Source organism: Pinus tabuliformis, chromosome 3_1 (genome assembly GCF_031772625.1).
Source record: "Pinus tabuliformis cultivar Carrire ecotype Pingquan chromosome 3_1, CPIR1, whole genome shotgun sequence".
NCBI classification, from domain to species: Eukaryota; Viridiplantae; Streptophyta; class Pinopsida; order Pinales; family Pinaceae; genus Pinus; species Pinus tabuliformis.
The window spans coordinates 949,978,469-950,266,826 of NC_142301.1; the positions used below are offsets into that span (position 1 = coordinate 949,978,469).

A 288,358-nucleotide genomic window follows, 5' to 3' on the forward strand; every position below is an offset into this window, starting at 1 on the left:
CAGTCAAAGCACCCATATCAGAGCCTGACCCACTGTTTTTCTTGTCTGAAAAAAACATATACGTTCCTTGACCCACAGAAACTCGCATGTGTACGCGACTATACTTCATAAAACACGCGTATAATAACCTTTCTCTGAAAAATTGGATTTAACAGCAGGATGATGCAGCAACTACTCCCAAATTTTGTCTGAGATATTCAAATGTCTCTCTGGGCAGTGATTTAGTGAATATATCAACAACCTGTTCTTTGGAGGGAACATACTCCAATTTGACCTTTTGTTCAAGCACTTGTTCACGTAGAAAATGGTATTTGATGGGTATGTGCTTGGTCTTGGAGTGCATGACTGGATTCTTTGAAATAATGATGGCACTTGTATTATCACATAGAATGGAGATGGGTGGAGTACATGTGATCTGAATGTCTTGCAAGGTTTGCATCATCCAAATTAGTTGTGTGCATCAACCAAGATATTAAAGAAATTGAACTTTGTTTCTTGCTGAACCAAGATATTAACCTGGAACCCATATAGAATGCACCACCACTAGTGATTTTTTTGTCATCAACACTTCCTACCCAATCTGCATCTGTATATGCATGAAGAGAAAGATCTGTATCTCTAGGATACCATAAACCAAAGTTCTGAGTTCCTTGAAGATATTTGAAAATTCTTTTGATTGACTAAAGGAATGATTCCTTTGGATTTGCTTGGAATCTTCCAACTATTCCTACTACATGCATGATGTCAAGTCTGGTACCTATTAGATAAAGCAGACTGCCAATCATGGATCTGTAAGTTGGTTGATGTACTGCTGCTGATTCATCATTTGAGCTGAGACTACATCCTGTTACCATTGGGGTACGTACAGGTTTAGAATATTCCATGCTGTACCTTTTCAAGATCTGCTTGAGATATTTGGTTTGTGAAAGAAAAATACAATCTTTATTTTGTTGAACTTGTAGACCAAGAAAATAGGTAAGCTCACCAAGTAAGGACATTTCAAATTCTTGCTGCATTACTGAAGCAAAATTCTGACTCATGGATTCTTCATTGCTACCAAAAATGATATCATCAACATAAACAACAATAATTAACAATTTATTAGTTTCAATCTTTGTATATAGGTTTATATCTACTGAACCTTTTGTAAAACCTTGTTGGTGTAGATATTTGTCAAGGCAGTGATACCAAGCCTTTTGAGCCTGTTCAGACCATAGAGAGCCTTTTTGAGTCGGCATACAAGTTTTGCCTCATTTCCAAGAATGAATCCTTCTGGTTGTTCAATATAAACTTCTTCTTCTAAATCTCCATTAAGGAAAGCAGATTTTGCATCCATTTGGTATACTTTGAATTTCTGAAAGCTAGAAAGAGCAAGAAACATCCTTATGGCTTCAAGTCTAGCAACAGGTGCAAAATTTTCTTCAAAATATATACCTTCTTGTTGAGCATACCTTTTACAAACAAGTCTGGCCTTGTTTCTAATGACTTCTCCATTTTCATACAGCTTGTTTTTGAAATTTAGTTCCTATAATATTTTTATCATGAAGTCTAGGAACTAATTCCCAAGTATTATTCTTTTCAATTTGCTCAAGTTCTTCATTCATGGCCTTGACCCAACATTCATCTTTGCATGCTTCATTTACATTTTGAGGTTCAGTGGAGGATAGTAATGCTAGGTAGCTTTAGGTTTCTATAATAGTTCTTCTTGTCTGTACACCTGCCACATTTTCCCCTAAAATTTGAGTTTCTGGATGATTTTTCTAAACATACCTGGATGGAGTCTTTTCTTCTACCGTTATCTCTTCTTCTGGTGCTTCATTGGTTTCTTCTTCAATATCATTGTGATTTGATGTATGGAAATAATCCCCATCTTCTTCATTGTTATAATCTTTTGTTTTTATCTATTTTGGATTTTTGCATGCTTCATCAACTACAACATCAATACTTTCAACAATTTTTCCAAGTCTTTTATTATAACATTTATATCCTTTACTTCGGGAAGAGTAACCAAGAAGAATACCTTCATCTGCTCTGGGCTCAAACTTACAAAGTTTTTCATCAGTCCTTTTGATATAACATTTTATTCCAAAAACTTTAAAGTATTTTATAGTAGGAGTCTTACCATACCAAAGTTCATGTGGAGTTTGAGTGCTATTTACCCAAACATTTGCTTGGTTGAGAATAGCTATGGCGGCGAATGTAGCTTCACCCCGAAAGGTTGCAGGAGTTCCAGATTCATCTAGCATAGCTCAAGCCATTTGTTGAACAGTTCTATTCATTCTTTCTACCACTCCATTTTGCTGAGGAGTCCTTGTGGTGGAGAATTGCCTTTTTATTCCATGTTGTTCACAAAAGTCAAAGAATTCATCCGAGGTAAATTCCCCTCCTCGATCAGATCTGAGGCATTTGATTTTTCAATCTGATTCATTTTCAACCAAATCTTTGAAGGCTTGGAGCTTTTCAAATGCTCCATCTTTATTCTTTAGAAGACCTATCTAACACCTTCTATAAAAATCATCAATGAACAAAATAAAGTATTCTTCTCCACGAGATGACTTTTCCCTTGATGGTCCACATAAATCAGTATGGACAAGTTCAAGAGGCTTACTAACTGACCTTTCTTTTTCAATGAAGTGAGTTTTGGTTTGCTTACTGATTTGACATGGTTTTCATATTGTATTTTCAGGGATGTTGATATCTGGAAGATCATGAAGAACCTTGAATCTGCATGCTCTTCTTATCTGAGAAAAGCTTAGATGTCCCAATCTTCTATGCCACAGTTAGTTTTCATCATTTTTGCTTAGATAGCACTGTTGTTGTCCTCCCTTGAGAATGTATAAGTTGTTTGGAGTTCTTGTACCTTTGATCGTGGTATTTCCTATATCAAGCTCATGAAAAACACATCCATTTGATCGAAACACCACTTCATTTCCTTGATCACACATTTGACTGGCACTCAATAGGGTATGTTTCAAACCGTCTACATACATAACATTTCCAGCTTTAACCTTTTCTTTCAAGAAAACAGAGCCTTTACCTTTTATGATAGTAAGAGTGTCATTTCCAAATGAGACATTATTTTCCTTTTCTAAGGCATTATATCAGTGAAGTTTTTCTTTGTCACATGTCATGTGTTTTGAGCATCCACTGTCGATGTACCACCAATTTTCTTGTCCTTCTGCATAAAAGGATATACCACATCTTTCTGTTTGATATTCCTTCCTTCTCCATATCTTGGGATTTAATGGAGTTTGTTCCTTTTGAGATATTTGCCAAAATTTTCTCTTTCATTCAGATTCTTCATGACCAAAGTTGTTACAGATTGAGCATTCTATTTCATTTTCAAGAAGAGAAAAGTTATTATTAGAACTTTTCTTGATCCCTGTCACATTCCTTTGATTTTGTGTTTCTCTAGTCATGATGGTTTTGTAAACAACACATTGAGTAGCTTTGTGCCCAAAATTATGACATGAAAAACATTTCCCATTAAATAAGTTCTGCGACTATCGAATCTATTGACCTGGTGATTGTAGTTTCTATTGATATTCATCTTTGGAGAAAATTGAGTATGATTTACCTGAGGTTGGTTGTGGCTTCTATTCATCCTTGGAGTAAATTGAGTCTGATTTACCTGGTGATCTACTTTATGCCTTTGCTGACGATTGTCATATTGTTCACTGGTATTTGTTGCATCAAGATAGATTTTAGTGGAGGTTGATGACTTCTGTGATTGAGATGCTTCTTTAGTATATCCAAGACCCGTCTTTATCAGAGGAGAATGCTGCACTTTGATAATTTCATTTAAATTTTCTGATCCTTTAGAAAATCTAAGATTGAGAGATTTCGTTTTATCAAGATCCTTTCTTAGACCCACAATTTCACATTCTAGTTTTTCATTGTGTTTTTCTTTTTCAACAAGTTGGTATGTCAAGGTATCTATAATCATATTCTTTTCTTCTAAACAGATGTTGAGTTTAGATATTTCTTCATGAAGATCATCCTCTTCTAAAGCATCCCAAAAATTATCATCGTCATAAGCCATTAGAAGTCTATAGTCATTATTGTTTTCATCTTCATCACTATTTGATAAACCATCACTATCTTCATGAGTATAGTAACTCCTTTTATTGACAACTTTTTTTCTATTCCATTTTGCATATTCCTTCCCTTTTTCATATTTATCTTTACGAGGAAATTTGGTTGCATAATGATCGAATCTGCCACAGGCAAAGCATTTGAAGGATAGCTTACTTCTAAATCTTTTGGAACCCCGTTGAAGCTTCTTGACAAAGTTTACCTCATTTTCTTCTTCTGAAATATGTCCTAATTCATTATGTTCTTCTTTTCCTTTTGCTAAAGCTTTAAATGCGACTTCTCTCATATCTGATGGTCCTCCTTTTCTCATCTCAAAGGCAGTTAAGATTCCGTGAAGTTGTGTCATAGTGATAGTCTACAGATCCTGTTTTTTTTCTATGGTAGACACTTTTGATTCAAATTTAGCAGACAAGGATCTCAAAACTTTCTCAACTAAGGTAACTTCTTTTACTTCTTCACCTATATTTTTCATACAATTAACAACCTCATCTATACGTAAGAAGTAACTAGCTATACTTTCATCGTTGTGCATCTTAAGAGTTTCATACTGAATTATGAGAGTTTGAAGCTTAGCATGTTTTACCTGAGAGTCTCCTTTGTAGCTCAGAACAATTTTGTCCCATATTTCTTTGGCTGATTTGAGCTACATGACTTTGACAAATTCTGACTGTGACAAACTTCCCAATAAAGTTTTTGACTGCTTTGGCATTGGTTTAATATTGCTTTTTACCTGTTGTATCTGTAGGAATCGTTGTTGGAAATGTATATCTTCCTTCCACAATTTCCCAGACATCCATTCCAAGTGATTGTAGATAGGCTGTGGTTCTTATTTTCCAATAAACAAAATTGCTCCCATCAAAGATTGGCGGTCTGATGGATCCCACGCTTTCTTGATTACTCATGATGATGGATCTCCCTTCAAGCGATCAAGCTTCTTCTGAAGGACCTGCTCTGATACCAATTGTTGGAAATAATACTAAGAGGGGGGTGAATCAGTATTATCAGATCTATAATTTTATTTCCCAAACAGATTTATATATGCTACTTCAGTGAAGTGAACTAGCGTGTACACGCGACTGTACTTAAAGAAACTAGTGTATATGCAAAGAACTTTTGATTTAGACAATTTATCATGTATTGAGCTTAAACCAGTATATCAGAGATTTATTAGATAGTGCAGTAAAAGCAGAATAAAGCATCACACATAAGCAACACACATGAACACCAAGATATAAGGTGGAAACCCAATGTGGGTAAAAACCACCTGCTGTTGTCATCTCTGTCTTCTTTTTAATAATAAGAAAATTTGTTTACAATCTTGTACTGGTGCAGACTCATACCAGTACGCAGGCACCCACCTGCAGAAGGCTACAACCTTCTCTCATTCTCCAGCTACTACTGGAAGGGAGCTACAACCCCCTAGCTCTTGTACTAGCCAATATGTTTACTAGTATGTAGGTGCCAGCCTACAGAAAACTCCACTCTTCCACCAGGGACCATGTTTCATGAATTTTCAGACTAGATACTCCTGGAACACAACACCACAATTTGAAGGCCACGTTTCATCCAATTTTCATACTGGACCCATCAACAACATTGAAACTCAGAAAATCATAACTGTAATACAACCATCAAATACATCTGCATCAACCAATCACTGAAACCCAATCATCACTTTCTGAATCAACCACAACTAAATCAATCAATCACTTGACAACCCATCATCACTGAAGCAAATCACAATCAATCAATCTGATCATTCAGAACACTGTCACCAGAATACAATCACCAGAACACAAAGTAGAACCCATAACTCTGCAACAGCAAACATAAACAACTAAAACTTTAAACATCATACTTCATAAGGTATACGCTACTTCCATGTGTCGAACCAGCGTGTATACGCACTTTTACCAAAGGGAACTAGCGTATAGATCTGCAAATTCAAATTTATGATGTATACGCTACTTTGATATGCTAAACCAGCATGTATATGCTCTTTTACTAAAGCGAACCTGCATACAAATCTGTAAATGATAACTTAAACATCACAACTATTCCAGACTTCAGTCATACCCAGATCATCACATTTACAAAATAAAACATGCGTCAGTATTCAGATCTAGACTGTTCAAGATCAAACCACATAATGATAATACTCTTAAGCCTTTATGATCCCGATCCATCATCCTTCATCAACCTTATAGGTGCATCCTTAGATCAGATCAAGAAAACCATCAAAAGCTCATTAACCTGCATATATGATTCAACACTTCATAAGATATTCAAATCCTTGCACACCTTTGGCCTAATGACCTTCTCCTCCTAATTAGTTTTAGGCCTTTCTCAATACCATGGACCAAAACTACTTAGGATCAATTCCTTGGACCAAATACCTAGAACCAAGCAAATACCTTGGACCAAAACTTTTGGTTTTCCAAGATACACGCGCTTTTCCTTCTGTGAAAGTGCATGTGTACGTATACACTCCTTTTGTTCAGTAAACCTGCATGTATATGCAGCTTGGACAAGGTGAACCTACATATACCTCTCTTTCTTCATTCTTTGGAGTCTGATCTATAATTCTTTGCTATTAACCTGTTGCACTATGATCTTTCATCTGAGTGAGTTGCCATCAAGGACAACACCTGTATCATAATGCCAACAAAAAGAACCATTATGAACATGGAAAGGAGCATGTTAAAATGAAGAAACTTATCTAATGAGTATTGGGAAAAAGAAATTGCATGTGTTGTTTATGTGATAAACAAATCCCCTACAAATACTATGATGAAAAAAGTACCAAAAGAAGCATGGTTAGGTATGTATTGAAGCATATCTCATCTTAAAGTGTTTGGATGTGTAGCTTATGCACATGTGCCTAATGAGATAAGAGGAAAATTTGATGATACAAGTGAAAAATTCATATTTATCGGTTATAGTGAGTAATCAAAAGCTTACAAATTGTATAACCCTTTCACGAAGAAGACCATAATAAATATATATGTTGTGTTCAAAGAATGAGAGTCATGGAATTGGAGTATAGACAAGACAGTTGATGCACAAGTGCCATTGAAGGAAGAAGAGGATGTAGCAGAAAATAAGAAACAAGGATCACAAGAGTAGACACCAAAAAGAGTCACACCAGCAAGGACTCCAAGATTTTTTGAACAACATGGATCTTCAAGAATACTGACAAAGAAAAATTCTCCCAGAAATCAATCAAGTGATGAATCAAGGAACGGTAAGAGAAAATGAGAAGTCTGAAAGATATTTATGATGAATTGGATGTTAGTTCAAATTTTGCATTGTTGTCATTCCAACCTTCTTCATTTGAAGAAGGAATCAGAGATGAAAATTGGGTCCAAGCCATGGATGAAGAAATTGAAGCTATTGAAAAGAATGAGACATGAGATTTGGTTGATTTTCCAAAAGATAAAAATCTCATTGGTGTAAAATGGGGGTATAAGATAAAGTTGAATGAGAAAGGTGAAATTGACAGATTTAAAGCAAGACTTGTAGAAAAAGGGTTCCCACAGCGATTGGGAATAGATTTTGGTGAAAAGTTTTCTCTGTTAGCTAGATTGGATACTGTAAGAGTAGTTGTAGCCACAACATCTCATAATAAGTGGAAAGTATACAAGATGGATGTGAAATCAACCTTCTTGAATGTAATTCTAGAAGAATAAATTTATGTGGAGTCACCTCCAAGATATGAAGTTGAAGGACAAGAAGATAAAGTTTACAGGTTGAAGAAATCACTCTATGGACTCAAGCAAGTTCCTAGAGCTTGGTATAAAAGAATTGACAAATATTTGATCAAGAATGGATTTTGCAGAAGTAACATTGAGCCTACCTTGTACATAAAGGTAAATGAGCATGATTTTGTTTTATTGTTTGTTTATATGTTGATGACATGATTTATACTAGTTACCTTGAGTTAGATGAATTTAAAGCAGTCGTGAAGAAAGTATTTGAGATGACAGATCTTGGTCTCTTGAAATATTTTCTTGGCATAGAAGTTGAGTAGTCTGAAAAGGGAATTTTTATTTATCAAAATAAATATGCTAGAGATTTGTTGAAAACATTCAGGATGGAGAATTGCAAAAATGTCCCTACAATAGTTTCAACAGGTACAAAGTTAAGTAAGGATGATTAAGGATCATATGTAAATCCAAATCTATTCAAAATATTGGTTGGAAACCTCATGTATCTCACAGCTACAAGACCAAATATTATGCAAGGAGTGAGTTTAATTTCCAGATTTATGGAGACTCGAAAAGAAACACAATGGAGAGAAGGAAAACGAATTCTGAGATACATAGCAGGAACTACAGATTATGCCATAATGTTGAAAGCACATAGAAGAAGGATTTGATTAGATATACGAATAGTGATTTTGCAGGAAGTTTGGATGATAGGAAGAGCACTTATGGTTATGTGTTCCATCTTGGTTCATGGACATCTAAGAAGAAACCACATGGGGCTTCACTCAATAAACCTATGACATATCACGTGCGTTTGTGGCATACTAAATAATACCCCTAATTTGACTACATATTAGAAATTACCTCTAAAATTCACATTATGTAACTCCCTATCAATACAAACCTAATGCACCTTCCCAATTTAAAAAAACCTTACTTTCACTAGATATTCTAGGTATCCATTTTTTCATTAACAGGTTTTATACCCCTTTATATTTTACTCATTAAATTTGAGCTCAATTTTTTATGCCTTCCAATATAAAAGTCCTTTATCCCCTAATATATGCTCAATATATTATGTCATTTTTACCTCAAAATATATCCCCCAATATGAACCCACGTGGTATGGTATTGCTCCCCTAGTGAAGCTCTCATGGAGGCAACCTATTGTGACACTTTCATAAGCAAAATCATAATATGTAGTAGTGACATCAGCAACATGCCAAGCAGTATGGTTAAGAAGAGTATTGGACAGACTTCAGTAGAAACAACAAGGATCAACATCAATATATTGTGACAACACCTCTACAATTGCACTATCCAAGAATATAGTTTTTCATCAAAAGAGCAAGCATATTGATACAAGATATCATTTTATTAGAGAACTAATGAGCAATGAACAAGTCCACTTGAAGCCTTGTAAATCTAGTGATCTACTAGCTGATATATTCACTAAGCCATTAGAAAAAGTTGTATTTGAGTTTCACAGACGAAAATTGGGTGTTGTAAGACTAGCTGAGACATAGACCAACAGACATGTTTGAGATTTCATGAGTCATGTCTTAGTTTAGAGGTCATAATTAAGGGGGAGTGTTAAATATAGTTAATTACTCCCATGTGGAGATTTATCTAAATTTAGAGAGTCATTTAACTGAGTCAAGTTGAGTCAAGTCGAGTTAAGTCATATTTTGGGTAAAGTCAAATTTAATGTGTGGTTGCATAAGTTATTTTAGGTGAGTTGCTAGTTGAAAAAGTTTAAATACCCCTTCTTGGGTTCATTGTAATTGTCAAGTTTTGTGTGCTCAATTGAAGAGTCACAACTTGTGTTATTATGTGTGTTAAATTTTGTGCCTTACCTCCTCTTCCTTTCCAACAATTCATTCAGAGACATTAATATCAGCTGATAAATATGAGATCACAAACACATTTAGTCTTCAGTTCTACAACTGGATTTACAAGTTAAAATAAACATCCCAACATTATTGTGATTTGTCCATATTCCATGATAGGTACTTATATTTCAGCATATCACCACCTCTCTCACATGTGCAAAGTTCTAGTTGCTAGATGAAGTGTTAATAGAGTTGCAGTTGACAGAGTTGAAAACAGGATGTTGTAGGAAGTATTTGGGGAGGTTTTTGGCAATAATGAGGAACGTTTCTGTCAAATATTGACAATATTGTTCCATAAGGGAGAAGACAACAATACAATAGTTCCTTATAAGCACATCCCTCTCCTCTTTGCTCTATATAACTTGTATCTGCTTCAAACCTCAATTTGTAATATAAATATGGACTAAATTAAACTTGAGTATAACTTCAATATCTTATTATTTCAAGATGTTACTCGAATATAGCTATCATGGGGGTTTCACTAGGAAAGAAATGTCCATACCATGTGCATAATATATATTTAGGAAATATTGACATAATATAATGGGGGATCTATAAGGTTAAAGTGTTTTTATATTGACAGTATAAAAAATGAAGCTAATTTTAATGGAAAAATGGATACCTACAATATCTAGTGAAAGTTAGGTTTTTTTTTTTAATTAGGAAGGTTTGTTGGGTTTGTATTGGTAGGGGTTAAAGACTGTGATTTTTAGAGGTATTTTCCAATACGAACACACGTGATATGTCATATTATTTAGTATGCCAGGAACACACGTGATATGTCAGAGATTCATTGAGCTACCATCAATGATGATGAATTTGAACTCTTATTATAAATTTCATTTTTGTTTTTTACCCAAAAGTCCTCCTCCTATTCACTTAAAAAATTATTGATAAAATAAAATAAGTTTGGTATTCATGCCGAACATGGTTTTTTATAGTGAAATGGCATGCCGAGCATCACAATTGACTTATATTTTAACTAGAGCCACGTGGTAGCATGCCATTGCTCATTTGTATACATGAAATTTTTGTATATAGTTTTTAGTTTTTTTGGTTAAAATGATATGTGTGAAAATAAAATTATTTGAAATAAACTTTTTTATTAAAAACTTATATATTTAAAATTTCAATTATATTTTTATATTAAAATGAATTGATATATTAAAATAAGTTTTTAGCTATAGTTGAGTTAGAAATGTTTTTATTTGAAAATGATTTTAAATGATTAACTAATTAAACTTGATTAAATTCCTCATGAAATAACACAACCTCATGTATTTCCTGGAATTCCTCATTGACTTGATCCACTGCTTATCTTGACAAACAGTTACACCCTGAGGTGACTCCAAAAACTCATAATTTTTGCAGTCTATATTAATATAGGACTCAATATTTACACTGGACTCTGAGGGCTGATAATGTGAAAGGTGGTCTTGAACCTTTTTAAAGTTCCTTGTTCTACTTATGCAATTGAGCCCAAAAGATTGAAACTCCATAACAAATGGTTTATAGCCTTTTCAAAGTGAAGAGATTGAATTTCAGCTAGACCCCTGAAGAAATATTCATTTGAACTGCCTGTGTACCATAATATGAACCAATGTCAAATTAGCTTAAATTCCTTTTCAAATGGACCTCCTCCAAAAAAAAATCCACATCATATACTAACTAGTCAAGAAGTAGAATCTAGAAGACTTACAAGTATGTTGTACTATATATTGATTAAACCCCTTCAGCATGTTTGTTAAAAATCCATAATTATGAACAAATTTTCTAAGTAGATGTTGTTTATTTTGTGGTTTAAGAAGCACAACCTCAAGGAAATGCGGAACCCACACAAGGTCAACCCTCCTTTTCACTTTTTGGTTGAATCAATGGGTTTGAGTAGATTTCTGAAATTATTTGAACCTAAGGATAACCCTAATGTTCTCTATGCAGATGAAAAATGAGCTTTGAACTAAATTATTAAATAAAATAATTGCATCTGAGATATAAAGGTAGCTTAACTGACATGATACTTTCAAACCCTCTCAATTGAAAGATGCTTAGGACTTATAACCAAGGATTAATTCACCAAACATAATTTTGTTCATCTTCGATATGGAAATACTAAAATCCACAAGGATGCATTAGAGTTTGAAAATTTACATATGACTCACCCAATAGTTGCTTGATTATGCTCGTCTACTGTAGCATCTAGAGGAAGATCAATATAATAGACTGGAAATGTCAAAACATCAAGCACATTTATTAGATGGGCTTTCTCTTTATCTAAGTGTTCTTCATAAAAATAAGCACATTTTTACAAAAAGGAGCTTAGCTCTTTTACACAATGAAATTAAAGGGGCCAGACCTGAACTTGATTTGTTGTCTCGGAAAGGATTTTATCTTCACATAAAATTATCCAACCAAATTTATCATGTGCTGTGGCAGAAAATTGATGCCACCTCAGCTCTAAAAGCTCTCAGAATTGAAGAATTATTCGGTAAAAACAAGCTCTAAAATTCTCTAAGGTTTTTCACATAAACAAAGGGTCCCCCCCTCGACTGCCCTATCCAATAATCCAATCAGTAACACTGTCAAACTATATTTCTCCATTGAACTCCGGAATCTTTCCTACCAAAAAATCTTATTTAAACTCATTATCAACTTGCATTCGCTCTCTAACAATACAATAAACTTTCAGGTTTCTAATAACTCCAATCCTGAATTAAATATAGACCTTACAAATAATGAATCTACTGTAATTAGTAATAATAATGGAATTGTTAATATTAATACCCATTCATCCTCAGTGAAGACTATATCAAAAGCAATGTTTGAAGGTAAAAATAAAATTGATAAATTAAAAAACCGCCTTTTAACCTCAACACAATATACAAAATCCAAAACTATTCCGCACTTGGTTCACACTCCTCACTCACATACATTAACCACCCATTACCTTGACACTCAACCTCCCATCAATGTTCTTGGATACCGAGATTCTACAGACATCGTTTCTAGTTATCAAACAACACATGAAATTATCCATTTGAATAACTCTCATTCAGTCAACATCGATTTAATGTCTCTCTTCATTTTGTTGTCTTTGAATCCCCATAATACACTCCCTCCCATTAACGATTTAAACACTTCACTCTAAAATCAAACTTTCTCTCCCCATCTTACACATAAATCCTCTTTGGATTTTGAACTTGCGTGCTCCCCTAATGTTAAAACACCTCTTCCTTTAACTTATTCATCAAACCTAATTATCAATTTATTCGATCTCAATTTAAATGAACCAATTATTAATATTTTAAATAAAGGGTTAAATTTTTCCATGACTCCTAAGAAAATTCCCATAGAAGATATACTTTGTCACATAAAATATGGCATTAAAGACATGCCTGATAATACCAAAGAGAAAATTAGGCAAGATTTCTCCATCATTCTTCGAAAATCCAAACCCCCCCATAAGCAACATTATAAAAGATGAATACCTTGCTCTAAAATCCTTAAAATCTAACCCTAACATTGTAATATTAAAAGAAGACAAGGGAGGAGCCACAATCATCATGAATAGAAAATACTACAATGATAAAATGATAGATCATCTTAACAATAGTGGGTGCTACAAAAAGTTAAATAAAAATCCTTTAAAGAGCATTACAAAAGAAGTTTCTAGCTTAATCAAAGCAAGCAACATTCAAGATAATAAGACCCTCATTGAAAGTTGTCCTTATACCCCTAGAATTTATGGTGCTCCTAAGATACATAAATATGGGATTCCAATTAGACCTATTGTAAATACTATTGGAGGTCCCACATATCATCTCGCCAAATACCTTGCCAAGAAACTAAAACCCTTGGTTGGAAACACTGAATCATTTGTCAAAGATTCCACCCACTTTATCAATGAAATCAAGAATATTAAGCTCGATAAAAATGATATATTAGTTATCTTTGATGTCACTTCTCTATACACTAATATTCCTATTAATGGAGCCATCGAGGTTGTCCGAAAAATCATTGATCCTGACACTTAAAAACTTGTTAAAATTTGCCTCAAATCCACATTCTTTAGTTTCGTCATTGAAGTATATGAACAAACATGCAGAGTAGCCATGGGATCTCTTTTTTCGCCAATTTCAACCAATTTATTCATGGAAGATTTTGAAACCAAAGCCCTTGAAAGTGCACCCTTAAAGTCCAAATTATGGAAAATATTTGTGGATGACACTTTCATTATATAGCCACATGGATGTGAAGCTTTACAGACTTTTAAACAACATCTAAATAGCCTTTCCTCATTAATTAAATTTACCATGGAAGTGTAAGTTAATGGCAACTTTCCTTTCCTTGAAATCCTCATCACACGAAATTATGATGGTTCCATATCTCACCAAGTCTACAACAAGTAGACCCATACAAAATAATATCTTCATGCCACATCTCACGTTAACCCCAACCAAAAATTAGGGATTTTAAACACTCTTAGAACAAGAGATATTAGAATATCCAATACAAAACACTTAGATAAAGATAAAGCCCATCTAATAAATGTGTTTTTAAAAAATGGATACAAAAAACATCAAGCCATCAAAGCTCTGAATAAAGCTAACAAAGAAAATTGTCATAAAAATAAAAATTTGGATAACTTCATTGGAAAAGTGAACCTTCCATATATTCTTGGGACCACAGACAAAATTGTCCATATCCTAAAAAAACATAAAATCATGACCACCTTCAAACCTATAAATACTAATCTGCAATTGCCTCAATTCTGTTAAAGATCCCATTGACCCTAAATACCAAAAAGGAGTTTATTTGATTCCTTGTTCTTGTGGAATTCCATATGTTGGGGAGACTAGCCGATCCATCAACACTTGTATCCTAGAACATTCCACTGACATAAAACATAATCGATCAAAAAACTCTGCACTAACAGAGCATTCCAATAATACCAAGCATCATATATGCATTGAGAAAACCTGCATCCTCGCTAAAATTGACCACTACTTCCACAGAAAATTTAGAGAGGCCATTGAAATCAATAAAAATCCTAAAAACTTTAACACGGATGAAGGATGGATCATAAGCAAAATTATATCCCCACATTAACATCAAAATCCATAAATTTTGAAACCCCTTAACTTATGTTTCATTCATCATTAACTCTCCCATTAGTTTATTTGTTTGTTAATATTATTCCTTGCATTATTTGACTCTAATCACTTATTTAAATATTTTTATGATAATAATTAATTTCAATATATTAAGAATACATTAATTATTCTTGAATATTAAGAAGACCTTAATTATTTTATAATATAACAACAAATATATTACTAATTTTAAAAATATAAACATATATATCAATTAATCTTTGTAATTTTTTTAATTATTTTATTCATATCAATTTAATAATCACATTATCACTCAATTTATAATATATGCATAAAATCTTTTCTTAATAATCTTATTGTTGGCCATTTTTCAGAAAACCCTAATAACATTTTGTTATTTACCAAATACTAAGGTTGATTAGTTTTCCATATAATTTTGTATCTTGATGATGAGCCACAGTTATGGATTCGAAACGTTGATCTCCAAATAAACATGAATAGGATGGATCTGAAAAATCTATTGCAACAAGCTAACAATCCAAAAAAATTTAAATCTGAAACTTTGTATGTCATTTTATTTCGAGCTTTGGCCACTTCGATGGCTTCTACTTTTTGGTATTGCTTGCAGTGGATTTAACTCACCATTTCATTGCCAGTGCCAATCTATTCAAACCAAAACTTTGGTAGATATAACTGGACACTACCCCCCCACCATGAAAACCATTGCCTTGAGTAAGCATCTTGGCTTCAAGGGAACAAGTCATATCGCTAGGAAACCACAACCCACATCCCTGGGAGAACCTCGCAGGTAGCTTGGAAGGTATGCTAAACCCCAAAGAATTACTCATCCACTAAATATTTTTTTCACTAACTATACAAAAATGCAAGTAGTCACATTCCCAGCAGGAAGTATCTCAACTGCAACTAAATGGAACCTATAATGCTGCACCAATGATTTCAAAAATTGTTACCTACATAAGTAAAATGGTATCAATAACATTAGATAGCCAATAATCACAACTTACAAACAATTATTAGATTAGAAACACAATTCACAGATTCCCCATTTGTTGCCCATTTTAGACCCATAATAAATAATGTCAATACATTTTTCCTTTCGAAAATTCTCTATCCCTGATACATGAATTTTGCTTCTCTCAGAGGCCTAAAGCAATATGGAAAATAATTATGCTTCGAGAATGAAATAAATAGTGAGAGCGTGCTATTTGAACTTGGCTAATATCTGTTGTGGTACTGAGGATTTTCAAGAATAATTATGCATTTACCCATTATTCTAGAATTCAACATGGATGTCAAAGTTGTTGAATTTTATGCTTGCTGAAAATGCAAAAGCGCTAACTCAAGTACCCAAGTTATCAGTGAATAGAATGCTCTAATGATCTGTTGCCAAAATCAACTTCTTTATTACCAAATCAAATTCTGAATATACCACAAAGACATTAGAAGAGCTTGTTAAGAAAACTTAAGAAATCAACAGAGTTAAACAAAGGGGCAAGGAATCTGGATGGATGGAGAATTAATGAAGTTGCATACAGTTTTTCAAAACTAAACACTCTAAGAACTAAGAAGATTTTTTTTTTCAAATGCTACTTAGTTGTTAGGTTCTTTAGACCTTTAAGAAATGGATGAGCAGTTAGAAAAGGTGCTCTCTGAACTTTTAAACATCAAAAAAGAAGAAAGAAATTCACAGATACTGTAGAAAGGGCATGAAACAAAGCTTCCCCAAGGTAGACAAAGTCTAAAACCCAAAGGGATGTCTGATAGCCATATATCATAGGCATTGAAAGTGTATATGGCACAATTTTAAACTATGCAACCCATTTCAAATGTTGTGAACTGCACTTGGAAAAATCAAACACAGACTACCAGTTTGTACCTGTGGGAAGAAAGGGAACTGTAGGTTTCTTTGAAATAAGATTTAATCTATGTTGTATGAGTTTTCGGAGTGTGGGAACCATGGGAACTTGGGTACGGGTGTCGAGAATGACTAGAGGTTTCCCCAAAATTTACCGGAAATGACTAATCAGGAGCGGTAATATTATACAATAAAAAAATTAAAAAATTAAAAATTAAAAATATTTTTTTAATTATATAATTTATATAACAATCAAAATTAATTTTGAATCAAAATATTCAAATATTAAAATCAATTTAAATATATAAATATAAAATATAAAATCTCTCTTATATATAAATATATTCTTTGGGTGTCTCTCTCCCTGAGTCTCTCCCTTTTATATATATAAAATATTAAAATGTTAAGTTCATTATGACACATGACAAGCCTTTGAAACAATCTGACTTAAAAATACAAAGGAACAATTTTACATATGTTTTTCTAGTTATTATTAAGAGAAAATGTAAAGAAACTCTAATGTTTAAGCATTGACTACTACATACAATATGCACACACAATCTTCTACCATATATATACATAAAAAACAAAAGAAATACTCATCAGCATGACATCCCAGATATCACCCTGACATCAAGGTGCCACACACTTCCTTAACCCATCAAGGCATTGCACTAGTTTCTCAATTAAGCATATCGGTGTTAAGGATGTCTTTGGCCTTTCTTCCTGCGAATGTTTCAACTTACGCTCATGTTTTGTGGGTAGTTTAGCATATTTCTCAGGATTTGTATTCCCCAACCCCAGGGAACACGAAAACTCCCAAAAAAAAATGGAGTTGTCTATAATGCGACTTTTTGGAGATTCCGGTGACGGAATCCAGCAGAAGAAATTGAGGTTAAATCTTGATTTGTTGCAGTTAAAATGGTTTTTTAACTGCATATTTGGATTCAGCACCCTGGAAAACCCTGGGACACTTTGATTGTGCAAAAACTAGCTATCAAACTTACGATTCCAATAAATTGCTGTCGGATTTTGACCGAAAAAAACCCACCGGAAAGGCTTCCAAAAAGTCGCATTATAGACAACTGCAAAAAAAACAATCTTCAAAGCTCCCAAAACATTCCCAAGCTCCCATTGTAGCTCCTATTGAAAAGGGAACGTTCCCATACAGTTCCAAAGCTCTCGGGAGTGCAGGAACCATTGGCACAGGTTTCCCAACTCTTGGGAGTGGGTTGTCTTTCATGTGGGCGGTGAAGAAACCGAACGAGCCACAAGGTATGGACTAAGGTTCTTTCATTTCCTTCCTTCCACTTGATTTGCAGGACTTCATCCACAAGCATAGTAATTCAGGGGATGGTTGGAAATATTAATCCCAACCACGGCGTTGAACATCTTGACAGTCATACTTGTCAGAGGTATTTTTGCAAGTTGAGTCTTTGTTTGAAGATGGAAGGACTAAAGCCAGAACAGAAGTATGGTGCAAAGAATTTAAAGCATTTAATGTATTTTGGTAAATAGATATGGGCAATCATTCATTCCGCGATTATTGCCCACATTCCACAAACACCCCTAAACAACAACATCGTATTAATTAATTGCTTTGTCATATATAAATGTAAAATTGTATGTTGAGATAAATAGGCATGTAAAAAGTCATTTTTCAAGTTAGAGAGAAAGAGAGGGAGAGTCTCTAATGAAAAAATAATGGAGTAAATTTTGATGGGTGCATGAAAACAGCATAAAGTGTAAATCACTGTAAACTTTGTTTTACTTGGTGAATGAGCAGTCTCATATGAATGTATTTTCATGAATTAGAAATTAAGATGTGAATGAGCAGTCTCATATGAATGTATTTTCATGAATTAGAAATTAATCCTAAGTTTTTATTATTGCTCCAAGCTTATCTGTTTTACTAGTTTTTTGTTGGCGTGAGTGAATACTGTGTTTTTAACCTTGAGTTTTTTTTTCGTTGTGAGTGAATACTGTGTTTTTAATCCTGAGTTTTTCGTTGCCGTGAGTGAATACTGTGTTTTAACCCTGTATAGCTGGGCGAAATAATATTCGCTGAAGTCACCCCTCTGCCTCTCCGCGTAAATTTTTTCTAACAGAGATAAGTCTGCGTGTAGTGGGTTGGTTGTTTTGGGTTGGGTTCCTCAATCACGAATCTTAAGGCATCCTGCTATAGGTGGACACGTGAGCCATTGCGATTGGAACTCGACGATGGAGAGCATCGGGTAAGGAGTTCCCATGTTAGAATGGCCCTTCTAATATGATCAACCCTGCTAGGCGAAACTCCTTGTGGAAGAATTGGGTGTGGCGGGGGAGATTCAGCGAGAGGAAAATGAGAATGGGTTGGTTATGTTGAAGACAGAAGAGGTGGAGAGAGCAACCAAGTTGATAATCCGAGAGAAAGGGAAAGACATGAGGAGGATAGGATTGGAGTTCAAAGAAGTTGGTCAGAGAGCAAGCTCGGGTTCTCGCTCGGGCTCGTGTTCTCGCTCGGGCTCGTGTTCGTCCTATATTCCTAATGATTTTGCGAGGTCGGGTCAGAAAGATTCAGAGTAAAGCCATGTGAGGAAGATTATTATCCCTGCCACCGCATGGTATAAAGCATTATCGAATGCGTTGACTATGAATTAGTTGGGTGTTTGAAAAAAAAATTAAAATGCATTCCACAATGTATAGCTTATAAAAATATTTATTTTATTTTTTAAGTTGATTTCATTGGCTAAGAGGCGTTTAGGTCTTATTTTGTGATCATTGCAAATATGGAAATTCCAGATACGATGTAAATACTTTCATTACTTTATTCAATATTATATTATTTAAATATGGGGAAGCTAATCTTCAAATCTCACATGGCCTAGATATAGGTTTTGCAAAACGAAAAAAATAATTAAAGAAATAAAAAATAATGTTTTTGTAAAATCTTTGTACATAAAATAATGTTTTTTAAAAATTTGTGTACATAAAAAAATTGATTTGGCATTGTCAACAAGGGGTATAGGGATGTAGCTTTATAAGAAATTTTTGTTTTCCTCATGCACATCTCTAATCAATTAAATGGACATTTCTGTAATTAACTAATCTAGAGGTAGAAGCTGTAGGTTCCAACCACTGAGGAAGCAAAGATGCTACGAGTGAATTAATGGAGGAAGGCTGAACTCACCAGGTCAGAGTTCTGAAAAGAAGAAACATATTCCTGTATAAGTATAAACAACCATGTTACATATAAGCTATGAAACATTCTAGTACCAATTGTTATGCCAACGTAGAGACGTAAAGTTGTAGAATATTTACAAAGTTATGTTATTATAATATTTTAGGACTAATTGTTATCCCAACGTACAAAGGTATACCTATAGAATATTTACAAAGTTATATTATAAAATATTTATTATAAATAGATTGTGCTTACAAGTAGGTTTTCTATGGTATAAGAAGACAAATGTATATATTTGTTGACAATAAAATAAATTTATTCGAAAAAGATCTAGATAATCATTTGCAATAACATGCTTTAAAAAACCAAAAAGTATAAGTTAAAAAAACCAAAAATATGAAGTTTATTGAACATGAAATCACACAAATGTTAATTGATGATTTCTATTTAGTGTCGTTTTTAAACATCCATGTTTTGTGTATATATCATGTATCAGTATAGGTGGTATTGGAATAATAGTTTTTATATTGAGATAATTATAGTTATACTTACCATGTAAATATTCTCTTTTAAAATCTATGTCCATAAATAATTAATTTTCCGTCCTAAAAAATTATATAATATCCAAAAAAAAATTCTCTCTTCGTCTTGTACATCAGTAATCAACTAAATGCACATCTATGTAATTAATTAAATGCACTTTTCAATTTACGAGCCACTCCGGTCTTAATAGTTTTGATAGCGTTTGAAGGTTGGTAATGATTTCAATTGTAAGATAGAGAACAATGTAAGGAGCTGGCAGTAGGAATTGCTCGCAGGAGTTTTCAAGATACAGTGAGTTTGGAGAACCAACTGCAAATAAGTATCAATGTGAACAATGTATGTTTCTCTCATGGCTGATGTTTTAGAAAGCTCTTTGTAATGTTGGAAGAGTTGCAGTAGTCCAATTTGCTGAGTTTAGCATATCCATGCCTAAATTGAGTTTAGCATATCCATCCTAAATTATTTAGGGACTGTAGATTAAATTGCAGTGTCCGAGGTCTTGCATATCCATCCTAAATTATTTAGGGACTGTAGATTAAATTGCAGTGTCCGAGGTCTTGCAGTAATGGAAATATCTGATTTTATAGAGGTCATTAGTAATTAACATTTTTATCAATATTAATTTAATTTATTTTTTGGAGTTTGATAGTTTTTATTCCCAGATTACCGTCAGTAAATGTGATTATTTAGGATTAGATAAACAAACAAATTGGAGCATTGGCCTGACGTTTGTATTTTCCCTCTCATTAATATCTTTTCTTTCTTTCTACAGCATTTTTTCCATAATCTTCTTAATTTTATTTTTAGATCTTTTACCTTCCTGAAACATAGCCGCAGTGTTGGCAAAGGAAAACAACTGCAGAATTTTGGTATTTTTGTCATAACTAGGCCCTTGTACCTTTAAGTGTTGGGCGGACTCTTCCTCCCAATGGTCGGCCCTATGTAATACAGGGCATCAAAATAACACCTTACCCAAACAGGCATGGCATTTTCTTTGACATGTACTGTGAGGCTAAAAACCGAATCACAACCCATGTCTTCAATCAGGATGATTGAATATGATGTAGTGTATAAGGTTAGACTTACTGTGATCTGCTAAATTTCAGTAATAGTTTAAAAATAAACAAAGGTATTTTCTTAAAATTTCACTGTGTCAATCAAATTGAAATGGTTATGTGTATTAATGCAATGCATGCGGTTTGTATAATATTTAGTTTGTTATTGAAAAGTAATCGTACGTTGAAATCTAAGGATGCCACCTTTAGGGATAAGGATGGTTATTATAAATAAGTAGGGGCCTTAATGCCATATTTTAGGGGTTGCCTGTCGTCTTGGGGACGCGTGCAATGTTTCCTTTGCCCAGTTTCATAAGGATAAAACCTAAGCATTGGTCCCATCATGTTGGGGAGGCCCTTTGGCAAAATATCTGACTGGCCTGCATTATGCTCAACTTGAGCGGTAGCCGCTGACCTAGCTCCCGTAATAGACAAATTAGAGAGACCCTGGGTGAAAATATATAAAGGAACAACATTAGGCATACCCCGACCTCTTCGCCCTGCTGCCATCAGCTACATTTAGGAAGTTGCAAACATAAGCACCTAGAGCTAAGAATCATAGGCTTGAGTTCTCAACAGGTCGTTACCTCTTACCTCGTTGAGCTAAGAGGTAAAGGTACCACAATAGGTACATGAAAATATCCTTGTAAGGAACTTACTGTATATGTAAAAAGTGCCATTCGTATTGGATTTGTTTGGTATTTAAGCTAACTGTGCAAACAACCGCTCAGAACAAAGAAATCTGAGAAACTTAACTTTGACAAATTATGTGCATAAAAGACAAACTATAACTGTGATTCATAAATTAAGTTAGCTAGTGTACCAACGGAAATTATTACAAGTTAATTCCTCAAGAAACTTGACATAAGATTTAAGATGTAGCAACCCTAACTCTCAAACCCTAGTCGACTGCAGCTGGGTAAATTTCACAGCTAGTTTCCTTTTTCTCAACAGTCGAATAAGGCCATGAGGGGGCCAGAACCTGAAAAGGGACGAAAATTTTAAAAACCTGGTGCGATGCGAGAAGGCCAGAAGAAGCAAAGAGTTAAGCAAACCTGTGGAAATACCTTTCACAACCAGAAATTTAATCCGCAAACATAAAACCATCAACATAGCTGTTATTAACCCGATGCGGGTGAATTAAATGATAATTGATGGTTTTAATGAAGGGTGGAAGCGCTTGGTACTGCCAGCTGCAGATCAGCGCGGTTATCCATGAGCATATCTGGCTCAAGCAGGTTCACCTCAGGCGAGGGAGATTTGGCCTGAATTCAGTATTAAGTGCGCACTTTGTCCAAGGCAAGACTCTGGCTGGTATAATCATGGCGATCCTGGCTCTCCTTCCCATTGTTTGCTTTCAGCCTTCTAGCCTCTGGCCTTTCCTGGATGCGTATCTCTGCGGCAGGACCGTCTCTGCTAATAGAAGTTCGCTCTCGGGTGCTCTTGTCGTGAGAATTGTGCTTCCCTCTTTTCACTCTCAGGCCTGTTCTTTGATCTTGAAGTGGATTCTCGTTGTGCTGTATTGTCTTCACGCCATTGTTTCCTGTATTGTTGTGCTTCCCTTCCATCGCCTCATCATGGTACGCCATCGCATGAGCAGTCGCCATGGGGGAAGCCGTGGTGGCCGTGGGCATTCGCAGTCTGTTTGTTCGGTGGATCTTCCCCCGCCTCCTGCTACTCTGCCCTCTTCTCCGGCGAATTCGCCTCCTCTCAGCCCTTCTCGCAGGCCGATTCCGCACAATGCTTTTCAGACTACTCACTTCAAGTTTCAGAGCAATCTTAACAGGCCTGTTATCACGGCCAATATCACTATTCTCTTCTCTGAAGAAGAGGCTCCGCCTCAAACTACTGTGCGCTTTACGTCTGAGCCTTCTCCGGATGGTCACAGAGTGGGCAGCCAGGGCAGTGAGCAGAATTTGGCTGATGAAAGCCAGGAGAAAGGGAGTGGTGAGCAGCGTGACATGGGCGGTGCTCCTAGCGACAATCAGCCACCAGGTGGCTGCTCTCATGGCGCCTATGTCTCGATGGTCAGTGAAGGCACTTCCAGTGACACACATCCCTCGTCGGTTCTTCCAGGCGGCAGTGATGCAGGTAACATGGCGAGAAATGATGAAATGTGGTATGGCAACGCGTGCCCGGTGGTGGAGGAGCCTCTGAATGAGAACGTGGCAATATGAGGCCACCTGGTCCTTTCAGACCTTCCTGGTTTTTTCTGATGGTTCGTATGGTTAAGTTCATGTGGTTTTGGGTTTGCAGCTCTGGTTCTGCCTCGATAGCTTGGCAGTTTCGTTCTTCTTCCTGGTGGGGCGGCAGTCTGTAGCTCTTTTTGGTTCTGGCCAGCGTCTCTGTCTCTTATTTCTGGTCTCGACAACTTCATAGGTGGTTATTCCATCTTTTCCTCATGATCTTGTTGTTAAATTCTGGTTTCTATGCTTGGTTCCTCGCTTACTGTAACTGGGTCTCCCTTACCTGGGACAGTTTTGTTGCGTTGAACGCTCTCAGATGCTTTTTCCTGAGGCTTCAACCTCCTTGTAACATTATTTTGATTTTCAATTAATAGAATTAGTCTTTACAAAGAAAAAAAACATAACTGTTATTACATGGCTAAATTGGAAGAACGAAATAATAATAGAAGAAAAGAAATAGAAGAAAAGACTTAGAGATTAACAAAGCTTAGACCCTGTGTGGCGACATCCCGTCTTCTGAAACCCTGTGAATCGACAGAAGCTATGAGTTTTGACTCATGGAAAAGGTCTCGAAGTTCAATCAAAAATAAATACACTCAAATCTCAGTGATTACCTGGTCCAAAAGGATCGACCTGGTCCAAAAGGATCATTAGTCGATGAAAGAAAACAATAAACGACATTCACAGCTATGGTTTGGTTTCAGAGCTTGAGTGTCGGAGAGAAAGAGTGCAAATGAACAACAACTACGATAGGCGAGCGGGTGTCGTTAGCCCTTAACTGTCTGGGTTCCATCTAGACCGTTCGATCTGAAACCCTAGAGATCGACGACATCCATTCAACCTCTTGTCACCTCGAATTGTACCAATTGATCTATCAAAAGTTGGATAAGTGGCGTGATCGAGAAAGTTCAGAGAAACCATGTTTAATAAAAAAATAATAAAGATGCATGGGAATAATCAGTTTAAGCTATTTTAAATCTCTTAAAAATCTTTTGAATAACATTAATATAAGTTACATTGTTTAAAATTTTAATAAAAAATTTAATTAAATAATATCAATATAACTTACACTGCTTAAATAATCTCATAATTCAATATTGTATTATAATTTAAATTTATTTATAGTTTAAAATTATAATTGAATTTATAATCTAAAATGTATAATTTATCTAAAATCTAACTTTTGTATTATAATTTAAATTTATATATAATTTGAAATATGTAATTTAATTTATAATCTATTTAAAATTTAAGATTAATAACATCAATATAAGATTAATAATATCTAAAATCTAAGATTAACGACATCAATATATGTTACATGGTTTAAAATTTAAGATTAATAACATCAATATAAGATTAATAATATCTAAAATCTAAGATTAACGACATCAATATATGTTACATGGTTTAAGATTTTAATATAACTTCTAATTAAATAATATTAATATAAGTTACACTACTTAAAATTTCAATAGAAATTTAAACATTAATTTTTTGAAAAATTTATTTAGTTTTTCAATCTCAACCATCTATACTTTATTATGATTTATAATCTAAAATTTATAGATAATTAAACATGACATTATAATTTAAATTTATTTATTTATTTTGAATAGAAAATCTGGTTATTTTTGTGTTGATTGTAAATTCAATATGTAAGAAAATAATTATAACTATACATTGACTGAGTTCGAGCTTCTAGAATAGAAACTATTTATAGAAAAATTTGCAATAGAATGAATATTTATAAAATGAAATAATTTTAAAATTTTATAAATTGGTCAGCTTGGTAGCAAGAGCTCTGACTCGATATATTCGCACAAAAAAAACTACATATGAATGCACAACTGATAAAGACATCTAGTCATATGAGAAATGGTAAGGGATTCAATGTAACTCTCAGGGTTTCAACCAAAAAAGACTGTGTAATTATGAGTGTACATACATCTAAATAAAAAAATAAAAATATAACTCTTAGATTTGGTTAGATTTACATCCTCAAATTCCTCACTAGAATAAGATCTTAGAGTAGAGAAGACGCAGTTGAAGGCCGAGTTCCAATTCTTGCACATGATACAAGACTTGATTAAGTTAATAAAGGCTTAAGGTCATTGTGTCCATGGCAAAATTTTCACTTCACCTTATTTTGGAAGGTTCCATTTTTCTCATAATACTTGCACAACTTGATTTTATAATTCTTTACCCATTCAGACAATTTCTGAATTAGACTCAAACCTTTATGAGATGGCACAAGAGGGTCTGCGTCCCGTCATAGGATGACCTAAGACATTACGGTGCACTCCCTCTAGTTGTAGCACCCGTCATAGGATGACCTAAGACATTACGGTGCACTCCCTCTAGTTGTAGCACCTTCGAAAGGTTGAGCCTTTCATCCCTTCACGAAATTGCCAACTCGCCGTGACATATGAGAATGACCAGGTGCACTCCCTCTAGTTGTAGCACTCCCAAAAGGTTGAGCTGTCCCTTCAGGAAATTGTCAACTTGCCATGACATATGGAAATGACTAACTGGCAACTGGCTTGACTCGTCTTGATGATATTTTCATTTCCCTTTGCCATATGGTTTATTGAGTCGAGATGCTCATTCTACAACCTAGTATGAAGGGGATGTCCATCACCTTTTAAAATAAAATTAAAATTAAAAATTATGTTCTAAATAGAAAAATAATGTCCATTATAATAATAAAAAAATAAAAGTAAAAAAAACATATGAGTAAGAAGTTTAAATCTTATACTTGTAAAAAATATTTCAACAAGAGATTTAAATAAACCATACATAACATTAGAACATTCATAATCTATATTCCAAAAATAAATAAAGAAAATAAATAGTTTTCCATTACAACGATGTATCCTTTACAATTTTAAATTTAATATTAAAATAATATCAGTAAAGTTTCATATTTTAATTGAATTTAATATTAAAAACATATTTTGTACAATAGTTGTATGATAAATGACACATACTCAAATTTCATATGCATATACATAAATTTTATAAATAAAAATTGTACTTTCTTAAAATCAATTTAATTTTTTACATAAATATTTCAATTAATTTTTTAAAAATAATTGAGTGATATTTTTCATATTTATATTACCACTAATATATTATTAAAAACTATCATTAATTATTTTAATGAAAATATAGAAAAACAATTAATTTCCCCTTTGCATGCACCTCAAAAATTATAGAAAATAATGCATGTATCCCAAAAATTTATGAAAACAAGCATTTCAATTAAAGATAAATGCAAGTAAGTAAAAATCCTTATTTGTCTTTGAACTCATTGGCTTGAGTCCACTAGTGTTTGTATGTCCCAATTAATCTCAAAAAATGAGATGAAATAGTGTTTTTCTTACATCTTTGACACTTTAATGATAATGACCATCATTAACACGGAAATTTATGGTGTCGGCTTGACTGAAGTCTGCTAGATGATCAGGTGTAGAAACAAATGAAGCGCTGCAAGTGGCTCGGTATATTCGCATAAAAAAAACAACATATGAATGTGCAAGTGATAAATACATCTAGTTGGATGAGAAACTGTAAGGGATTCAATATAATGCTCAGGGTTTCAACCAAGAAACCTTGTAATTATGAGTGTGCATACATATAAATATAAAAAGGAAAGAAAAACTCTCAACTTTGGGTAGATTTATATCATCATATTTCTCATTGGAATAAGATCCTAGAGAAGACATAGTTTGGAGGTCGAGTTCCAACTCAAAGGCCTAAGGTCATTGTGTCCATGGGATAATTTGCAGTTCAACCCATTTGGGAAGGTTCCATTTTTATCATAATGCATGGTACCACAACTCGATTTTATAATTCTTTACTCCCTCAGACGATTTATGAATTAGACTCAAATCTTTATGAGATGGTAGAAGAGGGGTCGCTTCCCGTCATAGAATGACCTACAACACTACGGTTCACTCCCTCTAGTCATAGCACCTCCAAAAGGTTGAGCCATTGTCATCCCTTCAAGAAATTGCCAACTGGTCATGACATATGGGAATGACCAACTGGTGACTTGGCTGTGGTGCCACCTTGATGAGCTTTTCGTTTTTCACAACTCAATATGAAGGGGACGTGTAAGTTTGTTCGTTCATCCATGGCTTTTTAAAATAAAAATTACCTTCTAAATAGAAAAATAATGTTCATTATAACGAAAAAAAATAGAAGTAAAAAATATATATGAGTAAGATATTTAAATCTTATACTTTTCAAAAATATTTCAACAAGAGATTTAAATAGACTATTTGAACATTTATATTTTAAAACTAACCATATGTAACATTAGAACATTCATAATCTATAGTCCAAAAATAAATAAATAAAATAAATAGTTTTCCATTACAAGAATGTATCCTTTAAAATTTTAAATTTAATATTAAAATAATATCATTAAAGTTTCATATTTTGCACAATAATTGTATGATAAATGACACGCGCTCAAATTTCATATACATATGCATAAATTTTATAAATAAAAATTGTATTTTCTTAAAATCAATTTAATTTTGTACATGAATATTTCAATTAAATTTTTTAAAATAATTGAGCGATATTTTTCACATATATATTACCACTAATACATTGTTAAAAACTATCCTTAATTATTTTAATGAAAATATAGAAAAAAATATAGAAAACAGTTAATTTCCCCTTTACATACAACTCAAAAATTATAGAAAATAATGCTATACATCCCGAAAATTTATGAAAAGAAACATTTCTATTAAAGATGAATGCAACGTAACTAAAAAGCCCTATTTTTACTTGAACTCATTGGCTTGAGTGTGGTAGCGTAAATTTAAAAGAAACATGAACTTTATATATATCCATAAATCAGAAAGGCTGAAAATAGGGAAATAAAAACTCGAGCATAATTCACATAAAAAAAAAGTAATTGTATGCACAAGATGAAGCTTCTATAGTTGTACAATAAAAAATACTAACACTATGGGCGTTGTTACTGAATAGGTTTATCCATCCTTGTGAAGTGTACGGTGATTTTTGCATTCCTCATAGATTTTTGCCACTCTCACGCCTAAATATGAAAAAAAAAATACCACACGTTTTTAGAGGTATCACGTCAAATTATCAATTGTCGATATAAACGTTACTCGTCATTTTTCCATTGTGGATCCAACCCAAACAATAAGGTTCTAGGTGCATGTTTGTAAAAACTTTTGAAAAATACCAATTCCCATGTAAATATTTTTGGGAGGTAACTATTGCACATGAATGAAAAACAACAAAAAAAAATTCTCTTGAAAAATTTATGCAGCACAGGGGAAAGAAATTTATAAATGAAAATTTGTTCATGAATCAAAATTCTTGCACGATTACTGGCAAGCATTCAAATACTCCAGAAATATCAATCAAACTATAATAACCATAATCACCACAATTATCATTCAAGAGATGAAACAGTGGACTATATCGCAAATATTTTCAAGATACCACCCGCCAAAAGATTGTAAGGTCAAGCTATAACTTCAGATATAGCAATGAAATTTGACTATATAGCTCATGAGTAACGAAGGAGGGTTCACTCATTGGGAGCCCACAAATATTGCTCAACATTGAAACGTTGATCATGACACCAGAAAAATCAAAACCTCTGTAATAGTAACAATCCTGGAAAGGGGAGATTTGGCTCTATATAGAAACTTAAGGAGATTTTGTTTACAAAATCGTAAATTTCACATTTTTCACAAAATCTTAAAACAAAAACATAATAGTATGTTAAACTCTCCGTTGTAGAAATGCTTAGTGTATATATATATTGTGCAAAGTAAATACACTTCAAAATTGATAACAATCCTGGAAAGGAGAGATTCGGCTCTATATAGAAACTTAACAAGATTTTGTTTACAAAATCCTAAATTTCACATTTTTCACAAAATCTTAAAACAAAAACAAAATAGTATGTTAAACTCTCAGTTGTAGAAATGCTTAGTGTATATATATTGTGCAAGGTAAATACACTTCAAAATCGATAATATGTGTTGTGCTGAGAGATCGGCGTCCACTATCATTAAAATTCTTAAACACAAACTATTATTTTTTTCACAACACTCCCGAGCCACAGTTTTTATTGCACAGGTGGATGTATTCCTGCAAAACAGGCGGATGTCTTCGTGGCCAAGTGGCCGATGATTTGAAACAGCTGATCTCACGTTCCTCATCTAGTTGTACTTCAAGTTCTGGTTTTTCCTCCTCAGCTGAAACAATTCAAGTTATGGTTTTTCCTCCCTAGCTGAAATAGTTAATTTTGTTGGGTCCTCTTTGTAGTTTACCAGATAGCGTTAACCATTGTATTACCTTTTCCCCGTCTACTTCGAGGGCTCAACTTGCAGAAACAATCTCATATTTGATACTTTCACATGATTTATCGTCGAATATTACAGAGGACGAGAAGGAGTTTTGGGCTCAACTTGAAAATTTGGGGCTACAAGTCGTGTGTTGATTTGGGTATTAAGTATAGGCAAGCCTCACTGGGCATCATGGAGGGGAAGTGCAAGTATTTGATGGTGGTTGTATCAGGTGGCCCCAGTCAGCGGCGCAACCAAATCATTGGCGCGCCTCAATCAACAGAGCAATCAAATCGTTGACGATGTTGTTATTGCCAGAATTCTATTGTTTCAGGCATGATATAGATACCAGCGGGTTCAAGAAGTCTAAATCAGGAGAAATTGAAGTGCGGGCTCTTGAAGATATTAATAGTGAAGCTTTTCTCACCCACTAACAAAAGCGCAGAGGCAAGAGGTCTACATCAGGAGAAATTGAAGTGCAGGCTCTTGACGATATTAACAGTGCATCTTTTCTCGCCCACTAACAAAAGCGCAGAGGCTATAGGCAGTTATTCCCCTGCTTTTCCCAAAATGAAAGTTGATGAGGGTTGTGGACTTTCCAACAAAAAATAGCATGAGTCATTCCTCTGCTTTTCCCATGATGAAAGTTGATGAGGGTTGTGGACTTCCTAACGAAAATAACATGAGGACACCAGATTCAGGCAATTGAATCTCATTCGATTCAGTGAAGAGTATATCTTAATAAAACACAATATTACTAATTGATTTAAACTTGCTTCATATATAAACTCGCTCAGAATTCCTGAAAACTGTTCGAAGACAATAAACAAAGGCATTGAGGTGTGAACCCGTAGGGTTCCAAATAAGTGCATATATCTGGCGAGCACGCCTTACAGGAAAAAAAACATATGATAAATTTAAGAGTTTGGTAAGCGAGGAGACAACGCTCAAACCAGCCTGTTGCTAATGGGTGCTCAAACCCGTTTTGATTGATCTTAAAAAGGAATCCCTGAAATTATGATATATTGTTAGAGCTCGTTAATGCATCCATCAGAATACATACCACAGGACAAATGCATTTCTAATGAAATAAAATTATGACATATTGTTAGAGCTTGTTAATGCATCCATCAGAATACATACCACATGACAAATGCATTTCTAATGAAATAAACTTAATTTGAATTTCAAATATTCCAATACAATACAGAGTTAATGACATTAACCATACAAGAAAAGAATTCAATTATTCCTAACATGGTTCAATTTTGAAAATTTTTAATGTACCCGTGACCAAAGTCCTTCACATAAGGTCGAGTATAACTTGGATATTGAGAGAACGAATTGTTATCTCCCCACCAAGATTCATTTGATATATTAACTCTTTTGATAGTGATGCAACTTCAGCTTTGACACTGCTGCTTGAAAAAAAAAATAATGATTAGCTTTATACCAGTTTATGCACTTTCCATAACTTGTTCGTATTTTACTTCCAGCTCTAGCTTGCCTTCTCCAAGATGGAAAAAAGTTCAGTGTTGCTCAGGAGGATTGCTGGATTGCAAATGCTTGGAAACCCTAAAACCATATTCCTCACCTCTTAATCAAATCACTACAATAATGCTGATCAAGACCGCAATCAGAAGCCTACAAAGTAGGCAACCTGCAATCTGTACTGTTTTTTTCATAACAAAGACATGGGTATAATACATTGAAACCTTGAAACTCCTTCAACCCCTTCTGTTTCCAGCACAACCATCCACACCATATCGATCTAGTAATTGTACAAGTCTGTCTCTAGAAAGAGGTTGCAAAGGGTGCAAATGATATAGATGTTGGAAAGGCAGAGGAGACAAAGCATGAATTCACACAAAACACGAGCTGCTTCTCTTCTATTGATCACACAAAACATGATGATTACAATGAACCTGGTGAAGGGTATTTAACATTTTCCAACTAGCTAATTGCCTAAAATATGACATGCAACCACATGCAATCACACACTCAAAGTTGTCTATCACTTAACTCGACTTGACTCAACACTCAATCACTCAGTTAACTGACTCTCTATGTTTATCCAACTCCTCATGCAGGAGTAATTATCTTATTTTAACACTCCCCCTTAATTACGACTGCTAAACTAAAACATGACTCATGACAACTCAAACATGCCTGCTAGTCTATGTCTCAGCTAGGCTTACAACACCCAAGTTTCTTCTATGAAACTCAAACACATCTTGTGCTAATGACTTAGTAAATATATCAGCCAATTGATCACTAAATTTACAAGGCTTCAAGTGAACTTCTCCATTGCTCACAAGTTCTCTAATAAAGTGATATCTAGTATCAATATGCTTGCTCTTCTGATGAAACACACTATTCTTGGATAGTGCAATTGCTGAGGTGTTGTCACAATATATTGTTGTTGATCCTTGTTGTTTTTGCTTGAGTCCATCAAATACTCTTCTTAACCACGCTGCTTGACACACTGCTGATGTTGCTGCTACATATTCTACTTTTTCTAACGAAAGTGTCACAATGGGCTGCTTCTTAGATGCCCATGAAATCATACCTGAACCAAGGTGGAACACAAAACCATAAGTTCTCTTCCTATCATCCAAACTACTTGCAAAATCGCTATTAGTGTATCCAATCAAATCCTTCTTTTCTGTGCTTGCATACATAATGCCACAATCTCTAGTTCTTGCTATGTATCTCAGAATTATTTTTCCTACACTCTAATGTGTGTCTTTTGGAGTCTCTATAAATCTGGAGATCAAACTCACTCCTTGCATGATATCCGATTTTGTCGCTGTGAGATACATGAGGCTACCAACCAATCTTTTGAATAATGTTGGATTGACATCTGATCCTTCATCATCCTTGCTTAACTTTGTACCTGTTGCAACTGGTGTAGGGACATGTTTGCAATTTTCTATCCTGAATCTTTTCAATAAATCTGTGGAATATTTATTTTGATAGATAAAAATTCCTTTTTCATATTGCTCAACTTCTATGCCAAGAAAATATTTCATGAGACCAAGATCTGTCATCTCAAATTATTTCATCATGGCTGCTTTAAATTTATCTATGTCAAAATCACCTATAAAAATCATGTCATTAACATATAAGCAAACAATAAAAATCCGTCCATGCTCATTTACCTTTGTGTATAAGGTAGACTCAATGTTGCTTCTACAAAATCTATTCTTAATCATGTAGCTGTCGATTCTATTATACCAAGCTCTAGGCACTTGCTTTAGTTCATAGAGTGCTTTCTTCAACCTGTAAACTTTCTCTTTATTCCTCTCAACTTCATATCTTGGAGGTTGCTACACATAAATTTCTTCTTCTAGAATTCCATTCAAGAAGGCTGATTTCACATCCATCCGATATACTTTCCACTTGTTCTGAGCTGTTGTGGCTAGAAATTCTCTTACAGTATCCAATCTAGCTACCGGAGCAAATGTTTCTCCAAAGTCTATTCCTGGTTGCTGCAAGAATCCTTTTGCTACAAGTCTTGCTTTAAATTTGTCAATTTCACCTTTTTCATTCAACTTTGTCTTGTACACCCAGTTCACACCAATGAGATTTTTGTCGTTTGGTAAATCAACCAAATCCCATGTGTCATTCTTTTCAATAGCTTCAATTTCTTCATCCATGGCTTGCACCCAATTTTCATTTTTGATTGCTTCTTCAAAGAAAAAGGTTGGAATAACAACAATGCAAAATTTGAACTAACATCCAAATCATCATAAATATCTTTCAACCTTCTCATCTTTCTCTTACCATTGGTTGATTCATCACCTGATTAATTGCTAGGAGAATCTTGATTTATTGATCTGCTTGAAGATCCATGCTGCTCTGAAAATCTTAGAGTCCTTGTTGGTGTGTCTCTGTTTCGTGTCTTCTGCTGTGATTCTTGTTGCTCTTCTTCTACATCATCTTCTTCCATCAGTGGCACTTGTGCATCAACTGTTTTGTCTACAATTCCATTCCATGACTCATGTTCTTTGAACACAACATCTCTGCTAATCATGGTCTTCTTTGTGACAGGGTTATACAATTTGTAAGCTTTTGATTACTCACTATAAGCAGTGAATATGCATTTTTCACTTTTATCATCCAATTTGCCTCTTCGGTCCTTAGGAAAATGTGCGTAAGCTACACATCCAAATACTCTGAGATGAGATATGCTGCAATACATACCTGACCATGCTTGTTCTGGTCCTCTGTTCATCACACTCTTTGTAGGAGATCTGTTGATCGCATAAATAACACATGCAACTGCTTCTGCCCAATACTCATTAGACAAGTTTCTGCCTTTCAACAGGCTTCTTACCATGTTCATAATTGTCCTGTTCCTTCTCTCTGCTACACCATTCTACTGCGGTGTGTACCTGGTTGTAAACCATCTTCAGATTCCATGTTGTATGCAGTAATCATGAAATGCCTTTGAGTCATATTCTCCACCATGGTTTGACCTCAATACCTTGATCTGTCGATCACTTTGGTTCTCTACTAAGGCTTTGAATTCCTTAAACTTTGCAAAAGTTTCAGACTTCTGCTTCAAGAAGTAAACCCAAGTCTTTCTACTGTAGTCATCAATGAAAGTGAGGAAGAAATAACTTCCACCAATCGATTGTGTCCTCATAGGTCCAAACAAGTCTGTATGCACTAGCTCAAGAGGTTGCTTTGCTCTGTACGCAACTCCCTTTGGAAAACTTTCACGGTGTTGTTTTCCCAAGATGAAACACTCACAAGTACTAGCAGATTCTTTGATTGGAGGTAATCCTCTGACCATCTGTTTCTGTTGTAACAATCTTAAACCAGAAAAGTGCAAGTGTCCAAATTGAAAGTGCCATAACCAGCGATCATCAGAACATGCAATTGTAAAAGAACTCACCTGACCACTATAATTCATAATTAGAGGAAAGAGTTTGTTCCTCGTCATTTGCGCCTTTGCTATAAACCGCTTTCTTGGGGGCCTGCCATATATAACACATTCTTGACCTTGAAAGATAACTCCATATCCTTTCTGTGTCAATTGAACACCACTTAACAAATTATGTTTGAGACTAGGAACATAATATACCTCTGAGATTGTCTTCGACTCCCCCTACTTTACCTTTGTTTTCACAAATTGATCGAAATTTGCAACCAAATCCTTGTTGCCTATCATGTAGTTACTGCAACAACTATTTAACAGCCACACACTAGCAAAAGGTTCATGCATGGTATGGCAAGCTAGAAACATGGAGTTAATACTCTCTGTAGTGGCATTAACTCTATGGTTCCCTTGATCGGCGATCTTCTTCCTGCAATCATGAACATAGTGACTTCTTTTGATTTGTCAACTCTTTCATTATTGTTGAAGCTTTTGTAGTTGCTTCCACTTTTATGTTCATGTTCTTCTCAGCCATCTCTCTGACCACCATATCTTCCACTTCGTCCTCTGCCTCTCGATCTACTTCTGCTTTGACCTCTACCTCTTGAAATAGAAACCTGACTTTCGAAAGCAGACTCTAAAGTGGAATCTTTATTTTTGACTATCCTTGCCTCATGCGATAGAAGCGATCCCATTAGCTCATCTGTCAATGATGCCAAATCCTTGGCGTCTTCTATGGCTACTAGCACAACATCAAATTCGGTAGACAAAAATCGGAGGACCTTCTCAACCACTGTTTGATCTTTGATTTCTTCACCATAAATATTTAACTGATTTACAATAGTTATGAACCGATTCATGAAAGAATCAATGTTCTATGTCTCTTTCATCTGTAGACTTTCAAAATCTCTCCTAGTATTATGCAACTTAACAATATTGACTTTGGTCATACCTGTATAGTTTGCCGCCCAAGTATCCCATGCCACTTTTACTGAAGATGTGATCATAATCTTCTAGAACACTGCTCGGTCCACTCCCTGTAGGATAAGTCGCAATGCTTGTGCATTCTTCTTCTTGTCTTTCTTCCATTGTTTCCTCTCTTTATTATTGAAAGCTCGTTCTGGTGCTTCATCCTTACGTTTTGAAAATCCAAATTAGACATAATCCAAAACTTCATGTGCCTACAACATGGTCACCATCTTAATAACTCACACATCATAATATATCCCTGTAAACGGTGGGAACTCGACTCGAAATTTGAGAAAATCATATTTCTCCAAAAATTTCTCTTTAAAAAACCCAAAAATTTCTCCTTTTATAAATTTTGCATAACTTTTCAATAAAACCTTAATTTATTTATTTTTATACAAAAAGAATTCTTTTTATATAAAAAGAAAAAACACCATTTTAAAACTTTACTTAAAAAGCTCACATTCACACTTTTTAAAGTCTCATAAAAAAACCTTCACGTTAATCCTTTCGAAAAACTTAACCTTATATTACCACGTGACTTGGCTGCGTGAATCGCTCCACTTTTTTTTCGAAATTTTTCTTCCGCGTTCACTTTTAGTTGGGTTGATTTTTTCTTAGAACTTACTAAATCCACTCCAAAGAACTGGCGGGTATAGCTGCGGCCAAAACTGCGGCTGTCTTTAATTAGCTAACGACTCACCGACTTCCACGCGAACGAGTTTACCTACTTGGACTTTCGGCCCTCGCTCTCTTAAAAAAATCACACACACGTTACGGCTCTGCAAGCTGCGGCTGCGGGCTCTCTTACTCCTTCGACGTTAATTAACTGCCGTGTTAGTCCTCTAACGCTTTCAATCACAGATGGAATCCACATGCATGCAAAACGGCATGAGGTAATCACTGTTAAGCAGATGAATTTCTCTCCTCTCACACATATTACTGCAAATCTGTTTTCCGTATTTCTTTGTAACCTCGCTCTCTGATACTAGTTTGTTGGAAAGGCTGGGAGACAAAGCATGAATTCACACAAAACACGAGCTGCTCTTTTATTGATCACACAAAACATGATGATCACAATGAACCAAGTGAAGGGTATTTAACCTTCTCCAACTAGCTAATTGCCTAAAATATTGACATACAACCACATGCAATCACACACTCAAAGTAGTCTATCACTTAACTCGACTTCACTCGACACTCAAACATTCAACCACTCAATTGCTATGACTCTCTATGTTTAGGCAATTCAGAGTAATTATCTTATTTTAACAATAGATACTGAGCATAAATCAGAATTGGGATACATTGGTAACAAATATCCAACATCATTTCATAAATAAAAAAATGGAATGCACATCCAACATGAAAACACATATCTTTGCTTGAAAATCATCAACACCCTCTTCAAAGAAGAGGTCTTTATGAGATTGCAAGGTATTTGTTGTAAGTGCAACAATGGGTGTTTTGACTCCCATTGATCTCAGTGGCCTTGTTACCTGAAATAGAATGAGTCAGTTAGGTGATAAAAATGAACCCAAAGTTTTAGAAACTGAGATGGTCGAGATGATTAATTTAATAGCCCAAGCAAAATAAAACAAAACTTCAAAATTATAAGTGGTAAAGTTTTAACATTTGCATAACTCTTTGTCCATCATCCATAACATACATCTCTTTGTCCATTATGAGCTTCTTCATACTAAATATTAACGCCACCTTTCCATTCTCAGCGTCTTCAAGTAAAGTTTAAGGCTACCTAACCAATACATTCAACGTTTTCTAACTCTGTCTTTAACGAGCCTTGTCCCCAATATTTCTCATGAGGGCTGCCAACCATTACCTTGTGCAGCGCGGCCAGAATCTTATCACCCACAGAACCTCACGGATTCCAAGCACATCTGGGTTAGAAGACTGCATAGGTTAGATCTGTTCCTGTCTTCCTCGGTGCAAGAGCGGAACACATGCAAACAAGAAAGAGGTACACGTAATACCTGCAACGACCTCACATAGGAAGGAACCGATTCCTCGGTGCAAGAGTGGAACGCATAGAAACAAGGAAGAGGCACGCGTAATACCTGCAACGACCCCACATAGGAAGGAACCGATTCCTCGGTGCAAGAGTGGAACGCATAGAAACAAGGAAGAGGCACGCGTAATACCTGCAACGATCCCACATGAGAAGGAACCGATTAGAAAATGTGGGTATCTTTGTAAAATTGGAAGAAAAAAACCTACAATAACTTAGATCAAAGTACTTGTGGTGGAACCAAGTCGCCACCTGCAAGATGAATTAGGTTCAAATTTTGTGAACAAAGGGCGAAGATCGGTAAATAAGGGTGCGGCTGGAGGAAGCGGGGTACCTATAGGCGTTGTAGATGGTGAAGCGACAAAAGCCACCAAGGAACCCTGGAGCCTAAGTAATCAAATTGAAAGGGTTTCAGTGGCCAGCTCACAGTTGGGAAAAATGATGAACACACCAGTGAAACTCAACAAGCAACGAATATTATATTATAATTTAATCAAATAACATCAATATAAGTTACATTGTTTAAAATTTTAATATAAATTATAACATTAAACATTGTATTATAATTTAATTAAATAAGATTAATATGAGTTACATTGTTTGAAATTTTAATTAAATAATATTAATATAACTATTAACATAAATATTGACATAAATTTTTTGATATAAATATTAACATTAATTTTTCAAATAACATCAATATAAGTTACCTTGTTTAAAATTTTAATATAAATTGTAACACTAAACCTTGTATTATAATTTAATTAAATAAGATTAATATGAATACATTGTTTGAAATTTTAATTAAATAATATTAATATAACTATTAACATAAATATTGATATAAATTTTTTGATCTAAATATTAACATTAATTTTTGCTAAGGTATTTGGTTTTTCAATCTCATCGTTCAACATTGTATCGCGATTTACATTTATTTAAAATCTAAAATTTAAACATTATATTTAAATTCATATATAATTTAAAATTTAAAATTTATCTAAAATTTAACATTAATATGAGATTAATAACATCTAAAATTTAAGATTAACGACCTCAACATATGTTACATGGTTTAAGATTTCAATACAAGTTTTAATTAAATAGCGTTAACATAAGTTTAGTAACATCTAAAATTTAAGATTAACGACCTCAACATATGTTACATGGTTTAAGATTTCAATACAAGTTCTAATTAAATAATTAAATAACGTTAATATAAGTTTAGTAACATCTAAAATATAAGATTAACGACCTCAATATATGTTACATGGTTTAAGATTTGAACGCAAGTTCTAATTAAGTAACGTTAATATAAGTTTAGTAACATCTAAAATTTAAGATTAACGACCTCAATATATGTTACATGGTTTAAGATTTGAACGCAAGTTCTAATTAAGTAACGTTAATATAAGTTTAGTAACATTAAAATTTAAGATTAACGACCTCAATATATGTTACATGGTTTAAGATTTGAACGCAAGTTCTAATTAAGTAACGTTAATATAAGTTTAGTAACATCTAAAATTTCAGATTAACGATCTCAATATATGTTACATGGTTTAAGATTTGAACACAAGTTCTAATTAAATAACGTTAATATAAGTTTAGTAACATCTAAAATTTCAGATTAACGACCTCAATATATGTTACATGGTTTAAGATTTGAATACAAGTTCTAATTAAATAACGTTAATATAAGTTTAGTAACATCTAAAATTTCAGATTAACGACATCAATATATGTTACATGGTTTAAGATTTTAATACAAGTTTTAATTAAATAACGTTAATATAAGTTTAGTAACATCTAAAATTTGAGATTAACGACATCAATATATGTTACATGGTTTAAGATTTTAATACTAGTTTTAATTAAATAACATTAATATAAGTTTAATAACATCTAAAATTTAAGATTAACAACATCAATATATGTTATGGTTTAAGATTTTAATACAAGTTTTAATTAAATAATATTAATATAAGTTTAATAACATCTAAAATTTAAGATTAATGACATCAATATAGGTTATGGTTTAAGATTTTAATATAAGTTTTAATTAAATAACAAAGATGATGATGATGATGATGGTTAACGTCCACTGAGACCAAAATTTGGTCTATCGGACCGAAAGAAACAAATTATTTATTTTGATTTAAGATTTTATTCCTATGCTCAAAAAGCTTAGAGAGAAGCCTCCCGAACTCACTATAATTTTGACATCGTAAAATGCTAGAAAGGTCAGTATTGCGACAAAGACTATGAAACTGAAATCTAATGTGGTTGTACGCGGGGCACTCTAAGAGGAAGTGGTTTTCATCCTCGATGTTCCTATTCTCACAGAGATGGCAGATCCTTTCCATCCATGGTGTTTTAGGCACTGCCCAACAACCTATTTCACTATAGAGCTCATGAGAGTTCGTTCTAATCTTCGCTATATTAATTTTCTTATTTGAGCTAGTTAAAATAGAGAGATACTTTTGATCTTCTAGGGTGGGGTTGATGACCTTCTTATAATAACTTAATTTTCTTTTAGCCGCTAAATCTTTCTCACACCATATTTTTTCTTTAAACTTAGAAGTAAAAATATTTTTAATGTTATTAATGTTTTTCAATGCATCATTCTCGTTGATCTCCCAATAGTTTAACCAGGCCCTCGTGTCTTTATACCACCCCCATTTGAGCCTTAGGTGGTTTTGGCTAGAATTTAAAGCTAGCTTAAGAAGTCTATGATCTCCTATGTTATTGAGTTTGTGCTTGTACAACAGAAGCCTAATCATAGCTAGGCTCTCGATAGGGGAAATACCTACTTCTATAAGGAGAATAGGATAGGGTGTATTACTTTTAATTTTCAGGTTATACGTTATAAAACGCTTCTGGATTTGCTCAATCTTTCTCCAGGATTCTCTAGAGATGCTGCAACCCCAAACCTCACATCCATATAAGATAACAGGAGTGACTAAAGTTTCAAAGAGGAACTTCTTTTTATCCCACATTACGAGGTTTGCCGTTTTACAATTATTTTCAAGACCAAAATAAGCTTTCCACCCCCCATTAATCCTTTTCTCAATGCTATAGTTCTAGTTGAGCTTGTGATGAATATCAATTCCTAGGTACTTGTAAGAATACACTTCCTCCAAGTTATTATTGTCATACATAAAATTAGCATAAGTGTCCTTCTTAGATTTGATAATCATAACTTTTGTTTTGTCAGTGTTAACAGTCATACCCATGGTAGAGCAGAAATCCTTAAGAAGCCTGAGTTGCTTATCAAGATCAGATGGGCACCTTGAGAGAAGAACAATATCGTCAGCATAAAAGAGAATGATGACGACTATCCCAGCTAAGATCGTGCCAACACATCCTGCTTCCTCTAAATAACCTTCGAGCTTGTCAGTGTAAATTCCAAATAGGGTAGGGGAGAGGGAGCAACCTTGTTTAACTCTGATATTACACTTAATATCTTTTGACCACCCCTCATTACTCTTTAGCTTGGCAATTACATTCTCGTATAACCTTATAGCGGCAACTCTTAACTCGAAAGGAACCTTTAGCTCTTCTAATCTATCTCAAAGGTTGTTTTTAGGAACCATATCGAAAGCCTTTCTAAAGTCCACAAAGCAACAAAAGAGATTGGATTTATTATTACGACATTCCTCCATAATGATCTTAAGCGTAACGAGGTGGTCTGTTGTTAAGTGATGCCTTCTGAAACCCACTTGGCCTTTAGCCCATTTACCTTCACTTTCAAGCCATATGCTCAACTTCTTTTCCAAAATACTACCATATAACTTGGCTAAGAGAGGGCTGATCATAATTGTCTGATAATTAGAGGGGTTATTTGTATACCCACTTTTAAAAATAGGGATAATGAGGCTCTCAGTCCATGGTTCAGGGAACCCTTGCTTGAATTCTTGATTAAAAAGCTTGTGGATGTAGGGGATGAAGATAGGACCTCCAATTTTTAAGATTTCTACCTGGTAACCTTCAATGTCCTTAGCTTTCCCATTAGCCAGGCGATTAACCCCAAAATCAATGTCTTCTAAAGAGAAAACTTCTTTCGTTGTGAGCAGGGTTTCAAAGTTATCCATGACATTTGGAGATTCATAAAGCTTTTTAAGATGGGAATTCCAATCATGTAAAGCAATTTTATTATTATCTTTAGTTTTCCTAGTCAGAATCTACCTCCAAAATTTCTTAGGAGCTACCTTAGAGAGGTGTAAGAGACTTTCTTTTCTTTGACGAATGTACTACCTCTTTTTCCTTTTAGTTAGGGCTTTGTATATTTTTATCTTGCCCATTCTAAGAGATTCATCAACAGCTTCCTTAATTGCTCTCCTCGCACTTTTACAATCTTTGTCATACCATGGGTTGGTTTTGCTAATTCTTTTATTGTTTGAAACTTCAATTGAGAACTTGTTAATAGAATATGAGAGGGTTGTAGTAAAATTATGATAGAGGTCTTCTATGTTGTCTATACTAGATAAAGGAAGAAAATTAGTTTTTAATTCATTTAGAAAGAGATCGTTTTTATTTCTATCAAATATTAAGTTCTTTTGGCTATAAGGATTATTTTCTATGGGATCTCTATGCATGACAAAATTGAGAGTTATAAGTAAAGGCCTATGATCAGAGTCAGGCTCGTGTTCATTTCAGATGTCAAAATTTATTATTTTGTTGTATAACGGGAGATCAGAAATAGCATAGTCTACCACGCTACTACGAAGCCCGTAGATGCAGGTCATCTGGCTAGAATTGGGCCACTTCTTTAGACCGTTGCAAATTATGAGATCCTGAGCACTACAGAGCTTGACTAGCTCCGACCCAAACAAATTCTCCCTGAGGTCTTCAGAGCTCCTTTTGTACCTACTAGCCAGAGTAGGGTCTTCGTCTAACCAAAGAGGATTAGGGTTGGAATGATTGCTTAGAATAATAGCTTGGTTACCTGAAGTTCTAGTATTAAAGTCACCTATTAAAAGGATATTACCTTCATTCCTTAGGCTAGAAATATCATTCTCTAAACCATTGTAAGGACTATTTTTATCTAGATTCTTCTTCTTATAGAAGTTAGAATTGATGGGGGGAAAATAACATATTGCTATGTAGGTATTTTTATTATTAATGTCACTGATCTCTATCCAACTATATTGGTTGTAAGGGTCGTTTTTATAAATCCTAGCATGGGGGGAGATGTTCTTCTTAATGTAACAAGCTATTCCCCCAATGCCTCTACGGGAGGATCACTTTTTCCAAGTAGACCATAGCGTAAAGCCATCTATGTTAGGGACCTTAGATTCTTCGTGCTCCCAAGTTTCAACAAGCAAAATAATATCAACATCATTTGAGATCCAACTTAGCTTGGGGTCTTTGTTCCATGGAAAACCCCAACAGTTCCAAGAAAGAATCCGGAGCATGTTGAATTGTTATTTATTACTATATTTTTGGTTTCTATCTCAAATAGGCTTTTCTATTTCTAATTATTGTCCATTTTCCTTCCTTTCTAGCTTCTTTTACCTTTTGAACCTCCTTTCTCATTTCTGTTTGATCTTTTGGAATGAGATCTTCATTTATAAATATTCTCGTTCCTTTTAGACTTGAGGTTTTACTAAGTATGTCGTACTTATGATCAGTAGAGCTCACCTTTATTCAGATCAATCCTTTATTCAGATCAATCTTCCTTTATTCTCAGTTAATTTCCCCAACCTTGTTGCTTCTGTGAGACACATTGCTTTTACACAGTTTAAAATTTTAACATTAATTTTTTGAAAAATAAATTTAGTTTTTCAATTTCAACATTAAACAATTATAATTATAGTTTATTTAAAATCTAAAATTAATCTAAAATATAAAATTTATTTATAATTAAATATAATATTATAATTTAAATTTATTTAGTCCACTTCAGTAGCTCAATTGGTAATGGCCATGGAAATTAAGTCTCATCTTCAAATCTTATGTTATCATTGTATTGATTGTAGATTCAATATGCAATTCACATATTTAAAAAAACTTAAGTTAAAATAAAATAAACTCTCATTAAAATTGAATTTTTAAAATTTTCAAGTTAAGGTGGATTTGTTAACTATTATTATTATTTTAATTGATGACTTAGATTGATTTTCAAGGGAATATGCTCAACATATGCTTAGTCTTAATGCTCAAGGGTTGTAGTGTGTTACGTAATTTGTTAGGTTGTATTGACTTTTAATAATTTAAAAAATTAGATTCATGCCAAGTGGTTCCTCGCCCAACAATTTCCTCCATTCTAATAATCTCCTCCATGATAAGTTCCTCATTATTATTTATAACATTCATTTATATATAAACAAATTTTAGTTAGCAAAATTGTTCCTCATTATTATTTATAACATTCATTTATATATAATTAAATTTTATTTAACAAAATGGTCCATTTTACAATAAGATGTGTAATCATTTTTTTCCTCAAATTAAAGTTGACCCATAACCTTTTTATATATGGTTAATAAAATAAATCTATGCATTAATCTATTTATACATGATTAATTAGATAAATGTGTGCATTAGTAAAGCATTTTCATATTACAATATTTTTTTTATTATATTTATAAAACTTTCTTTATATCAACCACATTAGTATTTTTAGTATTTTTAATATGGTTGTACTCGCAATACTTTTTTAATTTAAAATAAAATAAAATGTCATATATTTACGTGTTGCAATTAATTTAAAATAAAATTAAAAATGATCATCTTTCTGTGTTTCACAAAATGGTTGTTATTAATTATTAAGAAAAATTGATGATTTTCCTGAAATAGAAACTAACAACTCTTCTACACACATAAATGATTCCTCTGCAAAATTGGGCAATCAACTATTAGTCACCCTTAGTCACCCTTCAACCTTCGATTCCATAAGGCTTCTGCCCAAGCGATTCAAAGGTATTCATGTGGATGAAATCCCATCCTACAGACTGAAAATATTACAAAGATTGAGAATTGAGTGTTTGCAGTGTGGCGACCGACAAATTGATACAATGGTGGAAGGAAATATTGACGTTGTGGCGTTCCCATTTCCTGCATAGGGCCACATTATACCCTACATGCAATTCTGCCAACTTCTAGAAATCTTAATGTCGCCTTCGTCACCACTCTTCTGAATGCCAAGCACCTTCGCACTGAGCAACAGGATGGTTTGGGCCCTAGGGTGGTAGAGATCCCCATGCCTGCTATTCCAGGGCTGCCCCAGGGTGTCAAAAACGCTTGGTGCCTCCTCGGTCGCCTTGGAGAGTTCTTTCGGGCCAGGGAGGAGACACAACCGTCTTTGAGAGAAGTACTCATCGGCCTTCATCCCACCTCTATCAGTCTCGGATTCTAGCCCGTCTTTCTCCGGGAAATTGCCCTCGTATTAGACATATATACCATATACTTCCTCGTTATGGGAGCTTACTGTCAGTGTCTCACGTATTCCCTGCTCAGTAGCTTGCCCGTGTCACATAATAGTGGCGATCATCCTACCTTGATTAATCTGTCCAGCCTCTCGAAAGTGATCTCAATGTTATCGCTCTCTTGGCACAACAAATGCAGGAAGTTGCTGCGAGGTTGGAAACAAGCGGGCAATCTTTCCTGTGGGCAGTGAAGAAACTGAACAACCTCAAGAAACCGATGCCACATCTTTTATTTCCTCCCTTCCATTAGATTTGCAGGCCTTCATCGAAAGGTACAATAGTGCACTAGGAGATAAGTCTTAGTGTAGGGGTTTGATCATTTTGGGTTGGGTTTCTCAGTGGAAAATATTAGTGCATCCTACTATGTGTCCATTATGAGTGGACACATGAGCCATTGCAGTTGGAACTCAATGGTGGTGTTGGAAAGTTAGAGGAGATTAAACACAAATTTCACACAAAACACACTAGCTACCGCTTTTTTGTTGATCACACAAAAAATTTGATTCTTACAATGAACCCTGTGAAGGGTATTTACACCTTTTCGACTAGCGACTCGCCTAAAATAATTTAACATGCACACATACTTAACTCAGTTAACTCACACTTTAAATATGGACTGCACTTAACTTTTCATATCACTCGACTTGACTCAACGCTTAGTTAATTGTCGCTCTAATTTTAACTAACTCCACATGTGGGAGTAATTACACTTTCTAACGCTCACCCTTAATTACGATGGTATGACTCAACATGACTCAACTATGCCTGCTAGGTTTACAATAGAAATTGACTCAATTATCACTTGAACATGCCTACTGGTCTATGTCTCAGCTAGGCTTACAATTACTCAAAACTTTCTCAATTTTGCATTTTCTTTTTCTCTTCTTCTAAATTTTATATCCTCGAAATTGCTTCATTCGTTGTTGTGGGTTCTTGTTGTAGGCTCCATATTTCTTTACTTGTTGCTGCTACAAATTTTCTGTTGAGATTGCAACAAGATGATGGAGCTTAGTGAAAAGAGTTGCCTTCACTAAGTGGGCCCGCAGGCAAATTATGGCGCAAGTTCTATTTTTGGAGCACAACAGGGATGATCACAGCAGGAGTGACCACAGCAGGGATGATCACAATATGAGTGATCACAGTAGGAGTTATCACAGCAGGAGTGATCAAAGTCTATTTTTAGACTGGCTGCCCAAAATAGAAAAGTCAAATATTATTGTCTCATAATAATATTTGGACTATAAACTTGATCTTATTCTCTTGGAGCACTTTAGTTTGAGCTACAGATGTGGCACATGTAGTGTCAGAAGGAAGTACACTTTCTTGGTGTGTCAGTTGAGTTGTTGCATGCATGACTTCAGTTAGAACTCAATCAGTTGAGTTTGGTGGAGTTGTGTTCAGTTTGACTTGGTTAAACTAGTTGTAATTAGTCTAACTGCAAATAGACTAATGATGAGTTGTTAAACTAATTATTAACTCATAATGCAACTATAGAATACATCAGTTAACTTAGTTGCATGTCAGTGCATGTTCAGTTCAGCAGGGACAGGTGTTAGAGGATCAGATTGCTATCAGTTGTGACTATAGTTGTGCATGAGGATTTGCACAATCAAAGGGATTGAGTATGCCAATGAATTGGCCAATACCAAGTATTATAGCCTCTGCTCACGTCTTTCTCAATGTGAGTGATTCTTTGGAGGTTAAATACGACTTTGGTAAACCATTCTCATCAATTCTTGAGCAGGTATTGAGCTGTGGAGGCAGGCAAGTAGTGGAATAGATTTGGAGATCAGATCTGAGCTGTATTGTGTGTAACAGGTGGAGCTGGTACTGGATTGCTTGTGATAAGCATTGTACTTTGTAATGTTACATGATTCAATCAATATAATATACAGATAGTTGGGGTTTTTAGCGAGATGCTTTCCCCGGGTTACATACTGTGTTAATGTGTGAATGCTCTTGATGTTTTATTGTTATTGATGTTGCTATATTGATGATCAACGTAGAGGAGCTTATGTATTGTGTATGTATTCCGCAATAGTACATGATCAGGATAATCTCCATTGAATATGTGTTAAATTATTCAAAATTTCTACATGGTATCAGAGCTGTTGATCATCAGATCTACTATTCAGGAAGTGTTTACATTCTATTTCTCCAAGCAGAGCCTGTAATCGGGCCAGGTAGCCTCAGGATTCATCCTTCCTTTGGAAGGTGAAATATCTGGTAAAAGCCCATACAGTCAATCTCTGTACGAGAAATATTGTGTTCTCACGAATCTTAGATCCGAGGCGGTTGAGTTGGGAGCTGGTGGAAATCAAATTTGCAGCAGTGTTGTTGAAATGTCTTTCAACGAATTGCAATTATTATTCCAAAGCAAGAGCGATCAGAGGAAGCTGGCACTCAAAGATAAACTCAGAAACATCAAATGCGAGAAGGGTGACAGTATGCCCAAGTATCTCACGAAGTTCACCTAGTGTTGAGATGAGATGGGAAGTGTGGGGGTTACTGTCGATGATGAGGACTTGGTGAGCTTGGCTCTCCTTGGTCTTTCGAATAGTTGGCATTCCTATAAGGACTCTGTCAATGGTCGGGAGAAATTGCCGAGATGGGAAAGACTGTGGTCAGATCTTGTGCAGGAGGAGATCAGGCGGAGTACCAGGGACAGATCTTCATCAAAGGGAGCTGATGAAGAAAATTGCGCTTTGGCTGCCAAAGCAAAGAAGGGGAAGAGCAAGAAAGCTTCTCAGTCTGGTGCAAAAGGCAAGAAGCAGGATATGTCCAAGGTGAAGTGTTTTCACTGTCACCAGCACAGACACTATGCCACTAATTGTCCGCAGAAGAAGAAGAACAAGCAGGGTGCTGGATCGGCAGCAGGAGAGGCTCTAGCCTTGCAGTTTGAGCTTGATTTTTCATTGATCGCATGCTTGGTTTCAAGTGTGATGGGATCAGTGTGGTTCTTGGACAGTGGTGTGTCTTTTCACATGACGGGAGATAGAGATTTGTTTTCTGATCTGGAAGACAAAGATCTTGGAGTGCACATCGAGATGGGCGATGATGGTAGATACAGTGCGACTGGTATCAGTACCATTTCCTTTGAGAGGGAGTCTGGTAAACCCTTCGTATTGAAGGAAGTCATACATGTTCCAGGATTGAAGAAGAATCTTATCTCAGTGGCGATGTTAGAAGACAAGGGGTATGATGTTGTTTTCAGTGAGGGAAAAGCTTTCATGCGCAACAAGACAACTGGTGAGACCCGGAAGATAGGGGTTCGAGTGAGGAACCTTTATCAGTTGCATGTAGATGGATGCGCAACAATGGCAGGCAAGGCAGAAGGATTGGTGAGCCGGGATGATGGCGAGTTGTGGCACAGGAGATTGGGTCACCTTCACCATGGAGCCTTGAAGATACCACAACAGATCACTGCAGGGCTTCCTAAAGGCACTCTTGCGCAATCAGATCAGTGCAAGGGGTGTACTTTGGGGAAGTTTGTGAAAGCCACCTTTCACGAGAAGGATAGTCGCGCCACGACGATCCTTGAAAGAATTCACAAAGACGTGTGTGGACCTTTCTCAGTTGCTTCGACAGCAAAACACAGGTATTATGTGATTTTTGTTGATGATTTCTCTCATAAGTGTTGGATCTTCTTCATGCAGAAGAAGAGCGAGACATATTCAAAGTTCTGTGAATTCAAGGCACTAGTCGAGAAGGAGTTGGGGAAGAAGGTGAAGGCTCTTAGGAGCGATAATGGTGGTGAATACATCTCGGACGAGTTCAAGGATTTCTGCAAGGCATAAGGGATTCATAGAGAGCTCATAGCTCCCCATAACCCACAGCAGAACGGGGTAGCTGAGCGGAAGAACAGAACGATTGTGGGTGCTACACGGGTGATGTTGCATGATCAGGGCCTACCCCTTCACTTGTAGGCGGAAGCATGCAATACAATAGTTTATGTGCAGAACCGTTGTCCTCACAGGATACTTGGCATGAGTACACCCGAGGAGGCTTATTCTGGTAAGAAGCCTGATCTTTCTCATTTGAGGATTTTTGGTGCTAATGTTTACATGCATGTGACGAAGGATGCCAGGAAGAAGTTGGAGCCGACTGCTGAGGTTTGGATATTTGTAGGGTACACTGATACGCCCCACAACTATCATGTGTATTTGCCAGACAGTGGTAAAACTGTTGTGTGACGGGATATAAAATTTCAGGGGGAGAAAGCCATGAAGTGTTCGCTTGAGAGGGAGCTACACTTGCATGCAGATGAGGAGCTATTAGTTCCTAAGGATGAGCTTCAGGACATGGATCAGCCACACAACGAGGTTCATGGAGTGGAAGAGACCACTCATGCAGCGCCGACCATCAGAGGGCGAAAGCGTTTGACAGAAGCTGAGGGACTGGCTCAAGATGCAGAGAAAGTTGTAGGACCACCTACAACCCAATGCAGGCAGAGACAGTCACCTGATTGGTACACTGGATACATGGCTCTTATGAGCAAGTGTGTTGTGACTGAGCCATCATCTTTCGAGGAAGTTGTGGAGGAACCCGCATGGGTAGATGCCATGGTGGAAGAGTATGATTCTATTGTCAGAAACAGTGCATGGGAGATTGTCCCAAGATCGGAAGGGAAATTAGTGGTGGGTTCGAGATGGATCTACAAAGTGATGCAGATGGGGTGGCACATTCATCAGTTAGATGTGAAGACTGCGTTCCTTCCTAAAGGTTGGAGGAAGGAGGATGCTACTTCAGCGGAGGTAGTGGATGCCACTAGTTACCAGTAGTTGGTGGAGTCGCATGTGTGCAGGCTCAAGAGAGGCACATCGGGATATGGATTGGATGAGGTGAAGCTATGTGGCTTCATCGATGCAGATTGGGCAGGGAGCTCAAGAGGCCGAGTATATGGCAGCAAGGGCATCAGGTACCATCATATCAGAGATTGTGTGTAGTGGAGGATCATGTTACTTTCGTACATTCCAACGGAGGATCGGGATGCTGATATTCTGACGAAGGTTCTCACCAGGAGAAAATTCGAGTACCACTGAGGCAGGATAGGGGTTGCTGATAATCTATATCTTGCCGAGAGGGAGTGTTGAGATTGCAACAAAATGATGGAGCTTAGTGAAAAGAGTCGCCTTCACTAAGTGGGCCCCAAGAAAATTATGGCGCAAGTTTTGTTTTTGGAGCACAGCAGGGATGATCATAGCAGGAGTGACCACAGCAGGGATGATCACAGTATGAGTGATCACAGCAGGAGTGATCAAAGTCTATTTTTAGACTAGCTGCCCAAAATAGAAAAGTCAAATATTATTGTCTCATAATAATATTTGGACTATAAACTTGATCTTATTCTCTTGGAGCACTTCAGTTTGAGCTACAGATGTGGCACATGCAACTGTCAGAAGGAAGTACGCTTTCTTGGTGGGTCAGTTGAGTTGTTGCATGCATGACTTCAGTTAGAACTCAATTAGTTGAGTTTGGTGGAGTTGATTGTGGAATTGATGGAGTTGTGTTCAGTTTGACTTGGTTAAACTAGTTGTAATTAGTCTAACTGCAAATAAACTAATGATGAGTTGTTAAACTAATTATTAACTCATAATGCAACTATAGAATACATCAGTTAACTCAGTTGCATGTCAGTGCATGTTCAGTTCAGCAGGGACAGGTGTTAGAGGATCAGATTGCTATCAGTTGTGACTATAGTTGTGCATGAGGATTTGCACAATCAAAGGGATTGAGTATGCCAATGAATTGGCCAATACCAAGTATTATAGCCTCTGCTCACGTCTTTCCCAGTGTGAGTGATTCTTTGGAGGTTAAATACGAGTTTGGTAAACCATTCTCATCAATTCTTGAGCAGGTATTGAGTTGTGGAGGCAGGCAAGCAGTGGAATAGATTTGGAGCTCAGATCTGAGCTATATTGTGTGTAACAGGTGGACTTGGTACTGGATTGCTTGTGATAAGCATTGTACTTTGTAATGTTACATGATTCAATCAATATAATATACAGATAGTTGGGGTTTTTAGCGAGATGCTTTCCCCGGGTTACATACTGTGTTAATGTGTGAATGCTCTTGATGTTTTATTGTTATTGATGCTGCTATATTGATGATCAACGTAGAGGAGCTTATGTATTGTGTATGTATTCCGCAATAGTACATGATCAGGATAATCTCCATTGAATATGTGTTAAATTATTCAAAATTTCTACATTTTCTTTGACTTTTTCTTGATTTGTGTTGAAACACAATCTGATTTTGTCTACTAGACCTTCCTCTTAAAATATTCGTTCAACCATGGATTGCTGCCACAACATTGCATCTTCAAACTGTCTTCTTTACTCTGCTTCTTATGCTTCATAGTCCTGAGTTTATTTTTTCTTTATTTTTTGATAGCAAAGTCTTATCTCTTTTTGACTCCATTGCTAAAAAATTATTTCAATGCATTCATATTTGTCTTCAGAAACATCCATTTCATTCTTTTCACTTTCATCATCGAGTACTACTTTTTTTTTCCTGTAATCTGCACACTCAAGATCATTATTCACCATTTCATTTAATTAGTTTATTCCAGCTTCTGCTTTAAGACCCTTATTAATTTGTTCAATTGGTTTCTGAATCTATTCTTTAATGATCTTAAAATGTCCATCAAACTCATTAACAACCTTTTTTTCAACTTCTGCTCCCATGCTATTTTGAACACCTGCATATTCAAAAACAATGTTAAAAACATCTTTATTATGCTTTTCAGTGAGAGCTTCTTGCTCTACCTCTTCCTTCTTTGCTTGGTTTTCCACTGCATGAATATTGTCTTCCATTGTTATGTTGTTAGTAGATATTCTCATAAAAAACTCTTCAATCACTTTATCCTCTTCTTGATCATTAGTTGATGTTAGATGACATACTCCTTCATGAGCAGTTCCAACTACTTCATATCTTGTTGCTATAGTGGAAACTTCAACCTTCAATTCTTCATCAAACATTGTGCTTATGATATTGTGACAATCAATCTCTGTTTCAAAAAAGAAACCACGTATAACATTAAAATAATTTCCATCCACACTAAGGTGGGATATCCGAGCATGCATGTGCTCATTGTTAATTTCATTGACAATTTCAACTTCACCAAATCCATCAGTTGCGGTAGGATCCATCAATTCACATCTAACTTTGCAGTCATCATCCACATGTGTCTCATCATAGTGGGATTCACCATCATCTACATCATCCACGTTACAGTGGAGTCATTGAGCATTTATATGTTCTTTCTCTGCTTCACACACAGAGACTTCAACTTCTCTCTCTGCAATCTTTGTTGCATCTTCTTCATCCATATGCATGCTTGCATAATGGGTTTCAATTTTATGGTCTTGACAACCATCATCCAATTTTGAGTGGGATTCTCCAAGCTCTATTTTCCTCTCAGAGTCTTGCTCATCTACTCTCAAATTTGTGACTGACTTCTTTCCTTGTGACATAACATGCTGCATCATGTCACTCACCATTGCATCAAATTCTTCTTCCAAGATTTTCCATGCTTCCTTGGAAGATCTAGCTTTTTCTACCTTGCACAAACACTTCTCATCCAATGCTTGTTTTATAAAATTCAATGCTAAAACATCACATACTGCATCATATGGGTTATTAGATTCATACTCAATTAACTCTTTAGCTCAAAGAAAAGTTAACATCTTGATAACCCATGATCAAAATATTTACCTGTAAACATGGGAGGTGGTCTCAGATCAAAGCTACATCAATCATCCTCAATTTCTTCTTTGTATTTTGCTAGACTTCTCAGTTCCTTAGCTACAGCCGGCACCTCTCTAACTATGACAATGATACTTGCCTCTTCTTTTTTATTTCTATTCTTAACATGCTTCAGTTGCATTTTGCGACCAATCACTGTGGTCTTTCCTCTGTCTTATAGTTTCTTTCTTGATTGCATGAGGCTATTTTCCATATCACCCCTGAAAGACAATATGATTTTCAATATGCACCCCTGTAAAGCACAATTTTCACCCAAAACACTATCATCCTTGAAAAAAACAAAATAAAAAATTGTAAACCAGACTTTGCAAAGCCCTAAACACACTTCAAATAAAAAATATATATATATATATATTTTTTAATAGAAAACCCAACTTCATAAAAATCTCAAAAATATATTTGAAACCACTCTACCTTTAAAGCACCCTCTTTTCACAAGTCTTTTTATTTTTAAAAAACCTTTTAACAAACTTTAAGAAACCTTTCTATTAAATCGTTTAGGGCTCCTTTACAATAAAAAGAAATTTTAATAAAAAATATTTTCAATAAAACTTTCAATAAAAAACCTACGTGACTTCTTTTGAAAGCTTAACATATTTTTCAAGACTTTTTGTTAGCTTTTAACACGCTAACACGTTGTATCCTTTAATACAGTTGCGTGTAACGCCTTTCACAGCAATGATAACCTGCGTTAGTCCTCTAACACTACAAACACCCAAGGAATCCGCGTGCTTCCGAAACACGGTAAGGTTGCGACCTGTAACGTGACTTTTTGCTAGGCCCACGATAACACACTACATATCACTGTAAGGTGCGTGATAGCTCAACCAAGAGGGAAGAAAAATATTTCTCTTCTCTCTCATGGATTACTGCTGATCTTCTTTCCCTAGCTCTTTGTAACCTTTCTCTAATATCAATTTGTTGGAAAGATAAAGGAGCTTAAACACAAATTTCACACAAAACACATGAGTTTCGGCTCTTCTATTGATCATACAAAAATTCGATTCTTACAATGAACTTAGTGAAGGATATTTAAACCTTTTCAACTAGCAAATCGTCTAAAATAACTTGACATGCACACATAATTAACTTAGTTAATTCACACTCTAAATATGGACTGCACTTAAGTCTTCATCCATCACTCAACTTGACTCAACACTCAGTTAACTGACTCTCTAATTTTAGCTAACTCCACATGCAAAAGTAATTACAATTTGTAACAGGTGGAGAGTATTGGGCAAGGAGTCCCCATCATATCGTGGCCCTTCTAGCACGACTATCCTTTCGAGGCAAAGCCCCTAGTGGAGGAATTGGGAGTGGCGGAGGAGCTTTCCAGAGAGGAAAATGAGAATGGGGTGTTTGTGGTGAACAGAGAAGAGGTGGAGAGAGCGGCAAGACTAATAATCCGAGGAGAAAAAGGGAAAGATATGAGAAGGAGAACATGGGAGGCCAATTGCCTCCTTCTCCACACCAAAACTCTTTCTTGACACCAAAATAGTAATGTTGGGACTCAATGAAAATAGGAACACAGACAAGGTTTGCATATTCGTCTTCCCCTTCGCATCCATGGCAATTATGAATGCAATTGGGAAGCGTATATTATTATATTGCATGATCATTAATTGGAATTTATAAGTAGAGGGTGGAATGGCCTGTCACACCCCTCTCCGCCCACCTCCCCCCAACTTCAGGAGGAGGGTGATGGCGAAATCCAATTCCACCCTCCCCTTTCACACATACATTTATTTTGATTGCCACCTTGATCGAGGAATAAAATATTTAATATAAAACATATCAATTTGAATTTTTTTATTTTTTTAAATATTAGTATTTGAGTGAGATATGTAGAAAATGGGTTTAGAATTTCTATTTCATCCCTTTTATTTTATTGAGTGTTTTCTTCTAGTGATAATTATTTTTTTTGAATATTTTTTTAATTTACATTTGATTTAAATCCAATGTCTATCGTCCCAAGGCCACTTGAGGGTGTGGAAAACATCAAGCATGTTTATCCCCTTACTGAGTTTTTCTGTGCCATGGAGGAGATGTCAGAAATATTAGTCTTCCTTCGGCCCAACTCTATCCTTGTCAATTTCTATCCCTTTTTTCTCCTAGATATTGGCACCAAATTAAACATAGATACCATATACTTCCCCGTAATAGAAGCTTGCCACCAATGTATCACATATTCCCTCCTCTATTAACCTACCATCATGTTGGTGATATTCCTCCCTTGGTAAATCTAATAGGGGTTATAAAGAAAGAGAGAAATATTAGAATATAATAGGTACACAAATAAACAAAAATCATGATAAATTTACATGGGACAAAATTTATGTGGTTCACTCAATATTGGATACATTGATAAAGAAATGCTAGACCTTTTATTATGTCACTATTCATACTCCTTAGCCCATAAACCACCAATAGTAAATTAACTCTATGACCAAGTCAACTTTACATCATGAGATTTCACATTCCCCCTTCAAGCTATCATACAAGTGAATCTACCACCCTCATTCCTATTCAAGTGGTCTATTCCACAATTTAATCATACTCAATTCCATGCACCACCACACTACATCATGTATGCCTAAATAATAGGTCTTACAACAGATTAACCTCAACCCATCATATAAGTACACCTACCACCCTCCACATGTCTATTCATGTGGTTCATTCCACAACATGACCCTCCATGTTATTTATGCATGAGAGGGATGACATCATGTGCTATTACACTACAACATCTATTCTTGAATTACAGATCTTATAATAACCTTGGGGAATACATTCTATATATGGATAGGCTTTACAAATTGAACGAAACACTACAGGGTCTTCACACACTATTATAATTCCCCATAGGAAAAAAAACCATTACAAATCATGATAAATTCATTGGAGACAAAAAATACGTGGTTCACCCGATGTGGCATACATCCAGTGAGAAATGGCAAAGACTTTTTTTATGTCACCAATCAAATTCTTCAAAAAATTTAGTCTCCTCCATCTATCTTGCACTCACAATGGAAAAAAGGAATCTTACAATGGATTCATCATGCCTTTAAATAAGCTACATAACATTAGAATACCATGAGATTATCCATGGGTTATCAAAACCTCAAGCCCATAAATCATCAATAGTAAATTGACTCTATGACTAAGTTAAGTTTATCAGAATTACCCTAACGCCAGGCCTTTTGAATGTTATCTTATTATGTGACTTTTATTTTCTCCCTCCTTTTCATGAATCCAGTAAGGGTGACCAAGATTCCACTAAGGATATATTCACCAACTTTGTTTGACACTTTGGTCAGTGCATCATTGTGATGGTTAATAGATTCTATGAGATGGAATTAAAGATTGTGGGTAACCTTGAAAGAACATTTGGGAAGCCTATTTGGAGTATCATCCCTCTTGTCCCTAAAAAGTACTACTTCTTCATCTATAAGTGTAGGGATTCTAATTCTAGTTTCCCAAGTTCAAAGTGCTTAAAATGGATGAATTCTCTCGATCCTAATTCAATAATCTATAATTATTTCAACTACCATGTCACTCTCTTGGTGCATCAATTACAACAGGTTGTGGTGGCATTAGAAGTAAGTGGGAAATATTTTCTATGGGTGGTGAAGAAATTAAATGACCCAAAAGACATGGATGAAGCAATTTTTATTCTCCCTATGGGTGGTGAAGAAATTAAATGACCCAAAATACATGGATGAAGCAATTTTATTCCCCCCTTCGAGTGGATTTACAAGCCTTCATCCAATGGTACAATAGTGTTGGCGATTAGTTTTAGTAGACGGGTTTTGTTGTTTTGGGTTGGGTTTCTCAAGAAAAAACAATATGAGACTTTTAGAATGACCTAGGAGAAAGAAGAATCATTAGACGATTATGTTGAAATATTTTGACTTAGTTATAAACAATTTACTGATTATTAATTGGACTTAGAGTTTGATGGTGTTAGACAGAAATAGATGGAGATATTTAATTCAATCACAAATCATGACATTTTCCACATTTCTTATGATGAGATAAAGGAAGTATTCAAAAAATATTCAAGTGATGTCATAAATAAAATAAAATTAAATGTTTTAAAGGAACTATTATAGGATCCTCAAGAACTACAACTTGTAAGTTGGCTAAATCTAATCTTGGAAATTTACTAGAAGATATGAAAATTTATATTTCACTGTCACGAGTCATACATTAGACACTATCCAAGTCAAGAGGTAGGAAGATGATATTGAAAAATCATTTGCAATTTTCAGCCCTAAACACACAAAGAATAACAATACGAATGAGTTCCCATTAAACAAAGTAGAGGTATATTGTATTTATGATAAAAAAAATATAATACAAGTCAATGTAGATACGTACCTAGTTTGAACGTGTATGCCTAGATGCTAAAGAAAACACATAGAATGTGTACCTCATCAATCAAAAGAAGAAAAAATTGAAAGTTGTTATGATGGTGGTAATTTTCTCATGGGGAATGATATGTCTTGTAACATTGTTGGAGTTGGGAGTATTAAGGTTAAAATGTTTGATGGTATTGTAAGGATGTTGATAGAGGTAAGGTATGTACTTGAACTTAAAAATAACTTAACTTTTTTGGAAATTTTGAGTTTTGGAGGTTACAGGTTTATAGGTCAAGGTCGAGCACTGAAAGTGTACAAGGGAATCCTAGTTGTTATTATGGCTACATATATAGTCAACCTTTATAAGTTAGAAGGAAGCACCCAAATAAATGAAAAACTAGTGGTATCTGAGGAAAGAAATGTGGAATAGGAAAATTAGTTATTCATGATCATAAGAAAGTAAAAATTCCAGCTTAAGAAGTCATTGTATTACCTTAAGTAGTGTCTCAGGAAATTGTACAAGAAGTTTGCTTCCTTCATGGTGAGCCAAAATCTTACTAGAAGTAAGTATGACCATTTTGTTTCAAATTATTAAATGAAATTTTCATTATATTGTTGCTATATGTTGAAAACATGCTTGTTGCAAGTAAGATTAAGATCAACATGTTAAAGGGTCAACTGATTAGGACTTTTGTTATGAAGGATTTAAGAGAAGTAAAAATAAAAATAAAAAATTTGGTCATTGATATACCCAAAGACTAGAAAATGGTAAGCCTTGTTTATCACAATAGAAGTATGTGGAATATGAACCTTGTAAATATCCATTTTTCCTTCTATTTTCAGTTTTCTTCCAGGAAATGTCCTACTAGTAAAGAAGACAAGGGGTATATATCTCACATACCATATGCCATGGTAGTAGGATATTGAAAATATGTGATGAAATATTTCTCATGGAGTTGGTGATGTTAGTAGATGCATGAAAAATCCATGTATGAATCATCAAGTTGTAGTGAAATGAGTGTTTTGGTATCTGAGAGGCACAAGTGTTAATTGCATCATCTTTGATGGAGGAGGAGTATATCTTGAGAATATTCTTACTCAAGAAAGTTTTCAAGACATGTACTTCCATTAGCCTATAAAAATGTTAACGAATGGGCTTGGCAAGGTATTAGGAAACTGTTGTCAACGTGGAAAATGTTGAGTGGTGACAACAATGATAGCCTTAGAAATCTGTTTCCTTTGCTAGTGAATAGTTACAATTTTTTTGTTATCCAGATTATGTTGAATCCATTCCACAAATTTCTTATATGTATTATGTGACTGTGTAAACCTAATTACAAAAAATCACATATTTTCTTCACAATAAAATTGATTTATTACCTTGAATTACATTGTTTGAAATTTTTATTGTTTTGCAATTTTAATTGAATGTATATAACAATTTTTGTCAAAATATCCTATAAGTTTGAAACCAACACAATACATGTGTATAAATGTATATAGTGATACTATGAGGTCATTTGCATGTTTATACACAATTTATTGTTTTGCAATTTTAATTGAATGTGTGAGGTCAACGACATGTTTATTGTTTTGGAATTTTAATTGAAGGTATATTACAAGTTTTGTCTAAATAACATATAGATTTGAAACCAACACAATATATATATGTATAAATGTATATAGAGATACTATGAGGTCACTACCATGTTCAAATATGAATGTTCATGTCTATCTAAAATATATATTAAAAGATAAGCTTTAATGTTTATCCATGATCTATGATTATATTAAAAGATGAACTTTAATATCTATCCAAGATCTATGATTAAACCGAACACTTGGGAAGCCACTACCACCTAGAAGAATGAATTTTAGATATTTTTTCACTAATGCAATTGAAGCAAAAAGAATTATATTTCCTATTAATGTTAAGTTGAATCATCTTTAATATTTTTCCTAAATAAAAATACAAACCATTTTATTTTATTGGTAAAAATTTTAAACACAACTAAATGAAAACACAAACCATTTGATTGGTGAAAAATGAGTGGGGATGAGTATACAAAATATTTGATTAATGAAAAATAAATAAAATGAATGATTGAAAATTTTGAAAACATTTATATTTAAAATATATACATATATTTTCAAATAATATTGATAATTGATAATATCTATATTATTAATTAAATTATAAATATATTGTAATTAAAATAATTTTATTTGGAATTCTTTCATTATTTTGAGAATAACAATTTATAATAATGTGACGTGGATAGGAGGGGAAGTTTCATGCCCACGAGTTCAGCATGTGCGACGAGCGACGGAGGGGTGGTGAACTTCTGTTAAAGGCGACGAGCGATAGAGCGGTGGCGAACTTCGGTTAAAGGCGACGAGCTGAGTTGCGATGACGAGTGGGTGCGTTTAGTTAAACTTGCTCCGACGAGCTACTTGGAGGGTTGAAAAATCAAAAAGGGAAAATTGGCTAAGTATAGAAGAGCACGAGTGACGAATTTATAGAGGTGTCAAAAAATCAACGAGTTGGTGGGCCGACATGCAGGGGCAACGAGTTGGGTGAACCGACGCATATTTTGGTATTTTATGAGGTGATTTGTATGGTCGACTTGGGTAGGCCGACCCACCTTAGCTCTTGGAGGTAGCATATATATTGGTGGCGACCTTGGTGGAGTAAGGCATAAAATCATTCATCCAATAAGCAAGTTCAATGCATTACTTAAACGAGCAAGAGGGTGAGCGAACGAGGGTGACATACAGATGAACCGAGGGTCGCAGTATCGAGACAAGGAAAAAAGGATTTGTAGGTTTTGGGTGCGTTCTGGGCGGATGAGCTGCAGGTGGGAAACCCTGCCCATGGATGAGTTGTAGCTGGCTCTCCTACCCGAGTGGACGAAACACAGTGCGGAGGATCGACAGTGTGGGTGCATCTTCCTAGCGAGCTGCGAAGGGAAACACGACAACACAGGTGCTCTTGCCGAGCGGCGAGCTACAGAGGAAGACCTAAGGGTGGGCACCTATGCCCAAAGCTGCAGCGAATGAAACGGTTGGGCGTTTCTTCCTAAATGAATGCAAAGGACAACATGGAGGGTGGGCGCCCCTACCCAACAACGAGCTGTGGAGGGCGACACAAAGGTGGGCACCTCTGCCCGAATGAGATGCATGACACGACGAGCGTGGGCACTGCTGAACGGAAGGGCGAACCGACTCGTTGAGGTGGGCGACCCTGAATGAGCAGGTCGATTTGCTGATTTTAATTTTTTGTCAAGGTGAATTTGGGGTTCTTGGCAAAGACTAAATTTGTAAAGATACTTGTAAAAGTTGTATTATTATTATCATTGGGCAGACTCTAATCTGGGAGTTGCCCCTCCCATTAAAGAAAGTTATCTGTTGTGCATATTTATATGATGATGATGATGATGATTGTTATTTCCGCTATGTAAAATGATGAATGCTTAGTATAATTGAAGAAAAATATCTAAGTGTTGAATGTTAGGCGCAACCTGTACTCATTAGTATTGGTGAAAAGAAATTGGGTAGCGGTGCCAAACATGCCTATGTGCGATTGAAATACCACTGCTAGGATAGGGGCGTGACAGGGAGGGAGGTATCGGCGTAAGGCCACATGCATTCCTTCTTAAGAACCATGAATGCTAATATAAATAGTAGATATAAAATTATGAAATTTATATTTTATATATAAGTTTGTTTTTAGGTCGAATATATCAGAGAATACATAATTATATCTTAAAGAAAATTTTGTGATCTTTTTTATCTAGAAAAACTATAAGTATTTTTAGAGAGACTTTAAACTTGATTTCAATATGGAAAATAAAAAATTGAATTTTATAGGTATATAGTTACAAAATTGACCCATCAAAAAATAAAATTTACATGTCATACTATAATTAATTAATAATGTGATCATTTATAATTATGCAATGCCAATCCATTTAGCTTTAAAGAATAGGAGGGAGTCTAATTCAACGATTGATTTTTAAATTTCCCAATTTTAATTTACGCCCTTCATTAGCACATAAGTCTATATCTATATGTAGATCACGAATACCATGAAAATGTGTAATTAAACAAAAACTATTTTCATGGTACTTTCTAATGTTTTGTTCCTTAGGAGAGGATCCCTTCACTAAATGTAAAATAAAAAGGAGGGAGTCTCCAAAAATGGTGATTTGATTCTCTTTAACTAACTAAATCCATAATAAAAGACATAATATTCAATTTAGTCGTTTGACATGCATCCTTAGCCCTATAAATACTCTAAACTTTAACTTCCTCACAACCACCTCTAGGACTACCTCTCTTATAACATCTAAATAAAATTTAAATTTTAATAAACAATATTATTTATATAATCATAAATATATTTTATTTTTATTTTTATTATATAATATTAAATAATTTTAGCATTAAATTTTAATACAATAATATTAACTTTTATCATTAAATACATAATATTATTATTATTACTCAAGTTAAAATAATTAAATGATATTGGATAATCTTCATAATGTCTTTTTACAAATTTAAAAAATGTATTTTCCTTTTGTAATTGTGTTTTGAAATATTGTGCATATGATTAATATTAATATTTTAATTCTTTAATTTATTTTCAAAATTGTGTAGTTGTTTTAATTTTTCAGTTTATATTATATATAATTAATATTATAATATTTTAAAAAATTTTAATAATTTATTTTTAATTTTTTTAAATTTATATTATATATAATCGATATATTACAATATTTTTAAGGTACAAATATAAACAACTTTGATCCTCATTTCACTCTCTTAAAAGTGATTTTAAATGAGATGTGGTTAATTAATTGACAACTTAAGATAAATGGAGAAGTGTTTCAATAAGTCATCAATATCTACCTAGATGTATTCCAGGTCCGTTAGACTTTTACAACAGAGGTTGGGGGTATTTAACCTTTGAAACAAGTTAGCAGTTTACCCATGGATGTCACTACTGGCAGCTTTATGGAATGTGAAACGATTTTGCGTAGTTAGAGTGCAACAAGATTCACATGCAATTGTGTCGTGGGATATGGTGGTGGTATTAGACGAATACAATCAGTTAAGCACATTACGGTGGGGATATTACGATCGTCAACTATATCAATTATAAAATATATTATTTGACCTCTTTTTTCATGTTTCGCAAATTTTTATTTCACACCATTTTCTATTCTTGGCCCCGTTATATATGCAATGGCGACCTTCACCTGTATTACCATGATACTTTCATCAGTATGGCCATGAGATCAATGGTTTTTCATTTCCACTCATGTAAATGTAAAGATATAATTAATTATTTAAAATCAATTTATTCACATTTATATAAGTTTCCGTGTTTAATATTTTAGTATAATCTTTAAGATTAATTTAAAAATGTTTAATTTTCAATCTTGATTTTAAATGTGGTATTATAATTAATTAAATAACATTAATATAAATTACCTTATTTAAAATTTTGATTAAATAACATTAATATAAGTTACACCGCTTAAAATTTTAAAATTAATTTTTTGAAGAAGTGTGTATTTTTCGATATCAACATTAAATATTGTATTATAATTTAAATATATTTATAAATTAAAATCTATAATTTAATTTATACTCTCAAATTTAAACTTTGTATTATAATTTAAACTTATTTATATTTTAAAATCTATAATTTAAATTATAATCTAAAATTTATAATTTATCTAAAATCTAAGATTAATAACGTCATGTAATATTTTCGATACATTTTGTGCCTTGTTTGTGGCATGCCAATCCCATCAACATAAGTCTTTTTTTCTATAGTACACTGTTTCTGGTGAGATTTGGTTGACTATTAATACTTTTCTCCCTTTTGCAGTGGCTCCTCTTGATTATGGTTTTACCTATTTGGGTTACCATTTAAAGCCAAACTGCTATCAGGTGTGTGATTGGTAGTGACTCATAGATGCATCAACCTATGGTATAACAAGTGGCTTTCTATAGGTGGTAAAATGACCCTGGTAAACGCTGTCCTGGAGGTCTTCTTGCATGTACTTTATCGAAGATAGAAAAATCCATTCTTAAGTGCACGAGATAGATTTTCTTCAAATTTTTGGGCTGGAAATGAAATGAAGGGAGGATTTAACCTATTAAGTTTGGAGGTACTCACCAAACCCAAGAGTTCTAGTGGATGGGGTTTTAAGAACCTCTTCCACTTTGCAAATGCACTTGCAATGAAAAGTCTTTGGAGGTTTATGAAGGGTGTGGGTCTTTGGAGTAGTATTGTTGTTGATAAATATCTGAAAAACAAATCATGGACTGACTAGCTTTGGTCTGAAAGCACTCTGCCTCAAGAGGGAGGATCAAATATTTGGCTTGGACTTCTAGATTGTTTGAATTGGATCAAAAAATTGGCTGCTTGGAGTGTGGGTAGGGGTGATCTTATTCATTATAAACAATGTATACCTTTTAGAGGTAGATAAGTATCCAGATGAACAAGGTTTGTTTCTCTAATGGATGATGTTTTAGAAAGCTCTTTGTAATGTTATAAGCGTTGCAGTAGTCCAAGTTGCTAAGTTTAGCATATCCATCCCTAAGACTGTGTTGGCATTATGACATAGGTTTGGCACTATGACACAGGTGTTGTCCTTGATGGCAACTCACTCAAATGACAAATCACAGTTCAGGTTCTCAGAATGAAGGAAAAAGAGATATACGCAGGTTCCTCTTAACCAAGGAAAATTTTAAGAACCCCCCCTAAATTTATATGTATAATAAATGGGCGAATCTCCATGGTATATAGGAAAAATGGAAGGCGGTTTTATCAATAATATAATATGTATATATAATTTTTTGGTGAATCTCTCACCAGGCATGGCGAATATTTTACTCAATTATAAAATCTTGTAAGACCTTGGCGAGTCTTTCAATAAATAATAAAACTTTGTGAAGTCCTAGTGAATCTTAGCATTGTGAACACTTAGAGAATTTTTGAAAAAGTATAAAACCATATATAACAAGAGCCAGATGGTGGCAATATCACTATTTTTTTTTCACATTTCCACGACACGGAACTTGTTTATAAAATTATAAAAGAGCCAACCAAGTCCCTTATAATATGCAGGTAAGCTTATAACAGAGTCTGATACCTCTACTATGCTTGTCTTCATTCAAGCGTCATAGCTACTAAACACTGTGAATCACAACTCTCTCAAAACTCAACTCTATAGTGTAATTAAAACCTTTGGAAATTGAATCTGACAACTCTATAAAAAGGATTAGTAAAATAGAAGCTTTTGTAAATGAGCCCACTAACTATCACTACTAAAAAATCATTCTAGACTATGAAGTCTTCCATCTTGATCACAATCGCGCTCATGATCAAGGGAGTGCGACCACCTAGCCTGACATAATGGCCATCGTAGCTTCCAATAGTCAACAACCACCTTTCAACGACATCCTAGCTCATGTCTCATGAATTTTATTCATCAATCTTAACTGATATAAATCTTATGAAGATAATATTAGAATCCTTTCCAGATTCACTGTTAATACAAGGGTAAAGGAAATTTTCTAGCTCAAGGCACTAGTCAATACCAACTTTGGTATTTGTGACCCTTTGTGGGGATGCACCTACCCTGCCCCGTTGGGTTTCTTCCTTGTAACATAATTCAAGGATCACAAGGCTTTCCAATATTCCTACTCCATTAGACACACTTTATATGCTATACATAGTGAATGGAAAAGAAGCATTATAGAACACACAATTTCACAGAAGGAAGAAAAATCTTAGCCAGTCAATATCAAAATCTTAACCACTGATTAATAAAGAATAATAAGTAGTATAATGAATTGTTCCGAGTTATTTATTTACAAGCTGCAAAGAATGTAGTGGAATGGAAAATATTACGCAGGCAACCCTTCAATATTTTCTACTAATATGTCTGTGCATGTACATCTGAAATTAAGAGCATTGCTGAATTCAAAGTTTCCTTTCCTCTTGCATCCATTTTGACAAATCAGTGTGAAATCGGTGTCACTTTGAATCTCCTTTCCTGTGTGGATTCTTTGACAAATCAATTTGAAATGAAAGTCACTTTGAATTTCCTTTCCTGTGTGGGATCACACCCACAGTTTATTAGTAAAAGATAATCTACTATATATTATGTTCAAGAAACTGACTGTAATCTACAGTGGAAATGAGACCTCAATTCTTACTCTAAATTTGAATATCCCAGGGCAACATAAGAGATAAAAATGCATATGGCCTTAGTAGCTAGAAAACAATCACTCCATCATTACAATACCATCTAGATTTCGGCACTTAATCTAAATAATGGCACTAGTTGCAGTGCTTATTTGCATTAACACCATGGAAAAGCAACAACAATGTTTCAAAGCACACTTACTGGACAAGTTGTAACATTCCGAGAATATTTAATGATAGCATCTGAACCTTGTAGCTATGGTGGGGAAACTAGGGAACCCAAATCTTGGAAGATATCTCATACCAAATCTGAGAAAAAAATAAAAAAGGGAAAAAATCAAAATCTATAAATCAAGCAATGAATTGTTTACAAATCAAATACAATTCCTTTAACTAATAGTTAAATTGTGGTGATATATTTAAATATTTAGTAAGAAGGGAACTTCAAACCATGGAATATTACCTTTGTCATTATTGTCATCCCTTAGTGACTGAGATTACAAATCAATACTTATGGAAATATTGTAAGAAATTCTGTGAAATAGTAAAGCATAACCTCTATTTTCAAGCAACAAAATCAAGACATTGTTACATCAAGAGCCATAATTGATACATAATCAATGAATCAAGTCCTTGTATGGCACAGGCTTGTTTCACAACCTCTATTTTCTCAATAACAAAATCAAGACATTGTATGTGGTTATTGCCATAAGGAAACTGCGTTCTAACTTGGAAGAGGATCTTATCAAAAGACATGGATTTATTCAAAGCTACAAAGCCTAATGGGTTTCTAAAAAATAAGTTGGAATATGGGATCATGATATTTAAATTGAAAAATATGCTTTCCTTTTAGAAACATTACAGTTATACAATGTTTTTTGAAAGCACTAGAATTTGAAATTGGGCCTTTCTATCAAGACAAATTTTCATTAACAAAATGTACTTTCCTACCTGAAAGGTTGTAGATATCTAAGAAAAACTTGAAAAGCATAAGAGAACTTATCATAATGTACTTTCTTTCCTTCCTTAACATTCTTAAAGAGTTGATGTTCCCCAAGTCATTAGGTAACTTTCGAAGGAAATGACAGTTAGTAATAGTCCAATTGACAACATAAAATGTGTCACAAATACGAGGGGGCATCTACTCCAAATCACAAAAGTGCTCCAGGTTAAAATCTAGCATTATTGGAAGCTTAATGCTCGACTGGGTGTTATTGAACCTAGACATTTTTCCAATCTTCACTAAAAGCTTTAAGATATCTTCTCTAAGTTCTACATGACTTTACTATGCTCTTGAAGTGGGGGCACATGTAGCCTCTCCAAGTGAATACTCTAAAACTAAGTGAAGATAAGGTTGATAGATCATTCAGTGTGGATCTCTTTAACCCATAATTGAATACTATGTCACTCTTGAACCCATAATTGAATACTATTAGGACTTTCAATTTTTTCATGGAACTCAAAAATGTTGGAAGAAAGTATTTTCTTCCAGAAAAGAGTAAAACTAAAGCCTCTACTTGAGGACAATTGATGTCACACCACTAATACTTCTCCATGGAATCTGTATAGGTAAACCAAAAATGCAAAATTCCATTAGAATATTGTGTTTATTGAATACACAAATGAAATCATTGCATTTCTTTAAAATATCTTTTGAAATCAAAATTACCGAAATTACATATCGATAACCTAGTGGGTGTAGGATAAAATTCACCTGTGTCATTCACAGAAAGCATGAGAAAAAACCTAATACTATATATAAAACCAAGAAAAATTCAAATTCATCACTTCTAGGGACCTCGTAACCACCCTACTAATACACAAGTACGTTCTTGTTTGCAGTTAGAAAAATTACCCAAATTACAATCTGTTTACTCCAGCCTATGTTGGAAACTTATGGAAGGATGACTAGTGCAATCAATCCATTCCTTTTAGCCCTGGATTTGTTTCAGGTTAAAACAGAAGTATACAAATATACTTGTCTAATGTCTATGCTTTAACCATTCACCTTAAGATGTTTTTACAATATAATTTCCTAAGTCTATTTAATATCTTCATTATCATAAAAACCAACCTATATCCATCTTAACTCCTCATCTACCACTCTTAGGGGGATGAAATCTATTTATCCCTCTGAGCACTTGGTAGACCCAAAATTAAGATGGATCTAAGATGATATAATTTCCCTTTTAAATAGTCTATGCTCACATGAATACCATGGTATTACCATGGGTTATCATAAACCTGGAGCTTAAAAATTATTGTTAGTAATTTATAAAAATTAATAAAATTGATAGTTGATTTTTATTTTAACCAAGCTAAAATGTTTAACATACATTAAATTACAACATCCATTTTTCCACTTGATCCACCAAGCCCCGAGAGGGATCAAATATTTTTACACTCTATGCTAGTTTGCATATCACGATATTTGATACCTCTCGGGGGTTAGTAGATCCAGAGTAAAGATGGATCTATGCTGGTTTAATTCCCCCATTTAAATAGGCTACATTCCAAGTGAATACAATGGGTCAATACCATGTGCCATTTTTATTTTTTATTTTTATTAATACTAATATTATGGTTAATAATGTTTTTTGCACGGTATTAATAATAATCTAGCCCATGGTATTTGTGCCATAGTATTTTGCCCATAGGTTTCACCTAAATATAACGCATTTTTTGAGTGTTCGTAAATATAAGGTGACTTATGGAGTAAACATAAAAAAATGTTTTATTTGTTTACCATACCTATGGTTTATTTATATTTTTATTAATTTACCATACCTCTTTTACAAATATGGTGTTTGGCCCATAAGATTCACTTAAATAAAACCTCTTTTTTGAGCCTTCATAAATAGAATGATGGTTATGGACTAAATATAAAAAGAGGTTTTTATTTATTTACCATACGACTAGTTTATTTATATTTTTATTTATTTACAATACCTTTTGAGTAAGTATAAAAAGACGTTTTATGTATTTACCATACCTTTTGAGTAAGTATAAAAAGACATTTTATTTATTTACCATACCTCCACTTTACTTATATTTTTATTTGTTTACACCCTTGCATGTGTATAAGGTGACTTATGCAGTAAATATAAAAAATGTTTTATTTATTTACCATACCTCTCATTTATTTATATTTTTATTAATTTACCATACCTCTTTTATAAATATGGTATTTGGCCCATGGGATTCACTTAAATAAAACCTATTCTTGAAAATTAGGGCGAATGGAAGGTTGTAACTCCTAATTTCAAGGGCTAAATTTACCTTTTTTACCCTCTTCGTTAAAATAAGGTGGGCTACTTGAGGTGATTTGTAGAAATGTACTATGATACAAAATATTCGCCCACTAAAAATTTAAAACCCCTTAATTTCGCCAAAGGGCGAACATTTGCCCCTAAAATTTTCCATGCTCTTAACCAAGGCATGTATACACGCGGGTTAAACGATTAAAAAGCGCACATACGTATGCATGCACTTTCATGCAAAGAAAAGCGTGTACATGTGGGAAAACTTATTTTTGGTCCATGGTATTTAGTCCTTGGTATTTGGACCTATGGTTTTGGACCATGGTATCTCGTCTGAAGTGTTGAACCCATGTATTTGGTCCAAGTTATAGATTCTTTATGGTTTTGGACCATGGTATTATGTAAGGCCTAAGACTATAAAAGGGGAAGGAGATCATTAGGCAAAGGCATTGACTCAAGCATTGAATATCTTATGAAGAGCTAGATCTAGAATACTAGCCATTGGGTTATGGTGCATAGCTAGATCTGAATCAAGGAGGAACCTGAGCGCAAGAAGAAGGATAAGTACTATTGATGGGTCAAGATCTTAAGGCTTGAATAGTAGTATATTTGTGTGATTTTGATCTGTTATTTTTGGCGCATGACTTGATCTATAAATCTGATAATCTGGGTATAACTGATGTCTGAATAAGTGAAAAGGAGAAATTATCTTTTATAGATCTGTACGTAGGTTCAATGAAGCAAAGGCGCGTATACATGCTGGTTTTGTAATTCAAAATAGCGTATACGCAAGTTGGCCTTAATTCAGTAGCGTATGCACGCAGGTTGTACACATTGAAGTAGCGTACGTCTCTTGAAATATGTTTTAGCTACTTATGTTTATTGCTGCAGTGTTTTGAGTTCAGAATTGGTGTCTCATTACTGTTATTATTTTCTGGGTACAACATTTAGAGAAGTGAATATTTGATTCAGTTTTGGTTGGTGCAAAGGAGATTGGTTGATGCAGATATACTTGGTGTTTGATTGATGTTATTCATGGATCCAGTCTAAAAATTTATGAAATGTGGTCCCTGAAAGAAAAAAGAACATTGTAGCCTTCTGTAGGTCAGCACCTACGTACTAGTACCTCAGCTAGTACAAGAGCTAAGGGGGTTGTAGCTCCCTTCTAGGAGAAGCTAGAAAACGAGAGAAGGTTGTAGCCTTCTGCAGGTAGCAACCTACGTACTGGTATAAGACTGCACCAATATAGAATCATTGTAAAAATAAGTTTCTAATTAAAAGAAGATAGAGACGAATTGCAGCAGGTGGTTTTCACCCACATTAGGTTTCCACCTTATATCTTGTGTTCTTATGTGTGACTACCTGTTCTAGTTTACTATTCCTGGTTACTGTTTATATGGTTTGATGCACAAATTAATGAAAAACATCTAAAGAATATTTTAAATTACAAGTCTACTAGTTATACGCTAGTTTCCTTAACTGTAGTTGCGTACATATATGATTTTTACTAACTGAAGTAGCGTATGAAAATCTGATTGTGAAATGAAAAATAATTGACCTAATAATACTGATTCACCCCCCCCCACCCTCAGTATTATTTCCAACAATTGGGATCAGAGCAGGTCCTTCAGAAGAAGCTTGATCACTTGAAGGAAGATCTATCATCATAAGCAACTACGAAAAGGAGGCATCTATCAGGCCACCAATCTTTGATGGAAGCAACTTCGTCTATTGGAAGGTAAGAATCACAACCTATCTTCAATTTCTTGGTATAGAAGTTTGGGATATCGTGGAAACAGGATACACATTTCCATTAGAAAATCCTACAGATTTGGCTGGTAAGAAGTAGTATGAAACAAATGCCAAGGCTGTCAATACTTTATTAGGGAGTTTATCTCAATCAAAATTCGTCAAGGTTATGCAGCTCAAAACCGCAAAATAAATATGAGACAAGATCATTCTGAGATATGAAGGAGATGATCAGGTAAAACGTGCAAAACTACAAACTCTCAGAATTCAATATGAAAATCTCAGAATGCACAATGATGAAAGTGTGGCTAATTATTTCTTACGTATAGATGAGATTATTAATCGTATGAAAAACTTGGGTGAAGAGATAAAAGAAGTTACTTTGGTTGAAAAGGTTCTAAGATATTTGTCTTCTAAGTTTGAATCAAAAGTTTCAGCGATAGAAGAAAAGAAAAATCTTCAGAGCATTACCATGTCACAGCTGCACGGAATCCTAACTGCTTTCGAAATTAGAAAAGGGGGACCATTAGACATGAGAGAATTTGCATTCAAAACCTCAGGAAAAGGAGAATACAATGATTGAGAACATATGTCAGAAGGAGAGTAAGAATCAAACTTTGTCAAGAACCTTCAACGGGGTTTTCAAAAATTTAGAGGTAAGCTACCTTTTAAATGCTTTGCTTGTGGAAGAGTCGGTCACTATGTAGCCAAGTGTCCTAAAAAATATAAGCTTGACAAAGGTAAGGAACCATTTAGATGGAACAGAAAACAGAATGTAAGCAAGAATAGCTATTATACACATGAAGACAGTGATGGATTTTCAAATAGTGATGAAGATGAACAAGGTAATGATTATAGAATTTTGATGGCTTTTGAAGATGATGATTTCTTGGATGCTATAGATGAAGAAGGTATTTATGAAGAAATTTCTAAACTTAAAATTTGTTTAGAAGAAAAGAATATGATTATAGATACTCTGACATTCCAACTTGCTGAAAGGGAAAAACACAATGAAAAGTTAGAATGTGAAATTGTGGGACTTAGAAAAGATATTGAGAAAAAAAAAGCTCTTAATCTTAGATTTGCTAAAGGATCTAAAACTTTATATGGGATTATCAAAGTGCAGCGTTCTCCTCTAATCAAGACAGGTCTTGGGTATACTGAAGAAGCATCTCAAGCACAGAAGCCATCTACCTCCAAAAGTTATCTTGAAGCAGCAAGGAGAAGTGAACAGGTTGACAATCAACAACAAAGGCACAATGCAGATCACTAGGTAAATCAGGGACAACTTACTTCAAGAATGAACAGAGATCACCAAGTAAATTGAGGGCAATCTACTTCAAGGATGAATAGAAGCTACAACCAACTGTAGGTAAATCATTCTCAATTTGCCTCAAGAACGAATGGCTATGGAAATTACAATCACCTGGACGGAAGGTTTGATAATCACAGGAATTTCTTCAATGGCCAATGTTTCTCTTGTCATAACTTTCGACACAAAGCAGCTCAATGTTTTGCCTACAATACCATCATGACCAGAGAAGCACGAAATTAAAGGAGTGTGACTAGAATCATGAAAAGAACCTACACTAACTTTTCTGCTCTTGAAAATGAAATAGAATGTTCTATTTTTAACAACTTCAGTCATGAAGAGTCTGAATGCAGGAGTAGGTTTCGGCAAACAAATCAGAAGGAGCAAGCTTTATTGAGTCCAAAAACATGGAGGAAGAAAGAACCGCAACTAGAAAGATGTGGTATAGCCTTATATGCGGAAGGATAGGAAAATCAGTGATACATCGACAGTGGTTGCTCAAAACATATGACATGGGATAAAGAAAAACTTCAGTCATATAGTGCCTTTGAAAAGGAAAGGAAGGTCTCATTTGAAAATGACACCCCTACATTCACAAAAGGTAAAGGTTCTGTTATTTTGAAAGAAAAAGTCAAAGCTGGAAATGTTATGTATGTTGATGGCTTAAACATAATCTATTGAGTGTCAGTCAAATGTGTGATCAAGGAAATGAGGTAGTATTTCGATCAAATGGATGTATTGTTCGTGAGATTGATACAGGAGAAACAGTGATCAAAGGCATAAGAACTCCAAATAATTTATACATACTCAAGGGAGGACAACAAAAATGCTATCTAAGCAAGAATGATGAATACTGGCTATGGCACAGAAGATTGGGGCATCTAAGCTTCTCTCAGTTAAGGAAAGCATGCAAATATCAGGCGGTCCGTGATCTCCCTGACATCAGAATTCCAGACAATACAATCTGCAAATCATGTCAGTTTGGTAAGCAAACCAGAACTAATTTCCTTGAGAAGGAAGGATCAGCTAGTAGGCCACTTGAACTTGTCCATACTGATGTATGTGGTCCATCTAGGAAGAGGTCACCTCGAGGAGAAGAATACTTCATATTGTTCATTGACAACTTTTCAAGGATGTGTTGTATAGGACTTCTGAAGCATAAAGATAAAGCTTTCAAAAAGTTCAAAGCATTCAAAGCCTTGGTTGAAAACAAATCAGATCGCAGAATCAAATGCCTCAGGTCTGATCGAGGAGGGGAATTTACCTCAGATGAATTTTTCGATTTTTGTGAAGAACATGGAATAAAAAGGGAATTCTCTACTACAAGGACTCCTTAGGAAAATGGAGTAGTGGAAAGGATGAACATAACGGTTCAACAAATGGCTCGTGCTATGCTTGATGAGTTTGGAACTCCTGCAATCTTTTGGGGTGAAGCTGCATTTTCTGCAGTTACTATTCTCAACAAGACAAACGTCCGGGTAAACAGCAATCAAACTCCTCATGAACTTTGGTATGGTAAGACTCTTACGGCAAAATACTTCAAAATTTTTGGAAGAAAATGTTACATTAAAAGGACTCATGAAAACCTTGTCAAGTTTGAACTTAGAGCAGATGAAGGCATTCTCCTTGGTTACTCTCCCAACAGCAAAGGATATAGGTGTTACAATAAAAGACTTGGAAAAAGTGTTGAAAGTATTGATGTAGTGATTGATGAAGAAGGAAATATTCCTAGGCAGGTAAAATCCAAAGATTTTGAAGATGATGAAGACTATCCTTCAACATCAAATCAGACTTATGATGAAGAAGAAACCCCTGAGGCGCCAGATGAGGGTAGAAGAAAAGACTCCATCCAGGTATGTTTAGAAGAATCATCCAGAAACTCAAATTTTGTGGCAGAAAAAGGCAGGTGTACAAACAAGAAGAACTATTTCAGAAGCTTCAAGATATTTAGCATTGCTCTCCTCCACTGAACCATGAAATGTAAGTGAAGCATGCAAAGATGAATGCTGGGTCAAGGCCATGAATGAAGAACTTGAGCATATTGAAAAGAATAACGCTTGGGAGTTGGTTCCTAGACCAAATGATAAGAATGTCATAGGGACAAAATGGATATTAAAAAATAAGTTGAATGAAAATGGAGATGTTATTAGAAACAAGGCCAGACTTGTTTGTAAAGGGTATGCTCAACAAGAAGGTATAGACTTTGAAGAAACTTTTGCACCCGTTGCTAGACTTGAAGCCATAAGAATGTTCCTTACAAGTCCAACAAAATAAAGACGGTATCTTTTTGTCACAAACCAAGTACCTCAAGGAGATCTTGAAGAAATATGGCATGGAAGATTCGAAACTAGTATGTACCCCTATGGTAATAGGATGCAGCCTCAGCGCCAATGATGATTTAGCAGTAGTACATCAACCAACCGATAGATCCATGATTGGTAGTCTTCTCTATCTGGAAAGTACCCGATCAGACATCATGCATGAAGTGGGAATAGTTGGAAGATTCCAGGCAAATCCAAAAGAAGCACGCCTTCAGGTAGTTAAAAGAATTTTCAAATATCTTCAAGGGACACAAAACTATGGCTTATGGTATCCTAGAGATACAGATCTCACACTTCATGCATATACAGATGCAGATTGGGAAGTAAGTGTGGATGACCGAAAAAGAACTAGTGGTGGTGCATTCTTTATGGGTTCCAGATTAGTATCTTGGTTCAGCAAGAAACAAAGTTCAATTTATTTATCTACAGCTGAAGCGGAATATGTGGCTGCTGCATCTTGCTACACACAACTCCTTTGGATGATGCAAATTTTGCAAGATTTTCAAATCACTTGTACTCCACCTATCTCCATTTTATGTGATAATACAAGTGCAATCAATATTTCAAAAATTCCAGTCATGCATTCAAATACCAAGCACATACCTATCAAATATCATTTTCTCTGAGAACAAGTGCTTGAAGAAAAAGTCAAATTGGAGTATGTTCCCTCCAAGGAACAGGTTGCTGATATACTCACCAAACCACTGCCCAGGGAGACTTTTGAATACCTCAGACAAAAGCTGGGAGTAGTTGATGCATCATATTGCTGTTGAAACTTGTTTGTTTAAGAGAAAAATGGTTGTACTCGAGTTTAATGAGGAGTATTCACGTACATACACCTGTTTATGTGGATACAATCGCGTATATGTTGGTTTGAAGACAAACAGTGGGCCAAGCTCAGGATGAAAAGAGTCTAATATGGGTCTGATAGAGACCATGTGGCACAGGTTCAGGGGAAGCATATACTTCTAATGATGCATTGTTGGCATTATCTTAGAAGATCTTGGTTCAATTTCACATCTATTTTTGTTTTAGGTGGAACAAGTGCAGAGTGAGATCATGGTTGTCGCTCTGAATGATGATTGACAAATGTTGCTAGTTGCTGATGACTATCATAGTCTTATCTTAGATATTTAATCTCTATGTCATGTATTTCTTTTATTATCGAGGTCATGTAATGGCCTATGTTGGTTTCCCCACTATGCCTGGGATGGATGATGTAATGTTCTTATTTTATCATGTGTAAATTTTTGGTGTATCCCCACTTGGTTGGGAGGATGAGTCAATATTGGTATATCCCCACTTGGTTGGGAGATGGATGTATGTATGAGTCTTTGATGATAGGAAGGTCATTCATGATGTATAAAGTCATGTTTCTTCTTGTAGAACATCTTCTTGCAGACCTTGCCTACAGTTAGGGGGAGCATGGACAACACAGCAGAGCAGAGATTTCAGCATGTACTCAGGGGAAGCATAACCCTTTGCCCTTGATGACAAAGGGGGAGAATGACTATGAATGACTTGGGGTTGCCATCAAGTCCAAAGGGGAAGATTGTTGGCATTATCACACAGGTTTGGCACTACGACACAGGTGTTGTCCTTGATGGCAACTCACTCAAATGACAGATCACAGTTCAGGTTCTCAAAATGAAGGAAAAGAGATATACGCAGGTTCCTCTTAACCAAGGTGTGTATACACACGGGTTAAACGATCAAAAGGCGTGTATTCATTATCATAAAAACCAACCTATATCCATCTTAACTCCTCATCTACCACTCTTAGGGGGATGAAATCTATTTATCCCTCTGAGCACTTGGTAGACCCAAAATTAAGATGGATCTAAGATGATAGAATTTCCCTTTTAAATAGTCTATGCTCACATGAATACCATGGTATTACCATGGGTTATCATAAACCTGGAGCTTAAAAATTATTGTTAGTAATTTATAAAAATTAATAAAATTGATAGTTGATTTTTATTTTATTTTTTATTTTAACCAAGCTAAAATGTTTAACATACATTAAATTACAACATCCATTTTTACACTTGATCCACCAAGCCCCGAGAGGGATCAAATATTTTTTCACTCTATGCTAGTTTGCATATCACGATATTTGATACCTCTCGGGGGTTAGTAGATCCAGAGTAAAGATGGATCTATGTTGGTTTAATTCCCCCATTTAAATAGGCTACATTCCAAGTGAATACAATGGGTCAATACCATGTGCCATTTTTATTTTTATTTTTATTAATACTAATATTATGGTTAATAATGTTTTTTGCACGGTATTAATAATAATCTAGCCCATGGTATTTGTGCCATAGTATTTTGCCCATAGGTTTCACCTAAATATAACGCATTTTTTGAGTGTTCGTAAATATAAGGTGACTTATGGAGTAAACATAAAAAAATGTTTTATTTGTTTACCATACCTATGGTTTATTTATATTTTTATTAATTTACCATACCTCTTTTACAAATATGGTGTTTTGCCCATAAGATTCACTTAAATAAAACCTCTTTTTTGAGCCTTCATAAATAGAATGATGGTTATGGACTAAATATAAAAAGAGGTTTTTATTTACTTACCATACGACTAGTTTATTTATATTTTTATTTATTTACAATACCTTTTGAGTAAGTATAAAAAGACGTTTTATGTATTTACCATACCTTTTGAGTAAGTATAAAAATACATTTTATTTATTTACCATACCTCCACTTTACTTATATTTTTATTTGTTTACACCCTTGCATGTGTATAAGGTGACTTATGCAGTAAATATAAAAAATGTTTTATTTATTTACCATACCTCTCATTTATTTATATTTTTATTAATTTACCATACCTCTTTTATAAATATGGTATTTGGCCCATGGGATTCACTTAAATAAAACCTATTCTTGAAAATTAGGGCGAATGGAAGGTTGTAACTCCTAATTTCAAGGGCTAAATTTACCTTTTTTACCCTCTTCGTTAAAATAAGGTGGGCTATTTGAGGTGATTTGTAGAAATGTACTATGATACAAAATATTCGCCCACTAAAAATTGAAAACCCTTTAATTTCGCCAAAGGGCGAACATTTGCCCCTAAAATTTTCCATGCTCTTAACCAAGGCATGTATACACGCGGGTTAAACGATTAAAAAGCGCACATACGTATGCATGCACTTTCATGCAAAGAAAAGCGTGTACATGTGGGAAAACTTATTTTTGGTCCATGGTATTTAGTCCTTGGTATTTGGACCTATGGTTTTGGACCATGGTATCTCGTCTGAAGTGTTGAACCCAGGTATTTGGTCCAAGGTATTGATTCTTTATGGTTTTGGACCATGGTATTGTGTAAGGCCTAAGACTATAAAAGGGGAAGGAGATCATTAGGCAAAGGCATTGACTCAAGCATTGAATATCTTATGAAGAGCTAGATCTAGAATACTAGTCATTGGGTTATGGTGCATAGCTAGATCTGAATCAAGGAGGAACCTGAGCGCAAGAAGAAGGATAAGTACTATTGATGGGTCAAGATCTTAAGGCTTGAATAGTAGTATCTTTGTGTGATTTTGATCTGTTATTTTTGGCGCATGACTTGATCTATAAATCTGATAATCTGGGTATAACTGATGTCTGAATAAGTGAAAAGGATAAATTATCTTTTATAGATCTGTACGTAGGTTCAATGAAGCAAAGGCGCGTATACATGCTGGTTTTGTAATTCAAAATAGCGTATACGCAAGTTGGCCTTAATTCAGAAGCGTATGCACGCAGGTTGTACACATTGAAGTAGCGTACGTCTCTTGAAATATGTTTTAGCTACTTATGTTTATTGCTGCAGTGTTTTGAGTTCAGAATTGGTGTCTCATTACTGTTATTATTTTTTGGGTACAACATTCAGAGAAGTGACTATTTGATTCAGTTTTGGTTGGTGCAAAGGAGATTGGTTGATGCAGATATACTTGGTGTTTGATTGATGTTATTCATGGATCCAGTCTAAAAATTTATGAAATGTGGTCCCTGAAAGAAAAGAGAACATTGTAGCCTTCTGTAGGTCAGCACCTACGTACTAGTACCTCAGCTAGTACAAGAGCTAAGGGGGTTGTAGCTCCCTTCTAGGAGAAGTTGGAAAACGAGAGAAGGTTGTAGCCTTCTGTAGGTAGCAACCTACGTACTGGTATAAGACTGCACCAATATAGAATCATTGTAAAAAGAAGTTTCTAATTAAAAGAAGATAGAGACGAATTGCAGCAGGTGGTTTTCACCCACATTAGGTTTCCACCTTATATCTTGTGTCCTTATGTGTGACTACCTGTTCTAGTTTACTATTCCTGGTTACTGTTTATATGGTTTGATGCACAAATTAATGAAAAACATCTAAAGAATATTTTAAATTACAAGTCTACTGGTTATACGCTAGTTTCCTTAACTGCAGTTGCGTACATATATGATTTTTACTAACTGAAGTAGCGTATGAAAATCTGATTGTGAAATGAAAAATAATTGACCTAATAATACTGATTCAACCCCCCCCCCCCCCTCAGTATTATTTCCAACAATTGGGATCGGAGCAGGTCCTTCAGAAGAAGCTTGATCACTTGAAGGAAGATCTATCATCATAAGCAACTACGAAAAGGAGGCATCTATCAGGCCACCAATCTTTGATGGAAGCAACTTCGTCTATTGGAAGGTAAGAATCACAACCTATCTTCAATTTCTTGGTATAGAAGTTTGGGATATCGTGGAAACAGGATACACATTTCCATTAGCAAATCCTACAGATTTGGCTGGTAAGAAGTAGTATGAAACAAATGCAAAGGCTGTCAATACTTTATTAGGGAGTTTATCTCAATCAAAATTCGTCAAGGTTATGCAGCTCAAAACCGCAAAGTAAATATGAGACAAGATCATTCTGAGATATGAAGGAGATGATCAGGTAAAACGTGCAAAACTACAAACTCTCAGAATTCAATATGAAAATCTCAGAATGCACAATGATGAAAGTGTGGCTAATTATTTCTTACGTATAGATGAGATTATTAATCGTATGAAAAACTTGGGTGAAGAGATAAAAGAAGTTACTTTGGTTGAAAAGGTTCTAAGATATTTGTCTTCTAAGTTTGAATCAAAAGTTTCAGCGATATAAGAAAAGAAAAATCTTCAGAGCATTACCATGTCACAGCTGCACGGAATCCTAACTGCTTTCGAAATTAGAAAAGGGGGACCATTACACATGAGAGAATTTGCATTCAAAACCTCAGGAAAAGGAGAATACAATGATTGAGGACATATGTCAGAAGGAGAGGAAGAATCAAACTTTGTCAAGAACCTTCAACGGGGTTTTCGAAGATTTAGAGGTAAGCTACCTTTTAAATGCTTTGCTTGTGGAAGAGTCGGTCACTATGTAGCCAAGTGTCCTCAAAAATATAAGCTTGACAAAGGTAACGAACCATTTAGATGGAACAGAAAACAGAATGTAAGCAAGAATAGCTATTATACACATGAAGACAGTGATGGATTTTCAAATAGTGATGAAGATGAACAAGGTAATGATTATAGAATTTTGATGGCTTTTGAAGATGATGATTTCTTGGATGCTATAGATGAAGAAGGTATTTATGAAGAAATTTCTAAACTTAAAATTTGTTTAGAAGAAAAGAATATGATTATAGATACTCTGACATTCCAACTTGCTGAAAGGGAAAAACACAATGAAAAGTTAGAATGTGAAATTGTGGGACTTAGAAAAGATATTGAGAAAAAAAAAGCTCTTAATCTTAGATTTGCTAAAGGATCTAAAACTTTAGATGAGATTATCAAAGTGCAGCGTTCTCCTCTAATCAAGACAGGTCTTGGGTATACTGAAGAAGCATCTCAAGCACAGAAGCCATCTACCTCCAAAAGTTATCTTGAAGCAGCAAGGAGAAGTGAACAGGTTGACAATCAACAACAAAGGCACAATGCAGATCACTAGGTAAATCAGGGACAACTTACTTCAAGAATGAACAGAGATCACCAAGTAAATTGAGGGCAATCTACTTCAAGGATGAATAGAAGCTACAACCAACCGTAGGTAAATCATTCTCAATTTGCCTCAAGAACGAATGGCTATGGAAATTACAATCACCTGGACGGAAGGTTTGATAATCACAGGAATTTCTTCAATGGCCAATGTTTCTCTTGTCATAACTTTCGACACAAAGCAGCTCAATGTTTTGCCTACAGTACCATCATGACCAGAGAAGCACGAAATTAAAGGAGTGTGACTGGAATCATGAAAAGAACCTACAATAACTTTTCTGCTCTTGAAAATGAAATAGAATGTTCTATTTTTAACAACTTCAGTCATGAAGAGTTTGAATGCAGGAGTAGGTTTCGGCAAACAAATCAGAAGGAGCAAGCTTTATTGAGTCCAAAAACATGGAGGAAGAAAGAACCGCAACTAGAAAGATGTGGTATAGCCTTATATGCGGAAGGATAGGAAAATCAGTGATACATCGACAGTGGTTGCTCAAAACATATGACAGGGGATAAAGAAAAACTTCAGTCATATAGTGCCTTTGAAAAGGAAAGGAAGGTCTCATTTGAAAATGACACCCCTACATTCACAAAAGGTAAAGGTTCTGTTATTTTGAAAGAAAAAGTCAAAGCTGGAAATGTTATGTATGTTGATGGCTTAAACATAATCTATTGAGTGTCAGTCAAATGTGTGATCAAGTAAATGAGGTAGTATTTCGATCAAATGGATGTATTGTTCGTGAGATTGATACAGGAGAAACAGTGATCAAAGGCATAAGAACTCCAAATAATTTATACATACTCAAGGGAGGACAACAAAAATGCTATCTAAGCAAGAATGATGAATACTGGCTATGGCACAGAAGATTGGGGCATCTAAGCTTCTCTCAGTTAAGGAAAGCATGCAAATATCAGGCGGTCCGTGATCTCCCTGACATCAGAATTCCAGACAATACAATATGCAAATCATGTCAGTTTGGTAAGCAAACCAGAACTAATTTCCTTGAGAAGGAAGGATCAGCTAGTAGGCCACTTGAACTTGTCCATACTGATGTATGTGGTCCATCTAGGAAGAGGTCACCTCGAGGAGAAGAATACTTCATATTGTTCATTGACAACTTTTCAAGGATGTGTTGGATAAGACTTCTGAAGCATAAAGATAAAGCTTTCAAAAAGTTCAAAGCATTCAAAGCCTTGGTTGAAAACAAATCAGATCGCAGAATCAAATGCCTCAGGTCTAATCGAGGAGGGGAATTACCTCAGATGAATTTTTCGATTTTTGTGAAGAACATGGAATAAAAAGGGAATTCTCTACTACAAGGACTCCTCAGGAAAATGGAGTAGTGGAAAGGATGAACAGAACGGTTCAACAAATGGCTCGTGCTATGCTTGATGAGTTTGGAACTCCTGCAATCTTTTGGGGTGAAGCTGCATTTGCTGCAGTTACTATTCTCAACAAGACAAACGTCCGGGTAAACAGCAATCAAACTCCTCATGAACTTTGGTATGGTAAGACTCTTACGGCAAAATACTTCAAAATTTTTGGAAGAAAATGTTACATTAAAAGGACTCATGAAAACCTTGTCAAGTTTGAACTTAGAGCAGATGAAGGCATTCTCCTTGGTTACTCTCCCAACAACAAAGGATATAGGTGTTACAATAAAAGACTTGGAAAAAGTGTTGAAAGTATTGATGTAGTGATTGATGAAGAAGGAAATATTCCTAGGCAGGTAAAATCCAAAGATTTTGAAGATGATGAAGACTATCCTTCAACATCAAATCAGACTTATGATGAAGAAGAAACCCCTGAGGCACCAGATGAGGGTAGAAGAAAAGACTCCATCCAGGTATGTTTAGAAGAATCATCCAGAAACTCAAATTTTGTGGCAGAAAAAGGCAGGTGTACAAACAAGAAGAACTATTTCAGAAGCTTCAAGATATTTAGCATTGCTCTCCTCCACTGAACCATGAAATGTAAGTGAAGCATGCAAAGATGAATGCTGGGTCAAGGCCATGAATGAAGAACTTGAGCATATTGAAAAGAATAACGCTTGGGAGTTGGTTCCTAGACCAAATGATAAGAATGTCATAGGGACAAAATGGATATTAAAAAATAAGTTGAATGAAAATGGAGATGTTATTAGAAACAAGGCCAGACTTGTTTGTAAAGGGTATGCTCAACAAGAAGGTATAGACTTTGAAGAAACTTTTGCACCCGTTGCTAGACTTGAAGCCATAAGAATGTTCCTTACTCTTTTTAGCTTTCAGAAGTTCAACGTATTTCAAATGGATGTGAAATCTGCTTTTTTAAATGGATATTTGGAAGAAGAAGTGTATATTGAGCAACTAGATGGATTCATCCTTGGAAATGATCGAAAACTTGTATGCAGACTTAAGAAGGCACTCTGTGGTCTTAAACAGGCTCCAAGGGCTTGGTATTATCGTCTGGACAAATACCTCCATCAACAATGTTTTTCAAAAGGATCAGTCGATAGCAACTATATGTAAAAATTGATAATGATAAATTGCTAATACTTGTCGTGTATGTTGATGATATCATCTTTGGTAGCAATGAAGAAGCCATGAGTCAAAATTTTGCTTTGATGATGCAGAAAGAATTTGAAATGTCCTTGCTTGGTGAGCTGACATATTCTCTTGGTTTACAAGTCCAACAAAATAAAGACAGTATCTTTTTGTCACAAACCAAGTACCTCAAGGAGATCTTGAAGAAATATGGCATGGAAGATTCGAAACTAGTATGTACCCCTATGGTAATAGGATGCAGCCTCAGCGCCAATGATGATTTAGCAGTAGTACATCAACCAACCGATAGATCCATGATTGGTAGTCTTCTCTATCTGGAAAGTACCCGATTAGACATCATGCATGAAGTGGGAATAGTTGGAAGATTCCAGGCAAATCCGAAAGAAGCACGCCTTCAGGTAGTTAAAAGAATTTTCAAATATCTTCAAGGGACACAAAACTATGGCTTATGGTATCCTAGAGATACAGATCTCACACTTCATGCATATACAGATGCAGATTGGGAAGGAAGTGTGGATGACCGAAAAAGAACTAGTGGTGGTGCATTCTTTATGGGTTCCAGATTAGTATCTTGGTTCAGCAATAAACAAAGTTCAATTTATTTATCTACAGCTGAAGCGGAATATGTGGCTGCTGCATCTTGCTACACACAACTCCTTTGGATGATGCAAATTTTGCAAGATTTTCAAATCACTTGTACTCCACCTATCTCCATTTTATGTGATAATACAAGTGCAATCAATATTTCAAAAATTCCAGTCATGCATTCAAATACCAAGCACATACCTATCAAATATCATTTTCTCCGAGAACAAGTGCTTGAAGAAAAAGTCAAATTGGAGTATGTTCCCTCCAAGGAACAGGTTGCTGATATACTCACCAAACCACTGCCCAGGGAGACTTTTGAATACCTCAGACAAAAGCTGGGAGTAGTTGATGCATCATATTACTGTTGAAACTTGTTTGTTTAAGAGAAAAATGGTTGTACTCGAGTTTAATGAGGAGTATTCATGTACATACACCTGTTTATGTGGATACAATCGCGTATATGTTGGTTTGAAGACAAACAGTGGGCCAAGCTCAGGATGAAAAGAGTCTAATATGGGTCTGATAGAGACCATGTGGCACAGGTTCAGGGGAAGCATATACTTCTAATGATGCATTGTTGGCATTATCTTAGAAGATCTTGGTTCAATTTCACAGCTATTTTTGTTTTAGGTGGAACAAGTGCAGAGTGAGATCATGGTTGTCGCTCTGAATGATGATTGACAAATGTTGCTAGTTGCTGATGACTATCATAGTCTTATCTTATATATTTAATCTCTATTTCATGTATTTCTTTTATTATCGAGGTCATGTAATGGCCTATGTTGGTTTCCCCACTATGCCTGGGATGGATGATGTAATGTTCTTATTTTATCATGTGTAAATTTTTGGTGTATCCCCACTTGGTTGGGAGGATGAGTCAATATTGGTATATCCCCACTTGGTTGGGAGATGGATGTATGTATGAGTCTTTGATGATAGGAAGGTCATTCATGATGTATAAAGTCATGTTTCTTCTTGTAGAACATCTTCTTGCAGACCTTGCCTACAGTTAGGGGGAGCATGGACAACACAGCAGAGCAGATATTTCAGCATGTACTCAGGGGAAGCATAACCCTTTGCCCTTGATGACAAAGGGGGAGAATGACTATGAGTGACTTGGGGTTGCCATCAAGTCCAAAGGGGAAGATTGTTGGCATTATCACACAGGTTTGGCACTACGACACAGGTGTTGTCCTTGATGGCAACTCACTCAAATGACAGATCACAGTTCAGGTTCTCAAAATGAAGGAAAAGAGATATACGCAGGTTCCTCTTAACCAAGGTGTGTATACACACGGGTTAAACGATCAAAAAGCGTGTATAAGTATGCACGCACTTTCATAAAAAAAAAGCGCGTATGTGTGGGAAAACTTATTTTTGGTCCATGGTATTTAGTCCTTGGAATTTGGACCATGGTATCTCGTCTGAAGTGTTGAACCCATGTATTTGGTCCAAGGTGTTGATTCTTTATGGTTTTGGACCATGGTACTATTTAAGCCCTAAGACTATAAAAGGGGAAGGAGATAATTAGGCAAAGGCATTGACTCAAGCATTGAATATCTTATGAAGAGTTAGATCTAGAATACTAGTCATTGGGTTATGGTGCATAGTTGGATCTGAATCAAGGAGGAACCTGAGCACAAGAAGAAGGATAAGTACTATTGATGGGTCAAGATCTTAAGGCTTGAATAGTAGTATCTCTGTGTGATTTTGATCTGTTATTTTTGGTGCATGAGTTGATCTATAAATCTGATAATCTGTGTATAGCTGATGTCTGAATAAGTGAAAAGGAGAAATTATATTTTATAGATCTGTACGCAGGTTCAGTGAAGCAAAGCCGCGTATACACACTGGTTCTGTAATTCAAAATAGCATATACGCAAGTTGGCCTTAATTCAGTAGCGTATGCATGCAGGTTGTACACATTGAAGTAGTTTACGTCTCTTGAAAGATGTTTTAGCTACTTCTGTTTATTGTTGCAGTGTTTTGAGTTCAAAATTGGTGTCTAGTTACTGTTACTGTTTTCTAGGTACAACATTCAGAGAAGTGACTATTTGATTTAGTCTTGTTTGGTGCAAAGGATATTGGTTGATGCAGATATACTTGATGTTTGATTGATGTTATGCATGGATCCAGTCTAAAAATTTATGAAACGTGGTCCCTGAAAGAAAAGAGAAGGTTGTAGCCTTCTGTAGGTCAACACCTACATATTAGTACCTCAGCTAGTACAAGAGCTAAGGGGGTTGTAGCTCCCTTCCAGGAGAAACTAGAGAATGAGAGAAGGTTGTAACCTTCTGCAGGTAGCAGCCTGTGTATTGGTATAAGACTACACCAGTACGGAATCATTGTAAAAAGAAGTTTCTAATTAAAAGAAGATAGAGACGAATTGCAGCAGGTGGTTTTCACCCACATTGGGTTTCCACCTTATATCTTGTGTTCTTATGTGTGACTGCCTGTTCTGGTTTACTATTCCTGGTTACTGTTTATATGGTTTGATGCACAGATTAATGAACAACATCTGAAGAATATTTTAAATTACAAGTCTGCTGGTTATACGCTACTTTCCTTAACAACAATTGTGTACATACGCGGTTTTTACTAATTGAAGTAGCGTATGAAAATCTGATTGTGAAATGAAAAATAATTGACCTGATAATACTGATTCACCCCCCCTCTCAGTATTATTCCCAACATACTATAGAATAAATTGCAGTGTTGAAGTTCTTGCAGTAGTGGAAATATCTGATTTTATAGAAGTCATTAGTGATTAACATTTTTATAAATATTATTTTATTTTATTTTTTAAATTTTGATAACTTTTTACCAAACATGAAAAGCCTTCATAGATAGGTTTGTTTCATGCTTAGTCTTATTCCTCCCAAAGTAATTTATTCTACTAAATTATCTAATGTACTAGAAGGAGAGAGAGTTTGATAGTTTTTATTCCCAGATTACCATCATCAAATGTGATTATTAAGGATTAGATAAATGAACAAATTGGAGCATTGGCCTAACATTTGTAATATCCATTTCATTAATATCTTTTCATTTCCCTTTCATTAATATCTTTTCTTTCTTTCTACTGCATTTTTTTCCAATAATCTTCTTAATTTTATTTTTAGATCTTTTAGTAGATGCATGACAAATGCATATATGAATCATTGGGTTGTAGTGAAATGAGTGCTTCGGTATCTGAGAGGCACAAGTGTTCATTGCATCATCTTTGATGGAGGATGAGTATATCTTGAGAATATGCTTACTCAAGAAAGCTTTCAAGACATGTGCTTCCATTGGCCTATAAAAATGTTGATGAATGGGCTTGGCAAGGTATTAGGAAATTGTTGTTAAGGCGGAGAATGTTGAGTGATGACAATAATGACTGTCTTAAAAATTTGTTTCCTTTGCTAGTGAATAGTTACAAATATTTTGTTATCCAGATTATGTTAAATCCATTCCACAAATTTCTTATATGTATTATGTGACCATGTAAACCTAATTAGGAAAAATCACATAGTTTCTTGACAATAAAATTGTTTTATTACCTTGAATTACATTGTTTAAAATCATTTTTATTGTTTTGCAATTTTAATTGAATCTATATTACAATTTTTTTCGAAATATCATATAGTTTTGAAACCAACACAATATAGGTGTATAAATGTATATGGTGATAGTATGAGGTCACTTGGATGTTTATACACAATTTATTGTTTATTGTTTTGCAATTATAATTGAATGTCTGAGGTCAATGACATGTTTATTGTTTTGAAATTTTAATTGAATATATATTACAAGTTTTGTCTAAATAACCTATAAGTTTGAAACTAACACTATCTATATATATATATATATATATATATATATAAACTATAAGGTCACTACCATGTTCAAATATAAATGTTATATATATATATAAACTATAAGGTCACTACCATGTTCAAATATAAATGTTAATGTCTATATAAAATTTATGTTAAAAGATAAATTTTAATGTCTATCCAAGATCTATAATTATATTAAAAGATAAACTTTAATATTTATTCAAGATCTATGATTATATCAAACACTTGGGAAGCCACTACCACCTTGAAGAATGTATTTTAGATATATTTTCGCAAATGAAATTGAAGCACAAAGAATTATATTTCATATTAATGTTAACTTGAATTATTTTAAATATATTTCCTAAAATTTGTTAAATCTATTTCTACTTTTAAATAAAAATAAATAAAAAGACAAACTATTTTATTTTATTGGTAAAACTTTTAAATACACCTAACTAAAAACACTGCTAAATAAAAACACAAACCATTTGATTGGTGAAAAATGAGTGAGAATAAGTATACAAACTATTTGATTTATGAAAAATAAATAAAAATAAAAATATAAAAAATGAATAAAATGATTGAAAATTTTAAAAAGATTTATGTTTAAAATATATACATAGTTTTTAACCGAAATTTCATATTCATATTATTAATTAAATTATAAATATATTGCAATTAAAATAATTTTATTTGGAATTATTTCATTATTTTGATAATAAAAATTTATATAGGGAATATATAATTATATTTTAAAAAAATGTGATTTTTCTTATTCAGCAAAATTATACATATTTTTACTGGTTTTCAACACATTTGAATAAATTTGAATTTTAAAGTTATATACGTTGCAAAATTAACTTATCAAAAAATAAAATTTACATGTCATACTATAATTGATTAATAATGTGATTCTTTATAATTACTTAATGCTAATCCATTTAACTTTAAATAATAAGAGAGACTCTGATTCAACAATTTTAATTTACACTTTTTTTTAGCAAATAAGTCCTTTATTGAGATCACGAATAACTTGAAAATGTGTTCTTAAACAAAAACTATTTTCATAATACTTTCTAATATTTTATCCCTTAGTAGAGGTTCTCTTCCCTAAATGTAGAATAAGAAGGAAGAGGTCTCCATGAATGGTGATTTTCATATTTTTATTCTCTTTAGATAACTGAATCCCTAATAAAGAGTGACATGCATCCTTAGCCTTATAAATACTTTATAACTTCAACTTCCTCAAATCCACCCCTACAACTACCTTTCCTACGACCTTTAAATTTTAATAAACAATATTAACTATATAATCATAAATATATTTTCTTTTTATTTTTATTGTATAATATTAAATAGTTTTGGTAGTAAATTTTAATACAATAATATTAAGTTTTATTATTATTATTATTATTATTATTGTTAAAATAATTAAGTAATATAGGATAATCTTGATAATGTCTATTTATCAAATTTAAAAAATGTATTTTTCATTGTGTAATTATATTTTGAAATATTGTGCATATGATTAATATTAAAATTTTGATTCTTTAATCTATTTTCAAAATGGTTTAGTTATAATTCTCCGGTTTATATTATATATAATTAATATTATAATATTAATCAAAATTTTAATAATTTATTTTTAAATATATCTTATATAATCAAATATACTACAATATTTTTAAGTGACAAATATAAATAACTTCGGTGCTCATTTCACTTTCTTAGAAGTGATTTTAAATGAGATGTGGTTAATTAATTGTTAACTTAAGATAAATGGAGAAGTGTTTAAATAAGTCATCAATACCTACCTAGATGTATTCCAGGTCCATTAGACTTTTACAACAGAGGTGGGGGGTATTTAACCTTTGAAACAAGTTAGCAGTTTACTCATGGATGTCACTACTGGCAGCTTTATGGAATGTAAAACGATTTTGCGTAGATAGAGTGCAACAAGCTTCACATGTAATTGTGTCGTGGGATATGGTGGTGGTATTAGACGAATACAATTAGTTAATCACATTACGGTGCGATATTACGATTGTCAACTCTATCAATTATGAAATCTATTATTTGACCTCTTTTTTCATGTTTCGCAAAATTTTATTTGGCACCCTTTTCTATACGTCGCCCGGTTATATCTCCAATCGCGATTTTGACCTGTAACCTGTATTACCATGATACTTTCATCAGTATTACCCTGAGATCAATGATTTTTCATTTCCACTCATGTAAATGTAAAGATATAATTAATAATTTGAAATCAATTTATTAACATTTATATATGTTGTGCTTAATATTTTAATATAATCTTTAAGATTAATTTTCAATCTTGATTTTAAATATTGTATTATAATTTAATTAAATAACATTAATATAAATTACCTAGTCTAAAATTTTGATTAAATAACATTAATATAGGTTACACTACTTCAATTTTTAAAATTAATTTTTTTGAAAAAGTGTGTATTTTTTCAATATCAACATTAAATATTGTATTATAATTTAAATATATTTATAATGCAAAATCTATAATTTAATTTATAATCTAAAATTTGAACTTTGTATTATAATTTAAATTTATTTATATTCTAACTTGTCCTGACGATGAACCACACTAGTTGGTTCGAAACGCGTCGACAAATGATCAATTATGTGATTTCGCCAAAGATTTTTCTAAACAAACGTTATGGATCACAGAAGTCTAAATTCCTTGATTCTAAAATTTATAATTTAATTTATAATCTAAAGTTTATAATTTATTTAAAGTTTGTGGCATGCCAATCCATCAAAATAAGTCTTTTTTTCTATAGTACAATGTTTTTGATGAGATTTGGTTGACTATAAATACTATTCTCCTGTGGGTCCTCTTGATTATGGTTTTATCTGTTTGGGTTATCACTTAAAGCCAAACTGTTATCAGGTGTGTGATGTGTGTGATTAGCAGTGACTCACAGATGCATCAACCTATGATGTAACAAGTGGCTTTCTATAGGTGGTAAAATGACCTTGGTAACCGCTATCTTGGAGGTCCTTCTTGCATATACTTTATCAAAAGTAGAAAAATCCATTTTTAAGTGGACATAGATTTTCTTCAAATTTTTATGGGCTGGAAATAAAATGAAGGGAGGATTTAACCTGTTAAGTTTGGAGGTACTCACCAAACCCCAGAGTTCCAGAGGATGGGGTTTTAAGAACCTCTTCGGCTTTGCGTGGGTTTTTGGAGTAGTATTGCTGTTGATAAATCCCTGAAAAAAAAATCTTGGATGACTGGCCTTGGTCTGGAAGCACCCAGCCTCAAGAGGGAGGATCAAATATTTGGCTTAGACTTCTAGACTGTTTGAATTGGATCAAAAAATTGGCTACTTGGAGTGTGGGCAGGGGTCATCTTATTCATTGTAGACAATCTAGGGGTGATTTTATTCTTGGGTGATCCTATAGATATGTTGTAAATAACGTTGTAGACAATGTATACCTTTTACCTCGACCTGATTTTTTTGTAAGTGATTTGCAAATGACATTGTAAGCAATCTAGGGGTGATCTTATTCCTGGGTGATCTTATAGATATGTTGATATGTTGTACACAATGTATACCTTTTATCTCGACCTGATTTTTTTGCAATTGATTTGCAAATGACATTGTATGTACTAGTTTTTTTAATTTAAAAAATATTTTTTCTTATTGCTAAAAAAATATCAATATAAAAATAATAACTTCTAAAATCTAATGTTAATAACGTCAATATATAATGTACATTACATTGTTTAAAATTTTAATATGTTTTAACATTATTTTTTGGAAAAGTGTGTAAGTTTTCAATCTCAACATTAAACACTACATTATAATTTAATTAAATAACGTCAATATAAATTATATTGTTTAAAATTTTAATATAAATTTTAATTAAAAAAAAAATTAATATGTTTTAACATTATTTTTTGGAAAAGAGTGTAGATTTTCAATCTCACACTACATTATAATTTAATTAAATAAGGTCAATATATGATTTAAAATTTTAATTAAAAAACATTAATATAAGTTACATCGTTTAAAATTTTAATATAAATTTTAACGTTAATTTTTTGAAAAAATGATTAGTTTTTCAATCTTAACATTAAACATTATATTATAATTTAAAATTTATATTTTAATTTATAATCTAAAATTTATACTTTATCTAAAAACTATAATTTATATTTAAACATGGTATTATAATTTAAATTTATTTAATATATTTATTTATAATTTAAAATCTAATTATATTTATTTATAATCTAAATTTAGTCATGGTATTATAATTTAAATTTATTTAATATATTTATTTATAATTTAAAATCTAATTATATTTATTTATAATCTAAATTTAGTTATCTTTGTGTGGATTGCAGATTCAATATGCAATCCACATAAGTTCAACACTAAAATCCAAAATATTGTATTATAATTTAAATCTATTTATAAATAAATAATTAAAAAGTTAGATTTTTAAAAAGCAAAAACATAATTAATGATGTCAAATTTGGTTATCTTCTGTTGATTGATTGCAGATTCATAATGCAATCCACGTAATAAAATCCAAAGCAATATGCTAAAACTGAATCAATATTATAATACTTTCTTGATTTAAAATAAAACAAACTCTTATATATTTGTTTGTGCAATTAATTTAAAATAAAATAAAAAACTGTCATCTTTCCGCGTGTGGCAAAATGATTTCTTTGAAAAATTGACGCTTTTCTTGAAATAGAAAATAACAGCTCTTATCTACGCGCGTCGGAAAAATGGTTCCTTCGAAAAATTGCAGAACGAACTACTAGTCAACCTTCGATTCAATAAGGCTTTATTTTGGGTTATTTCAGTGCTATCAATATTCTGTACAAAGATATATGTATGGTGCGTACGTTAGAATTTTCGAACTCTCGAATTTATGTTGAGGGTAAACAAAGAGGCATATGGGTGGAGATTGAGCATTTCCCGCTTATGTTTAATAAAAAATTAAATGATGCACTCTACAGAATCGTCACTCGGGGAATTATTTGATGTCAGGTGGAATTATTTGATGTCTTTAAATTATTCAATGGTGATAAAAGCCGAGAATGGATGGGTGGCCTGTGGAGCTGTTCACACATTTCTTTAATCTTTTAAAAAATATCTATTATAGATGGTGGAGGAGTCTAGACTCACTTGGAATGTTTAGCATCTTATTAAATCCACATATATTGCTTTTATCCCGAAGCGATATTCTTGTACCTGTTTTGCAGACTAAATGTCAATCTCGCTGTGCAACTTTATCTACAAAGTTATCTCAAAAACCATTGCTGGGTGGAGTACTCTATCGCACCATATATCACCTGAGCAACATAGGTTTCTACAAGATAGACAAATTCATGACGTTGTTGCAAATGCACAAGAATGCATGTATTCGATTCATACAAAACACCTCAATGCTGCCATCCTGCAAGTAGATCTATAGAAGGCTTTCGATTACCTGGATTGGGGATACCTCAGGCTGGTCCTATTCAAAATTGGCATACAACCCAAATGTGTTGAATGGATTATGGCGTGTGTGATTAATGTTGATTATTCTGTGATTATAAACGGATACCCTTCAAATTTGTTTCGGGCGGGGCGGGGACGGAGACAAGGTTGCTCTTTGTCACCGTTTTTATTTATCTTGGCTATGGATGGTTTGAGCCTGCACATTTCAAAAGAGATGGAACGATACCAATTCTAGGCTCTGCAGATGGGCAACAACATCAATATATCACATGGTTTCTTTGTAGATGACGTGCTCATCATGGGTATGTTGAATCGTTTTGCATGGTTGTGCCTTTTTCATATTTTTAGGAAATTTGCTAATGCTACTGGTTTGTATATGAATGCACACAAATCTATTATCTATCATGGAAATTGTGACTTAGACATCATTCCATATATAAAAAAATTGTTTGGAATTGAAGCCGAGCTGATGGGTCATGGTATGAAGTACTTGAGATACCATATCAAACCTTGTAAATAAAAGAATGCTCGTGGCCTGGGTGCAGGTGTTATAGAAAATCGTTCAAATCCAGAAACGATTTCTGCAAGTTTAGGCGAAATTTATTCTTGGATTTCCTGCGAAGTATTAGTCATCTACCTCCAAAGTTATCTATTTTGCTAAATTAGTAGCACTGCTTAATTTTAGTATCAGATGACAAGTGCTTTACAAGTCTTCTAAGCATCACACATCGCCATTCCTCCAAGCTAGGGTTCATTCACTTATGAATGATGCAATGCGATATTAATCCAACGGTCAGCAGTCAGCAGTGATCCAATGGTCAGCAGGATATCACACGAGAATCTTATCGCCCTCCTGGAGCGAATAAGGTTTATAAACCCTTGGTCTATAAAATTTTGGGTCCAGGTTTGAGGTTAATGTCCGATCATCTTAAGACTCGATATACATTGAATAACAGAGGCCATTAAATCCTACAGTTCACGGAACTTCTATTACCATACGGTTTAAAACTAGGCCCAACCCCCGCCATTCACTGTGACGTAAGATGTTGAAAATGAAATCAATGGCTAGGAATGAGTGCGGTACTTCAACCTCGATTATGAAATCCGTACACTTTCACCTCCACAATTGCTAACACATTGTGAAAAAGAAATTAAATGCGATCAAACTTGTTGTGGAGGTAAATCCCCTCTGCAGACAGAGGCGATCCCTACTAGTCCAAACAAAGTCTAGCAACAATCAAACAACGCTAACACGCAGGTTCCTAATTACAAATAAAAGACCAATGATGAAGGCCTACCTAGATTCCAACGCTAGTACTTGTAGAAGAGTTGATGCTCCCGTTCCTTCGCTGCGGCTAGTCACAATCCTCACGATCCTTGTGCACAGACACCTGCACATGCAAAGAACGATACAAACACAAGCATAAAATGCAGTAGATGTAACTATATATCAGTCAGAAAGGATATAACTCAAATACCATCATAAAGACAATAAGAGTGGAACCATAATGACAGTCGTCTATTATTAATAAACAAAGAAGAATACAACCATAGTTCTGACGTCAAATCCTTCTCAAGAGGGTCCAGCCAACAAGTCTCTCAAGCATTCACCCTTGAAGGTAGATCTCCCAAGACAAAAGCTCTCTCTTACACAAGTTTACACAAGAAAGTAACACTTCACAACCTTCCTTAAGCTCTCTAGCAATCCCACGCTTATCACACCAGCTACCTATCAAGCTCACACACTAGCAGCAACACTCCAAGCACTATGAATTCCAAACTAGTAACTCATGGCAATGGTGGAGGCTTGAATAGGAGAAGGAGTCTCCATGAATGGTGCGAGGATGAGCTTATCTCCAAGGAAGGTGGCTCAAATGACGAAACATACATGCCAGAGAAGGGAGGGCGACATTTACAAGGCCAACAACCAGGTCTGGAGTCATCTGGAAGGCCAGCTGTTAGAACAAACTCGCCCAGACCGGATCATCGCGGGTGCCTAACTGCACTGGAGCGCTGACATCGTTGCTGAATAACGAAGAAAGTCATGTCAGCGCGATCAAATATGAGCAATAGTCGCGTTGTCTCATGAAATTCGACCAGCGCGGGAATCACGTGTACTTCCGCGCTGGCAGCGCATTAGGTCTGTTTTGGAGCGCTCATCAGCGCATTTATTTTTACAACAGTCGCGATGATAGAAGAAATTTGGCAAAGTGGGTCATTTGGCAACATTAGAGAGCATGAGCATGATTAATTTGGTCTCATGACACAGTAGGAAGACTGACAAGAAGACAGTGACAAATTACTGTGTAACAACACTAGATCACACAGAACTCTAAATTCTTAGGCTAAACTAGAAATTCAATAATACACAGAGGTACTATAGCGGGATTGACCAATTACACACAAAAATACACAGAGATATAATTTCTGCAATTTAATATTATATGGCCAAAACAAGCCGAATAAGTCAAAATCCTTTTACAATCATTCAAAACTTACATAAATACCATTTTATCTAACAATCAGATCCTTAAACACTGGATCGAATCTACCTAATCTTAAACAATATCTAATCTGGTTGATATTCTCCTCAAGAATATCAACTGAATCTTAACTACATGAATTAATTACAAAATCACTCAATCCCTAAATCCTAGCTTAAATCCTATCTAGAAGGCTTGTAAATTGACAGCTAAAGGATCCCACTCCTTTGCTTGTAACTTTTTTTGTATTTTTGGAATAAGTTAGAAGCTTTTTGCCTTCAAGCCTCATACTCTTGCATCAGACTCCTGAGGAAAAAATTATTCATGGGCTCCTATCCATGAGCTCTTCTACTGAGTTGCTCAACTTCTGTAGCATGGAATCTGTCATCCAAGTAGCTTCAACAATTGGTTAATCTTTCTATTTGACCAAATACTAAAAATACTCTTGTCCTCTTGTCTTCTTCAACAATTTCTTGTCCAAAATCCTCTCTGGCTTTAGTTCTTTTGCTATAGGAAACTGTTTTACCCAATCAATCTCTTCTTTTTCTTGATCCTCTGCTATGCCATCTGCATTTCCACTTTCATACCTATACAAATCAGCAACATTGAAAATTGGAGATATTCCAATATCAGGGGGTAATTCAATTTCATATGCCTTTGCAAAAAAATTTCACAAGACTCTGCATGGTCCAATTTTCTTAAATTTTAATTTATTATACTCCCTTTTTGGAAATCTTTCCTTCCTCAAGTGTGCTAAAACCAAATCTCCAACCTCAAAATTAACTTCTCTTTTCTTCAAATCTGCTCTGCCCTTGTATTTTATGTTGTTGTCCTGTAGTTGTTGTTTTACCTATTCATGTATTGCTTGAACTTCCGTAGCAAAATCTTCTCCTTTAGCACTTCTTCTTTCAGCTTTTCCCAAGACTCTCAATTTAGACACTCCTATTGGGTGCATTCCATAGATTATATGTAATGGCCTCTGCCCTGTACTCTTGTTAGGAGAATCATTATATGCATATTCTGCCTGTGCCAATACTTGATCCCACTGTTTTGGATGTTCACCTGCAAGACTTCTCAAAAGATTACTTGAGCTTCTATTTACAACTTTAGTCTGTCCATCAGTCTGAGGATGATAAGCAGAATTGAAACTCAGTTTAGTTCCAAGTTTCTTCCATAATTTCCTCCAGAAATGTCCAACAAATCTGGTGTCTCTATCTGAAACAGTGCTCTTAGGTAACCCATGTAATCTTACAATCTCCTTAAAAAACAGATTAACAATGTGAGTAGCATCACTAGTTTTATAACATGGAATAAAATGTGTCATCTTTTAAAATATGTCAACTACTACATAAATTGAATCATTTCCTCTTTGAGTTTTTGGTAAACCCAAAACAAAGTCCATACGTATCATATCCCAAGGTTTATTTGAAATATGTAATGGAACATACAAACCTATGTTTTGACTCCTTCCCTTTTCGTACTGATAGTCTTTACAATTTTTCTCATGCTTTTCCACTTCAGACCTCATCTTTGGCCAAAAATAAAACCAGTTCAACTGCTCATAAGTCTTGTCTGTACTGAAATGCCCTCCAAGTCCTCCACTATGTTTCTCCTTGATCAAATTCTCCCTCATAGAACAACTTGTTATACATAGTTGATTTCTTTTAAATAACAATCTCTCTTGCAGTAAATAATCCAGCCACTTGATTCTGTCTAACAAAACAGGATTTCTATAGGCTTCAAATGCCTCTTTAAAATCTAGATCTTTCTCATACAAATATTTAAGAAAATCAAAACCCAACACTTGAATTTGACTTTCTTGAAAAAAATGTTTTTTCTACTTAAAGCATCTGCTACTTTGTTTGATTGACTAGTTATATGTTTTAATAAAAAATTAAAACTTTGCAGGTATTCTACCCATTTTGCATGCTTCTGGTTAAGATTTGGTTGTTGCATAATGCACTGTAATGCATGGTTATCTGAATACAGTATGAACTCCTTGGACATCAAGTAATGTCTCCACTTCTTTAAACACTGCACCACTGCATAAAACTCTTTATCATAAGAAGAATATTTCTTCTTTGTCTCATTCAACTTTTCACTAAAATAAGCTACAAGCTTGTTTGCCTGACTCAAAATAGCTCCAATGGCTTCTTTACCAGCATCACACTTCACTTGAAAATGTTTATTAAAATCAGGCAAAATCAAAATAGGCTTCTTAGTGATTTTTTTCTTCAACAGTTGGAAGTTCTTTTCTGCTTCAGCATTCCATTTAAATAGTTGTCTGTCATTCTTTATTGTGTCAATAATTGAAGCATTAATCTTACTAAAATTCTTTATGAATTTCCTGTAAAAACTAGCAAGATCGTGAAAACTTCTTACCTCAAAGACACTTTTTGGTGAAAGCCACTACATAATAGCCTTGATCTTCTCTAGATCCATCTTTAACCCCTCAACAGAAACAACAAAGCCCATATACACCAACTCCTCCTTCATGAATGAACATTTATTTAAATTTAAGAATAATTTTTCTTGTTGCAGTTTGTGTAAGACATAATTTAGATGTTTCACGTGTTCCTCCTTAGATCTGCTATAAACTAATATATCGTCCAGATATATGATTACAAATTTACCAATAAATTCTTTTAGAACTTCATTCATAAGTCTCATAATTGTATTAGGAGCATTTAACAATACAAAAGGCATTACCATCCATTCATACAATCCTTCATTGGTTTTAAAATCAGTTTTCCACTCATCTCCCTATCTAATTCTGATTTGATGATAACCACTTTTTAAATCTAACTTTGTAAAATATCTAGCTCCACTCAAACAATCCATCAAATCTTTGATCCTAGGTAAAGGAAATATTTACCTTATTGTTATCTTATTGATTGCTATCGAATCAGTGCACATTCTCTAGCGTCCATATTTCTTTGGGCTCAACATTGTTGGCACTGCAGAAGGACTCAAACTCTCTCTAACTAGTCCCTTGTCTAACAGTTCCTGAACCTGTTTCCTGATCTCTTCATTTTTTATGGGAGTCATCCTGTGAGCTACTTTATTAGGTATATTTGCTCCTGGAATCAAATCTATGTGATGACTGATTTTTCTAATGGGTGGTGACTCATCAGGCAAATCATCTACAATGATATCACAATAACTGTCTAGCATCTCTTGAATTTCAATTGGTAAATCAGAAACTTTTGTGGAAGTAATTATTACCTTGGGTTACCAAACCAACGTAAAACTTACCTCATCTTCCTCCATCTTTTGCAAGTACTCCTTTCCATTTAGCAAAAGGGTCTTTAGATCACGTTTCTTCAATGTATCCTCTTCTTCTATTGGCAGCAATGTATGATTAACACCATCTTTGCTAAATTTGTATGTGTTCTTATTTCCATCATGCATAGCTCCTCTGTCCTACTGCCATGCTCTACCCAACAATATATGACACACATCCATAGGCATCACATCGCACAGAATTGTCTCTATATTTTCCCAACTGCAACTCCACTTCAAATTGCTCATTCACTACCAACTGATATCCCTTTTGAAGCCATCACACCTTGTAAGGTGTTGGATGTTTCTTTGTTTTCAATTTCAACTTCTCCACCACTTTTGTGGAGACTAAATTATCTATACTACCACTGTCTATTATCATATGACAACACTTCCCTTGATCCTTACACACAGTCCTGAACAAGGTTTTCCTTTGTGCTGGTTCAACAATTTCCTTAGTTGGTTTTAACAAAATTTTGTTGACTACCAAAGATTCCCCTTTCTCCGGTACATTCTCTTCGTCTATTAACTTTGTTGCTTCCTCTTCAGTTTTTTCAAGAATTTTATTCCTCTGATTTGTTCCTATATTTTTTGGGCACTCATAAGCTTTGCGTCCCAACTTTTTACATCTGTAACATCTAACTTCTCTTCCTCTACCTCTGCTTCCTCTTCCTCTAGAAAAACTTCCTCTGCCACTTGCATCACCTCCTATGGGTACATGCTAACTTGAGTTGCTGCTAGCTCCATCTCTAGGTGTTGTAGATCTTCCTCTACCACCTTGACTTCCCCTTCCTCGGAAAGTACCACTATTTATGGCAGACTACTTCCTCATGAGTTTTTCTTCAGCATTCAGTACCATCTGATAAGCCTCTTGTATTGTTTTAGGAGACAATACACTTATCTCATCTTGAATGTACATTTTAAGACCATTCACATATCTGGCAACTTTCTCATTAGCATCTTGGATTTGTCTTGCTCTTATACTCACTTTGTAGAATTCCTCTATGTATTCCTTTACTGTCATAGACCTTTGTCTAAGATTCTGCATCTATCTAAATAATGTTTGCTGATAGTCACTTGGCAAAAACTTACTATTCAGTTTTTCCACCATATTGTTCCAATTCTTAATTGGTTGTTTACCAAGTCTTCTTCTTTCTTCCTGCACTCCATCCCACCAAAGTGCTGCATGTCCTTTCAGTTTTGTGACAACAAACTTCACCTTCTTTCCTTCATCTGTTTCTTCATAATCAAAGAATTTCTCCATGTCATTTATCCAATCTATCAATTCCTTAGGGCTTAAGCTCCGTGTTTAGATTGAGACTTCAAGTCTAAGTTTGGATGTGGATCTCAATACTGACCTAAAGAATCTCATTTCAGGAGTTACATCTGCAGGTTCTTCTTCTGCAGCTTCAACTTTAGGTTCACCGACATCTCCAACATCTGCATCTCTTCCCATTTCCACTGCTTCCAATCTATCTTGCATCTATTGCATAGCTTCCAACACTTCAGCAATTGCAACTAGTCATCCTCTTCTTCGACGACCACCTCTTCCTCCAACTCTGAAAGCCATGTTGGATTTCTTTCTCTGATCCTTGAGATCCTATTCAGTGTTAGTAGGTTGCTTTGATACCACAAATGGTGGCCTAGGTGCAGGTGTTGTGGACAATCGTTCAAATCCGGAAACGATTTCTGTAAGTTCAAGCAAAATTTCTTCTTGGATTTTCTGTAGAGTATCAGTGATCTACCTCCAAAGTTATCTATTCTGCTAAATTAGCAAAACTTCTTAATTTTAGTATCAGATGACAAGTGCTTTACAAGTCTTCTAAGAATTGCACATTTCCATTCCTACAGGCTAGGGTTTATTCACTCATTAATGATGCGATGCGATATTAATCCAACGGTTAGCAGTCAACAGTGATCCAACGGTCAGCAAGATATCACACGGGAATTTGTGCGACATTTACTGCCCTCACGAAGTCAATAAGGTTTATAAACCCTTGGTCTATAAAAGTTCGATTCTAGGTTTGAGGTTAGCGTCCGATCATCTTAAGACTCGATATCCATTGGATAACAAAGGCCATTAAATCCTACGGCTCGTGGGACTTCTATTAGCATACGGGTTAAAACCAGGCCCAACCCCCGCTGTTGACCGTGACGTAAGACTTTGAAAATGAAATCAATGGTTAGGAATGATTGCGGCGCTTCAACCCAAATTATGAAATCCATACACTTTCAGCCCCGCAATTGCTAATATACGGTGAAAAATAAATTAAATGCGATCACACTAACAAAACAATTCTCAGGCTAAACTGGAAATTCAATAATACACAGAGGTACTATTGAAGGATGCAACACCTTCGGGATTGACCAATTACACACAAAAATAAACAGAGATTTAATTTCTACAACTTAATATTATATGGCCAAAACAAGCCGAATCAGTGAAAATCCTTTTACAATCATTCAGAACTTACATAAATACCATTTCATCTAACAATCAGATCCTTAAACACTGGATCAAATCTGCCTAATCTTAAACAATATTTAATCTGGTTGATATTCTCCTCGAGAATCTAAACTACATGAATTAATTACAAAATCACTCAATCCCTAAATCCTAGCTCAAATCCTATCTAGAAAGCTTGTAAATTGACAGCTAAAGGATCCCACTCCTTTGCTTGTAACCTTTTTTTGTATTTTTGGAATAAGTTCGAAGCCTTTTGCCTTTAAGCCTAATGCTCCTACATCAAATGCTGATTGGCTATGGCTTGTAGATAGATATTTTAAGAAGATTTCTGGGTGGGATAGATGTTTGTCCCTGGGGGTCATGTCATCCTTACACAAGCATCAAATGTTGATTGGCTATGGTTTGTAGATAGATATTTCAAGAAGATTTCTAGGTGGGAATATAGATGTCTGTCCCTGAGGGGTCGTGTCATCCTTACACAAGTAGTCCTTAATCAACTGAGGGTATACTGGGCCCATCTTTACCATATTCTTGCTGCCATCATTCACTATCTCAACCATATTATGGCTAATTTTATATGGGGTGGTAGTCATGAACATAAGAAATCCCATTTGTCTAGGATGTCCAAGATCACTCTGCCAAAGGTCATGGGGAATTCTAGACCTATGTCGCTTTGGATGGGCGTTATTAATCAAGTCTCTATGGAGGGGTATCTTCAGGACGGGAACATGGAGTCTGGTCATCAGACAAAAATACTTAAAGAACCATGATTTCATATACTGGTTCCGAAGGGGTTCCATTGGAGTTACAAATGGATTGGCTATTTGGCTCAGCTTTCAAAAAGTCGCTAAGATCTTTCTACAACACCTGGCTTGGAACATTGGATTAGGCCACAATATTCTCATTGGTATAGACCACATTCTGGGTGCTGGCAATGAGGATATGATCCCGGAGCGGCTTATACATACCTTAAATGGAAGAGGCATATATTTCTGGTGTCAAGCCATTTCACTATGGAGGGGTCCATGCCTAGTCTAGAAGAGTGCACAGGAATTGGGTCTACCTGGACACTAGGACATAGAATGGGACCGGACTGTTGCCGGAATGAAACAACTTGAGATATGCCATGTTGGCATTCATGATAAGTTAACCTGGTTAGAAAGATGAAGAATGATAACATTAAAGTTGCAGATACATACCTCACTCTCTGTTCCATGAATGCACAACTAAGTAAGAAACATGTTTTTCTGCCTTTTGGAAACTAAAATCTCAAAGAAAATCATCCTCTTTACTTGGTTGGTATTCCATAATAAAAATCTTACTTGGGAGAACTTGCAAAAGAGACAATGGCAGAGACCTAGCATCTGTCCTATCTATAAAGAGGAAACGGAAAATAACAATCATATTTTCCTCAAATGTCAACATACAGTCCAGGTATGGAAAAGGTTGTCTTCACACATTAATTTTCCTTATATTCAACATGACTACATTGTGGATTACTTGCGGTGGTGGAGCTCTCAGAATTCTGTCTGGAGAATCATTCCACTTATTCTATTTTGGGAAATATGGAAGTGGAGAAACATTTGCATCTTTTAGAATTACATAAGATATTTCTATAAGGTAATTGAAAGTGCTCTAATTAACCTTACAATGCATACATCAAATACATGCTTCAAAGTACCTCGTCACAAGAGGACAAAAGTTCAGATGGAATACCCTATGGGTTTTTTTGATCGTCCTGCTCAATGGCACACATGTGGTTGTGGTTTTTGGCTTGCCATCTCAGATGCACTGACATAAAGAACACACTGGCATGGAGGTAGGGGCACTAACACAAATGCTGAGGCAATGGCCTTATGGGGCCTCCTATGATTCACCAATTTCCTTGATATCCCTCTCATACATATCCATGGGGTTTCAAAAATTATACTCAATCAAATAATGGGCAATGCAAAAATTACAAACCCATTATTACTTGGATGGCTGAGGAGAATTAAACTACTATGGAATCAAGACAACAACTCTACTATCAAACATGTTGGCACAGAACTCGTAAAATGCACTTAGAAATTATAGGAGACTTCCCATTCCTTGGGTAAGTTTCTTCATCCCCTCTTTATTTTGTATATTTTTTGTAACTCTACTAGTCTTATACCTGTTAGCTTTCAATCACTCCGGAAGGATGGACATGTTTCTATTTAATCATTGTACACCCTGATGCAGATGACATGCAAAGTGCATACTATATTCTCCTGTGGTTTTTAATTGCATACAACTGTGTCATTCATATTTATATTTCTGGATATGTACGTGGTCTATGCATTGTTATATCTCTATATGTTTTGTATATGGCAATACATAGACGGAACGCTGAAATTGCATCTCTAGATGGACCTGTAATGATGTGGGACGTGTAATGATGTGGAACATTTGAAAGACATTGTAAATCTCCTGAATTCTGAACTATTAATATATATATCATGTTTTTTTCGTACTGAAAAAAAACAGCCTCGAGGTTAGATTTTGTGTCCATGTTAAGACCGATCTTAGCTGCCTTTAATTATTTTTCTGTAGGTATGAATGTGTGTTCTCCCGTCTTGAGCTGTCCATATTTGGATCAAGTTATGAAATATCATGAATGATACCATGTGAGTGCCGTTTTCACTGGTCCAGATAACTTATTCATCTTTTCATTTATTTACTGTGTTTTCTCTTGACCTGTGTAAAGTACAGTACTTTATCTGGTGTAAAAAAAGAAAAAGAGAATGGCCATATTCGGTGAATTACCGGTGAGAAACTGGTTTATCTTTCATTAAAAATAGCAATATTTTCAAACATATTTAATAAAATTACTGTAATTACTAAATTCATTTATTTAGCACGATAAAGAGTATAAAGTTGCTTGAAAGAAATCAAGCTACGACGAAGATGACGACATTTTGGGTGCATGCTAGGGATACCCTGAGTTTCGTAGTGGCAGAAATTCTGAAATCCATGAAGAGCACAAACATAATTGGTAAGGGACCGCTTTCCTTTGCATTTAAAGCCAAGAAATTAGAAATTAAATCAGAAGGCCTTGAATAAGGCACAAAAATGTGTCACGCTGTTCGGATTTTGTTATTGCATTTATTTATTTTCGGATTTTGTTATTGCATTTATTTATTTTTTCTCTTGTATGATGGGGATTTTAGTTGAAAATAATTTACAATTTATAATATTAAATTCCAAATTTTATACATCAGTTATATATTTAAAAATAAATTATAAATTTAAAAATATTTTATAAATAAATTAAAATATAAAAATTTAATATATAAAAAATACATTTAATTTTAAAATATATTTAAAAATAAATTATAAATTTAAAAATATTTTATAAATAAATTAAAATACAAAAATTTAATGTAAAAAAATACATTTAATTTTAAAATATAAAATTATATTGGGTTTCAAGAACTTATTTTTTTCTAGATTTAAAAGTATCTAGCAAGAGTCAAAGTCTGCCCCCTTCCGGACTACCAACGGTTATAATTTATAAAAAAACAATTTATTTAAAAATAAATAAAATGTTCAAATTTATTATAAATTCTCACCAGCTATAGGGTGAATTAAAACTAAACGCACCAACGGTTATAATTTATAAAAAACTAATTTATTTAAAAATAAATAAAAAATTCAAATTTATTATAAATTATGACAAACTATAGGGTGAATTGAAACTAAACGCTCTAATGATGACAAGAAAGTGAAAGTTTAGGGTGAAATGAAACTCTAAATCCTAACTGAGATGCAATCTAGCAATCTAATATTATCATATTGCTAATATCAAATTCATGAAGTTTAGGGTGAATTCAAGCTATAGATTGTAACTAAGACCAATCTAGCAATCTAATAATCTCACACTGGTGAGGATGACCTCAATTCCTGCTAACCTCAGAGCCATGTGTCTGTGTTCCAGAGATATCTCTGAATTCTTCTCTTGAATGGCAGTGAGCTAAGTAGAGAACTTTCTTTTCAATTCCTCTTTGTCTTCTAGAGCTTTTCCAATGAGATTTTTTATATGCCAATATAATTCTACAATACATGGCTATTGATTCTATCTTCCCCAATGAGATTTTTTATATGCCAATATAATTCTACAATAAATAGCTATTGATTCTATCTTTCTCCAATGTAGCCCAAATCTGAAATCCATTCAACTACTAATGAAATAGCTTCCTTATTAGTGTGCTCATTTCAATTTATCATTGCCTCAATAGCAGCCCGGTTAGTTTCCTCATTAGTGTGCTCATTTCTATTTATCATTGCCTCAATAGCAGCCCAGTTCATTGCATGCTAGATATGCTTGATTCTATCTTCCTCAAATGTAGCCCGAATCTGAAAGCCATTCAACTACTAATGAAATAGTTTCCTCATTAGTGTGCTCATTTCTATTTATCATTACCTCAATAGCAGCCCAGTTCATTGCATTCTAGATATGCCTCATTAGTGTGCTCATTTCTATTTATCCTGTTTCATTGCATGCTAGATATGCTTAGGAGTATGGTCATAGTACCTGTGCACCACAGAGTGAGTATGGAAGCAATCTCACAAGCTCCCTTTGTCTCTGCTAGAGGAGAGACACCTACTACTCATGTGCTAGTGAGGCATGATGGTAAAGATGGGATGACATTGAATAAGAAAAGGAGCAGTGGGAGTGCAGAGGGGAGAGCTTATCTCAACCAAACTATCTAAAGGGAAGCAAGGAGATATAATACAAAAGGGTGTTGAGACAATGAATGGTAAGCTACATGTGTAACAGAGTTGTGTTGGGATGGGGAAAAGAGAGCATGCAGGCACTTCTAGGCATGTAAGTGAAGAAAAACAATTGACTTATGTTAGGGATGTATCTATGTCAATTTAAGTCTGTTGTGGCCAACTAATAAGGGCCAATTAAGGCCAAACTAAATCATTGAATTAAGAATATATTTGACCCCATTTCCGAATACCTCACTTTTGTGGGTAATTTAACACACAAAGACCAATCTTTGACATTGTTTCTAAGCTAGTTTCCAGTATCCTTTTCAGTGAATGATATAGGGTCAAATCATACTTACACAAGGCATGTGTTTAGGGTTGTTGAAGGACAGAATAAAGGCATATTCAAGGGAAGAAGAAATCAGTGGCAGAGAAAGCATGAATATAAACTTAAGTGGATCTCATAGTCTTCTCCAAAGTCAAAGACTACAGTGAAAATCCATGTGTATCTATCATTGAAATTGACAATAAGATTATTATAGTTAACATGTGGAAGCCTTGTACTATCATTGTTGTTGTATTGATAAACGTTAAGGGTACATTTTTGTTGTACTATCATTGTTGTTGTATTGATTAACGTTAAGGGTATGTTTTTGTGGTTTGTACGAGAGATGTATGTTTGAGTCATGGATGGATGATTGGTTATGATGAGCGGAGTGGGTTTTTGGTTGTTGCTAGGGTTTGGTAGTAAGTGTTATAGGAGAAGAACTTATATGTATTCGATTGTATTATAGAGTGTTGAGTATGCTAGCTAGGATGATGAGAGTGATTTTGATATGCTATTGATGCGTTGAGAATGCTATTGAAGTGGACTTGGAAAATTTATTTATGTTCCTAAGGTTTGATTTTTTTAGAAAATAAATTTTATATAGATGTTGATGACCTTATGCCAGTATTATAGATTCGTGAAGTCAATATGTTATTTTAATATTGTTTATATTTATTTTGAACAGAGGTGGATCCAGTTTCAAAATGAGATGAAATTGTGGTACTGTTTATATTGATTTTGAATAGAGTTGGATCTAGTTTCAAAATGAGATGAAATTGTGGTCCACTATGGTAAATCAAAGGTCATGAGGGAAAGTGGTGGCTTGCTGAGCTGGGTGGCAGGGTGGCAGAAGGAAGAGATTAGAGTATCTTCGGGTTGGAGCCTGATAACATTTTAGTTTTAGTGTGACACAGTGGTTCTAGAGTAGGTTGATCAAGCATCCTTTTGGTTTGAGTTGATAAAGCTATGGTGTTGGAGCATCCTTTTAGTTGGAGCTGATAAACCAGGGGGGTTGATCCTCATTCTAGTCATTGCTAGTAAATGATGGAGTTGGAGCTTCCTTTAGGTTGAAGCCTATAAATCAGGGTGTTGGTACTATCAATCTTGGAAGTTCGGTGGTTTTTCTGTCAAAATGATTCCACCTAAATGTTCTTGCATATTGTTCATTTGATGTGATGCTAATTCATATTTTGATCTAATGTTAATTAAAATTTAATGATTTGTGAATTTAAAACTAAATAATTGAAGTGAAATAGTGATTCACCCCCTCTTAGTATAATAATAATAATAATAATAATAATAGATTTAATGATATTTTTTACATGGCATCATAATACAATTTATAATAAAACTATTTCAAATTAATATTTTCAAACATTACAACTTTGAGGTGGAACTATTTATTTCTTTAAAGATATGTAAAGATGATATGGTTTTTCCTTCTAAAAAATTATTTTACAAATATTTAATTAAAATAAATATTAAAAAAATTGGACTAGCATTAGGATTTTTGATTGTTTGTGTTGAATTGTATTGTAATTCTTTTGAATTGTATTATAGATTTTTATTAGAGATGTGAGCACCCTTCAAAATGGAAATTTTTGGTATTTATATAAAAATCTAAATCTCATCAACACTGAGTATCCTTATAAGAACATTCCAAAAGGTAAAAGAGAAAAGGAGCTCAAAATAGAACAATTTTATATGTAATTGTCATATTTTAGCAATGACAAACATTTATAGAAACATGACTTTGTTTTATATCAATCATTTTGTATTACAATCTAATTAATCACATCAACACTCTAGGTCATCCATTGTCTAGCTAACATGTAGTTTTAAAATAATTATAGTCTTATCTAAAATTTAAAATCATGAGATAACATGAATCTTAAGCCCACACTTAGATTTCAATACACATCTCTGGGTTTGGTGCAATCACATTGGACTGTAGAATGTGCCTCTCAGTGCAATAATTGTATCTAGGTTGAAAAACATACTAATTTAAAAACTAATCAAAATAAATAATACTTGTAATTTTATGTTATCTTGCCACTTAATCTACATGTAGACCTAGGTTATGACCACCAGTTTCTATGACATGGTGATGACAACCATATTTCTCTCATTCACCAACTTTGCTTGGCTCAAGGGGGTTTATTTAATAAGTCGCAATTTATTAGTCACTAGAAAGGTGACTAAGCGTTGTGCCCAGATATGGCAACCTGTGGGAAATGCAAAGGGCAAGGCATGTTCCATCTTCTGAATGGTGATAATAGTTCAAAATTTCACATAATCAGATTATATTGTAAGACACTTTTATATAAATATTGTTATTGGCTAATAATAGTGGTGGGAAAGTAAATATTAAGCATCATGTAATAAGTTTGATAATTAAGTTCGCTGATTGACTCACTGGTTTTTCATTTTGTCTATTCAATATCACTTTATTCTCATTTAAAAAAAAATATCTAAATATAATAAAACAATAATATTTAAATATAGTAAAACAATCATTGACTTAGTTCATGGCTATTAATATTTTTCATTTTGTCTATTCAATATCACTTTATTCTCATCTAAAATAAAATATCTAAATATAATAAAACAATAATATCTAAATATAGTAGAACAATCATTAACTTAGTGCATAGTGCTTAATATTTGTCATGGTTGCAACACTTAAATCTTTATTCTCATCTAAAAGAAAATATATAAATATAGTAAAATAATAATTGACTTAAAATAATAATATCTAAATATAGTAAAACAATCATTGACTTGGTGCATGGTGCTTAATATTTGTCATGGTAGCAACACTTAAATTTAAAAGTAACTCAAATTTTAAGAACATATGGTAGCTCAAATTTAAGCAGATATGATATAAAGGAAGACGTGTTAAGTTATCATAAGGATGGACATTGGAATTGTTCCTTTCAATCTATGGTTGGTGGGGTATCCCATCCCTCTTCCTTCCTCGTCCATAGGATAGTGAGTTATTTTGAACATGGATTAAAGAAGAAAAACTTTATTTTGTTTATTCAATCCATAAATATGCAGAGAAGTGTAAGGAATACAGGGCCACAACTCATCCAACTACCTATATGTGCTATCAATGCTAAAATTTTCCATTCATGCTTTTGGAAGGGATGCTACTATTGAGCTGAGTTTCTCAAGGACAACGATGCTTGTTATTTATCACAACATGGATGATGCCTTCCACTGGTATACTTCTTAAGATTCTATTCATGATGTTTTTATGACTTAAATTGTTTATTGTGCTCTTGGTGGACATGCTACTTGTGACTATGTGAGAAAGGGTAGTGGCTACTGGCTTGCTAGATGCTCGAATTTGATTAAATGTTGCATTTTCATTTGGAGGGTTTGAAACAATTTCAACGAATCAATTGTGAGAATGTGAACCCTATAAACTATTCAAACAAGTTGCTTTTAGTGAGAGAAAAAATGGACAGGCGAATGGATTTCAATTTACACTCTACCAAAGTAAGGTTCCTAAAGGAGCCCTACTCATGTATGTAAGGTCCTGATATTAAATTAGCTAGCTTTGTGAAGGTAAGGTTATCTTAAGCATAAACCATTTGGTCTGTTTTTCATTCGTTGTTGCTAGGTATCATTGATTATTGTTGCTTCATTTCATTAATGATGTTGTGCTAGAAGGTGTTGACATTACAATGAGAATCACAATCTATGTGAAATCTCTTCTTATGCACTAGGTATACATACACTTGAGCATAGGGAAGTCTAAGGTGATTAGAGTTAATGGAACATAGGTGAAAGCTCTATATGAACCCTACACACACTTGAGAATAGGTAAGCCTAAGGTGATTGGAGTTAATGGAACATAGATCTTGCCCAAGATTTTAAGGCATGGGAGTAAGCATAGAATATATTAGGTGTATGAAACATATCGATGCTTCCACAGCCCATGCTTTTAAGACTATGTATGCTCGGTATGAGACCTAAAGAAAGAAAGAGCTCAGGTAAGGAGCCAAAGGTAGTGGCTAATAACAACATGGGCTTGACCTATTTGAGAGAATGAATAGACTGTATAGTGAGTCCATGGAGATATCCTAGTTCGAAACACTGAATGGATCACACTCTCCAAGCATATTTTAAGAAATAAGCCCTTGCTACTCTAAAAGGACCCAAGGATGCACCCCTGCAATTAAATTCCTTCCCTCCCCAATCTTCCTTTTAATATATTCCCAGCCTTGGTCTTAGATTTTCGTTGATTTTTACTTTTTTATAAAGGGATATCCACAAGGAAATCAATTTGCTAATATGTATTTGTATGTTTTCATTGGAAGTCCACATCCATCATTTCATATGTTGTAATTTGGATCAGATATATTTTACTCTCAGGTATTACTTTCTTTCCACTAATCGTCTACCTACTCACTGTATGGGACAAGATGCCCTCCAAAACGTATTTATGTCTGTACTGTATAGGACAAGATGCCCTCCCTAAACGTATTTATGTCTATATTTATCTCTTAGCAATAGCTAATGGAATGAATCCCAACTAATCTAAGCATTAAATTAACTAAAAGAGCATAAGCAAATTTGCTAACTTTGAATAAAAGAAATACTAATATTATAGTAAAATGAGTGTTGTTATAGCTTCATTTGAAGCTTCCTTTTTGTTTAGCCACTCTTTGATGGTGTTGGCCACTTTCCAAGGATTTGTATTCATCTAAGCATCAAATTAACTAAAAGAGCATGCACAAATTTTCTAACTTTGAATAAATAAATGTTATTAATATAGCAAAATGAGCATTTTTATAGCTTCATATGAAGCTTCCTTTTTATCCAACCGCTCTTTGATGGTGTCCATCATTTTCCAAGGATCTGGACAGAGTTGTGCATTGTTTGGATTGTGTCCATCTAGAAAAGATGAGGGTATGTAATGACCTATTCTAGGAAATGAAAATCCCATTCTTGACCTTAGATACTCAATTGTCTCAACCTCCAGTTCATATATGGTATTCTCAAGAACCCATGCTATGTCACATTCTTGATATTACATAATTAATTGTCTCAGTCTCTAGTTCATATTTGACATTCTCAAACAACCATGCCATATCACACAGAGTTTGACCATTTTCAAAGTGATGATAGATGGAGAAAGAACAAAGCATGAGAAAGAAGGTCTGTCTAGAACAAAGTGTGAGAAAGAAGGCTTGCAAGGGTGTAAGTTAATGAAGTAGAAGAGGTGAGGTGGTGTAGCAAAAGATCAAAGAGAAAAGTTTGAGGAAGAAAAGTAGAAGGAAGAAGGCTTGCCAAGCTGTGAGGTAGTGAAGCATTAATGCATCAACTATATAGTTTCAGGGATCGACTGCACAGTTCTAAACTATAGAAAAGCCTAGACTATAGAGTTCAAGCATTGACTATAGATTTTTGGATTGCAAAGTTCTATATTGCAATAGAATATGAATTGAAATTTGTACTCAAATTTTCCCTGCCACTTTTTGACAGTAAACTATTAAATGGATTTTTAATACAATTTCTTTAATTCTCACTAGTCAATTATATATATATTTTGATTGTAATTGCCACTTGGAAATTGTATCTTTTTTAAAATTATCTCACACATATTTTTATGTTGTGATTTTCAACTGGATGTAATTAGTTTTTTTACATGTTTCAAACAATAAAAAGATAAAAATAGAATTTTATTTTTTAAATTAAAAAATTATTTTTTGAAATTTACTATATTTTCATAATTATTTTTACGTCGTAAGGCGTTCCCTTTGAAATCAATTGCCCAAACTGCCCCCGTGTACTGATTTGCACCCTCCGATGAAATGTTAGACGATTGGAGTTTTGTTGACCGTCAAATTAATACTTAATAGTTGAGACAGTTACAACAAAAACTGTGTAACTCCCTTTCTCCCAGTTGAGACAGTTACGGCAAAAACGGTATAACTCCCTTCCTCCCTCACGTGCACAGGAAAATCCATAATGGCAGAGTTTGGACCCATTCCATTTCTCACTAGGTTTCCCAGCGAGAGTTGCCCAGCAAGAGCTGAACAAGAGGCCTGTGCAATTTGCGAAGAAATTGCCCTTGTATCTTCTTTTTACTATGGGGAATCTACCAGTTCTAAGAGCTCTTAAAAAACTCCAAAAAGAGAAAATTAAATATAAGAGTATTCTAATTAATTACCATATTAACTAAGAGAGTCCCCATCCTAAACACAAGTCACACTCTTGAAACAAACTATTTTTTCATTCTTAACAATATTGGCGCACACACAAAAATTTGATAGCCCATACTTTCGCATATCTAAGTGTTTGGAAATAAGAGCTCACTTGAACCCGAAAGAATAACTTCACTCGATCCTTTATAAATGGCTAACACTCCAATAACAACTTTATGAACATTTTAGAAGATGCACCTACCTCTTAAACTCCTCCCGACATTTAAGGTTTCAATGTTATGTGTAATGATTTATTTTTATTACCGAGAATTTTTTAAGTTACATAGAATCAAAAGAGTTTTGGTTTCAGTGATGAGGAAACCTCACTTTTAATAACAATTTGTATATTACAAGAAGATACGCTTTCAGAAGTGTAGTTTCCACCTTGTAAGTATTCTGATTTGGCCTCAATGTATTAAGAGAAATCATATAATAATATTTTAATAGATCTTTTTAAGTGATGATGACAGATCTTATAAAATGGTGAACATTAAATTTAGTAAACTTCCGTTACTTCATGATGATGCGGGGTAGAGAAGGATGTGATTAGGCAAGCCCTATTTCCACCTCTATAGAAATATAAATGCTATGTCCTTACGGTGTCCTTACAAACTCCCTTACGTCATGGCACGTTACATCGAGCACCCAACCATGGATGCATGCATGTTACATGTTACAGCGGGTGACACGACCATGCATCCATCTCCAACCTCCGGTGATTACGGGTCACCAAGCTTCGGCGACTCTGTCGTCTGCCCGTCTTGCTGCCTACCTCCACTTAGGTGTATTAATCAAATTTACCAACTTAGCTGTACTTCAAGCTTGAACGTGGAGGCTCATAAACATGTTACCAACGACCCTCATTATCTACTCAAATCCAAAATCCTGGCAATTCGACCATTGAACAAATTCGCAAGGAGCTCCGACGAACGAGGGTGATCCCCGCAGTGCATGCAGCGCTTTGAAACAGGTATTTCAAATGCTCTGAGCACTTCAAATTCCTCTGCCTGAGAATTCTCATAGTTGTCAAGAACTGTGAAGTTTCCATAGCTGCCTTCCATAAACCCCCAACACGAAACCCCCTGCTAAAACCCAAACCCGCCGGATGATGCAAGAGAGGCTCTTTCGACTTTGTCTTGCGCAACAAAATACAGTTTTTGAGGAATTTCTAACTCCAGGAATTGCATGTAAATATGGAAAAATTCTTATTCCACTGGCCATGTGGGTTCTGGCTATTTTATTGATTGAAGGTAGACAAGATAACCCTCCAGCACAGGCTCCTCCAATAATGCCCAAATTCAATGGAAACAAAATAAAGAAAAGGCTCGAACAGATGTACGCAAAAGGCTAACTGCAATTCTGGAAATGACCCACAACAACAAATTCCCTTATGGTAGTGCCCTGCAGCATGAAAGGTAATCCTCTTAGCCAACTTTCAGTCAAGACTTGTCTGGATCCTCTTCAGCTTGGCAATCAAATATCCACATTATGCCCCTGCCTTTTCTACTTAGACAAACTGAAACTTAGGCATATCACGCCCACCAGACTGAAAAGTATGAGGATTTAACTCTCCACTCATACCTGGAGATGATATAGCTGGTGCAGGCTGACTTTTAGGATGGAGTTTTGGGTTATCCTTCTTCCTCGCTCACTGTTGAGCCTCCATACTCCGAAATGGATATGGAAAAGTCGTATTGGTGTAAGGATAACTCCAAGGCCGAGGCTTGGATCGGGCCTGCAAATCCACAAGCATCTCAAATTTGTTGTGGCTCCTTCCTTTCATATTGTCCCATATGCACGCAATCGTGCTGCTTTCATATACATGCAATCCTACTGCTTTCAAACTGCCTATGCGGCTCTTGCCTCTCCCTCAGACTAAACCATATAATTCCTCCACCATAACATAACCATGAAAATTAACGTTGCATTCCCGTATTTTTAATCAGTCCAATTATTTGATGCCTAGTCATTACATTCGCTTTCCGGTTTGTTTAATCAACCCAATATTTCAAGCCTAATCATTTGATTCCCTTTCCAGAACATGAATCATGTCTCAGATCCCATACTCAAACATAAACATGAAGAACTGTTGAGTCTGATAAAACGTACACTCGATAAACATGTTTATAAATTGCGTGGAAATTCAATTTGTCCACCTTGGTAAAGAGACAAGGTTGTCTCAAATTCCCAAGAAGAACTGTTGAGTCTGAAAAAACGCACAATCGATAAACATGTTTATAAACTGTGTGGAAATTCAATTTGTCCACCTTTGGTAAAGAGATAAGGTTGTCTCAAATTCCCAAGAAAATGGCAAACAACTCAGTAATATCAGTAAACTATAAATAAAGTTGGATTTTCAATATCAAATACTTCACAGATTGCTGTAATAAGAACATATTTACAAGTAATATCAATGGGTAGTTTGATTGAAGATTTTCAGTGTTAACAGGTAACATTTTAATGATCATATTTCATAAAAGGGAAGCTAACAGTGTCCCAATCAACCAGCGTGTGTAAGATTAAATATTTAAAATTGTTAGTGTTAAATAATTAGTTTCTTATATTTTGTAAAATGAAAATATTTTTATAATAACCAGACTTGAAACAATTAAAATATACATGTAATTTATAAGACTTGAAGTAATTTATAAGACTTGAATGTTTATAAGGAATATAAAAATCGTTCTTCCCAAAAACTTTTATGAATCAAATTGACAACTAAAATCACTGGAAACCATTACAATATACACTTTATATGTTACTTGCAGGTTGTGAATAATATGTTACTTACAGGTCGTGAAAAATATATTACTTGCAGTTCATGAATCCCCGTGAAAATGATAACCATTATTGTTCTGAACACTTAGTTAAATCTAATTAACAGTTAAAAATGTTTTTATTAAAAATAATAAAACTAACTCTAGAAAATTTCAATTTCTCAACCCAATAATATATATAGATAGATATAGGATCAATTGGAAATCAATTTCTCAACGTATATATATATATATATGTATGTGGGATCAATTGAAAATCAATTTCTCAGCCCAGTAATAATAATATATATATATATATAATCATTTGAAATAGGTCCAGCCTCAACACTATATCGAACCAATTGAACTGGATCAGCCTCAACAGAAAGTCACCAACCAACACTAACCCTGGCATTTTTATACTTCAACCCTAGTTTTATTACACGTGAGTAAACAATAACAGGAGAGCTTCTCTGCTTTAACATTATTACCGATCTATTAGCTAGTATTTAGGATAGATTAAACTGGACAAAGGTTCAAAATAAAGTCAACAGCGCATATAACGCAAAACATTGAGTACAATTCTAAAATTCGATAGCATATTTACATGACATTGAGATTAATATTAACACAGTTGTATGAGATAATTGGGTCAAGATAGATCTCTTCTTGGAGTAAATCTCTGAAGTATCACCATCATTTTCTTTATAAGAATATTTATTGAGAAAATATGTGAATTGTATTACATAATTACGAGCTTCCAAGCATGAGTGAATTTGACAGTTATAGTACAAGCGGGATAGGTTAGCAGAGAAAATGATTCTGGTCCAGTTTTTAAAATTTTAGTGTTTAAAATGGATTTTAGTGTTTATTCTATTATTATGTTGTCCTTTTTATATTATGGTATATGGAGAGTATTAGTGTCTTTACTCTCCTGGTTATGTTTGCAGGGAAAAAATATGTCCTATAAATAAATGGCATCCTATTTTGCCTTTTTTGAAGAGTCCATAGAGCCATCCCCCATGGAGTGTGCGGGTTACGAGCAGTATGTGGATCTCCCCGAGCTCAGTGCCATGTGGAAATTCAAGGAATGGCTTGGTTGGTCTAGAGAGGGGTTGGTAAAGGTTGCCTTACAGTCATTGGAGATTACTTTTCGGTTTGTTTCGTCTGTCTTTTGTGACACAAGGATTTACATTGATAAAGAGGAATGGAAGAGAAGGCTTGAATCCTTAATTAGTTCCTAGATTGAGTTGATTTCAATGATTTGTGAAAATGACAAGCAGGTTCCCACTATTCAGTTGTCAGTAAGTAGTGGTGTTCTTGCTAGGAAAGTTTTCCATGAGGTATGGCAGAGACCTGGTGCTTTACCTGTGGTTAGCAGAACAAGTGAAGAGAGCTTACTTCCTTGTTTGGGTACATGGAAAAGCGCTGAAGCTATGGTTTCTAGAATATGGCTTGCCATTGAAGGCCATATGCAGAGGACTCCCTTCACTTTAGGTCTGGGGGAACCAAATATGTCAGGTAAGCCTATTCTTGAATATGATAGAATCTGCAAGCCAAGATATTTGCACTCTTTAAAACAACATAAACAGTTCCATAATCTAGAAGATGCCAAACTTTACAATGTCCTCCAGATCTTTGAGGCCTGGGTATTTGTAGGCCAAGAATTGTTGCATAGAATATATCAAAGAATAGACTCTGGGGATTTCATAGGAGCATCCACAGACTGTTGGATGGCTGAAAGAATGTGGAACATGCTCACAAAAATTGTGAATTTGCTTCTAGTGATGGACCCAGATGATTTCCTTTGCCTTAAACACCAGTTGGAAATTAGTAGCACTAGTATGCTTGCAGGCGCATATTGCCTTCGGTCTGCCCCCCTTAGAGACTTTACAAATGCATGCAAGGAACTAAGGCATCTGGTGCCCAAATTCATGGGTGTTGAGGCTGACCCAAAGGGTGGACCAAGGCTCGAGGAGGCACTTATGCATTTATTTCATTCACATGGACTTCGCTCACATAACACTTCAGGTGCTTATCATGCTGCAACAATACATGTTTTGTTGGCCTTCTAGGAAATAAAAGCCATGGTGAAAAGGTTTTTCTTCTCATATCAGTAGCTGGGAGTAATAGCCATGGGTAGCATTGAAATGAAGGGTCCATCATATCTAGGTGCTTGTGATGCCCTGCGTCAGATATATTTTTAACCACCTTATTTCCCTAGTGTGGATGGTGCAAAGACATTTTTGGGTTACTATAGGCACTAAAAGTCTACAACTATGCTAGAAGGTACACTGGAAGATCTACAGACAAATCAAGTGAAGTTTACAAGACAAAGAATAGTGCCTTCAGTTTTTCAAAGTATTACCCAAAATTCATACATACAATTCTTACATTGACAGTTTTGAATACTATACATAGAATTATATTGGATATAGGATTATACTCATTTTTGTTCATCCCCATAAGTAGGAGAAATCAATAGAACAGTGCTAGAAATTTTGAACATTTTTTTCTTTTTTTCCCTCTCCAACATGGATAGGATACTAAGGATTCATAGTGTGCAATTCCTCCTTCGTTAAATACTGTAAAAGATTGTCGAAAATTAAAAAGGTAATTATTAAAATTATTAAATTTTAGGAGTTGTTTCTTTTTTTTTTTTTTTTAATTCTTTATATAAATTCTATGATGAGTTTAATGATATTTATATAATTAATTATAAATTTTAACATGAAATGTAGTTTAATGTTGTTATTTATTATTTTTTTTTAAGATTTTTTAATTCAGTGTGTGAAACTGAGATAATTATAAGTTTTAGTTGTTAATTTTATTTAATGGAATGCATCATAATTTTTTTGATGCATTAATTTTTTTTTATATTTAATCAGATTTTTTGTTTTTTAAGATTTTTTAATTCAGCGCATGAAATTGAGATAATTATAATTTTAAATTATTGAATTTATTTAATGGAATATATCATAAAAAATTTAATGTATTAAATCTATATCATAATTAAATATATAATTTAAATGATGGAACATTACAATTTCATTACGAGTCATACTAAATAATTATCTCTTTAAACTAAGCCTCAAAAAATATAATTCTTTTATTTGAATATTTTCTGCTTCAAAATTAATATGAGTGAACCAACTATCCAAGGGTCTTATTGGATCTTGTTATGATTTATTGATTTAACGATATATAAGATATATCATTATACTATTGATGAGTGATCTTATACGGTGGCTTAGCCAATTTTCTCTTATTGACGAAGATAGTATATATATATATATATATATATAATGTATATATCATTTTTTTGGATATATTGACATCATACCGTTACATTTTTTTCCTTTTTGCCCTACATTTGACATTTCTGTGTTACGTGTTTGTGTCATAATAAATTTGAGTGAGCAGTAAGGGGTGAATGAGACTATTCTAAAGGTTGTCTCTTGCTCATCATGTCTGTAGCGCTTTTCATGGTGGGTTTCTACTTTGACAGTGATTTTCTTCCTTTGCAGATTGTTCTTCAGAAACCATTTTGATGCTTCTTTTCTATAAAAGTGGACATACTTTGTAAGTCAAAACACCAAAACCATAATGAAATTTGTTCCTTCATACTTTGGTATAATTGTAATAAAATCCATTATGGCCTCTTCCCAGCACTCACTTGGTATGGACAATGGTTCTAGTAGACTTGGTCTCTTGATTATTCCTCTTTTGTATTCAAGCTACATTCCTACCATAAATATCCACTCATTTCCAAAGTTTTGAGAAAAAATATTACGTAATGCATTTTGGATTGACTAATAACATATAATTAGTATAATTTTTTATCTCTACATTTATTTTACAAAGTACTCTGATACTTCTTTATACTCTACTTTAATTTTCTTTCACATGGCCTTGTGTTATTGCTTAGGATGTCATTTAATTTAACTGAATTTATGATAAAGGTATAAATTTTGCCTTTAGTTCTTCAATACTAATTTGTTTTAGTGAGATTGTAAATTTTAGTCAAATTATTTATAGTATAGTATCATTTATAAATACGTTGTTCTTTAATCATATCAGTTTAAATTTAGAACATTGATAATGCATATTGCTTATAATCATTCTCACTCTTAATATCTATAATTTGGCTTAACACTTATCATTTTCTTGCGGATTGACACACGGTTCGCTCGCTTGTGCAGAGCCTAACCCCACGGTTTATAGAGAACAAAAACAATCATTGTAATTTTTCTTTCGTGGGTGACTGGCAACCTTTAGTGAATTTCCTTCACCTCTACAATTTTTTTTCCATATAGTTCAAATTGTTTTAATAATCAGTATTAGTAGGGCGATTACTTAGCCTTTACTTTAAAATTTTTACATTTCACACATAGCTTAATTAACGGGAAAAGTAAGTGGCCATAATCCACACATTTTTTCAATTTGTTTTGCTATTTTACCCAAGTCACATAGCTTAATTAGCAAAGGAGTAAGTGGCCTGTAATTCCCTCATATTTTTTACTAACCAAAGCATTTTTACTTCATTAGCATTGGGACTAGGAACTGGTGTTATTAAAGAAAGGGAGTAGCCCCTGCTTCCCTTGTGTCTTTTAGACGACCCTGGGCTTGCATCTGCAATCTTTCTCAAAGCACTCAGTTTTTCATCTCCCTTTTTAGGCTCACATAGTGTAATAGGAAGGAAGTAAGTGGCCCATCAACCAAACATTATTTTATTTGCAGGTAAGGAACAAACATAATTTAGTGTAAGTAGACGAATTTTAAAAGGATCATCGAATATCCACATGACTACAAACTTTGTATGTTCACTCTATCACTTACACACACATTTCACTACACACACTAAGCTACTCTAAACTTTGAACAAAGGGAATCGAGTGTAAAAAACTTTTGTACTTAGTTTATTTAAGCTTAATTTTTCACACCATAACTGAAGGAAGACATGTAAAAGCAATCATAACTTGAACAAACTAAATTTCCCCACATGGGCCACAAAATAATTTATGGTTTAGGTTAGGACTGTTGGGGGTAGTTATCCAATAAGCCACCATGGTCATGTTACATTTTGAAACATAGAAGTTGTCTTTTAGGGTGCTTCAAACCCTTCAATCAGTCCACGGAAAAGACAACCCAGGCAGCACAGACACCCGATACAGAGGGGGTTTGGCTTAGGCTCAGTGCGTGCGGTCCTATCTGGGGCTACCCAACCTGTATAGTGCTCGATACTGATAACCGATTACCAAGAAGCTAAAGACTCGACTGCCTCTGTGAGACGAAGGTATCCTATTGGCCAAATTTTAGGGCATCTTTCCCTATAGGTGGAGGTGTGGGAAGCACTAAAGCCTCATTCAATACCTTGGTTGATTCTTTTCATTGCTGGAAGCATCACCAGTTCTTTCAGGACGTAGCCCCAGTACTCGTCATTTTTTGGCTGCTTGAAGCGTCACTAGTTCTTTCGGGACGTAGCCCCAGTACCCGTCATTTTTTGGCTGCTGGAAGCGTCACCAGTTATTTCAGGACGTAGCCCCAGTACCCGTCACAAAAGATATCTCTGCAAGGCCCAGTTACTTATAGAGTGGAAAGGACGAATATGTCTTCATAGGACCTTTTATCATACGCAAAACAAACTAAAATATTTTCCTTGTTTGATTGATCACATAGCTTAACTTAAAGGGAAAGTAACACTTTATTTTTCATTTTGCTTTATGTATGTAATTTCTTTTTATACACATTCCTCTCCTCACCACAAAATTGACACACATTCCATTTTAAGAATACATAAATACTTTACTTTTTCATATTAAGAATAACAAGACAATGCTACACAAAACATTCCAATTCTTGTTTCACTTGAATATACATTAAAATAAACTCTACAAATAAACTTTGAAATGAAACATTTTTTTAACTGATTTAAAATGAATTATTGGATAATTTGTTATTTATTTTGATATTTTTGGGTAGAAAAATTAGAGGAATTATCTTTTGTGACATATTTTATGATATGTCTTAATTTTGAGATTTAGAATTTAAATCCCTCTAAAGTTATTTTGGGATATGAAATGAGTGAAAACTTTGTGAGCATAGCTCTCTGCCTCTTGATGTCGTTTTACACACCAATTCTAGCTTTCAAACAATGTGAAAATCACCTTAATCAAATTGCATATGCAGAAGCTATGCCCCCACAAGTTCAGCTAACTTGTTCACACGGTGGTACCAAGTGGATGCTGCATCAACGCCATTACTTGGATATGTGGAGTTAGTCACATGTGGACATTCAAGAAGATCCTAAAAGGTCCAAAACCTTAACACTAATAGTGGCTTGAAAAATGTGAAAACCCTAAACCTTAAATAGTTTCTAAGCTATGTTAAACACTACGTCACTAGGAAGAGAAGGGGTTCCATCTTTTTAGGATTGTATTAAAACATAGTTGAGCACAACATCTAGAAGTGGGATTTGAGATCAAAACAAAGGAGAAAGATAATTTGCAACAACCATATAGACAACAAGGTCATAGGCAACCCGATAGTCAATACCCCTTTCTATGTATTTGTATTTCCATAATTAAATAAAAAAGAGTAGAGTATAAGCCTCACCTTCTAATTAGGTTTTCTCTTATATGATATCCCCTGAGTTATATCTTTTATTAAATTATATGATTTTTATATTCATTTACATTTTTTTCTTTTATGGGTTTCAATATTTATATGTATTTAACACTAACGAAGTGTTGAGACATGTGAAAACCCTAATCTGAAATCATTATCAAGCTATGTTAAACACCAAGTCATTAGAAAGAGGGGGTTCCATCTTTCTAGCATTGTATTGTCTCGTGGTAGAGTAGAGCATTTAAGAGTTAGATTTAAGAGCATAACATAAGAACCATTTAGAATACAATGTCAAAAAAAACTTTGTAATAAATACTCCTTTTTTTGTATGTAAAGTTTCATAATTAAATAAAAGATAATAGAATATAAGTCTGCTTTTTAATTAGATTTCTCTGATATCATATTTTCTAAATTAAATCTTTTATTAAATCATATAACTAATATTTCCATTTACTTATTTTTTTTTTTTAATTATTTTCAAGTATTTGAATATAAAATAATAAACAAAATTAAAATTCAAAAAATAAATTAAATAATAAAAATTTAGAAATGACAATGTAGGCTATAATAAATTACTTCGAGTGAATATCTACAATAATTTATATATTGTTTCACAATAACTTAAACTTAATATTACTTTTTGAAAAATTCATTCTCAACTTTCAATACCATGACATCTCATGGTGAAGACCTCTCCAATCTACTTATGTAAAAGACAAAAAAATGACGGGTATTATTAGACTCGAGAAGCCTCAACTTATGCTTCTACACTTAAAAGCTACCCTTCTCAATGATTCATTATCATCTTTAACCACAGATATGGTAAAGGACTCTCCATAATCTACTTAATTAAAAAAGATGGGTGTTATTAGGCTAAATAAGCCTCTAACTTATGCTTCTAATAAAGCAAAGATGCGAGGTGCATCAGCTTATGTTAAGTTGGCTCATTGTTTAATATTAAGTATGTAAGCTAGGGTGAGCAATGCTATTATGGGGACGACTAACTTAAATTCTTTTTTTTGTTGAAGCAATATTCGTACCTTCTATTCATTGGAAACAAAGAAACAAATTACATATAATACAACTACCCAAAGAGACCTAAGGGACATAGAGTCAACTATCCACTCAGGGCTTGGGTAGCAAGCCAAAAGCTTAACATCCTGGCCACGGGCCCACAAATTTAACTGCGAGACCTTCAAAATACGAACAAAAGCCTAAACCGGCCAATCTGTTTGCAAAGATCTGACGGATGAGACGAAAATCGGAGCCAAAAAAGGCATATTCTTAGATTTCAAAAATGGACCCGATGAAATAATAGAAACCATATTAAATGGATTTTGAGTCTGAATGGTGGAATAAACTTCGCACATGTGAATCTCCCGAAATCCACCAATTCCAACCTCAAGGCTCAACATGCACGGAAGATAACAGTGAATCTGGACCCGAATTCAAAATAACCCAAAATTGCCACCCGCCCCTGGTAGCCCATGAGATCTCTCGCAATTCAGTCCCTGGCAGAGTCCCTTTCATACGAACAATCTTGACCGTTGATCCACATAGAGAGATCCAATGGTAGAGCATAATATCGTACCGAACAAGCTGACTAGACGTTAGTGTGCGATGGAGGGTGGTTTTCCAAACCCTCTCTCTGCCACGTGTAGGATGTTGGATGGGATCGCTGCAAAATCGCTAAAATGGTTTCCCACTTAAGAGTGGTACGAACATCCAAAAACCACCAAGGAAGCGGTTTTACTCTACGAGACCCAAAAATGTAAAGATTCCGATTGCCGGTAAAACAAGGATTCCTTCCATGCCTGCTCAACTTTCTTGCTTGAACCTGGATCCTAGAAAAGAAGAGAGGCTCTCCATTAATTAAGGAACTATGGTATCTGCTGTGCTCACGCCAATGAACAGTGATGTTCATCTCTCTGACTCCAGGTCTTTTAGCGGCTAGCCTGTGATTTCCTTAGAAACAACTGTTGTATTTGATTGAGTTCTTCTTGTGGTAACGAATCTACTCCTCCCGTGGTTCCCTGTATCAAAAACCATTCTAGATCTAGGTTTTCTTTATCAAGAATTTCTTATAGTTCATGATCCTCCAGGTCCATCTCATTTTGGGTCATTTCCTGATCCATCTCCAGTTCTGCATCACTCATTATGGCTTCCTTCTGATATTCAATGTCCTGTGTGTTTTCCCGGTTTTCTTCAGATTCCTTGTCCATAGGACTTCCTTCCATTGCTTGATCTTCTTTTGAGATCTCTTCATCTTCCTCAAGCACTTGGAATTTGTTCTGACTGATTTGTTGACCTTCATCTTGATGTTGTTTTGCTCCTCTTTTGCCGCCCTTTCCACGATTCACCACTTTCTGAAAGCTGTATGTTTCCTTCACTGTGTTATTTTTGCTCTTGCTTACTACTTTACTGAGCGGACAATCTCTCAAAAGGTGTCCATGTTCATGACATCTACAACATCAGAACAAAATGTGCTCATAATCTACTGTTTGCACCCATTCTCCATCAAAAACTTCCAAGATCACCTCATCCAGTAGAGCTCCTGATAAATCCATTTCCACACATATTCTGGCAAAGGAAGTATATTTTTCTTTTCTTGTGGCTTCAGAAGCTTTAACAAAACGACCTAATTTATTGCTGATAGCGGCTAACGATTCATTTTGCCAGTAATCAAGAGGTAGAGAATAGAGCCTTACCTAGAAGAGTACTGAAGTAAAAGTTTCACGTTCTGGAACAAAATTCATCATCCATGGCCGCATGTAGAGTCTAGCTGCTGCATAGAAGTAAGGTCCTCCTTCAAAAACTTTGTCCTTGTCTTCAATATTCGTGAATACCACAGTAAAAAATCCCTTTGACCCAAGGTGTAGGTCAATGCTCCCTTTAGGTTTCTAGTGGTATCTGATCCATGACTGTAAAGCTTTTTCAGTGGGCCATAAACCCATGAAATTGTAGATGATGCCATACATCTTCATGTGATCCCTGTGCGCCTGCAGAGCCGGATCATTTAAAATAACTCTGGGTGTGATCTCTGCTTTAGGTTTGTAGGGTCCCTTATGTTTTTTGTCTTTGGTTCCCTGTTTTTTGTCTTCTACCTCCTTGTCTTTTGGGCCATTATTTTCCTTATTTGTGGCTTCTCCTATCTCCTCTTCCATGTTTCTTGTCCCTTCCTCCACAGTACCTCTGGCCTTTTCCAGAGGTTTCTTGCCTCTACTAGCTACGACCTCCTTATAGGAGGGAGTGGACCTCCCTCCTCTGCGGCCCTCCATGTCAATCACCGGTTAACTTCTTGGATCCTTTAAGGGGGAATAATTCTTTGATCAATATATATTCAAATCAATGCCACCCTTTATTCTTCAAGGATGATGGTTATAGGCTTTGGCTTTTTAGCTAGAGGAACTAGATTGCAAAATGAGGTGTGGTTTGGTGAGTCTTGTGTTTTTGAGCTAGTTGACCCTATTCTATCCTAGTCGAATCCCTATCCTATTCTATAACATTACTAAGTCACCACCGCCGTGTATTTTTTTCTCAAAGAAGATTTAATAGAGGGGATTTCCTCTTGTCTTAATTCACAAAAATTTTCGTGGTTTTACTCTTGATATTGGGGGGTTTGTTGGGGAGAGGTTTTATTTCTCTCCCTTTCATCCCTATTTGAAGGGACCATTTAGCGCACCATCTTATGTGCCAGTGTTAGGAAGTTCCCTTTGACCCATTCCAGCTCAGCGACTCATCACAAGCCGCCCCTCGACAATAACATGGTGGACCCACCTCCAGAAAGAATTCATATGTCATACTTGGTTAGTCTAAGTTTGTCAAAGATATTTAAGCTTATTAATGAACCAATTTCTTATGATCCTACTTACCGTACAATGCCATCTAAGATCCCATAAATATTACTTAATGCCAAAGTGGTTTACGTGAAAAGTATAAAATATTTACTTAAAAATGAGACTTCCATGCTTAGTACGATATGAATTGATCAAGACCATAATATTTACTCAAACTAAATTATTTTCAATGCAATTTGTACAGGTATTTTAAGAATGACTTAGTGGGAGAGGATTAATGAGTTGGAAGTTGAAGACCCAGAAGATATGATACAAATTTCAGTAGAAGACTTAACATGGACATAGATTGAGGGGGACCAAGTTGCAGTGATTCCATATTGTCGACTTGATGATTTCATAAGTGGAGAGGAATCAAATGAAAGTGCACCCACTCAATTTCTTATTAAGAATCATTGAAGTAAAAAAATAGAGGATATCAAACACACCAATTACTCAACATACCTGGAGTACAGTGTGTGAGTCTCCATATGCTTTTTCAAGATACGTATAATTTTTTCAATATGCATAAATATTATATCTAATTTGTAGTAATTTTTTTACGTACATTTATTGGTGTTCATATGGTCCACAGTCGACAAGGAGAATTAGGAGTGCATCATCAGATCCAAAGACAAACCGCAATCGACATGAACATATTAAATTTGGTTGCCAATGTCACTTCTTTGTGCGACGACTTCAAATGAGACCAGATGATGCTGTAATAATATATACTGCATGTAGACATATTGATAAATCCAATGTTATTTGTCATTGGACAGATGCAATCGGTAGGTCCATGAGATTCAATTATGCACCACATTTAACAAGGGATATGCGATCTAGTGTCCAACATCTCATTAAAAGAGGTTTTAATGTTACAATTATATGGGACAAGTTCATCTCTGATGTGAAGGATGGATCTGGTGAATTATACACAGGGATACCTCGAGATACATGCATGACAAGAAAATATATAAGTAACATTTACAATGATACCATAAGGCTAGAGTATGTTAAAGATCAAAGTGATCCAAAGAGTGTAGAATGCTGGTATAAGGAACACCCAGAGAGTTTTTTCTTCTACCAAAAACAAGATCTTGTTGAAAATATCCCTTTTATCATAGGCATACAAACAAAGTGGATGTGTTCAATGATGCTGAAATACTCTCACAATAATATTATCTCAATGGATTCAACCTTTAGTACAAATAAGTACGGGGTGAGTACATATTTATCCTAAATCTGATTCATTTATTTAACCTCATATTAATGCATGTATCTTATATAAATATAATTATGCACATTTTTTGTAATGTAGTATCAACTTTACACCTTAATGGTTTTTGATGAACATCACAATGGGGTTCCAGTAGCTTGGGTGATATCATCACGCAATACTATAGCTGATCTTTCTAAATGGATGTTGGCCTTATTTGCAATTGGAAACAAAGAGCGACCAGATTGGCATGTTCTTGCCTTCATCACAGATGATGCTACTGCCGAAATTGAAGCGTTGAGGTGATGTGTTTATTATTTTTATAAGAGGCATAAAAAATATTTTTAATGTATAATCTCTCTAAAAATTATGTTATTGCAGGTCTTCAATCAAGTGCAAAGTATTATTATGTGTGTGGCATGTTTTTTGTGCATGGTTGAAGAATGTTGGAAACAAGGTCAAAGGAAGGTAAGACCAAATACGTATTTTTCGTGGTTTAGGAGAAATCATGCACACGTGTAAAGATGATGAATCTGTGAGAAAGAAAGTTGAAAGCTTATTTGAAGAATTCAATGAACAAAAAAGCTTTTTGGAATATTTTAGAAATACTTGGTTAGCCAACAACAAAATATGTAAGCTTCTTATTGGTGGTTTTAATTACTCTATTTTTCATGTCATATGTATACTTATTAATTAACTAATAAATTTCTTTCTACAGATATGTGGGAAAAAGCATACAGAAATTTTCCACATTCAAATCAAGATACGAACAATGACATTGAATCTTACCATCGATATATCAAGGAAACGTACCTATGTGAGAAGAACAATGCATGCCATAGAAGAGTTGATTGGTTAATCTATGTTTTGTTGACAAAGGTTGTATTATATTACAATCATATGCACCGTTTAAAAGAAGTTGGTTTTGTACGACCCAGAAAAATACAGGAACAATTGAATTCATCTAAGTGTAGAGCTAAGAAAATCCCAAATGAAGATTGTGTGCCTGATGAAAAGAGTAATGACTATTGGGTTTGTAGCCAAAATAAGGATACTTGTGACATTTGGTACAATGTCATATATAAGGGTTCTAATCTACACTTCTGCAATTGCAATTGGGCCCTGAATGGAAATATCTATAAACATGTATTGAAAGTTGAGATGTTAGTGAGTAACACTATTTTGGGTGAAAATGTAGCACCTGGTGCCACTCATCCCACTACAGAAAGGCCTAGAATTTTATTTGATTTGAATGAAACACCTATATTGGGCCCAGAAATCCAAACAGAGCTTTCACCATGCTTTGATTCTCCTCCCAATCTCAATTATCATAATGAAACAAGCATTGATAATTTAGAGAATTTCTCATACAATGTTGAATCAACCAATGTACGGCAAGATAGTGCATTCTCTGAAGATGATGAGATGAAACGTGTTAACTCATCAACTCATGAGAAATTGAGATCCATAATACCTACAAATTTGGACTAGACATATGCATTGAACAACTTGGTAGACAAAGCATGTCAAGAATACAAAAAAAATGTTTTTCAATACTATAACTCCATCCAAGATCACTACCAAGAGAAAACATAGTTTCTTGAGTCGAGTAAATAAAAAGAGGCGATGTGGTCGCAAGTCAAAATCAGGGACAGATAAACTACAATATGAAAGGGTTGGACGAGTTCATGCAAGGAAAAAAAGAATGGATGAACAATTGGAGTCATCTTCTCAAAACAAAGAAATGTGGACCACACGCCTGAGATAATGCAAGAATCTATTATACCCAATATTGGTATGGAAATTTCATGCTATGCATTGTTTTATGTTAAATGCGATATATTATCATGTTCAACACATTTGCATAACTATATGAACTATTTTTATTGTTACAGCTAAGGGACTCACATCTCACAACATTCCAAATTTTCAAATTCGTTTATTTGATGAACATGCTATTGAAAAAATATCTAGCATTGGGAACACTGCTTCAGCCATTACCATCCCAATATCCTCCCAAGGGTGCTCCCCCCTATTGTTGAACCAATTAAGATGTATCATCGCCCACACCCACCACCTTTTTCCTCCATAAATTCTTCCATGCCTATAACCACCCCTGTAATACCTTCCCAATGCTCACCCCTACCCTTCAGTCATCCACCATTCTCATTTTTTCAATCGTCCACCCTTGACATTCCAATTTCCCCCCCTAGGTTAATCCCCCGGCCTACACTGATTCCCACTATCATACAACCGGTGGGGGTGTATCGTCACCCACACCCACAACTTTTTCCCTATTTCACATCAATCATGCCTTTATCCAGCACCCCTGAACCATGCCTATATCCGTCACCAAGTGCTCCGCCATCTACCCAGGAAGGGTTGTCTTCTCCATTGCCTCAAATCCTCATGGTGAGAATGAGTATTTGATCAAAATATCATCATGAATTAATGAAATTGATTATATGCCTTTCAATTTTTACAACTAATTGATTATTGTAATTTTTGCAGAGATATCAATTTGGAAATCCACCTAGGAGTGCCAAGGGGGACGAGGGTGACTTATAGACCCATACTTTAGATTGATCATGATGTTGTTTTTCCATTATGTCATTTATGGGCATGAGGTTCCATTATCTATGTTGGAAATGAAGTTCTATTTTGTAAAAAAGAAACATGTATAGTTGGACCTATTTTGAATAAAAATACATAAATTTATACTTGTGTTTATGACACCACCTTCATTGAATTTTAAATCCTTATGTGGATGCAATGTTATATTCTATCAATGTTACATTACTTTTGATGAATGTAGTTGTAACGGATTTTGCTTTTATTATTTACAAATTATCAAGTTTACAAGTTAAGTTACTTTTATATTTATATCTTATTTGATGTTTAAAATGTAATCTTAAGACTTATACCTCGCACCTCAAGATTAATCTGTTTAAAAATACATATGCCTTTCAAACTTGATACTAGATAAAAAAACAATAACCACACATTACAATCCAATATCACTTTAAAAATATTCTTACCAAGTCTCTTAACAAATATGTGATCGTAGATATTTTTATCATAAGCCACCATACAATAACGACTCTTAAGTATAAACAAAATATATATCGAAGAAAATATGGAAGCTTAAATATATTTTCACATCCTCAACCCTAGAATATTCATTTATTTCTTTACATATGAATTATAGTTTATAGTTTATGTTCATATTCCATAGATTTTACATGTGAGAATCAACCCATTTAATAAACATGTACTTGTTATTTAACCTCTTTAACCTTTATTGATTTTTTTTTTTTGTTTTATGGGGTTAAGGGTGTGATTGGAGAAGAGGGAATATTAAGATTACCAAAATAAAATTACAATTGAAATAGTCAGGAAGTATAAAGTTAAAAGTTGTAAATTTAAATTTTGAAATGGTTAATATTCTAAAGTGAAATGTTGATTTTTAAGAGTGGAAATATCGATGGATAGAAGTATGTATTTGGAATCCAAAAATGTGAATTCCATTAATTTCAAACCTCCAAACTGCGAATTTTGATTTCTAAAGCGTTAAGTGTCATGTTTTGTTTCAAAAATATAAATTGTGATCTCAAAGTTGTTAATTTAAATTAAAAATAGTGAATCTCACTTTCAAAAATAAGTTTTTCAATTCCAAAAGTGTCCATGGTAATTATGAAGTTGTGAATTTTGATTTAAAAATATTTATTAATTTCAAAAATTTAATTATGAAGTTATGAATTTTGATTTCAAAAATATTTATTAATTTTAAAACTTTAATTTTATTAAGTTTGAAATAATAAGTAAAATCTAAACTAAAACATTATGAGTTTTTATTTTAAATGTTAATATTAGCTGTTTTGAAGTGTAAATTTGGATTTTCAAAGTAGTGATATTGGTTTTCAAAATGCCAATTTTTTAAATAATTTCAAATTACAAAAATGTTAATTTTAATTTTTAAGTGTCTTATTTTATTCTAATAATCAGAATATTATAATAGTCTTAAATTTGATTTTAATTGTGAATTTCACTTTCAACAATTGAACTTTTCAATTTCAAAAATGTGAGTTTCAAGTCCATTGAGGAATAGTGAAAAAAGCACAGCAAAACACAAAGTTAATCATATTGAAAAATCAATGGAGCTTTAAAGCACTTCTTACATTAAGATACCATTTTGTCCCACCATACCAAAAAATGGTTACATAGATAATATATAAAACTTAAGTATTAGGGGTTTACGCAGTGCATTATATTAGATATCGTTTTTGGGATTCAACTGCGTTAAGTAAGTCATTAACGTATGACCATTTCCATGAGAGGTAGTCGTAACTGACTAATTTCTCATGATTCTTGAATTGTTCACTTAGCACTCATTGCATCGGGTGATGCTCACAGGGTGAAGAAGTGGGATTGAAACTAGTGAAATGAATCACATAGCATCAATCGTCACTTCCTATCAATCTAACACCTTGGAACTTCAAAGCACTTCTCACATTAAGATACCATTTTGCCCCACCATACCAAAAAATGGTTACACAGATAATGTATAGAACTCTTTGTTTGAATCAACCTAACACCTTGTTGATACAATATAACTCATTATTGCACAATACTATTTGTGCATTGAATTCACTACACTACCAAACTTTGAACTAAGTAAACTACCTAACAGTTGGAAGATGTAGTCAATATTACATTCAACACTCCCCCTTAATTTTAACTTCATCTTCAATACAATTTTCAGCACAAAAAATTCCTTACTATTGTTTTTGAAATTCAAAACTTGCTTTTGCTAATGACTTTGTAAATATGTCTTCCAACTGATTTTTTTAATTGCAAAATTGAAAATTCGCTTCAACATGTTTTACTAGCTCTCGAATGAAGTGAAAATGGGTGTCAATGTGCTTACTTTCACTGTGAAACACGTGATTTTTGGAAATTGCAAGAGCTGAATTATTATCATAGAAAATAGGAGTTGACTCCTTCTTCTCTTCAAGCTCAAGATCACTTATGAATCTCCTTAACCAAACTGCTTATGATGTTGTTCCTTTTGCTACTGCATACTCCAATTCTGCTAATGAAATGGAGACAATATGTTAATTCTTGGATACCCAAGAAATCAATCATGTACCTAGGTTAAATGCATATCATGATGTACTCTTTCTATCATAAATACTTCCTGAAAAATCACTATCTATGTAACCAACAAGATGGATGTCTTTGGAATTAGTATACAAAATTCCATATTGTATTTTTCCTACTTTCTAATGGGTTTCTTTTGGTGACTCTTGAAACTTGAATATAACGTTGACTAAATACATTATGTCAAGCCTTCTTGTTGTGAGATATATTAGGTTTCCTACTAGATAATTGTACAAAGTGGAATTAAATGTTGGAGTAATGTTATCTTTGTTCAACTTGGTTCTTGGGACGATTGGTGTTAGCTTGCATTCACTCATCCCAAACCTTCTCAATATGTATCTTGGATACTTTATTTGACAAATGAAAATTATATTGTGCCATGCTCTGGGGGCTTGTTTTAAACCATACAAAACCTTTTTTAACTTGTAAACTTTCAACTCTTGACCCTTGACTTCATATCCTAGAGGTTGATCTATATAAAATTCTTCCTTCAAGATCCCATTTAAAAATGTTGATTTGACATCCATTTGGTAAAATGCCCAATGATTTCTTCTTGTTATTTCTAATACTATTACGACAATATCCAACCTTGCTATTTGGGTGAAGGTTATGTCATAATGTACTCCATGTTGTTGTGTAAGGCCTCTTTCTACCAATTTGGATTTATGATTTTCAATTTAGTGTACTCGGATGCAATAGAGGCAAGAGTTCATTTCCAGAAGGATGTCACCACATAGTACATGGACACCATCGTGGACTACCAATCTTGGAATTAGTTTGCCACCGTCAACCATAACGAGGATGTCAAAGAGATGGTCTTCCCACAGTTTTTCGAGTCATAATGATGTCTTGCATGGCTTACTCTGTTGGAAAATACTGAGAGGGGGGGTGAATCAGTATTCCTTAGAAATTATCACTTTTAAATATTTTCAAAGAACTAGTTAATCTTCAATTATCATTAATGTTTATGCAGTATAAACAGTGAATAAAAGAACATAGGAGGCACAAAAATTTTAGGTGGAAAACCCCCTCCAGGTCAAAAACCACCGAACGATTTTCTAATAATTCTTTAATCTTCAGCTCCAATTGAAAAGAAAACTCCAACTTCCTAGAATCTAGAAAAGAATTCTTCTCCAGCTCATATACGATGTAGATACATGAACGAAGATATGTGTAAATTACATATACAGAAATTACGCATATACGGAAGATATGCGCATATCTTTCGTATATCCATAACTTTCCTGTATGTGCATATCTTCTGTATATGTACATCGTTAATGTATTTGCATCGTATACGCGCCTATTCTATATACAGGAATTGCGCATATACGGAAATTGTGCATATACGGAAAATATGCATACACAGCAAAGTTAGAGATATCTGGAAAATATGCGCATGTCTTCCGTATATGCACAATTTCCATAAATGCGCATATCTTCCGTATATGCGCATATCTTCTGTATATGCACAATTTCCATATAAGCACAATTCCTGTATATGGAATTTGCATGTGTACGATGCAGATACATAAATGATGTGCATATACAGAAGATATGTACATACAGAAAGTTAGCGATATCCGGAAGATATGCGCATATCTTCCGTATATGCGCAATTTCCGTATATGCGCATATCTTCTGTATAAGCACAATTTTTGTATATGCGCAATTCCTGTATATGGAATTTGTGCATATACAATGTAGATACATAAATGAAGATATGTACAAATTCCATATACAGAAATTGCGCATATACAAAAATTTTGTATATATGGAAGATATGCACATATCTTCTGTATATGCACAATTTTTGTATATGCGCAATTTCTATATATGGAATTTGGGCATATACGATGTAGATACATAAACGACGTGCATATACGCAAGATATGCACATATAGGAAAGTTAAGGATTTACGAAAGATATACGCATGTCTTCCGTATATGCGCAATTTCCGTATATGCGCATATCATCCGTATATGCACAATTCATCCGTATATGCACAATTCATGTATATGGAATTTGCGCGTATACGATGTAGATACATGAACGAAGATATGTACAAATTCCATATACAGAAATTGCGCATATACGAAAATTGTGCATATATAGAATCTTCCGTATATGCACAATTTAGGTATATGCGCAATTTCTGTATATGGAATTTGCGCATATACGATGCAGATACATAAACGCCGTGCATATACGGAAGATATGCGCATATACGGAAAATGCGCATATCATATCTTAAGATATGCGCATATCTTCCGAATATCCCTAACTTTCTTGTATGTACATATCTTTTGTATATGCACGTCTTTTATGTATCTGCATCGTATACGCGTAAATTCCATATACAGGAATTTCGCATATACGGGAATTGCACATATACGGAAAATATGTGCATATCTTTTGGATATCCTTAACTTTCCTGTATGTGTATATCTTCCGTATATGCACGTCATTTATGTATCTGTATCGTATACGCGCAAATTCTATATACAAGAATTGCGCATATACGGAAATTGTGCATATACGGAAGATATGCGCATATACAGAATATGCGCATTTCTTGCGGATATCTCTAACTTTCTTGTATGGGCATATCTTTCGTATATGCACATCTTTTATGTATCTGCATCGTATACACGGAAATTCCATATACAGGAATTGTCCATATACTGAAGATATGCGCATATACAATGCAGATACATAAACGACGTGCATATGCGGAAGATATGCACATACATGAGAGTTAGGGATATCCTGAAGATATGCGCATATCTTCCGTATATGCATAATTTGCGTATATGCGCAATTTCTGTATATGAAATTTGCGCATATATGATGTAGATACATGAGCGAAGATATATACGAATTCCATATACAGAAATTACGCATATACGGAAATTGTGCATATACGGAAAATATGCACATATACAGAAATTGCGCATATACGGAAGATATGCGCATATCTTGTGGATATCCCTAACTTTCCTGTATGTGCATATCTTCCGCATATTTATGTCGTTTATGTATCTGCATCGTATATGCGCAAATTCCATATATAGAAATTGCACATATACGAAAATTGTACATATACGGAAATTGTGTATATACGTTAGATATGCGCATATCTTCCATATATGCACAATTTCCGTATATGCGCAATTTCTGTATATGGAATTTGCACATATATGATGTAGATACATAAACGATGTGCATATGCGGAAAATATGCACAGACAGGAAAGTTAGGAATATCCGGAAGATATGCGCAAGTTCCCTATATGCAACATCTCTTCCGTATATGCACAATTTTCGTATATGCGCAATTTCTGTATATGGAATTTGTGCAAATACGATGTAGATACATGAACAAAGATATGTGCAAATTCCATATACAAGAATTGCGCATATACGGAAATTGTCCATATACGGAAGATATGCGCATATACGGAAATTGCGGATATACGGAAGATATGCGCATATTTTCCGAATATCCCTAAGTTTTCTGTATGTGCATACCTTCCGGATATGCATGTCGTTTATGTATCTGCATCGTATACGCACAAATTCCATATACAGGAATTGCGCATATACGGAAATTATGCGCATATCTTCCGTATATGCGCAATTCCTGTATATGGAATTTGCACGTATACGATGCAGATACATAAACGACATGCATATCCGGAAGGTATGCACATACAGGAAAGTTAGGGATATTCGGAAAATATGCGCATATCTTCCGTATATGCGCAATTTCCATATATGCACAATTTCCATATATGGACAATTCCTGTATATGGAATTTGCGCATATACGATGCAGATATATAAACGACGTGTATTTACAGAAGACATGCACATACAGGAAAGTTAGGGATATCCGGAAGATATGCTCATATCTTTAGTATATGCGCAATTTCCGTATATGCACAATTTCTGTATATGGAATTTGTACATATCTTCATTCATGTATCTACATCGTATATGTGGCAAATTCCATATACAAAAATTGCGCATATATGGAAGTTGTATATATACGGAAGATATGCGCATATACGGAAATTGCGCATATACGGAAGATATGTGCATATCTTTCCGATATCACTAACTTTCATGTATGTGCATATCTTCTGTATATGCACGTTGTTTATGTATCTACATCGTATACGCCTAAATTCCATATACAGGAATTACGCATATACGGAAGATATGCGCATATACGGAAGATATGCGCATATCTTCCGTATATCACTAACTTTGCCCTATGTACATATCTTCTGCATATGCACGTCGTTTATGTATCTGCATCATATACGTACAAATTCTATATATAGGAATTGCGCATATACGGAAATTACGCATATACGGAAGATATGAGCATATCTTCCGTATATGCACAATTTCCGTATATGCGCAATTTTGTATATGGAATTTGCGCGTAAACGATGCAGATACATAAACGACGTGCATATGCGGAAGATATACACATAGAGGAAAGTTAGGGATATACGGAAGATATGCGCATATCTTCCGTATATGTGCAAGTTCCGTATATGCGCATATCTTCCATACATGCACAATCTTCGTATATGCACAATTTCTGTATATGGAATTTGCGTATATACGATGTAGATACATGAACGAAGATGTGCAAATTCCATATATAGAAATTGCGCATATACAGAAATTGTGCATATACGGAAGATATGCGCATATATGGAAAGTGCGCATATACGGAAGTTATGCGGATATCTTCCAGTTATTCTTAACTTTCTTGTATGTGCGTATCTTCCATATATGCACATCGTTTATATATCTGCATCTTATACATGCAAATTCCATTATAGGAATTGCGCATATACGGAATTGTGCAGATACGGAAGATATGTGCATATCTTCCATATATGCACAATTCCGTATATGCGCAATTCCTGTATATAGAATTTGTGCGTATACGATGCAGATACATAAACGACATGCATATACGGAAGATATGCATATACATGAAAGTTAGGGATATCCTGAAGATATGCGCATATCTTCCGTATATGCACAATTTCCGTATATGCACAATTTCCGTATATGGAATTTGCGCATACATGATGTAGATATATAAACAACATGCATATACAGAAGATATGTACATACAGGAAAGTTAGGAATATCCGGAAGATATCCACATATCTTCCGTATATGCGCAATTTCTGTATATGGAATTTGTACATATCTCCGTTCATGTGTCTACATTGTATATGCGTAAATTCCATATACAGAAATTGCGCATATATGGAAATTGCGTATATACGGAAATTGCGTATATACGAAAGATATGCGCATATCTTCTGTATATCCTTAACTTTCATATATCTGCATATCTTCCGTATATGCACGTCGTTTATGTATCTGCATCGTATATGCGCAAATTCCATATATAAAAATTACACATATATGGAAGTTGTGATATATGGAAGATATGCGCATATCTTCTGTATATGCACAATTTCTGTATATGGAATTTGTACATATCTTCATTCATGTATCTACATCGTATATGCGCAAATTCCATATACAGAAATTGCGCATATACGGAAGATATGTGGATATCTTCCGGATATTCCTAACTTTCCTGTATGTACATATCTTTTGTATATGCATGTTGTTTATATATCTGCATCATGTATGCGCAAATTCCATATACGGAAATTGTGCATATACGGAAGATATGCGCATATCTTCAGGATATCCCTAACTTTCATGTATATGCATATCTTCCGTATATGCACGTCGTTTATGTATCTGCATCGTATACGCGCAAATTCTATATACAGGAATTGCGCATATACGGAATTGTGCATATATGGAAGATATGCACATATCTTCCGTATCTGCACAATTTCGTATATGCGCAATTCCTATAATGGAATTTGCATGTATAAGATGCAGATATATAAACGATGCGCATATATGGAAGATACGCACATACAAGAAAGTTAAGAATAACCGGAAGATATCCGCATAACTTCCGTATATGCGCACTTTCCATATATGCGCATATCTTCCGTATATGTACAATTTCTGTATATGCGCAATTTCTATATATGGAATTTGCACATCTTCGTTCATGTATCTACATCGTATATACGCAAATTCCATATACAGAAATTGTGCATATACGAAGATTGTGCATGTATGGAAGATATGCGCATATACGGAACTTGCACATATACGGAAGATATGCGCATATCTTCCGTATATCCCTAACTTTCCTCTATGTGTATATCTTCCGCATATGCACGTCGTTTATGTATCTGCATCGTTTACGCGCAAATTCCATATACAAAATTGCGCATATACGGAAATTGTGCATATACGGAAGATATGCTCATATCTTCCGTATATGCGTAATTTCCGTATATGCGCAATTCCTATATATAGAATTTGTACGTATATGATGCAGATACATAAACGACGTGCATATGCAGAAGATATGCACATAGGGCAAAGTTAGTGATATACGGAAGATATGCGCATATCTTCCGTATATGCGCATATCTTCCGTATATGCGCATATCTTCCGTATATGTGCAATTTCCGTATATGCGTAATTCCTATATATGGAATTTAGGCGTATACGATGTAGATACATAAACAACGTGCATATACAGAAGATATGCACATACATGAAAGTTAGTGATATCGGGAAGATATGCACATATCTTCCGTATATGCGCAATTTCCGTATATGCGCATATCTTCCGTATATATACAACTTCCATATATGCGCAATTTTTGTATATGGAATTTGCCACATATACGATGTAGATACATGAATGAAGATATGTACAAATTCCATATACAGAAATTGCGCATATACGGAAATTGCGCATATACGGAAGATATGCGCATATACGGAAATTGCGCATATACTAAAGATATGCGCATATCTTCCGGATATCCCTAACTTTCTTGTATGTGCATGTCTTCTGTAAATACACGTCGTTTATATATCTGCATCGTATATGCGCAAATTCCATATACAGGAATTGTCCATATATGGAAATTGTGCATATATGGAAATTGCGCATATACGGAAGATATGCGCATATTTTCTGAATATCCCTAACTTTCCTGTATGTGCATACCTTTCGGATATGCATGTCGTTTATGTATCTGCATCGTATACGTGCAAATTCCATATACAGGAATTGCGCATATACGGAAGATATGCGCATAATTTCCGTATATGCGCAATTCCTGTATATGGAATTTGTGCGTATACGATGCAGATACATAAACGACATGCATATCCGGAAGGTATGCACATACAGGAAACTTAGGGATATTCGGAAAATATGCGCATATCTTCCGTATATGCGCAATTTCCGTATATGCGCATATCTTCCGTATATGGACAATTTCCGTATATGTGCAATTCCTGTATATGGAATTTGCACATATCTTTGTTCATGTATCTACATCGTATTTGTACAAATTCCATATACAGAAATTGCGCATATACGAAAATTGTGCATATACGGAAGAGATGTGCATATAGGGAACTTGCGCATATATGGAGGATATGCGCATATCTTCCGGATATTCCTAACTTTCCTGTATGTGCATATTTTCCGCATATGCACGTCGTTTATGTATCTACATCATATATGCGCAAATTCCATATACAGAAATTGCGCATATACGGAAATTGTGCATATATGGAAGATATGCGCATATCTACCGTATATACACAATTTCCGTATATGTACAATTTCGTATATGCGCAATTTCTATATATGGAATTTGCGCATATACGATGCAGATACATAAACGACATGCATATGCGGAAGATATGCACATACAGGAAAGTTAGGGATATCCACAAGATATGCGCATATCTTCCGTATATGCGCAATTTCTGTATATGTGCATATTTTCCGTATATGCACAATTTCCGTATATGCGTAATTTCTGTATATGGAATTCGTATATATCTTTGCTCATGTATCTACATCATATATGCGCAAATTCTATATACAGAAATTGCGCATATACGCAAATTATGCATATACGGAAGATATGCGCATATCTTCCGGATATCCCTAACTCTCCTGTATGTGCATATCTTCCGCATATGCACGTCGTTTATGTATCTGCATTGTATATGCGCATATCTTCAGCATATGGACAATTCCTGTATATGGAATTTCCGTGTATACGATGCAGATACATAAAAGATGTGCATATACGAAAGATATGCCCATACAAGAAAGTTAGAGATATCCAGAAGAAATGCGCATATCTTCCATATATGCGCAATTTCCGTATATGTGCATATCTTCCGTATATGCACAATTTCCGTATATGCGCAATTCTTGTATATAGAATTTGCGCGTATACGATGCAGATACATAAATGACGTGCATATACGGAAGATATACACATACAGGAAAGTTAAGGATATCCAAAAGATATGCACATATTTTCCGTATATGTGCAATTCTCGTATATGCGAAATTCCTGTATATGGAATTTACGCGTATACGATGCAGATACATAAAAGACGTGCATATACAGAAGATATGTACATACAAGAAAGTTAGGGATATTCGGAAGATATGCGCATATCTTAAGATATGATATGCGCAATTTCCGTATATGCGCATATCTTCCGTATATGCACGTCGTTTATGTATCTGCATCGTATATGCGCAAATTCCATATACAGAAATTGCGCATATACCAAAATTGTGCATATACGAAAGATTCTATATATGCACAATTTCCGTATATGCGCAATTTCTGTATATGGAATTTGTACATATCTTCGTTCATGTATCTGCATCGTATACGCGCAAATTCCATATACATGAATTGTGCATATACGGATAAATTGTGCATATACGGATGATATGCGCATATACGGAAATTGCGCATATACGGAAGACATGCGTATATCTTCCGTAAATCCTTAACTTTCCTATATGTGCATATCTTGCGTATATGCACGTCGTTTATGTATCTACATCGTATATGCCCAAATTCCATATACAGAAATTGCGCATATACAAAAATTGTGCATATACAGAAGATATGTGCATATCTTCCATATATACAAAATTTCTGTATATGCGCAATTTTTGTATATGGAATTTGTACATATCTTCATTTATGTATCTACATTGTATATGCACAAATTCCATATACAGGAATTGCGCATATACAAAAATTGTGCTTATACAGAAGATATGCGCATATACGGAAATTGCGCATATACGGAAGATATGCGCATATCTTCCGGATATCGCTAACTTTCCTGTATGTACATATCTTCTGTATATGCACATCATTTATGTATCTGCATCGTACACATGCAAATTCCATATACAGGAATTGTGCTTATACGGAAATTGTGCATATACAGAAGATATGCGCATATACGGAAGATATGCGCATTTATGGAAATTGTGCATATACGGAAGACATGCGCATATTTTCCAGATATCTCTAACTTTGCTGTGTATGCATATTTTCCGTATATGCACAATTTCCGTATATGCGCAATTCCTGTATATAGAATAGGCGCGTATACGATGCAAATACATTAACGATGTACATATACAGAAGATATGCACATACAGGAAAGTTATGGATATACGAAAGATATGCGCATATCTTCCGTATATGCGTAATTTCTGTATATGTAATTTACACATATCTCCGTTCATGTATCTACATCGTATATGAGCTGGAGAAGAATTCTTTTCTAGATTCTAGGAAGTTGGAGTTTTCTTTTCAATTGGAGCTGAAGATTAAAGAATTATTAGAAAATCGTTCGGTGGTTTTTGACCTGGAGGGGGTTTTCCACCTAAAATTTTTGTGCCTCCTATGTTCTTTTATTCACTGTTTATACTGCATAAACATTAATGATAATTGAAGATTAACTAGTTCTTTGAAAATATTTAAAAGTGATAATTTCTAAGGAATACTGATTCACCCCCCCTCTCAGTATTTTCCAACAGAGTAAGCCATGCAAGACATCATTATGACTCGAACAACTGTGGGAAGACCATCTCTTTGACATCCTCGTTATGGTTGACGGTGGCAAACTAATTCCAAGATTGGTAGTCCACGATGGTGTCCATGTACTATGTGGTGACATCCTTCTGGAAATGAACTCTTGCCTCTATTGCATCCGAGTACACTAAATTGAAAATCATAAATCCAAATTGGTAGGAAGAGGCCTTACACAAGAACACGGAGTACATTATGAAATAACCTTCACCCAAATAGAAAGGTTGGATATTGTCGTAATAGTATTAGAAATAACAAGAAGAAATCATTGGTCATTTTACCAAATGGATGTCAAATCAACATTTTTAAATGGGATCTTGAAGGAAGAATTTTATATAGATCAACCTCTAGGATATGAAGTCAAGGGTCAAGAGTTGAAAGTTTACAAGTTAAAAAAGGTTTCGTATGGTTTAAAACAAGCCCCCAGAGCATGGCACAATATAATTTTCATTTGTCAAATAAAGTATCCAAGATACATATTGAGAAGGTTTGGGATGAGTGAATGCAAGCTAACACCAATCGTCCCAAGAACCAAGTTGAACAAAGATAACATTACTCCAACATTTAATTCCACTTTGTACAATTATCTAGTAGGAAACCTAATATATCTCACAACAAGAAGGCTTGACATTATGTATTTAGTCAACGTTATATTCAAGTTTCAAGAGTCACCAAAAGAAACCCATTAGAAAGTAGGAAAAATACAATATGGAATTTTGTATACTAATTCCAAAGACATCCATCTTGTTGGTTACATAGATAGTGATTTTTCAGGAAGTATTTATGATAGAAAGAGTACATCATGATATGCATTTAACCTAGGTACATGATTGATTTCTTGGGTATCCAAGAATTAACATATTGTCTCCATTTCATTAGCAGAATTGGAGTATGCAGTAGCAAAAGGAACAACATCATAAGCAGTTTGGTTAAGGAGATTCATAAGTGATCTTGAGCTTGAAGAGAAGAAGGAGTCAACTCCTATTTTCTATGATAATAATTCAGCTCTTGCAATTTCCAAAAATCACGTGTTTCACAGTGAAAGTAAGCACATTGACACCCATTTTCACTTCATTCGAGAGCTAGTAAAACATGTTGAAGCGAATTTTCAATTTTGCAATTAAAAAAATCAGTTGGAAGACATATTTACAAAGTCATTAGCAAAAGCAAGTTTTGAATTTCAAAAACAATAGTAAGGAATTTTTTGTGCTGAAAATTGTATTGAAGATGAAGTTAAAATTAAGGGGGAGTGTTGAATGTAATATTGACTACATCTTCCAACTGTTAGGTAGTTTACTTAGTTCAAAGTTTGGTAGTGTAGTGAATTCAATGCACAAATAGTGTAGTGAATTCAAGCTCAAGATCACTTATGAATCTCCTTAACCAAACTGCTTATGATGTTGTTCCTTTTGCTACTGCATACTCCAATTCTGCTAATGAAATGGAGACAATATGTTAATTCTTGGATACCCAAGAAATCAATCATGTACCTAGGTTAAATGCATATCATGATGTACTCTTTCTATCATAAATACTTCCTGAAAAATCACTATCTATGTAACCAACAAGATGGATGTCTTTGGAATTAGTATACAAAATTCCATATTGTATTTTTCCTACTTTCTAATGGGTTTCTTTTGGTGACTCTTGAAACTTGAATATAACGTTGACTAAATACATTATGTCAAGCCTTCTTGTTGTGAGATATATTAGGTTTCCTACTAGATAATTGTACAAAGTGGAATTAAATGTTGGAGTAATGTTATCTTTGTTCAACTTGGTTCTTGGGACGATTGGTGTTAGCTTGCATTCACTCATCCCAAACCTTCTCAATATGTATCTTGGATACTTTATTTGACAAATGAAAATTATATTGTGCCATGCTCTGGGGGCTTGTTTTAAACCATACAAAACCTTTTTTAACTTGTAAACTTTCAACTCTTGACCCTTGACTTCATATCCTAGAGGTTGATCTATATAAAATTCTTCATTCAAGATCCCATTTAAAAATGCTGATTTGACATCCATTTGGTAAAATGACCAATGATTTCTTCTTGTTATTTCTAATACTATTACGACAATATCCAACCTTTCTATTTGGGTGAAGGTTATTTCATAATGTACTCCGTGTTGTTGTGTAAGGCCTCTTCCTACCAATTTGGATTTATGATTTTCAATTTAGTGTACTCGGATGCAATAGAGGCAAGAGTTCATTTCCAGAAGGATGTCACCACATAGTACATGGACACCATCGTGGACTACCAATCTTGGAATTAGTTTGCCACCGTCAACCATAACGAGGATGTCAAAGAGATGGTCTTCCCACAGTTGTTCGAGTCATAATGATGTCTTGCATGGCTTACTCTGTTGGAAAATACTGAGAGGGGGGGTGAATCAGTATTTCTTAGAAATTATCACTTTTAAATATTTTCAAAGAACTAGTTAATCTTCAATTATCATTAATGTTTATGCAGGATAAACAGTGAATAAAAGAACATAGGAGGCACAAAAATTTTAGGTGGAAAACCCCCTCCAGGTCAAAAACCACCGAACGATTTTCTAATAATTCTTTAATCTTCAGCTCCAATTGAAAAGAAAACTCCAACTTCCTAGAATCTAGAAAAGAATTCTTCTCCAGCTCATATACGATGTAGATACATGAACGAAGATATGTGTAAATTACATATACAGAAATTACGCATATACGGAAGATATGCGCATATCTTTCGTATATCCATAACTTTCCTGTATGTGCATATCTTCTGTATATGTACATCGTTAATGTATTTGCATCGTATACGCGCCTATTCTATATACAGGAATTGCGCATATACGGAAATTGTGCATATACGGAAAATATGCATACACAGCAAAGTTAGAAATATCTGGAAAATATGCGCATGTCTTCCGTATATGCACAATTTCCATAAATGCGCATATCTTCCGTATATGCGCATATCTTCTGTATATGCACAATTTCCGTATAAGCACAATTCCTGTATATGGAATTTGCATGTGTACGATGCAGATACATAAATGATATGCATATACAGAAGATATGTACATACAGGAAAGTTAGCGATATCCGCAAGATATGCACATATCTTCCGTATATGCGCAATTTCCGTATATGCGCATATCTTCTGTATAAGCACAATTTTTGTATATGCGCAATTCCTGTATATGGAATTTGTGCATATACAATGTAGATACATAAATGAAGATATGTACAAATTCCATATACAGAAATTGCGCATATACAGAAATTTTGTATATATGGAAGATATGCACATATCTTCTGTATATGCACAATTTTTGTATATGCGCAATTTCTGTATATGAAATTTGGGCATATACGATGTAGATACATAAACGACGTGCATATACGCAAGATATGCACATATAGGAAAGTTAAGGATTTACGGAAGATATACGCATGTCTTCCGTATATGCGCAATTTCCGTATATGCGCATATCATCCGTATATGCACAATTCATGTATATGGAATTTGCGCGTATACGATGCAGATACATGAACGAAGATATGTACAAATTCCATATACAGAAATTGCGCATATACGGAAATTGTGCATATATAGAATCTTCCGTATATGCACAATTTAGGTATATGCGCAATTTCTGTATATGGAATTTGCGCATATACGATGCAGATACATAAACGACGTGCATATACGGAAGATATGCGCATATACGGAAATTGCGCATATCATATCTTAAGATATGCGCATATCTTCCGAATATCCCTAACTTTCTTGTATGTACATATCTTCTGTATATGCACGTATTTTATGTATCTGCATCGTATACGCGTATATTCCATATACAAGAATTTTGCATATACGGGAATTGCACATATACGGAAAATATGTGCATATCTTTTGGATATCCTTAACTTTCCTGTATGTGTATATCTTCCGTATATGCACGTCATTTATGTATCTGCATCGTATACGCGCAAATTCTATATACAAGAATTGCGCATATACGGAAATTGTGCATATACGGAAGATATGCGCATATACAGAAATTGCGCATATATGGAAGATATGCGCATTTCTTCCGGATATCTCTAACTTTCTTGTATGGGCATATCTTTCGTATATGCACATCTTTTATGTATCTGCATCGTATACACGGAAATTCCATATACAGGAATTGTCCATATACTGAAGATATGCGCATATACAATGCAGATACATAAACGACGTGCATATACGGAAGATATGCACATACAGGAGAGTTAGGGATATCCGGAAGATATGCGCATATCTTCCGTATATGCATAATTTGCGTATATGCGCAATTTCTGTATATGGAATTTGCGCATATATGATGTAGATACATGAGCGAAGATATATACGAATTCCATATACAGAAATTACGCATATACGGAAATTGTGCATATACGGAAAATATGCACATATACAGAAATTGCGCATATACGGAAGATATGCGCATATCTTGTGGATATCCCTAACTTTCCTGTATGTGCATATCTTCCGCATATGCATGTCGTTTATGTATCTGCATCGTATATGCGCAAATTCCATATATAGAAATTGCGCATATACGAAAATTGTACATATACGGAAATTGTGTATATACGGTAGATATGCGCATATCTTCCATATATGCACAATTTCCGTATATGCGCAATTTCTGTATATGGAATTTGCGCATATATGATGTAGATACATAAACGACGTGCATAAGCGAAAAATATGCACATACAGGAAAGTTAGGAATATCTGGAAGATATGCGCATATCCTCCATATATGCGCAAGTTCCCTATATGCACATCTCTTCCGTATATGCACAATTTTCGTATATGCGCAATTTCTGTATATGGAATTTGTGCAAATACGATGTAGATACATGAACAAAGATATGTGCAAATTCCATATACAGGAATTGCGCATATACGGAAATTGTCCATATACGGAAGATATGCGCATATACGGAAATTGCGCATATATGGAAGATATGCGCATATTTTCCGAATATCCCTAAGTTTCATGTATGTGCATACCTTCCGGATATGCATGTCGTTTATGTATCTGCATCGTATACGTACAAATTCCATATACAGAAATTGCGCATATACGGAAGTTATGCGCATATCTTCCATATATGCGCAATTCCTGTATATGGAATTTGCACGTATACGATGCAGATACATAAACGACATGCATATCTGGAAGGTATGCACATACAGGAAAGTTAGGGATATTCGGAAAATATGCGCATATCTTCCGTATATTATGCGCAATCTCCATATATGCACAATTTCCATATATGGACAATTCCTGTATATGGAATTTGCGCATATACGATGCAGATATATAAACGACGTGTATTTACAGAAGACATGCACATACAGGAAAGTTAGGGATATCTGGAAGATATGCGCATATCTTTAGTATATGCGCATATCTTCCGTATATGCACAATTTCTGTATATGGAGTTTGTACATATCTTCATTCATGTATCTACATCGTATATGTGGCAAATTCCATATACAAAAATTGCGCATATATGGAAGTTGTATATATACGGAAGATATGCGCATATACGGAAATTGCGCATATACGGAAGATATGTGCATATCTCTCCGATATCACTCACTTTCATGTATGTGCATATCTTCTGTATATGCACGTTGTTTATGTATCTACATCATATACGCCTAAATTCCATATACAGGAATTACGCATATACGGAAATTGCACATATACGGAAGATATGCGCATATACGGAAGATATGCGCATATCTTCCGTATATCACTAACTTTGCCCTATGTGCATATCTTCTGCATATGCACGTCGTTTATGTATCTGCATCATATACGTACAAATTCTATATATAGGAATTGCGCATATACGGAAATTACGCATATACGGAAGATATGAGCATATCTTCTGTATATGCACAATTTCCGTATATGCGCAATTTTGTATATGGAATTTGCGCGTAAACGATGCAGATACATAAACGACGTGCATATGCGGAAGATATACACATAGAGGAAAGTTAGGGATATACGGAAGATATGCGCATATCTTCCGTATATGTGCAAGTTCCGTATATGCGCATATCTTCCATACATGCACAATCTTCGTATATGCACAATTTCTGTATATGGAATTTGCGTATATACGATGTAGATACATGAACGAAGATGTGCAAATTCCATATATAGAAATTGCGCATATACAGAAATTGTGCATATACGGAAGATATGCGCATATATGGGAAGTGCGCATATACGGAAGTTATGCGGATATCTTCCGGTTATTCTTAACTTTCTTGTATGTGCGTATCTTCCATATATGCACATCGTTTATATATCTGCATCTTATACATGCAAATTCCATTATAGGAATTGCGCATATACGGAATTGTGCAGATACGGAAGATATGTGCATATCTTCCATATATGCACAATTCCGTATATGCGCAATTCCTGTATATAGAATTTGCGCGTATACGATGCAGATACATAAACGACGTGCATATACGGAAGATATGCATATACATGAAAGTTAGGGATATCCTGAAGATATGCGCATATCTTCCGTATATGCACAATTTCCGTATATGCATAATTTCCGTATACGGAATTTGCGCATACATGATGCAGATATATAAACAACATGCATATACAGAAGATATGTACATACAGGAAAGTTAGGAATATCCGGAAGATATCCACATATCCTCCGTATATGCGCAATTTCTGTATATGGAATTTGCGCATATACGATGTAGATACATGAATGAAGATATGTACAAATTCCATATACAGAAATTGTGCATATACAGAAGATATGCGCATATCTTCCATATATCACAATTTCCATATATGTGTAATTTCTATATATGGAATTTGCGCATATACGATGCAGATACATAAACGATATGCATATACGGAAGATATGCAAATATAGGAAAGTTAAGGATATACGGAATATATGCGCATATCTTTCGTATATACGCAATTTCCATATATGCGCAATTTCTGTATATGGAATTTACACATATACAATGTAGATACATGAACGGAGATATGTACAAATTCCATATACAGAAATTGCGCATATATGGAAACTGTGCATATACGGAAGATATGCGCATATATTCTGTATATGCGCAATTTCTGTAGATGGAATTTGCGCATATACGATGCAGATACATAAACGACGTGCATATACAAAAGATATGCACATACAGGAAAGTTAGGGATATTCGGAAGATATGCACATATCTTCCGTATATGCGCAATTTCCGCATATGCGGATATTTTCCGTATATGCACAATTTCTGTATATGCGAAATTTTTTTATATGGAATTTGTACATATCTTCGTTCATGTATCTACATCGTATATGCTCAAATTCCATATACAGAAATTGCGCATATACAGAAATCGTGCATATACGGAAGATATGCGTATATACCGAAATAATTGCGCATATACAAAAGATATGCGCATATCTTCCGTATATCCCTAAATTTCCTATATGTGCATATCTTCCATATATGCACGTCGTTTATGTATCTGCATCATATATGCGCAAATTCCATATACAGAAATTGTGCATATATGAAAATTGTGCATATACAGGAGATATGCGCATATCTTACGTATATGCGCATATCTTACATATATGCACAATTTCTGTATATGGAATTTACACATATAGGATGCAGATACACAAACAATGTGCATATACGGAAGATATGCACATACAGAGAAGTTAGGGATATCCGAAGATATGCGCATATCTTCCGTATATGCGCAATTTGCGTATATGCACAATTTCTGTATATGCGAAATTTTTGTATATGGAATTTGTACATATCTTCGTTCATATATCTACATCGTATATGGGCAAATTCCATATAGAGAAATTGTGCATATACAGGAATTGTTTATATACGGAAGATATGCGCATATACGGAAATTGCTCATATACGGAAGATATGCGTATATCTTCCCTATATCCCTAGGTTTCTTATATGTGCATATCTTCCGTATATGCACGTCGTTTATGTATCTACATCGTATATGCGTAAATTTCATATAAAGAAATCGCACATATATGGAAATTGTGCATAATCTTCCGTATATGCATAATTTCTGTATATGCGTAATTTATGTATATGGAATTTGTACATATCTTCATTCATGTATCTACATTATGTATGCACAAATTCCATATACATAAATTGCGCATATACGGAAGATATGCACATACAAGAAAGTTAGGGATATACGGACGATTTATGTGCATATCTTCCGCATATGCACGTAGTTTATGTATTTGCATCATATATGCGCAAATTCTATATACAGAAATTGCGCATATACGGAAATTGTGGATATACGGAAGATATGCGCATATACGGAAATTGCGCATATACGAAAGATATGCGCATATACGAAAGATATGCGCATATCTTCCGGATATCCCCGACTTTCCTGTATGTGCATATCTTCCGTATATGCATGTTGTTTAAGTATCTGCATCATATATGCGCAAATTCCATATACAGAAATTGCGCATATATGAAAGTTGTGCATATATGGAAGATTTGCTCATATCTTCTATATATGCACAATTTCCGTATATGTGAAATTTCTGTATATGGAATTTGTACATATATTCGTTCATATATCTGCATCGTATATGTACAAATTCCATATACAGAAATTGCGCATATACAGAAATTGTGCATATACAGAAGATATGCGCATATCTTCCAGATATCCCTAACTTTCATGTATGTGCATATTTTCTATGTATGCACGTCGTTTATGTATCTGCATGGTATACGTGTAAATTCTATATACAGAAATTGCGCATATACGGAAATTGTGCATATACGGAAGATATGCGCATATTTTCCTTATATGCACAATTTCCGTATATGCACAATTTTTGTACATGGAATTTGCGCGTATACGATGCAGATACATAAACGGCGTTCATATACAGAAGATATGCACATACAAAAAAGTCAGGAATATCCGAAAGATATGCGCATATCTTCCATATATCCACATATCTTCCGTATATGCACAATTTCCTTATATGCGCAATTTCTGTATATGGAATTTGCGCGTATACGATGCAGATATATGAATGAAGATATGCACATTTTTTCTGTATATGCACAATTTCCATATATGTGTAATTTCTGTATATGGAATTTGCGCATATACGATGCAGAAACATAAACGACGTGCATATACGGAAGATATGCACATATAGGAAAATCAAAGATATCCGTAAAATATGCGCATATCTTCCGTATATGCACAATTTCCATATATGTGCAATTTCTGTATATTGAATTTTCCCATATATGATGCAGATACATGAATGAAAATATGTACAAATTCCATATACAGAAATTGAATATACGGAAGATATTTGGATATCTTCCGTATATGCACAATTTTTGTATATGCGCATATCTTCTGTATATGCACAACTTCCGTATATTCGCATATCTTCCGTATATGTGTAAATTTCTTATATTTGCATATCTTCCGTGTATGCATATACGGAAGATATATGCATATACGGAAATTGTCCTCGGGAAATGATCTTGGTTTCTTCTTGAGTTCATTGTCCAATGAGCTCATAAAATGTTGGGAGTCTATTGTTATTGCTTATAGCAGTAATGGAGGGTTCCTAGATTAGAAGAAGACCTTAAAGAGAGATCATTACCAACTCTCTATCAGATATAGTCTCACCAGCAATCTGTATTTGATCCCTTAGTTGAGATACCTCGATGATATAGGATTGCACAGATTCCCCCTTATTCATATTAAATTCCTTGAGCTAATTATTAAGGAGAGGATATGATTCAAATTTTTGACTTGTCATGCATCCCGACCAACTTATCATAAATGTCTTTAGAACTCTTCAAATTACCAACATAAACAAGTAAATGATCTTGCAAACCATGAATGAGAAGTTTCTTAGCTTTGAGGTCACCTTTCTTGTAGCTATGCCACTCAATCGTGTCTCTCGGAGTTGTTGGTTGCAAACTTGTCTTTCAACCTCATATTTCTACATGGCACCTTGGTTACTTTTTATTTATTTCATGAAATGTCTATCACTTTAACATCAAAATTTGTTTTCAGTGCCTTTTTTTTAACTACCATTTTTTTAAGAGTATTCCATGTAAGCAATAATTTTATGCTTTTGACACTATCTTACTGCATATTGTACTATGGCTAGTCCAAGTGATCTCTTGTTTACTGATTTAACCACTTCTAATGGAAATATGATATGGAGGATTAATATATAATAGGGGACTTTATCAAGTTACTTTATAAAAAAAAAATGTCCATATTAATGCATTAAAGAAATAAAAATGGAATAATAAAAAAATTAAAGCATATGGACTAATTGAAATATTCATTTCTATTAGTAATTAGTTTTCACCTTTAATAAATTGAGACTTGAAATGTTGCATAGCAAAAGTTGAAAATCGTGTTTATTTAATACAATAAAGTTTGATCCCACTACCTCAAAAACCAATTGTTGCTTTAAATCCTAGTGATTTCCCTTTCATTGAATATTTTCTATCTAATTTAAAAACACTTAGATTTTCACTTGCGAAATATAAAATAATAAATACAAATGACCAACCTATGTATACTATTCTCTTTAAGCTTCACACTACCTAATTTTATTGTCTATCTACTTTTTACTCCACCAGGGAAGCTCTTACTAGTCAAGGATCGCCATACAAAATACCCTATTTCAAAGCTTTTTGTGATTCTTTGATTAGAGAGAAAAATAAGCTCTTACATCTTGGAGTGATCAACACTACAAATACATTTACTAAAGCCTTACTGAGACAATAGAAGTATAAAGACAAGAATCCAAAGAAACAACATTCTTGCACTAAAAACAAAACAAAGGTCCCAAAACCTCTTAATCAACTCATGCTCCCAATAGTTCTAAAAAAACATATCAAAAGGTAAATACTAAGAGACACTGTTTTTTTGGTGGGTGAGATGGTCTTTAGGAGCTTAAATGTTTCAAAGATATGGAAGTCTTAGAAGAAGCAATGCAAAGACACAACATCAATCTTAAGTTTTTCCATGTTCTTTGCTTCTAATTTATTCTTCAATGCAACATCTACTTCTTTTAATGAGGTTCTTATTGATTATAGAGCATCCTATCATATGGTTAAGGATAAACCCATATTTTCTACCCTTAATAAATGTAACATTAAAAAAATGTTTGTTGGGGATGATATATCTCTTAGTGTTGTAGGGTCTACAAAATTGCTAAATGATGGCTATATTAATGATGTATTATGTGTTCCAAGTATTTCTTGCAACAATCTATTAGTGTAACAAATCACTCATTCAAATGAAGGTAAACCAATGGAATTATCACCTCACAAAGTTGTAATTAGGAACTTAAAAATATTAAGCATGTCCTAACTAGAATTGTTGATATTATCACATTGTAGAAATTTGATAACTTTGGATCACCATATCTTTCATTAGTTTTTGCTACTCATAGTGATGACTTGGGAAAAAATTCGCATGAGTGATTTGGTTATCTAAATTATTTTTCATTTAGCTACTACGTAATTAAAATATGGTGATTGGTCTTTTTCTCATTTCTTACAAACATGATGTTTGTTTCAACTGTATTCTCAATGAAAAACATCGAGACAATTTTAATAAATGTGCTTGTTGGCATGCCTCAATCCCCTTGTAACTTGTTTATAATGATTTGTATAGCCAACTTCATTTTTTTTTCTTTCTTTGCGTTCAAGTACTTCTAAAATTGCATTGGTTACTTCTCCAAATGCTCTTGGTTTTATTTCTTAAAACTTGAGAGAGAAGATTTTTACATATTTTTTTCCTATAAGGCCCTTATTAAAAAATTATTTGGATATCAAATTCAAAATTTAAGAGTGAAGTTTAATTTCTCAAAATTTAAGAGATAATTTTTTTACATATTTTTAGCCGATAGGGCCCTTCTTGAAAAATTCTTTAGATATCATATTCAAAAGTTACAAAAAAAAATAGTGGAGGAAGATATGTTAACAACAAATTTACAACTTACTGGACTATATAGGGCATTTAGATGCAACATATTTCTCCATATACACCACAACCAAATGGTCTTCTTGAGATAAAGAATCACACATTAACAGAAATGACAAATTGTATGATCCAATATAGAGGATTAATTCCTTAATGGGATAATTAAGCACACTCCCTAAAGGGATTTAAAATATATAACACTAGAAGAAGCATAGAGTAAAACTAAACTAAATGTAAACTACTTTTTTTTGTTTGGTAGAAAAGTATTTGAAAGCATTCTTGCATAAAAGTGAGAAATGTTTTTTGATTAGATATGTTGAAGACATAAAAGGTTGTAGAATTCATTATCTTCAAAAATCATAAATATTAGGGGAGATGTGATAAAAGGTCTTTAAGCTTGGGAGCCTAATTTAATGTTTGTAACATCTTTGGCCTCCATGCCATATTTGGTGATTGTGTTATCTTCTACTCCCAACTTTTAAGTGAGTGCTCATATCATAGTTTCTTCTTCATATGATAATAATGAGATTGAAAATTCATCCCCTCATGTGGACCTTCATCCAGTCTATCCTATTGAACTTGTCCCTGCACCAATGCCACAGTTTCCTAGATGGATCTATACAACATGAGAATCAACAAGTGATCTTGTTGATGATATTTCAGGATAGCATCATACATGTACATAATTTTGATGAGCCTCCTCCCTTTTCACTCAAATTTCAAAGACTGATTGTCTAGAAACATTTGGCGAAGCTTCAATCCATTTAGATTGGGACACATAAATGAATGAATAATATTATTCATTAATGGTGAGCTATATTTAGTATCATGTACCTCTTCAAAAATGAAAATAATAATAATAATAATAAATAAATTTTCAAATGTAAATTGGTGTATGGAACTAAGTATACATTAGATGGAAATGTTGAAAAGACAAAAGGCTCGATTAATTACCAACAATTTTATTAGGGACAAAAGATTAACTAAAACTTTGTCTTTCTAGAAAAAATGAATTCCATTTTCTTTGTTCTAATCATTATTGCTTCACATAAATAGGAGGTTCGTCAAATGGATGTTTGAGTCCACCTTCTTCCATGGGGATTTGCATGATGAAATTTACATGGAACAACCTTCTAGATATATTTAGTGTTGTTTATTGCCTTAAGAAATCCCTTTATGGCATTAAGCAAACTCATCAAGCTTGATATGTAATATTAATTTATTTGGTTTCCCTAGGCCAATGATGCCTTGTTGACCATTTACTATTGTTTATTTCATCATTATTCCTCTATTTGCATATTTTTTCGAGTCTTTAATTGGTTGTTTGCAAGTTTCCTTAAAAAAAAATCATAGATTGCCCAGGATTTTTCGTCAAAGAACCTACAATGATCTTCAAAAGGGACTATAAAATAATTAACATCCTTTAAATGCAAGCTCTAGAGAAAAGAACATGGGATACATACCCCTATACAATTTGTATCTCCATCAATAACTAACAAAAATATTTTTCCATGGTATATATATGAGTTATTTGTTATCCGAAGAGGGAAGAGACCATCAAGAGCATGGATATACTAGGATAATTCTTAAAAGCTCAACTTTTGATTATAATTGCTTTCCCCTCATTAAAGCCCCCAGGTTCTGAGCTTGTTTTAGTTTTAAGTTGGGTCAAAACATTTCTTAGTTTTCTCAACCATAGTGAAGTTGAAGATAGTAAGTGGAATAAGTAGATGAGTAGTCTATATAAGAGGAACTCAGAGTTAGGGGGCAAGGCACGAACATCATAAATCAAGGGTAAAGTTTTATTTGTTGTACACATTAAATTAATATCCCTCCTCAGGGACCATTTTGCAATATGTTTGATTATTTACTTTTGATTTATAATTTGAAGATCAATGAACTCCCTAATGTTAGTTAGAATCAACATATTATCAAATTATGTTATTGTATTAAATATTTATCATAATTCATGTTTATATTCTTAATTGGATTCGAGGGAGGCATGTTCTATGTTTTATGGGTTGAGGTTAGAACTATGAGAATGGATTAGCCATTTGATCATGTGGTTTTCTGTCATCTTATCTTAGGTAGTATATATTTTAATGACCCATTGATATTAAAAAGTAGTTAGTGTTCTTTAATTCACTACGTTAGTGATTCAATTCTAGTCACTAGGAATTTTCCTTAAAACAAAAAGGGCAACTCCATTGGGAATAAATGTGTGAATTCTTCCTAGTAAGTTTTATTTACTCTAGGTTCCCAACTTTCTAAGCTTGGTCTAATTTATCTCGTAATTTTACCTATTTTTGGTATAGAACTAAAATATTGTATTTCCTAACCTATCTTTTGGAATTTTTTCTCTTCCAAGTTAGTGCATGTCATTGTTTTTAGTTACAATGGTAAGTGCCTACATCTTTCCTTCAAAGATTCCATAGACACACATAGATTTCTTTAAAGCAACCTCTCAACAATGTACACTATATTTTGAAGATTTGCAAATTCTTCCTATAAATTAAAAATCTTTGAAAGCCTAAGATTTACTTCCCCTATTTTAGCATTTTCTACAAAATTGAAAGGTCTAATTCTCATTTCAAGAATTTTGACATATTCCACAGGTTTGACATTAATTTATATGAAATATAAAATTGTATATGCAAAATACAGAAATATTTTCTTTGGCTCATTTTTAGGAATCTTTTAAAAAGTTTGATTTTGAAATGATTACACTTTACAATTAGTGTTACCATTTACAATTACTTTTTTTGTATTCTTTTTATTTGAGAATATCATATTTTTCTCATTTATGCATTGCTCTCAATAAAAATGTCAATAAATACAATTTCAATCTAAAATCAATGTAGACATTTTCTTTGATAGAAAACCATCAATAATCTAAAACTTTAAGGCTTTGGTTGTATTTGGAGAGTCAATTTCCAAGGTTAAAAATACTTAAACTAAGACAATTAAATATTATATTTGTGGGTTCCTTGTCTCACATACCAGAGGTATTATACACAAATTTGGTGTCTAACTTAGCCATTACCTTACAATTAGATTATTCTCAACATAGATCCATGTCAACCTTGGATCTATCAAGCACCGAGGGATCAAACATATTGAGATGCAAGTTTGAAGAAAGATTAGGGCCTCTAGAAATTTGATCTCTCTTGACACTTACTAGATATGGGGTCAGCATGGATCTAAGCTAGTTTAATGTGTGTGTGTATGTGTGTGAATGTGTGTCAACTCCACGCTAAGCATGGAACAAGTTACACATTTCCTTCATTTTGAGTATCACACTAATAAAATGATTTAATTATAAGAAATTCTTATTTTGATTTCTTTCATATAATATATACATAATTGACATTGAAATTTTTTACTCGAGATAGCCATTGAAATATTTTATTTGACCCACATCCTCCACATTAAAATGTTATTTTTGTTATTAAAATATTTTTAAATACATGTCCCCCTCATATTAAGAAATAGAGAACCATGCGATAAAAATACACTCTCACAATGCGTGTGTGTGTATGTGTTAAAATGTTAGAAGTCAACTCCATATTAAACATTGAAATAATTACAAATATCCCTCTTGCCTTCAATTAAAAAGCACATAGATATATCAAACAATGGGAAAACCTATCATAACTCAATTTTGAAACCAATAGTGGGGACAGTGCGTGAGTGTATGTGTTAAAATGTTAGAAGTAGACTCCATAATAAACATTGAAAAGCACTTATATATATATATCTATATATATATATATATATATATATATATATATATATATATATATATATATATATATATATAGACACACACACACACACATTAAAGAATGGGAAAACCTATCATAACCCAATTTTCAAACCAATAGTGAGGAAAGTCATCATTGCCTGTTATCCACAAATGTACGTTGACTCATCATTGTTATTCAAAGAAAACGACACCACCTATAATTACTCTTTGGTGGTCTGTAAAGGGCCAAATTTTCACTCTTTCCAAATACCTCTTGCTTTTGGGTTGTTGAGTTGTTTCCTTACATCCGAGGAAAACAAGCTATTAGCCAAGAAAAAACAGTTTTAGGGCAACATAACAATATTTTACACATTGAAATATTTTATTTATAAATCACATTGATTTTTTTTTTATTAATATTTATTGGTGTTACATATCAATTCCATATTAATAATTGAGTAAATTGTACAACGCCTACACAATGGAAAGTGAAAGAGTAAGAAAAAATTTAATCTCAATTACTTTATTTTTCTTGTTATTTTAATCACATTAATTTTCATGAGCTTCATAGTTAACTGGGTGTTGGTCAAGTCCTAAAACCCCATAGGATGAAAGAGTTTATACCTATGCAATTTAAATAAGATTAAAAATGAAAAGCATTTTCTTTTAAATTGTTCATTTTATACTCGCATTTGATCTAATATTAAAAATATTTCTGTCTACCACCCTTCTTTATCGTTTAAGTCAATAGAACTACAATGATCTAGAAATATTGCTGACTTCTTTTTTAACATAAAAATAAAATGTTAAAGAATTTTGATTAAGCTCTTACTTGGCATTATCAAAAAAAGTTTATTTTAAGTATTAAATTTTTATATGTTTATTAATTAAATTTAAATATAAAATTACAAAATATGATGGTTATGAATATGAATCATTATTTTTTTAATTTATATGGTAAAATGTTATTGATTTATAGTTACTATTTATATTTTATGTATTTTTCTTTTTTTATGTTTAAAAAGTATTCCTATTTCTAATCATATGTTTATTAATTAAATTTGAACAAGTGAATCATCATTATTTAAATTTATTTTAATGCAATATGCATATTATAATATATATATATATATATATATATATATATATATATATATATATATATATATATATATATATATATATTAATGTAATATGCATATTATAAAAAAATTGTAGAAAATTATTTGAGATTTTAATAATAATAAAAAACAAAATTGCAATATGACGAATTGAATTCAATTGCTTCAATGCAATATCTCATCTCATGCTCCACTACATCTCCACCATGCTAGGTTGTAGAACACATCCCAATGCAATCATTGATTTTTCAAAAAATCCATTGGTAGAAAAAAAAGCATACCTCACGCAATTATTAAACATGAAATTAAGCTTACGTAAAACAAAAGCTTTTGGCAAAATTAGCAAGGTCCTCAGTTGGCAGAGTATAAAATGCAGTCATGTATTTCCTACCCCTAACTCAAGATTGTTCCCCCCAACTGTATTTCCTACCCCTAACTCAAGATTGTTCCACCCAGCCACCAACCATGGAGTGGTAACACTAATTGTTTTTGATAGATTGTGACGACTACAAGTAAAAGGCACTTGTGACCCCTATAACAAACACACAACATTCGTCTCCACTTCCCTAGAGGGTGTTTGCCTTCATGTGGATACTTGCACTTTTGGTGATAGCATTCGTCTCAACTTCCCTAAAGGGTGTTCACCTTCATGTGGGTACGAACTTTGGGTACTTGCACTTTTGGTGATAGAATTCTAGCAATAGCATTCGTCTCAACTTCCCTAGAGGGTGTTCACCTTCATGTGGGTACGCACTTTGGGTACTTGCACTTTTGGTGATAGCATTCGTCTCAACTTCCCTATAGGGTGTTCACCTTCATGTGGGTACTTGCACTTTTGGTGATTGTTGCGCAGGAGTAATCATAATTGTCTCTTGTCCTTCATCATCCCAAATGGACGATGAAAGCCCCTTTTCAACACTTAATAATTGGAGTCTATACTTGACCACCCTAGACCGACTTTTGGAAGAGAGTGTTTGCTTGCCTAAATTTTGACGTCTTTTACCAGCATGGTTGATTACAATTGAACCCTTGTACATTTCATTTGTTTGAATATTTTGGTGCCCTTCTTATGGCTCTTTTGGATCTCCCTAAATTCACTGTTTGACTACCACTTTGTTTGATTTCCACTCCAGATGTCTAGAATGCTCCTAATAGAGCGCAAATAAGCATCTTGTGTCTAAAGCATCGAACCAAATTGAACCTGTTGATTTATTTGTAAATTAAATCGATTCTTCATTCTTTACCTCCTCCAATGGAAATGCTCCACTTACTCTTAACAAGTACCCCTAAAGTCTAATAAGAATAGGAAGAGAAAGTCCAAGAAAAAGAAGAGAAGACAAGGGAGTAAAACACTAGACCATGCAAGTTATTGGGGGCAAATAACCAAACTATGGGAGACCATCTTACTTATCTATGCCCTACAATCGTAGAGATATGAGTATAGTCCTTGCCACAACGATCTTCTTCCCCTAAATAAACTATGGTTCTTCACATCATGTAGTCAACCCATTGTAATTTTCACTCAATCATTGTTGTTTGACCTTTGGGATCAGTACTCTCCTTAAAAGGATTCATACACATAAAAGTCTATATCATAAACTAGAGAACAATCAATCATCTGAAGGATGAGAGAGAATGACATTATCTCATTTGTATATATCATAGAATTGTGCCTCGAAGCATTCGAAGGGAAGGAAGCCTGCCATTCGATGTCAAGATCCATATCAATATGCGCTTTAACCAAAGATTTTATCACAAGAATGTTCCAAAGAGGACAAACCCCGACTCAGCCAAATCCCCTCATCCTAATGATTTTAGAACAAAATTTGACTATAACATAGATCTTATAATTTAAAAAGGATCCCAAGCGAGATATTTGATCATAACAAAAATGGAAACATAACCCATCTTGCAGAATCTTCAATTCCTTGTTTAAGTGCTCGCTTTCCGGTTGTTATCCTAAATGATGTTTTCCCTTGGTTCCAATGTTCCCTTTCCACTTGTCATCGTTGATAATGGTTCTCCAAGTTAAGTGCTCACTTTTCCATTTGTTATCCGAAATGATAGTTTCGCCTGGTTCAAATGTAAAATGATAGTTTCCCTTGGTTTAAATGTTCCCTTTTCACTTGTCATCCTTGATGATGGTTCTACAACTGAAAATGGCGAGACACAGAATCTCAAAGACCTGCAATTGACGAAGGTGTACAATGTGCAAATAATGATACACGAGGTAGATAAACTTAAAAGGTGGTCTGTCCAAAATAAGATGTTGCACCTACCTACCCTGGAAGGACAAATATAGTTCAGTCTACACATTTGTTAGGAATAGTGAGGACGTGCTCCATTTTCCTCACAAAGAGGTTATAGCCATCTCTGTGAGAATAATGCAGAAATGGTTAGTTATGAGTGGTTGAACTGAATTAGTTGTAGGTGGTTAAACAGAATTAGTTATGAGTGGTTAGGAATTAGTTTGTGTTTTAACCTATATAAGTGTGATGTAATTGAGAAAAGTAATTAATGAAGTTTGTGAGTTTTCTGTTTTAATTTGGTATCAGAGCTCAGGGTTTGAGCTGGGGTGAGAGCGCAGGTGAGGAAGGCCGAGTGGTGTTTGCGTGAGGCCGGATCTGCTGTTGAAGAGTGAACTTGTTTGTGCCACCTGCGAAGCTGTGGAACCGAGTGTTTTGTCTGTTGCTGCTGGAGATGCCGAGAGCCCTGAGACCCGCTAGGGTGCTGCTGAGTGCCGCTGTTTGAGTGTTGCACAAGTGTGAGGCTAGCTTTGGAGCCTCTGAGTTGGAGTTGTGCATATGTGGAGCTGAGGGTTTCATCTTAGTTGCAGTATTGTAAAGCTGTGATGCTGTGTTGAGAAGAGGGCGTTGTGCGTTGGAGTTTTGGTGAGGTTGCGTGACCTATAGAGGGTCGAATAAGTTTTATTAATGTATGCACATTGAGGAGGAGATTTGTGTCCTAGACAACTACTGCCGGTTGGTGGTGCCCAGTGTTTGGAAGGTGTTGAGTGATGTGTTCCAAGCCAAGAAGGAGTGAAAGAAGCGTTAATGTGTGAAAGTGATCAAATCTGTTGTTGAAGGCTCAGTGCTGCCATTGCCGCCTGCTGTAACATAAGGGCAAGACGCGAAAATTGCCAGATACGCTGAAACAACTGTGAATTTGTTCCTGCTATATGTTATTTTGCAGAATCTCGTCCTGCTGTTAGAGTGAGCTTTGTCGCCCCATTTCAGAGCGAGTGAAAAAAAAAAAACGTCTCTTTGCCTACGTTCAGTTTGAAGTGGGTCGAGGTTTTTAAACTGAAGAAAGATTGTGTGGAGGTTTGTGTTTTTCTTTAAATCATTGTGGAGTAATTTGAATGTCGACCGTTTGATTTGCGGTGAACTGTTGTGTCTGCGGTGTTGTCTTTGTGCTGCGCTCTGCCGTGAACAGTGAGGCGTCCAGAACCGTCCGTCGAGAAGCCATTGCTGACCCTGTCCAGAACTCGGGCATTGGTGCTGATAAGTGCTGAAGTGTGGCCGTGCCGTGGTGGAGAAGCGAGATCTCCGTGAGCAGTTGCGTCGAGGTTTGCTGGTGTGCTGTCGAACGCCCTGTCCAGAACCGCCCTGTCCAGAATAGAACCGTCAAGACCAGAACTCGGGTATTAGAACTGTCAAGAAGCAAGACGGAGACGATGCTGTCAAGAAGCTGTTGTGAACCGTTTGCAGTTGCTGGTGTGAGAACCGGTGTGTCCAGAAGAAGACGGAGACTCCCTGCACGTGTTTCTTTGATTTTCTTGAAACCTTGCTGCCAGAACTTTGCTGGTGTGTTTTGCAAGCTTCCACCGTTTCTACTACCGTGGTCATATTCTTTTTCAGTCGGCCCGGTTTTCTTTGTTTTGTTGCAAAAATCGTGTAAGTGGGTCTTGTTCAAGAGAGTGCTGTTAGTGAGCACCGTTTGTGACAGGTGATAAAGCTAACTGATATGTCTATTATTTTAGACAATGATCTTTTTAATGATCATTTTCTCATGAACCCATTTGGGATTAGCAGTGTTTTTGAGTCCATTGACAAAGAGTTTCATGTTGTTGAAGATCATGTCCCTGAAGAAATCACTCATGTTGTTGAGGATCACGCTGTTGAAGAAATCACTGAGATTAAAACTTGCCCGGTTGTTAGAAGTTTTATTGGATCTACTTTCAAGATGACTGCTACTTTGGAGGATACTACCATGGATGTTCTTCGAAGGCCGCTCATGTTCAAAGATGACTGCATTTTGGTGACTCCTTCGTTGGTTCCTCATGGAAAGTGGGGAGAACATGAATTAAATTACCTCGTTCGAGATCTTGCATTGCCTCTCAATCCAAAAGAGGTTGTTGACGTTAAGTATGTAAGCAAGGAGCAAAGGAATTTCATAAGGAAACCCAAAAAGGTGAAGATGAAACTGCACCAGCAATGGAAAAGGAACAAGCATGCACCTTTTAATAAGAAGGCAAAAATGAAATGTTTTGTTGTAAGCCTAGCTGAGACTTAGACCAACAGGCAAGTTAAAGTTTAAGTCGTCATGATTAAGAATATAGTTTCTTGTATATCGTGCTATAGTATATATTTGTTATATAGTTGGAATTAAGGGGGAGTGGTAGAAAGGTATTAATTCCAACTACCCTCTGTTAATGCAGTAGCTAGATCAATCTAGAGAATACAGCAGATGTTCAAAGTACTAGATCAATCTAGAGAATACAACAGATGTTCAAAGTACAAGTTCTAGAAGTCAGTTAGGTATGGTAGAAAATCCATTTCTCCATTAAGGGAGGATGTGAGAATAATGCAGAAATGGTTAGTTATGAGTGGTTGAACTGAATTAGTTGTAGGTGGTTAAACATAATTAGTTATGAGTGGTTAGGAATTAGTTTGTGTTTTAACCTATATAAGTGTGATGTAATTGAGAAAAGTAATTAATGAAGTTTGTGGTTTTCTGTTTTAATTATAAAGGGCAACAACGATTAAAAAAAATGATTTTATTGATCAACGGGAAGATATTTGATTTAGGTTTTAATAAAAGAACTTGGAAAGGTTTCATAGACTATTTTACTTCAGCAATAGGATCATAACGCCAAATACTTGAGAAGTTGATTACCAGATTTTTGACAATTGATTTGAAAATAGGGTACTTCGAGAATTCAATGAAAATTGAAAAATCCGTAGATAGGCAAATAGGCCCGAAATAATGAGAGCCTTGGAATCCCTCGTCAATTTTGGCATTTTTGATTACCAGATATTTGACAATTGATTTGAAAATAATGGGTACTTAGAGAATTCAATGAAAATTGAAAAATCCATAGATAGGCAAATAGGCCCAAAATAATGAGAGCCTTGGAATCCCTCGTCAATTTTGGTGTTCGAAATGAATAAGCCCTCGGATATATCACTCAAAATACTCTGTTTGTCAACTTGATCGAGAAATATAAGGGCAATCCATAGATAGGCAAATAGGTCTGAAACAATGAAAGCCTTGGAATCCCCGTCAATTTTGGCATTCAAAATGAGTGCTGGGACCTGAACATATGGGCAGACCAAATCAATTGGCACTACAAGATGGTACAAGAATTCCAACTCAATTTATAAGATTGTATTTGTGGTAGGAAAATACTACTGCTTTGAGGACTACTCTTCATCTGCATAAGAAAAACACAACTCGTTGGAATAGAAATCGGTTAAGAGATAATATTGGTATCCCATTCTTGAGGATAGGGATTGGGCACTTTAAAAATCAAAGATTTAAAAATCATGGTAACAACAATACTGCAAGAAAATAAATTTAAATGGAATAATTCATTTGAAAAAAAAAACAGAACTTTCAATACACCACACGTGTGTTTCTTTATTTATCATTTAGTTCCCTTTCCCTAACTTACCTTTCATACAAGATAGGCTATGCTGTATGTGATTCTAATATTGATATCCGAGTTCTGTACAGGCCCAAAACCATCGTCTTCATGCTGACTAGTTACAATTTTTTAAAATTACATATATCATATAATACAGATAACTAAAATAGTCTGATAGGAAAGAGTCACTCCCACATATCTTTTAATTCCTCTCTTTTTTTCAATAGACTTTGACTATCTATATAAATAATAAATTATGGGCATTTTACATCAAAAATTAAAAAAAGCCATTTGGAAGTTGCCACTAGGGTAGACCAAAACAGATCACAGGAAAGACCTGTATGTGATTCTAATATTGATATGCGAGTTCTGTACAGGGCCAAAACCATCGTCTTCATGCTGACTAGTTACAATTTTTTAAAATTACATATATCATATAATACAGATAACTAAAATAGTCTGATAGGAAAGAGTCACTCCCACATATCTTTTAATTCCTCTCTTTTTTTCAATAGAATGTTTCCTTTGACTATCTATATAAATAATAAATTATGGGCATTTTACATCAAAAATTAAAAAAAGCCATTTGGAAGTTGCCACTAGGGTAGACCAAAACAGATCACAGGAAAGACCTCACTACCAAAATCATCCAAGCACTTTCAACAAAATTGCCATTTCGGTAAATACAATATGACTAATAAAAATTCATGTCGCACTAAAAATCATAAATCCAACCTTTCACCACATAGAAAGAATCACAAACATAATAATGATCCGTAAAGTAGGGATTCCTCATTCCACTAATTCTTTATTATTTTATTAAACATTTATTCAAAAGAATAACATAAAGTTCTTATTAAAAAAACGGGGAATTGATGCCACAGATCGGCACCTATGAATACAGAAAATGATATAACTTATATTGTGAAGCATTGTTCTGTGCCTAGTGTGTTCTACTTGTCTGGCTCCTTCAACATTTTCTATTCAAACAATGTTTTCATCACCCAAGGGGGTTTTGATATTGTGGTATGACTCAACATAATAGATGCCTTCAACTAGACAAAATCAGAATATCTTAAAATGTTTATGTACAACGGATAAAAGCTTTCTGTGTATCACTGTACCTTATTGTGAAGTAAAACTGTGATCAGCAATCTAATAAAAGAAAGTTAATTTATTGAAATTGTCCTTGTAGCCCCTTTATAGACAAAACAATGGCTAAAGTTATATTATTGTAGCCTAAGTCATTTAAACTTGTTGGAATGTTTAGCCTTCAAAGTAGCAAACCTAGTGGGTTTAGTGAGAGCAATGCTAGTTGAGCATATATGCTCTATGTATTGTTTGCGTGACTTGAACCCACATGCTTTCAAGTCCTTTGGCGTGATTTTGGTCATTTTAACCATAGAATCAACATTTATCTTTTTTGTTTTCTGTGGAAATTAAAACATTATCAATAAATATCAAAGTCCACATAGATATAATGAAAATATGCGGACCATGTAACGAATATGAAAACACAATGCATTGACTAGCTATCAATAAATATCAAAATCTATATAGATATAATGAAAATATGGGGAACATATAACGAATATGAAAAGAAAATGCATTAACTAGTCATAAAAAAATATGTCAATGTTATTATGAGCTAAGATATGTAGTATATAACTTACCTCTCTTAATTTATCTTGAAGTCTAGGTGAATGTCGCAATGGTTGAGGAGAATGTGATTTTTGCTGAGTATCATGTCCACCATCATACATCTGCAAAGGTGTTTTAGGAGATGTATATTCATTATTCTGAACATTAGATTATACATAGATATAAGTATGTGACTCAAATAGAATTAAATGTAAAAATATGATAAAATTATAAAAGTATAAATAAATATAATCTTACCTTGCATTGTGACATTGGACATGAAGATGGTTGTAGCATTTGAACCATTTCATTTCCATTCTTCTTAAGGCTTCGACAAGGGGTTTTCATTGATTGTGATGGTTCCAAAGGGAACACCTGCACCATAAATAAGAAATAACACACAAACACACATATAATCAAAACAAATCAAGGATAACGATATACAGAACATCCATTTCTCATCCCATCATTATGGTAAAACATAACAATTTATATATTAATGTTTTTAGTGGAATATGTTATATGGATTAAAAACTTATTGGCCCAATAACCCCTTGAAAACCTTGAAATCTACGTGAGGGTCGTAATAGTTGGTGGCTTGAATTTGGGGAATTTTGTTGATTAGGCTATGCATATCAATAACAATGAGAAATTAGTATACAATTATAATAAATATAAATATTATTTAATGTTAAGATGTCTAAAAAATTAATATATGCAAAAAAATGGACTCAACTGTGTTGTCATTGTCCTGATTAGTTTCATCAAAGTTTAATATATGGTTGTGCCCATCTAATCCTTCTTCCCCCACGTCATCAGGAACCTCAATCCTTAATTTCTCTTTTAAAGCAATATCTATGCACTTCATTGTCTCCATACATCTACGAGGTAGACTCTGATCTCAACGTTGAATTTTTTCACAAATTCTTTGCTTTGAAGTATCATTAAGCTGATCAAATGTAACAACTAACTATGAAAACAAGTTCCAATGAATTTAGTCCACAACAATAAATTAATATTAATAAAAAACATATACAGATAAATACTAATAAATACTTACAGCTGAAAGAATTTCTTCTTTGGCAATATTAATAAAAAAGCATATACAAATAAATACTAATAAATACTTATAGTTGAAAGAATTTCTTCATTGAAAAATCTTTTATATGCTTGTTGTCCTGCACGACATAGCCTTGCATCTAAATCATATTGTATTTTGGCATTTTGCCTTTTAACTGCACTTGTTGATTTGACTGCCCATGTAGCATTTGCATCTCTTACTCGACCTCTTTGACGTGGAGGAATTGGTGGGAGATTGTGCGCGGTAGCCCGATGATGATTAAGGCCAGATAGCTTAGATCGACTCAAGTTCCCCGCACAGCCACCAACAAGACAAGTGAACACTTGCTTGGTGCCTTTGATAGTTACCTCCCATTCATGTCTATTTTCCTCCATTTTCTTACTTCCTTATAAATGAATATGTAAACAATAGTGTTGTTAAAAACATCATAAAAACACTTTAAAGTAAAAATCAATATTCATATCTATTTTTTTGTGGTTACCATAACTATCAACTTTTATAAAATATAGGCCAAAATATTTAAAACAACTCTTCAAGATTCTTGTTATATCAATTTGCATGATTTGTAAATGTTACAATTTTAAGTTCTTGTTAGATCAATTTACATGATTTGTAAATCTGATAGTCTTAAGTGAACATAGGTTCGGGTAAGTGGACTCATTGTGTGTTTTGGGACATGAATTCTTATGAATTCTTATCCCTAGATATGCTATCAGGTTTTGGTATAACTACATGGTTCCCAACAAAGCTAGCCCCTCATTAATAAACCTTCTTTACAGTCCAATAAATATATTTTAAAAGAAAATGTTGCCCTCTCTAACTGACTACTATCCTTAACTGACTACTATCCTTGTGTTAAATGGAATCCCCCACATCCAATATACCTTAATATACAATAGACATAAGCTCATGAGATGGCAACAAGCTTGGTTCAATAATACCACACTACAAAGTGATTCTACAAACTGATTTAAATCTCAAGGCCTTCAGTGTACTTACTTTTATGATTTACATGATTATGATATAAATCTCATGGTCTTCAATGTAATTTTGTAATTTTGAATTTGAAGTATTGAAATTACTGGAAATTATACGATCTGTAAGATTTGAAGTCAGGACATAGCAGAAATCTTACAATAATCTTACAATAGTGAGGAGATATGGTAAAATTATATAGCCTTTCTTTTTATAAAGCTATTTTAAATATCGAAATTGGTAGACATTTTCTTCACTGATGATAGTGTTATGCTCTTCTACTAGACAGACGGGGACTAGATGACAACTATATTCAAATTATTTAAAAAAAATTGTATTTAAATATACAAGCTCTCTCTCTTCACATTTTATCAAACAAGGACAGAATCATTTTCTCTGCTAACCTGTCCTTACAAAGACGTGTAAGCTTGTACTATAACTGTCAAATTCACTAATGCTTGGAAGCTCGTAATCATGTAATACAATTCACATATTTTCTCAATAAATATTCTTATAAAGAAAATGATGGTAATACTTCAAAGATTTACTCCAGGTAGAGATCTATCTTGACCCAATTATCTCATACAACTGTGTCAATATTAATCTCAATGTCATGTAAATATGCTATCGAATTTTAGAATTGTTACTCAATCTTTTGCGTTATATTCGCTGTTGACTTTATTTTGAACCTTTGTCCAGTTTAATCTATCCTAAATACTAGCTAATAGATCGGTAATAATGCTAAAGCAGAGAAGCTCTCCTGTTATTGTTTACTCACGTGTAATAAAACTAGGGTTGAAGTATAAAAATGCCAGGGTTAGTGTTGGTTGGTGACTTTCTGTTGAGTCTGATCCAGTTCAATTGGTTCGATATATTGTTGAGGCTGGACCTACTTCAATTTATTTTTATTATTTTTATTATTGGGTTGAGAAATTGATTTTCAATTGATTCGATTCTATATATTAGGTTATAATAATAATAATAATAATACTATGAGAAATTGATTTCCAATTGATCCTATATATATATATATATTAATGGGTTGAGAAATTGAAATTTTCTAAGGTTATATAAGAAAATAATTGTTTTATTATTTTTAATAAAAACATTTTTAACTATTTAACTAAGTGTTTAGAACAATAATGGTTATCATTTTTACAGGGATTCATGAACTGCAAGTAATGTATTTTTCATGACCTGTAAGTAACATATTATTCACAACCTGCAAGTAACATATAAAGTGTATATTGTAATGGTTTCCAGTGATTTTGGTTGTCAATTGGATTCATAAAAGTTTTTGGGAAGAACGATTTTAATATTCCTTATAAACATTCAAGTCTTATAAATTACTTCAAGTCTTATAAATTACATGTATATTTTAATTGTTTCTAAGTCTGGTTATTATAAAAATATTTTCATTTTACAAAATATAAGAAACTAATTATTTAACACTAACAATTCTAAATATTTAATCTTACACAGGCTGGTTGATTGGGACACTGTTAGCTTCCCTTTTATGAAATATGATCATTAAAATGTTACCTGTTAACACTGAAAATCTTCAATCAAACCACCCATTGATGTTACTTGTAAATATGTTCTTATTACAGCAATCTGTGAAGTATTTGATATTGAAAATCCAAACTTTATTTACAGTTTACTGATATTGAATCGACTGAGTTGTTTGCCATTTCCTTGGGAATTTGAGACAACCTTATCTCTTTACCAAAGGTGGACAAATTGAATTTCCGCGCAGTTTATAAACATGTTTATCAATTATGCATTTTTTTCAGACTCAACAGTTCTTCTTGGGAATTTGAGACAACCTTATCTCTTTACCAAGGTGGACAAATTGAATTTCCACACAATTTATAAACATGTTTATCGATTGTACGTTTTATCAGACTCAACAGTTCTTCATGTTTATGTTTGAGTATGGGATCTGAGACATGATTCATGTTCTGGAAAGGGAATCAAATGATTAGGCTTGAAATATTGGGTTGATTAAACAAACCGGAAAGCGAATGTAATGACTAGGCATCAAATAATTGGACTGATTAAAAATACGGGAATGCTACGTTAATTTTCCTGGTTATGTTATGGTGGAGGAATTATATCGTTTAGTCTGAGGGAGAGGCAAGAGCCGTGTAGGCAGTTTGAAAGCAGCGTGATTGCATGCATATGAAAGCAGCATGATTGCGTGCATATGGGACAATATGAAATGAAGGAGCCACAACAAATTTGAGATGCTTGTGGATTTGCAGGCCCGGTCCAAGCCTCGGCCTTGGAGTTATCCTTACATCAATACGAGTTTTCCATATCCATTTCGGAGTATGGAGGCTCAACAGTGAGCGAGGAAGAAGGATAACCCAAAACTCCATCCTGGAAGTCAGCCTGCGCCAGCTATATCGTCTCCAGGTATGAGTGGAGAGTTAAATCCTCATACTTTTCAGTCTGGTGGGCGTGATATGCGTAAGTTTCAGTTTGTCTAAGTAGAAAAGGCAGGGGCAGAGTGTGGATATTTGATTGCCAAGCTGAAGAGGATCCAGGACAAGTCTTCACTGAAAGTTGGCTAAGAGGATTACCTTTCATGCTGCAGGGCACTACCATAAGGGAATTTGCTGTTGTGGGTTATTGCCAGAATTTCAGTTAGCCTTTGCGTACATCTGTTCGAGTCTTTTCTTTATTTTATTTCCTTTGAATTTCGGCGGCATTATGAAAGGAGCCTGTGCTGGAGGGTTATCTTGTCTACTTTCAATCAATAAAATGGCCAAAACCCACGTGGCCAGTGGAATAAGAAGTTTGCCATATTTACATGCAATTCCTAGAGTAGAAATTCTTCAAAAACTGTATTTTGTTGCGCAAGACAGAAGTCGAAAGAACTTCTGTTGCATCATTCCGCTGGTTTGGGTTTTAGCGGGGGGTTTCATGTTGGGGGTTTAAGGAAGGCAGCTATGGAAACTTCAGAGGCAGAGGAATTTGAAGTTCTTAGAGCGTTTGAAATCCCTGTTTCAAAGCGCTGCATGCACTGCGGGGATCACGCTGTGTTCGCCGGAGCTCCTTGCGATTTTGTCCAATGGTTGAATCGTCGGGATTTTGGATTTGAGCAGATAATGAGGCTGGTTGGTAACGCGTTTATGAGCCTCCACGTTCAAGCTTGAAGTACAGCTGAGTTGGTAAATGTGATTAATACACCTAAGTGGAGGCGGGCAGCAAGACGGGGAGGAACACGGCAGATGGCAGAGTCGCCGGAGATTGGTGACTCGTAATCGCCGGAGGTTGGAGATGGATGATTGGCGACATGCATGCATCCATGGTTGGGCGTTCAATGTAACGGTGGGTAACGTGCCATGACGTAAGGGGTGCTGCAAGGACACCGTAAAGACATAGTATTTATATTGTTATAGAGGTGGAAATAAGGCTTGCCATGTGATCACCATACCAATTAACTGAAAGGTTCGAAGTGGAAAGACAGCTGCCATTGATGAGGGAAGCAGATGAGGGAAGCATCCCAATTATCAATCCGCCACAGGTAGAGTGCTGACATCCGATTCCAAGTTACCCAATGTCATCGTCGACCGGGTTGAACAATATATCTCACAAATCACTTCACTTATATCCATCAAATTTCAAACTTAAATCAAGAACTGATAGGTAAATTATATAAAAATAAATTTAATTAATAAATTAATGGTGAGTGTCGATGTGTCATCAGCGGAAGAGTTAAAAGGTACCGAGGCAGTAAATGAAGCTATGTGGTGGCCGCATGTAAAATTATATTAAATGGAGTCATGTAAGAAACAAAACGTTTATTAAAGTAACAAAGTTTAATTATATGTTTCTATATTTCTATATATATTAAAGAAACAAACCATTTATTTGTATATTTATTGCCTATGAACTTTCTAAATTAAATTGTGATAAATTATTTATTAGTTTTTTTTCTCATTTTTCTTTGAATATTTAAAAGAATTTTATATTACATTGTTGGAATTTATAGTTGATAAGAACTAAACTTTTGAATGGAATTGTCTAGCTTCTCATTTAAATTATTGAGTAAAACTCATAAATAATTTTATGAGGGGTTTTTTTGTTTTTGGTTTTTTAAATACGTTGAGTGTTTAGTTTGGATGTTTTTTGGAATAATTTATTTATTTTAAATGTGGATTTTAAACAATTTTTCCTCTACAAAGTAATTACGTTCACATTGATTATAAAAAAAATATTTTACATTAATTGTTATTATTATTATTTTGTTTTAAACACATTGGCTATAAAAGGACTAATTAGCATTATTTTTTTTTAATAAATTTTAAAAATCATGTAAAGAGCAGTTTAAAAATAAAATTCAGAGATTAAACACTTACCACAAAGGATTGGTTTTTCAATGTTAAAATATTTTTTTCCTATTTTTCTTCAAATTTGCATTGCATTGTTTGTTCTTTTGGAATATTCATTTGTTGTTCCATTGTTTCTTCGTTGTTTCTTCTTCATTCAGGTCTAAAATTTTTCTAAATTAAATTGTAATAAATTATAATGCACATTGTTATTTATTATTTTTTCTTCTCAATTTTTTTATTATTTTTTTCTTGAATATTTAAAAGAATTTTATATTAAATTGTAGGAATTTATAGTGCACATTGTTTCTCATTCTGGCTAAGAGATTTCTATTTCTATGTTAGATCGTAAGAAATCATATAAATCATATAGTATATTAAGAGTTTTGACCCTTTGGTATCTGTATTGCAATTTTATTAATGCTTTTAATATGGATTTGGTTTTTAAATTATATATTTTTGTTTATTTTGTCAATTCTTTTAACTTTAGGAGTAATAAAATAATTAGATTATTTTATCATATATTATATTTCTTTTAACTTTAAGAGTAATAAAATAATTAGATTATTTTTATACCATTGTAAAAGGAATTTTTTATAATCCAATAACTTGTTTTATTATTAATGAAAGAATAATTCTAATAATTTTTAGTTTTTTTTTTTTGTTTATTATTAATGAAAGAATAATTCTAATAATTTTTAGTTTTTTTCTTTTGTTTTTTTGTTGCAAATAATCTTAGTAGGGTGTTTTTAGTGTGTAAGATCTATTTCTTATATCTAAATATTTAAAGAATATATTTTTGTAATTGTGTATTACAATTAAGGGGGGTTAGGTGTTTTTCAATATGGAGAGAAGTTGTCAAGAAAACATAATGTTACATAAAAAGTTCAACATAAGATTATATTGAAAAATTAAGAACATGTAGATCTAATCTATCTTCTTTTTTTTCCTTTGTATCTAAAGGAATTGGCAATTGGACCAATCTCATACTCATGCGACATGGGGTCGATTCCAACCACTACTACTATAACCTCCCACTACTATAACCTCTTGGCTAGGCGCTTAGATATGACCATTCTGCATATATATGTGAATTGGGGTGATGTGAACCAAAAACCTCTTCACATATAATACTTCATTTACTTACACAACCATCATTAGTTGAGTTGTCCCAGGGCTACAAATCTACTCCATTAACAATATAACATTAAACTAGCAATTGTCCCAAAAGGTACAAAGAGAGGCCGATTTGTTTTGCATAGATCCTAAAATAATTGCCTCGATGTATTAACGATCATGAAAATTGACATCCTGTATGCTAGGGAAATTTGTTTATTATCTTACTAGTAAACAATTTTCTATTTGTCGTACATAGATCCTGAAATAATGGGCTCAAATGTATTAACAAACATTAAAAAAAAATAAAATTTAATTTTGAAACCCCAAATGCATTCATTCTCATTAAAAAACATTTTGTATAAGCACACAGGGCCACCGTTAACCTAAAAAATAACCCAATCTAATTAATCGAAACAATGGAAAAGATATGATTGATTTTGAAACTTCAAACGCCATCAAAATTTCACTCAATGAAAATCTTTGTAAAAGCACAATGGGCCACCATCCTTTCCGTCCCAAGATGGGGAGGCTAATTAATCAAATTTAAAAAATCTGCGTCCAATTTAAATATATGGTTTGCCTCCATGTTGCCCAAACTAGACATAACAGAGGCCTTTTGGTATTCCCCAACTCTTTTTTCAAAGAAATTTGTTTTCCTCTGCACATTCATTGAAAAGAAATCCAATTAAAATTAAAAATTTCTAAGTAAATACAAACACATAGGAAATGTAATCAACAATAAAAACCAAATAATCACTGAAGAGAGATCAGCTCCATCCAGTCAAATAGATTTTGTGCATTATACACTTTGCTATACCCCAATGCAACCTGAATTGCCAACAGAGGGATTGCCCAATTAAATTGGTAAAACATTACATCCTGTGCATGTACGATACAAAGCCTTCGAAGTCGTGAACGACAACAGGAGCGTTAATGGCTCCATTAACGGAATTTGCACGAATTTGAGGAGTTGTGGCTGCGGCCACCGAAGAATATGGCAGGGTTTTCGAAGAGGAATTCACGTTACGGGAACTGGTGTAACAGAATTCATCAGAGCTTGCTGAGGACCAAACTCTGCAGGTTCTTCGGCTCACCTATGGAAGCACCCTGGATGCCATAAAACCCCTGCAAATCTTGAATTCCAGATCAAGATTGCCTACTAAATACCTTGAAAGGCCGAACTGATTCAAGCATAGGCAAAGCAATTGCTTTATTGGTTGCTCGTCTGGGACAAGGAATTCTCTGCCCATGCGCAGTTCCAGCCACCTATTTTCCTCTTTTTCGGCTATGTGATGAATAAAAAGCATGGCAATTGCATTGAAGAGGCAGAGGGAGGAAAGCTTCATAATAGAAACAACAAGGAAAATTTTGCGTTTTGCCAAAACGAGCACTCCGACTTTCTTGACTTTCCATGCTTTCTTGATTTTCCGTTTCTTCCTTTTCTGGTTCACATCCACGGTTGAAAATGTCTCATCTGATCCAACGGCTCAGAGTAAAAGTATTGACGAAAAGTTGATGCATAAGAAAGGCCTATCGACCTAATTATATATATATATATGAAAGAAAACATGTAAAAGAAGATATTTACTAATTAAAATATTAATCACCCCTTTAAACATTTGCATACCCTTCTCTCTTATGTCCTAGGTCTACTTCAAGAAAGGATAGGCCAAGTCCTACTTTTGGGTGCCATATACATGTAATTTACAATTTTCATCTACAAAGTAATATTTCTTTTTGTTATTTCTATTCAATAATTTACAAATTTATGTTTCCAAAGTAATCTTTTTTTGTTATTATTATTCAGGACTTATGTGGCTATTCTCTCATTTTTAACACACAATTTCTCTCCTCTCATTTTAACACACAATTTCTCTCCTCACTAGATCTCACTTTTTTAGTTGCATATCACTATACTAGACCTTTTTATTTCCTCTCATACAATATTCATGTATGTAGGTAAAATCCCAATCAGGCTTCTCTATGTTAGTTTTAGCCTCAACATATAATGCTTTGACATTTGCAACCATCTTACATTTGGGTGCCATATACATGTAATTTAAAATTTTCATCTCCAAAGTAATATTTCTTTTTGTTATTTCTATTCAATAATTTACAAATTCCATTTCCAAAGTAATCTTTTTTTGTTATTATTATTATTCAGTACTTATATTCTCTCATTTTAACACACAGTTGATCCCCTCACTAGATCTCACTTTTGTAGTTGCATATCACCCTACTAGACCTCTATTTCCTCTCATACAATATTCATGTATGTAGGTAAAATCCCAATCAAGCTTCTCTATGTTAGTTTTAGCCTCAACATATAATGCTTTGACATTTGCAACCATCATCTCCTTCTACAAGCCACAATCCCTTGGCTTTGAAACCACTTGTTAGTAAAAAATGAGATAGAAATAAATACGTTTTATAATATATGATAACACATAAACAATTAAAAATACATGAACACCATATTTTACCCTCGAATCTCTTAGGAGAAAATTGAATAATATATCTACTATTTCTCATGGCTTAAAAGAAGCCAAACCAGCCAAAGTGAGCCCTCCACTCAATTCAGGAATATTACAATAGAGAATCGTCAAGCTTTTAACAACTTCATCACATATAATCCACGGGCTCTAAGACCATGGGCCACAAAAGTGATGTGCCCACATTTATGATTTCCTTTTAAATTTATTATTACTTAGTATACAATCAAATGATGTAATCACGAGTCAAAAACATATTAAATTACTCCATAATGGCTTAGCTCATCATTTTTAATACTAATAAAAGTCTTCATTATATCCCTTATAATTTTGTAAAAATCTTCTTTTAATAATAAATTACTCCATAATGGCTTAGCTCATCATTTTTAATACTAATAAAAGTCTTCATTATATCCCTTATAATTTTGTAAAAATCTTCTTTTAATAATAAATTACTCCATAATGGCTTAGCTCATCATTTTTAATACTAATAAAAGTCTTCATTTTATCCCTTATAATTTTGTAAAAATCTTCTTTAAATTACTCCATAATGGCTTAGCTCATCATTTTTAATACTAATAAAAGTCTTCATTATATCCCTTATAATTTTGTAAAAATCTTCTTTTAATAATAAATTACTTCATAATGGCTTAGCTCATCATTTTTAATACTAATAAAAGTCTTCATTTTATCCCTTATAATTTTGTAAAAATCTTCTTTTAATAAGAAGGCAATGAAAACTTCATATGGATATCCAATTAAATACTTTCTTTTCAATATTTATCTAGTTTCTAAAATTTCTTATAACATACTATAGCCTTACGGAAACGACCTTACGGAAACCGCGTTTCAGTTGCAACGCGTGGTACAATTGCTAGTTTAAAAAGCATTAAAATAAATCATAAAAAACTTTAATAATTTTCATTTCTCTTATAATTATGGAAAATTAAAAAACTTTAATAATTTTCTTTTTAACCTCTTAAAATTATTGAAAATATTAATTAAGAAATCAATTTATACACTCCTCTTAAAATTATTGAAAATATTAATTAAGAAATCAATTTATACACTCCTTGCTGTTATGGCAGGGAATAACGAATAATATTTTACTTAGTTTATAAAGCTTTATTGAAAATATTAATTGAGAAATCAATTTATACACTCCTTGCTGTTATGGCAGGGAGAAATCAATTTATACACTCCTTGCTGTTATGGCAGGGACTAACGAATAATATTTTACTTAGTTTATAAAGCTTTATTGAAAATATTAATTGAGAAATCAATTTATACACTCCTTGCTGTTATGGCAGGGAGAAATCAATTTATACACTCCTTGCTGTTATGGCAGGGACTAACGAATAATATTTTACTTAGTTTATCAAGCTAAAATTAAGTCATTTAAATTAGCGCTCTCTTTATACAATGTATATAATAACAAGTTCGTGTTGCACACGGCATACCTGCCCGAATAAAAGTTTCTATGTTAACTCATGAATTTGCCACAACATATGAACACCCCTCAAAATATTCAAGTTATTTAACACTTCAACTACTAATCAGCCAAGTTTTTTATATTTCGAATGCCAACGAATATTTCTTCATGAATTTGCCACAGCATATGAACACCCGTCAAAATATTCAAGTTATTTAAGTAACACATGGGCGGCATTTATAGGTTGAAATAGGAGGCAACCAAGGTTTTGATATCGAGCGAATATTTTCTGGTGTGTTTTCTTTGCTGTGACGAGAAATTATATAGAGAACAGTGGATGCAGCGTGCGCCTAATGCCCGTCCAGGTCTTGCCATATGAGCGTAGACCAAAAAGACGAAACCCATTACCATATTGAGATTATGAATCTCAATAATCTCAAGCCAGAGAGAGGCAGTCAAACTAGTTGCCTTAAACATAGATTCAATGCGACTATCTCAGGCAGGCTAGGGGCTGGGTGAGAGAATCAATTAGCTTCTGCCGAGAGAGGGGAAACCGGCAACAATCCAACGCTTTCTGATTCGGTTTTGCAAACCAAAAACACATTGTGGAAGCGATACCCTAGCATCTAGACCGAAACAGCATAGGAATTGCACGCAGCCACACCGAAATGAAGCGGTTTTCGTGTTTCGAGTTCCAATTCCTTCCTGTCGGGCTTCTAGCTTTCAGTGTCTCAATGGCGGTCGCTATCGCTTCAATGTGAAATTTCGAAATTGCATAGGGATAAATATAGGTAAGGTCTTTACCTATATCCATGATCTAGTTAATATCTCTGGTAAAATCATGACCAAAAATTTATTTTTTGCATTTAGCATTCATAACTTGGGTTTTTTATTTTTTATTTAGTGAAAAACAACTTAATATTTCAAACAGAAATGCAAAATAAACATTTCAAACAGAAATGCAAAATATAAAAGGGTATATGCCGTAGAGCATTTGAAATTTCTCTAACATAACAGTAACTATATAGTTTTCCTCATATCAGTCCTATTATTACATTTATCCATACAACGAAAATGTCATTAAGGCCCTATATAAAGCAAAAACAGGTTGTACTTGAACAAAACCCTGTAATATTCTCTTTGTTCTCAGAAATCTTCTTGTTTTGATGAGATTATTTTCATCAAAATAAAGATGTGGCTTTTCTATCGAATTTGATTGTTTTCTCAATAGTATACTCTGCCCACCCTGCACAGAGGACCAAACTTGATTGTTGAGGAAAAACATAAGGTAATGCTAAATGGAAACCAACAAAGTTCTGCACAAAATGCTCAAAAAGTTTATGCTGAGAAAAAAATAAAATAACTGCAGAAAAAATTCTAATTTTTAGGCTTTAAAATTGTTACCTTTCTACTCCATGCAGGGGACGCTGAAGTAGAAGAATAATTTATGATGGGCCTCTGTTCTTAGCATTGATTTGCAACAACATGACTAGGCTTTGGAGTTTACGTGAGTAGAGAGTGAAAACTTTTTCTAGCTTGCTTCCCTGTTTTGATGTGGCCTCTTTCCTGTGCCCTGCTATCCCTTTCCTAGTTTGCTTCCTTGCTTTCATGTGCCTTACTACCAACTTGCTTGCCTTTGCCTTGTGCCTTACTGCCAATTTGCTTGCCTTTGCTTGTGTGCCGATTTAATTCCATCATCCATCCCCAGGTTTCTCCCCACGCCGGGCTTGCAGCACTTCCAAATTCAAAGTTAAGTTTTTCTGCCTCGAACGATCCAAATTCAAAGTTAAGTTTTTCTGCCTCGAACGATAGTGTTGCTGTTTCCACCTTCTCTCAACCTCTGCAGCATTAACCTTGGCTATTTGATTAAGCAGAATAACATAGAAAATTGTTGGCACGACGAGTTTGTTTTGTGACAGGTGGCCAAACTTTCAGAGGTGGTGGCAGCAGTAGCTGAGAGGTGGCAGCAAGAGGTTGACACAATTGCATGACAAAGAGATGAGTGAAACTTTGGTTAAATTGTGTTTCGATGCAAATTAATTTTACATAAAATGTTATGAAGTAATGCTAGACTTGGTTCATGTTTTAACCTTATGAGGTAATGCTAGACTTGGTTTATGTTTTAACTATATCCTAATTTTATCTGAAAAGTGAATTTTTCTCTGCAATAAGACTCCAAAAACCTCAGTCCGAATGATAGGCCAGTTAAGGAACCTGTCAATATTTAGAAGCTTGGAAAAATCGTTTATAAAATATGAATGGAAAACCTTAGGTTAAAATTATTGTTTTAATGGAAAGTAACGCTGGGAGAGCGACATGGATCGCTATATACCTGCTACTTTCCGCAGGTATAATAATGACAAATTAATTCCAATTCTTAGCTCATAATGCTAATGAAAATCAATAATTTAATTCTTCTTCAAAAAATTAGTTTGCATGCATTGCACTGGTGACCTGAGTTCGATCCTCGCATCTGTGAACTTTGTATGCAGGATTGAACGTTAATCTTTATAGTAGGGATTGACCCATTATACAGTAGGGCTTTAATGTAACTATAATAATGACAAATTAATTCCAACTCTTAGCTCATAATGCTAATGAAAATCAATAATTTAATTCTTCTTTAAAAAATTAGTTAGTTTGCATGCATTGCACTGGTGACCTGGGTTCGATCCTCGCATCTGTGATCTTTGTATCCAGGATTGAACGTTAATGGGATTGAACGTTAATCTTTATGGTAGGGATTGACCCATTATACAGTAGGACTTTAATGTAACTAGATTTTAGAGTAGTTTAAAGATATCATAGAGTAGGAGCTAAATGTAATCTAATTCTATAAGTTAAACAACTAACTTTATTTATTTTTATTATTTTTTTTAATAATTTGAAATTAACCATTTTCAAAATACTCTAACATCTGTCATTAATAATGAAGCGAAACAACGATCTCTTGTCAAATCTTGAAGTATTTTTGGCTGATCAAACAATATTTTTAAGAGAGTAGTTTTTGTGTAATTTTTTTATTTCTGATGTGTGGAAAAATTTGAGGTGAAATCTTGATTTGTGTTAGTTAAAGTGATTTTTTGACTGTATATGTGAATTCAGCATCCTGAAAAACCTTTATTTGAAACATTTTTGGCCAATTAAAATAATATTTTTAACCGAGTTGTTTTTAGTGCGATTTTTTATGGAAAAATTTGAGGTGAAACCTTGATTTGTGTTATTTAAACTGGTTTTTTAAGTGTATATATGGATTCAGCACCCTGAAAAACCCTTGGGGCACTTCGATTATTCAGGAGTTACCCATTAAACTTGAAAAAATTTGAGGTAAAATATTGATTTGTGTTTATTTAAACTGGTTTTTTGAGTGTATATATAGATTCAGCACCTAAAAAGTCTTTAAAGCATGTAAAAGTTACGAATCAAATTTGTGATTTCAATAAATTATTGCAAGATTTTAAAAAAATTAAACCAGAAAAATCCACCTGAAAAACTTCCAAACAAATATCACTAAATACAATTCTATTTTTAACATCTCCGGATTCGGATGATTACGGGAAGGTCACAAAGTGAACAGCTATACTTTAGCTTTCCATGTCGAACCATTAAAGTAGACTATTATGATATTATTAGTGTGCTGAGATCCTATGGATCTACTCCTCAAGCCTCTGCACGAGAAATTAGATTTAATATACTCATAGTGTTATTTCTTCCTTTGGACATGTCTAGGACATCGATTTTAATACGGTTTCTAATTGTGTAATGTGTTGAATGCTGCATTTTCGAGAGCGGAAGATCGCATTTGCTTTTATCATCGGTTTACCAAAATGCACAATATACCTATTTTCCTTTTTAAGTTTATGAGATTTTTTCCAACAGATTTTATGTATAACAAAATTCATTTATATACAATTTCATTCTTGCACGTTTTTGCCAAATCTTTTTCAATATTATCATTCTGCCAAATTTTTTTAATGTTTTAATTTTTTTAATAAGATTAAGGTATATAAAAATCCAATGAGATTAAAGTAGAGAAAATGGCTATCATTTTTATCTGATAAGAGAATATTTCAAAATCTAATAAATATTAGTGAAATAAAAAAGTCAACTTCATTCTTGTACACCTCAAAAAATTAACTTCATTTTGACTCATCAAATTTCAAAAATATTATAAAATCTACCATCCAATTAAAACCTAAAAAATGAAGTTTATTAAATTATAGTATTTTCTGCTAAAAGGTTTTTTTTTTTCAACCCTAGCATATTTCCTTAAAAAAATCAAAATGACAGATTTGAACCATATGACATTGCCTTATGAAACTAACAGATTTGATCCTTACTCGTGAACCACTTGGCATTACCAGAGCTAGTTAGATGATGACAAAATATTGTAGGAAAAAATTGAAAATAACAGATTTGAACCATATCACATTGCCTTTTAAAAATAACAGGTTTGATCCTTACTCGTGAACCACTTTTGGCATTGCCAGAGCTAGTTAGATGATGACAAAATATTATCGAAGGGAGAAAATGATTAAAGTCTGTATTTTCTGATCGAATATTTTCCTACTCTGAACCATGGTATATGGCCTCAAAAAAATAATAGATTTGATCCCTAACCGTGAAGCTCTTTTTGGCATTTCCAAAGCTAGTCAGATTGATGACAAAATATTGTAGAGGGCAGAGAAAACGATTTTAAATTCTATTAGATTGTAGTATTTTCGGCTCAAGTCTTTTTCACTCGAACCATAGCATATTGTCTTAGGAAAATACACTGAAAAAATTTCATTACATCAGCCCTAGCTCCAATAGCATCTCTATAAACTGGAATTGATCATATCTGTAAATGAATCATTCAATTATATATTTGATATGGATAATGGCCAAGAAACAGGGTAAATGGCAGCGTTTCATAATATACGTAGATGCTCATTTTTATATTGAAAGTGGGAATGCAGAAGGTATTATATAGAATAATCAGAATTTTGTTCTTGGACTCTGGCATAACGTGGGAAATGAAATTTAGGTTAGAACAATATCCAAAGCGTAACACTACTTAAAGCTCTTTTAATATTAGTGGGAGTGGAGATTATTGTTTATATGCAATAATCAAAGAAAGCTTTTAATATCCGTAGGAGTGGTGATTATTGTTGTTTTTATGTGATTGATAATGAAAGAAATATTTAATAAGAAACGGTAGCTCCAATAATTTCATAGATTCAGCGTCATTGCAGTAGATAGTTCCTTGTTTGGAGTAGTAGATGCTTTGATATTTTTTTGGGGCGTGTGTGTATTTTGTTTTTTTAATACTAGTATATATTTCCTGGAAGTTTAGTCTTGATTTGATATTTTCTGTATTTATTTTCTGCACTTTTGCGGACAACAATAATTTTTTTCAGTTCATTCCAGATTCTACTGAATTTGGGTTACTATTTGTGTAATTTGTCGTTGTGTAAACCTAAGTATGAAAAGTCTCACAATTTCTGAACATTAAAAATGATTTCTTACCTTGAATGAATTATAGTGCTTGAAATCATTTTTACTGTTTTGCAATTCTAGTTGAATGTATATTACAAGCTCTGTTGAAACATATTGTAGGTCTAAAATAAACAAGTGTTATTAGAGTTATGGTGGAGGATCATGGAAGCACGGAATGATATGCTTGTGAAATAATTAATGGCTGATGTGCTATGTGGTGGAATGTTGTGATGCCAATAATGTTGATTTGCTAAGAGTTCTTATAAAGGTCGAGGAGGATATATCCAACCTTTATACACCAATTTTATGGATTTTGCTTCTAATTTATGTACTACTTGTAGTTCCACTAAGTTGAAGGCAACCTGATTCACTGCTCTGTAACTTCTTGGTGGTGGAGACTTTTCTGTGAATGTTGGGTGATTGAACATATCACCGCTATTGCTGAAGGAACTCACTGCGATTGATATATAGTATTTGTTATTTTTCATAACACTTTTATAGATTTCTCTTTGAATCACAAGATTGGGAATATGAAAAGTTAAAATACATATATTGTAGTTGATAACGATAGTCAAAGAAGAATTTGTTGTTGAAAGAAGATGAGATCATCTACACATAATCATGTTGCTCAAGTAGTGTAGCTATGCTTTTTGATAGATAGCACATGACTTGTAGTGGGAAAAAGTTACAAGTCTCTTTTGTGTCTTGGTCCAACTTAGCATTAGCTTAAGTCATATGAGTCATAAGGAGCTTGTATGTAAAGAATGGAAAATATAATGAATACAAAGTTTAAGGTGGAGATACTCAATAGTTAAAATAACTTTAAGCTATGGAAGCCCAAGATGCGGGATTTGTTTGTGCAACAGAGATTGCAAAAGGCCTTGGATGGTAAGAGAAATAAAATGGTAGGTATGTGTAATGAAGACTATGATGATTTATATATGAGAGCCCTCCACACTATTCATTTGTTCTTGGAATATATGTCCTTTTGAATATTATTGGAGAGGAAACAACTTTAGGCCTATAGAGTAGACTCAAGGGCCTCTATATGACAAAAAACTAGACAAACAAAATATACTTCAAGAAGAAACTATACATTCTACATATGAGATAAGGTATCAAAATGATTGATCATTTCAATGCTTTTCATACTCTTATATGCCAGTTAGCTAGTATGGATGTAAGGATCGACGTAGAAGATAAGGCGGTAATTGTGTTTGTTACCCGAATATAGGGATCATATAGTCACTTCCATTAGCTTTAGTACAATTGACACTCTTGACTATGATATTTTTGTGGGAGCATTGTCGTTTAGGGAGGTGTAGAGTGAATGCAATATAAAACCTCCACACAAGAAGAAATGGTGGCTAGAGGTCAATCCAAAGAAAGAGGGAAGACGTTGAGAGGTACTTTATTACCTAAGACAAATGGCAATAAGGTTAAGTTAAAATGTTGATAATGCGGAAAAAAAGGCGTCTCAAGAAATGTTGTTGGAAGTGAAAAGAATCCAAGGATGACTCGAAGATGAAAAAAAATCTAGTTCATTCAATTTCAGTTATGGCTGATGAATTTTATCTATTTTCAATGATTCCCAATACTATGAAGAATGGTTATTAGATTTTTGTGCTTCACACCACATACATATGCATAGGACTTGGTTTTCCTCTTATAATGTTGTTATGATGGTGGTAATGTTCTCATGGGAAATGATATGTCTTGTATCATTGTTGGAGTTAGGAGTATTAAGATCAAAATTTTTGATGGTATTGTAAGGACGTTGATAGAGGTAAGGTATGCACCTTAAATTAAAAATAACTTAGCTTCTTTGAAAGTTTTTGGTTTTGGGGGTTATAGGCTTATAGGTCGAGCTGGAGCATTGAAAGTGTACAAGGGCATCCTAGTGGTTATGAAGGCTACATAGATAGTCAACATTTAAAAGTTGGAAGGAAGCATTCAAATAAATGAAAAACTAGTGGCATCTAAGGAAATATATGTGGAATATGCAAAAGTAGTTATTCTACATCATAATATTTTTTTTTCTAGCTTAAGAAGTCATTGTATGGCCTTTAAGTAGTGTCTCAGGAAATTGTACAAGAAGTTTGATTCCTTCACGGTGAGCCAAAATATTACTAGAAGTGAGGATGACCATTTTGTTTCAAAAGCTTCAATGAAATTTTCATTATATTGTTGCTATATATTGACAATATGCTTGTTGCAAGTAAGACCAACATCAACAAGTTAAAGGAGAAGTAAAGAAACTTTTGGTCATTGAAATACACAAAGATGAGAAAATGGCAAGCCTTGTTTATCATAATAGAAGTATGTAGATTGTGAGACCTATAAATATCCATTTTTCTTTCCATTTTAAGTTTTCTACAAGGTCATTTCCTAGTAGTAAAGAAGAAAAGGGTAATATATCTCATGTACCATATACCATGACAATAGGATATTCAAAGTATGTTATGAAGCATTTCACATGTAGTTGGTGATGTTAGTAGATACATGACAAATCTATGTACAAATCATTGGGTTGTAGTGAAATGGGTGCTTCCGTATCTGAGAGGCAAAGTGTTCATTGCATCATCTTTGATGGAAGAGGAGTATATCTTGAGAATATTCTTACTCGTGAAAGTTTCCAAGACATGTACTTCCATTGGCTTATAAAAATGGTGATGAATTGGGCTTGGCAAGATATTAGGAAATTATTGTCAAGGTGGAGAATGTTGAGTAGTGACAATAATGACAACCTTGGTAATTCATTTGCTTTGCTAGTGAATAGTTACATTTTTTTTGCTATCCAAATTATGTTGAATCCATTCCACAAATTGCTTATATGTATTATGTGACTGTGCAAACCTAATTATGAAAATTCACATAGTTTCTTAACAATAAAATTGATTTATTGCCTTGAATTACATTGTTTGAAATCAATTTTATTGTTTTGAAATTTTCATTGAATGTATATTACAAGTTTTGTTGAAATATATTATAGGTGTGAAACCAACACAATACATGTGGATATAGCGATATTGTAAGGGCACCTAAATGTTTATACACAGATGTATATAGTGATACTGCGAGGTCAGTGATATGTTTATATATGAATGCTAATGTCTATTTAAGATTTATGTTGAAAGATAATTTTTAATGTTTGTCCAAGATATATTTTTATATCATACACTTGGGGAAGCAACTACTACCTTGAAGGATGAATTATAGATATACTTAGATGTATATAGTGATACTGCAAGGTCGCTGACATGTTTAAATATGAATGCTAATGTCTATCTAAGATCTATGTTGAAAGATATTTTTTAATGTTTTTCCAAGATATATGTTTATGTCATACACTTGGGAAAGCAACTACCACCTTGAAGGATGAATTTTAGATATATGTTCACAAATGGAATTGAAACACACATAATTATATTTCATATTAATATTTTTTTTTGTAAGTAAGACTCTCTCCAGATTTTAATCGGTGATGGCAAGGAGTGCCTTAACCATGCACCCATTCCCCATCAATCCAAAGCACCGCGGGCCTATTTTTCATATTAATGTTAACATGAGAAACCATTTTTATTTATTAGTGAAAACTTTTTAAATTCAACTAAATAAAAAAACAAACCATTCGATAGTTTGGATAGTAAAATTTTATAATAATTTTTAAATTGATTCAAAAAAATTACTCTAAGTAGGATGTGACGTGGACAAAACGGGTAGAGTAGAGTAGGGTAGCACAGGGGAGGTATCACTAAGGCCACATGTAGCCCCTCCCGAGAACCAAGAAGTCAAATATAAGTAGTCTATATAAAATTATGAAATTTATATTTTATAGTTTATATACAAATATCTTTTAAAAAAAATTCTTGATCTTTCGTATCTAAGAAAACTACAAATTTTTCCATAGGGATTTCAGATTGGACAAAAAAAAATTGAGTTTTGTAGGTATATATATTACAAAATTGACCCACCAAAAAATAAAATTTACATGTCATACTATAATTAATTAATAATGTAATCTTTCATAACTGTGCAATGGCAATTCATTTAGTTCAAGAAATGGAAGACTACCTGATTCTACCATTAATTTTCAAATTTCCCAATCTTAATTTACACCCTTCATTAACACATAAATGTACATATTTATTAAAATCATAAAAAACATAAAAATTCATTATTGAACCTAACCTATTTTCATAATACTTTCTAATATTTTATTGAAGGAAAAAAACCTTTCACTGAATGCAAAATAAAGAAATAGTTCCTTGATTCTCCTTGGCCGAGTTCAACACTAAAATCCAAATCCAATATATTCTATTATAATTTAAATCTATTTATAATTAATTAAAAGTTTAGTTTTTTTAAAGAGAAAAGTCATAATTAATGATGTAAAATTTGGTTATCTTTGTGTTGATTGATTACAGATTCATAATGCAATCCAAGTAATGTCAGCACTAAAATGCAAAAGAATCTGATAATTTTTTTTAATCAAGTTTCACTATTATATTTGAAAAACTGAATCAATATTATAATACTTTCTTGATTTAAAATAAAACAAACTGTCATATATTTGCGTGTTGCAATTAATTTAAAATAAAATAAAAAAACTGTCATCTTTCCTCGTTTGGCAAAATGGTGGCTTCGATTTATCAAGAAAATTGAGGCTTTTCTTGAAATAGAAGCTAACAACTCTTATCTACACACGTTGGAAAAATGATTCCTTTGAAAAATTGCACGATCAACTACTAGTCAACCTTCGATTCAATAAGGCTTTCGCCCACGCCATTCAGTGGTATTAATGTCTACGAAAACCAATCCTACAGACTGAAAATATTACAAAGATTGAGAATTGAGTGCTTGCAGTGTGGCGGCTGACAAATTGATACAATGGTGGAAGCAAATATTGACGTTGTGGCGTTCCCGTTTCTTGCACAGGGCGACATTATACCCTTCACGCGACTCTGCCAACTTCTCTCCTCCAGAAATCTCAATGTCGTCTTGGTCACCACTCCTGTGAATGCCAAACGCCTTCGCAACGAGCAACAGGATGGTTCGGGCGTTAGGGTGGTAGAGATCCCCATGCCTGCTGTCCCGGGGCTGCCCGAGGGCGTCGAAAATACCGAGCGCCTCCCCGATCGCTTTGAAGAGTTCTTTCGGGCCATGGAGGAGACGCAAGCATCTTTACGAGAAATGCTGGTACGCCTTCGACCCACCTCTATCATTCTCGATTTCTGGCCCGTCTTTCTCCTGGATCTTGCCACCGAATTAAACATATATACCATTTACTTCCCCTTCATGGGAGCTTACTGCCAGTGTCTCACGTATTCCCTCCTTACGAGCCTGCCTCTGTCACAATAATGGCGATCATCTACCTAGCTAAATCTGCCTGGCCTCTCCAAAGCGATCTCACTGCGTGACTGTGATTTACTCCCTCCTTTTCGTGAAGCCGTCAAGGGCAACCCAGATTCCGTGAACGATATATTCACCAACCTTGTTCGACACCATGGTCAGTGCAGCATAGTGGTGGTTAATACGTTCTACGAGATGGAAGGGGAGATGTTTGGAACACCTCGGAAGCACATTTGGGAAGCCTGTTTGGAGTATTGGCCCCCTTCTCCCTAAAAATACTACTTCTTCTTCATCCGGGAATTCCAGTTTTTCAGATTCAGAATGCTTGAAATGGCTGAATTCTCAGGAGCCTGAATCCGTAATCTATATCAATTTCGGCAGCCAGATCACTCTTTCAGTCAATCAAATGCAGGAGGTTGCGGCAGTGTTGGAAGCGAGTGGGCAGTCTTTCCTATGGGCGATAAAGAAACCGAACGACCTCAAAGAAATGGATGATGCATCTTTTATTTCCTCCCGTCCACTGGATTTGCAGGCATTCATTGAAAAGTATAATAGTGCAGGCGATGAGTCTGAGTGTAGGGGTTTGGTGGTTTTGGGTTGGGTTCCTCAGTCGCAAATATTATGTTGAAAATGTAATTTCACCTGCCGCGTAATTCATTTCCAGCAAAACCATTCAGCAAAACCGCCAACCTCCAGGGGACCGCTTTAGCTGAGGCAGCGGTATTCCTTCAATCGCCCCGATGCAATAAGAATCTGCCACGTCTCCACTGTACTCTCTGCAAAAACTCTTTTTATCGGGACGTAACACTCGTTCAGTTTAGGCAAGCGATATGAGTTGGATTGAGATGAAGGGTATCCACCATTGATCAAAGTCAAAGCTGCATACACCCTTGCACCATTTGGACATTGGGTGAAGTTTTGTCTGTCCACCAATAAAACATAAAGAAAATTAATTGTGTTCATAGAGTATTGGTAAAGAGTTTTAATTTTAATGTTTTTTTATTTATTTTACGGAGGTATGGGGATAGTAAAAACTTCAATTTTATTATTTTTAAATTCACGAGAGTATGGAATATGTTATGTTGTTTTTTTTATTGTTTCATTGTATTGTAATGCAAGGGGAGAAACGCATAGCAGTGCGAAACATAGAAGAACAGGGTAGAACAGGGTACAGGGTAGCGTGGAAAGCAATGAAATGTATTGTATGATGCACCAGCAGGGTACAGGGTAGCGTGGAAAGCAATGAAATGTATTATATGATGCAGCAGCGCGAATGTGAGGAATGTAAAAAATTTACATAGCAGTGTGAATATGAAAAATGCAATAGCATAAATATATTTTTTTGTTGAAGAAACGAAATGTAATGGCAGCAATACATATAAAAGAAATTTTTCTTTACAACAGTAAATGTTAGATTTTGTTTTTACAGCAGTGAATGTAAGAGGAGACAGAGTAATTTTTTTTGTTGAAATGTTCTTGGTGAATCCCTCTGAGAGAGAGGAAGAAATTTGTAACTAAAGTTGTCTTTGATTAATGAATACAAGTTTTATTTTGTTAGAGGAAAACCTTTGTCTGCTCAGAAATTTTTAAAGCTTCCCTGTGCTAAGATCCTGTGGAGAAAAACAGAGCATTGTCTCTGTGTTCAGTTAATTTGTTTTTGGAATTTTACCAGAAAAATTCTCAACAGTGGTATCGGAACAGATCCAGGCTCTTTGAAGGTGTCAAAGAAGCTGAAGGAAGGAGTTTTTTGCTGCAACAACTTCTCCAGCAGAGTGAAGTCTTAGGCAAAAGAATCCAAGGTATTTCTCAACTGAAGTAACAGTGAGTTATTTGAAAAAACACAGTCAAATATTTGAAGCATAGCTGAGAATGCAAGGAATGGCCAGCACCAGCACTAGTATGGGTATTTTTAATACTCAGCTCCCACAATTTAATCGAAAAAATTATGACTATTGGGCAATAACCATGAGAGCCCTGTTTTCTTCTCAAGATTTATGGGAATTAGTTGAATATGGATTTGAAGAACCAGGAGATGAAGATGAGTTTAATAGATTAACTCAGGCAGGGAAAGATCTATTGAAGAACAATAAGAAAAAGGATTCTAAAGCCCTCGTATTTTTATATCAAGCAGTGCATGAAAGTGTGTTTCCAAGGATAGCAGCAGCCAAGACATCCAAAGAAGCATGACAAACTCTCAGGACAACCTATCAAGGCATCGAGAAAGTGAAGACAGCAAAACTACAGTTGTTGAGGAGAGATTTTGAGAATCTGTGCATGAAGGAGTCAGACAATATTGAATCATTCTTCACACATGTTATTGGTCTGGTCACACAGATAAGGACTCATGGAGAAGTTCTTGAAGAAAGGAGGATTGTGGAGAAACTGTTGAGGGTCTTACCCTCAAAGTTCGATGTGATTGTCACCACCATAGAAGAGACAAAGGATCTCTCAAACTTTTCAGTTGATGAACTACATGCATCACTGATAACACATGAGCAGAGGTTGAGTAGAAATGAAAACTCATCTCTAGAGCAAGCCTTCAAGACCCAGCTGTCCTTTGGAAGAGGAAGAGGTCAAGGCAGAGGAAACAAGAGAGGAAGAGGCAGAAGCCAAAACAGAGGTGGAAGGAACAGCGCAGCAAACACTCAAGGAAGAGGCAGCAATCCAAATCAGAACCAAGGTCAATGCAGCAACCAACAAAGTGGACAACATCATGCTCAAGGACAAAGGTATGAAAAATCCAATGTCCAATGTTATTATTGTAAAAAATATGGGCATTATGCCAATGAATGTAAGAAGAGGCAGCATGATATGACTAATAGATCAAGTGCAAATATCACTAGAGAAAATATCAGTCAAGATAATGTGTTGTTAGCTTGTAATATGGCTGAAACAAATAGTGATGATATATGGTTTCTAGACTCCGGTTGCAGTAACCATATGACAGGAAACATAGCCCTATTTTCTGCTTTAGATCAAAATGTGAAATCACAAGTCACACTTGGGACGGATAGTAAAATTTCTATTATGAGAAAAGAAGAAGTAAAAATATTTACAAAAAAAGGTGAAAAGAAAACCATAGCAGATGTCTATTATGTTCCTGGAATGAGATGTAACCTCTTAAGTATTGGACAACTTGTTCAAAAGGGTTACAATGTTTTCTTTGAGAATGATGTATGCACTATCATGGATAGAGCACCTAGCAAACGATGTATTGCTGAAGTGAAGATGACAAGGAACATGATGTTCCCTCTTAGAATAATGGCAGATTTGAAAAACAAAGTAGTAATAGCAGCACTTACACAAGAAGCTTTCCAAAGCATACCAAAGGATGAAAATTGGTTGTGGCACTTGAGATTTGGACATCTCAACTTTGGAGGTCTTAACTTGTTGAGTAGAAAAGGAATGGTAAGAGGATTACCATTGATAGAGAAACCGGACAACCTTTGTGAAGGTTGTATCTTGGGGAAACAACACAGAGAAAGTTTTCCATCAGGGAAAAGCATAAGGGCAAAAGCACCCTTAGAGATTGTCCACTCAGATTTATGTGGACCGATGCAAACTCCATCATTAGCAGGCAACCAATATTTTCTAACATTCATTGATGATTTCACCAGAAAGACTTGGGTTTATTTTCTAAAGAACAAAAGTGAAGTGTTTGAAAAATTTCGAAATTTCAAAGCACTTGTGGAAAACCAAAGCGGGCTGCATATCAAAGTTCTAAGAACTAATAGAGGAGGTGAGTATATCTCCAAGAAATTTCTACGTTTTTGTAGAGAAAATGGAATACATAAACAATTTACAGCTAGGTACACCCCGCAGCAAAATGGAGTTGCTGAAAGTGAGAATAGGACCATCATGGATATGGCAAGGAGCATGTTGAAGGTAAAGCATTTGCCAAATGATTATTGGGCTGAAGTTGTACACTGTGTAGTATATATTTTGAATAGGTGTCCTACAAAAGTGGTGATGAACAAAGTGCCGGAAAAAGCATGGAGTGGGAGAAAGCAAGGAGTCACCCACATGAAATTTTTTGGATGTGTGGCCTATGCACACATTCCAGATCAGCTAAGGAAGAAGTTGGACAACAAAGGGGAGAAATGTATTTTCATTGGGTACAGTGAGGAATCCAAGGCTTACAGGTTGTATATCCCATCCACCAAGAAGTTTTTTGTGAGCAGAGATGTTCAGTTCATTGAGGAGGAAGATTATGATGGAAGCATAGAGAAAACAGTGAATGTTAAAAACTATTTGTCTCATGATGAAGATGATAAGGAGATGGCTGAAATACATCCCCAAATAGCAGCGCCAACAAAAGGACAACAAAAGACACCCTTGAGGAGAAATGAAAGTGCTTCTCCAAGCACAACACAAGGAGGAAATTCAAGTGCTTCTTCAAGCACTTGCACACCAAATGAAAGAGGTAAGAAGTTCATAAATTTAAGTGACATTTATGATGAAGGTATGAATTCTTTATTTGCTCTATATTGTCATGTTGATGACCCTATTCATTTCGAAGATGCAATTAAGGATGAGAAATAGATAGAAGCTATGGATGAGGAGATTAATGTCATAGAAAGAAACAAGACATGGGATTTGATTGAGCTACCAAAAGGTAAAAAAGTCATTGGAGTTAAATGGGTCTACAAGACCAAGAGCAATGCTGAAGGCAAAATAGAAAGACACAAAGCAAGGTTGGTTGTCAAGGGATACAAGCAGCAATATGAGAGAGACTATGAGGAGACTTTCGCACCGGTTGCAAGAATGGAAACCGTGAGAGCAGTGCTATCCATAGCAGCACAAAACAAGTGGAAAGTCTACCAAATAGACCTTAAGTCAGCGTTCCTAAATGGAGTGTTAATGGAAGAGGTTTACATTGAACAACCTCCAGGGTATGAGAAGAAAGGCCAAGAGCACAAAGTGTGTAGATTGAAGAAAGCTCTTTATGGGCTGAAGCAAGCACCAAGAGCATGGTACAGTGGGATAGACTCCTATCTACTGGAAAAAGGATTTGAGAAATGTGAGGGAGAACCCACCGTCTACATCAAAGAAAAGGATGGTAAAATTTTAATTGTAGTGTTGTATGTTGATGATGTGATTTTTACAGGTAATGATGACTACTTCATTGGGAACTTCAAAACAGTGATGAAAGAATAATTTGAAATGACTGACATGGGTTTGCTGAGATACTTCTTAGGAATAGAAGTAGATCAAAATGAAAATGGGATTTTTATCTCACAAGAAAGATATGTAAATGAAGTGTTGGGCAGATTTAATATGTAGGACATCAAGGCAGCAATCACTCCCATAGTGATGGGATTAAAACTCAGTAAAGAGGACAGCAGCAAGGATTTTGATCCTAGCTTGTATAAGTGCATAGTTGGCAGCCTAATGTATTTGACTGCAACTAGGCCAGATTTAATGTTTGCTGTTAGTTTAATTTCCAGATTCATGGAGGGGCCAAAGGAAGCACATTGACACACATCAAAAAGAATTCTGAGGTATGTTAAAGGTACAAAAATGTTTGGCATTTTATATACTGTCTCAGAATGTTCGAATTTAATTGGATACACTGATAGTGATTGGGCTGGAAGTGTAGATGATCAGAAAAGCACTTCCGGTTATGTTTTTCACATGGGTTCAAGAGCCATTTCATGTGCTTCTAAGAAACAACCTATTGTAGCATTGCCTACAGCAGAGGCTGAATATGTGGCAACTACAACAGCAACATGTCAAGTAGTTTGGATGAGGAGGATGTTAAGGAGTTTAGGGCAAGAGCAAGCAAAAGGAACGGTGATTTTTTGTGACAATAGCTCAGCTATTGCATTATCCAAGAATTTCGTGTTTCATAAGAGAATGAAACACATTGACACAAGATTTCACTACATCAGAGAATTGGTAAGCAATGGAGAAATTGTTTTAAAACATTGCAGGACTCAGGATCAGGTTGCAGACATTCTGACAAAGCCACTAGACCAGAAAAGTTTTGAATTTTTGAGGAAGTGTTTGGGTATGACTGAACGCCCAACAGTTGAAATTAAAGGGGAGTGTTGAAAATGTAATTTCACCTGCCGCGTAATTCATTTCCAGCAAAACCATTCAGGAAAACCGCTAACCTCCATCGGACCGCTTTTGCTGAGGCAACGGTATTCCTTCAATCGCCCCCGATGCAATAAAAATCTGCCACGCGTCCATTGTACTCTCTGCAAAACCACTTTTTATCGGGACGTAACACTCGTTCAGTTTGGGCAAGCCATATCCATTGGATTGAGATGAAGGGTATCCACCGTTGATCAAAGTCAAAGATGCGTACACCCTTGCACCATTTGGACATTGCGTGAAGTTTTGTCTGTTCGCCAGTAAAACATAAAGAAAATTAATTGTGTTCGTAGAAGTATTGGTAAAAAGTTTTAATTTTAATGTTTTTTTTCTTTTACAGAGGTATGGGCATAGTAAAAACTTTAATTTTATTATTTTTAAACTCACGAGAGTATGGAATATGTTATGTTGTTTTCTTTGTTGTTTCATTGTATTGTAATGCAAGGGGAGAAACACACAACAGTGCGAAACATAGAAGAACAGGGGCAGCATGGAAAGCAATGAAATGTATTGTGTGATGCAGCAGCGCGAATGTGAGCAATGTAAAAAATTTACACAGCAGTGTGGATATGAAAAATGCAGTAGCATAAATATATATTTTTTTTGTTGAAGAAATGAAATGTAATGGGCAGCAACACATATAAAAGAAATTTTTCTTTAGAGCAGTAAATGTTAGATTTTGTTTTTACAGGAGTGAATGTAAAAGAGATTTTTACACACAGCAGTGTAAAATCCCAGGAGGAGACAGAGTAATTTTTTTTTGTTGAAATGTTCTTGGTGAATCCCTCTGAGAGAGAGGAAGAAATTTATAACTGAAGTTGTCTTTGATTAATGAATACAAGTTTTATTTTGTATGAGGAAAAACTCTGTCTGCTCAAAAATTTTTAAAGCTTCCCTGTGCTAAGATCCTGTGGAGAAAAACAAAGCATTGTCTCTGTGTTCAGTTAATTTGTTTTTGGAATTTTACCAGAAAAATTCCCAACATATTAGGGCATTTTGCTACGGGTGGACAAGTGAGCCATTACGGTTAGAACTCGTGGCTGGAGAGCATTGGGCAAGGAGTCCCCATCTTAGCATGGCCCTTCCAACATGACCATCCCTTTGAGGCAAAGTTGCTGGTGGAGGAATTGGAAGTGGCGGAGGGGCTTCACTGAGAGGAAAATGAGAATGGGGTGTTTGTGGTGAAGAGAGAAGAGGTGGAGAGAGTGGAGAGGCTGATAATCAGAGGAGAAAAGGGCAAAGAGATGAGAAGGAGAGCATTGAAACTGAAAGAAGATGCAGAGAGAGCAAGTGCAGAGGGTGGGACTTCTTTTAAGAATCTGAATAGGCTTGCATTGTTAATACACAGCATGTCAAATTGATTTGGATTTGTCCAACCCGCGTTGGTTCTTTCATTGATAGATCAGCTATATGGATCGGGTATGAAGTATGAAAAGTTTGAAATATGTGCAATATAGTTTTTAATATTCTGTACAAACAAATCTGTATGGTCAGTATGTTAGAGTGTGTGTCAATTTTCGTACTCTGCAATTTATATTCAGTGTAAACAAACCCTTATATTGTGGATCTGTTAGGGTTTGTGTCCATCTTAATGCTCAGATCGATCTTAGCTGGTTTTAATTTTCTGTATGGCGGAATATGTGTTCTCCCGTCTTGAGCTGTCCATGTTTGGAAGTTATGAAATATTATTAATGGTACCACGTGAGTGCCGTTTTCACTGGTCGAAATAACTTATACGTTCGGTGTATAAATTTATCTTTTCATTTATTTGCTGTGTTTTCTTTCAACATGTGTAAACAAGTACCTTATCTGGTGTAAATGGGAAAAAGAGAACGGTGAAAGTAGGTTAATTACTGGTGATAAACTGGTAAAATAGCAAAATTTTCAACATATTTAATAAAATTATTATTACTAAATTCATTTATTTAACACGATATAGAGTATATATATATATATATATATATATATATATATATATATATAACGCGACGAAGATGACGACATTGGGGTGCTTGATAGGGATGCTCGAGTTTCCATTGCATAGTGGAAGTCATTCTGAAATCTATGAAGGGCACAAACATAATTGGAAATGGAAAGGGGTTGTTTTCCACCGCATATTAAGCAAACATGTAAAGAGCGGATGTTCTTTAGTTTGTTGTTTTTAGTGTGATTTTTTGGAAGTTTTTTCGGTGCTCGAGTTTCATAGTGGAAGTCATTATGAAATCTATGGAAGTCATTCTGAAATCCATGAAGAGCACAAACATAATTGGAAATGGAAAGGCGTAGCTTTCCACTGCATACTAAGCAAACATGCAAGGAGGGGATGTTCTTTAGTTAGTTGTTTTTAATGTGACTTTTGGAAGTTTTTTTGGTGCTCGAGTTTCATAGTGGAAGTCATTTTGAAATCCATGGAATTCATTTTGAAATCCATGAAGAGCACAAACATAATTGGAAATGGAAAGGGGCCACTTTCCATTGCATACCAAGCAAACATGCAAGGAGGGGATGTTCTTTAGTTAGTTGTTTTTAGTGTGATTTTTTGGAAGTTTTTTCGGTGGATTTTTTGGTTTAATTTCTATAAAATTCAGCAAGAATTCATTGAAATCATAAGTTTGATGGGTAACTAATGCACAATAGAAGTGCCCTAGGGTTTTTCGGGATGCTAAATCCATATATACAGTCAAGAAACTAGTTTAAATAACACAAATTAAGATTTCACCTTAATTTTTTTTATGCCCGGAAACTCCAAAAAATAGCACTAAAAACAACTCCGTGCTGTAGTGGAATTAGAAATTAAATCAAAACGCGAAAGAAATTTAAAACACAAAAATGTATTGCATTTACTTGTTTCTAAAATTAATAATATCAAATTAATCAAAATTTGTAAATTTTATAAATCAATTATATTTCTAAATAGTTTTAATATATATATATATATATATATATATATATATATATATATATATATTTAAAATAATATAAATTTATAAAAAAATTAATTAAAAAAATCAAATTTATTATAAATTCTGTCCAGCTTTACTATGAATTGAAACTAAACTAGCTCTAATACGAACAAACTCAATGAAGATTAAACCAAATTTAAACTATAGTTCGTAAATCTAATAAGCTATCTTCCTTTCCCCATCTATGGAACTCATCCATTTTCAACCCTCAGCTATGGCCCTTGTTCATGAGAATAACCTCTTCATTTCTGAGAAAATACATGGTGCGATCTAGTCGGAACAAGATAGGAAAAAAGAGATATATCTGGATATCAATATTCTATCTTCTATAGATTTACTACCCAAGGATCTCATTCGTCATGAGGAAGAACGAAAATCTTTTATCCTGGAAACCGATCGCTCTCCCGACTCATGGAATTAATAAACCTGGTCAATACACTATTTATCTTACACATCTGTACTTGAGTATTTAGGACTCATTGTGAGTGTATAAATCCCTGATCTACTCAGGGAAAACCTCCCGATATTGGGTACTAAACTGCTCTTAACTTCTGATCAGTAAAGGGAATTCCTCGCTCGCTTAATTGAAACGAGGAATAGAAGCTTGTTTCTTTGGGTCTACTTATGATTTAAGTCATATAGCTTTCTCCATTGACTCATTCGACTTAACCGCGAATTGATTCAATCCTATTCACAATTATCACATTTGATCCGAAAGGATGAGCATATTATACATCCATCTAGGTATATAATAGACATTTCCCACCCATTTGATTCCTTAAATCAGATCCAGTCCTGATCGAATACAATCAGGTATCCGAGAAATAATATCAGGTTTCATAAAGATCATATGTTGGAACGACATGCTTTTTTTTTTCCGTTCATTATACTTCGAGGATCAGTCGCAGTCTTCCGAACTTTACCGATGGTATCGACGAGTTTTCTACTTCATTCAAATGTGTAAAAGATCTTAGTCGCACTTAAAAGCCGAGTACTCTAAAGACGGGCTGCGGTGCAGCTAGTCCCTGCCATATTCTCTTGTTAGTTGCAGTATTTAGCAAGCTTGTTCATGCGCTCGGAAATAGCTTTACAATTTCATGCGCTCAGAAAGCTTAATTGTTAAGCTTAGATAAGTGTTAGATGTGAGCCTAATTAGTCCATCACAATATTAACATGGTATTGTTTATATTTTATGCAAGTCATCAGGTTTTATGGTATTCTTTAACCAATCCGTTTTATAGTTAATTCAATCACACGTAATAGCTTGATTTCTCGCTAACAGCTCTTCACGAATAGAAATTAATGGGTTAAATTAGTTTCATTACCAAAACATGACACGTATCTCTCATGCCATGAGCACTAACCTACATGCATATCAAATGCCTTCTTCTGGATCTGGGGTGCATGCATACCAAATGTCTAGATTGGGAGGCTTCTTTGTCACGTTCGATGAAGGCCAACCTGCATGTATACCGAATAATGTGACAGAAAACATGAAATTTTGCTTAGAGTAGTGCGCGCTGTTTGGTCTCGGCTCAATGGTAACCTGCGCGGTTAAAGCCAAAAAGATCATTCCAGACATTGATTACGCCTTGCAGTCTGATTACAGTAAAAGGCCTGTGGCAAGCCTACAATCAGAATTTAGTATTTCTTCATATAGCAGTCTAGCATCAATCCCCTCTATTGGGATCATAGATCATGAGTCTCTGAAGACCAACGGTGGAGGCACCGTTTGTCAGTGTGTAGCCACACTGATAGGCCATAAATGCGCAGGCACAGGAAGGCTCTCTAGATTGAACATGTGGATACCATATCGGTTCTGTCGGTTGATACAAAAGGGTTTTTATACTCAGCTTCCTGGGACAGGACGATGAAGATCTGGAGGCTTTCCGACTTGACATGAGTTGAATCTTTCAGAGCCCATGATGCTGCCATCAATGCGCTTGTGGTTTCGGCAGAGCTTGACCAGGTGTACCTGGACCAGTCGATCTATTATTAAACCGTTGAGAGCAAATTGGCCATGTAGCAGGCAAATCGGCGATATAGCTGGAGTAAGGACATATTTTCGCAAAGTTACTGGTCTTTGTAGCCGGAGTGAGGACGTATTTTCACAAAATGCCCAGTAACAAAGTATGGAAAGTTGCTTTTCCCGCCGTGTGACGTACGCGGTGTTCGCCACACGGCGATTTCAGGCATCAAATATGACACCACTACTCTCATGCGGCCAGGGACGCCATTTCAAATTAAATGTTAATTGCCGTGAATTCGTCAGTTACTTGTCGTTGGGAGATAACGAGGGTTCCGATCCCGTTTTGCCTATTTAGCTAATTGATTATGAACATTTAATGCCCTTTTTGGCGCTAATGCTGGGGTCTTTAAGCGTGCTTTCACATTTAATAGCTTTTTGGGAGTAAAATTAAGTTTTTTTTTTTAATAAAAAAGTTTATTGACCTCTCTGGTTTTTTAACTATATAAGTGATCTTTGCATGTATTGTGAACAGTTGTCAACATAGCTTTAAGGTTCGGGAGCAAGTGACATTTGCGTTGTCTTGGTAAGTTCTGTGACGGCTGTAAGCACTTTTAGCAACACTGTGTCAGTCTGGTCTCCGGTTCAAAAGCCGGCAACTAGCAGAACAGTGATTGAAGTTGTTGTTAGTGAGATTTGTGTTATATTCGTAAATTTTGCCTTTGTGTCACAGCTTCTGGTACTGTGTGTCACTCTGTTCGCTGTTCGAACATCTTGTACCTCTCTGGGAGTAAAATTAAGTTTTTTTTTTTAAAGTTTATTGACCTCTCTGGTTTTTTAACTATATAAGTGATCTTTGCATGTATTGTGAACAGTTGTCAACATAGCTTTAAGGTTCGCAACCAAGTGACATTTGCGTTGTCTTGGTAAGTTCTGTGACGGCTGTAAGCACTTTCAGCAACACCGTGTCAGTCTGGTCTCCGGTTCAAAAGCCGGCAACTAGCAGAACAGTGACTGAAGTTGTTGTTAGTGAGATTTGTGTTATATTCGTAAATTCTGCCTCTGTGTCACGGCTTCTGGTACTGTGCGTCACTCTGTTCGTTGTTCGAACATCTTGTACCTCAAGCTTTGAAGAAAGAAAGTGAAAAAGAAAACGAGCAATGGCTATGCCCAGTTCAACGATTACTGGTGGCGCACAAATGGTTCCGGCAACCCCTTCTTTTGCCGGAAAGTTTAACATTTTGAGGCTACCCGGCTTTGGCAATTCTGGACAGCCTATTTCCCTCTTGGAAAATCATTACAGGGTTTGGTTTCAGAACAAGGAGTTGTTTCATGCCTCTGTGTCAGGGCTTCTGGTACCGTGCGTCACTCTGTTCGTTGTTCGAACATCTTGTACCTCAAGCTTTGAAGAAAGAAAGTGCAAAAGAAAACGAGCAATGGCTATGCCCAGTTCAACGACTAGCGGTGGTGCACAAATGGTTCCGGCAACCTCTTCTTTTGCCGGAAAGTTTAACATTTTGAGGCGACCCAGCTTTGGCAATTCTGGACAGCCTATTTCCCTCTTGGAAAATCATTATAGGGTTCGGTTTCAGAACAAGGAGTTGTTCCATTATGATGTATGTATCTTTCTCCTTTTCTTTTACCGTCTCTTTTTTATGCGAAAATTCATGTCAATGTCTGGAATGATCTTTTTGGCTTTAACCGCGTAGGTTACCATTGAGCCGAGGCCTCCTAAGGGTTTCCAATATAAGATTATGTATGAAGCATTCAAGAAGTACCCTGAGGTCCCTGCTTATGATGGGCAGAAGAGCCTCTATACAGCCAAGCCTCTCAGCGACAAGCAAGTGGAACTGGACGTAGCTGACAAATCAAGGTCTCTGGGTGCTAAAAATGTTCATGTGATTGCTGCCGATGTGACCAAAGAAGAAGACTGTAAGAGATTCATAGACGAGACTATAAATCTCTATGGTTGTTGTAAGATCCCTTTCTGAGCTTTAAAATGTTCTTGTAGTCCTCTGTGTATATTCTATGTTCTGTTGGTATAATAGAAATTCTTCAAATTAATGCAATAATTGTGGAAACCTGTACAGTAGTATTAAAATTGCATGTTTTATTATGAGTAATTGTACCAGTGAGAGTTAGAGAGGTATAATGAGTTTGGAAATGGGAAAATTTGGAATCAAAAGCGAGCTTTATCATGAGATCAAATGAGCATTTGAGAGTTGTTCAGGCGGGTTAGGACTTACCACATGCTATTCAGGCAGGCCGCAACGATTCACTTGAAGCAACTGGCACAGTACTTAGCAGGGGAGCCTGTGTCGCTTCCGCAAGAAGCATTGCAGGTCATGGATGTGGTGCTTCGTCCCTCAGCAACATCTTATGCGTATGAATTTGTTACTGAAACTATTGTTCGATCTGGATCTGCGTCTCGTTCTTCACCACCTGAAACAACTGGTTATGCATATCGATCTGGATATGCTTTTAGGTATGCTTATACAACATCTGTTTTGTCTACCCTCAGCAACAGCATCTGTTCTGTAGACACCACAGTAGCATGACACCACAGGAGCATGCAGAGTGACACATTGCAACAGTGATATCAATCGGTTCAGCCTCGTGATAGCTCAAATGCAATAAGAGCTAGCTAGCATTTTATATTGCCAGATTAATGTTAGAATTAATCAACAGCTCTGAAAAATGAATGAGAAAGACCTAGACAAATACAAGATAATATATGATTTCAGTGCCTATGCCTCGGGAAGAGGCCAAATAAGACCATAAACCACTATGATGTAAAAAACTTTGTTTATACTCGATAAACAAATGCGTTCAAGCAAGTGAACTAATGTTAAGTACATCGTTTCTGATTACTATAGTCCCTGGCCATTGCCAGATGGCAGGGACTAATAATATCACATTATTAAAGAACAATGAACACAACCCAATAATATCAAATTGTCACATTAGTGGATTTGTTAGTAAATAAAATTATAAAAAATAAAAAATTATGGTTTATTTTACTTAATTCTTAAATTATTTTATATTATAATATATTAAATAAATTTTAAAAATTTAAAAATTAGTAAAACATTAGTAAATTTAGTGTTTTATAAAAAAAATAAAAAAATAACATATATATTATAGAATTCCTCTTTTATTATGGAAATTTTTTTAGGGAAATCTGACAAGCAACAAAATAATTGTTCTTTAGTCTAAAATTTGACATGAAACTCCAAAAACTATGACTATACCATATCTCAGTATATATATGAATACTATCATGCCCATGCTCAAACATAGATACCCAAAATGGCAGTTGTGTTTCTCAAAGTCCAAGACTACTATATGCCTCCAAATGCAAGTAAAGAAGCTATAGTAAACAAAAAGAGATGCCATGATATGCTTGTTTCATTGCATGTTGGATATGCTTAGGAGTATGGCCACACCACATATTAAGCATGGAAGTTATCTTGCAAGTTCTCTTCACCTCCACTAGAGGAGTCACGTCTACTTCTCAAGTGTTGGCGAGGCATGATTGTAAAGATGGGATGATAGTGAACAAGAAAAGGAGTAGTGGGAGTGCATATGGGGGAGCTTATCTAAACCTAACTACCTAAAGTGAAGCAAGGATATACAACACAGAGTGGTGTCAGGACAATGAATGGCAAGCTACATGTGTAACAAGGGTGCGTTGGGATGGGAAAGAGATAGAATGTAAGTGCTTCAAGGCAATTAATTAATTTAGGAAAAATGATATTAGTGCCCCACTTAGGCACTACTGACAAAGGCCCAAATTTTAAGGAAGTACTGAAAATAAACTTGCACAATCCAAAATTGAAAGCGTCGACATGTACAGAGGGTAGTACAATGACCAAAATCATGTAGACAATGTAGTGAGTAATACCATCTATGCCTTCATACTAAGTATGATAATTAATTGTAACCATATCTTTATAGAGATTAGTGGAAATGGAGGGAATAGACTGGGTTTGGTGAGTAGAAAGGAGCACCCAATTCCCAGTGTCTCTGAGGTGGAAAGACAAATGGAGTTATAAAGTGGCAAGTCTGAGCCCCAGAGTGGTGCTAGCATGCCATAAATTGCTGGCCACCCCAAATAAATAGATCTTGAGATGCCAGTGGTGTCTTGTGGCTCCTTTCAACAGAGAAGTAGTGAAATATTTGGTAGGATTTTCATACATAGGTGAGGTCAAGTTAGGAGGACCTCAGGGTTCCCTTACCAGCAAAAGATAAAAAATAGATTTGTGTAAAAAAATCAAACATGGGGATGCCAATTCCCTCCTTCTCCACACCAAAATAATAATGTTGGGACTCAATGAAAATAGGAACACAGACAAGGTTTGCATAATAGTCTTCCCCTTCGCATCAATTAAGAGCTCAATTGGGAAGTGTATAGTATATTGCATGAGTATTAATTGGAATGTCTAGGTGGATGGTGCGATGGCTTGTCACACCCATCCCCCCTCCCCCCACCTTTGGGAGGAGGGTAATGAAAGAGTTTCATTCCCCCTCCCCTCTCACACATTTATTCTAATTGCCACCTTGATCGGGGGAATAACATATTTAATATAAAAACATATAATTTTAAATAAAAATATTCAAATATTAGTATTGTGAGTAAGATATGTAGAAAATGGGTTTAGTATTACTATTTCATCCTTTTTATTTTATTGAGTGTGATTTTCTTTTATTAATTAATTTTTTGAATATTTTTAATTTACATTTTAATATTCTGATGTCTATCATCCCAAGGGTACTTGAGGGTGTGGAAGACATCAAGCATGCTTGATCCCCTTGGTTAGTTATCCTTTGCCATCCATGAGATGCCAAAAATATTAGTTTTCCTTTAGCGCAACTCTATCCTTGTTAATTTTTATTCCTTTTTTCTCCTCTATCTTGGCACTAAATTAAACATATATACCATATACTTCCTCATAATAGGAACTTACCACCAATGTCTCACATATTCCCTCCTTTATTAACCTGCCATCATGATGGTGATACTCCTCCCTTGGTAAATCTAGCAGGTGTTATAAAGAAAGAGAGAAAGACTATAATATAATAAGTACATAAATAAACAAAAATCATGAAAAAATTAGATGAGAAAAAAATTATGTGGTTCACTCAACATTGGCTACATTGATAAAGAAATGCCAGACATTTTATTATGTCACTATTCAAACTCTTTAGCCCACAAACCACCAATAGTAAATTAACTCTATGACCAAGTCAAATTTACATCATGAGATTTCACATTCCCCCTTCAAGCTAGCATAAAAATGAGCATACCACCTTCATACCCATTCAAGTGGTCTATTACAAAATTTAATCATACTTAATTTCATTCACCACCATACTACAACATGTATGCCTAAATAATAGGTCTTATAACATATTAGCCTCAACCCATCATACGAGTAAACCTACAACAATCCACATATATATTCATGTGGTTCGTTCCACAACATGATCCTCCATGTTCTCTATGAATGAGAGGGATGACATCATGTGTTATTACATTATAACATCTATTCTTGAATTACAGATCTTACAATAATCTTGGGGAATACATTCTATATATGGCTAGGCTTCACAACTTGAACTAAACACTTTGGGGTGTTCACACACTATTATAGTTCCCCATAGGAAAAAAAATCAATACAAATAATGATAAATTCATTAGAGACAAAAATATGTGGTTCACCCAATGTGGGGTACATCCAGTGAGAAATGACTAAGCTTTTTATTATGTCACCATTCAAATCTGTCAAACTTTTTAGTCTCATTCTCCTTTTATTGTGCACTCACAATGGACAAAAGATATCTTACAATGGATTCACCATGCCTTTAAATAGGCTACATAACATTAGAATACCATGGGAAAATCCACGGGTTATCAAAACCTTAAGGCCATAAATCATCAATAGTAAATTGACTTTATGACCAAGTTAAGTTTATCAGAACTACCCTGACAATAGGCCTTCTGGATGTGATCTTATTGCGTGACTTTTATTTTCTCCCTCCTTTTCATGAATCCCTTAAGGGTGACTGATATTCCACTAAGGATATATTTACCAACTTTGTATGACACTTTGGTTAGTGCATCATAGTGGTGGTGGTTAATATATTCTACGAGATGGAATCAGAGATGGTGGATTACCTTGGAAGCATATTTGGGAAGCCTATTTTGAGTATCATCCCTCTAGTCCCTAAAAAATACTACTTCTTCATCTATAAGTGTAAGGATTTCCAATTCCAGTTCTCAAGTTCAAAGTGCTTAAAATGAAAGAATTCTCTTGAGCCTAATTCAGTAATCTATAACAATTTGAACAACTATATCACTCTATTGGTGCATTAATTTAAAGAGGTTGTGGTGGCATTACAAGTAAGTGGGAAATATTTTCTATGGGTGGTGAAGAAATTAAACAATCCAAAAGACATGGATGAAGCAATTTTTATTTCCTCCGTTCTAGTGGATTCACATGCATTCAACCATTGATATAATAGTGTTGGTGATTAGTTTGAGTAGATGGGTTTGGTTTTTTTGGGTTGGTTTTCTCAAGAGAAAGCAATATGAGACTTCTAAAATGATGTAGGGGAAAGAAGAATCATTAGAAGATTATGTTAAATTAGTTTGACTTAGTTATAAAAGGTTCGTTGATTATAAATTGGACTTAGAGTTTGATGGTGTTAGAGAGAAATAGATGGAGATATTTAATTCAATAACAAATCATGACATTTCCCACATTTCCTATCATGAGATAAAGGAAGTATTCAAAAATTATTCAAGAGATATCATACATAAAATTAAATGTTTTAAAGTAACTATTATATGATCCTCAAGAGATGTAACTTGTAAGTTGGCTAAATCTAATCTTGGAAATTTATTAGAAGATATGAAAATTTATATTTTACTGCACTAATCATACATTAGACACTATTCAAGTCAAGATGAAGGAAGAGGAGATTAAAAAAACATTTGCACAAAGAATCACAATAGGAATGAGTTCACATTAAACAAAGTAGAGTTTTATGGTATTTATGATTAAAAAACACAATATAAGTCAATGTAAATACCTACCTAGCTTGAATTTGTATGCCTAGATGCTAAGGAAAACACATAGAATGTGTACTTCATCAATCAAAAGAAGGAAAAAATCACCACAAAAATTTCTACAACATGTACCTTATGTACACCCTAAATATTTTGATTCTAGTTGGTATAATTAAATACACTACCCTTTAACAATTTATTGTTCTCTAGTCCAACAACAATGGCTAATGCAATCCCAATTCACACAATAATGGATTTGTCAACCTTAAGACTATATTTCTAATTCCAACCTCAAAAACACTCTTAATTCCATAACTCCCAACAACCATAGATAGCTCAAGCACAATAGCAACAAAACACTAATAAAGCCACCCATGTAGCCATAAATACCCACCCATATTTCACAAAGACCAAATAATAGAACATTTCAAGTAGCCGATAATAATGTGATTGAAAGTTATGTAGCTTACTCACTGAGTTCACCAAACTACAATGAATTTAACTGTTTTTTTTTTGGGTAAATATTTTGTATTTCTTGGTAACATGAAGTACATATTAAGTCATGGAGTTCTAGATTGGTTTGTCACTAGGAAAACTATACTAGACCCAAAATATCAATCTTTTGAAAAGAGAAGAAGACATATTTCTACTACTTGATATAAAAACCAAAAACTAAAAATAGGTCACAGAGGCCAATATAGACTGAGATACACAAAATAAGAACATGAAGGAATAATATTGAAAGAGATAGGTCAGGGAGATTTTCCCTACTTAGCTATGGTCCAACATTCTTGCTTGAGAGGAGAGTCTTCATAAGATTTCCATGAGGAAGCCGACGAGACACATACATGATTGGCTAACTTATCTACAATTTTGTTTCCATTTCTTTTGATGTGAGTATGAATGATCATTTGAATGGAAGGAAGGAGCAATGCTATTCATATGAGTAGGCTTTCAAGTCTCTAACAGTAGGATATTTTTATGATCTAGGTGCATGTAGAATGTTGTAGATCATGTTAATAACAAGTTGAGAATATACCTGCACCATAATTTTGGTGTACCCTGGAGTCTAGGCAATCAATAGTCCCTTTTCTAGATCTTTCAATTTTACTACTTTGTTACTATTATATCTCATAAAGCCTTAACAAATGTAAATAAGGCATCCTCAATGATCCTTGAATATACCTCCATAGCACGCCTACCCTGGGTTACCTTTTAAAGTGCCATCAAATTTGAGCTTTAGAAAATTAGGGGGAGGAGGGATAAAGGAGGATGGAATAGGCATTCTAGTAGGGTGAAGAGAGGATGCAATCGTGACTCTTGGAGTAGGGACACTTTGTCTAAGGCCTTCCAATCTTGATCTGACTAGGATTGTTTGGAAGTTGATTCCTTTAAATTCTTTGAATTGTGATCCAAAGAGAGTCGCGAGGGAGGGAGAAATTCTTGAATATGAAATGATTCCTCTCTTTCCAATAGACCATAGGAGTAGGTTTAGAAGGAGAGTTTAGATGTGATTTAGGATAGGATTATTAAAATATTATGCCCTCCAATTGTTAATGGTGTTAGGGATACTGTATAGATCATAGTTTGATCTCTTCATGCTAGATTCTAGTTTGCTCCACAAATGTTTGGAATAGGGGAAACTAGCTCACTCCAATTCAACTAGATATTGGTTCCCATAACTATAACTAAAGTTGAAGGATCACTTAACCCTATATCTCCTTTTACTTTGGGTGTGTAGATATTAACCCAAGATATAAGCACCCATTATCTTTCAAATTTTCTCCTCCTCACAAGAAATACTATTGTAGGATCTAGCCCCAAGGAATAGCTCAATTAGTCGAGTTCCTGTTGCTAAGTACCTTTCCTATCGAGAGGTCATGGGGTCAAATATCCTCAATGCCCTTGGGGTTAGGCCTTGCTAGTTTGGCCGACGGGTAGATCCTTTAGGTTGATCTACCTATATTTTCCCATGGATGGAGCAACCACTCAATGTTTGTGAACCACCCTAAAGAAAAATACTATTGGAGGATCTTGATTGAGTTAAATATGGAAGAGGGAGCCATCAATGAAGAGCATAAATAAATGGGAAAATCATGTAGAACCAAATTGAGGACGATTGATCTTCCTGCCAAGTTTAGTGATCAAAAGGTCCAACTAGTTAACTTGTTGAAATTATGAGATCCTCCCATAAACTAAGTTTTGAGGGAACTATCTACAAGCGATGCTCCAAATTGTTTTGTTGGAAATTTGTTGATTCGGAAACCAATCCTCTTTGCAATATTTTTCGCAAAGCCAAAAGTACATTAAAGGAAAAATTCTGAGATTTAGCTCTATTTATTTCCATATATGAGGCAAGAGAAAAGTCCTCTAGAATTTGAGAAAATCCTTTGGCTTCTTGAATAGTTGGAACACCCATAACCAAGGTATCATCCACAAATTGTTAGTGTGATAGATGGAGATCATCACCAAATATATACAATCCTTTGTTCTTTTCTCATCAATTATTGCTTCTAATGTTCAGCTAAGACCCTTAATTACTTTATTAAAGAGAAAAAGTAACATTAAATCTATTTGCCAAATACCGCAACAAATAGATACGAGTGCAATAGATGACTTATTTAAAAAAATAGAGAAAAGGATTAAGCCTTATAATCTAACAAAGCTAGCCAGATTGAAGCCAAAGACGTGAAGAATGTTAAGAAATATATATATATATATATATATAACAATTTGGTGTTTGTAGAGTGCCTCATGCTATACAAGTAATTGTGACAAGTTTTTTTTTTTTTTTTTTTTGTAATGAATGGCAACCCTGTGTAGTGCTTAGTAAATATAGATTATCTTTAACTTAATCCTACATTCACAAAATTTGAACGACATTTGTGAAATCAATTATTTGACTTTTCAGATCTGTCCAATGTCTCCCTAACACCCTTTCGTATACTTCCCCAAATTATATTTCCATCCCTAACACCCTTTCGTATACTTCCCCAAATTATATCTCCATAGAGACTTCTGTGTACATTACCATGATACTTTCACTGGTATTACCATGAGATCAGTGATTTTTCGTTTCCGTACCTCTAAACGACTTTTCAGATCTGTCGAATTTCTCTCTCATGCCCTTTCTTATACTTGCCCAGGTTATATCTCCAATGCCGAATTTCATATGCATTACTATAATACTTTCATTGGTATTACCATGAGATCAATGACTTTTCGTTGTAAATATAATTTAATAATTTAAAAGAAATTTAGTAATATCAATATAAATTAGATAAGATAAGTTACAGCAATTAAGATTTTAACATTAATTTTGGAAAGGCTTTTTAAGTTACAAAATACCAATTTAAAATATTGTACTCTAATTTATTTTAGAAATGTCAATATAAGTTATTATTTTAACAGTATTTTTGGAAAAAATTACATAAGAGATATTTTGAAGATGAACTATATTGGTTGGTTCCAAATGCGTTATGAAAATATTTTTTATGTGATTTTTTTCAAAAGATGCTGTTAAAATTATTATGGATCACAGAGGTCTTAGCTCAAAAATTTCAACCCTGCACGAGAGAGCCATCGTAATCACATCGTGAAGATGAACCATAATCGCATCATGAAGATGAACCATACTGAAAACGTGTCATGAGAATATTTCTTATGAATTTTTTTCCAAAAAATACTGTTAAATTATTATGGATCACAAATTCTTAGCTCAAAAATAAATTACCATATTTAAAATTTTAATATATATTTTAATTAATAATCTAAGAACAATTTAGTAATATTAATACAAATTAAATAAGTTAGAGCACTTACGATTTTAACATAATTTATAACATTAATTTTGGAAAGGCTCTTAGTTACAAAATATTAATTTAAAATACTATATTATAATTTATTTTAGAAACATCGTTATAAATTACAATGTTTAAGATTTTAATATAAATTTTAACATTAAGGTCTTTAGTTTTTCAATCTCAATATTAAGTATTGTATTATAATTTAAACTTATTTATAATTAAGTAAAGGTTTATTTTTTAAAAGGTAAAAAAAACATTGTTATGAACTAAAATTCAAAAGAATCTTACCAAAAACTTTATCAAAATTTCACTATTATATTTGAAAAACAAAATAAACATTATAATATAATCTTAATTTAAAATAAAATAAGCATCTGTCATACATCATTTTGTGACAAAATGGTTGCTTTGAAAAATTAACCCTTTCTTTGAAATAAAAAATAAGAACTCTTATCATCACAGAAAAAAGATTCATTTGAATAATTGCACAATCAACTAGTGGTTGACCTTTCATTCAACTCTTATCATCACAGAAAAAAGATTCATTTGAAAAATTGCACAATCAACTAGTGGCCGACCTTTCATTCAATAGGGCTTGTGCCCACGCAACTCGATGGTATTCATGTGGACAAAATCCCATTTTACACATTGAAAATATTACCAAGATTGATGTAATATACAACGAGATATTATGAGTTGTTTTCACCAAGTTTAAATTTATTTATGTTTTTTGTTACTATTAAAATTATTGGGCCTAAAATAGCTAGAACAAATACCATTAATTATTATTTTAAAAACTTTGGACAGATTATTAAAAGAATAAAAAATAAAAACAGTTATAACAATTCCTGGCGTAGTGGGAAACAGTTGCCACCACTTTTCTCCAAAAGGAAAATGAAAGGGTGGCAAGGGGGTTGCAGAAGTTTTCTCCCTGAGCTGGGTTGTGATACGAGTGGGTAGATTTCATTTTATCAAAAATAGTCGAGTGGATATGTGACTTGAGGCTGGACAGTAGTCCTGATGCCCAAGATACCCAACTATCTTTATTTCAACTATTAGGAGTAGGAAGTGCTTGGTGGGGGACCGTGGACGTGATTGCCAGGTCCATGGCTGGGTGGTGAGACCTTCTAGAAGGATTATTGAATTGCACAAAACAAATAGTCCGTAACAGATAAGTACTCAAAGAATTCTAATTATTTATGACAGTTAAAATGGTGTGTAATAGGAGTAATGATCTCATTTCTTGTCTTAAGCTAGATACTGATCATTTATGGGTAACATTTGAATACCAGACTTATTCATCATAGAGAAGAAAATGGATGCATAGTATTTTCTCTAGTTACACTGTACGATTAAATCTAAACCCAACAATACTATAGTATCTTGAACCTATTTAATGTCTGTTGTATAACAAGAAAAACTACTACTACTACTATGGCAATAGAGCTTCAGTTTCTAACCATAACTTGTTAAACTGTAAATAATCTGGAATGGAAATTAATTTAAACTATCTATAAATTTATATCACTTTTCCAAAAAGAATTAAACAAGATAATGATACTTCCCAAACGAGAAGGTTTGCAATCTCATGTATTAATACATTCGTGATAAAATAGGAGTGAGACCAGGATATATATGTGTGTGTGTGTGTGTTTATACTGAATATATTTCCACATTTCAATATACATGCATGTATTATTACCATTTAACAAATTAAGACTCGCATATATGCCAAACCCTTCATTGAATTATTACAATGCACGAACAGGTATCAAAATCATGATTAAGAAAAGTATTAAATCATTGAGGATTCAGGAACTAAGATATATATCTATATATATATATATATATATATATATATATATATATATATATATATATATATATATATATATGTTCTGAGTATTCCTCTGCTCCAAATCTCGGCTCATTCGTTTTGCCCTTATACAATTTACTTACGAACTTCAATAAAAATGTCACCTACAGCATACTGGGTAAGGTCTAGGACTTGGCAGAATGGTCCATAACCCATCCAACACTTAATACAGACATAAAAATTCATAGAGTCATTACAGGTAGTGTATGCCGTAGCCATACTATTGAACAATTCGAAGAAACATTCAGAAATACTCATTTAAGCTCTGGCTGCAAACCCAACTGGATGCATTTAGTTGCTATAACCTCCATTTCCTAAGAAAACCCTCGTGGACTTTAGGTTGTGGTGAGGGTTTGACTGTGCCGAGAGCCAGCAAACCCTCCCACCTCATCTTGGAGCTAAACCTAGCAACTCAGACAAGTAGACTGTCGAATGGAGGAAAAATAACTGACCTGTAGATAGCAAAAAAGCATGGCTTAGGTTTAGTGCCTCTCGAAAGATTCTTCAACCCTAGCAACAGGTTCGAACCATACCTGTGAAAGCATCCAGAAAACCTGTTAGAAGCAGACTTTGAGAGTATTAATGACAGAGAATGCTTAAATGAACAATGTGTGAGGGATTTAGTACCTAAGGAGAATGACGCCATTGTTGAAGCACCAACTACCTGGAAACCATCAACAATTGTTATTCTCACTTACCAGAAAAGAGATAAAAACTATAAGGGTGTCCTAGAATAGAAATAACTTGACCTCGGTGATAGAAACACATCTCTGTTCGGCTCTAGGGGTTGAAGAAGGGTTCCAAGCCGTCCACCAAACCATACCTGCATCAAGCGTTGAATTAATCTATGAAGGAATAAGGTAGCTGTGTTTTCCAAGCAAAGAGTGGAGCTGGTTAGCTTACCTCCTTGTCTCTGCTATTAGTCGTTTGCCTCCAGAACCGTAAAAGCACTCGCTTAGGAAGAGGTAAACCCTCACTCCATTGTTCTTACCCTGCGCACTATCAGAGCTGTGTTCTCTCCTCATAGACAATGCGAAATGAGATGAAAAGTTATGTTATATTCTCATTTCAGATTAAATGCCCTGTTAATTCACCTTCAATGACCAAACACATTGTTCCATACTTACCTCCGCATTAATCACCCAGGCAGAGGAGCCATCACCTCTACCGATGTGTGGGCAGGTGGCACATATCGATGACTTGGGTCAGATAGCCGTGCAGGGGAAAACCTATGTGTCATTTAATTACCCTTAATATGAGCCAAAACTTAGAGTCATTCATGACCCCTTCACCTTTGTTTACACAGTGCTTTGATTGGGTTAAGTTGACAAGTAATCTTGGTAATTAAGGAGGATAAATAAAAACTTTTTATTTATTTATTTTGGGGTGTTACAAATGGTATCAGAGCCCAGATTCATACATTGAGGCTTCTAGGTTGTTTTAACAGTGAATTAAGTTGTGATGTTCCTATATATATATATATATATAGAAATAAACTGAGTTTTGACTAATTGTAAACATAGAAAGAGAGAGAGAAGGTGAATTAGCATCAAGAGTAAAATGCATAGGAGTCCCAGATCATTGAGCCAACTGGAGGTGCATTATGCAGAGGCCAACCCAGAATTATGGGTGCAATTGGGAGAAGAATCGAGACAAGATAATGTTGCCTTACTCGAGACAGTACAACAACTTCTAGCAGAAATGATGAACCTCAAATCAGACAATGAATGCTTACGACTGGAGCAGGAAAAGATTCTTGAAAGTTTGTTAGATCGACAAAATCAGAGAGGACCAGATCCCAGTATAGAAAATAGGGAAAAGACCCCAACTACTCATAATGAGGAAGATCAGGCAAAATCTGTGGATGGTCACAAAGATAAAGATGAAGGGTGTTCAGATAACGTTTTTGACGAGAGAAAGCCAAAAAGACCAAATATAGAACTACAAGGTGAGCTAAAAAATAAATCAGACCCTCACTGTTCGAAGGATAGTCAGAAGAAGCGGCAGAAGCTTGGTTGATAGACATGGGTAAATACTTGCAGAGTTATGAATATATCGAAATACGTAAAGCAAGGCTGGCAGTGTACCAATTACGAGGAAAATCCACCCTCTAGTGGGAAGAAATTAAAACCGTAAGGAAGATTGATGAGGAGCAAGTAACATGGCAAGAATTCCATAAACACTTTAAAGATAAATATTTAATAGAACGTTATTATGACAAAAAATCAAAGGAGTTCCATGAATTAAGATTGGGAACCCTGACCATGGATGAATACGTAACACGCTTTACTTCCCCGCTATGTTACGTCCCATATATTCAAGAAGAAAAAGCTAAGATCCAACGGTTTATTAGCAGTTTTCCCAACTTCATGAAGGAGAAATTAGAATTCGACTACCCTAGAACCATAGACAATGTAGTCCAGAAGGCTTGCATCTGTTATCAATAGATGAAGCATAAAAATGACGGATCTAAAGAAGTTTCTGCCAATAAAAAGAGGAATTTGCCACCAAACAGACATCAGAAAACCCTGCATGGCAGAAACAACCAACAAAGGACTTTTGGAAAGTTTGCAAGAAACCCACTGAGGAATCAAACATTCACTGAAAGTAGACAACCTGAAGGAATTAGCAGAATTGTTACTGAACAGCCAGTAAAACTGCCACTACAATGTTGGGGATGCAGAGAAGCACATTATTACAAAAACTTCCCGCAGAGAGAAAAGACTGAGAAACTTTCTAACATGCAAGAAGCCTCTATGGTAGGGGATATCGCAAGGAGCATGCCTAGGATTAATGCGGCTTTGGATGATCATCAGGCTGAATATCAACCCACCATGATCAAATGCGAAGGTATGATTGTTGGTCAATATGTTTCTATTTTATTTGATCCAGGCGCTAACTTGAGTTATATTAGTCCTAAAGTGGTAGAAAGATGTCAACTGCAAAGCAGCAAATACAAACAGTCGTGGCTAGTTCAACTAGCTATTTGTACCAAAAGAAAGGTGTTAGCCAGAACAAAAAACTTCCCCATTATAATTTCAGGACAGCCTATCCAGGTCAATCTGAATATTATTCCCCTAGGCTCATATCATGTATTAATAGGGATGGACTAGCTAGAAGGTCATTGGTCCTTGGTAGATTGCAAAGAAAAATCCATAAGTTATCTTACCGAATGATCTGATACGAGATCTAAGACAATTAATAAGGTATTACAGACCTATGTGCATGGATTTGTCTATGTCATGTTATGCAACGGATCGATAAGATTGCGAAGTGCACAGACAATGAAGCATTAAAACAAAACATAATAGGCAACACATACATAGCAAATTTAATAAGGAGTTCACCCAATACTCCTGGGCTACATCTCCTGGTCTAGCCTTCAGTGGTGGCCTCTCTATTATGTCTTCAAGCAGAGTTTTATTTACAACAGTGAGCTCAATTTGAGCTTCCCACACAAACATAAATACAATAATAAGAGCTTACTTGAATCTCTCAAGTTCTCTATGAGTACACAGACTCGCCTAATGCTCTTTGTCCTAAACTCTGTCTCAGCATTTGCCTAAATATTGCTCTGCTCCTTATGCTCTCTGTCTGTGGCTTTTAAAGCCAACTGCGCTGCCTGTTTGTTTCATATCCTCGGCTCTCAGTCTCCCCGGCCTCTTTCTTGCTTCGAATCCCTCTTACAGCGTTACACAATCATCGCCTAATGCCCCAAAGGGGAGGTGGCCACAATTTCCATAACATAAGAATGCCTTGGGCCTCTGGAACCTTTGAAACTGCTACGCTCTGCTTCCACAGTGGAAAATGCATTCTAACAGAGAAATTCACCAAAAACATGATATGTCAGGCTTCAAAAGTCCTTCAATACACTTCATTCCCTTATCAGGTCCGCCTATCGGTCGCTATCGCACATTGGAATGGCTCTGTCTCTGTGTATTTCGTTTAATACGAAAATACATTAAAACATTGTAAATCCCGCATTCCCGGACCTAAAATATTGTCCAATATCGTTAATAAACCCTTTTCGGGTCTGCAACATCGCATCGGCGCTTTTCCCTTTGGTTTTTTGTTTGTTCACGAAAATGTGATTTACAAAGGAAAACTCAGTTTTCTGGACTTCAAAATATATGCAATGCTGCCTATTATATTATCGGGTCCGTAATATCGCTACCTTTATTGTTATTGGCCTCACTCTATTGCATAGTTCTGATGCGATGTGGCAATGCAATATATCACAATCGCTCATCGCACTAACCCTTTCGTCGTTTGTAAGTGCTTCTGCAATTCCCTAATAGTGATTCGACAATGTAATATGGGCCGTTGATCTGCGTGCTTGATCGACGGTCCAGATTAACTCCACTAATCGCCGTCGCATGCCTTATGTGGATCCTGCCGATTCTGCTGATTGTTGTCGTGGGTCTCATGTGGATCCCACCGATCTTCGCTGAAGGTCACCGCTGATTGCGATTGCCGATTCGATCTAGAACATTGATCGGCCAGATCAGACGGCTAATGTGAATCACTTGTTCCGCCTTCAATTACTCTATTTTTTTCATGATTTCACAGGTTTGGGCCTCCTGATAGTGTTTCTCCGCCCTGCTAAGGGTGTCCCTCTTATGATAATTTCGATCTTTTAAGGGATTTTTGGGCTTGGGCACAGTTTCTAAAAGTTTCATGAAGACTTAGAGGGAATTCTTAGATCCATTTGGATCACACCTTCCCACTGAAAAGAATCTTTTGGACCACCAAAAGTTGGTTTTCAAGCATCAATCAAGTGAGGATATAGTTGCCTCACTTGTCCAATCTCTATCCATTTTGTAATGCTGGGTTTTGAACCTTTGAGTCCAATCCTTAGGTACTCAACATCTCCTCTACGTGTTGTCCTCACCTTCCTGTCTAGAATTGTATCTTCCTGCAGCTCATTGAGGTATTCAGGCAATAGATCATCAATGGAAGGCAATTGACTTTGCTCTTCAGGATCTTCAATTAATGAAGGTTCAAATAGTCTTAAATTTTCTGCATTTACTACTGAATAGATATGCATGTATGTTGCTAGATCAAGGCGGAAAGCATTCTCACCAATTTTCTCAAGTACCTTAAAAGGCCCATACCTTATTGGTTTCAGCTTCTTTCCTTCACCTTGCATTCTGTCCTTGCTGATATACAACCAGACTTGATCGCCAACTTGGAAGCTGTGCTCCACCCGGTGTTTATCATGCCTTGCCTTGTATTTGGCTTGGCTCTTTTCCAGCTGTTCCTGCACTGCCTGGTGAATTTCTTGGATCTGTTTAATGAATCTGGTTGCTTTGTCCACATCACTGTGTCCAACAACTGCTATGTCTTTTTCAAAGACAAAATCCAAGGGAGACCTTGGTATAAAACCAAAACAGGTCTCAAAAGGAGATCTCTGTGTAGAAGAATGTTTAGCATGGTTGTAAGCATGTTGCACATAACATAAATGTTCATCCCAAAGCTTGGGATGCTTGTTGCAATAACCCTTGAGCAACTGGATCATTGTCTTGTTGACTACCTCTGTTTGGCCATCTGTTTGTGGATGAAAGGTTGTGCTTTTCTTCAGTCTGGTGTCCATCAATTCCCACAGACTTGACCAAAACTTCCCAACAAATCGGGAGTCTCGATCATATACTATGGAAGTGGGTAACCCAAAATGCACCCAGACATGCTGAAAGAACAATTTCACTGTTTTTTCAGCTGTAATCTTCTTATTACAAGGTATTAAAATACACATTTTGCTGAACCTGTCCACAATAACATACAAATAGTCATGACCATTTCTAGATTTTGGCAGTCCTCCAACAAAGTCCATGGAAACACTTTCCCAAGGACGGGAAGGGACTGGCAGTGGAGTGTACAAGCCTAGTTTTCTATTGCTAGGCTTGCTTTTAGCACACATGGTACACCCTCTTACATATCTAGAAATTGTTTCATGCATTTTTGGCCAATAGCAGTATCTTTGTAGTTGTGCAATTGTTTTGCTTACACCAAAATGACCTGATATCAGAGAAGTATGTGCTTCCCTAATTATATTAATCCTCTCTGTTTGTGGAATGCATAGCTTTCCCAAATGATACAAGAGTCGGTCCTTAACATAGTAATCCAATTCTTCTACCTTTTTTCCATTACTTAAAGCTGCATATACATCTTTAAAGTCTATATCTTGAGCATATTGTTCAATGTAGCTTTCATGCATTACTGAGTTATGCTTAAGTATAGTAGATGCATTTATAATTGGTCTGGACAACATATTTGCAACTTTATTGTGTATGCCCTTTTTATATCTGATGACTAAATGAAACTGTTGTAGGAAACCCATCCACCTATAGTGTCTTGATTGCTGCAATTTAGTTTGTGAGTGCAAGTATTGAAGTGGCTGATGATCAGTGTGTATAACTGTTTCTTTTCCCATTAAGTAATGTTTCCACTTTTTCACACTCTGGACTAATGCATACAATTCTTTATCATATATAGGGTAATTAACTACTGTAGAATTAAAAGTCTCAGAATGGTAGCATATGGGTTTACCATGTTGCATCAACACTGCTCCCATGGCATAATCACTGGCATCTCTTTCGATCTCAAATGGTTGTTGAAGATTTGGCAATGCTAGTACTGGTGTTGTACTAATTTTTTCTATCAAGGTGTTGAAATATTTTTGCTGTTTGCCTCCCCACTGAAACACCTTGTTCAATCCTATCAAAGCATGTAAGGGAGCTGCAATTAAGGAAAAGTTAGCGATAGACTTTCTCCAATATTGTGCTGCCCCTAAGAAGCTTCTAGCTTCTGTAGCAGACTTGGGCTTAGGCCAATTTATAATGACTGCAACCTTAGAGGGATCTATCTTCAATTCACCACCCCCTACAATATGACCCAAATAATTCAAAGATGTTTTAGCAAATTCACATTTTGATAATTTAACGTAGATATTTTTCTTTTTCAAAACATCTAGAGTCTGCTTCACATGCTTCAAATGTTCCTCCCATGTTTTACTAAATACAAGAATGCCATCCAAATATACAATTACAAAATCATCAATAAAATGTCTAAGTACATCATTCATTACTCTCATGAAAGTGGCAGGACCATTAGTTAAGCCGAAAGGCATAACTAGCCATTCATACAGCCCTTGCTTTGTTTTGAAAGTAGTCTTCCATGCATCTTGCTTTACTACTCTGACCTGATGGTAACCACTACGTAGGTCCAACTTGGAAAAGTAAACAGCCTCCTTCAGCTGATCTAATAGATCATCAATGCGAGGAAGGGATAACAATTCTTGATCATTATTTTATTCAGTGCTCGGTAATCAATGCACATCCTCCACAAACCGTCCTTCTTTCTCACCAACACTATTGGGGATCTGCATGGCGATGTGCTCAGTCTTATGAACCCTTTCTCGAGTAGTTCCTGTACCTGCTTCTTGATTTCTGCATTCTCTAAAGAGGATAACCTTTACATTCCGATGTTAGGCAATGGAGCATCTTGCTGCAAATTAATATCATGTGCAATTTCACTTTTTGGTGGCAGAACTTTAGGTTCTTGAAATAAGATATCATATTCTGAAACAACTTTTTCTAAATCAGCTTGTTGTTTAGCATCACAACCTTCAAATACATTGGTCTTATTAGGTTTCTTTTCCTTTACAACCATCAGTAAAAATTGCTTGCATGAATTTACAATTCTTTTCATCTGCCCTGAGTTTATGAGAGTATAATTATTCTTGAGTTTATGAGCTCTTACAATATATTCAATTCCATCTTTAACGAGTTGATACTTATTTTCAGCTCTATAGAATATGGCTTTTCTATCATACAAGTAAGGACTTCCTAAAACAATTCCACATATATCCAAGGGAACAATATCTAACTCAACCTCATCCACAAATGCTGACCCAAAAGAAAACCTAAGTTTGCATTGTCTAGTCACTTGTAGTTTTGCTTTATCACATACCCAACCTAATGGATATGGCTTCTTACAAGGTGTGGTTAGCAGTCCCAAATTATTTACAACTGCTTTAGAAATTAAGTTTACTTGTGAGCCACTATCAAATAAAGTATCAATCTTTTGATGCTTGGAAATAACTCTAATATGAAAAAGCTCATGTCTTCTTCTCTCATTTTCTTCACTATCAATAGTTTGTGCAGAATTACTAGTAGATGCTTCAGAATTTTTACCTTTTATACCTGTGGCTGCAATTGTTGTTTCATCACCTGAGTCTGACCCCAAATCTTTTTGTATAGCAGCAGCAGTCTTCTTCTTCTTGCCATCGAACTTCTTGGGTTTCAGCTCTGGATGCAAAGACCAACAATGTTCATCATCATGTCCATCCTTCTTGCAGTGAGTGCATGAAGGTTCAGTATTTTGTATAGCATTGGCCTTCCTCTCTTTCCATTTTTGCTTCCTTTTTTCCTTGTTCTTGCTTGCGGTGGGTTTTGATGATCCCCTAATCTCTGGGTTCACATTCTTGCCTCTAGCCTCTAGATGGGTGGCTTGAACAAATACCTCATCTATGCTAGTGTGGTTAAACATGAGAATGGTATGTCTCAAATAACTATGTGCACCAATTATATACTTCAGCAAAGTTTCAGGTGAGTCTAAAGAAATGCCTAGAATCAAAGCTCTTTTTCTAAACTTTTGGGTGTAGCTTTGTACACTTTGCCCTTTCAATTGGCAAAGAGTTTGCCAACTCATCATAGCTTGCTACATATAAGCTAGTGGATAAAATTGCTTTTTAATTGAAAAACAAATTCACTCCAGACAGAAAGAATTTTACCATGCTTCTTCAAGTTAGCTTGTGTCTTGCCTTCCCACCATACCAAGGCAGTTCCTCCAAGGCATAGGTTGGCCAGCTGAATCTTACTTCTATCTGAATCAATGCTCTGCACCCTACAATACACATCAATATGACTGATCCAATTATCTAGCTTCTCTGCATTCAGCTCTCCATCATAAACAGGCAAATCAAATTTAACATCTAATTTAATTAAAGATATTTTCGTCTTTTTAATTTCAGGGCTGTCAGGAGGCATGGACAGAGGAACCTCTTTTCCTTTCCCTTTGCCTTTAGAATGGCCATCTATATGAGATTCTTCTGCTTCTTTGTCTTCTTTGGAAGTAGAAGAATCTTCACTCCAACCTTTCTTAAATTCTCTATACATTTCTTCTACCATGGCTCTCATGGTCATGAAACTGCGCATGAACTGAGAGTCTGATTCCAAAGGGTTTTCTTCTGCCATTTTCCTCCTAGTATAGACTCTACCAATTTCTGGGTTAGATTCAACCAATTTTCCTTCTCCTAATTTAAGCTTTGATCTAGTGAGCATTCATAAACAGTCCAGCACAAGCTTGTCTAACCTTAGCAACCTAAAGCTCTGATACCACTTGATTTGATATGAGATCTAAGACAATTAATAAGGTATTACAGACCTATGTGCATGGATTTGTCTATGTCATTTTATGCAATGGATCGATAAGATTGTGAAATGCACAGACAATGAAGTAGTAAAACAAAACATAATAGGCAACACATACACAACAAATTTAATAAGGAGTTCACCCAATACTCCTGGGCTACATCTCTTGGTCCAGCCTTTAGTGGTGGCCTCTCTATTATGTCTTCAAGCAAAGTTTTGTTTACAATAGTGAGCTCAATTTGAGCCTCCCACACAAACAAAAATACAATAATAAGATCTTACTTGAATCTCTCAAGTTCTCTATGAGTACACAGACTCCCCTAATGCTCTCTATCCTAAACTCTGTCTCGACATTTGCCTGAATACTGCTCTGCCCCTTATGCTCTCTGTCTGTGGCTTTTAAAGCCAACTGCGCTGCCTGTTCGTTTCATATCCTCAGCTCTCAGTCTCCCCGGCCTCTTGCCCGCTTCGAATCCCTCTTACAGCATTATGCAATCATCGCTTAACGCCCCAAAGGGGAGGTGGCCACCATTTCCGTAATGTAAGAATGCCTCGGGCCTCTAGAACCTTTGAAACTGCCGTGCTCTGCTTCCATAGTGGAAAATGCATTCTAACAGAGAAATTCACCAAGAAAATGATATGTCAGGCTTCAAAAGTCCTTCAATACACTTCATTCCCTTATCGGGTCTGCCTATCGGTCGCTATTGCACATAAGAATGGCTCCGTCTCTGTGTATTTTGTTTAATACGAAAATACATTAAAACACTATAAATCTCGCATTCCCAGACCTGAAATACTGTCCAATATCGTTAATAAACCCTTTTCGGGTTTGCAACATCGCATCAACTCTTTTCCCTTTGGTTTTTCATTTGTTCATGAAAATGTGATTTACAAAGGAAAACTCAGATTTCCGACTTCAAAATATATGCAATGCCACCTATTATATTATCGGGTCTGTAATATCACTACCTTTATTGTTATTGGCCCCACTCTATTGCATAGTTCCGATGCGATGCGGTGATGTGATATATCACAATCGCTCATCGCAAGAACCCTTTCATCATTTGTAAGTGCTTCTGCAATTCCCCGATAGCGACCCGGCAATGTAATATGGGCTATCGATTTGTGCGCTTGATCGACGGTCCAGATTAACTCCGCCAATTGCCGTCACATGCCTTATGTGGATCCCGCTGATTCTATTGATTACTATAATGAGTCTCATGTGGATCTTGCCGATCTCCACGAAGGTCACTGCCAATCCGATCTGGACCATTGATCGGCCAGATCGGATGGCTACTGTGCATCACTTGTTCCGCCTTCAATTACTCTGTTTTTTTCATGATTTCACGGGTTTGGGCCTCCTGATAGTGTTTCTCCGCCCTGCTAAGGGTGTCCCTCTTATGATAATTTCGATCTTTTAAGGGATTTTTGGCCTTGGGCACAAAAGTTTCATGAAGACTTAGAGGGCATTCCTGGATCCATTTGGATCACCGAGTCAAGCTACGCCCTATTACAGCCAACCAACTCGGAAAGTGTATAAGAAAAGGGTGCCAGATTTATGTTGTTCAGGTAGGGTACAACAATGATAAAAATAAAATGACCTCTTTAGAGAATATTCCTGTAATCTAGGATTTCTTAGATGTATTCCCTGAATCTATTCCAGGATTATCGCCAAGGCGAGACATTGACTTCACAATTGAACTAATGCTTGGTGCAGCCCCTATTTCAAAAACCCCTTATCGTATGAGTGTTTCGGAATTGACTGAACTCAAAATGCAGTTGCAGGAGCTATTAGATAAAGGATACATATGCCCAAGTGTGTCTCCTTGGGGGGGCCTAGTGCTATTTGTATGCAAGAAGGACAGAACCTTATGATTATGCATTGGCTATTGCTAGCTAAATAAGCTGACCATAAAGAACAAATACCTGCTACCTCACATCGATGACTTATTTGACCAAGTACAGGGAGCTAGCATGTTCTTGAAAATCGACTTAAGGTCTAGATACCATCAAATCAAAATAAAGGATGAAGACATCTGTAAAACTGCGTTCCAAACTCATTACAGAGATTACGAGTTCGTGGTAATGCCTTTTGGCCTTATCAATGCACCAGCCACGTTCATGAGCCTAATGCATGGTATTTTCTAGCCTTTTCTGGATAATTTTGTATTGATTTTCATCAATGATATACTAATATACTCTAAAAACCAAGTGGAACATGAACAACACTTGAGAACAGTACTACAGATTTTGTGAGAAAACTAGTTGTATGCAAAGTTCAGCAAATGTGATTTTTACAAAGATCAAATTTAGTACTTGGGCCATGTTATATTAGTAGAAGGAATATCAATGGATCCAGAGAAAATCAAAATTATTATGGAATGGACTGCACCGAAAAACGTGGCCGACATAAGATCCTTCTTAGGCTTGGCAGGGTATTACCGTCGATTTATCAAGGACTTTTCAAAAATCGCCTTCCCAATGACTTCACTTCAGAAAAAGGGATGAGCTTTCCACTGGATAGTAGAATGCCAACAAATCCTTGAGCAGCTAAAACAATTGCTCACAACCGCTCTGGTGCTAAAGGTAGCGGATCTGGAAAAATCCTTTGTATTATGTACCGATGCAAGTAAATAAGGCATCAATGGAGTACTAACTCAGCAAGGAAAAGTCATTGTGTGAGTCACGAAAGCTGAAGGATTATGGATAGTGTTACTCTACCTATGATTTGGAGTTGACCGTGGTAGTGCATGCACTAAAGATGTGGTGGCACTCCCTCCTGGGGAAGAAAATTTTGATGTTAACTAACCATAGCAGTTTGACAAATTTCTTTAATCAATCCAATTTAAATGCTTTCCAGGCCAGATGGACCGCATTCCTGAGTGAATTTAATTTTGACATGAAACACATCAAAGGAAAAGAAAACAGAGTAGCTGATGCTCTAAGCAGAAAATTACTTTGCATCTATGAGTTACACTTCAGTCATGCGCAATCTAACCTACTGGAGGTTGTTTGGGATGCTTCCCTCAAAGATCCAGAATATGCATTCTTATGGAAGCAAGCTTTAGAAGCCCGGGAAAGAGGGAAACAATGTGAGTATGCAATTAATTCTGAATAAATGTTAACATTCAAAAATCGAATTTACATTCCTAACCAAATTTCCATCAAGTAGATGTTATTAGATGAGTTTCATAGGAAATTTTATGCTACCCACCTAGGGTACTAGAAATTTTATTCTGCCATCAAGAAAAATTATTTCTGGCTCAGTTTACGAAAATATGTGGCTGAATATTTATCTAAATGCTTAAAGTGCCAGTTGGTGAAAGCAAAACATCAACATCCTATGGTTCTGTTGCAACCACTATCGGTTCCGGAATGGAAATGGGAGACCATAACTATGGATTTTATTACAGGGCTACCTCATACTAGAAAGCAACATGACTCAATCATGGTGGTCATGGACAAGCTAAGCAAGACTGCTCATTTCATCCCTATAAAATCCACCTACAAAACAATAGAGATTATAGTCATATTTATGAGAGAAATCTTCCGTCTACACGGGATACCCCGAGTTGTGATCTATGATAGGGATGCAAAATTTACATCCGCATTCTGGAGAACTCTTTTTGCAGGACTAGGGACCCAAATCCATTTCAGTACAACTTGCCATCCATAGACAGATGGTCAAACAAAGTGAGTAAATCAAGTTTTGGAGGATATGTTGTGCATGTTTATAATGAAACAACCACAAAAATGGGAGGATTACCTCCACTTGGTAGAATTCTCCTACAATAATGGGAAATCTCTAGGTATAAGTCCCTTCGAGGTACTTTACGAGAGAAAGTGTCGGGTACCCACGAATTGGAATAGTCTAGAAAACAAATTAGCATTGGGCCACGACATGTTAGCAGAAATGGAGGATACCGTTAAGAAGGTTCGTCAAAACTTAAAAGCAACACAAGATAGGTGTTGAGCACCAAAACTATCTTTCTTCCAAGCATTTTCTTAAACCCTTTCTCTTCTATTTTCCCATGTCAGTGCATCCTAAGCTATCAAAAGTTGTTACATGTTGATTTCAAGAGTGTATTTGAGTCATTTTCAAATTATATCATTGTGTGTGCTATTTGATCTAGGTTTTGTTTATCAACTATGGAATGTAGCCACTTTCCGCAGCTAACTGACAATTCTACAACCATTTCCATTGTTTTATAGGTTACAGGTGTCAGGAGGAGGAATGAGACACATGGGTAGCTCAGGAATTGTCCACACATGGATGAGGTCCTATTCACTTAGCCAGATTCGAAAGGAAAGGTACCGGTTAAAGGGAGGTCAACAGAGAATTCTATGCCAGCTAAAACTTTGTTCTTGCACGTAAAAGAAGCCTAAAGCCATTCCTAAACTCATGGATTCATTTTTTCCACCTGCATGCCATCTACATAACGCAATCCAACATCCACCTCGCATAGATTTACTGCTCATGGCAACCGGGAGGCTAAATCCTCGGATTTTGACCTGTTCATGTGTCTATCGTTGAAGAAATTCCTCTAAGATACAGTTATCCATTTTCTCTATAAATACAAGCATTTGCAATGCAGATAGGACGTTCTGGATATTGTTGTTATAGTGTTATTTTGCTGTTCTGTAACCGAGAGACACATTACTCTGTTTTTCATAATACAAACTCTGTTTTCACATGTCTGTTTGAGCGTATTTTGAAGTAACAACGTGCTAGTCTGAAGCTGTGCAGAGGGCCCCTATGTAGCTGAGGTCCTTCTTTTGTTTTTGTATAGTTTTCATGTATATTTTCTCTCATTCGAATTGTATATTTCTCATGTTTTTCTTATGATCTTAATCCTTCTAACCTTGTATATGTTTTTGTAGCTTGTCATATTTCTTACTAACATTCATAGGTGCATTTCAAAATAGGTCTTTAAGTCTGGTTATGCTTGAGCTTCTTAGTGTAATTTTTTCATGAAGTGGTGTTATTGAGACTACTTCCTTTGTTGAAACTCAATTTTCAATTTTAGTTGTTTATGCTTTTACTTTGTGAGATTTGTTTACTGTTCAAGATAGTTTAGATGTTAGTTCTTTCATGCTATATGATGATATTTCCGGAGCCTTTAGCTTAACCCTGTTTTAGAAGTTAATTGGTGAAATATTGTGATTATAGATGAAGTAATTGGCTTTGCTTTCATTAGTGTGCAATTAGATAATTTAGATGTCATTTCTTTCATGCTATATGATGATATTTCCAGAGCCTTTAGCTTAACCCATTTTAGAAGTTAATTAGTGAAATATTGTGATTATAGATGAAGTAATTAGCTTTGCTTTCATTAGTGTGAAATTAGATAATTTAGATGTCATTTCTTTCATGCCATATGATGATATTTCCGGAGCCTTTAGCTTAACCCCATTTTAGAAGTTAACTAGTGAAATGTTGTGATTATCGATGAAATCATTGACTAATCATTAGTTTCCAGTTTCTTTACTTTTTGGTTTAAGTTGCAGCGGTTTACTAGATTTCAATTTTGCAATTAGGATGAACAGTAGAGATAGTAATCTCATTTTCAGTACTTCATTTTTAGTTTGGTTTATATAGCTGCATATTCACACTCTCATTCAAGTTCTGATTTTGTAGACAACATGTTTTAAGATCTCCTAGGTTCAAAGTTTGTAAATTATCACAAGAAGCAAGAGGATAAGCCTTTTCTTCAACTCTACATCCACACTTGATCTTTAAAAAGTATTCTTAAACTTTTGCTTTAACTGCAGATTAGGATTTCCATTGCATTAAACCACTTTAGGAGACCAACAGAACAAAATCGCAAAACAAGATAAAACTGAAAATAGTGAGGTAAGAAAAGGGTTGTCTAGCACATACAGTGCACTACACTTCATCAGTTTACGACTCCCGGATTGATAACCTATGTAGCAATTTACGACATAATAAATTGACTAAATAATAGGCAAAAAGTGTATGCAGACAAGAAGATAAGTCATAAAGAATTCCAGCTAGGTGATCATGTGTATCTAAAGGTGAAACCACAAAAGAGCACCTTGCAGTGGAAAGGTTGTGCAAAATTGGCACCCCGATACTGTGGGCCTTTCCAAATTTTGGAACAGATTGGGCTTGTGGCATATAAACTAGCACTACTAGGCCACATCTGAGTACACAATGTCTTTCATGTGTCCTTGTTAAAAAAATATATTTACGACCCTCGACATATTATTAACTGGGAGAGTATTCAGGTAATGATAATAGAAAAGCAATATGATTAAAAGATTATTGTTTTGAAATGTTCTGACAACATAATATGAATGTGCAGGTAGAACTTGAGGGATAATTTCTGGTAGAGCCTCTTCGTATCCTCGATCGGAGAGAAACCGCCTCACGGAGGTGAGCCATCATCCAAGTTAGAGTGCAATGGAAGCACTTTGGCCCAGATGAGGCTACCTGAGAGGAAGAGGAGGCCATGCGAAAAGCTTATCATGTGCTGTTTACATAGAGAAAGAACACCAGGGATGGTGTTCCTCTCGAGGGGAGGGAGTTGTAACATACAACGAGATATCATGATTTGTTTTCACCAAGTTTAAATTTCATTTATGTTTTTTGTTACTATTAAAACTATTGGGCCTAAAATAGCTAGAACAAATACTGTTAATTATTATTTTAAAGACTTTGGACATATTATTAAAAGAATAAAAGAGAAAAACAGTTATAACAACTCTTGGATCAGTTGGAAACAGTTGCCACCACTTTTCTTCAAAAGGGAAAAGGAAAGGGAAGCAAGGGGGCTGCAGAAGTTTTCTCCTTGAGCTGGGTTGTGATACCAATGGGAAGATTTCATTTTATAGAAAACAGTCGAGTGGGTGGGTGACTTGAGGCTAGACAGTAGTCCTGATGCCCAAGATACCTGACTGTCTTTATTTCAACTATTAGGAGTAGAAAGTGCTCGGTGGGGTATCGTGGACATGATTGCGAGGTCCATGGCTGGGTAGTGAGACCTTCCAGAAGGATTATTGAATTGCACAAAACAAACAACTCATAACAGATAAGTACTCAAAGAATTCTAATTATTTCTGATAGTTAAAATGGTGTGTAATAGGAGTAATGATCTCATTTCTTGTCTTAAGCTAGATATTGATCATTTATGGGTAACATTTGAATACTAGACTTATTCATCATAGAGAAGAAAATGGATGCATAGTATTTTCTCTAGTTACACTGTACAATTAAATCTAAACCCAACAGTACTATAGTATATTGAACCTATTTAATGTCTGTTGTATAACAAGAAAAACTACTACTACTACTACTATGGCAATAGAGCTTCAATTTCTAACCATAACCTGTTAAACTGTAAATAATCTGGAATGGAAATTAATTTAAACTATCTGTACACTTATACCACTTTGCCACAAAGAATTAAACAACGATACTTCCCAAACGAGAAGGTCTGCAATCTCATGTATTAATACATTCGTGGGTAAAACAGGAGCGAGACAAGGATATATATATATATATATATATATATATATATATATATATATATATATATATATATATATATCTGTTTATACTTAATATACTTCCACATTTCAATATGCATGCCTGTATTAGTACCATTTAACAAATTAAGACTCACATATACATCAGACCCTTCATTAAATTATTACAGTGCACGAACATGTATCAAAATCATGATTAAGAAAAGTATTAAATCACTTAGGAATTCAAGAACGGAAAAATATATATTCTGAGTATTCCTCTGCTCTAAATCTCGGCTCATTCATTCCACCCTTATACAGTTTACTTACAAACTTCAATAAAAATGTCACCTATATCATACTGGGTAAGGGTTGGGACTTGGCAGAATGGTCCATAAACCATCCAACACTTAATACAGACATAAAAATCCATAGTCAATGGGAAGTGTATGCCGTAGCCATACTATTGAACAATTCGAAGGAACATTCATAAAGACTCATTTAAGCTCCGCCTGCAAACCCAACCGGATGCATTTAGTTGTTATAACCTCCATTTCCTAAGAAAACCCTCGTGGACTTTGGGTTGTGGTGAGGGTTTGACTGTGCCGAGAGCTAGCAAATCCTCCCTCCTCATCTTGGAGCTGAACCTAGCAACTCAGACAAGTATACTGTCGAATGGAGGAAAAATAACCGACTTGTAGATAGCAGGAAAGCTTGGTTTAGGTTTAGTTCCCCTCGAAAGATTCTTCAAGCCAAACAATAGGTTCGAACCATACCTATGAAAGCATCCAAAAAACCTATTAGCAGCAGACTTCGGGAGGATTAATGACAGAGAATGCTTAAACGAACAATGTGTGAGGGATTTAGTACCTGAGGGGAATGGTGCCACTGTTGAAGCACCAACTAACTGGAAACCAACAACAATCGTTATTCTCACTTACCAGAAAAGAGATAAAAACTATAAGGGTGTCCCAGAATAGAAAGAACCTGACCTCGACGATAGAAGCACATCTCTATTCAACTCTCGGGGTCAAAGAAGGGTTACAAACCGTCCACTAGACCATACTTGCATCAAGCATTGAATTAAGCTATGAAGGAATAAGGTAGCTACATTTTCCCAAGAAAAGAGCAGAGCTGGTTAGCTTACCTCCTTGTCTCTGTCATCAGTCGTTTGCCTCCAGAACTGTAAAAGCATTCTCTTGGGAATAGGTAAACCCTCACTCCTTTGTTCTTACCCTGTGCCTTATCAGAGTTGTGTTCTCTCCTCATAGACAGTGCAAAATGAGATGAAAAGTTATGTTGGGTTCTCATTTCGGATTAAATTCCCCTGTTGAGTCACCTGTGATGACCGGACGTAGTGTTCCATACTTACCTCTGCATTAATCACCCAAGCAGAGGAGCCATCACCTCTATCGAGGTGTGGGCAGGTGGCACATATCCATGACTTGGGTCAGATGGTCGTGTAGGGGAAAACATGTGTGTCATTTAATTACCCTTAATACGCGCCAAAACTTAGAGTCATTCATGACCCCTTCACCTTTGTTTACACAACACTTTGATTGGGTTAAGGTGACAAGTAATCCTGGTAATTAAGGAGGATATTTTTATTTATTTATTTTTTATTTTTATTTTTTATTTTATTTTTTATTTTTTTTATTTTTATTTTTATTTTTTTTTATTTTTATTTTTATTTTTTTTATTTTTATTTATTTATTTATATTTATTTTTATTTTTGTTTATTTTTTATTTATTTTTTATTTTATTTTATTTTATTATTTTATTTTATTTTATTTATTTATTTATTTTTTTCTTCAGGGTGTTACAATTGAGAATGGAGTGCTTGAAGTGTGGCAAGTGACAGACTGATACAATGGTGGAAGCAAATAAATCTCAATATCGTATTGTTGATGTAATTCAGATTTATTTATTTATTTATTTTATTTATTTTTTAATGTAGAGACAGTTATAATTAATAGTAATAAATTAATTATATAATTATAAGTTAATCTATATTAAATTTAATTTTTGATTTATTAAGTGTTGAGAGAGATACAATGTCTTTTTATTTTAAAGTAGAATCGAGATACATTTAGACTGATTTAATTATTATTTATTTTATTTTATTTTTATTTTTTCAAATTTTATATAATATAATCTAGTCAAAATATTTTATTGATAATTATAATTATTAATTTTTTTTATTTTTTACCATGCATTCTATAATCTAATATGGGGTAGATGTCAATTGTACATGTTTACGATTTAACATTTAACAAATTTAATCTAATATCTATGTTTGCCCTTATTAAAAATGGATATAATTATTATGTATAAGCAAAGGTTTTACGGAAGAGAAAGTGGAATTGGTTTGATGAGAGAGTGCAAAGTGGAATTTTGTTTGTGAGAAAAGGTGAATTAACTAAAGTAAAATAGTTAATTTAAAGTTGGTGGACTCTATATTTTGAATATAATATTTTTATTTATTTTTAATAAAAATACTCATTTTTTATTTGGCTGAGAGGTGCTCTCCAGTTAATGTAAACATGTTAACTAGATAAAAATAAAAATAAAATATGGTAGACATGTGTAACTTAATGTAACATAATATAACCTAAATATTTTAACTTGGTGAAAATAAAATAAGAATAACCCTATAAAAATTAATAATAAAAAATAAATAAAAGTTACCCATGGTATTCACCCTTGGCATTAAGAACTCATGGTATTCATGTGGAATATAACCTATTTAAGGGGGGAATTAAACTATCCTAGATCCAACTTAGTTTGATGTTATATATAGATACATAATTAATTGTATAAAATGATGGCATTGAATCCATGTACCCTTGTAAAGGTAAAAAACTTCTATGAATATCTTCTCATTTAGCATTTGTATGGATATGTTTGGTGGCCCTATGTATTTTTGTATGTTTTCTTTCTATAGTTGAATGGATGAATACATAATGTGTATATATGTGTAGAAGCTATTGGGTGATTCAAGAAGGTGTTTTTAAGAAGTGTAAGGTTAAATAAGATTGCAAAAAGTAGAGGAACAATAGTTGCTCTTCATTCTAATGGCTTATTTGATAATCACTTTAATATAATATATGTAATATATTCTCTTAATTTATCTCTAATAATGTGTTATAGAAATAGAGCTTTGATAGATCTAGAATTGTAAGTTTAGAAATGAATAAGCTTAACTATGAAAGTGAGTTGGGTCGAGGGGAGGGGGTGGTAGAAATATTAGGTAAAATGTAATTATTACATTTTATCTAATATTTATGCCTACCTTCATCCACGTTTTACTAGCTTGCGAGAAATATTGGGTAAAATATAATAATATACGATTATATTTTACCAAATATTTCCCTCAACTAGTCCACTTTTTATTGTAGCTTTTCTTTATATTTAAAGTTTCGAAGTAAACAAATTCAACTATAAAATTAACAGGGACGAGGGAAAAAAATTCAGTAAAATATAATAATATTACATTTTAATTAGTAATTCCTCCCTTCCCTAGCCACTTTTTACTAGGTAGGTGTAGCAATAAATATTGGGTAAAATATAATATATAATATTATATTTTATCCAAGATTCCTCTCATAGAACTCACTTTTTATTAAAAAAAAATCTTTATATTTGAGGTTTATAAGTAAACTTCACTCCTATGCTAATATTGATTCCAGTATGGTGGATATGTTGTTATATTTAACATTTTGACTCACTCAAAATAAAATAAAAATAAAAAGCATAAAATTAAAATTATATTTATAATTAATAATAATCCATCATATGTAAGATTCCTACCATAAATTATTATTTAAAACTCATATATTTACTAAGTTTAATATTATGAAGAATGGGTTGAAATCAAGAATCGTTTTGATTAGTTTATTACTAATTTAGTTTTTCATATTTGCCTTTAGTTTTCAATGGTTAATATGGTTATAGTGGAATTGGTTGGGAATGGGTTAGACAAATAACCAAAAATGAGATTATAGTTATTATCGTGCCCAAGAAATTGGTTGCCTCAACTATCTTAACAATATTTTAGTCTCAACATCATAATGAACCATTGATGAATTTAATAGATTGGATCAATGCAGCCAACTTGACCTTATCAAGACAGATGTATGTATTCTCCTCGGTGCTCTCCTTACTCAAGCATCGATTCCAGAAGAGATCATTCATGAATACCTCCTTATTCTCCTTCATAAGAGAGCCGAGTGTGAGGCCATAGAGATGGTTCACGCATACCTCCTTATTCTCTTTCTTAAAGAGCACAGTGTGAGGCTGATGTCGGCAAAGCCGACAATACCCACATTAAGCAAATAAAATTGCATGTCACTAGTCCCAGGCCTTAATCAACTGATTGATGGTGAAAACCTTCTCAAATAAAGATTAAGGCCCCTTAATTAAATCTCATGCGGAACCGTTTATTAGACTATTCAATACTCTGAAGTTTAGTCAACCTTTCCAGCGGAAAGGTTGTTTTAAGTTAGAAATTCCCCAACTCTACGTGCCAACTCATCATTTATCACAATCACGGAGACTCAAAGGACTCTTAAGAATATGGCATTCAAAACTCCCGATTTGTGATATGCAATTGCTCTTTCCGCCATTTGACGACCTTGCACATTTTTTGACGCTCATCTTTATCACATTCAGCCTCCACCATTGATTTCACTCCATCAGATCAATGGCTGTCGCGTCGTATCGCCACTTAAACCCATTCATCCGCCAGAACTCAAATCACTTAACTCGCGTTGATAAACTTCTCGGGTCCGCTCAGGCCCAAGCCTTATTGGCTTCAATCTCCACCGTTGATCTTACCATTCAATCCGATGGTTGTTGATTCACTCGATCAACAAACCTAATTGGTGATCCTCCACTGTTGATCAAAGCACACTTGATCCAATGGTTAACAACGATATCGGGTGAGGCACTTTCACGAGGATTACCCGCCCTTACGGAGCTAATAAGGAATATAAATCCTTGGTCTATAAATGTTTGGGTCCGGTTTTAAAATTAACGTCTGATCACTTTATAACCCGATATCCGCTGGGTATCAGAGGCCATCAAATCTATGGCTTGCGTGACTCCAACTAGTACACGGATTAAAAACAGCTCAACCCTCACAGTTGACTGTGATCTAAGAGGTTGAATATGAGATCTACGGCTAGGAGTGAGTGCGGGACTTCAACCACGATCAAGAAATCCGTACACTCCTACCTCCACAGTTGCTGATCATCGTCGATCTAATAGATCTGTCAATCTGGTGATCCAGATCTACTTTCACGATTCACCTTCTGCAAGCACTTGGGTTTAATCTCCGTCGTTCATTTCTTTACTTAATGTTGCATGACTTAATCTTGGCTGCCCATCGCCTTCAGCCTCGTTCGTTGATCTGATAGATCCAACGACTCCTATGCATCGTCCCCTCATTTATTCGTCCTTCTCTTTACTTCGCTTTTATGCCATTTCTTTAGTGTGCTTCTGTGTTTTTGGGCATACTTTAGGGTTTATAGTTTTTTAGTTGTTCTATATAACAACTTCCTCCTAAGCTTAACTTCGTGTACTCTTATTCACTGTGATCCTTTAACTTCACTTGGATCCTTTGATCGAATTCATCGATCAAATCCCGATCCTACATACTCCCCTTCTTCTTTTTATTCAGCTAGAACTTCACCTTCATACATATACTATGCAGAAACTTCTAATTCACACACAATTCATAACTCCATTAATCAATGCACACCACACAATTCATAATCGAATTCTCTGTATTGATAAATAATATTTACGTAAGAGTATCTCTCTCTCTTTGGCCTGATATTCTAATTAGTGGCCTATGTTTCACAATCTGCCCGTAGGCTTACAGTCAACCTCTTCACACTCTAACTCCCTAACTAATTAACTTGACTAACTTGACTAACTTGATTAACTTGACTAACTCTTTTTATGCCTTTTAGGCTTACATTTTTACAAAAGGATTCTACAACCAATTCCTGGTTTAGATCCATAACCTTCTCAAAAAAATCTTAAAATCTCTTCCTTATCTCTAAGGATCCTCTCTAATCCAAAAATCATGAACTAACTCCTAATCTAAGTTTTACAATTAATTCTCAAATCTCTCAATCTCTCAACTATCTTGATTCTCTCATGTTCTCCTACATTCAAGAACATTTACAAATATGCCTCACTATACTTAATTAAATCCCTATTATAGCTTCTCTCATTAAAATCACTCAAAAACATTAATAATTACATTAATTCAACACTTAGGAAACCAACTTCCTTGGAAACACAAGACCCTCTATGTCTACTAAAATACAATTATTTTTCTTGAGTTGAATGCTCCTACATTAGACTCCCAAGGTAGAAAACATTCATGATCTCTTGATGATGTGTCTTCATATGTTGATAGAAAACCTCCAGGGTCCCAAACTTTAGTTTGTAATTGCCCAAATGCCTTGCACCTTTGCTGCTGTTGTATATCTATCATCTTCTGATTTATTTTCCTCTCTTCAATCAGTTTCAAATTCAGATTGATGACTCCTCTTGTTTTCATTTTCCTCAACCTGGACTATTTCATCAACAACTACCATAGTTCTTCAATTTCCATTTCTAGCACATCCTTGGGCTGGTCCATACTCTGCCATTTACTACTATCTCTTCCTCTCTGCTTCAGGTCATTGTTGTTGTCTAGTAACTTTGGCACCTTCACATTCTGCATCTCATTGCACATTGTCCATTCATACTCAAACTACTGATTGCTTTTATCAGCCTTTTCTACTTCAGCTTCTGCTATTACTCTTGATATTTCTCCAGGTACTGTTGTAGATATTGCTTCCACCCAAGCTTCCTAAGTATCCTTGAAGATATCTTCCTCTGCAACATCTAATTTCTGCTCCTTGTTTGCAACAAAACTTGTAATCATAAAACAATTGTTAAAATAAAAATCATAAGGCTTCTATGTCTTTTCTTCCTTTGGCAACAATTCAGCTTGCTACTCTAATTCTTTCTCCTTTGTCAGCACATCAGTATGTTGTTTTGAATTCTCAACAGAATTCACGAGACTGTCAGCTAGTCTCTCCTCCACACCATCTGTTTCAATGATGTCTTCCCATCCTTGTTCACTGTAGTGAACTTCTTCATTCTCATTCAGTTCTGATTTTATAACCTGAAAACTTACTTTCTGGTTTTCTATCCTTTTCTCCAAAAGACTTAACTCATTCCATAAATTTTCCTCCTAAAATCTTTGTACAATCCTCACTATCTTCTTCTTTGTCACAATTATAACTTCTTGTTGACACTACTTCTTCATTCTTTATTAGAATAAAATTCTGATCTTCCATCTCTGTGATAGTTTTATATGTTTGTCCATCACTCTCCCTTTGGCCATTTAAGAAAATCAATTCCTCATTGTTCTTAGAAATATAAAATTTCTTATCATAAGACATAATTGTCTCATCTCTACTGAAGATACTTCCTCCACTAAGCAAGGAATTTATGAACTCCTTCTGCTGTAATAACTCAACTTGATCTTCATTTGAAAGACAAACATCATCATACTTTGCTTGGCAACTTTCAACTTCATTCAAGACAGTTCCATAAAATGGTTTGTATTCTGAAATACCAGCATTCACGCACAACTTGTCAGTTGTTAAACCACAAGACCTCATGATCTCATTTGATGATTCAATTGCCAATTCCTCCTGTTGTTCCAAGTCCTTTACATGACTGAGAAATATTTCGACGGTATTCTCCTCAATCTCATCAAGTCATTCACTTGATTGCTTGATATCCTTCTCTACTTATTCTTTCAGAACATAATTTAGATTCTCCCGATCTTCTTCCTCCTTTATGTCAATATCAGCAAATTGTCCTTCTTCACATGTTTCACCTGCAAACATACACAAATTGTCATATTTAATATCATGTGACCCTTTGGTCTCGCTTGAAGTTTCAGTGTTAAAGTTTTCATCTTCACCCAGAACTTCACCCTGTTCTGCTTCACAAATGGAAACTTCTATTTCCAACTTATCTTCTCTGAGTTCTTCCACCAGGCTCTTCACTTGCCTCTGATGTAGCCTTCTCTGTAACTTATGCCACTTCACTGGCTTTTTCTTCAAGACCCAACCTTGTTTCTGGCTTTCTTCTAGTATCATCCTAAATACATTAAGGTGTTCTTTGAACTCAGCAATCTCTTTGTCAATCTCCTCTTGCCTCATCCTCTTGCCATTTACCTTGGCATTCTCTTTCTTCACTTTTCTTCTGTTGTGGTCTTCCTTAGAACCTCCACTATGACTATCAGTAGTCATATTCTTCTCCATCTCTATGAGTTCCTCACTCACTCACTATGAGCTGCATTAAAGCCTCTGCAATAGCAAGTCCTCCCTACTCCCACTTACCTCACCAATCTCCCCTCTGTACTCGGTATTTTGGCAAGCACTTGGTTCTTTGTCTCTGGAACCTCTTTTGAGCACTTTTCTCTACTCCTTCTAGGCTTCAACTCATCTACACCTTTTAAGAACACAACTGTCCTCTTTATCCAACCTCTGTTGGAATTCCTCAAGGTTCTACGACATTCTACTTTCATTCAGAAACTTTTACCAGCTTCTTTTATCCCTTAGCAATTCTACACACATCCTCTGTGGAATTGACTTTGTGAGCTGCAACAATACCTCTGCAGTAACAAGTCTCCTTCTTGCTACATATGCCTCACTAAGCTTCTCTCCTCTAAGCTTAGTCTTTGATCATTTCTCTAGTTCTTTCCTCTGGAACCAATTGAGCACTCCTTGCTCTAGGTTGTTGCAGTCTTCTCAACTTCTTATGCTGCTACCTTCAAGACCTCTACATGATATTTTTCTACCATTCTCCTGCACTTTGAATGGACTTTTCTCTGCCTCTTGCATCTGTAAATTCTGCTACACATTATCTCTATGTGCCTATTTTTTGTCAGATTATAATTTGATCTCCTCTTGCTTGAATACACATCTTAACACATAACTCTGTTGTAAATTTTCTCAAAGAAATTTTCACATAGAATTTCTTTGTGCTACTTTGATACCAAACGTTTCAACCACAATTCTACTCTGATACCAAATGATGTCGGCAAAGCCGACAATACCCACATTATGCAAATAAAATTGCATGTCACTGGTCCTAGGCCTTAATCACTTGATCCATGGTGAAAACCTTCTCAAATAAAGGTTAAGGCCCCTTAATTAAATCTCATGCAGAACCATTTATTTGACTATTCAATAGTCTGAAGTTTACTAAACCTTTCCAGCGGAAAGGTTGTTTTAAGTTATAAATTCCCCAAATCTACATGCTAAATCATCATTTATTGCAATCATGGAGACTCAAAGGACTCTTAATAATATGGCATTCAAAACTCCCGATTTGCGATATGCGATTTCTCTTTCCACCATTCCACGACCTTGCACATTTTTCGATGCTCACCTTTATCGCATTCAACCTCCACCATTGATTTCACTCCATCAGATCAACGACTGTCGCGTCGTATCACCACTTAAACCCATTCATCCTCCGGAACTCAAATCAGTTAACTCGCTTTGATAAACTTCTCGGGTTTGCTTAGGTCCAAGCCTTATCGGCTTCAATCTCCGAATTTGATCTTACCATTCAATCCAACGGTTGTTGATTCACTTGATCAAAAAACCTAATTGGTGATCCTCCACCATTGATCAAAGAACACTTGATCCAACGGTTAACAACGATATCGGGTGAAGCACTTGCATGAGGATTACCCGCCCTTATGGAGCCAATAAGGAATATAAATCCTTGATCTATAAATGTTTGGGTCCGGTTTTAAAATTAACGTTCGATCACTTTATGACCCAATATCCATTGGATATTAGTGGCCATCAAATCTATGGCTTGCGGGACTCCAACCAGCACACGGAAGAAAAACAGCTTAACCCCCGCAGTTGAATGTGATCTAAGAGGTTGAATATGAGATCGACAGCTAGGAGTGAGTGTGGGACTTCAACAACGATCAAGAAATCCATACACTCCTACATTCACAGTTGCTGATCACCATCAATCTAACAGATTTGTCAATCTAGCGATCTATATCTACTTCTGTGATTCACCTTTCGCAAGCACTTGGGTTTAATCTCTGCGGTTCACTTCTTTTACTTAATTTTGTGTGACTTAATCTTGGTTTCCCATCGCCTTCAGCCTCATTCATTGATCTTATATATCCAACAACTCTTGTGCATCATCACCTTATTTCTTCATCCTTCTCTTTACTTCGGTTTTATGCCACTTCTTTAGTGTGCTTTTTTGGTTTCAGGCTTACTTCAGGGTTTCTGGCTTTTTAGTTGTTCTGAATAACAACTTCCTCCTAAGCTTAACTCCATGTACTCTTATTCACTGCCATCCTTGAACTTCAATTTGACCCTTTGATCAGATTCATCAATCAAATCCCGATCCTACATACTCCCCTTCTTCTCTGTATTCAGCTCGAACTTCACTTGCATACATATACTATGCAGAAACTTCTAATTCACACACAATTCATAACTCCATTAATCAATACACACCACATAATACAAAATTAAATTCTTTTTATTGATAAATAATATTTACATAAGAGTATCTTTCTCTGTCTAGCCTAATATTCTAATCAGTGGTCTCTGTTTTACAATCTGCCTGTAGGCTTACATTCAACTTCTTCACACTCTAACTCCCTAACTAATTAACTTGACTAACTCTTTTTATGCCTTTTAGGCTTACATTTATACAAAAGGATTCTACAACCAATTCCTGGTTTAGATCCATAACCTTCTCAACAAAATCCTAAAATCTCTTCCTTATCTCTAAGGATCCTCTCTAATCCACAAAATCATGAACTAACTCCTAATCTAAGTTTTACAATTAATTCTCAAATCTCTCAATCTCTCAACTATCCTAATTCTCTCATGTTCTCCTACATTCGAGAACATTTACAAATATGCCTCACTATACTTAATTAAATCCCTATTCTAGCTTCTCTCATTAAAATCACTCAAAAGCCTTAATAATTACATTAATTCAACACTTAGGAATTTTGAAAAAGAATACCTGGTTATGAGAAAATATAATAACCTGTGCATAGGCGAAATCCATAGAGATAATATAATTCATAGGAATCTTCTTTGGAAAGAATATGTTTTTCTTGTGTGTGAAAGATAAGTTAATTGTGTGAATTTCTTTGTAAGAGCTTGCAAATTTTACTCTTTTTGGTGAGTAAAAAGGTAAATTATTTATGTGTTTCATATTGGATAGTTTGATAAGTTAATCGTATTAATTCCTTTGCAAGAGTTTGCAAACGTTCCCTGTTTTGGTGAGTAAAAAGGTAAATGATTTGTGTGTTGCATATTGAATAGTTTGATTTAATTGCATGGTTTAATGCATAAAAAGTTACCATTATTATTTTCTTAGTTCTTATGCCTAAAATAAAGGTTGATTATGATACTTTCTTGAAAACAAATGCATGAGAACTTTGTTATGATACTTTCTTGGAAACAAATGCATAATAACTTTATACATAAATGATAGAGAAACTATGTTGGGTTCTTGAAATAACTATGTGAAAATAACACATATGTAGAAGCATAGAAACAATAGTTGATTACATGTATGAAGATATAACTATTGTGTTAGATATTTTAAAGATAAACATGGATTGTAGAACTATTGTGTTAGGTCTTTTAAAGAGAAACATGGATTTGTGTACAGAAAAGAATAAGTATTATGGAAAGTAAAACAAGTAGTTACTTGGAATAAATGTACTAGATTTCCTTTGTAAAATACATATATCCGCATGCAAGAAATAATGAATGACTAACACATTAGTTCTTGTTTGGAACAATGCATGTCTTTGTGCATACAATAGATTTTGTAAATAGCTCTATCTTGGAAAATATGTTTTTCGAAAAGGTACTTACATTTTCATGCATGGTAATAATGTCTATTATGTTAGCTCCCCCTTAGAAGGGAACATCTATTGTATTGAAAGAATTACTTAGTTACATGCACAAAGGATAAGCTAAGGGGTTATCTTTCTTTGAATAAGTTTTTATCTAATTACATGCATGAAAAACAAAGATAAGTTTCCAGTATCCTTTATATGGAATGAATGGTTACAGTGGTATCCTTTGGATATGAATGTGTTGGTGCAAGAATGATCATAGTAACGTGGTAATTATTTTGACATGCTTGATAATTATTTGTTTATACATATGCAATGTTGTTAGAAGAAGAATGTTGTGATATTATATTCACATCTCATGTGTGCACATGAATAGATGTCAAAAGATTGCTTTTAAATACAAATTATTAATTGATCAACAAAATAGATTTTAAAAGATCACTTTTAAATACAAATCATTGATTGATCAACAATGACAGGAAATGATGGTGATTTGTGCCAAAAAAAAATATGTTTAACATTGTGGCAGATAAGAACTAATGGTCCATGCTAATGAGTAAGAGCTGCGGGATTGTCTGTCGATGGAACAATCATGCCACAAGGATATAGAGAGTGGTGATTTGTGGGTAAATGGTCATGATATAGAGAGCGGTGATTTGTGGGTAAATGATTTCATGACAATTGTAATAGCTTTTAGCTAGGTATGTTTTATTTTAATGATATTTCATTGTAATATTTTATAACAATGGATAAGGGATGACCTCACTTATAAGCCATTGAGTGAGGGGTGAACACCCTCACGAGCGTTTTTTCTGGTTTTCACCTTACGAGGTTTCTAGGGTATATCGGTGTTCCATGTTGTGATTGATTATTGTGTCAGTTTGATGATGTTGAGACCTTGCTTGATGTGATGTTCATAATGTCAAGTATGTGGTTAAATAATCTAGTTAAGAGAATTATGAAATAGATGCAAGGTTACATCATACAGTTTATGTTAATATACTACAATAGTGGTTGTTAATGGTTATGCAACTTATTATTTCCTCTACTAAAAGTTACTCTACGTAATGTTGAACATTTTAACAAATGGTTAATGAGGAATCTAGATTAGTAATTTGGATAGTTACTTGTGGGTAAATTGTGTAATTTTTTTAATTCCATGTATTTTCATGCGAGGTTACCGGGGTATGTTACATGGTAACTCGAGATCTACCAAATGATGAGAGGGATCCAATTTCTGGAGATGCAAATCTCTTTTAAAATGAAAAGAGATTTGATCCCTCTCAACACTTGCTAGATCCGGAGTTAAGATAAATCTAGGCTGACATTTATATAATTTGAAAATGTTAAACATGACATTACATTATAACATCTCTACCATACTAAACTAAATAATACTCAACACCATAAATTATAAATTTAAAAATATTTTGTAAAAAAAATAACATATAAAAAAATAAATTTATTTTTAAAATACTCTCTTTTAAAATGAAAAGAGATTTGATCCCTCTCGACACTTACTAGATCCGGAGTTAAGATGAATCTAGACTGACATTTATATAATTTAAAAATGTTAAAAATGACATTACATTATAACATCTCTACTCAATACCATAAATTGTAAATTTAAAAATATTTTATAAATAAAATTAAATACAAAAAATTAATATATAAAAAAAAATAAAAATTATTTTTAAAATACTTATAACCATATAAATTAAAAAAAAAATTAAAATTTAACAATAAATAAATTAATTAATTTAAATTTATTATAAATTAAGCCCATTGATGTGTATGGTGTATTGGAACTGGACAAACTCTATATAGAAAAACTCACTGAAATTTAAGGTCCTCACGAAGACACAACTTAATAATATCGAATCATTAAATAATAATGAACAAAACCTACATTGTTGAAGTGAAAGCACTACATTGCAGTGAGTAATGTGTCTTTTCTTCATAAATACATTTATAAAAAATAAATAATGGTTATTTATTTTATTTAATTATTAAATCATTCATATTATAATTTTTTAAATAAATTAAAAAAAATGAAAATTAATAAAATATTTAATATATAAATATTAAAAAAAATCAAATATTAATATTGTAAGTAAAATAGGTAGAGACTAGGTTTAGAATTTTTTTTTTTTAATTAATTTTTTTTATTATATATATTTTTAATTTAAATTTTATTTAAATATTAATGTTTGTTGTTTTAAGGTTGCTTGAGGGTGTAGAAAACTTTGAACATTCCTTTATTGCCTTGGCGAGTTCTTTTGTGCCATGGAGTAGATGTGATAAATATTAGTTCATCTTCGTCCCATCTCCATCATTTTCAATTTCTGGCTCTTATTTTTCCTAAAATTTGGCACCAAATTAAACATATATACCATATACTTGCTCATAATGGGAGCTTACAACTAATGTCTCACATATTCCATCCTCTATCACCCTTCCATCATGATGTTGATATTCCTTCCTTGGCAAATCAAGTAGGTGTTATAAACAAAAGAGAAAAATATGAGAATATAATAGGAAGATAAATAAATACAAGTCATGATAAATTTACATGAGACAAAATTTATGTGGTTCATTAAAAAAGGGCTACATTGACATACAAATGTTAGGTTTTTTATTATGTCACTATTCATATGCTTCGACCCATAAGAGACCAATAGTAAATTGACTTTGTCAAGTTTACATCGTGAGATTTACATTCCTCCTTCAAGCTAACATAGAAGTGAACCTATCACCCTCAAACCTATTCAACCAGTATATTCCATAATTTAATCATACACAATTCACCACACCACCGCACAATGTCATTATGCCTAAATAACAAGTCGTACAATAGACTACTCAAGGCAACATACAAGTACACCTACCACACTTGTATCTATTCAAGTGGTTCATTCTGTCAAGATCATAAAATGTCCTATTTTTTCCTATATAATACCCTCATTTACTCCATTGTTTTACCAACCTTTGAAATCTTTACCTAACATTTTCATACTCTTTTTGATGTGATGATGAAGATTTGAGTTCAAGTTATTATTATATAAAAGTTGATAGGTAAATCATTAATTTGATCATAATACCTTCATGTATTGTGTTTTCTAAGGTTTATAATAATTACAAGTCACTACCCAAGGTTGGTGCAGTTCCTACACTTGTTATGGAGCCCCTGCACCATAGTAAAGGATGCGTAGCCGCTTTTTTATTGGAGCTTTCCACGAGGGCCAGTTGCCAGTTGTTGGTACAACACTGGTTAATAGACATTTCAGAGCGTGATTGATGGATAGAGTGTACCTACCTCCTATAGTCAATTTTTAACCAAAGAAGAAGGAATTGTTCACTGGGAGTTCTCATGTGCTAGACCGGATTTCTCTAATTAGACAATGGCTTTACTAGATTTCTATCATGGGAAAGTTGTTGTGATTTGTTTTCTAATTTGTCAATTGTACAATTAGATCTACCATATCCATATTTGTAATGTAAATTTACTGTATAAATGAGTCATGGCTTAGAGTTAGATTAATAGTACTATGATGTTTTTATGTTGTTAGTTTGAGATTGGGTATAGTACATTATGAGTTGGATATGTATCATTAAGACTATCATTACTGAAAGACTGAACCATTTATAATACAGTTTAGATGGAAGGTTCTTTCTCCATATCGTCATTTTATTTTAATGATATATTCTATTATGTGATCTAGTTTCATTTGAAGAGGGTGCAAGTTGGTTGGTTATGGCCCCACCAACCCAGCTCAACATTCCTCTCATTAGATTAGATTTGTGTGGTTTGTTCATTCCAAAAATAATTTTGTTGTTTTATATAATGTGAATATATCAATTGTATTGTTTATTTATAAATGCTCTAAATCCTGTGTGAAGCTTGCTTATATACTCTATCTTTTCAAAGGATCTATCGTGTGCTTCAGCTGATGGTTGTTTGATACTTAGATCTGGAAATTTCACCATAAATGCGTGGAATCTCTCTGATTTGTCATACAAGATCAATTGTGTAGATCAGATTTCATGGTATAATTATATTTCACATATGTTTGGAGGTGACAAAGTTTTATTGTGAGATTATTTTTAGGGTTTTGTGAAATCACATATCTAAAATATTTTAAACAACACATTAGTTTATTGATATTTTTTAACAAAGAGTTAAATCTGAAGCTCTTGAGTTATTACAGACTCAATAGTTGAAGATATCTCAATTTAATTAGAATATTTGTCTCCATATAAATGCAACAAACCTTTAAATACTGAAACCCTATTTGGTTTGATAATAACTTGGGTTATGAACTATATAAGTGACAACTTCAGTGAGTATTGGAATAAGTTGCGACCCTCTTGATTTACAAGGTGTTGAGGCTTGAAATTTTCTTTTAAATTTGGAGTGTGTTGATAAAATAATCCTTGTCTTTGTCAATCTGGAAATGCACTTTTAAACTTCTATTGGTGCACAATATAGAACTATAGCATCGTTGATTTGCATAAGTATCACTTAGAGAAAGTATACATGTTGAGGAATAGTTATTGATCTACCTAAGTTATTTGCTTGACCACTGTTTGATTCGGTTCATAACGTTTGTATTTTTTGGCAGTGATTCATATATATGAAAGGAATGTACTTGTGATGTTAATAATTATTGAGTGCAAGAAGACTCGTTGAGAAAAGGGGATTTTCTTTAACTAAGTTTCATTTACATCTCTATTTGTAGGGAACTGTTTTATATTTTTTGGGTCAATAAAGTTTCCTCTCTTAAGTGTGTCTCTTGTGCTGAAAATAGAATGTCTAGAATTTCTTGTTTGAATGCATAATAAATCTTGGAGGAATCTAGAACAAAGTTAGATTGTTTCTTGCATGCACACAATAATTGTTTGCAACAATTGATTGCATTTGATTAGTACACTAGGGATGAATCGAGACCACATTTTTACTTTTTGATTACATGCACAGAGTGGAGTGGAGAATAGGACATAGTGCAAGAATCTCAATAGTATTTTTTATTTGGCTTTGAGTACAGGGGCTTCACTGGGGGAGAAATACAATACCACGTGCATTCATATTGGGGGGATATATATTGAGGGAAAAATGACATAATATATTGGGCATATAATATGGGGTAAAGTGTTTTTATATTGGAAGGTGTAAAAAATGGAGCTCAAAGTTAATGAAAAAATATAGAGGGGTATAAAAAATGTTAATGAAAAAGTGATACCTACAATATATAGTGAAAACATGATTTTTTTAAAATGGGAAGGTGTATTGGGTTCATTTTGGTAGGGGCTTAAGTAATGTGATTTTTAGAGGCATTTTCCAATATGTAGTAAAATTAAGGGTATTGTTTAGTATTGTACAAACACACATGATATGTCAGAGGTTCATTGAGTCAAGCCCTCATGGTTTGAGTGTCCTGTTTGGTATAAATCCTGATTGCATAGGGTTTTCATGTTTGAGTTCTTTGATTTATTTTGATAGTCTACAAATTTGGTTGATTAAAAGGTGAAGTGAAGTTGATTGCTTATTAGTTTTGTTTCTAATAAAGTTTCCAAATTTAGTGCAAGAATTGAAGTGGGTATTTATGGGATTTTAGTACAAGAATTGAATTGGGATTTTATGGGAGTTTAGTACAGGAATTGAATTGGGAGTTTAGTGCAAGAAGAGTGCTAATGAATTGTTTAGAGTAAGGAGCGGTTTTGTAGGATTTCCAATGTCTTTCTAGGCATTACTAATGTTGCATCTCTAAGCATATGAGCTCCTGATTGAAAATAAATGTTGTGTCATTGACATAGCCAATACTACAACCAACATTTTGATGTCATTGCTGGGGAGGCACTAGGGAAGGATTATGGTAAATTCTTTTCAACAACAGAGGTAAGATTTTTGTGTTATTTTATCCAGCAAGTGTGCTTTTGGTGTTTCTTTCTAGGAGGGTTGATTTTTCACTAAAAAGGGATTGTTGCAAGTATGTTTTTTTGAAATAGATGCAACAATGGATTGGAATTGAGTTTATGTAGTCCAACAAGTAGTTCTCACAATTTTCATTCAATTTTTTGATTGTATTTTTCATTTTCACTATGAATGACTAAGAGGGATAGAGGTCCAAATACTAGGAAGGGTAGAGGTCCAAAGCCTAGGAAGGGTAGAGGTAAAATTGATAATATGGAAATCTTTGTTTCTCACATTGGACTTATTGTAGGAAAAAAACTCTAGGTATACAAAAATAAATTAGGTTGGTACTTTGCATTTAGACTCCAGAAACAATAGTTGAAGAGTATCTAAACTAGTGGAGGAAAGGAATGAAACTTTTGTAGCTAATTCAACCCTTGTGGTTAAATACTCATAGAGAAATCGACCCTTATACAACACAGGGCATAGTTTACTTGGAGGAAGAGATATGGCAGATCATGAAGATGGCATTAGTGAAGGAGTTGGAGAAAACAACCCAGAGAATGATTGACAGGGAGAGCTCATTTTTGGATTTTCAATTTTGGGGCCCGATGCTTTTGTGCAAATGAAATGTATGCCACCATTGGTTCTCCCTCATTTATATGGTAAGGTACACAAAAAATGTGATTCTTTTTCTTTTGAATTTTATATATTATGTAAGAGCTATTCTTATTCAGCGATGCCCAGAAAATAAATACCATAAATACCTAGGATCATATGAAGAAAATCTTTTTAGGTAAATATTAGGATTATTGTAAAACTCATGAAATGTAGGATGGAATTTTTATGATCACACAACAAGAGAATGAAAGTTTAGAGGATTATCTCAAAAGGTACTTATATATCCTCCAAATATGAAAACATAGATTGGATCCTAGAACTGTTAGGAGTTTATTTTTATTTGGAATTTTGGATGAGTCAATGAATACTTTAAATTTATTAGGACATGGAGATATGAATCAGCTAATTTTTGAGCAAAATTGTGACTTATGCAGGATATATTCACAAAATCAGTGCAAATCTGGTAGGGGAATTAGAGGCAATTCTTTTAAGAATGTCAAATCTAGATCAATTGATGCTAGGCTAATTTAACTTGACCATAAAGTAGATGACATTAAAATTGAAATATTAAATAGATTTAGTATGCAACATGACACTTTTAAACTTCAAATAAAAATAGAAAACGAAGAAGCTACATTGTCTATTTTTTGTTCAAAATGTAGAAAGAAGCATTTGTTACATGAATTTCCTGGATATGTCCATCTTGCTAAAATTTGTGTGATATGTCTAGGTAAACATCCTATGGAGAATTGTCCCTTCATACTTGGTTTGAAAGTAGCTTTTGAGGAGGAGCATTCGGTACTTAAACCGTTGCATGCTATGGGAACACGAAAATCTTGGCAATAGGTAAGTACAATTATGAATTTTGAACCTGCACCTTATTTTCATGGATTTCATGGTCCACCACAACCCTCTTATCAAAGGTGGAACTATTCTCCGCCATCACAACAAGGGTATCAACAACAGTTTGGGCAACCCCTCCTTGGCAACAAGGATGGAAGGGGCCTTCAAAATCCCATTTTTCATACCCTATTCCATCATACCAATCATATCGTGCACCACATATATATTATCCACCATCACAACCTTCATTACCAGCTTCTCTACCTCAACAGACACAACCCATGCCACCTCATTTACCATTTCCACCACCATTTAGGCCACCTTAGTTACCCATGCAACTAGTGACCAACCCAAATAATAAAGTAGTACAACAAACTCATTCTATTGAACCATTCCCTTTCCCCACTTATCACATCACTTTGATTGGGGCTTGTGACCTACAACTGAGATAAGGAAGGGTGATAGAACCACAAAAACAAAATAAAAACAACCAGAAGTAATCATTGTGTAAATACATGAGGAGGAGACTCATAACCATACCGAAAATGATGCTACATCACATCTTTCCCTAGTACACTCAGAACCTTTACGTTCTTCTTCAAACCAACCTCCCTATCTAGAGAGGTTGGCTTTGGACAAACTTGATCCTACTCCTGATTTCGACCTGGCTTGGGAGAAAAGGAACATTTTCATAAAATTTCCCGTGTTGCAATCTTTGAAAGAGATTCCTATATACGTAAAACCTTCCAGGAACTTAGTCTTAAGAAGAGAGGGAAGAAAATAATTGAACCCACACTGTCTAATTCGTTGGCAAGGAAGTTGAGTTGATGGCAGGGCGTACATATGTTAACAAATATACTGACCCTGGAAACCCAACTCACACATGTCCTACTCCTATTGTTCTTGAAGTTGCTGATCGATTTAAAATCAAGCCAGAAGGTGTATTGGACAATGTGATCACCTCTATTGATTCATGTGAGGACCCGCAGGCTTCATTGTCCTTCAACCTAGTAATCCTATCAGGGGACACCCTTTGATTTTAGGACAGCCATAGCTAGTCATGGATGATGCTTACATAGGTTGTTGATTCAGTGATATGTTTATTTCACATTGGGACTCAAGGAATATGGTCACCCTATACCCGACTGTTAGATCCATATTAGAGCTTCATGATACTCTATGGTTAGAAGATAGTGGTAGTGACAAGGAAAATCAATCACTCTCCATTATAAATCACATACATTAGTATATAGAGAGTACTAACAAGGGTCAAACTCATAATTTTCTTGTCAACTTGGACACTATCTAGAATTCTAGACTATTTAATCACATTTTTAGTCCAAATTTTCAGGAAAATTGTGATATATGAACCATGTCACCTCTATAGAGATTAATAGCCACAATAGACACTCACGATCTTGATATTTCACTTGTTGAGGTGAGTCCGGTCAAATTCTTATACATTGGTCCCGAAATTGAACCATATTAATGAGAGCAACTGATAGTTGTGCTGCGAGATCACCTTGATGCATTTGCCTTGAGCTATGAGGACATAAAGGGCATCCCTCATGACACTTGCACCCACCATATCTTTATTCAAGAAGGGGCTCGACCTATCCAAAAACCTCAACGTAAAATGAACCTTTCACTCTGGGACATTTTCAAAGAAGATATTCAATAACTCCTAGATGTCAGCTTCATCTACATGATTTCTGATAGTCAATGGGTCTCCCCATTGGTAGTTGTCTCAAAAAAATATGGGAGATGATGGATTTTGTTGAATGTCGAGAACTAAATAAGGCCACTCTCAAATGTTACTTCCCAATCCCTTTTATTGATCAGTTACTGGATTCCCTTGTCAGAAAGTCAAACTTCTCAATTCCGAATGAATTTAGTGGGTGCAACAAAATACAGATTGTACCAGAAGATCAGGAAAATACCAATTTCACATGTCCATGGGGAAAAATCGCCTATTGGGTGATTGCTTTTGGATTATGAAATTCCCCTGCTACTTTTCAGTGGGAATTATTAGCTATATTTTCCAATATCAATTGTGTAGAGGTTTAAATCAATGGCTTCTCCATATTTGGTGATTTCCTTTCAGATTCCCTTCAAAGTTTTAATAAAATATTGATTAGGTTCTAGGAATCCCGCCTCACTTTGAGGAATAAGAGAAGTAGATTGATGTGTAATGTAGGGATAGTTCTTCGACACCTGATTTCCAGTGAGTTTATACAGGTGGACTCTGCAAAGGTTGAGATCATTATCCACGTTCCCATTCCCAAAACTCAAAGGTAAGTGAGAGGTTTCCTTGGTCAAGCAAGATATTACTAGAGGTTTATTTGAGCACTTCTCTAGGACAGCTTCACCTCTTTTTTAGTTATTAGCTAAAGGCACTGATTTCTCTTGGAGCGATACTTGCCAATGTTCCTTTGAGGAATTATAGGAGAAACTAATTAGTGCTCCCATCCTAAGGGGACCTAATTGGTCCCTTCGTTTTCATATATCCTATGATGCCTCAAATACTGTTGTTAGTGCAACCTTTGGAAAATAAGAAAATCAATCATATTATGTTATATACTTTTCCAGTAAAAATTTTTCACCTACTGAGTTAAACTATAGGGTAACTGAAAAGGAATTTTTTGATGTAGTTTTTTCTATCAATAAATTCATACACTACATAACAAGATATGAAGTATTTTTTCATAGTGATCTCTCTGAATAAAATATCTAATGAATAAACCTTTGACTAATGGTAGGGTTACCAGGTGGTCGTTATTACTGCAAGAATTTAATATTACAATTATTCATAGACCTAAAAAATCTAATGTTGTGGTTGATTATCTTTCTAGATTAGACAATCCTGGTAAAGTTATTACTATAGATGATTTCTTTCCTGATGAAATTTATTTTATCTATCAACTAGCTCACCTTGGTTTGAAGATATGGAAAACTATCTTGTACTAGGGAAAAAACCACCTCACTTATCTGCTAGAGAAAAACAAATAATTGTCAAAAGCAATGCTTTATATTCCTAGATTCAAGGAGAGCTCTTTTACACTGGACCTAATTTTCTTATGGATCTTGATCTATGATGTTGGATCCTGTGAAGTTGCAAGGATTATAAGATTTAATACGAGTTTGGGACTAGTTATAATGAATGAGGAAGTCACCCAGTATGGATTCAAAGGATACTTGTAGGATTGTATGATTTCAAATGAAAGGTGAAGTGAAGCCTAATTGATGAGTAAATAACCAACATTCTTTCAAAACCTCTTTCTATAGGGAAGTTTTTGCACCTTTGAGACAAGCTTGGGCTTGTGGAAATTTCCTCCCTGGTTGAGAGGAATCAAGTCTGATGATTTCATCGTGGATATGGGTTCTCCCCATGTCATGTACATTGAAAAAATTAGGAATTTTATCCACATGACAAGTACTATGACCAAAATTAAGGAAGCCATCCCTGTGTCAAGTATTGTGATCAGAATTAGGGATGAGGGTCTAGTAGAGGCTAGTTGGTGCCTCCTAACATCCTTATCAGAACTATGAGATATTTTCTTGGATCTCTGAGAGAGCTACTCAGGTCTATAAGATAGTTTCTTAGATATGTGAGATAGTTTCTTAGATCTATATTTAGAGAGAGTTGCTCAGATTTCTAAGAGAGATATTGGGATCTCTGAAAGAACTTCTCAGATATCTATTTGGAGAGAGAATGTTTTGGCATTTGACCTAGGTTGAGGCCATTTGGAGTTTCACTTGGACTATGTGCACTAGTTGTGTGATGGTGAACAAGGACTAGTATAGATACCATGAGGTTGAGACGTCGACTAGATGATGGTGACTAGTTGATATTGATGTTGTACCATAGGTGTGGATGTCATTATTATTATAGGCTAAGAGGGTTGACCTAGATGATTGTGATGTTGGTGTTTATGATATTGATGATTATGCTCATCTTATTATTGAATCGAGTCCTTTAATATCATATGAATCTGCAATGATGTCACTCTAGAAATTCTAGCAAAGTCATCATTTTATGAATTTTTGGAAGGCATTTAAAAAAATGTCTTATTTTGGACTCATATATCATCCTGGAGTATCTTTATGAATATAATGACTAGTACATGTCTTAAAGAAGAATTGATACTACACAATGTTGGAATTTTCATGGGAATTCAAACCTACAAGAAGAATCATAGAGCTTATGCTTTAGAGTAATGCCACCTCTATTATGCAAGTTGTGGATCAGATCACAAAAAAATAAGGAAAGTTTGTGACCTTTGCTCAGATTGAAGTATTAAACACATTTTTCCTTTGAAAGATGTTACTATGTCATAAACCATAAGTTGCAATTGATTGTTGAAAGTATATATGAAGTATACCTTTGAACAAAGCCTACTTAGAATGAAAAAAATTGTTGAATTATCTCTTAAGAATCATGATGATATGTTTGGGAAGAGAGGGAAAAGTTATCATAATATTAATTGTGCCCAAAATATCAAGTTGTTAAATTGAAGAAGCCTAGAAACATCTAAAGATGATTCTTTCAAGGTCCTTTAGTTGGCTAAAATATCTTGAGTTCAAAAGGAAAGGTTGGGCCCCTCTTCAACCTTTGAAATTCTAAGGATTTATTGATAAAGTCATTTGCAAACCCTGCACTATGATAGGTTAAGGACACCAATGACTAAAGACATTGAAGGATTTATTGTAGAGAAAATTTTGATATGAGGAAAGATATATTCCATCTATTGTTTAAGAATGATGAAATTATTCTTTGTACATTGAAATGAAGGCCAAGCCCTTATGAAAAAAAATACTACTACTACAATTATTAAGAGAAAGAAAATCATCATTGGACTCTCTTAATTAATTATTGAAAATGTTGGATATGTGAAGCGCATGCCGACTCTAGGACTCTGACATTTGATTATGAAATTGAAACATAGGGTTTGCAAACCCTATTAAGCAGCAACATCTTGATTTGGTTATTTCCACTGAATATAGAAACCTTAGTTCATGTAATGAAGATATGACATCATGTTGACATTGTGGACGAAGATGATGCAATAAGGCCAAGATCAAGAGGGAGCTATCATTCTTTTCAGAAGTTATTCTTCCATGGCCTCCTAGTGAGGATTTTAGGTAAGTATTGAATGTTGCCAATGGATCTAGCAATAAAGGGAGAAGAATTGGAAGAATGAAGCAAATATTGTGACAAGAGGACTTTCCCAAAAATAGGGATTTGTGTTGAGAGATATTATCCTAGTTGGGATCTGAGTTTATACGTAGCAGATAGATCAACAAGATTGAAATCTATCTTGATTGATGCCGAAAAGAAGCTAGTGATGAATTCCAAGATGATTGCAACTAAAGAGAAGTAAAAATTAAAGGATTATCTCAATAAGAGGGAGAAGGATATGAAGGGACATTTTTTATCAGGTACACTTCTTTTAAAAGTTTATTATATTCAATATTTAAAAGTTTTAGTGAAAGGAAAAAATTCGTCTTCCCTTCACTTGCTTGGCCAGAGGCTTCCCGCGTTCTCTTACATATTCTTCTACTCTATTAAAGAGTATTATGCAAGCTCGCCACTTGTCTCACTTCACTCATGTTGTTTCTCTCTCAAGGAGTCTTATATAACCTAGCTCCAATACTATGACAAGGAATGGAAAATGTGGAGCAAAGAGTTTCTCTTCGCAATATTAGGAATAAGTTAAATAATATTACATTAGGGACATCAACAATAAATGACAACAGTGATATTGAACTAAACTGGACTAACACAAAACTAAACTGGGACACTTGGATGGACAAATGTGACACGTAGTAGGTGGTTGGAATTAGATTCTCCAACAACTTCAAGTATTGTTATGAACAAGGAAAAATATGAGCTCATTTCTTTTTGTATTGATGATGAGGAGATTAAGAATATCGCTGAGTTATTTGGGATCAAATTCCAACCTCTAGAAGGTGGTTTTAAATATTTGGGTTTCCACTTAAATTCCTACAACAACAAGATGGAAGAATAGTATTAGATCATTGAGAAAATCGAGAAGAGATTATCCTTATGGGAGAACAAATGGATCTCCTTAGGGGTAGGATGAATTTGATCAGGGTTGTACTTGAAGGAATTTCTATATACTGAATGCATTTGTTCTAGCCTCGAATTATCATCATACATTGTATTGAATCTATAATTATAGATTTCCTTTAGTCTAGTGTTGGAAACAAAGAAAAATTCCACCTCTCTTCCTTGGCCTTGATTTGTATACTCTCAAAATGTGGCAGCTGGGGCATAAAAAATACAAAAAACTTCAATGGAGCCCAACTCACAAAGAATTTGTGTAGGGATTTTATGGGGCATGAAATTTGGAAAAAAATCATCAGGGAGGAATACCTTGACCATGCAATTCTAGAGCAGTGGATCCTGGAGGCTAGGGCACCAGTGAAAAAAAAAGTCCTCCTATATATGGCATAACATTATGCGATCAAGGGACTGGTTGTGTGGGAATATTTGGTGGATGGTTGGGAAGGGTAGTCACATTATTTTTCGGCTTAACATAATAATTGGGATAGAGGGTAATCACTTCCTCTCCCTCGCAATTATCCCGCACCTTAATTGTTGAGGACTATTTACTCTAGGACACATTGACATCCCATTTCCTATTGGGTTCCCTTCCACACACTGGAAGAGTGTTGAAGAATTGGATATGGCTCCTGCTTACTCTTTCGAGTGGGAATCTTTCTGATCACACTTAATTTAAATTGGCATTGTATTAACTGATAAGGAGGATTTCCTCACTTGGGGAAGTTTGTCATAGGGTGGTGAGATCTTCCCGTAGGCAGCTTGTAGTTACATTTTAGATCATTATCTTCAAAACTCCACCACTAGTTGTTTAGCCCATATGTGGAAATGGTAAGTCCCAATGAATCTCAAATGCTTCATTTGGCTTGTGGTACAAAAATGTATCCTCATTTGGGATAACTTTGCAAAAAGGGGCCTCTTAGGTCTGGGGATTTTTCCTCTCTATAGATCAGCTGATGAAGGTACGCTCACATATTTATGATCTATCCCTTTGATATCTCCATTTAGGAGGAGGTTACTACGTTTTCTAGGATCCCTCTCCACTTGGAAATGGCGTCCATCACTTCTTGTCTTTGTCACTAGTTTGATCGGAAAATAGAATACAAAGTCATTCCCCTATATATCTTCTTGGGCATCTAGCCTTGCCAAAATGCTTGAATTTTTGAGAACGATGTCACATATTTGAGAGCCACTACTCTCAAAATAGTGACTTTCTTTATGGAAATCGTCCCTCAGAAATCCTCCTATATCAGGCATTGCTAGTCTTACAAATCACTTGACTACTCATTCCTAATCGATTTTTTTGATGGTGCCTTAGTGGGGGGTTTGTGTGGATGTGAAGCCACCATCTTCCTAAATCCGTCATTGTCTCTCCACTTCTATTGGTCTAGTGGCAAAGGCACCAATATGAGAGTGAATAGTTTGGATTTATGGGGTGGACTACGTTGTGCTTAATGGCTCACATTGGACATGCTCCACATTGGTGGCAACTCGACGGTGGTAATTGAATGGAAATTGGGGCATTTATCTCTCTTGATGCCTTCCTTATCCCACTAACTAGAGAATATTTCATCCTTGAAGGCTTGTCTAATCCATTTTGAATGATTGGTTCAGGGATTAGCCACCAACTCTGGCTCTTTCACTCTCTCATGATGGCTATTTTGTGTCTCTATTTTTTTCGTTACCTTCTCCTTGTGTTTATATTTTTTCCAGTCAATTTTTTCTTTCTTGGATTAGTTTAGAGGTCATTCTCGGCTTCCCTTTGTCTGCTCTATTTGTTGACTTTTTTCAAAGGTGTGTAATTGTGGTTTTATCTTATTCTGAAAGGGAGACTTTTCTCCGGGTATCATGTATCTCTATTTTCCCAAAATATACTTAATATCCTTATGTTTTTTCTTTTTCAAACAACTACAATTACTCATTCAACTGTGATGCTTGTCAGCTTGTTTTTATTGAATTTGGGTCATAATAAATGATAGTATATAGTATAATATTTAACTCAACTTATACAAGTTTGTCTTTTATATATATATACATATACATATATATATATATATATATATATATATATATATATATATATATATATATATATATATATATATATATATATATATATATATATATATATATATATATATATACATACATACATATATTAAGTGTTATCAGCCTATTTTACCCCCTTGGATCAGTGACCCTTAGTCCTCATGGTTGTTTGACCTTTTCCAGACCTGAGACCTACTTTTTCTCCAGTTTGACCCTCAGACGCATGGATGGAGACCTATGGGAGCATTTGTAGCCTCCTAGATGCTCCCTACACTTCTTTATGGGACTGTCCAGGGTATTTTTCAATGCTTTATTTTCCAACGTCTGGGGATGAATTCTAGAGTGCCTTAGTCCCTAGGAGATCAGTTCAATTTTTCACCTATTTGAGTTGGCCATAACTTATCAATTAGAAGTTTCCATGAATTCTCTTCATCCTAAGAATCCACATATATCCTCTTAGGATCTCTCTTCTTCCTATTTATATTGATCATTTGAGAGGTTCAGACTACTTTTGGAGAGATAGATTTTTAGAGAGCCGAATTTTTGGGCTAGAGATCTTGAGTCTATGCTACCATCTTGCTGCTAGCGAGAGAGCATGTGAGGTCTTTGCTACTTGTGTGTTTTTCTTCATGACTCATGTTATGGATATAGTGGGGAAAATCTATCGGATCATAGAGAGGAAGTTTTGAGGCAAAGGTATAAGCATTGTAATATGTTTTCATGATTAATGGAAACCCATGTTCCTTCCCTATATGAATTTGTATTTAGTGTGCTATATGGTTGATTTTATTACTTTCTTATCTAACGATATTCCAAGGAAGGTCACATGTCATCTTTGTTTGGTCGTGATTGTGTGTAGGATTCACGATCAGGTGCAGATGAGGTAGATTGCTCGAGTGGAGTGCGGGAATCTAAATCAGACTCAAAAACCTTCCCCAACCTGTGAGGAGGCCAGGTGTGCTATTATTTCCTTTTATTTTAGAACCGACTGCTTCATGCATGAATGATCATTTGGGATTGGGCCTTTCTAATCTTTCTATTGGTCTTGCTTTCTTTGTCTAATGATTTGGTTTGGACATGAGATCACAGAGAAACATTTCCTTACAAATTTAAATGCAACATAAGTGATCGTTTCAATGAGAGCCTACTTTCTTAGTGTTCTCTTTGCCTCTGATTTTGATCAATTTATCTCTTGTTTGGTTTGTTGAGTTTTCTCCTGTTTTTCGACTCTTTTTGCTTATTTTCAGGAGTTATTCTCTGTATATTTTATTTTTTCTTGTCTTGTGTGCTGTTTTTGGGGAATTTTAAATTTTTCTCCCCAGATGGTCCCATAGGGAGTCATCTATGTATTCAAGAGACCCTAGACGCACTCTCGCAATTATCATGTGAGAGTATGACCGCTCTGTTCCTTGTCTCATGGGTGCGTCTGATATTTTAGCACTGAAAAATAACTTATTCTTTCTGAATTTTCTACTTCTCTCTTTGCTCAGTTTGGGCCTCCTACTTCCTTGCTAGATCTAATCCAGATCTATTTCCATTTGCTTGATTTCCTTAGATTCGTCATTCTTCATTGAGAGGAATTTTTTGTCTTTTACTGGCCATTTATCTTCTTATCTTTCACTGATCTATTGGAGGTCTATATTATCTATGGTTTGTTGTTGCTGATAAGCTATTGTGTGTGTCTGATTTGATCCATTTTGATCAGTTTTCCAAGGTATTCCATTACCATTTATCTTTCAAAGTGCTCTTGAATTTTTTATTTCTTTGGGTTTAGGCTTTATTTTTGCCTCTAGATCTCATTTTCGGATCTGAATGGTTGTTTTCAGTAACTTTGTGGACCTAATCTACACTTCATTTTCAGACTTTTGTGGCTTTTGCTCACTTTTGTCACTTCTTGTTGGGTGATCTCATTCCTCTTTTGGTCATTTTCATCGAAATTGGCGGTGTTGTGATTGGTTTTGTAGTTGTCATCTAGAAAATTTCTTTTAAGTGTGTTTTTATTGCTTCATATCACTCTCGTTTAATATTGTTTAGTACTTTCTGTCTCTAAGGCATGGTTTTTACCTTTGTAGAACATTGGTCTTAGTTGAGCCATTTTGCTACAACCCTAGCTTATTGACATTGCCTTCCTTCACTCACTTTTGGCTTTCAGTTTCATTTCTTTGAGTGTCTTTGTTTGATTGGGATTTGTTTTCCTCACTATGATGCTTTTGGAGTGCTTTGCGTTCTTGCTTGGGAAATTTTATTTGGTATTTTCTTAGTTAGTTTGATGTTCCTTTTGGTTTTTTTTGGGTCATTAATTAAAAAAATTGGGATACTTTGCATTTAAGAATATTTAGTGAGAGGTGCATCATAATAGGAGTTAGCATTCATTGAAGTAAAAAATGAAAATTTCATATAGATGCAATAGAGTGACCAAAAAAGAGTCATTCACACCATCTCAATTTGACGCTGCATCCCACTTATGCAAATAACAACCACTTAAAATCAATGTGATAATAAAATTAACTAGATTCGCCTTTTATTTTTATTGGTAGTCAACCAACACTACCTTAGGTTGGGGTCTTGGAGATAGGAGTGTGTGTTAACTACCCCAAGACTACAAAATCAACTTGGTAGCTTGTGTTAGGGAGCTAAATCCATTTGCAATAGTGCGGTCTAGGAAGCCTTCCTCACAAAATGGTCAAGCACGAGATCCACTTGGGCTAGGAAAGGTGACATAACCCATTTAACTTAGTTTTGGTTGGCGCAATATAATGGAATTTGCACGCATACAAATGGTGTTATTAGCACTTGCTGTAGTACTTGGGGACCACCTGGGAGGAAATTCTTAGGCGGTTTTGGTCTTGGCTCTCTGATTTAAGTCTCATACCCTTGTGTGTGGATTTGTCCTGCGACTATCCCCCAAGGTCGTGTTATTGTCAGTGGTAACCATAGTGGCCTATCTCTTAGGGCTCATACACAGGTGTACGGTTGGGTTCATCTTTGTACCCAAGACAAATATTATTCATACTCCCTAAGTCCTCTCGGAGGGCACCCCATGGCTAATAAGGGAATTTGCACCGCATTCGCAGCTAAAAGGGTTGGGAAGCAGGTCACTAGTATAATTGTTCCACCACTAGCATTTTTTTATTTTGGTCTACGTGTGCTATCTTTTAGGACGTTTCTAGTGTGTGTTATTTGCTCTGAGTCAATAATTTTTGCCTTAGGATGCTTTCACCACATAATCATGTTTATTTTATAATTTATGACCCTGGATGAATTTGTTCACCAACATTCATGTCGTATTCACTATCTGCCTCTTGAACGGGGTGGATTTATTACTTCTGCACATAGAGTTCCTGTCGGTGCTCAAGACATATACAAACATATAGTCTTGGAGTCTATACTTGGCCCTTCTAGTACTAATATAATTTCTATCGAGACTTTGGCAGATAATTCCACTACTCCTGCTAGCCCACCTTTGACTGATCCATTAGGACCTGAGTTACTACGGCTGAACCCCGACGTTCTACACCAGCCTAAAATTACATGCCTTTGTCAGTTATTTATCCATGGTAGAGTCTAAAATTTCCTTACCTTGTGCATTGACACACTCAGCTTCCATGTCATCGTTACTACCTCTTAGTGTGGTTATACCTACTCCTCTATCCACATCTCTCACTTCTTCTTGGGGCATTCCACTAGTCTCATCTATAGCTCCTGCAAATTTCTTGAATATTTCCATGCCCACACCATCTCCTATGCTGACAATGGTGCCTCAACCTAACCAGTGTTGTCTCTCACACAGGTTATCCTCCTTATGTTAGTTCTTTTTTCGCACAGTGGTCCTTATTTTACTCCTGGGTACAACCCCATAAGCAACCATGTTATTGGTGTTCCTTTCCTCTCCGGAGGAACTTACCCAGGGGGCAACATCCATTCACCAGTCATTCTTGCTCGCAAAAAGCTTATATTAAAGTGAACAATTTTCTTCACCAAAAAATGCATCATTCTACTCCTTACATGGGGGGAATGCAAGGTTGGTCATGACTGTGTTGGGCCTCTAAAATTTCATCCTCTTTCACCCTCATATCTATCACTTTACCATATTCTGTAGCTCTTTACCATATTCTGCAGCTCCATAACCCTACATGAATGCCATTTGCATGATCATATGGGTTTATCATTAATATTTTCCAAGTCATTTATTTTAAGAATTTTAAGAGAATTTATGATTAAATATTAGGAAATTAGCATGTTTTCATATATATCTAAAAGTGGGATGAGTTTTGTGATGTTGTAGGCCTATTTGAAGATTCTAGAAGATTCTTATTTGACCACTCAACCACAAATTCGAATTTCAATTTCAAATCATGAAGATTTGTGGAACATTTGTAGAAGATTTGGATCATTGACTAAGCACAATCAAAGGAGAAAAATAATGAATGTTTTGATATGTGTCTCCTAAATATGTGTGAGAGGATTTTTATCTCATATTTTTAGGTAATTGGTTGTAACCACAAGAGATAATTGTGGATCTAGGAGAGATTTGTGGATCTACATTTATTGATTAGTTATCTTAAGTTTTTGTATAAATAGGAGTGCATCCTTCATTCAAAGGTGTTCCATCCAAGATATGAGATATTATAGAATAGAGAATAATGGAGAAGAAATGATTAATGTAATTTGTAAAGTGAGGATAGAGAGGAAGAGAGTTTAATTATTGTAATATCTTTGGAAATTTCTCCAACTTCATTTTATGGAATACATGTTGCTACTTTGATCTCCAAGCTTTGATAATCATTCGGTGTGCTTGCTGAGGAGTGGATGCCCCCCATCAACCACAACTTTCACACCACTTTCCTTTTTTGTAAATATTTAAATGTTATTTAATTTATGCAAGTTTAGTTTAGTTTCTTTTATGTTATTTTCATTATATGTTTTTATGTTTATTTCATTAATGTTGTTTTGTTAAGATTGATTCAATTTCCTTATGTTTGGATTGGATTGGAACACTAGTAATCTCACATTAGTAATCTCATATACTACTAGATTGAATTACTTTATCATTTCATAGCTTAAAGTAGAATTGTTGGTTTTCATAGGGCTAGTCTTTGAGAGAGAACATGCTTGAGAGAGAATGTATGCACTTGCTTTTCATTTTATTTCATTACATTCTTTGTAATTAGTTCAAGTTTCTTACATTATATTAATATATTATAAGAAATAATGACCTAGTACATATAGTACACATATACCTCATTAATTCATGAACTCCGGGTTGACAATTTAATGATAGGGATTTAACTCACAATTAAATCACCCAAAACGTTGCTCCTACCTTTGATCCATTTAGTCAACTCCATAATCCATTCCTATACTTTCCTGAGTTACCAGACATCGAAAAATTGACTAATGATCCCATCCGTCATGATCCCTGGCGGCCACCTATGTCCGCGAAATTTCCATTCGATATCCCAAGTTTGAAGGGAAGCCTTGGGTGAATCCATCCACTCACATTACCACCTATCACTTATGTTCCTCATATAATTGTTTGGTGGATGATTCCATTAAAATTCGCTTATTCCAATGTACATTAACTAGGGATTCTGCAAAGTGGTATATCGATTTAGATATTGCATCCTACGGTGACTTTTCCTCCCTCGCTCAAACCTTCTTGAAACACCTCCAGTTAACTACTCGGTATGATAACGACTCTGACCTCTTTTCCAACTTCAAACAAGATGATGCCACATCAATTTTTGATCACATTCATGAGTGGCGTCATTGTAAGAGGCTAGTAAGAACCAAGTTACTACATGAAATATTACGTGAACGGTCCATTCGTTCTCTCCGACCCTAGATTGCCAAGGATGTGTCTATGTTTCGAGTTGTTACCAAGGAATAATACATTTTAGTTGCCCAATAGTTGGATCTTATCTATTCACAGTCGGGTATGCTCTACGAAGTATTTCCTAATTCCCTAGGCCTTCTATTGACCCTCCCAAACCTATTCCTGGCCCACATGTCGATGGCATGATTAGGTCTGTTTTCGATTCCATGAGCCAACTTGTTGCCCAACTTGGGAAATTGATTATAACATCTCAAGCCCCAGCAAGTGTGTCTGGCTCTACTAAAGCACCCTCTTCTAAGTAGTCCAACGATGGTCTAATGGTGAATTCCCCTCAATCGAAGAACAACCAACACTCTAGTGGTAAAAAGAATTATAAGAGAAATAAAAAAAGAACCAAAATTCTCAGGAATCCCAAACCAACCCTCAGAATCAGGGAGGGGGCACTAGTGACCGTCATCATAAAATCAAATTTCCTTGTAAAATTCGTCAAGGTGACCACCTTACTCATGAATGCCCTCGGATGGATGAAGTCCATAGGCTCCTTTCACCACCATCTTCTACACAACCTGTTGTTTTGACTCATCCGTTCCCTGAACAACCTCAGCAATAAATGGTTTCTCAACCTCCTCTACCTTCATAAGGGGGAAATGAGGGGTCATCTTCTGAATCCCCCCCATGTTTCACCCATCTTTATGTGTAAGGAAGATGTAAATGTGACTATGTGAGCTATATCCTATGATGTACCTGAGTCAAGTTCTCTCTCTAAGGACTCCCTTACTCCACCTACCTCCACTAGACCTCTTACTTTGGATAAGCTTGTGGAACTTTTTTGTCACCCCTCAAAGGGTTTTCTTCATAAGGTGACACACAATCCTTCTTCCAGGGCCACTCAACATTACATTATTCTTGAAGATCTTGCCCAGGTTCCTTATGCCATGTATGCTTTGGAGGTCCTGCAAAGTTGTCCTCAGCAACGTAAGGCCTTTTTGTCTGCCATTGGTGGAATCAATCTGTCTGACTCTAGTCTCATTTCATTTAATGTTAACAAAGCCTCTCCATGCCTTTCCCATCAGATTGTTTTCTAGATTATCGTGTGCATCTTCAATAGGAATATTCATCACACTTTGGTGGATGAAGGCTCTTCCACATGTATTATGTCAGTATCCTGCTAGAAGGCTATTAGCTCTCCAACGCTCTGCACATCTGACACCACTCTCCAAACCTTTGACGATCACAATTTCATACCTAAAGGGGTTCTTCCAAATTTTTCCATTGAATTAGGAGGAAAAATTGTATATGTTGATGTCAAATTCATTGGTGCCTCATTAGATTACAACCTACTCCTTGGACGTAGATGGTTTTATTCGATGATCATAGTTGTCTCCTCTATCTTCCATTTTATTTTCTTTCTTCATGAAGGAAAAATTGTCACTACCGATCAACTTGACTATTGTGTGCTGTTAGGCCAGATTTCCACCATGGGGAATTATGTACCACTCATGGGAGATCACCCTGGTCAATTTTAGAGTGTTGGGGCTAGACTCTTTAAAATTTCCACTCTTATGGGAGTTTTTCCACAACTCCCCCCGCCCAATGCTCCTTCTACTCCTACCAGTGCTCCTATGCATATGATCTCTTCCAGTAACTATGGACCCCATAGACCTCATGATCCTTGGGTTGTATCACCTGCTGTTGTGGAAGTTTATTAAGCTAGTGAGCATCCTCTGCCACATGTTGGGGAAAATATTTCCTCTCTGGCCATCCCGTCAGTACCTCCAGACATTGGCCTAAAACTCCATCACAATATGGAATATGACCAGGTTAATTTTCCCACACGAGCCGTCACTTTTCTTGTTCCATGTGACTCCCTTGATGAAAAGTCTTCTTCTCAACAAGTCATCTTAGAGGTCATGGATTCACACATTGCTCATATTAGGGAGGTTATGCCTACTCATGCCTCTAATCTCCCTGATGAGGAATGAGTAGAGCTTGGCACTTTAAATCTTGAATCAAATCGGGGGGCACCTTCTTGGTGTTCCATGGAATTGCCACCGATGGACCGAGTCAAGTCTTGGGTTTCTACTACCAAACTTGTGAGTGAATTGTCTAAATCCTTACCACCTGTTGACGAGAGTCTTGTACCATATTTATGTCTTGATCCTCCCTTATGTACTCATGATACTTTTGAAAATATGACTATGTTAGACAGTCCTTGGCATGGTCAAGCTTTCCGGGTTGAGCAGTGTGACTTCATTTGGCATGGCTCTACACTCATGAACCATATGGTCTTTTCCTCCCATGAGTTCACACATAGACTCCGATGGCTTGTACCCAAATGTGGACATCCTTTCACACGACCTACTAGATTGAGTTACGCTTGTACATACTATATATAAATGTGCATGTGATAAGTTTATTTTTTCTTGCCTTTAACATTTTTCCTAATTTATGTGTGTAATTCATGTTCTCTTTACACCCACTGATGAGCTTGTGAGTTCTAGGGGTATTTGTTTTTTCCCTGTCAAAAAAAATGTGGCCGAATATAGTTCCATTATTGAGCTTTTGACTGAGGCCAGTCATCTTGGTATACACCAACTAGTTGTTTAGCTTGACTCTCAGCTCATAGTGTCTTAGCTCAACCGTCTCTATTTTGTAAGGAACCAAACTCTCTTACGCTACTTTTTGAGGGTACATATCTTGGAGAATTCATTTGATTATATTGATTATGTTCATATTCCTCGAGACCAAAACTAATTGGCTGATTCATTAGATAATTATGTGTTAGATTGGCATTTGTCACATTCATAAATTTTAAACCATTCACATGAGCCATTAAACATCCATTGTACATACATAGTAGATAAAACACATAGAAGCCATTATTTTATTATATCAAAAACTTTGGGTACATAGTTCAAAAACTGGCAATTGAGGCCTTGGCTACCATGCCATACATATGTAGATACATCAAAAACTACACAACCCTGTGCTACTGCCCCCACTCAGTGGTGCTCATGATAACATAACACCGCATTTAGAATGCGACGAAGAAGGCCTCGACCACGTGATGAAGTGACCCCTACGGTGTGCCTCTACATATGTCGAGGAGTGTTAGCCATGCTCCTCGGAGGAACTCCTATTATCAACCCCTCGACATTCCATGTGAGTTCCCGTATATCCTCATCCTCATCCTCCACCTCTTCCGCCGGTATTGTTGGGGTCGAGGCTAGTGGTACATACCTCCTCAAAGGGGAATATCCCATAGGATGTGTGGGCACCACATTTGCATATCACAATCATCATCTATTGGAAAATGTGTATCCATTTAAGAAAACAAAAAAAATTATATTCTGAAATTCCCAAAAAAAGTTAAAAAAACTTGAAAATTCAAAAATTCTTACCTCTTTCATCAAAATCTTCACTAGGGGTCAAGACTATGTCTAGATCACCTTTGAAGTTCCCCCCATCATATGGATATTCATCCACCGGAAATGTAGCTGGTCTCAAACACTTCTAGTATGTGTCTAGGAACTAGCCTCTCGTATGAACTCCTTCTTCTCTTGGCATGATAGAACACCATCTCATCATCTGGGGTTTTGTTGGTGGTGGGTAGACCACATAATCCAGTGTCATGGGTCTCATCACTGAGATCTTCTCAAAGAAGAAACTCACAAGCAAACTCCCATAGCAACATATTTGGGTCCTTCCCCTCTTCAACTTTGTTATCTGAGCCTTGATATTCACCAACATCCCTTTGCACCAGTTGAAAAGTGTGGGTTCTAAACATCTAACACACTACTCTAAGTGTGGTATGGTCACTATATGGGGTGATTGAGTCCCCGCTACTCGTGCACAATGTATGCTAGTGTTTTTAGTGTCAGGTCTTCTATCTCTTCTATGAATATTTTCCCCTTTTCTATTGCTCCACCTAGCCTGTAATCCTAAACCCTCATACTTGCAATGGTTACCTCACTAGTACTACGTACCCCAGATAACATTGTTGGAGCTCCCCACCTTAACAACCCTGTAAGGAAATATATATCTACCACATTTATGGTAAAGGCCTCCAGACAAACTATAAACAATTAGGTATCTACGTCCCACCAACATATGATGTCTGCCAAGAGGAAAGGATGGTTGGTCATACTTGGGATCATAAAGAAAAAAAGTAAACCACAGTCCCTTAAGGCATTGATGGTTGGTGCATGGCCCATGGCTTGGATCTCATTTTACTGTGTTGTCTCTCTCTCCACTTTGGCATGGTTGCTCCTGCACACAAACACTATTTATCAGTCACAACCACCATGTAAAAAATACATTTAAAAATAGAGAATCGATTTGGGGAAACACTGTTTTAAAAATATTTCATTTTGACCCTAGATGCTCCCTTGCAATGGGGAAATTTTGATCCCAGACACACGCACGACCATAGCATGCATTCATCCGGGTGCTTATAGTCAAATTTTCTCCCTTGTAAGTGTGCAACTGGGATATTTTGTCCATTAAAATTCCAATTCATTTGAAACTTAACCATGGCCAAGCAAACCTGTGCGTATTTGACAAAGAGAGGGAAGAATTTCTACTTACTTGGTTGAATATGGCTCCTCTTACTCCTCCTTTCCCTTGCTCACAAACCCTTGGAAGATCTATCCTTCTTTATTCTCCAACTCACAATGATCAAATAAGGAGGTATGAGTTTCTTTTATAAATCATTTTGACATCTTTTAAAATATTCCATTTTTAATTTTTGAGGCTTGGAGGGTTTTTGGCTTTATAACGTTTTTTCTAGTTTACTTTTTGTAGGAGGTTTAGTGGGTGAACTTTCTCAATATCTTTTTGGAAGATCCAATTTACAAAAATAGGCATGAGGTATGATTCTTTTACTGGCATATAGGGGTAGTTCATTTCTTCTAATATTACATTTTGACTGTCAACACCATTTTTATGCCTTAAGTATGCCCTCATCAATTTGTGACTTTTGCCAATTCCTTTATGCATGTCGTAGCTTGGCGGTAGAGCTTACCTGCTCACAGATACCCTAGTTATAAATGTAGTAATTTTTTATTCTCTTTTTGGAATTCCTCCTTCTGACCTGCCATGACCTAGAATTTGAACCACATGTCCTCTTCTTCGTCTCCTTTATGACTATACCCTAGGAGGATTCCACCATTTTTATCCCTTGTGATTTCCACCTTTTATCAGCCTACTTCTACATGATGAGCCTTGGTTTCTCTCTTCCATCGTCATCATTTTCTTGGCCTACCATCCACTTTCACTTGGTGTTTACCCTTTCTTGGAGGAATCACTACGATGAGTGGTCTTATTAGCTAGCCTCTCGTCCTCTTTATGACATGCACAGTTCCATCATTACTGGAACCAGTTGCTACCCTTTATACCACTCATTCCTCGAAAAGGAGTTTTCTTTAAGCTCTTTTCAAACTCCTTAATTTAGAAAATAATGCCAAGTGAACTTATCTACTTCACGCTCGTTAAAGTACCTGAAGTGTCATCTACCTAGTATAAGTTTAACCCTTTTCTATACTGGGATAGACTAGTTACAAAAAAGGAATACCCTAGTCTATTATAGCTAGGAGGTTCCCCTTTATATAATTTTATCCCCTTTTTAGGCTTGGGGGACAACTTTATGAAAAAGGAACTTATAAAAAGAGAAGGGAGGGAACATATTTTTCCATTACTCATCGAAATGGTAGCGTCAGTTGCATCGCCCTTGAACATGGCACCTATATGTTTCATTAGCTCACAGTTGGGCTTTAGCTTGCCTAGAAGCTGTACCATCCATATGAGTGTCTTTACTCCTCTGGCTAGTTACTCTTCGAGTCATATGGAGCATGATTCAATGCCTTTGCATCATTGCATGATATCACATGGTGCTCTTTAGTCATGCTTCCAAGTCACTCTTGTGTCATGCTGCTATGTGTTCAAGGGAAGTTTTAGCCTGTGTTAGTCATCTAGAGTAGCTTGTTGACTTTTATCCTCGGCCATCACTGTGTCAATTGTACTTCATCACTTCATGACTTCATCCGTACATCACAAAATCCTAGTCTAGTCCATGTCGATTGATGGGGGATACACCAAGGCCATCCTTTCATGGATCTTCTCCTGTTGACTTTAGCTCATTATCTAGGAGTTTGATCTAGGAACCAGTAGTACCTTGGAGCTTGCAGACCTCAGTGGAAAGTTTCCTTGAGATCGAAAGTGGGTTTACATCATTGGCTCCTGATTGGTCAAGTTCACTATTGTTTGACATCAGCTTATTTATTCACACTTAGTGTACTGTACTAGGTACCTTGGGGTCCATTTTGTTCATTGGTGGACTCCCTCGCATGTGTTACTGGTTTACCTCATTGGATGGTAATTAGGTGGTTTCTACCATGCTCGACATCAGCTCATATATTTGCATGATGTATATTCGTACTATTGGGGTTATGTCAAAGACCCTAGGTTAGGGACACCTCACTCTTATATGGCATCCTTTCTAGGCTATGTTAGAGTTATGTATCATTTATGTACTTTGAGGGCTATTTGGGGCACTTATCTGTATATCATGTGTCCATAGTCCTATTGATGTATACTGTGACATAAATCCATGATTGTATTTGTTAGTGGTTATGCTCTATTTGTTGAGTCACATGGATCCAATTTGTATGTCTTGGATTTCATGTAATGGATTCGTAGTGTATCTTTTGGCGAACATGTTAAATATAATCTTCTTATGATTGATCATGGGTATGCCCCACTCGGGGATGTTATCAACAAAAATGAGACTTTAGCTCCATATTTTTCTAATCACATCCTTGGCTTTGTTTCCTCACTCCTGTTTTGACCTCCAAGATTTATCGTAATGTATTTCAGCCATCAGCTACTCTTATGAGCTAATAAATTAGGGGGCATCTGTTATCAACCTATTTTACTCCTCTTGGATCAGTGACCCTTAGTCCTCATGGATGTTTGACATTCTCCAGAACTAGGTCCTATTTTTTCTCCAATTTGATCCTCGAACACATGGATGGAGGCCTATGGGAGTGTTTGGAGCCTCCTAGATGCTCCTTTCCCTTCTTTATGGGAGCGTCCAGGGCCCTTTTCACTGGATTTTGTGCCAATGTGTGGGGATGTGATATAAATGTAAATTGGTATCTGCCCATGGTATTCATCGACCCATGGTATTTATCCACTCATGGAATATATCCATGGTATTGTAAGTGGCATCCACCCACGGTATTCATCCACGAAGGTATTTTATCCACCCATGGAATTTATCCATGGTATTGTAAGTGGAATCCACCCTTGTTATTCATTCACCAATGGTATTTACTCATGGTATTGTAAGTGATATCCACCCATGGTATTCAATCAGCCATGGTATCTACCCATCCATGGAATTTACCTCTGGTATTATAACTAAAAAGAATACTATAAGTAACAAGTCACATTTTGTAAAAGGACATATTCTCCACCATAATGTAGCTTTTAAATTTATTCTCTATTTTAATAAAACATTTCTTGGTGGTTTTTTTAATGTGTGTTCTCCTATTTTATTTTTGCATTTCAATTTTTCAGATCTTTGGGGCCTCTCCCACCAAGATCCATTTCAATTTTTTAGATCTTGGGGGCTTCCCCCAAGATCCAGATTAGTGGTATTAGATTTAGGTTATGAATCCATGGGAATGAGGGTTTAATGCATATTTTGGTTTCAAAGCTTTTCATAAATCTTAACCAAACCTCATTCACATGCTACAAAATCCACGGAGCACTTTCTTGGGCAAAGCGGGAAGATTTATTTTTTTTTCAATTTTTTTGCAGGAATTTTTTAGGCGGCGAGTTTGAAGATTAGATCTAAAACTTTTGGTGGTAGATTTATAAAAAAACAAACATATCTAGATTCCTTGTGAAGAAAGACCCAAATTCAAAAAGTCAATCGACCGAATTAGAGTCCTGATGAGGGAGCTATCGCTCATTAAAAATCAGCTTGTTGCATAATTTTTTCTGACAACAATTCATGGATGGAAGCTCTATCAGTTTTTGTAGTGTTTGTGTAAAATTTTAGAAAAATTATTCCAGATATGATCTCCTCTTGAAAATGCACCCAATTTCAATTTATTTTTTTTTCCAAGTTGGAGATTGGATGAGGGAGATATCATTGATTAAAAATAAACTATTTTTTTTAGAACTTTTATGATGACGAGACAGTTGCAACGTAAATTTGAGTTTCCAGAGTGTCCAGATAAGGATTTCAATCACATGGGAAGATGAAAAATGATCATTCTATTTCGAAAAACAGGTTATAATAAATATTTTGAGTTATATTGACCAAGTTATTCCCATTTTAAATTAGCTTTTACATCTTTAGAAACATTCGAAGAAGGTTCCTATTGAAGACATGCCATCCCACCCAGATTTAGTAGGTCCCTGATTCACATTCACCAGTTTCAGCATAGCAGCATCTGACTTGGGTTCTTTGGAGATGTGCCCTCCCACCCCAGGCTATGTAGGCACTTGCTACTTCATCAACAGTCAACATCATGGTTATGGGTCAACCAAACAAAATCCTAGTCATCGAAGTCCATTTGCAAGGTCGCACACTATTAGTATCACAACTGGTCATAAGCATTACAGGGTATCTCTATTCTCGGATATTCGTTTGTAATGGTTATGGGTCACCCAAAAATCCAAACTTCATCGAAGTCTGTTTGCTAGGCCGCACACTATCAATATCATAGTTGGTCACAAGAATTACAGGTTATCTCTATCCTCAGATCTTCGTTCATCACAATTATGGGTTAACCACACAAAACCATTCTCTTCAGTGAGTCTTCATATTCAACAAATGCTTCTTAGGAGGGAAATTCACGCAATGGGGACAATTGATTCTTAAGGAGAGAGGAATGATCTGAATGGAAATTGGCATCCACCCACGGTATTTACCCATGGTACTATAAGTGAGATCCAACCATGGTATTCAATCGCCCATGGTATCTACCCACCCATGGAATTTACATGTGGTATTATAACTTAGAAAAAGACTATAGGTAACAAGTCGCATTTTGTAAAAGGACATATTGTCCACTACAATGTAGCTTTTACAATTATTCTCTATTTTAATAAAAAGTTTCTTGGTGGTTTCATTTAATGCGTGTTCCCCTTTTTTCTTCTAGCATTTCAATTTTTCAGATCCTGGGGGCCTCCCCCCCAAGATCCATTTCATTTTTTTAGATCTTGGGGGCTTCCCCCCAAAATCTGGATCAGGATGAATTCTAGAGTGCCTTAGTCCCTAGGAGACGAGTTCAAATTTTCACCTATTCGAGCTAGCCAAGACTTATCAATTATAAGTTTCCATGACTTCTCTTCATCCTGAGAATCCACATACGTCCTCGTGGGACCTCTCATCCTATTTATACTGATCATTTGAGAGGGTCACACTAGTTTTGGAGAGACAGAGTTTTAGAGAGCCAAATTTATGGGCTAGATATCTTGAGGCTATGATTCCATCTTGCTGCTAGTGATAGAGCTTGTGAGGTCTTTTATACTTGTGCGTTTCTCTTCGTGACTCATTTTCTAGATAAAGTGGGGAAACTCTACTGGATCATGGATATGAATATTTGAGGTGAATGTACAAGCATTGTAATCTGTTTTTCATGATTAATGGAAACCCATGTCCCTTCCGTGTATGATTTTATATTTAGCATGCTATATGGTTGATTTTATTACTTTATGATCTAACGATCTTTCAAGGAAGGTCACTTGTCATCTCTGTTTGCTTGTGATTGTGTCTAGGTATTGCAATCAATTGTAGATGAGGTAGATCACTCGAGTGGAGTGTGGGAATCTGCATCAGACTCAAAACCCTTCCCCAACCTGTGAGGAGGCCAAGTGTGCTCTTATTTCCTTGTAGTTTAGGACCGATTGTTTGATGCATGATTGATCATTTGGGATTGGGGCTTTCTTATATTTCTATTGGTCTTTCTTTCTCTATCTGGTGATTTGATTTTGACACGAGATCACGGAGCAACATCTGCTTCCAAATTTAGATGAAACATTAACCCTACTCTATTGTTTACGTGTCACCCTTAGGAAACATATATTCACATAATCATTGTTCCCCTCTTTAAAAATACTCCTAACCAACCAATGCTATTCAATATTTCTAAATTGATATCACACTTTGAAACTTTACAAACCCATCTTTTTGTACAAACAATAACCCATATGGTTGTGTAGAGTGCTGAATTAACTATGATAACCATATGTTACGGAACTTATCGCCTATTGTTCTCTCACTGTCCATCCTCCACGCAACATTTGATGGGAATGGAAGTACGCATGGGCCACTACGCGACCAACACTTCCGTGCCATGTCTCAATGATCACGCGTTGGTCACATATATTGGATATTGTTGTCAATCTTTATTTTCAGTCAATGGTTCAGATTAATCGAGGAGATCTAACGATTGTGGTTGGATTTACAAACCCTAAACCTTAAATACATTTTTTTTCCTTTTTTGTCGCACTTTGGCTTCCCTGTTACGCTGTTCAAAACTGATGGTGAAGGTTTTGAACAGGGGTTGCCATGGGTTGGTTTGCAATGTTTCTATGGGAAAGATTGTCGATTTTTTCCTCACCAAGGCAGCCCACCTAACACCATACTACGATCATGATGTCAAAATTTTGTAGTGAAACCAAGAAGGTAGAAAGGAGGTGGCGTCCTCTATGCTCTTGCAGGTGTTCCTCCAATCCATATTCACAACATTCAGTCATAGGCAAAAACCATACTCTAGATATATATATATATATATATATATATATATATATATATATATATATATATATAGATATATATATATATATATTGAATTTTGTTTACATTCCCATTTCTCAGATTAATGTTATCACCCTTTGCTATAACCCATACACTAACCCTGAATTTGTTTTCTCCGATGTAGGTTCTCTCATTGGATTTAGGAAAGTAAAGCTCTATAATGTGTATTGGTTATTCCTTGATATATTTTTAAGTAGTTGTAGGTTAGCATACTTTTTGTTTTCTTTTACTCCCCTAGCTTCTTAGTCTCAGTTTAAATTACATTTGGGTGTTCTTGACAGGGAGAGGGACTTGGGTTCAAAGGTTTCACTAGTACCCTAGTCCTCATGGCCTACAATCTTCCAAGGTAACCCTATCTACCTTCGTCCATAGATACTACTCTCTATTCACCTTACCAAATAATCTGGTGTTTGAATGATGAACACATATTGATATTATGACCATAGGGAGAAATATTTGTAGTTTTTTTATTTTTCCACCCAATCTCAAAACAAATCTCAAAATGAATTAGGCATTCATATGGACTTCTCCCACTCTGCACTCCACCAAGTATAATCGTGTTTTACCTTCTCATGCCAAGTTCGTTGTTAAGTTTCCTAAATGACTTCGAATGAAAAAAAAATCTAATTTTCTTCTTATATATGGTTGGTGTGTTCATTTTAGTCACGAAGGACACATCTATTAACACATTTACTTCAGGTAACTATTCTCCATTGGATTGTAGTTTAAATCTGCATTCTCTTTTTGTTTTTATCCTTTGCTTACAGTCTGATTTGGGGTTCCTCTGTAATGTGATAGATAAAGGTACGAAGTCTGGTTCTTTCCTTTGGCTCACCAATCTTGAATGTAACAACTAAAACCCTTCTGCTAATGTTATTCACCTTGTTCTAGGTCGGCTTATTTCCTCTGTCTCGGTGATGGATGATATCACGTTTTTACAAATGGAAATGGGACAGACTGAAAGTCATACTAATAACATAATTTCTTTAGTCTTTTTTTAACTTTTAAAGGAATGTAATTCCCCTGCAATTTTTTGAATGTACAATTTTTTTGGAATACCCTTGTGGTAAATTTCTACCTGTAACTACTTATACTTCTATTATATTTATTATTTTCCATAGTTATTTAAATCTATTGGTTCTCGAAAGTTCTAGAGATTTTTTTTTTTTAAAATGCTTGAAAGCAGAGTTACTCAAGGATTTTCCTTCTTGTATGATGATTTTGACATAGTATAGATCTGATTACGTTAATATGGCTTGATGAGGATGTATTTTTCTTTCTTACTTTCCCCAATTGTAATGTATTCCGCTTTTTTGAATAACTCATGTTTCGAATTATTGATTAATGAATCATGAATATTATTATTTAGGAGTACTATTGTATAGGGTCTTTCTCTTTTCATTCATAATTTCTAGTATACATATACTCGTATACAAGCCTAAAGCTAACTGGATATCCATGCATATGCTTTTCCTGATTAGACAATGCTTCTCTGGCAACAAACAACCTATAAATACATATATATTCTCTATTCTCTTACATGAGTTTGTACTGCGATGTAGCGTAGCTAATATAATAGTATCACAACTCCAAAGTTATTTATATCACACTCTCTTTGAGATATTAATGTGCACTATAATTGTCTGATATTTTTCTTACTGGTTCATTGTCAGTGTTATTTGTCTATAATGGGCACAGTACCTTCCAACTACCTCAACGTAATGGTTTTTATTGTTTAAATACTAGAGAACAAATATCATGCCTGAGCATGTTTTCATCCAATTAATCCTCATACATAACCACTTATATATATTTTTAAATTGTTTTCTTTTATCTAGTTAGCCTTCTAAGCATAATGATATGCTCATAACTCAAACTGAGTTAGGGAAGTTTCAGCCATATTTTTCAGTGATAATTCTCCTTATATAATATCATCCATTTAGACTAGTGGTATGTGACTCCAAAATTAAAGTTAAATATTTTAACTCCTTTTAGTCTTATGTCTAGAACAAGGAAACCAATCCTCATTAATTATGAAACCAGACTAGTTATCTTATCTTTTCTACTACTCTTATTACTAGTATAGAGAAAAGAAAAACATTACTTTACAAACATATCAATATACATAGTGATAAAAATGTTTGGTTATGAAGACCTAATGAAATTATTTTGATGAACAACTAATAAAACTAGCAATTATGAGCTAAGATAGTTCTACAAAATCATTTTAATCCTCTTCCATTTGCCACTTAGATGCAATGAAAATTCTCAAAATCTTGTGCATAATCTATTCAATTTACTACTCAAATTGTTGTCAGTGTTTATATACCACTATATCCATAATTTCCATATCCTAATAAATAAAATAGCTACACTAATAATCCAAACAGGAATACTGAACAAGCATATTTTAAATTAATAAAATTCAAATATAATTCTTTAGATGACTAACAATCATATCTCTACTCGTAATATCAAGCCATAACACCTTGGGATGAACAATTCACCACCCAACCATGAACCTTCACCATAGGTTCTCCTCCGAGCTGAGATCTCCTTCCCCTCCTAGAATCAACAAGCTCTTGTGATTCTAGCCATGGCATTTTTATGTCTTGCTTTCCTAGTAAAGTTTCCTTAGTGATGTCCCACTTTCTAGCGTCTACCAGCCCCATGGCCTAGGATTTTCCTATTTTTTTCTTCAAAAAAGTATGTTCCATTTTTCATTAAATCCTGCGTTTTTCTCCCGAAGTGCTTTATTCACCCTTTCTTAGTGTTTTTTCCGCACTAAGTGATATAATAGATTTTTTTCTCCCAATCGTATCAAATCACATTAATCCGCTCTTATGAATTTTTAGGAGTATTTAAGGGAGGTTTTTCCTTTTCGAATTTTGGGTAAGGATCTCATTAACTCTAGTCCTTTCCCAATAAATCATCCAGTTTATTCAATTTTATTTAATACATCACCACGTTGTAGTTCAATTTAAGATTCCTATGGATTTCTAGCCATCATAATAAAAATAGTTCATTTTAAATAAATAATATTTACATGACCAGAGAGGGGTATTACATCTTCCCCCTATAAAAAAATTAACATCATCCTCGATGTTTATTCTTCCAATGCCTCATTTTGAAATAATGTTGGGTAGGTTTCTTTCATAATATATTCATGTTCTCAATTAGCTTCTTTAGGTGTAAAGTGCCTCCACTGTAGTTTAACCCAAGTGATGACTCGATTCTGAAGCACGGTCTCTTTTAGATCCAAGATACAAAGTGCATCTCGCAAAAAGTCTTCTTCGGGTTCCACTTGTATCGAATTCCAGTAAACTACATGAGAAGGATCATGGATATATTTTTTTAATAATGACACATAAAATACATTATGAACTTTAATATGACTCGGAAGAGCCACTTGATATGCCATTGGACCAACTCAGTCCAAAATTTCAAAAGGTCCACAGAACCATTGCGCCAACTTAGCACAACTACTAGTTTTGAGAGTAATTTTTATGGGTGTTACACTAAAAAATGTCACCATGACTATTTGCAGTTAGTATGGCTCCATCCACTGTCATACTATCCTCCTTGGCAAGTCTCATGCCTCTGCTCTTCATGTCAAACTTCAAGAAAGAGAGAAAAGTCATTTAAAGTCAATTATCTCCGGTACGCAGTTTCTCCTAGCCTTACCTGCATGTACGCAACCCAAGTTCACAATACCTGCGTACTTTTACACCCTGTATGTAAAGGGGTGGGTGCGTACCCCTGTAAAGGTCAAAAGGCGCGAGTTTCATCTTAAAAAAGTTACTTGTGGTCATTTCTAGAGCATTCTAGAAGCTTGTTTGACGTGTATGAAGCGCCTCCAGATGGTTCATGTATCCCTACCAAAGAGGAACTTATCCCATCAAGAGGGGAGCTACCCCATCCAAAGAGGGGCTTATCCCATTGATGGTGGACCTGAATAACTTCCTCTAGAGCACTATAAATACAGGCATTGGGCCAGAGGGAGGAGAGGTTAAAAGCTGAACGTTCCTAAGGGTAGATGCTGCTGGAATTAGGACTTCCTTGTAGAAGCTTGTGAGGAGAGATTACCATCTTTGCTTGTTCCATTTGGAAGTGGGTGAGCTGATCAAAGTAAAGGAGAACTCTTGTGGACCCTGGGAGGGACCTACACAACACCAAGGCTCAGGTTGTAATGGTTCCTTTTGTTACCTTTTAATACAAATAAGTCCATTCTTCTCAACAATTTGTTATTTATGAGTTGTTTCATATACTCCTTGGTCTATATGTTAAATATGTTTTATTGTATGGGATATTCAGGTGCTATTTAATCGTTTGATTGTTAGTGAATGCAGGTTTCGAAGAGAAGGAGGAGCTCATCCAGATCAACGAAGCTGGACTACTACAACAGCGTTAGGTTACGGGTAGGATCTAAACACTTGATTTCTCATATTGTAAATGCATATTTAGAGAAGGATTGCTCTTATTTGTCTTGTTTGTCACTAGAAAGTCTTAGGCTTCTAGGGAGGTCGGTTGTGTCCGCACTAACGACTCTTTCCGCATGACAAAATGGCGACTCCGCTGGGGACTCCATTAATGTGAATGTTTTTTCCTTTGTATGAACTTTTGATCTGAGAAAAGTTATTTGTTTTCTGGTTTTTGGCTGTCTGACTATGTGTTTGGGTGGGCTAGCTTAGGGTTAAATTAGATTTTAGTTTTTCTTTGTTTTGCTCGAAGTACGCAGCCTCTGAGTGGAGCACAGTGCGTACCTGTACGCACTGTCGCTTTGTGCACAGAGCGTACCCGCACCTGTGTAAACAGGTCGCCTGCGTACCCCTGTCAAAACTAAGAAAATTTCATTTTCTCCTTTTTGCCTTTTAGTTTTAGTTTTTTAATTTGTTTTTACTGCCCAGATCCATTGGTTTACTGTCAGAGATCTTCACCTGAACTTGTCCCGTTAGTGTCGAGGGTTTTGGTGGAATTCATAGAGATTTTGCCTTAGGGTTTGATTTTTAACTGGTCCTGTAGTGACTTTGGCGTTAGAGGTTGTCAAACTTTGGATCTCCCTGGTTTTGTTCAACCCTCTTAGGAGTCGGGCCTGTCATAGAATTCACCCTTGTGAGAAACCTACCTTTGTGTCTTCTCTTTGCGAATCTCGAAAAGTTTGTTGGTTAAAGCTTTGAATTTCATTCTTGAGAAAAAAGAACAAAAAGATTTCGATTTTGTTTTTTGATTAGTTTATGATTCTGCATGAACTAATCCTTAGTTGCATTTTGACTGAGTAAAACATCCAGGAATTATCCTTGTAGGCTTTTGTCCTCATTATTTTTTGCTTTTAGGTAAATTTCCTTTTAATTTGCTTTTGAGTGAATTTGATTTGATTGTCTTAGATTTGTTAAATTTGATTTGATAAATAGTTTTACATGCTTTATTAATATAGAAAAAACACAAAAATTCTTTTGGAAAAAAGTTTGCTTTGGTAGCATTTGTAGTCTTTTGGGAGAGAAAGGAAATTTCGTGAAGTAATTAGTGGTCATGAGTTGTATGTTTTGAAAAGATAAAGAGATTGTTTCTTTGATTGTCTTTGCCAAGAAAGTTGTTTTCTATAAAATTTGCATTTTCCAACTCTCTTAGTTAGGAGATTCATTGAAAAAGAAAAGTAGTGTAAATCATCTTAGGTGCATCTTTGTAGTGGTTGCGAGTCGAGTCTACACACCACCAGTTTCATCTCCACTACCTTTTGTCTTAAAGAAAGCCATAAAATTAACGCTTAAAGTAAAATCAACTTAGTAACTTTTTATTTACTAGGGCTCTGAAACACCAATATAGATCAGGCTAGTGTCTTGGAGTAGGAGAGTAATAAACTCTCCAAGACAACAAAACCAAACAAGTAGCTTATCTTGTGATAGAATAAATCCAACTGTTTCACTTGTACTCTGGGAAAGCTCCTCTTAAAGGAGAAGCACGAGCTCGTGTCCGAACCAGTGAGGGGATCAATCCTCCCTCGTTGGGAACGACGCCAGACACGCACGTATTACAAACGGTAAACCTCGGATTAACCATTGTCGAGGAGCCAAGGGTCACTTGTCGGTAAACCTTGGATTATTGTCAACGAGCCGGCAAGGGGATTGAGCTTGATACTATGCCCTTGCGTGCTGTCGGAGTGTAGACTGTTCCCCCAGGTGCATTTGTTGCTGTTGGTAACCTTAGTGACCATTATATTTAGGATTCTACCGAGGTGACGGTGGAGGGAAGATCCCACTGTACCTGGAGCAGACGTCGGCTAGACTCACTTGGATTTTCCGGGGGGTTCACTTCACTCGAGACGGTTAAAGTGGAGGAACTTGTGCCGGTCTATTCATTAAGCAGGTTGCTGGGGTAACTGTTCCACCCACCACTTCTGTACTGAATCCGGCGATGTTGAGTTTCATCTCCAACTAGCGTTTTTGGTCCGGAAGGCTATTGTTTGTGCTTGGTTTGACGCTCTAGATTCTTTAGGTGTGTGATTCAAATTTGCTTGGTTATTTAGAGACTTTAGGTGGTTTGCTTTGAGATTTTACTTTGTTTGCGTGTGCAGTAGTTAAAAGTATTTAATTGTGGCTGAATTATCGAGACAGTCCCCTGGATCTCGGGGCAAGTCTCCTGAAGTTGTCACCGTGGCCGATCTGTTGAGGAGGTCTCGTAGACTTCGAGGCCAACCTCCCGAAGAGGTTCCGAGTCATTACGAAGGTTTAAAGGTCCTTGTAACTCCTAGTGGCAGTAAAGTAGGGTCACCTGAAGAAGGAGAGTCTTCCTTGGTAGTCCATCCGGTTTACCAAAGTCTAGAAACAGGCTATAATCCTGAAGCTGTTACAGTTTCCGAGCTTGCTGGTAGTTTTTCTTCTACTAGTGATATAGGTGAGGAACCTGAAATATCTGAACCTGTTACTCCAACTTCTAGTGCTCCAGATTCACCTAGGGTAGAAAGAGTCATCACCGAAAATCTTCCTTCTGGTTTGATTGCTATTGAAGAACTTGCTCCAGAAGAAGATATAGGCGTCCCTATCCCTGAACATCAACCTACTATTGATCTAAGGGAGCGTGAATCCATTTTTTACAGTCCTCCTAGAAGTACTACTTGGTATCTTTCGTTAACCAATTATTTAGACAACTCAGGGATACGTTTTTCTCCACCTCGAACTCCTTTTCCACCTGGAGGTATTTATACTCCTGTAAATATGTCTGGTTAGTCGTCCATGTTCACTCAATCACCTGAATCATTTTTGTACGGCGGTCGTTCTGTTCCCACTAGGTATCAGTCACTTACTGGTACTTTTGCCGGGGCATCTCCTCAACCCATTGAACATGGGTTATTAACTGGAAACAATGGTAATAAGTCGTTGGGCGTAGGAGACATTTATATGATGTCAGGTTCAACTCCTAGTTCTCAACCTCAAGGTGCGCAGTTACCGCTTGGGGGGAAACCTCAAGTAACGCCTGGGGGGCAACCTCAAGGTACACAAATTGCGCCTGGGGGGCAACCTCAAGGACAGTATATACCTGTGATACAATACATTCCTCAAGGTCAACCCCAGCCTCAATATGTACCCCAAGGTCAATCCCAGTATCAGTACATGCCTCAAGAGTATCAACCCCAAGGTCAGTACTCGAGTCAAGGTCAACCCCAGTATCAGTACGTGCCTCAAGGGTATCAGTACGCCAAGGTTACAAAGGGTTTCACCCGGTTGTTGAAACAAAACGCTCAATTCTCTTGGGATGAGATAGCTCAGAAATCTTTTGATGCACTTAAGCACGCGTTGACCCATGCACCATTGCTGCATCCTCCCAACTACAACCAGGACTACTTTTTGTATCTCGCCGCCTCCCACTCCACCATTGGAATGGTCTTAGTTCAGGAAGATGAAATCGGAACGGAACATGTGATATATTATCTTAGTCGGACGTTAAATCCCACTGAGCTAAAATATTCGCATGTGGAGAAATTGGCCTTGGCAGCTATTCAAGCTGTCCAACGTTTTCGTCATTACATTCTTCTCCGTAAAACTACAGTCATTTCGGATTGCAACCCTATGATTTATATTTTGACTAAACAATTAATAGGGGGCAAGTACTCTAAATGGATTGTTATCTTGCAAGAGTTCGACTTCGAGTTTGAAAAATCTAAGTCTAAGAAATCTTTAGTTTTTGTGGAATTGATGTGTGACTTCCCGCGTGCTAACACGGAAACTGTGGTAGAGGAACCCATTGCGGACGAATCTCTGTTTCTCATCAGCACTTTAGATCCGTGGTATGGGGATATAATCGTCTATCTCCAAACCCAATCCTTTCGGCCCGAAGCTTCAAAGTCGGAACGTCGGAAAATTCGATTCCAGTCCCAACAGTACAAAATTATTGGAGATACTCTTTATCGTCGTGGGGCGGACTTGGTTTTTCGTCGTTGCTTAACTCATGAAGAGGCAAAAAGGGTTATGAATGACTGTCATTCTGGAGCATGTGGCGGTCATATGTCTGGGTATGCCACAGCTCAGAAGGTGTTGCGTGCTGGCTATTTCTGGCCGTCCATGTTTAAAGATTGTATCATTGCGGTCCGAAAATGCCACAACTGTCAAGTGTTTGATCGCAAGATGCACGCACCACCTGCTCCTCTCCACCCTATAATTGCCGTTGGTCCTTTTGCTAAATGGGGTATCGATTTTATTACATGTAACCCTCACTCGGCCGGGGGGCATGCATATATCATCCTTGCGGTTGATTATTTTACTAAGTGGGCCGAGGCGATGCCTACATTCGAGGCATATGGCAAGACAGCTATGATTTTCATATTCAATCACATTATTGCTAGGTTTGGTGTCCCACAAAAGATAATCACTGACCATGGGCGCCATTTTCGAAACATTATGATGACAGAACTTACAAGCCAGCTTGGTTTATGCCATGATAGTTCTACTCCTTATTATCCTCAAGCAAACGGTTTGGTTGAATCCATCAACAAAGTTCTAGTTATCATGATCCGACGAATCATTGATATTCATTGGTCGAATTGGCACAACATGTTATTTTCAGCGCTTTGGGCGTACCGAACCTCAGTGAAAACATCAACAGGGTTCACTCCTTTCCAACTAGTTTATGGTTTGGAAGCAGTGTTACCCATTGAATGCGAAATCCCATCACTTCAAATGGCTATCGAATTACTCCCAGCTACTTCCGAAGAGGAGAAGCGCCTGTTATACTTAGCTAAATTAGATGAGACTCGACGTGATGCTGCTTTGGCAATCGAGACTCACGCAAAAAGGATGAAAGCTCAGTATGATCGCAACGTGACCCCTCGTAATTTTTTGGAAGGAGACCTAGTGCTATTATATGATCAAGCTAACGATAAATTAGGTGCTGGAAAATTCGTTCCTATGTGGCATGGACCCTACATTGTCAAGCGGAAGCTAGCAAAACGGGCCTATGAGCTGGTAGATTTTGATGGGGACTCTTTGGGTAAGCCCAGAAATGGACTTTACCTAAAGAGGTATTATGCTTAAATGGTGGGTATGGAGATTCAGTTAGGTTAGTTAGGTTAATTTTTCTTTCTAGTTGGTGTGTTTGTTAGTTTAGACAATATGCTTAGCTTAGAGAGTGTGTTTTTCGTCGTTATGCTGGCTTATCTTGGTTTTACTCTTGATATTGCAGATGTCGACGCCTCTCCAAACGTACATTGGATTTGCTGATGGTGCTTGTCGTAGTACACGGAATATCTCTTCTGCAGCTTGGGTTATCTATTCGCCCTCTGACGAGTTAGTTTCTATGCATGGGGTGAGCCTCGGTCAAACAACAAACAACATTGCAGAATACAGTGTAGTGATTGAATTATTATCTGAATCTATTTCATTTGGGATTCGGAGTTTGATAGTGAGGTTAGATTCTGAACTCGTTGTATTGCAGCTTAATAGAGTCTATGCCATTAGAAATCCAGTGTTATTAAGATTGTTTTTGAGGGTGCGTCTCTTGGAACGTGAATTTGATTACATTGAATATCAGCATATTCCAAGGTCTTTATATACATTAGCAGATGCAATGGCATCTCGAATGTTAAATAGACATTTGTAACAATCATAAATGTAAATTTATAAACATTTCATCACACATGTTTAACAAAATAAGCCGGTAATAATGATATATATAGATAGGAGTGTGTCAAAAAATATACATCGTCTTCGATCATAGGTTGAAAAACACCTTATGATCGGCAAAAATGATAAGTACAAAAAACCAAAATGTCACATGTGTCTACAAATGACCATCCAATCACTGGTGGTGCTCTCTATACGACACCACTGCACAGGCTACTCTACACAAAAACCTCCTAAAAGGTCCTGGGACTGAGACTACGTAGCGCTGAAGTCTGATAGGAATATCATCTATAGTAGTCTCTGGTATACCCGCCGTCAGACGCTCTAGATCCTGCTCCAACTCAGCTAGTGTCTCTGCAGCCGTGTCCTGTGGGGCTGGTGCCAGTGCAGCTGGATGTCTCCTCTCAAAAGCCCGGAGATTGGCCGGATGCCGTGGGCCTACATCTGCATTTTGAAAATTTTTGCTGTCAGTTTTGAGACGATATATAAAAAAAAAAAAAAAAAATTAGATAATTTAAAACTTGTGAAAAATGAAGTACCTCTGTCGTCCCATTGTTCTCCCTGTGGAAGAACCATGTCCGGATCATTGCGAAAATCCATTCCGGCATAAGGAAAATCCTGAATCGCAAAGACCTGGCTCTCCAACCAGTGAAAGTAACCCGCAGGAAATCAGACAACTCTCGCTCCCTCATCAGGATGTCGGGCCATTACCGAAACCCACTGCGTCAACATAGGCTCCCGAGGAGGCCCAACTGGAACAGTAAGATGCTGGGGGATCAACATTGGAACTCTCTTTAGGGCAAAGCTCACAACTAAAGGCCCATATCCAAAGGTCTTCAATTGTCCGTTCTTTGCCCTAGTCAATTGGCCCTTCATATTGGCCAACACAGCATCGCACCAGTTGAAGATGGTGCCTCGGAAGCAATCTATAGCCATCCGCATTTGGGAACTAGTGGCTATGTGCAAAGCAGCAGCACCGCAAAGTCTGGTAACTGTAAAGGCAATTACCATAAGTTCAGGTCAGGATATGTATTTGATTTCTATCCCCTTCTCCTGGTTTTGATTGTTGCACCACTCTAGCTGGAGACTAGCAAGGGATTGGCCACCTGGCCTAGTCCCGAATAGAGGCAGTTGCTCGCCCCTGTTAGGAAAGCTAGTGAGAAAATATATGTCAGAGGACTCTATCAAGAGTTGGTGTTCTCCGATGTAAAAACATTGATCCTGAATGTTCCACCTTTCAACCAGCCACTCTAAGAATGGCACCTGGGCCCTCATGCCAGGTATGGCCCAGTACTTGTAGAGACCGCATGCCTTTAAAGTATCAATGGAAGGTTGATGACCTATTGCGGCCAAATCGACATCTTCGTGTTCTCTTTCGCGCCAATCTAGCATGGTGGGCAATCTACACACCAAAAAACATTGATTAGAATTCATTAAATCAAATTTTGATGGTTAGGTTTTGAGTTTGGGTTTTGAAAATCCGCTTTGCGTGGAGTACGCACCCCGCGTTCAGAAAACAGAGCGTGGGTACGCAGCTATTCTGAAGGTGGGCTGCGTACTCCGACCATTTTCCCATATACGAAAATGTCGGGGTACGCAGGTCACCCATGGGGCACCTGTGTACCCCGAAAAGCGGACCCTAAAACCCCAAACTCTCCAAAAAATCAAACTAAAACTTAAAATGGAATTCTAAATGGATGAAATTGAAGAGGAGGATGTTGTGAAATACCTGAAAGAGACGGCGCTCGATTCCGACGGTCGGATTCTCCGCAAAGTCCACGGGAAGTTTCTTGTCAAAAGCCCTTTTCTCACCCTCAACAGTAAAATGGTAAAAATGACATGGTAAAAAGTCTTTTTATAGGTTTTTTGGATAAATGAATGCTAATTTTGTTTATTTTTCACCATGAAAGGATATTTTTCAATGTATTTTTGCCCATCTTAAACAGGTATGAGTAATGTGTTGTTTTTGTGCAGGACAAAAGGACTTTAGGGTAAAATCATCATTTTTCACGAACCAAGACATCAGAGTCATCTTTTAAGCCCTTTTCTGACTCCTAAAACATGAAAAGGTTGCCGAGCGTTTCTTTTACACTCGTTAAAATGGAATCAAAAGACAGTCCTCTTATAGCCCTTTTCTGACCGTAAAAACAAGAAAAGATTGCCGGATTTTTGTCATTTCAAATTCGATACTAGAAATAAAACGACGTGTCCTTGATCGCTTTTTACTTTTCAGGTCAAAGGCACTAATCATGAAAGTACTCCTTGGTCGCAAGATCAAGCGGTTCTCTCAGGTATTATTTTATACTTTTTCGGGCTTGAGAGACACAACTTTACGAAAAAGTTCAACCTGGAGTCTTCTTTAGTTTTTTCAGACTCTCTAAAATTGAAAAACGCCGAGTTTCTCCTATACTGGACTCGTTAAAATTTCACAGTAAAGGACCTGTTCGATTACAAACAGGAACGGACCACTCCTTCTTAGGTTTCGAATCAAAACTAAGTTGGACTCATCCGAAGGATGAGCTTATAATCGAGCATATGTTATCCTCCTCAAGCTTGTAAAAAATAAAGAGGTACTTGCCAGAAATGGTGGGGGAAAAGAGAGAAGAATGAACCTATTTGTTATCCTTTGTTATAGAAGAACCTTATCACCGCTCTTGGACACGACACTTTTCATTCACTTGGGTTGGGAAATCCTTTGCCTTAAAGTTGATCAAACCACTTTGAAAGTCTTCAACCATTTCTGGGTATTAACTTTGGGTCAATCGTCGCCAAGCCATCTGTCGTGTCGTTATGTGTTCAAGAGGTCTCTGCAAATAAACCATTCATATGCAAAATACTTGTCATCCATTTGACCATCCCTGAGTCAGTCCTTACAGCAACATTTCTTCAACTTGAACAATGACTTCGTGTTGTGGGCTTGCCTGCAACGGGTCGCTTTCTATCGACATCAGCACATTATCTAGAGAGATGACTTAGAAATCGTCAGTACCTTGAAGTCTGCATGCATCAATGGCAGGTTTCTCGCCTTTGACGACAGTTTACATCATTGACTTTCGATCAAAGGATTCCGTGACGTGTTCGACATCGACCCATTCATTCACATTTCATGGATTGTACTGGGTACTGTGAGAACCATTGACATCACTGGTGGTCTCTCTCACACTTGTTAACAGTTTACATCATCGACTGGTAATCAAGTGGTTTCTACCATGTTCGACATCAACTCATTTATTCGCATGGATAGAATCGTACCAATTCAGGAAGTAGAGATGAAGACCCTGGATCTAGTTTCCACCATCCAGGCTGCGAGGAGTTTTGTATTCATTATATAGTAGACTAACCATAAACAGATGGCTGCGTCCATACTGTGTCTACATGAGTCTATGATTGTGATGTATTGCAAAATCATTCCTGTATCAGAGCAGTAGTTAGATTGTTAGTTAAAGTTTTCAATCTGAGTATGGGAATGCCTACCTCAGCGATGATACCATCTTATATATGTATTTTGTGTTGAATATTTACAGGTTCTGACCGGGCCCTCCACAAGATACTCCTTGAAATGATAAAGTACTTCACCCTTCCTAGATCATATAAAACCCTAATCTACTACAGGCTTCGCACTTTAGGGGGCAATCTGTTACACTAAAAAATGTCACCATGACTATTTGCAGTTAGTATGGCTCCATCCACTGTCATACTATCCTCCTTGGCAAGTCTCATGCCTCTGCTCTTCATGTCAAACTTCAAGAAAGAGAGAAAAGTCATTTAAAGTCAATTATCTCTGGTACGCAGTTTCTCCTAGCCTTACCTGCGTGTACGCAACCCAAGTTCACAATACCTGCGTACTTGTACGCTCTGTATGTAAAGGGGTGGGTGCGTACCCCTGTAAAGGTAAAAAGGCGCGAGTTTCATCTTAAAAAAGTTACTTTTGGTCATTTCTAAAGAATTCTAGAAGCTTGTTTGACGTGTATGAAGCGCCTCCAGATGGTTCATGTATCCTTACCAAAGAGGAACTTATCCCATCAAGAGGGGAGCTACCCCATCCAAAGAGGGGCTTATCCCATTGATGGTGGACCTGAATAACTTCCTCTAGAGCACTATAAATACAGGCATTGGGCCAGAGGGAGGAGAGGTTAAAAGCTGAACGTTCCTAAGGGTAGATGCTGCTGGAATTAGGACTTCCTTGTAGAAGCTTGTGAGGAGAGATTACCATCTTTTCTTATTCCATTTGGAAGTGGGTGAGCTGATCAAAGTAAAGGAGAACTCTTGTGGACCCTGGGAGGGACCTGCACAACACCAAGGCTCAGGTTGTAATGGTTCCTTTTGTTACCTTTTAATACAAATAAGTCCATTCTTCTCAACAATTTGTTATTTATGAGTTGTTTCATATACTCCTTGGTCTATATGTTAAATATGTTTTATTTTATGTGATATTCAGGTGCTATTTAATCGTTTGATTGTTAGTGAATGCAGGTTTCGAAGAGAAGGAGGAGCTCATCCGGATCAACGAAGCTGGACTACTACAACAGCGTTGGGTTACAGGTAGGATCTAAACACTTGATTTCTCATATTGTAAATGCATATTTAGAGAAGGATTGCTCTTATTTGTCTTGTTTGTCACTAGAAAGTCTTAGGCTTCTAGGGAGGTCGGTTGTGTCCGCACTAACGACTCTTTCCGCATGACAATGGGTTTTAATCGCAAGTATACAT

The 288,358-nt window shown here is 35.0% G+C and overlaps 1 protein-coding gene and 2 pseudogenes across 2 annotated transcripts; 2 read left to right on the forward strand and 1 right to left on the reverse strand.

Moving 5' to 3' along the window:
* Window positions 1-37,475: 37,475 nt before the first annotated feature.
* On the reverse strand, window positions 37,476-166,814 carry LOC149190931 (uncharacterized). 2 transcript variants are annotated; one of them, XM_089413475.1, is made up of 3 exons: window positions 166,702-166,814; window positions 166,476-166,565; window positions 37,476-37,988 (listed from the first exon to the last, which is right to left on the reverse strand). In XM_089413475.1, the coding sequence occupies exons 1-3, from the start codon at window positions 166,789-166,791 to the stop codon at window positions 37,695-37,697; spliced, it is 474 nt and encodes a 157-aa protein (XP_089269601.1). In that variant the 5' UTR covers window positions 166,792-166,814; the 3' UTR covers window positions 37,476-37,694. The 2 variants fall into 2 exon arrangements, 1 of the variants encoding a protein (XP_089269601.1); XR_016256534.1 differs by lacking the exon at window positions 37,476-37,988 and adding an exon at window positions 165,736-166,232.
* LOC149190932 (UDP-glucosyltransferase 29-like) lies at window positions 44,875-54,539 on the forward strand (annotated as a pseudogene).
* Window positions 166,815-188,247: 21,433 nt separating the features above from the next.
* On the forward strand, window positions 188,248-196,169 carry LOC149190933 (anthocyanin 3'-O-beta-glucosyltransferase-like; annotated as a pseudogene).
* Window positions 196,170-288,358: the final 92,189 nt, after the last annotated feature.

Excerpts from the sequence above, each read along its gene's own strand:
- LOC149190931 (XM_089413475.1), bottom strand. The coding sequence starts at position 166,791 with ATGAAAACCCCTTGTCGAAGCCTTAAGAAGAATGGAAATGAAATGGTT. Across the intron at positions 166,566-166,701 it reads GTCCAATGTCACAATGCAAG|ATGTATGATGGTGGACATGA; the intron begins GTAAGATTATAT and ends ACACCTTTGCAG. Across the intron at positions 37,989-166,475 it reads TTCAAGATAAATTAAGAGAG|GTATTACGCGTGCCTCTTCC; the intron begins GTAAGTTATATA and ends GGATCGTTGCAG.